General features: G+C 48.8%; 13 protein-coding genes across 20 annotated transcripts in view; 5 read left to right on the top strand and 8 right to left on the bottom strand.

The window, feature by feature from the left end:
• ABHD12 (abhydrolase domain containing 12, lysophospholipase) overlaps positions 1 to 8,137 on the top strand; it is a 33,591-nt gene extending 25,454 nt beyond the window's left edge. Inside the window, exons 6-13 of the mRNA XM_040060885.1 lie at positions 924 to 969; positions 2,163 to 2,292; positions 3,726 to 3,763; positions 3,948 to 4,027; positions 4,570 to 4,652; positions 5,387 to 5,465; positions 5,749 to 5,876; positions 6,197 to 8,137. Coding sequence (XP_039916819.1) covers positions 924 to 969; positions 2,163 to 2,292; positions 3,726 to 3,763; positions 3,948 to 4,027; positions 4,570 to 4,652; positions 5,387 to 5,465; positions 5,749 to 5,876; positions 6,197 to 6,236 — 624 coding nt within the window. The 3' untranslated portion in view covers positions 6,237 to 8,137. The remainder of the gene's footprint in view (positions 1 to 923; positions 970 to 2,162; positions 2,293 to 3,725; positions 3,764 to 3,947; positions 4,028 to 4,569; positions 4,653 to 5,386; positions 5,466 to 5,748; positions 5,877 to 6,196) is intronic.
• Positions 8,138 to 8,595: 458 nt separating this feature from the next.
• PYGB (glycogen phosphorylase B) lies at positions 8,596 to 25,500 on the bottom strand. 2 transcript variants are annotated; one of them, XM_040060874.2, is made up of 20 exons: positions 25,172 to 25,500; positions 23,003 to 23,104; positions 21,075 to 21,153; positions 20,142 to 20,245; positions 18,792 to 18,923; positions 16,597 to 16,708; positions 16,126 to 16,208; positions 15,311 to 15,454; positions 14,885 to 14,977; positions 14,627 to 14,773; positions 14,347 to 14,510; positions 13,922 to 14,036; positions 13,120 to 13,221; positions 12,839 to 12,986; positions 11,893 to 11,951; positions 11,060 to 11,201; positions 10,540 to 10,747; positions 10,058 to 10,192; positions 9,882 to 9,948; positions 8,596 to 9,642 (listed from the first exon to the last, which is right to left on the bottom strand). In XM_040060874.2, exons 1-20 carry the CDS (start codon positions 25,412 to 25,414, stop codon positions 9,490 to 9,492), a joined length of 2,532 nt encoding a protein of 843 aa, XP_039916808.1. In that variant the 5' UTR covers positions 25,415 to 25,500; the 3' UTR covers positions 8,596 to 9,489. The 2 variants fall into 2 exon arrangements, with proteins under 2 accessions (XP_039916808.1, XP_039916809.1); XM_040060875.2 differs by having other exon boundaries at positions 10,540 to 10,732; positions 25,172 to 25,431.
• A 39-nt stretch (positions 25,501 to 25,539) lies between these two features.
• On the bottom strand, positions 25,540 to 39,139 carry ENTPD6 (ectonucleoside triphosphate diphosphohydrolase 6). Of its 2 annotated transcripts, none has more exons than XM_040060883.2 (14): positions 39,108 to 39,139; positions 37,341 to 37,682; positions 35,963 to 36,039; positions 35,407 to 35,550; positions 34,896 to 34,971; positions 33,643 to 33,678; positions 32,396 to 32,484; positions 31,065 to 31,144; positions 30,087 to 30,151; positions 29,622 to 29,723; positions 29,024 to 29,164; positions 28,070 to 28,126; positions 27,373 to 27,485; positions 25,540 to 27,112 (listed from the first exon to the last, which is right to left on the bottom strand). In XM_040060883.2, exons 2-14 carry the CDS (start codon positions 37,597 to 37,599, stop codon positions 27,023 to 27,025), a joined length of 1,329 nt encoding a protein of 442 aa, XP_039916817.1. In that variant the 5' UTR covers positions 37,600 to 37,682; positions 39,108 to 39,139; the 3' UTR covers positions 25,540 to 27,022. The 2 variants fall into 2 exon arrangements, with proteins under 2 accessions (XP_039916817.1, XP_039916818.1); XM_040060884.2 differs by lacking the exon at positions 39,108 to 39,139 and adding an exon at positions 39,027 to 39,046.
• Positions 39,140 to 62,400: 23,261 nt separating this feature from the next.
• LOC120751309 (visual system homeobox 1) lies at positions 62,401 to 65,210 on the top strand. Of its 2 annotated transcripts, XM_040060898.2 has the most exons (5): positions 62,401 to 62,425; positions 62,759 to 62,837; positions 63,098 to 63,221; positions 64,152 to 64,320; positions 64,923 to 65,210. In XM_040060898.2, the coding sequence occupies exons 2-5, from the start codon at positions 62,797 to 62,799 to the stop codon at positions 65,186 to 65,188; spliced, it is 600 nt and encodes a 199-aa protein (XP_039916832.1). In that variant the 5' UTR covers positions 62,401 to 62,425; positions 62,759 to 62,796; the 3' UTR covers positions 65,189 to 65,210. The 2 variants fall into 2 exon arrangements, with proteins under 2 accessions (XP_039916832.1, XP_039916831.1); XM_040060897.2 differs by lacking the exon at positions 62,401 to 62,425 and having other exon boundaries at positions 62,746 to 62,837; positions 64,140 to 64,320.
• A 4,617-nt stretch (positions 65,211 to 69,827) lies between these two features.
• PEX6 (peroxisomal biogenesis factor 6) lies at positions 69,828 to 82,177 on the top strand. The gene is given in 22 exon segments (XM_040060869.1): positions 69,828 to 70,136; positions 70,138 to 70,191; positions 70,193 to 70,291; positions 70,294 to 70,369; positions 70,372 to 70,455; positions 70,458 to 70,711; positions 70,817 to 70,977; positions 71,622 to 71,705; positions 72,416 to 72,518; positions 72,678 to 72,814; positions 72,891 to 73,002; positions 74,556 to 74,764; positions 74,889 to 75,081; positions 75,415 to 75,491; positions 75,577 to 75,709; positions 77,727 to 77,932; positions 78,034 to 78,095; positions 78,531 to 78,639; positions 79,332 to 79,448; positions 79,560 to 79,637; positions 81,104 to 81,243; positions 81,558 to 82,177. Coding segments are annotated over 22 exon segments (2,934 nt in total). The 3' UTR covers positions 81,695 to 82,177.
• A 1,297-nt stretch (positions 82,178 to 83,474) lies between these two features.
• On the bottom strand, positions 83,475 to 85,698 carry GNMT (glycine N-methyltransferase). Its single transcript, XM_040060891.2, has 6 exons — positions 85,424 to 85,698; positions 85,169 to 85,296; positions 84,789 to 84,902; positions 84,140 to 84,282; positions 83,866 to 83,987; positions 83,475 to 83,772 (listed from the first exon to the last, which is right to left on the bottom strand). The coding sequence occupies exons 1-6, from the start codon at positions 85,627 to 85,629 to the stop codon at positions 83,601 to 83,603; spliced, it is 885 nt and encodes a 294-aa protein (XP_039916825.1). The 5' UTR covers positions 85,630 to 85,698; the 3' UTR covers positions 83,475 to 83,600.
• A 333-nt stretch (positions 85,699 to 86,031) lies between these two features.
• CNPY3 (canopy FGF signaling regulator 3) lies at positions 86,032 to 91,349 on the bottom strand. Of its 2 annotated transcripts, XM_040060896.1 has the most exons (8): positions 91,283 to 91,349; positions 90,824 to 91,138; positions 90,577 to 90,612; positions 87,705 to 87,828; positions 87,490 to 87,586; positions 86,946 to 87,068; positions 86,645 to 86,762; positions 86,032 to 86,516 (listed from the first exon to the last, which is right to left on the bottom strand). In XM_040060896.1, the coding sequence occupies exons 1-8, from the start codon at positions 91,332 to 91,334 to the stop codon at positions 86,311 to 86,313; spliced, it is 1,071 nt and encodes a 356-aa protein (XP_039916830.1). In that variant the 5' UTR covers positions 91,335 to 91,349; the 3' UTR covers positions 86,032 to 86,310. The 2 variants fall into 2 exon arrangements, with proteins under 2 accessions (XP_039916830.1, XP_039916829.1); XM_040060895.1 differs by lacking the exons at positions 90,577 to 90,612; positions 90,824 to 91,138; positions 91,283 to 91,349 and adding an exon at positions 89,531 to 89,652.
• Positions 91,350 to 92,002: 653 nt separating this feature from the next.
• POLR1B (RNA polymerase I subunit B) lies at positions 92,003 to 105,567 on the bottom strand. Its single transcript, XM_040060868.1, has 15 exons — positions 105,424 to 105,567; positions 105,185 to 105,352; positions 103,349 to 103,495; positions 102,380 to 102,512; positions 101,238 to 101,374; positions 100,543 to 100,766; positions 99,646 to 99,817; positions 98,814 to 98,985; positions 97,718 to 97,999; positions 97,003 to 97,136; positions 96,309 to 96,479; positions 95,560 to 95,716; positions 94,770 to 94,966; positions 94,114 to 94,367; positions 92,003 to 93,296 (listed from the first exon to the last, which is right to left on the bottom strand). The coding sequence occupies exons 1-15, from the start codon at positions 105,565 to 105,567 to the stop codon at positions 92,417 to 92,419; spliced, it is 3,372 nt and encodes a 1,123-aa protein (XP_039916802.1). The 3' UTR covers positions 92,003 to 92,416.
• A 754-nt stretch (positions 105,568 to 106,321) lies between these two features.
• On the bottom strand, positions 106,322 to 121,496 carry TTL (tubulin tyrosine ligase). The gene is made up of 7 exons (XM_040060889.2): positions 121,249 to 121,496; positions 117,922 to 118,000; positions 115,978 to 116,210; positions 113,008 to 113,143; positions 112,646 to 112,915; positions 111,612 to 111,755; positions 106,322 to 109,362 (listed from the first exon to the last, which is right to left on the bottom strand). Exons 1-7 carry the CDS (start codon positions 121,403 to 121,405, stop codon positions 109,245 to 109,247), a joined length of 1,137 nt encoding a protein of 378 aa, XP_039916823.1. The 5' UTR covers positions 121,406 to 121,496; the 3' UTR covers positions 106,322 to 109,244.
• Positions 121,497 to 123,898: 2,402 nt separating this feature from the next.
• SLC22A7 (solute carrier family 22 member 7) lies at positions 123,899 to 136,417 on the bottom strand. The gene is made up of 10 exons (XM_040060881.2): positions 135,960 to 136,417; positions 134,897 to 135,000; positions 130,977 to 131,131; positions 129,416 to 129,584; positions 127,568 to 127,685; positions 126,620 to 126,729; positions 126,319 to 126,533; positions 125,801 to 125,909; positions 124,284 to 124,490; positions 123,899 to 124,103 (listed from the first exon to the last, which is right to left on the bottom strand). The coding sequence occupies exons 1-10, from the start codon at positions 136,335 to 136,337 to the stop codon at positions 124,040 to 124,042; spliced, it is 1,629 nt and encodes a 542-aa protein (XP_039916815.1). The 5' UTR covers positions 136,338 to 136,417; the 3' UTR covers positions 123,899 to 124,039.
• A 2,969-nt stretch (positions 136,418 to 139,386) lies between these two features.
• TTBK1 (tau tubulin kinase 1) lies at positions 139,387 to 234,966 on the bottom strand. Of its 4 annotated transcripts, none has more exons than XM_040060865.1 (15): positions 234,880 to 234,966; positions 219,408 to 219,566; positions 213,211 to 213,358; positions 201,789 to 201,862; positions 198,907 to 199,047; positions 197,535 to 197,639; positions 184,627 to 184,692; positions 183,089 to 183,181; positions 182,321 to 182,446; positions 179,199 to 179,353; positions 178,293 to 178,512; positions 173,471 to 173,646; positions 172,258 to 172,816; positions 147,098 to 148,701; positions 139,387 to 146,335 (listed from the first exon to the last, which is right to left on the bottom strand). In XM_040060865.1, exons 2-15 carry the CDS (start codon positions 219,513 to 219,515, stop codon positions 145,909 to 145,911), a joined length of 4,002 nt encoding a protein of 1,333 aa, XP_039916799.1. In that variant the 5' UTR covers positions 219,516 to 219,566; positions 234,880 to 234,966; the 3' UTR covers positions 139,387 to 145,908. The 4 variants fall into 4 exon arrangements, with proteins under 4 accessions (XP_039916799.1, XP_039916801.1, XP_039916798.1 ...); XM_040060867.1 differs by lacking the exon at positions 234,880 to 234,966 and adding an exon at positions 234,463 to 234,546; XM_040060864.1 differs by lacking the exon at positions 234,880 to 234,966 and adding an exon at positions 227,128 to 227,211.
• A 4,927-nt stretch (positions 234,967 to 239,893) lies between these two features.
• On the top strand, positions 239,894 to 270,771 carry ACSS1 (acyl-CoA synthetase short chain family member 1). Its single transcript, XM_040060876.2, has 14 exons — positions 239,894 to 240,188; positions 243,355 to 243,451; positions 251,673 to 251,872; positions 253,001 to 253,176; positions 255,101 to 255,253; positions 256,892 to 257,039; positions 257,330 to 257,467; positions 258,050 to 258,142; positions 261,907 to 262,019; positions 262,389 to 262,515; positions 264,780 to 264,907; positions 266,395 to 266,458; positions 267,015 to 267,133; positions 268,479 to 270,771. Exons 1-14 carry the CDS (start codon positions 239,894 to 239,896, stop codon positions 268,650 to 268,652), a joined length of 2,025 nt encoding a protein of 674 aa, XP_039916810.1. The 3' UTR covers positions 268,653 to 270,771.
• Positions 270,772 to 276,005: 5,234 nt separating this feature from the next.
• The window catches only part of LOC120751152 (protein Mis18-alpha-like), a 7,115-nt gene continuing 3,170 nt past the window's right edge, over positions 276,006 to 279,950 (top strand). The window contains 5 exon segments of the mRNA XM_058419802.1: positions 276,006 to 276,164; positions 276,166 to 276,310; positions 276,396 to 276,462; positions 277,134 to 277,256; positions 278,296 to 278,389. Coding sequence (XP_058275785.1) covers positions 276,006 to 276,164; positions 276,166 to 276,310; positions 276,396 to 276,462; positions 277,134 to 277,256; positions 278,296 to 278,389 — 588 coding nt within the window.

Raw genomic sequence — 279,950 nt, 5'->3', positions numbered from 1 at the left:
TCTGATGTGTCTAGAGGGACAGTGGAAGTGCTCTCTCCCTTTGCAGTCGGGTGCCAGTTGTCTTTGTGAGCTCCACTGGATACTGTGTGCCTCAGCGTGGTTGTGAAATGTTTCGTTGTTTCTAAATCTACCCAATATATGTAATCCCTTAAAACTGTGCTACAAGTAATGCTCAGCTGACAGGTGTCATTTCATTTGCAGGCTACAACAACCCCAGTACCACTAGAAATGGTGTTGGTTTTATATTTCATCTTTGGAGAATAGCACAATACCAATATTGCTTTTTAAAAAATCATGTATCATACATAGACCACAAGAGCAACATTTAAATCCTTTTCTACCTTTTGTTGGTTTGTTAGGTTCATATCAAGCTTGGGACGCTCGTATCGGTTTTACCAAGGTGCTTTTTCCAAGCAAGCTGGTTGAACACTTTGAGTGTTTTTACTTGCTTTTACCAGATTTTGTTAGGATTACCATTGGTTTTAACATAAATATTCATAATAAAGCAACTGCACATCTATACATTTAAGCCTTCTGAAATGGGCTCCTTTATGTTATGCTTACATTTATGCAAGTTCAAGCAATATAACTGAAGCAGTTGTACTCTTTCACTGGAAAACATGAAAGTCTTTGTAGGGGAAACAGTAGGATATTTGCAGATCTTAAGGTCAAAGCTGTTAAAGGGATAATCAACATCTTAGGTAGCCTGATATGAGGTCCAGGAAACAAACGGAGTAAAACCAGTGGGCTGAGATGATGAGAGTTTGGAAAGCTCTGTGCCTGCCACATTGAAAAGCTGTAAATTGGCCATTTAACATGTCAGTAATTTTATAAAATGAATTCCTGCACCTTGGCCTGATGCAAGAGCGTGGCTGGTGTGCAAGACTCTGTAACGGGTTTCTGAGCGCTTCTCTGCCTTGCAGGTTCTCAGTTCCCTCGGGTACCATGTGGTGACGTTTGACTATCGAGGTACGTGGGCTTCTTTTACAAACACTTGCTGCCAGATAATTAGGCGTGGTTATTGCTCCTGTTAGTTCCCCTCATGGGTATCCAAAGAATTTCCAGATATTTCTTTCCAGCGCCTTCCTGTGTAGCACTGCTTCTGATGTCCGGCTGGGTGGGCTCTAGCTCCTGTCTGTCCCCACACACAGGGCACAGATTTGGGAGCTGAGGAGCAGAGAGTGAGCCAGGCACACAAGCTGTCACAGCATCCACCTAAGGCACCCCCAGGTGCACATAAGGAAGCTGATGGGCTTGTCCAGGTGTAGTCCTTTTGCATAAAATCTAGTTGACTTTCCTGAGGTCACACAGGGAACTGAACTTGCACTTAATTCCTTCTTAAAGCTCATAGGTGAGATAAGACAGAATAAATGATTTGCTAACAATACTTGGCAGAAGCCCTGACTGCTTTGCACCTCTGCACCAGCAGTCAAGCATCTGCTGCTCCTTTTTTTACCTTGTCAGTATTTAAGCCGTGACTGCAGCATAATGCCACTGCAGATACAGGAAAGAAATTAATCCATTGCATTTTTATCAAGAAGACACCTGGGAGGTTTATTTGTAGGAGCTTGCCCTGTTTTTCAGTCCTGCTGGCAGCTGCTTCTCTGGCTGCTTATTAGGTATCAGAAGGGATGTGGGGTGCTGTCTGCTAAGAGCATACAATGTGTAGATGTGCTGCAGTGATGATGGATCCAAAACAGCCAGGAGGGTGGAAAATTGCTGGAAGGCACTGATCGAACAGCACAAACTGATGTTGCAACAGCCCTGTGAGACACGGTTGGGTTTTGGCCCTAAGCATCCAATCCTGTGCTGTCAGGGACTCCACTGACAAATTGGTTACGTGCATGCAAAAGCAGGGAAGCTTTGGGAGCTGGGCTGCTGCAGGTGGGTACGTGCAAGGATGCTGTTGTAGCAGTGTTTGAAATCCAGTCCTGGGTTTTATTGTCGGCTAAATCCACAACAGCTCCTCGGCAGACAGCAGTCACCTGGATTAAATGACTGGGAGTCAATCAGGGCTTTCAGCCCCAAATCGTAGAGGTGCACAGAACAGAAGGTGCCCATGTCCCAGGTCCCTTTGCAGTTGCAGATGGGCTGCATGGGAGGAGCTGGCTGGCCCTGCTGAGCACTCTGAGCGATCCTCAGCAGGACTCTCTGTGTTCCAGGCTGGGGTGACTCGGTAGGCAGCCCGTCAGAGAGGGGAATGACCTACGACGCCCTCCATGTCTTCGACTGGATAAAAGCACGGAGCGGAGACAACCCTGTCTATATATGGGGACACTCCCTGGGCACAGGGTAAGCATCTAATCTTAGTGGCACTTCTAAAGCAGCAGCTTCTAAAGAACATTAAGCACTGACCTTGAATGAAGGTGCTGTTTTGCTATAATCTCTGGGCTGGCTTGGCTTGGCATCTGTGGCATAATTTCTGGATAGTGGCTTCCCCCTTTGCACTGCACAGAGTGAGAGGGGCTGCAGTGAATGACTGCAGCAATGGATCTTGAACAGTCATTGTCCAGAGGACGCACACTAGAAAGACACTTAGAATAATTGATTGCAGATGGCCTTTCAGAGCAGAACATCAGACTTCTCCGGTATTCTAAAAGTGTCTCAGACCAGCCACATCTGTGTGTGCCTTGTCCTTACAAAAGGTTCTCTTCCTGTCCTGATGAACATGCTGTGTGTAATCAGTGCAGATGCCTGCAGGACTATGCTGCTGGCCACCTCTGGCATTTGCATGGTCATGCCTGGCACAGGGAAGTTCAAGGTGTCAAGTGCCTTTGCCTTCATGGTTTTAACTTTCATTTCCTGCTTGCTCCCTTTCCATGGCTGTCTGGAGGTGAGTCAGGTTCAGCACCACATGCTCTTACCCTTGTGATTATTGGAGGAGCAGAGGGCAAACAGAAGAGTTACCTTTGAGTTGAACTGTGTACAAATAAACTGTAAGACCACAAAGGCTGTGAAACACAAGCTGGGACAGAGAAGTGGCTCTTCATTGCTGTGACACTAAACACTCTGCTTTCTTTGAGAGAAGACAAAGACTTTTTCTTTGGCTCGTCCTCTGTATTTTTTGCCCTGCTCAGAATCCCTTTCTGGGTCAGAGCATGCTTGTGATGTTTCCCAACACTGCAGTCAGAGTGTCCTGAGACTGATCCCCAGCTGAGTTCTCTAGTGACCACAGCCAGTCTGGAGTTCAAGGTTTGTGAAATGTGCTGTGCTTGGAAGACTCAGCAGCTTTGGAAATATCCCTGTCTCATTAGGGTGATGCATAGGGGGGGATTTGCTGCTTTCTGTCCCGGATAGGGAAGGTCCTTGCAGCGTGGCCCTGGGGTGCTGCACTGCAGCTGCCTGGAGCACAGCACCCCTGTGCCTATACCCCTCTGCCTATACCCCTGCATTCCCCTCTTGCTTGCTCAGCCCTTGTGGTCTGGAGGTAGCAGGCTGTGTCACGCTGCTGTGGAGCCTGAGAGCCACCTGAAAGGAGTCCATCTGAGGGGCTGCCTGGTGCGTTTCTTCCCTGGACTTGTTCACTCAGACACGGGCCCCTGCTGTCCCTTGGGGCAGTCGGGTTCCTGAGGCCGGTGGGAGCACAGGTCCCCGTGGGCCGCCTGCCCCACCTCGGGCAGTGTCAGGGACCGACCGATCTTGTGGCTGTTGAGCTGTACCTGTGCCACCTCTGGAGCTGCTGCTCTGCAGAGGGCCCGTGCCAATTCAATGCTCCTTCTCTGCAGGGTTGCAACAAACCTGGTGCGGCGCCTCTGCGAGAGAGGTGAGTGCGCCGCGTGGATGCGCTTCCCGGCAGCCCGCCGCCGGCCCAGAGCCCCGCAGACCTTTGGGGCGGCGACAGGGCTGCCCTTGGCACACCGTGGTGGCGGCAGCTCTCACGAGGCAGACCCTGGTCTTGCTGGCTGCCTGCACCCCTGCATTTCAGCACGTTGCCTTTGGCTTTCCAGAAACGCCCCCGGATGCCCTGATCCTGGAATCTCCATTCACCAACATACGGGAGGAGGCGCGGAGTCACCCCTTCTCTGTGGCAAGTACACAGTGACACCCGCACCGGCGGCACGCAATTGCGCGCGCAGAAGTGAACCCTCACGAGGGCTGGAGCCGGGCTAGCTGCACGGCGTGGGGGGCAGTGGTGGTATCTGTAAACCCCGGGGGTAAAGGACTTCCCCTGATACAGCAGCTGGGAGCGCACGGTGAGCAGTGCCATGGCCGCGTGTCCTGCACGGGCATGAGCTGGCTCTGAACTGAGCACACACACAGGCAGGCCTCGGATGCAGCCCAGCTGGTGGGATGCCCTGGGATAAAGCTCTTCCAGGAAGAATTGCCAGCAGTCCTGCACGATACCTGGAGATTTTAAGCACCCACAGGGCCTGCTCCTGAGCAGGCTGGTGAGATAGGCCTGAAACGGGGGAGGAAAAATAATGCTGGTGGAAACAGTGGGCATCTTACTGCAAAGAGCATCAGCAGCAGCCAAGGGGTGTTACAGGAGGGGCAGTGGCGTGTCCTGTTAGTGCTCTTTGTATCACTGGCCTGCCGGTGCATGCCACTAATGCACATTTTTCCTCTCAGATATACAGATACTTCCCTGGATTTGACTGGTTCTTCCTTGACCCCATCACGACAAGCGGAATTAAATTTGCAAATGATGAGAAGTGAGTTCCCTCTTTGCTGGGGTTTCAGCTGTGGCTGCAGCAAGCCATGGCAAGCATCAGTGAGGACAGACACAAGACTGCTCTCTTTGGCTTTTTTTCTTTTGTTGCTGCTTTGCTCTTACTGCTCTCTTTGGCTTTTTTTCTTTTGTTGCTGCTTTGCTCTTTCATTTACTCTCACAGCCCTGAGAGCAGCACAGTGGAGCTCTGTCTTTTTTAGTTGTTCATAGTAAGGACTGAGAACAGAGACTACTCAGGGATATGCTGATTTGGTTCATGCCATTTATGCTTTTCAAGTGTACCTTACATGTTAAACAGTAGCACTGGAATATGGAAGGAAGGTTTGGGAAGATTTCTTTGCTGTGTATTTGCCTAAGCCACCTTGCCTGTAGTCACACTGTCTCCTTTCACTGAGTCTTTCATTGAAGAGCCTGAGCATTTGTGAGTTTCCAGTATTGAAACCAAAACAGACCTGGAGGTGGGGGGGGGTGTGATGATTTACAGTGGAGCAAGCCACTTTCCTCTGGTCTAAGCAGCAAGAAAATGTTATGAGCATGTCTTTCAGTGGTAAAATTTCTATAGAACAAATGAATGGTGCCCAGATAAGGTTTTAAATTGTAGTTGATAACCCACAGGACATGTTTGTCATTCCAGTTTTCTTAAAAACGTACATGTGTTGGTGCTAGAGAACGATGGGATTTCTCTGAGCCTTTGTGACATTGTTGTCTGTTTTACAGTGTGAAATACATTTCCTGCTCCCTGCTCATCCTTCATGCTGAGGATGATCCAGTGGTACCATTTCATCTGGGAAAAAAGGTACACACGTGGCTCTGCAAACTGATCTGGTGGGAGGAACTGGTGTGGATAGAACACCATCCTCCAGGCAAGAAGTCAGTAACAGAAAGTGTAAAACACACAGCCCAGAGGGACTGCGGGTTCTGTAGAGCTGGAGGTGGCAAATCAATAGTGGAATGGGGCTGGAGCTACCAAAGCTGCTCAAGGCAGGGCCCCTCACCCACTCCTGAGGGGGCTGCGGGTTTGGAAGGGGGAGCTGGGCTGGAGTCGCTCGAGTCCCTCACCTGCCTCCCCTCGGGTTCAGCTTTACAACATCGCGGCGACGTCGCGGAGTTTCCGGGACTACAAGGTGCAGTTTGTGCCCTTCCACACAGACCTGGGCTACCGGCACAAGTACATCTACAGGAGTCCAGAGCTACCTCGGATACTGCGGTAAGTGCGCCGGGCACCCCGTGCTCTCCACCTCCTTGCAAAGCAGGTTTTGGGGAGGGCAGGCACAGAAAGCCGGGAGCGCTTTCTGGCTCATCTCTGCTGTGAGCAGGATGCTCTGGAGCTGTTGGCAGAGCAGTTGCTTCGGTTTGGCTCTTTCAGTGGGAGCCTCTGCTGGATGCGAGAGCAAAGCTCCGTGCTGGTCCCTGCAGCTGCCAGTGCTTGAGCCATACTATTTACCAGGGGAATGGGAACACCTGCAGGCTGCAGCGTGCACCAGAGTATAGGAGAGCCAAGTGTCACTGCTTTATTTCCTTTTCTAGGGAATTCCTGGGAAAATCTGAACATGAGCATCATCACTGAAGACTGTCAGCTTGTCAGCACAGAGATTTTCATTTCCTTCCTCTCTCTCCTTTTCCTCCCTGCTCCCTGTGGGTCAGTCTGCCGTTCTTCCATCCCTGGCACTAGAGGAGGTCAGGGATTCCCATTCCAGTCCTGATGTGTACCCTTGGCAACTCCAGCTTCTGGCATCAGCATCTATGGTGGCAGAAGGAAGAAGCTGTTGGCTTCTTTTTGGACTTGGACGGAGGGGTGGTAACGGCCCGGGAGCCAGTACTAAACTGTGAGAAACGTGAGTGCAGCAAAGCCTCGCCCATCCCTCGTGGTACTGCTGAGGACAGATGTTCCTGGGACACTGTGTCATGACCAAGGATGTCTCTTTCACTTTTAAACACTGCTGCTGTTTTTGGATCATGTAGAGATACATTTGTAGGCAAATGGCTTTTGCCATGTCTCCTGACCGCAGTTGTCTTGCTTGAGTTTGAGGTGTTCTCTTTCTAGAAAATACATGTTTTGCCTTTCCTTTTCAATCAGTGGCTGTAATTACAAATACATGGAAGATCCAGGTAGCGAGAGGTATTTTTATTTAACTCTTCCGTCACAATGTGCTGCAAGTGTTGGGATAATTGCACACATTTGGAAATAAAAGATTTTTTTTTGTTGTTCTTCCTTTTGAAACACCCATTTAATGGGAAAGGCTAGTGCCCTTTTATCTTTCCTGTACCTTTTTCCTTCTGAACATCATTTATCATTTTTTGCTCCCATCCCCGCTATCCTCTGTGGATCTCCTCCCCTTCTTCACAAGTACTTCCCATTAGGATTGGAATGGCACATGTATATAAACTGCAGACTTGGGTGTTTAAGACAGAAAAGTGTGAGATTACGTTTTTGCTCGCCACGAGCAGCGTGTGCCCAGGCTGCTGGAAAGGATGTCTTCCATTACCCCTCTACACACCCAGACAGCCAGGTGCTGCTTTTTGGTGAGAAGGGCAAGGGGTTTTTTCAACTACTTTTTAACTCCTTGGGTCAGGTTTTCTCGTTCCTGGTGGCAGTGCTGTTCCACTGTAGTTAAAAGCAGGCAGTGATACCGTTTTTGATGCAAAAATCAGTCTGGGGTGTCACTCCCCATCTCTTCCCCCCTGCCTTCTGTGCACTTCCAGTAGCACATCTTAGCCCCTCTGCCAGCCATTGTCCGGGAGGCAGATGTGGAAATGAGCCTTTCCCACAGGGAGGGGGTCTGGGGATGTCCTTGCCCTGCTTGGGGCTAGAAGGGGGGCTGGTTTATGCCACTGAAGAGCTCTGCACTGAAAGAGGGGTCGGTCACACGCTGCCTCGACGGGGTCCTGCCCCTTGTCAGCCCACACAGACGGTGCCAGGTGCTGTAGGTTTAGTCACTAGTGCTCAAAGGGAATTGTGCTGCCCCGAGGGTCTGGTCAGGGATGTACAGCATAGTAATAAACCGCTCAGCATGCATCACAGTTATATCTGCAGGCTCATACTAGTTGCAAAAGAGACAGTAGCTTGTTCTTGTACCAAGATTCTTATGCCGTTAGCACGGCTGTCCCTGAGGTTTCTGAGCCCTGACTCTCATAAAGTAGCTGTGCCACTTCAGGACAAGTGCGCTGACCACCGTTCATCGCACTGACAGATGAGAAATACTTACCTGGCTCTGGAGAGTAACACACACATTCCAGTTCCTGCTGCTGCTGGCAGCTGGCTTGGGGCTAAGTGCAGCCTGAGCTGGGGCCTGGCTGCCTGCCTTCCTCCTGCTGGGACAGAGCTGGGAGCCCAGCACGAGAGCTGCTGTGCTTGGTGGTCCCACCACCACCGTTCCTGTTAGCAGGCCAGCGACACGCTCGGAAATTTAAACTGAAATGTTTATCTAAAAGTGGTGTAGTTTTAATAAAGGCATTGACTGCTGATCACTTTAGTGTTGCAAGTCTTACCTGGCAGTTTTTGGGACATTTTTCTCCACGCTGAGCAGGTCAGCAGTAGGGTTGTGTGTGGGAGGTGAGCTTGCAGCTCAGAGTGGGTAAATCTTTGTGACTGCTGCCAGCTTTAGGGGAGCGACTCTGCCAGAGCCCAGAGGCTCTGCTTCTCCCCTGGCCTGGGGGAGATGGGAATTGCTGTGTGATTTCCAGTTCAGGAGCCCTGTGTGCCATTTGCAGGGCAAAGCCAACATTAACCCCCACCCCAGTGCATAGAGTCAGCCTGTCATGGGCATATTTCCCCCACCATGGTGGTGCCAACACCCTGCCAGCTGCAAGAGACTACAAACCACAAAGCCACAGCTGGGGAAGGACAGCAGTGATTCAGGCATTGTGGCCTGAACTCACTGCAACCTGAACCCAGAGGCATGGAGTAGTCACAAGTCAGTCCAAAGTCAAAGCAGCAGGTGTTCAGGTTGTTTTAATGAGTTGGTGTCAAACAGGGCAGTACTGGTGCACTACACAGCACTATGGGTGTTAAACTGTGGCCCCAGCAGGGACACGTGGAGCAGCATGACCCTGCACCGGAGGATGTGATCCATGTTCACCCGAGGAGCACCCAGCACACAGCTGTACCTGCAGAGCCAAGAGCCAGCAGGCTCGGCCACCCAGCTGGCAGTGGCAGGTACAGCACCCCCCTACGCAGACATGGAGGCTAAAAATCCCTGGAGTGGCTTGGTTAATGGGCCTTTAGTTAGGAAAGAGGTGTGGCAGGAGGCTACAGTAAGCTCTGTGGCAAGGAAGTGGCTGATCCCAGGCTCTCCTGCTTGTGGCACAGTGTTTGACATCGGTGCCTGCCCCGGGGCCAGCTGCTTTCACAGCCAGCCTCCCCTTCCTTAGGTGTTACTGGGGAAGGGGGTGGGCAGGGATTGGCCTGTCCCTGCCCCAGCTTTAGGCCTGGCAGACCCCTGGAGGAGAAAGACATGCTCTGTGTTGGCTAATCCTACTTGTGGGGCAGGATCAAGGAGGTCAGGCCCTTGCACACAGCGGGAAGGGGAGGGTTTACCTGGAAAGCCCTTGTTAAGCATGGAGCACAGCCATGGAAGACTGATCCATGGTCATCTCACTAAAACCACTATGCAGCACATGCAGGCTAGGTAGTTGCAAACACAAGGTCCTTTCTCCTTCACCCCAGCTCTTGTTCCTCAGGGCTCCTCAGAGCACCCTCCTACCTCTCTGAGGGAAAGGCCTTGGTTCTGCAGAGCTGAGCCCATCTGACTGGTGGTGAAATGCAGGTGAGGCCTCCTGCGATGGGAGCGTATCCCTCCTTCCTTCCCGTGGTGCTTGCATCAGTTTCGGGGGAGGTTGGGTGGGGGGATTGCTGTGGCAGAAGGCTCCACCCCCCAGATCTCACGGGCATACTCCGTGATGGTTCTGTCACTGGAGAACTTGCCCGAGCATGCAATGTTCCTGATGACTTTCCTCGTCCATTCACGGGGGTCCTGGGAAGAGGAGAGGCAATGTTGGAACTCAGTTGCTCACCCAGCTCCGTCCTGGCTTGCAGCCTTGCAGGGCACTGGCTGGGTTAAAGCACCACGGCGTGGGGCTGCTGAAGCAGCCAAACCTGCCCCAGCCTGCCCCAGGGCACCCACATACTGCGGAGTCCATCAGAAGGGCTCCACTGGAGCACACTCATCCCAGTTTCCCCCAGCCTTCCCACTCAGCACTGGGCATGTCTTACCATGAACAGCTGGTCCACTTGCCCTTGGCACTTAATGTAGGCCTCATAGTCTGCAAACACCTTAAACCTGAAACCCAAAGCAGAGTCTGGCTGTGGTTTGCCTTCCGGGCAGGACAGACCCCTTCCCATGAGCAGGCAGGGCTCTCCCCTGTTCAGGGATGCTTCCCAGGACTCACCTGTCGTGGTGCATGAGCATGTTCACAACATCCTTGAAGCAGCCGGGGTCTCGAGGGGAAAAAAAGCCGCTGCTGATCTGGTCGATGGCCTGGCGCAGCTCGGGCAGGCTCTCGTAGTACTCCCGGGCGTTGTACCTGGGCCCAGCAGAGACAGGCTCTAGGCACTGCTGCTCCTCCTGTGGCAGTGTCTGGGGCAGGGGGGGCAGGCGAGGATGGGGTACAGTTCCTGAGGAAGGGCCTTGCTCCCAGGGCTGTGTCCATCAGAGCTCCTGGCTCCGACCAGCAGCAGTGTCTGACACGCTTTGTGCCCTGTCCCACTCACAGCCAGCGAGCTCTGCGTGAGTTGAATGCTCGCAGCCCGAGGCAAAGACTGCCTCTAGACCCCTGCTTTTTCCTGCTCCAGAGCTGCCCAGAGAGGAAGGTGTCCCACCCAGAGAACATGGTCCTGCACCCCCATCTGACGAGCCCTGGCGTGCACCAACCCTTTCCGATCCAGGGCCTCCACGTCCTCCACTCGCATGCCAAAGATGAAGAGATTTTCTTCGCCTGCCTCCTCAGCCATCTCCACGTTGGCCCCGTCCATGGTACCAATGGTGAGGGCCCCGTTCACCATGAACTTCATGTTGCCAGTACCCGAGGCCTCCGTGCCAGCTGTGGAGATCTGCTGGGAGAGATCTGCTGCTGGGATCACTGCCGGGTGCAAGAGAGGTAGGAGTTAATCCTTGGCCCACGGCAGCTCCCCACAGCCTGGACTGGCATTTGCCAGTGGCCCTTCTGACCTCGCCCTCAGCTCACACACAGCTCTGGGGCCAGGTTCAGCTTTGCCATGACCCCATGCAGCTGCTGGCACTCCTGCATGGAGCTGACTTCCCGCCCTGTGTGGAGGGAGCCTTCAGGCTCTTCCCAGGGGACAGCCAGGTGTCCTGCCACACCTGTCTCTCAAGCCAGCCTGGGACATCTGAGCCCAACTTCTGACAGGTGCTTACAGAAGACCAGACTCACCCTTCTCAGCCAAGGACACACGGTAGTTCTCCAGGAAGATGACCTTGAGCTTGTCCCCCACGTAGGGGTCGTTGTTGATGACCTCACCAATGGATGTGATGAGTTTGATGATCATCTTGGCCATGTGGTAGCCAGGGGCCGCCTGAAGAAGAGCAGCCCAGAAATGGAGAAGGCTTTTAAGGAAGAGAGCACGAGAGATGCCAGTGTGGGCTCCTCACTGCAGCGAGTCTGAGCCTTGCCTCTGCTGTTCACATGCAATCACAGCATGGTTTGGGTTGGAAAAGACCTTTAAAAGACACCTAGTCCAACCCCCTTGCAATAAGCAGAGCCATCAACTAGACCAGGTTGCTGAGAGCCCTATCCAAACTATCTTGAATGTTTCCAGAGATGCATCACCTCGGGGAAACCTGTTCCAGTGGGTCACCACACTGATTGAAAAAATTTCCACCTTAGATCTAATCTAAGTTAAACCTTCTTCAATTTGAAACCACTATCCCTTGTCCTACCACAACAGGTCCTGCTAAAACATTTGTCCCCATCTTTCTTAAAAGGCCCACTTCAGGTACTGAAAGACTACAATAAAGCCTCCCCAGATTCTCCTAAAAGTCTCTCCTAATTTTCCTAGGCATGAATTAGGGAAAACACCTTATTGGGAGGAGAAGTCCTGAGCCGTGGGGTAATAGTGATAGAGCCTTGCTCAGTCCATAGTCCATGGAGGTGTTCCCTGCTGCTGGCTAATCTACAGCAGGCCCACCAAAGCCACGGAAAGGGGACAGGACCTATCCCACCCACCCCCCGAGCCACACGTGCACCAAGTCTGGAATGCAGGTTACCTTTCCTCCGATCATAATCGTCCTGGGCACAAAGGATTTGGATGGATTACATCTGATGCCTGAAAGAGCAGGGATCATTCTTCAAAATTTGAAAGCTCAAACTTGATCTTAAAAAAAAAAAATTAAAAATCTTCAGAACTGAAGATAAACTGGGCAGAGTTTACTGCCTGGATCAGAGGCAGGCTGGGATCTCAGCCCATCACAAGGCCCCATCAACCTCACAGAAGCCCAACCAGACGTCTGCTGGAGCTGTGGTGGACAAAAAATGGCCAGTGGGTGTCACCCTGGTTTTTCTGAGTTTTTTAAAGCCTTTTGATTGTTCATAAAATTGAGTCAGACTTTTTAGCTACTGTACAATATTAGGAGCAGTTTCTACCTTTTTCTCACAGATGTAACATAAACAAATCCATTGTTTTTCATTCTCTGTCCTTTGCTTGCATATTTCTAACCTGAAAACAATTGTAACTGACAGCTAGTCTGGCCATTTGGCTGGGAGGTGATAACTCCAAAAGCCAATCTTCAGCCAGACCTACAAATGTATAAAAAGTAAGAAATAAACAGGCAGAGGTTCTCCGCCTTGGTTCTCGGCCTTGGCTCTCGGAGGAACAACTCTGCCCTGGGAAAATTTCTCGTCTACGTGTGATTGCTTTGCGCATCCTCATCACAAATGGGGATTCAGATCCTTGGAGAACTACGCGAGCCAGAGCAATGCAGAGCTCCAATGACTTGCCTCCCTTTGGGAATGGGCAGGGGCCCCAAGTAGGCAATGGGAAATGGGGTCTTAACCTGCACCAGGTCAGTCTCGACACCTGCAGAACAGGTGTGGAGGTTACCTGGGCTGGAGATTTGGGCTGTGAGCGTTTCCCCAGAGCTCTACCTGACCCTTCAGACACTCTGTCTTCCCTCCTGGAGAGAAGCCCTGGCAGTGAGAGCCTGGGGGACTTACGGTTGTAGAGGGTGATGGCGTGCAGGCAGTTCAGCAGCTGCCGCTTGTACTCATGGATTCGCTTCACTTGGACATCAAACATGGACGTAGGGTTGATCTTCACCTTGTACTGCTCCTCCAAGTAGGCTGCAAATTTCAGCTTGTTCTCCTGGCAGAAAAATATGAGGAACAGGCATGAGTTCCCAGGGCTTGCATCAGGAGTGAGCATTTGCTGCTGGGATGTTCCTGGCAGCATGGTGCTTTTAGCTTTCTTCCCCCAGGCCACCTCCAGTGCATGTTACCTGCTTGACTTTTGCCACATCCCTGATGAAAGTCTCATTATCGATGAACTCCAGTAGCTTCTTCAGCTGGCTGAGATCTGTGATAAAGCCTTCCCCAATTTTCTAAAACAACAAACCAGGAAATGTCATGAGACACTTCACCCAGCCCACAAGTGCCCTCCTCAGCAGAGGTGCCACAGTCCCACTGGGAACTGGAAGAGGCAGTGTGGCCAGGAAAAGGGGCTCAGTTTCTTATCCTGAGGTTACTGCTCTGTGTCTTAAAGAAGCCCAATGGAAACAAGGCACTTGTAAAAATTTGGACAAGCTCCCCTCTCTCAAGGAGTTTTAGCAGGAAGAGGGAGGACGTGTGCACATGCCATGGCCTCTGGCAGCTGGAGAACCTGATGGGCAGGGTATCAAGACACATTTAATTGCAGGATGATATTCAGCCAAGGCACGTTGCAGTGTGATGTAAAAACCTGTCCTAAAGGGCCTGGGAAATACAAGGGACAGAACTGGGCCATGGGAGGAGATCCTTTTTGCCCATGAAGATGAACACTTGTCCAGACACCCTGTGGTTGTGCCTGTGTGCAGTCCCCATGAGGGCAGGGACCAGATCCAGATTTCTGCAGCTTTTTTTGGCCAACTCTTCACCACCAACTTTAGAGCCCAGCCAATCTCACACCTACACATTGCACAGCACGGTCTTTCCAGGCTGTCCCCACAGAGCTGCCAGGTGTCAGCCTCGGGGCTGACCAGACCACAAGAAGGGCTGACCAAAAGCATCATGCTCAGCCCCTCGCCTCACATGCTCACCACTCACCTCAGCAATAATGTCAGCCAGTCCTGGGTTGCACAGCAGGAGCCAGCGCCTCGGCGTGATCCCATTGGTCTTGTTCTGAAACTTTTCTGGCTCCAGCTCATAGAAATCCTTGAACCTGAAACACCAGGCAGCTCTGAGCATCCACACCACCCAGAGCTACAGCTGGGCCCCCCCAGTGTGTGCCCCTGGCTCCGGGCAGGCTCTGTCAATCTCCCTGTAACAGCTGTGAACTCTATGCTGCCTCTCACCCCGTTCCTCAGCTGTACCACCGAGAGTTTGACCAGCTCCACAGGGAGAGGGTCTCCCCAGCAAGGCAACCAGAGACACCCAGACCTGGACACCCAGCTGCCCCAGCCAACCCTTCCCAGCTGGCAGGCAAAGCCCAGTGAGCGGAGAGGGTGCAGGCTGGGAGTGTCCCAACTCACACCGAGTTCTTCACGATGTCGGAGTGGATGCGGGCCACGCCGTTGACGGCGTGGGAGCCGATGACGCAGAGATGAGCCATGTTGATCCGCTTGCAGTCTCCCTCCTCGATCACCGACATCCTCCGCAGACGGTCGATGTCCCCTGGGTACAGAGCTGCCACACGCTGCAGGCAGGGAGAGGGACGCGAGTGACACAGCCACGGGACCCAGGAGTGTTCCCATCCTAAAGGTGCTCACACCAAGACCCCGGAGTTCCCAGAGCCCGGGAACGGTCCCTTACATCGAGGTGCATTTGGTTGAGGGCGTAAATGATCTCCAGGTGCCGCGGCAGCAGCTTCTCAAACATGGAGACCGGCCAGCGCTCCAGGGCTTCAGGCAGCACGGTGTGGTTGGTGTAGGCACAGGTCCTTTTTGTGATCTCCCAGGCCTGCGTTACAGCCAGCAGGTTAATGCTCGTGCACCCAGGCCAGGAGGGAAAAGGAAATCCCACAGGTCCTCCCCCTGCAAGGTTCAGCACGGTCCTCCCAGCTTTGCTCACCTTGTCCCAGTCCACTTTCTCCACATCCACCAGGATCCGCATGAGCTCTGGTATGGACAGGGCAGGGTGGGTGTCATTTAGCTGAATAGCCACCTGCAACACAGACTTGCTGGTCTCAGTCCTGGCAGTGACAGGACTGTGACAGTGCCCTGCATGCGTGGGGTCGGGGTAAGGGTCAGCCCCAAGGCTCTTCTCCTGACTCACAACCCAGAAACAGACAGACCTCTCAGTAATGGAGCTATTTAAACTTTTCAAGTTTTGCTCCAGATTACGAATTTTTCCCTGGGAAAAGTGGCCTGGAGATCATCAGTTTTTCAAGCCAGGGTGTTTGTATAGATGCCCCCATTTAGTCCTGAGCATCCTGCTTTCCCTGGTGAGAGGCAGGTCTGGCTGACATTTCCCCAGTGCCTCTGCCCATGGACTCACCTTGTCTGGGAAGGTTTCAAAGCACGTCCTCACAGGGTCTCGGCAGCCGAATTTGGAGGACTTGAAGCGACGGATGATGTCCTGGAGGGTGGCAGCCACCACGAAGTACTCCTGCTTCAGCCGCAGCTCCTTGCCTTCAAAGAACTGAAAGTGAGAGCAGCACATCCATCAGAGCTGCAGCTGCCATCCCCACCTGGCAGCCAAAGCCCTGGAGATGCTCCTCTCCACCCTGAGGGGCTTCCCACCTTTGGCTTCTCTCCAGGGCAAATGTGGATGTTTCTCCAATGCCTCTGATATGGACAGCTGTAGTGACTCACAAGGGGTTTGGAATCCCAAACAGCAGCTTCCAGAGACAGCAACAGAGCCTGTCCCATCCATGGTAATCCTACAGAGCCAGCACAGCTCCCTCCCTCACGGCAAAATCCTTTGCAGGGTTTTTGGACAGAGGATTTTGGGCTTTCTGCAATAGCCAGGAGTGTCTCTGGACACACCAGCTGCCTCGCACACAGCTTTGTGCTGGTCTATTTTAAAACACCAGTAGGTTTGACAGAGTGTGGAGTAAAGTGCAGGGGATTTGCTTTTCCAGCACAGGTGCCAACCCATGACTAGATATGAGGGCTCTTCCCTTTTGGACCCAGAGCCCAGTGAGTGTTTGGCCTGGGACAGCCCTTGCAGTGAGAAATCCCTTGAACTGGGGATGGAAATGAGAAGCTGCATCAGATGGCCACTACCTTCCAGTGTTTGCAAACAAGGAGATACAACTGCAGGAAGGATGATTCTGAGCAACAGGGAAGAGAGACAAGCAAGTAACTCACGTTATCATTTGGGTACAGGACTCTGGATATGTTTTCTGCCAGGTTTCTGTCCAACACTGCCTCGATGTAGTCACCCATATTGACTGCAGGGAGAGAAATACACACAGCACTGCAGCAGCTGTAGAGATTCAGGCAGGTCCCTGACACCACACTTTCCCCACTTCTCTTGTAGAGAGGTTTTGTAACAGGAATATTCAGGCTGGTATTAATGGAACAGGATGGGAATGTACACGTGTGAAAGGCACTAGAGTGACAGGAGGAGATGGGTGGGTGTCCTGGTGTATGAGGGCTCTGGAGGCAGCTGGGGAGTAGTGTGCTCCATGGATGTGCACACAGTGCTGTGTTTAGGAGATAGCTGTGAGATAAACACAAAGCAGGCCCGATGTGAAGTGCTGTGCCAGGTGCCACGCACAAAGGGACAACTGTGTCCCAGCCTGGCCAGAGGAGAGGCAGTGAAGGGACATCACTTACACTCCTGGAGGTTGAAGTCGTTCGGTGCCTTGGCAGACCAGAGTCTCATGGTGTTCACAGTGTTGTTCTTGTATCCAGGCACTGGGGTGTCGTAAGGCATGGCAAGGACAACCTGAAAAGGAAAATATTCCATCTGGTTACAGCACAGCGGCCTCAGAGGAGGTGGGAGAGTGGCTGAAACCTCTGGAGGAAGGATTCAGAGGACAAAGACAAGTCCTGGCTGTGGAAGGAATCACACCTCACTAAAATACACCTGCTGAGCTTCACAGACATCCCTGCTGTCATGGGCACTTCTACCACCTACTGGGAAAGCATTTATAGGGGAACCAGAGCTGTCTGGAACTTTACTGACCAATTGAAGTTACAACCCCATCAATGAAATGCAAGAGAAAAAGAAAGAAACCTGACTTTCCTGTACCCACTGGGGTGCCTATCAGGGCACTGAAAGTTTCCCCAGCTGCCCACTGGGATTCTGTCTGAGCTGGGGTAGAGCCAGGGCAGCTTGGACCTTTGTGTTTCCATCTGGGATTAACTCCACAGCCTGAGTCCTGCCCATTAGCCTTCTGCAGGCCGCCAGGACCAAACCCTACAACTGCAGCACCATTTCCAGAGCCATCCACCCAATATGCAGGGTTTGCTGAACCTGCCCAGGTAACTCCACTGAGATCTCCAGCACCTGTACTGAACAGGAGTGTGCAACTCCTTGTGCGGTTTGCAGATGGTGCTCAAGCCTCAGGAGACTGCACACACGGCTACAGGGAGTAACCCTGGAGCTCCCAGCTCACACAGCAGGGAAAACCTGGGCAGATCAGCATGTTGGTCCTGAACAGCCTCTTTGTGCTGGCATCAGCAGCACCTCCCCTCTGGGGAGAATCAGCAAGGGCTCAGCTTCTCCAAGCTGCTGTTACCAGCTCCCAACATGGAAGCAGGCAGGGAGCCTGCCCAGGGACTGGGGCACACATCACATGAACTCAGCCATGCTATATTTGGAGACTGCATCTTTGGCTTTTTTGAACCTTTCCAACTTGTTCCCTTAGAAGCACTATCTGAAAACTCACCTCCTTGTAGGAAGCAGTGTTTGGGACCCCTGAAGCCCCAGACTACCAGTAGGATCAGAAGAAAGGCGTGCTGAAATGCAATGGCACTTGGTGCCCAAACAGATGCCTGCTGCACTTGGGGGCCAGAGAGCTCTGGCACAGTGCCTCCAAGATATTCCCTGTGCTGGGGCTGTGGTGTTGAACCTCTGTACTGTTATCCTGGCAACGGCCTAGGTCACTGCACGGCCTCTGACAGCCAGAAATAAAAGGGTTTAGCTCTCCTCTGAGCAGGCCCAGGTGACTCTGTAACTGAGCTTCAGCTCTTGGTGCTGAAAGACTGGCTGGGCCCTGTGACTGTGAGCTCCTCGGATGAACCGAGCTGGCTCATCAGGCTGAGAGATTGTTGAACATTATGGGAACAAGGCTAAGTCATCTCCTGAATCACAGGGAAATTAACTGTCCTTCCTTCCTCTACCCTGAGCAGTGCTTACAGAGGAGAGGCTGAAGCATCTTCAATCCTTTTAATAAACCTGGGCCTTTGTTAGCAGCAAGGTGGGAACACACCTACGCTGCAGTGGCCTGCACAAGCATGAGCTCCTGAAGTACAGCATGACCTCCTCAGCAGCGGGAGAGGCTGAAGGAGTGTTTGTGCTCCATGATGCCACAAAACAAGGCCTCCAGGCAGACTGGAGAGCGGAATGCACGCCTCCAGCCCTCCCTGACAGCACTCTGCCCATTGGGCTGATCTGGGAAAGAGGAACTTGCTCTCATGACAAGAATTAAACATGCATGGGATTGCTCCATGCCCCTGCACAGCAGCAGCCTCAGAACCACCCAAAAATCCACAGGGTGTGAGTGAGCAACGGCCCAGAGCAGCGTGGAAGGAACCTACAATTCTCCTCTGATCTAAATCCATACAAGACTGCAGGGCTTTGCCCTGGAGATCAACAGATCTCTCTCTTCTCAAATCCTGCTGCAACAATCCAACAAAAGCTTTATTTCCTCAAAGCCCACAGGCTATGAAGTCACCCGTGTAACTGCAAGGGTAGCAGAGGGAGTTTGGCCGGTGTGGGAGAGAAGCAAAGCCTGAAGACCTCGGGCAGCCCAGGCTTACCCTGGCTGGCCTTCCCCCGCCCAGAGGGAGGCAGAGGGTGGTACCTGGGTGTCGATCCACTTCACCCCGTCGGGAGTGTGCTCCACTCGGCCGTAGAAGTGCACCGGGAGCATGTACTCGGGCCGGGCCTTCTCCCAGGGGTTGCCGTAGCGCAGCCAGTCGTCCGCCTCCTCCACCTGCAAGAGGCACACACGAGGGGGCTCAAGGAGCGCCCTGCGGCTCCAAGGGAAGGCTGGACGGGGCTCTGCGGAGGGACACCGCTCCAAGAGCAAAGCTGCAGCAAGCTGGCTTTAAAAATGGATATGCAGAGGCCTCTAGAGGATGGCTGCATCCCAGCTGGTACAAATAAATCAGCCTCTATGGACCTTTGTTAAGGTTTGAGCCATCCGGACTGCATGGACCACTGCACTCGGTCTGTCTGCAGGGCGTTACATCCAGTTTGACTGCAGATATTGTGGAATATGTGGGACGTGGCAGCCGGTGGCATTTTTCCTGGCCACAGGCCACACCCTGTAAGCCAGGTCTTGTTACCTGCTCTGCCCTCTGCCAGGGAGGGCTTCTCCTCTCAGCTCACAACAGCGGCAATGGGAGCAAAGTGAATCCATCAGAGGAAAGGACTTAAAGGAAGGGTGAGATAGTGGGACAAGGAGGGGCAAGGCAGGGGGGAGGGCCCAGCATGCCACCACCCCCGTTCTTTTTTAAGAAACATGAAGTCAAATACAGGGGAAGCTTTCCCCTCCCTGTTTTCACCATTTATGGGGCCTAGCATTGCAGCTTCTTTGTGGAGAAGCAGGAAAAAACAACCTTCAAGCTTCTCATCACCCCTGACTTACAGAGTGGTATTTTAAGGGGAAAAAGATATTTTATTCTCCGAAGCAAGTTAAGTCTCCTAATGAAAACCTTTTCCAGATACACACTAAGGAAAACTGCCAGCTGGGACAGTTTTTTAGCCTATTTTCACTGAAAAATAGTATGATCACTAATGCTACAGGAAAATCCCTGTTCAAACCCTGTCTGCCACTGACCAGGGAACCCACAGGAGCAGCAATCACCCCAGGCACTTGCCTATGTTCCATCCTGATCAAACACATCCTTTGCCAGACACCTTCCTGAAGTATTTAGGCACATCTCCACCCTCAGTCTGACTGCTTTGCTGACTCACTGCCAAGTTGGATGGGACTCTGGGGTTGTTGCAGCTGCACTGTGGAAACCCAGGCAGGCAGACCTCTGGTCTCAGCCATGCCCTGTGGCTCAATTCCCACATCATCTTGCCCAGTGATGGACTCAAATGCCCAGTTTAGGAGCAGCTCAAGGCACTGCAGTGCCTTTTACGTCCAGGCCTTGTCCACAGCATCAAACAGACAGAGAAAGAGGAACATGAGTTTGCCAAGTACCTGCCAGCCATCCACAATCTTCTGGTTGAAGATCCCAAACTCGTAGCGGATGCCGTAACCATATGCTGCCAGCCCCAGCGTGGCCATGGAGTCCAGGAAACAGGCTGTAAGGGTCAAGGAAACAGGCTGTAAGGGCCCAGGAAACAAACAGGCTGTAGGAGCAGAGCATGGGCACCGTGCAAGGAACCTCACTCTCGCCTGCTGCACATGCTACAGCGTGCTGTGCATGGAGATGAGGAGCTGCCACAACAGTGCTGCTGGAAATGTTTATTACTCAGAGGAAACTCATGTGCAGAAGGGAGACAAGGAGACAGTCTGCAGCAGGACTCTATGCATGTCCTGCTGAGCGACCACAAACCACCAAAATTGTTGGTGACAAGGACAGGTCACCAAAGCCTCAAATCCAGCTTTCTTGCAGTGAGAGCTCTTCTAAACTTACATTACTCTAAGCCTGTCTGCCCAGTAAAGCAGAGCTTCTGACTCCAACCAGCTGCACCACCAGCTACTTAACTATTATTGCTTCCAAAGGAAACCCTCCCAGCCCTCAATCCAGGCAGTTCTGGTAAAGACCAGCCCCAGCATTTACTCCGTGCTGGGGAGCTCTCATCTCCAGCTGTCCCACGGGACAGGCAGACTAAAATAGCAGCCAACAATCTGCCTGTGTGAGAGCTGTTGAGTGCCTCTGAGAAGTGAGAGATTTCATGGGGAGGTGAGGAGAAAGGCTCCAGACAGCCTCTTCCAGCCGCAGCCCTGCCCGCTGCACTGCGGAACACATATCTACAGCTCTGGGCTGCACTCACTGGGGAGGGGATGTTTCTGGCCAGCCAGGAGCAGGCAGGAGGGTCCCACACTGCTGAAGGCCTGGGGACAGATACCAGTGGTGAGGGTGTGACAGCCTCGGTCCCCATGCACTCTGCATTACCCCTGTATTACCTGCCAGGCGGCCCAGGCCTCCATTTCCCAGTCCAGCATCTTCTTCAATTTCTTCCAGCTCCTCCAAGTCCAAACCCAGCTATTGGGGAACAACCACAGCAGAACATGTCACCAAACATGAGCTGCTCTCCGAGGAGGACAAACACATCCCCAAACCGCCCACACTGAGGGAAATTAAACCCACAAGGTCTCTGCATCCCTCCCCACAAAGCATCTCACCAGCCCTTAGTCCACGGGCCGCCCAATTGATTAGAAAATAATTTAGCCCATCCCCAGATGTCGGTTTCCTATGAAGAAGGTTTCCTCAGAGACTTCAGACAAAACACTGATGCCCTGGCAGCCCCTCAGGTCAGGATGCCCTTTGACCAGCCTTGACACTGGAGACAGTATGAGGGGAATGGTCAAACAGTGTGCAAAGGATCCCCGAGTCCTGCCTGGGCAGGCAAGGTCGTCCCTCTGCTCATGCCCTTCGGGTCCTTGAGGAAGGGCATGGCCAGGCTGGCAGCAGTGACTGCAGCATTCACCATCACTCTCTGTGCTTCCCACATCCTGCCCAGCCTGCCACCAAGCTCCTTGGCTGCAGTCCGTGGCTGGAAGTGGTTGCCTGCATCTCTTGAGCCATTTGTTCTATGGCCTGGAGGCCCCTGCCAGATGAAGGCTAAGGCTGCCAGCAGCAAGGACTCTCCAGGAGCCCAGAGGTGCAGACTCTCAGGGGGCAGCAGGAGCTCACTCTGGTGCCAGCGGGGAGAGCAGGGCTTCAAGCAGTACCGTGGCTGCCCCTCAAACTGCTTTCCCAGCACTTCAATGTTCTGCAGCCACAAGATGGGAAAGCTTCACGCACAGGATGAAGGGGACACAAAAACTGAGATTAATTCTCTCAGTGACAGAGCCAGGCTGGATATGAGACCTCCAAAGCAACCTGGCCACTGGCCATGATGAGCTCCACATGCTGGAGGCTGCAGCAAGGGAAGCCTTGGCATGTCAGGCCAAATCTGCACTTGGAAAGTGTCTCAAAAAGGAACTTAAGAGGATGCTCCCTGAAAAAAGCCAGCCTGTCCTCTGAGGCACAATACCTCTGAGAGGAAACAGGTGCCTCCCTGGAAATCCCTTCCGATCCCTTGGCAGGGGAAGTGCTTGCCAGGATATTTCAGCAGCAACTGCAGTACCTCAGAGAGACAGTGAAGTGCCCAACTTCTGCTAGGAAGTGTAACATGGATCAGGCTGGTGGGACAGAGGGAGGGGAGACAGGAAGCTGGGAGAAATAAAGTGTTTGGGTGAGAAAGCAAAAAACCTCAGGTTCTGTCAAAAAAGGTCACTGTGCTGTTGCAGAGGTGTCTGCAAATAACCATGTAAGTAAGTAACAGTGGCCTCGTGTTAGTGATTGCCTTGGTGATACCCAGCTGTGTTTTTCTCCAGATGGGAATCATCTGAGGACATTTTATTTCCAGCAAATTATTTCCCCCCCTTTCTCCCTTCTCACCAATTAACTTCTACCTGGCAGCGCTGCTGCAGTGCCTCGTGTACCTTAATGTATGAACTGTAATTTGGTGTTTTGCTGCTCTAGTCTAGTCTCTCCCATTACACTACAACTCCTGTGATAAACCACCATCTCTCCTACTAATGGAAAGCTCTTTGCAGCCTGTGACTCTCATGTCATTTAGGATAATGGGTGCTGTTTTCAGTATACACTTCTGGGTTCTCCCATTCACTACAGGGAAATGGTGGTTTGGAAAAAATGTACTCCAACTCCAAGGGCCCTCTCATTGTCTTCTCTAGGGAATGAAAAACACTAAGAAGGAGCCAAGCTTCATTTTGTATAGTCCAAATAACACAACCTTCTCAGGCGAAGCCCTGAGAAATAAAGATACTCAGCCCTCTGTGTGAAAAAGTTTAGCCTCATGGGGATCCTGGTACCCCCAGGACTTTACCTGGTAAATGGCTTCGTCGCAAGCATTCTGCAGGCCCAGGTTCACCATGGTGTTCTGCAGAGTGCGACCCATGTAGAACTCCAGGGACAGGTAGTAAATGCGCTGGGGAGGCAAAGCGAGACACTTACACACAGCACAGCACTTTGCTTTCACCGAAACCGCTTGAAATCAAGAGCAGACCCAAGCATTTTGCAGAGTAGGGATGTCTTCCCAGACTGGCTTTTGGCGCCTGCTCCTGAACACCACGCACCAGAGTTGTTTGTCAGAAGAATTTCATGCGGGACGCTGGCCAAGCCTCCACCACGCATCTCCCTGCCAACAGCCTTCTATAGAAAAATCTCGCTGCCTGTTAAGTGTTTCCCTAATTAACTCAGGGCAGGCATTATCTAGGATGCTGAATGATATATTTATACACTGTCAGGCTCAGCTGAGGTGATGTTTACGCTGGGATTTTAAAGTTTTCCCATGCTAGGCTGAAGCTGATCCAGTCTCCCAAAAGCTGCAGCGAGCCCCCTGCCCCATGCAGGCTGGCTGGGCTGAGGGCCAGCACGTTCCTGCGAGTAATTTTCCAGCACTCCCATCTCCTGGATCCTCCTGCTCACCCCACACGGAGTTTCACTCCCGTTTCACCCTGCTGAACAAGTAAATTGTCCCATAGGTGGCAGGGTTCCTGGCACAACTGCGCAGCGACCTTCCAAGTTTGAGAGGAGCCGTATCTGTGCTGCAAATGCTAACGAAAGCCTGTTTGTGGGATGGGAAGAAGGCTGTGCAAACGTTTGCCCTCACTTAGATTCATTGCTATGGATATTTTTATAAATAAACTGGAATTCTTAACAGAACAATAACCTGACTGCAAGCTGTGCTTTCCTTTGAATCTCTTTCCACTGTAGTGTGGATCTTTCCCTGCTAAGCAGCAGGATTACCCACTCTGCCACCTCTGCTGGGAGTCTGAAAGGGTCAGTCTGTTCCCTGGGGCTCATCAGAAAGACCAAAATCATTGCACACAAATGCTCTGCTCCTTTCAGTCTCCCGCAGGGGCACATTTCTAGTGAAAATCTAAGTGTAGAGGACAGTAAGCAAACTCACTCCAGGCTCCTCTGAGCCTTCATGGGATCTGTGCAATCCCTTCTGTTGGTGCTGTAATACAGATCAGGGCACATTTGTGCGAGTTAGGATAAAAGGGAGAGTCCCATGCCCCAGGGTAACTCCCAGTACACGTGCAGCCACTCTGTTGTAAAAGTGCACTTTGTTTCTTGTGTCAAGGCAATCTTCATAATCTTGGGAAAAGAGCTGACTGGGGGAGGTGGCTGCCTGCCTGCACCTTGGGAAGGTATGTGCCTTCTCAGTGCACACCTGCTCTCTGTGGCTCTCCAATCAAGTGCTGGATTTGGTCTTAATTCAGAAGGATTAAATCTGAATTACATCTTGCAGACCTCGACACCTCCAGCATCACTGCCCTGACTTGGCACGTGGAGAGGGGGTTTGGTGACCTGAGAGAGCTTGTCTGGTTTTCACAAGGCAAGAAACTCCTCTGCAGCCTGAAAGCTGAGCAGCCTGCATGTTCTGCAGGAGTGAAGTCAGGACACGGCTGTGCTCAGCCATGGAGGCGACGATGCCCACAGGGGACACCACCGCAGCAGTGAGAGCGCAGGACGTGACTGTGGTGGAGCGTGCAGAGGAGCTGGCACCAGCAAGGCCCATGCAAGAGTGGGACCACAGGGGACATGGCTGTGACAAGGTGCAGGGGACCACAGTTACGAGGGTGTCTGAGGGGAAACAATGCTGCAGCAAGGTTCAGTGGAACAGGACTGCAAAAGAGTTTGTGCGGACAAACTGCACAGGGGACATGACTGTGGTGATGTCCGTGAAGGACACAGCTGAGGCAAGGCTCATGGGGACACAGCCACGCCGAGGTGTGCGCAAGGTAATGCCCCCGGGGACACGGCAACAGCAGGGTGTGCGGGATACAGGTGTCACGAAACCCGCCGGGACGAAATCACGCTGGGATGCATGAGGGGCACGGCCACGGCAAGGGGCCCCACACCCGGGTGCACGCCAGGGACAAGGCCCACGGGTCACACCCACAGTGACACCCGCCAGGCAGACACGCAGACACCCTCGGTGAAGGCACAGCCGCCCAGCCCCAGCCCCTCATCCCGCCGGGCTCACCTTGGGGTCCCGCTCGTAGTAGTGCTGCTGCGTGCGGATCCAGCGGCCCACCAGGTGGTCGCGCACCGTGTGGGCCAGCGCGAAGTAGTAGTCGCGGGGGGTGGCGACATTGCGGTCCTTGACGAGGGTGAAGTGCAGGTGGCGATTGAAGCTCTTGCGCACCTCGGCCACGTCCCCCAGCCCCGCGATGCCCCGCACGCTGATCTGCTTCCGACGGTCCCCGTCGCTCAGCGGCGCCGCCATCCCGCCGCCTCCGCCCCGCCGGCTCCGCCGCCGCCTCCGCCGCAGCCGGGGCCGGGCAGGGCCGGGGCCGCCGCGCCTGCGCCTCCTCCGCCCGCGACGAGGCGGGGCCGGGGCCGCTGCCGGGGAGGGCCGAGGGGGACCGGGAGGGCGACTGGGGACTGCCGTGGCGGAGGGGGCTGGCACGGCACCGGGGGACTCGGATGGAGGAGTGACTGACGGCACGAGGGGTCGGAGCAGGGATTTCTCATCCCACGCCCCGTGCGGGCTCCGGTGCTAAAAGCCACCCCGGCACCACGTTCCGATTTTAAATTGGGGGTTTATTGTCGGCAGAGCGAGGTTCAAGCGTCCCCGGTACACGGAGCCGGCAGCCGTGGCACACAGCAGACCGCCGTGTCACGTACTGCTGCCCTGAGCCCGCGAGTCGGGGCTCTCGGGGAAGCTGGGCTCTCCTGCACCCCCGAAAGACCACTTGGGTCCTTATACATTCATCATATACATCACAAATCCACAGCTACATTACAAAAAGCACAGCATATCCCCTCCGGCCCCTCTGATCGCTCCCTGCCCGCGTACCAGGCACAGCAGGAGTGGAGCTCCTCAGCTACCCTGTCCTGGCTCACTGCAACCACAATACATTCATTTAGTGCAGATGTGTCTGCAGAAAGAGACACCCAAAATACCATGCAAATGCATTCATCCCCAGCCCCGCACCAACCTTGCCAGGGCATGAAAGTCTGCAACGTCCAGTGAGCCATGCTCAGGGCTTATTTCTGTGGCTGCATCTTATTCCTCTATCTTCCTCTGACCAGCTCTAGAACTGTCAAATCCATCATTATCCTTGTACCCAGCTTTCAGGCCTTGCTCATCCAGCAAATCTGATGTTATCTTCCACCATCCACCTCCCAACAGTCAGGGAATCAACATGAGGCTTTAACCCTACAGGGCACACAGGCTCCAACTCATGCCTCCACGCCTATATCCAGTTCTAGAGTCTTCCTGAGCTTTTCTCCTTCAGCAACCGGAACACAGAGCTGTGACTTCCATGCTGCGTTTCAAAGCTGCTGCCTGTCAGCAACATAATGTGTAAAAGCACCATTTCTGCACACACACAAGTTTACCTTCGAACACAGGAGTAGTAGAATAAAAATCATCACTGAAAACTGCTGACAAACATGAAGAAAACACCCTGAAATCAGGACGGTAAAGAGTTCCTTCTGGAGTGACCGTTCAGCAACTTCAGCACACTGCGAGCACATAGTACAGGCATAGTCCAAAAAAGCTGGGTTTTTCTCATAGAGATCATAGATGTCCTGCAGAGTCCTGGTTTTCCTTCCAAAATTATCAAGTTTTACATTAAGCTGACGGCACATGCTGTCAAATCAAGGCTTTTCCTTTACACTCTGCACTGTAAAAATGAGCTAGCGATGGTGGGGACTTGGCAAGGGGGTGGGAGGAAAGGAGTGTAGCTCATGGTGATCTTCCTAAGGGCTCTGGAAGCCAAAAGCACACCCTTCAACAGGGTCTCCCATGCTGGGCTTCCAAAAAAGGGAAATTCCAAAAAGTCCCCCTCTATTTTCTCCCAAATTTGTCCCAAACCAGGACAGAGTGTTAGTACTGCAGCCTATTGAGTGAGTCGATGTAATGGAAAGTGGCTCCCAATGCCCAGCTCGTTTCAACATTGTCAATTTTCCGGGCAAGCTGGAAAAAAAAAAAAAAAAAAAAAAGGCAAACAGAAAAGTTAAAACACAATTTTTTGGGAAAATCTGAAGCATGCAAGGTGCATACAGTGCTGAAGATTATTAGAGTTACCACCACTGAGGGAAGAGTGTTGCTGCACCCACGATTGCAGACCGTGTGTTGTAGCAAGAAGGTAAATCAAGAACCAAGCTCCTGGCAGGATGACTCCTGCCTCGGCACCCTCCTGCCCACTCTCCCCAGAAATCCACTCTGAGCTTCACCTTAAAGCCTTGGCTCTTCGGGAAGCCCAGTTCCTGCAGCAGGAAGGTGATGTATGTGAGGTCCATGCAGAGAAAAGGGCTGTTTCCAGGGCTGATTTCCATGGTCTTACAAACTGAGAAGAAAGAAAACAGCGTCTGAATGCACACTGTGGGCTCAGGTCTAACAACAGCCCTGCTGTGAGAAATCTCAAATGAATCCACAAAACAGCTCTTGTTAGTTGAACTGAGCAGTGATGGAACCTGCTACCATGGGGCTGATATGACATTACACACATTAGGAAAAGCACATAAGCTTTGTAAGGAAGATCAAGACATTCTGTCTCTCTCCTAAGACAGCAGTTTCTTGTATCTCTCCAGGAAAAGAACCTTTCTTCTATCTACTTCAAGTCTTCCAGTAGATGAGCAACCTCAGGTGTATTATCTTTCTTGAGCACCAGCACTCAACAAGTGTTGACAAAGGCAAATTTAAAAAAAACAAACAAAAGAAAAAGACAAACTCAAAATAATACCCACTGCAAAGGCAAAAGTTAATATGAAATTAAGTGAGATTTTCAGAAATAAGCAGAAATGTTGGTTAGATGCTATTTAGAAGGATTTGATATTTACTTAAAAGCATCAGGCTTCTTAGAGTGTCCCACATTTGCCACCTGGAATGAATTTACACACAATTTGTAATGTGTGTTTGTATTTTACTCACCATATTTAGCAGCAATTTCAAAGTCACTGACAGTTAAGCTTCCTCCTTTTTCCTTATCTAAAAGAAAAAAAAAACAACAGTTTTTTATGGTCTTTGTATAAGGGCAATTGTAGACTCAAGTCATAAAAGTTGTTTTTGTTGAAAAGTTGAAATCAGACCTTGACCCACTGTAATCAATGTCAACATTCAGACCGGTTTTAAGGGTAAAAGGGCTTTAAAAAGATTCTCAATATAGATTCAAAAGCCTTGGTTTATGAAGAACCTTTAGCCTTGTTTCCTACAGAAACAGAGCTTACAGACCATCTCACCTGGCCCCCATTTCTGCTCTGCCCTGTCCAGTGGTGCCTTGACAGTGAACACCTGTGAGGAGATCTGACAGGGCACTGGTGCTCTGCAACACATTGAATCTGAAATTATTTGTAAAAAGAGAGTGGCTGAGGAGGGGGGTATATGTTTGTCCAAACTAACTTGAGATCTCATTATCTGCTTTTTACCACTGAATATGACAGCCTTTTTTACACAAGCACACCACTGGAAAAGAGATGCGATGCATTCTGAATGCGTGCAGAAATATCTGAAAATCTTCATTCCATCTAAAAAGGTCAGTGAAGCAAACACACAGCCCAAATAATTTTTACCGCTTTACTGCCCAAGAAATTTGTTTATCATTATGAAGTTTTTTCTATTTTGGATTGTAGACCTAATTAGGCAACAACCATTTCTGAAATGCAAACACTTTGTTTAAAAGCTATTATCGAATGCTGTAGGTCCTATCTCACAGCCCTGGTATCTTCTCTATAGAAATTAATATCAAGTCAAGATCAATGCTGCACAGCAGTGTAACAACAGACTAATTTCCATGACAGCTTAGCAAAGCATCACGATGTGTGCAAGTGTTCCCACTGCTTCCATAACCTGCCATTTAAAATGAAACCAACTCAGGAGCAGACCCACCTATGAGACCAGCCTCTGCTGCACAGTCGTAGTAGTAGGAGAAAATGTAAAAGTCCAGGTCCTTCACTTCTCCAGCTCTGTGCACTTTTTTGTAGAGCATCTTTGCCACTTTATTAGAACAAGACTCGTACAAAGGTTCACCTAAAAGACAAAAAAACCCATCACATTACAGGCTGAGAGTTAAATATATATAGAATTTATTTAGGATCTGCCAGGAAACAGGCTCCTTTTTGCAAAATCGCAAAACTCTGCACAGAGAACTGAAATCTACATCTTCTTTCAGAGGCAGACACCTACCATCCTCAGGTTAGGACTATGTGATAGATCAGATATGGACAATATCATTTGAGGCAGAAGGATTTTGAAAGACCTGTTCAAGGACTGCTCAACTCCATCTGCATCACTTTCAGCAGCTTTACTGACTGGACAGGTACATCATGGCACATGACAAAGGAACTGCAGGATCTCTTTGACAGCACATCAAGAGGAGGCAGACGGAACAGTAAACAGTCTGGTGTCTTTGAAAGAGGATGAGAGTATATAATTTACTGTGCTAATAGCAGCTAACCTAGATAGCAAGAGTGATAAATCACTATACCTGCCTTCTGTCCTTTAATTTTGTACACTATCTCAGCGTGTTGCCATTCGGATTTGAAGCCAGGTGGTAAACAAGGGCTGATCAATTCCTCCCCTTCTCCTACTGCAGAAGTAAAACAAAGCCACATTAGGAAAAGACATAAGGAGTACATTCAGATCCTTCGCCCCCAGCCCTGCTCCATACTGTCCTGCAGCCACAGCAAGGCCCCTCCACAGCCCAGCCATGGTTTGGATGTCCCGTGCCCGCCCCCAGCCTGAGGCTGGCGAGAATCCAGGTGTCCTGGGATCTCTCAGTGTCACCTCCTGCATTCATCCATCTCAAACGCACCCAGCCATGGTGACAGGAGCCCACATGCCACTCGGGAACCTCGAGCCCAGTGGGAAGGAGATACACGGCTCCTCCCCCCATCACAGCACTACATACCCTGAGCTCAGAACCAGGATCTGAGGACTGCCCATAACTTACAGGGTTTCCCCTCAACTCCTCCCAAAATGGCGAGCCTTGCTGACATCAGCCCAAGTCCCAGGTAACTGCAAAGGGAGAAAAGCCTCTGTGAGCAACACACCTCCTTCCTCTGATACTCCACTGACAACCGAGCTGGGACATGCCAGTCTCCTCTACACAGCTGTGGCAAAGGGGCTCAAGTCAGCAGGTCGTGCACACGAGGGGAACAGTGTGACAGCCCTTATCCAGAAGGATAACTTCTCTTTGAAAAAGCTCAGGCAATAGCTGTCAGTTGTAATCTGGCTCTTGGAAGACTGGCAATGGCATTTCCCTAACTCTACTCCTAGCACCTCACTGGGTACTCCTACCCTCCTCAAAGGCAGTCCAGACACTTTATACAGATCTTTCTGAGCCCACACACACTGCACAGCAAACACAGGCAGGAAGAAGCTGCTGGCCTCTGCCCAAAACACTGGGAGCAGGGAAAACAGTGAGGAAGAACAAGAGAGTCAAAGCACTATGAACTGACTGCAAGCCCCATTCTCCATCTCCCTGTGCTGCTCAGTGGTGACAAGGTATAAGAGTTGGAAGTGAAGTTGAGCCTGGGAAGGAGGGAGAGGTGGAGGGAAACCGTTTTTGATTTTGTTCTAATTTCTCATTATCTTACTGTTTAATTTGCAATAAATTAAATTAAATACTAAATAAATTAAATTAAAGTCAAGCCTGTTTTGCCTATGACAATAACTGGTGGCCACCCTGTCCCTGTCTTGACCCATGAGCTTTTGGTCATATTTTCTGCCCCGTCATGTTAATAGAATGGGAGTGATTGAGGGACTTGGTGGGCAGCCAGGCTTAATCCACCAAAATCACATGGCTCAAGTTTCTCTGCTTCTTCACAGTATTCATTTAGGAGGACCCCACTCCAGACAAACACCTCAGTCTCCCTGGCTTCACAGAAAGCTTCCATCTGAGCACTGTGCTCTCTTTTCCACAACTAACCTGTACGAATACAGCTTGTAGGTGTGGTTAAACATCTGAAATGAAGTTGTGTGGCCAGATGGTGAGGTCTGGAGAGTTGCCTGGGGGAGAGAAAGACGTCACTGGCAGGTTTCTGCCAGCCAGCAGCAAACAGCAACAAGGTAATCTTCCAACACTTGAAACAATCCTAGCATGATTCAGAGAGAAACGAATTTGCAAGGACTTCAATTTGACTGCTGATAGGCACAACGACCACAAAACCTGGAGCTAAGAGTGTCTTCACCTGACAGGGTTTAAACTGGTTATACTTGTGTCCACACCAATATGCTCTATAAAATGCTTTCATTAAAAAGGAATCTTTACTCCAGCTCTTAACTGCTTTAGTCCAGAGGCTACAAGCAACTGCCTCTTCACATGATCCCTACTACAGGACCTGTGTGCAAACTAATAGGAAGGCCAGGCACGCATTAACTTCCTACTCGAGTGAATTCATCTGTGAACTTGCACAAGCCAGAGGAAAAGGACATCCCTGTGCTTGCCAAGGGACAGAGCGAGGATCAGCCTTTGGTCTGAAGGAATGAAAGGGTAGCTTGTTCTCCAAGTGCATCAGCACAGCTAGAGTGTTTGTGGGGAGCAAAGCTCAGACCACAGTGCTGCTCATGTTGCTCGTATCTTAACTCCTTCTCTATGTACAGAATTTCCTCCTCCTGGACCCTCCACATCCCCTGCCATTCTGCTGAAACGGTGCAATGTCTTGATTATCCAGGCTGGGACACTGGATACAGCATCCCATCCCTCTGCTTCTGTGCAGCTTTGCTATGAGCGCTATCTCTCCTCAGGCCAGAGCCTTACAATACCAGAACCACAGGGCTTCACAGAACACCTGAAAAAATGCCACATCAGGAAGCTGAAATGGCATTTGTAACTGAGTGAACTCAGGACAATCAGAAACAAGGACTGAGAAGGCACCTTACTGTGCTCTTAAACCCCAGTGTGGGCTAAATGCTGGATTTGAATTCATTAATAGCCCTGTTTTTTGGGTTCTTTGCTATAAACTGTACAAACTGAAAGTCAAGGATTAAGACATTCAGGTGAATGAGGTGTCCTCCATAAGATGAAGCAGCCCTGGCAGACTCTCCACAAGCACCACTCACCCATGGAGGTGGACAAAGAGGATGGACAAAGAGTGGTGATCTGGACTGACTATAAAAAGGCACATATGACCAAGTCACAAGCGTGGCTGGCTCCATGTCACGCTGACGAAACTCTTGCTCTGTTTCCAGGGGAAAGAAATCTGAGTGGTTACAGATTCCTGCAGCAGCATTTCCCAACAGTGTGCATGCTCGCGTTACCTTGGTGCGGGGGAGGAAGGTGATCTGTGTTGAGCCACCGCCCAAATCCAGCATCCCTACACTTCTCTTCTGCGGGTCATCTAGCCTGCCTGAAATGTGTGACAGAACAGAGAAAGCCATGGTGGGCACCGTGAAAACCTGGCTAGGAACAAAACCAGGAGTACAGTGGTAAGGAAAGAGAACCATCTAACTCCACTCTCAGCTTCTGCACAGCACTAAATTGCACTGTTATCTACTGGGCACTGATTCTGGCTTTATCAGACCTGAAAATCTTCAAGTGACAGGAGTCTCTTATTTCTTTGGTGGCTGTTCCTGTCCTAATCACAGCAGCTTTCGTTATTGCACTCCTAAACATTTTGGATGCAAAGACCTTTTGCAAACTCTGCTCTGGTAACCACTTTGTAACACAGAGGAATGTGGTTTTCTTGGCCACCTCTCCCCCATCCCTTAGCAATATTTTCTAGATTCCTATGGCCAAAGGGATGACAGACTGAAAAGAGCTGGCCTAAGAGACTCTGCTCTCTTGGAATTCTTCCCGCTGCCAGCCAAGACCTCTGCTCTCATTTAGATCTAGTTCTTCTCAGTCAGATCCTTCAAATGCACCTTCCTGACAAGGACAGTTTGTGCCAAGTACGTCGGTATACCTCACGATAGCTGATGTTTGAGGATCCCTGCCCTTTCTGACATTTCCTGGAGCATAAAAAGCTCCAGAGCACATTGTGCTCCACACACTGTGTGCTGAACAGAGCACTTGGATGGCAGAGTGCTTTATGTATTGTCAGAGAGGTCTTCAGCTTAGTTTTCTCTCTGCTCTTCAGCTACCCTTTTCTCACTCAGCAGTGTAAACACTCGTGGCATTTCTGTGTTATAAATCTGTAAGAAAGTAGCACAGCACTTTCTTTTACGCTCTGCAGCTGCCAAGCACATCTAGAATATTCACACAAAAAATTTAGCCAGAGTCACAGCAGGCTCTAAAAAGGAATAAAATGCTCTGGTACCCTACAGGGAACTGAAAGAAAAGCTACATTAAACATCTAGGAAAAAGGATTAAACTCCTCACTGCATCAAGTAAATGGACAAAATCCTAATGACTTAAATAGGCCAGGCCAAAACAAACTGCTGACTTCTCAGAGTCTTCTTTCTCCCATTCCAACCCAATGAATGAGCAAATTCCACACAGGGGCAGAAAAGAGCAGGAATTTCACAGCACTGGTCATATCTTTATACACGTGCTCATGTACACATACCTGTTAAAAAATTTATTGTGATCCAGGCTGAAATACCTAATAAGGGAAAGATTCAGAAGACACATGCTGAGATCACAACATTTAATCTAACAGCAGCAACAAGTAAGTCAAGCCATATTACAAGGTTTCCAGAACTGTCACTGGCTGACAGGACCAAGATTAGGCTATCTGAACAAAGAGAATGACCTTCTCCATCAGAGCTTATGCGATATTTGGGAGAGAAGCCCCATGTATGAAATGCCTGGAGAACTCTGTCATTTAGCTAAGGACTGTAGCCTTTGCGACTTCCTGCCTAGGTTTTTGACCTGTGAAATACAAAGAGATTGAAACTCACATTGTTCAATTTCTAGGAAAACATCCACTGTTGGCTTTTGTTTGGTGTCAGGCACTCCACTTTTCTTTATGAGCACTAAGAATTTTCATCTTTCAGTCTTCTAATTTTGCTCGTTTTCCTCTAAGCAATTTTGCAAGCTATGCTGGTTTTGTCCTTTTCTTGTTTTATAAACTGTTCCCCATAAAATAGGTGAATCAGTGGCCCTCTGTTAACAAATTCAAATATTTATTCATGTGGTTAAAACTCAAGGCATGCCAGAGAGCACGGCCCACTTCAATCCTTGGCTGAACCTAGGCTACCACTACCATTACTGATTTTTAAAGAAAAAGAATGTCTTTCCCCCATTGAGTAGCAAGAAGTGAAACTCATAAACAGCCTCAGCTATTTTAAAACTTGGTTTCTGAGCAGATTTAAAACACATTTCAACACTCAGTTACTTAGAATTTTGACATTCTGTCCTCAACATTTTTGGATGAACATGAACTTACTTCAGCATGTATTTTCTTCCCTATATAATAATCTTTTTTCAGCTTGAACTCACATGAGTTATAATTACCATTATGATCAAATACTTCCAGAGGGCTCTGACAAGCATTGTCAAGAGCAGAGTGGGCTAACACAATTGTTGAAGACCATCTCAACAAGCAGATATTCAGAAACTTTCCTAGAAGTGCTGAATGCACAGTGGCTTTCTGGTGATCCTACAGGAACTGCTCAACACTCAAGAGCTTTCAAGATCAGGACAGAGCTCAGGACTTCAAACTGGAAAACATGGCACAAGATTTCTTTGGCAGGCACTGCATTTGGCCACATAAAAACTCCGCTTCTCTCCTATGGGTTCCCCCTGCAGAAGGTAGGCACTTGTCACAGTGCAGCAGGAAATTCCAGGACAGCAGAAAGAGTCTCCATAGTTACCTACCTTCATCTGTTCCGTTCATTATTGACACGCAATTGTCCCTCACAAAGAAGGGGGATGCCTGAAAAATCTCCTTCACCTGTAGTTCAAAGAAAAGCTACATTCAGAAAAATACTTTTTCAGCTGAAAAACAAGCTTTTTAAAAGCCCAGTTTTACACTCCTCCTCCTCTTCTTGGGCCAGATCCTGACTGCTGCTCACCACTTTGTCTGAAGTTCAAGAGTCCAACAAGCAGCAGCCTTTATGTGCTGGCCCTGCAGTTTGGTGCAGAAATAGGGATGGATGTGATGGGTTTTCAAGCATGAAGACTGCTCAGAAATGTCATTAACAAGGGATGGACATGGGTAGGGAAAGGACTCCCGTTTGCTTTGTTGGAACTGGTGACCCTCAAGGTATTATACACACATGGGAAAAGCAGGAGATGGACACCCTAGCTTCCAGGAACGTCCCAGAGTGCTGCATTTTTAACAGGAGCATGTTCTTTGGAAAGAAAATGGAAAGACAAGAGACAATACCTTTTCCAGCAACTTCTGAGCTTTCTCTCCTGGCAGCAACCGTAGGCCAGCTGTGGCTTTCAGGACCAGAGGAGTAAACTTCCACAGCTCCATAGGAACTTCCTTCTTTGCCACCTCCAGGAGCTCTTTTATTCCCTGGCCACTCTGTGAGCAGAGAAAGTACAATAAAAGGCATCTTAAAAACTCTTTTGAAAGATCAAAAGGTTGATCAGAGCTACAATTCACTGTGATGTGAAACAGAGACAAATCAGCATCAAAAGGGGTCAAGAGAAGGTGCAGGACACTCCATCCCATTACAGCATAAGGCCTAGTGGATATAATGGGAATTATTGATCAACAGGCCCAAGACAGAAAGAGTCACTCTTTCAAACAGTGAAACAGAACTCTCTGCCACCAAATTTTTTGCTACAAAAGGCTCAAAAGGCAGCATCACAAATTCTTGGAAAGCAAAGGCTTTTGTAAAACACTGTGAGCTGGGCCTAAGTCTGGCTCTTAGGAGTCCCTAAGTCCCTGCAAACCAGAAGTAAGAAGACAGGAAAGAAGTAACTTAAATTACCTTTTCGACATCGTCAGCATATGCAGACAGACCTGGTTTCAGTGCTTTAAACGTCTCATGGGTTAATCTGGGAGTCTCTGTTCAAAAGCAGAATTCCAAAATAAGTAATGGTACAAACAATTTTGCATACACAAAAAGAAAGAATTAAAAAAAAAAAATCCCATTATTATGTGCTAATAGAAGTCAATTGAAGCCTCTGCCTAATGAACTATTATCAGCCACCTGACCTTTAAACACAGCCCTGGCTGTGGCACTAAAACCCAAGAAAACCACTCTTAAAGCCACCACTGGCTGGCAGGTGCTGCTGTCCACTATGCACATCAGTCACCATGTGGGTGCAAGCTCTCTTTGAGGCCTTACACCTGCCATGTGCTTTTCAAACTGCACCTACAAAAAATGACCTCTTGTTTCAGCCTGCCCTGTTCTGGCTAAACTTGACTGAAGCAAAACCAAATGGTAGCTTTTGCACTATTTTCAATGGCAGCAGACGGATGCAGACTTCAGTATTTTGGAAAGCTGCAGTACCTTGTATAAAGCTGCTGTCCAGGCAACACTACACTCCATAAAGTTTGCTGTGATACATTCTGAAATTGTGTTTCAAATGAAGCAGGCAAGGAAGAAACAAAAACTTGAAGATACAGAAAAAGATGGAAATCCACGGACTGTTGTTTAACGCCTTTGGTGGCTGGGCCTTACACCAACCCATGATGTGACCCTAAGGCCCATCACGCCATACCCACACTGCTAATCCTCAGCAGAGCCTTTAGATCACCTGCTAACAGCACCCACCCAGGTTCTTTGAGAGTTTCACAAAGGGGACCTGACAACATATGAACAAATGAAGCTTACTACTCCAGAGGAAAGCTGGAGGTTTTTTGCACTCTTTGTCTCAATTCTCAGTAGTAGTTTCTGTCCAGATACAATACACAGCAATTTTAATCAAACGATTTGCAGGTTTTGTTTTGCAGTTTACACCTAACAGTGAAGCCAAGGACGCACTAAACCAGACACTATAGAGAGAAGCAGCTCACTGCCAGGAACTGGAATCACCAAACAACCTAAAAAATTGCGGAAATAAGACAGTTTGAATTCATAATTCTCTCTTCCACCAGTGTGATGAAAAATTGCCTTTCTTCAACACTATTCTAGAAGTACAACTGCTATTTATTTCATATTCTGACATTATAGCATTTTCTCCTTGTTGAACATTTTCATAATTTCATCCAAATACACATACCTGAACCATAATATACGTCCTGATAGCTCTCTGGAAAGACCTGAAGCATGTATGTTCAATTAAACCCTAGAAACCTGTCATCAATAATCTCCTCCCCAGTTTATGGAAAACTTAATCTGTCACACAAGGAACAGGACATACCTCTTGGCTGCTGTGCAAATTTAAATATATGGATGCGAGTTCCCGTGCTTCCTGCATCAAACATGATTCCATAAAAGACAGAGAGATCTGTGGTCACTGCCCCATGGGTCAGTTTATCTCCCCTGCTTTCAGCAACTCCTTCTGTGGCTCCCACAAACGGTTTGGAGCCCAAGTGCCATTTTATGTACGCAACATAAACAGCTATGCAAGTCAAAATCCCAAAAGCGAAGAACCGCTTTGATATCTTCATGGCTTCCATTTAACGGGGTGTTTTGTTTCTTCCCTTTATCAAGTGGTCTATTCCTTGTCCTTCACGCAGAACAGGCGGCTCCCACAACACTCCTACATCCAACAGAAGAGAAAAGATCTGTTTTATTTTCCCAACCTGGTAGAAGGATCTAAAAGCATGATGCCCACGACATTGGACACTACTATCACAATGAACAGAAGGAATGCAGCCTCATTTAGCACCTCTTTCAGTCCCACAGCTCCCTCTAAGGCATGGAGCAGCACAAACTTTCTTTTCTCCCACTGCTACAGAGGCCTAATAAGGCACAAAATAAGGAGGGTTCAGAGAAGATAAAATACAGTAACCTCAAGAGGTTCCTCATCACACCTCCTGCTCACAGCAGCTCATGTTGGAACCCTCCATGAGGCCAAGGGCTATATCCAAGAGCATTCTGAAAAACTCTGAGGACGAAGAACCCACAGCTTCTCTGTGTTAGTTCCCGGATGGTGAGGGAGGTCCCAGAAGACTGGACAAGGACAGTTTAAAACTAACGTCTGAAAGGCAAGATGCAAGATCCAGGGAACTGAGTGCCCTTCTCACCCACCTTCAATAACAGGGAAGAAACCACAACCCCCAAAATCTACAAGCCCTCACACAGCATCATTCAGATGATTAAAAAAGAGTCGGTGGTGATTTATGGGGAGAAAAATTACATGTAATTTTCCTTTTTTGATAGAGTCATGAAGAGAAAGGAAACTAATTGATGACGTTGAGTTAAATAAGGTTTTTTGACACATATGTCACCTCTTGATGTGAATTTAGGAAGCATACAGAAGGCGTGAAGGGGAGGAATTTAAAATCAAGGTGACTACAGAGTATTTCCAAAAACAGGTAAGACAAAATTTCATAAAAATGGAGGAAAACAAAATCACAGGCACATATGCACATAAAAAATGGATCAGCGAAAGGGAACTGCTGATAGTCGTGACACAGAAATCAGAAAGATGGCATTGCAGCTAAATGAAAAATCTTCCTGGCTTCTATCAGCAGGCAGAGACGTGCAGGTGGCAATCGCTGCAGGTCTGTGGGGTGATCACTCCGATCCTCCTGGTGCCAGGAAGGCCTCAGCTGCTATAACCAGAGCTAAATGTCACGGGAGGGAGAAAAGCCGCAGGGACCGGCCGATCCTTCCAGGCGACACGAGCTCCACCGCAGGAAAGCGGAGGCTGCAAAAAAGAGGGGGCACAGCGGCCTGGAAGCGCTAACCCCCTAAAGCCGTTCGCCCGGAGAGAATCGCGACTGTCCCTTCCCCGCCTTCGTCAGGGGACGCCAAGATTTGCTGCAAGGGAAAAGCTTCCCGCTGGCGCCCCGGAGCCGGGAACGCAGGCGGCAGCCGGGAGCCCGGGCCCGACCCGCCCCCCACCCCCCGGCGGGGTGTCCCTCGCTCACACACGGACCTCTGTCGCGCCGCCCGCACTTCCTTCGTCCTCCCTTTTCCTCCTTTCCTCCCTCCTTTCCTCCCTCCCTCCCAGACTCACGCCGCCCCCGCCATGACGCCGCCGCCGCCCTCAGGGCGCAGGCGCGAGGCGGCCCGTGAGGGGAGGGGGGGGGGCGGTCCCGCGGCGGCCGGGCCCCTCAGGGCGGGAGCGCCGCCGGCGCGTCCTCGACAGAAACGAACCAACCCCGCCAGCCGACCAAACACGCGAACAAACGGAAAAAAATAGGAGGCGAAAGGCCCCGAAGTGGGAAGGGTCTGGAGAAACAGTGTCGGAGAATGTGGAATGTGTAAAAGTTATCTTGAATCAGGTGGTAGTTAACATCACCGTCCCTTAGTCAAGGACCCCGTGGAGCTAGCAGGCTCCTAGGGATGAAGTACATCAAGATGTTGATGTATCCATTGGCAACTTGGCGAAACACTCACGGTCCATGTATTCTGTAGCTGAAATATGTTCATTATAGTGCTAAAAAAATCACTCCCGTAGGTCAAAAAGGTGCTGCCCAGGTGAAGACCCTTCCCCTGAGCATGTACAGAAATTAGGTGGGTCACATAGTTTGTATGATAATTACTAAGCAGTCCTGATAAAGAGGCCGTAGTATTTTGGTTTAAGACAATTTAAGAGGTGAATGCTCTAAATGAGTTATCTTCCTTTAGTTTTAACCAATCCCCTTCTACCAATGAGGAATAAATACAAATACATGTAAGTGAAAAAAAGTTTACCAACAAGTGAAGCAGCAACAGGCAACAAACAAACAAACAAACACCCAACAAACAAAACAACAAAACCAGTAAATAACCACTGGAAGATATTTTTTTTTTCCCCTTTTCACGCTGGAAGGCAAATCTCAGGTGGTTGAGGAAAAGCAGGTCAAGGCCAGCAGAGAGCAGTATTGTGTCAGGAACACCATTTCCCCAGGGACGGGGCAAAATAGCACAGGATTTATTTCTCTTAGTTGAAATTGAAATATCTTGCATATATCTTTATAAAAAGTGCTGCAGTTAAGACTAGAGATCCCAAAGAAACGGAAATGTAATACTGAGTTGTTTTTTTTTGGGGGGGGGGGTTGATTTTTTTTTCTCCCTCCTGAGAAAAGCATTACTTATGTGCTTGGGAGCACTCCCAAGCTGTTCTTTGAAACTCCCTTCCCTCAGCTGCAGACCTTGGATGGAGTATATGTGGTTTAAAGAGTTTTGGATCCATTCCTGAAACTGTGTCACACGCAGTACTGTGTTCATTCTTAGAATTAAGCCACACAGTCTGAGATTTGTAACAATTTTTCAAGGATGATATGTACATTAAAATAGCTTATATATATATCTATATATAAAAAAAAACCCCTCAGGTAGAATGCAGATTATTGGGAACCAGTTTGGGAACCATTTGGGAAATTTTCTCTGTAACTTCTGTCTTATAAGAATAATTGTTTTGGATGTCTGAATGAGAATTAATAAAGAGGAATCAAAGAGAAATTTTACAAATAGGTTAAAATAAATTAAAAGGTTATTTCACCAATTTGGTCACAACTCCTGTGAACAGTAACAAGATTATGTTGCACTGTGAGTACAAAGTCAGTGTTTTTGGCGCAGTGTGCCAATGAACTGCGTGTGATTGGCATGCTGTACAAACAAGGTAGCAACATGTTCCAAATCCCACTGAATGATCCATGTCCCTACATCCTCAGAGAAGCACGTGGGTGCTCAACCAGCTGACGTGTACCCAGCGGGAGTTGGTCTGTTGCAGTACCTGGAAATACTACGGAAAAGGAACAGTAATTAAACCTATAGCTGAAATTTCCGTTCAGGTTCCATTTTCTTCCTTCATCTCAAGGAACAAATTATACTCGTGCTGACCTGTAGCAGAAAAGTGTGATGTTCATTGAACTCTGAACGTTAAATTTGTCTCCTTGCTGCAAACCATTCATGTGCAGCTTCTCCTGCAGCCGGCTATCACGTCATCCTCCCCATAATCCTGATAAGGATAGGTGATTCTGAGGTCCTGTCACTTACTTGGAACCCCATATGGGGTACCTGCTGCCCTCTGATACCCTCCACTGTGGTTCTTCATCATTCCTTCCCAAAACTCCTAGCAAGGCAGGACTTGGCAAGTACTGCAACTTCACTGCAGCTGCATCTGTCCCTGGTCGAGAGGGCCATGATCAAACATACCAGACAAATGCTGAGTTACCATTTCCTTTCCTGTGGATGAAGCATAAATAAGATATTTCTCTATCTGCCCTCTGGATACCCACCAGTTTTTGACAAGGTCATAGAAATTAAACACCTTTGGATCATCTGCGCTTCTGACAATTTTGGCTGAAAGTAGTAACTGGTCCAATATTTTGGAGGGGCAGTTCTGTGCTTGTATCCTAGGGGTGTCTCCCAGGGGATACCGATGGTGTTTTCCTGGCTGGTTGTGGCTATAGTACCACAAACCAGAAAAACTGAGGAGGTCTCTGCTGCTCCTCGCTGCTGCTCACAAACCACGTGCAGAAATGAACTGTAACTTTGGAAATGCTGCCTCAACGTGGTCTTTTTGGTGCCCTACAGGCTGAAGTTCTTCATAAATTTATCATGACCTACATAATTGACCTATATTATGTGCCTGTTTGTTAAATAGATTGCACTAATTATAAACATGAATGGGGGTAGCTTAACAGTTATTTATTTATTCTGAGGTGTGTGCCGGCTGTCTGAAATGATGTACAGGAGGATCACTGCCAGATTTTCCTCTTTGGTCCCTCCATATTTGACGTGCAGCATGGACTGTTGTAATAAAACATTAATAGATTCTGCTTTCAGAGGGAAAGGTAAAAAAAAGGGGAAACTGTTTTTATTGCTTTTCTAAGCAAGGGGATGTATGCAAGATCCTCCGGCAGAGGAGGATGTATGCAAGAAAATTAAGCATGAGGGAGAAAAAACAACACAGCAAAACATTCAAGCCCTTGATTTGTAGGGCAGCAAGTAGGGGCTGAGTGTACTTTGCACCTTGGTCACTTTTTTGAGACTTTTCTAGGCTGGGAAACAGCATTACTACACTTTGCTGATAGCTGAGTGTTTTATAATGAATGGATCTGTTTCTCCTCGTGTTTGTGCCGCACTTGCGGACTGCTGGAGCTGTTTGAAATCCAGGGTGCTGTTGAAATGTGGGGAGTTTAGTGGAACTGCTCCCAGCAAGTATGAATTTTGCTTGTAACGTTTCAGACCGACATCCAAAGCCTGGCTGATTTGCCTCTAGGGGCAGATTTGGATCAGGGCTTTAAAACAGATGCCTGCTGCCACAGACCCCCTCAGTTGTATTAGGGACGCTGTCAGGCGGTTTCCACGGCCGTGTCCTCATTCAGATAGACAGGGTGTGCTGAGTGTAATCTAATTAAGGAGAATTCCCCAGATTTTTGGTTTGTCTCTGCTATCACTGTGTTTTTAACTTCTCCAAATTCATTATAAATGTGCCCATCTATGGGCGGTCACATAGCTCAGACTCCAAGTAGCTGGTTTTGGGGAAGAAATAGATGGGGAGGATGAAAAAAATGAAAACAAATTGCTGCCATTTTTGACTGTTTGTAAATTCAGAAATTGTCCCTTGTATTTCATGTTAGGGATGGATTTCTAGGCAGTCAAAAATATATGTTTTACCAATGGGTTGGTGGGCTAAATATTTATTCAAATGCACATATTATTAATTTGGTAGGCTGGTAGTCAAGTGGCACAGACAGCCCATGCCTTTAACAAGCTTTTGTTAAGAAAGTTTTTTATGATCTTGTCATAATCTTGGGGACAGTTGTGAATATTCCAAGGGAGAGGGAAGTAATTTCTCGCCTTATCGTTCTGCTTCCGCTGCAGAAGATTGATTCCAACCTTTTCTATAGAGCTTTTAAAAGCTAATTCTGGCTTATATATGATCTTAAGATTCAGCTTTTGGTAAAAATGCTCTGATTTAAAAAAAACAAAAAACAAAAAAAACCACCACCCCCCAACTTTTTGAACATGATGTTTGAAACCCAGAATAATTTAGCCCAAATTTTGGAGCCCATGCTCCAAACAGGGCCAAATTTGAATTTGATTGCACTGCTCAAAGCCTTGTCCAGCTGGGTGTTTAGTATCACCAAGGATGGAGACTCCTGGGGCCCTGTTCCAGGACTAAACCCTGTCCAGGACTAAGGTGAAATATGTTGTGTGACACCCAACAGGAACTTGCTATGTCCCAGTTTGCGTCCTTCACTTCTTGTGCTGTCTCTGAAGATCTCTGGGAAAAGCCTCCCTTAGCATTCAGCTGCCAGTTAGATTGTGACTACAGACAGTTTGCATCTTCAGATGATTACTTGTTTTCACGCTGTTTAGTTTCATGATGAATTTTCTCTGTGAGTCTTGTGATATTTTCAATGACTATTATGTAAAGCATGTCAGAAGCAATTAAAAGTTATTATGAAAAACAGAAAACTGAAAGTGTCTGTCTTTCCTTAATATTCATAAAGCTCTTTTGCTTGATACGTGTAGAAGTGGAAGTAGGAAGATACAGCTGGCTGCCAATTCTCCCTGATGTATATAATCCATTTTCTTCTTTGTTGAATGTTGCTTCTTGTGTCCTAAGAGACAGTTTCGAAGGTGAGTCTCCTGCCTTGAGAGCCATTTTTGGAGGTGCTCTGCTGTCCCACTGCCGCTTGAGGATGAGTTCACTGGTCTCAGTCTTCCCTGTGGAATTGCACTGTATATTAACAATGGATGCTTAGGGGACCATGATCCTAAAAGTTACTTTTTGCTCTGAAAAGATATATACCTCTCATTTGTTAGAGGGTGTCTAGAGTTTTGTGTGTGAAATAATAGCTTACACCCTGTAGAGCAAAGAAGTATTTTTTCATTAGTTTTTCCATGTCTTGCACCAGCAACTGACAAATAAACATTAGTGGTAGCTGCTTGTTAACCTTCAATCATCTATGCTTCAGGAGCTGCAGGACCGTTCTCCAGTATTTCTAAGCTTCCTCGAGGAAGCAAACTAATTTTCAGTAGTTCAGTTTCTACAAATGAATGTATTTTCAAGTGCTCCAGTGACAAACTCACAGTTGCTTAAAAAGAACACACACGCCAGAATGAATGCACAAGCAGCTGGATGAATACTTATGATCAGCTCAGAGGAGTAAACATCGGAAATGTCTAGCCTTCAACTTGAGGCACTCTAAGACTTTTTTCCAACCCCAGTCACTCTGCTCTTTAAGAACTGCACCTTTAGGAGGACCCAACCCTGTGCACACAGAAATGCAGACACCAAAATCTATTAATTGCTTTTGAATTTAAAGTGTAGTCTATTGAGCTACATTTTTTCCTCAGTAAATAGGACCGCAGGTACGGGCTTGAGGGCTGGGTCACATCAGAGCTACCCGGGAAGCAGAGCACAGCAAAACTGGGGACTTTCCCAGAAGCAGCAGAGGTTGTTTGTGTTAGGGACCACAGCCCGAGGAGGGGGTCAGCAGAAATCTGCTCAGTTAATGTGCTGGCTGGCCTTCAGTCAGAGGGGCAAGCCCTTCTTGGGGACAGTTCAGCTCTTTGAAGAGCACAGCGTCCCAGAGGGGTGGCGGAATCAATTGCTAAATTTCCCCTTGTGTTCCCGGAGTAAAGAGAAAGAGAACCGCATTGGAGTTGACCTGGGACCAGCCGTTTGCTTACCATCCATAAAAACCTCATCCTCATGAATAACAGGGGTTTGAATTTACCAAGCGAAGTGATGGGACCCTCCAGCCTGCTATTCATTACTCCAATTAACAATCAGTTGCCTGAAAAATGGGCCAATCTGTTTCTTGGGGAGCCACATAGAAAATCCACAAGGCAAGCCAATTAGCATACCAGCCCTCACCGTCTAGGGAACCTAATTTAGTTATTTGGTTGATCTAAGTACCAAAATATTGCCGTTTTGTTACGGAGCATATAATGTTTGTTAAATGGCTGAAATCCCCCGGGACCCATATGCTGCTGACACTCCCCGCGTCCTCCCAAGCTGGCAGAGGCAATAAGGCAAAAACTGTTTTGTCCCGCACATGGCCCCCGTATTTTCCTGGCACCAAGGCGGCAGCTGGACGAAGGCAGAACAAACCTTCGCCACCCAGGGTGGGCGGGATAGCTTCGCTCCGAAATAGTTGCACACTTGAGCAAGCCCATTGTGCGCCCTGAAAGTATTCCAACCGCCTCTTACCAGGCAGCCGCCGCTCCAAAGGGCGCGCAGAGCCGGCGTTTGGACAACCTGTCTGCGCAGCGCATTGTGCGGCAGCAATTAGTTTGCAAATTGCCCATTTGCACGTCCGCGCATGAATTAGTCACATCGCTCCCGCAGGGTTTGTTATTCTTATCATTGCTGTTAAGGAAGGCCCATGAATAATAACAATAATAAAAAAGGTAATTTGGACGAGAGCCTTTCTCCCCCAGCAGGGCCGTGTTGGAGCCTCTTCCTCGGCGAGGATAGGCGCAGGGTGGGATCCCTAAGCAGGAGAAGAGGGGTTCTGCGGCATGTTGACTCTTCGTGTTTCTGATTCTCTGGGCTGATGCTGGTGTAATTGTGGCACGAGTTGTGCTAAGATTTTTGCTCATTTCACAGTCTGGGGTTTTATTTTTGTGAAAGAAAACGCGTGACAGCCGGCAGCTTGTATTGTCATTCCTGGCGCACATGCTCTGTGCTCGGAGATGTGGCCCCAGTCCTGCAACTGAACTGCTCCTTCATTTCTGGAGAAATCCCATGTTGGGATTTTAGCAGCCAGAGAAACGCCAGAGCTACCAATATATTCTGACTGATTTAGTGGCATTGCTTTTCTTCTGGTCTGAATTCGCTGGAGATGGTGAAGGGTGACGCTGGAAGGAAGGGAATCTAGCAGAATGGACAGTCCTTCTCAGTGCTCACACCACATTTAGTTCTCCGGTTCAAAAACCCAAACTGCACATCACTGCTACCTGGTCAGCAGGAGGACAGTAAAGGTGAGGTGTGATTATATCTGTAATAGCTGGTCAGATATTCCCATTAATCTGTGCCTGCTGAAGAGGTTGTGCTCTCACCAACTTTGTTCATTTGTGCTGGTGCCTAAGGGTTCTGCTGCCCAGCTTTGAACAGGCTGATGTTTCTCCACCTTCCTTTCACTGTCCTGAGCTGGGTTGTAGCTCAGCTGCTCACCTTGCAGGGCCTAATACAGGTATTCAGGTACTGCTATATGATCACCTTTTGGACCTCTGCATTTCTGCCAGATGTCCAGAGCCTTGGGAGTCCAGTGGCTACTACTGAGGCTGAGAAAAGTTATAGAAAAGCAAGTTGTGGTCCGGTGATGTGAATGTCCTGCATGCACATCTTCATTTCCTTTGGAAAATCTCAGAAGCTGATGGTGGTAGATGCTCTGTGGCATTTATGTCTTTAAGTTCAAGTCACCAAAGGCCACATAACAGCAGAGCCTACCCCCCACCCCCACCAATAAAAATAAAAATAATAATAAAAAAAAATCCATCTCTGCCTCATAACTTTATGCTGTAGTTTCTGATAATGTCTTTTCTGAGGGTGAATAGTGTCACATGTGCACATGACACCGCGGATGAACAGCCAAGTTCATAGTTGGCACAGTTAAGAGCAACACTTTTTTTTTTTTTTTGGCTGCTGTAAATAACATTAGGGAATCCATGGTGAAAAATATACTCCTTCTTTTTTTTTACCTAAATTCATCTTGCTTCTGGGAGAGAATATTTTCCAGCAGGGGCATTTTATTCAACATTTTCTTAGCTATTTTAGGTGCCATCCCAAAGGACTGTCCCCAGTCACCATCTTTTCCATGGAAAGGTAGATGTATTTTTTGAAAGCAAAAATCTGTTTCTGCAAGTGGCTCAATTTCCTGGCACATCTGACCGGACCCTGTGCTACTTAGTGGTGGTTTACCGCCTTTGCAAATGTGATGGAAACTCAGTAACATTTAACGCTTCTTTGCAGCTCAGCGGTTAACCAAACTCTGCTGGACTGAGGAAAGGCTGATTGTTGATTCGAGGATTTAGCAGCCAAATAGATTGAAAACTTGCCAATATGGGCACAGCTAATTTTGTATTACACTCATTTCTATTTAAACCAGAATGAAATAGAATTCCTTTGAGAAGCTGTAGTAGTATTTTATCAGCATATTTGCAATCTTTGAGCCAACTTATATTCTCATAGAAAAGGGTCACTTGTCTGTTCTGAAACCATAAAAAGCAGGACTTCCTGATGCTGTGTTAGCTCTCCCAAATTCTTTACGTATTGAGTTACCCACTTTTCCTCCTTGGAAAGGTAAGGAGCAGGTAGTCACCTGCAGATTTCTCTTAAAGACGTGACCACTGCCTCTCTCCTTGTTTGAAACTGCAGAAGTTTATTGGCCTAAAATTGTTCTGAATGACAGCTCAACAATCAGCATCTTGTAGGAAGGCCAGCTAGCAAACAGGAAATACGTTTGCTCTCGGTAAAAGTAGGAACTTCCTTCTTATTTTCTTTGATTCTATTAGTCACACTCTATTTCAGTGCTGTTTTCTTATCTCAGCGTCTGTCCTTGCCAGTTCCTGACTGCTAGTTGGTAACCATTGGTGTGATGATTTCCCTGAGCTGCTGCAGCTTAAAGCAATTGTGCCTGTGATCCCAAGTCTCACTTCGTTGATGGTCCTGAGATTTGAGGAGCTCGGGCTGTGCCAGGGATAAAAAAGGACAAGAATGCAGCTTTCCTGCTGCAGGCCACTGCTCTTCGATCCTAACTGCGGTCCAAATGCTTTGGGGAATGGGTGACTGCTGCATTTTATTAAAGACGTGCAACTGAAATAATAATCGGATAAAAGGATCATTTATTGTCAAACGATTATGGAGGTGCATTATGTGATTTCATATCTTTTCCTTCAAAATCTCTGCATTTCAAAACAGCTTGCGGTTTTACTCTGTGCCATTAACACTTTGCTGTTACACAGGAGTATGTTTCACATGGCAATTTGGTGGGATATGGATTATGTTATCAGGAAAAAAATAAAATTTTCTCAAGTTGGTCTTGGCTCTGCTGGTGGTAATCATGAAATTGTTTGTCCTTAAGCTATGGCAGAGGATTGGATTCTTACAAACTGGATAGAGAAAAATGCTTTTAGAGTGATTTCTTTACAGTAAAAACATGATAGTCTTAGAGATAACTGATAATCTTTGTGAGTCCATTCCACGTGAAGCAGGAGAGCAAACGGATTCCCAGCTGATGTAAGTCCACGTAGTCCCTTTTGCTGAGAAAGCTGGGTCAGTCCCCAGCAGCTGAGGATCCAGCCCCCTGACTGAAAGAATCCTCATCTTGCTGGCAAAACAAGGGAAAAGACTGTAACAGGATTTTGTGAGGACAAATAATATTGCAGAGCAAATGAGATGGGCTGGGGACCAAATAGGATGGTGGTTTCATTTGTCATTTCTCACGATTTTTTTTTTTTTTTAATTGGAATATGTACCAGTACGGACAAGCTGTCTCGTGGAGCCACTGAGGGCTGTTAACTTTTTTAACACAGTTTAGTGTTTACCACAGTAGTGGAGTTAGGCTCATGAATGATACACCTTTAATAACAAAACTCCTGACTTAATCTCCCCTAGAGGTCTGCGTGACATTACTAGCTGTAATCTAACCCTTCCAGGTTATTGTCGACGCACTTATGGGCATAAAACCTTCTTTGGGAGAATTAGGTATTTTCTCATTATGCACGCCAGTAGCTTTTCGCTGAGTATCACTCGATTTCCATGAAAATCTGAGTTTCTCTGGCAAGGTGCAGTTTACCTAGCCTATAAAAAAGGATCTTCAGAATTTTCTACCGATCTGTCCTCTACCTACCTCGGGATTAATCGGGTGAGGTACTCTCTGATGGGCTGCTGGGAAGTGAAAGCAGTTTGTCTTCGGGACGGGCAGATGCAGGATGTGCGTGGGGAAGGAAGCGCTGCAAGCAGAGGAGTCCCTGCTGGATGTGGAGTCATTTCAGGACAACGGCCTGGTGGCTGAAGCTTCCATCCATTTCTGTTCCTCCCTCTGCCTGCAGGACCTCGTTGCCATGTGTCCTGGGAGAATGTGCGGCTGCTTGGGCTTACCACTGACCAGCTGCTTCAAAGGTGTTTAAGGTTTCCAGGGTTGCTTATAGACACCTAAAGCCTGAGCCCCAGGCAGCCACAGCCTACATTGGTTCTCAGCTCCTGTGGGGAAAGTAATGCTTCATTTCTCTGCCCTTGTGTATCCAGACTTAGCAAACTCTCCAAGAAAGGGACCTTCTCTTGCTTTGCTTGTCATGCTAATAATAAACAACCCCAGCGTGGAGACCGGAGCCACTGCAGCAAGAGGAGCTGCGATTGCGCCGCTGTGCCACCCCTCCTGGTGCCACAGATGTTTTACTGATCTCGTCCTCACCTGGGTTATCTGGGAACGCACGGGCAGCAGGGCTGTACCGGGGATGAGTGCCCAGGTGCCTGCCCCCTGCCTTGGGAGGAGGAGCTGACCGGCGCCTGCTCTCACACTCCTCACAGGGTGGAGCAGGGAAATCAGGTCACAGCAGAGAGGGGTTGCAGTTTTGCCATCCGCAGAAGGGTTTGTGTGAGTTTAACATGCTGGGTCAGTGGCAGGTGTCCAGGGCACTGGGAATGTTGGAGAGTCTCGTCCTCCTGGGTTATGAAAGGCAAAGGGAACTCTGCTGGCAGATGATGTCTCCAGTCAGGTCTCTCCTGCACCCCGCTACAGCTGCAAACCAGGCTTGGTCTTGTGCTGCCCAGATTTTGTGTTGCTGAACTGTTTGTGTGTATAGAAACCTTTGAGGAGAATATTGCTGAGATGTGATCACGTGCCAAACTGCAACACAGAGATGGAACAAGCTAGGGCATTCCCATTTCCCACCACGGCTTGAGCATGGAGGAGAAGCAAGGTGGGAGATGTTACAGTGTTTAGTACTGTGGCTGCATTGTGAATAAACCCTCTCTGCTCCAACATAGAGGAACACAGGACAGACCTGGCAGGGGTCTCCGTGTCCTCCGTGTCCTAGAGTGCCAAGAGATCACTGAGAGCTCATGACTAAGTTGGAAATCAAATTGAAGCCTCTCAGGTGCTTGAGACAAGTCGCCTCCACCTTCTCTTTCCAACTAGCTCATCTCAGGTCCTGTGTGCCATTCAGCTTAGGGGGCTGCCCAACACCAGAGAAATCCCAGGCTCATCTGTGTTACTCCTGCCAGCCAGTTTTGTTAAATTCATTTTGTTTAAATTCATTGCTTTTTCTTTTCAGAGGCTTATTCAGTGGGGCTTGGCTGGAAGAGGGGCTGAAATGCCATCACACATTCTGTACCTTATGAGAGTAAGTGTAGTTGAGCCACCTACCTCTTAAACACACTGCCCACCTTTGAATAATCGGGGAAAGCCACCACAAGGGTTAAACACTTTATTTAGATGGCTTTGTTTGTTACGTGCATGCTTTGCTTGTTCTGAGAATTAACAGAAGATAAGCTAAAAGTTCATTTATAAGAGTATTAAAGGATAATTATGATGGAGTAAATGCAGCAGGTCAAAAGGCATTATGATGAACAGAATCATAATATAGGGCTTGGGAAAATAAGCTAAAATGTACAATGCCTAACATCACTCACTGAAAGCCACAGAAAGTGTTCCTCCTTGCAGTTTCTCTCTGCTTCTTCATTCCCTCTCCTAATTAAAGTACTTCCATCAGCACGATGCTGTCTGGGCATGAATATGTCATGATAATCAATTGCAGCAACTTAAATTAAACTTTTGGGCAGGCACAAATATGTGACCTTTTAATATCAACGAAATGATAAAAAAGATTTGGTAGGAAATCTGTTTCAATCAGATTAGAGGAGAAGTGGGTAAAGCTGATTACAAGCCCACTAAACACAGTATTTGGGCAGTATTTGTTCAGAAACAATAGCGTTAATTCTACTTTAACAAGTATTATCTGGAAAATCAATAATTAATGGTAACCCATTATCAGCTTGTAATTTAGCACAGAGATTAAGTTGGAGGAGAAGTGAAAGCGAGTGGGCAACCTGCTTTTACTTGACCTGTCAGGCTGATGGATTAACAAGTGACAGTTAGGGCTTCATATTTTTTCAAAGGAGAGGTGGTAGAAATAATTCAATTTGAGCCTCTTGCTGTTTGGCACCACCTTGCCCTCCTGCCACCTCAAGCTTTGCAGAAGAGCTGCCTCGTGCAGCCAGGTGGCTGCAGCCTGGGGATGGCATCTTCACTGGGACAAAGCTGGGGGCATCACCCCCAAACCCACAGGATGCATGGCGAGAGCTGAACAGAGGAGGGGAGAAGGTGCTGTTTGTAGGTGGTGCAGCAGCATCACCTTGGCTGGGCTTCCTACAGGGGCATCCCCCCTCCAACACCTTGGTGCAACTCCCAGCTTGCCCGAGTGCCCCCCACCACGCTGACAGGACTTGTAGCAACGTGTGGGAATGCACGTGAGCAGCCAGATTTTCCTCAGCCAGCTCCTCCCTTCCCCTTACCACATCAGCTCCGTTTGGGGAAACCACCTTACTTGTCGTCTGTGTGGCGCTGGGACTCAGATGCCACCTGTGTGCGGGTTGGGAGCGCCGTGCACAATCTCTGCACCAGGTCATCGCAACAGATGCCAAACAGACGATGGTTCTGTGAAGACAACGTTCTCCCCGAGGATGCAGATGTCCTGGTCAAGGATCTGTGTGTGTGCACGTGTGCACGATTCTCTCAGGGTGTCTCTGTGTGTGTTCGCTGAGGCCAGAGCAGGCTTTTAGAAAGGGAACATTGCTAAATTTCAGGAGGACAGCAGGGAGCCAACGCTTCTACCTTGCTGCTGGTCTGCCCATCATCTTCTTCTGGGCAGAGGTTCTTTCTTCCCAGAGCTGAGTTACCTACCTGGTTTTGGGCAGAGTGGGATGCAGTCTGTGGGCTGTAGTAGTTTATGAGAGTGAGAGTAAGAGGAGGTGGGCTGAGGACAGTGGAAAGCCAGAAGGCTGGTGCTAGAGGGCTTGTGGAGGCGCTGGTGCAGCTGGACGTGGCTCTGCAGCCCCCACAGGTGGGATGCTCTCCACCTTGCTCAAAGGCACTGGACACAGATGAAAGCAATGGCCTTTGCACAGGAGAGGTGAGTGTGCAGCAGTGTGTCACCTCTTTCAGCAGAGTTAGAGCTGGAAATAGTGACCTCTGGGGCTGGCCTCGCGTTTCCCACCAAACCTGCCCTCGCTGTTGGTGTGGGTGAGGAGCACCACGGCAGGACGAGAAGCACAGGGGTTGTGCTTGTCTCTCTGGCTGCATCCTCCATTTCTGAGCTGCCCTGAGAGGGGCCTGGCAGGCTGATGTCCCGACAGAGGCTGGGCACAGCTGGCGCTGGGGCACAGCTGGCGCTGGGGCACAGCGTGCAGCGGGGACGTGCTGGGGGTTTCACGGCAGGCAGCGGGGCGGGATGCTGGCAGCAAAGGGAACAGATTGAAGGCAGATTGTGCGGGTGAAGTGGCACCGTGCTGCATAGATAGGGAGTGGCTTCAGAAATGGCATTTAATCATTCAACATTAACACGAGACATCTGTCACCACCCTTGGCAGCGATGGTGCTACACAGCAAAACAATATGTTCTGCTGCTCCTAATCACAGGAAAAACACTACTTTTTTTGCAGAGAGTTCTTTTAGTGCCCGGCACAAATCCTTCTATTTTATTATAGCAATCCCAGCCAAATCCTCCAATAAATGGAGTTTTTATTAATGTGCAGCTGTTGAATGAGAAAAAAAAATAGAAATAAAAATGAATCCCTGAATAATCAGGCTGATCCCATGCGGTAAGAACAAACAGGCAGACCACATACTTACGGCTTTTTGGTATTATTCAAAAATATGGTCAGGGCTTTTCTTTCCCACTCTATTTTTTACACAGACCTGATTAGATTTTGCTCAGGAAGATCCAAACCACTTCTGTGAGCTGGAAATGCAGCAAAGAGTGAGAGGAGCTAGGATGAGGGTCTAGCACGTGTGCCTGATGCCGTGGTCAGGAATTTGCTCCGGCCAGGGAAGAGAGTGGCAGGGTGGCACGGTGCCCAGGGCAGCTGGGGTTTGGCTTTGCAATGAGGGATGTGCTTGCAAAAGAGAACAGAAGAGACTGTCAAAAAAAAAAAAAAAAAAAAAAAACCCAGGGTGGAAAAAGCTAAGCAACAAAAATCCTCTGACCACGGCAGCTCTCAGCGGAGGATGGCGTGGTTTGCTTTAACCAGCAGCAGTTTGGTGCTCTTTGCCTTGACTTTGAGCTTGCCAGGTGAAATGCCAATCAGAAGCGCCTTTTTGCAGCTAAAAATGAAGGAGGAGCGATGCCATGGTGATGTGGTGGGTGAGGCAGGTGCTGAGTTGGGATGAAAGAGTAATGCCCACCCTGCATTTAGCCCCGGGTCCTTTCCCCGCGCACACGTCCTGCCGTGCCAAAGCATCCGCAAGCTCTGTGTGATGAGCAGAGAGGCCTGCCAGGAACAGAACAAATCTCCTTCCTTTATGCTCTACGCTCTTGCTGCCGGGAAATCTGGTTCAACCCCGCTCCTCCCACGGCCCAGCCGCGCGACTGCACGCGCGATTCCATCGCTGGGCTAAAGCGGGTCCCAGGCTCCCGGCCAGCTGGCAACGCCGCCACTACCCAGGGCTGCTCCCGCATGGCTCCGGCCCAAAGGAGAGTGCTGAATGAGCAGAGAGCTAGGAGAACTGCTGGAGCTGCCATCGGACGTGTGCAGGTGCATCCAGGGGGCTGAGACCCCGGACAGCCCGGTGGGGCTCACCTAGAGTTAAGCCTTTGCCTCCAGGAGGGCAAAGCCAGCAGGGGAAGCACCCCCAGAGCCAGCAGGGCGTTCATGCTACCCAAGAGCCTGTCACCAGAGCCTGACCCTGAGCACCCAGGGGTGCAGCCTGGCTGATGTGAGGCAGGAGGGAACGTCCTGAGCAGATAGCACCCCGCCTACGAAATGGCACGACCATCTCTGCTACTCATTCTGATTAAATTCGAGCCAAAGTAAAGCCCTAATTCTTCTGATTAAAGCTTAGAAGTTAAGCTCTTCGGACAGGATGTGTGCCTTGCCCTGTGCTCTCCTAAACCACTTTGTCCATTCCATGACAAGACGCTAATAACACACTCCTGTACGTTTCTTCTCTGACAAATATGGTATTTATATGTGGTCACCTGGCTATTTTGCAGCAGGGAAGTGGAAGGAACTGCTCCAAGCAAAGCAGAGGTCCACGTCTGCCAGGGTTCATCCTGTATGGATTGGGCTTTTCCTAGAGGAATTGCCCTGGGAGAGATTCCTCCACCCAGGCGTGGGTTGGGGCGTTACAGAAACGCTGTGTTACCTCAGGTGCTCTCCAAGCATGGGATCAGCCTGCTGTCACTGCCCTGCAGGGAGTGAGTAAAAGGCAACTAACACGGCGATTTGGGGTGCCAGGGACAGGAGCAGCTTGGTCAGTTTTAGCCTCCATGAGCAGGTAGTTTACCCAGGGTAGCTCTGTTATTAATCTTTACTCGAGTGCTCTGGACCCTGCTTGTCTGCTCCGCAGGACTTGCCGAGGGTGTGGGATAGGACTGTGGATGAGGCTCACCTGCATCGCTCCTGCCTTTAAGGAGAAGCTCCTGGCGCCTGCTGGGAAGTGTGGCCCCGGGCGAGACCTGGGCTGCTGTGGTTCCAGCAGGGTCTGGGGCCACATCCTCAGGGACTCGTCCTCCACAGATGTTCAGCCTCGTGCAGGGAACCTAGGAAACTTCTGTCTTGAACATCTGGCGTGGGGCAGCTCTCCCACCGTTTCCTCCTCTGCACCACAGCCAGAGGCACAGCCCGGTATTGTTTGTCACAGATCAATGCATTTACCCATGTGGAAAAATGTCATTACCGCCGGGGCTCAGCTTTTCTTTCCCCTCGAAGCGGCCCCGCTGCGCTGGTGAGGGGCTGGCTGATCGCCCCTTTTCTCAGCTCGCCCCTGGGGACGGCTGCCCCACGGCCCGCCGCACAGCCCGGCTGCGCCCCCAGGGCTTCCCCCAGCCCAAGGGGCTGCTTTGCCGAACAAATGAACACTCAGCCTCTGCGCAGGACCCTGGGGCTTTGTTACATCTCCTCCTGTGAGCTAAAGAAACGAACGGAGGGGTCACTCAAAAAGAGAGGGAAGGATGGATGGCGCGCTCCCAGCCAGGAGGGGAGGCGCAGGTAACTCGCAGGTCTGTGCATCCTGCTGGGATGGGCCCCAAAACGGGACTGAGGCGCAGATTTCCTGCCCTGGGCAGACAAGAGCAGAGGGAAGGGTTTCTGCTGTCCCTGCTGCGTGTTCCCCTCTCAGGAGCCGGGGGAGTGCTTTGGCTGGAAGAGCTCTGCAGGAGTGCAAAGGAGGCTGAGCCGGGGCATGTGGAAGGAAACTGGTGACCAGGCATCTCTTCCCTGGAGAAACCGGAAACTTTCTAGCTATCAAACAACAGAAAATAAGAGCCTTTGCTGCCATTTCCAAAAAGGAAGAAAATACATTTGTTCTACCTTCAAAATCCATCGTAACCTCAAGCCAAATGGGAAGACTGCAGACAATAATCCCACAAATGAGAGGTTTATTTCTTCCTCTTATTACTTTTCTGCCTCTTCTTTTTTCCCAGAGTGTGACAGTTCCAACAATATGAGTCCTGTTTGAGGTGATTAAATAATTATTCATTTTCAGCAGTGTTCTATCTGTTCCCACCTTGACTATGTTAGAGGAATCCTGTCAAAGCAAAACCCAGGAGCCAGTGGAAAAGCTGGAAAGTCCTCTATGCTAAAACCTGTCTTTTATTGTAGAAAGAATTAGTCCCCCAAGAAAAAGTTTACAAGTTCTCCAACTCAGTGCTGCCAGTGTAAGAGAATAGAAGATGGTGTAGGAGTGACATTGGTGAGAGCAAGGCTGAGCTATAAAAAGAGAACCAGGAAGGGGAAGGAAAAGTCCCCAGGTGTTGAAAGACGCCCTTTCTGCATCCAAAAGGAAAATTGCAGAATGCAGAGCACAGGAAATACATCGCTGGGTGTGTGGAGGGAAGCTGGGCAGGAGCAGCAGAGTCAAGTAAAATGTGTGAAGTGAGCTACAGGAACGCTATCGGTATTTCTCACACCAAATAACGTGCTCCCTACAAAGATGAGACAGGCAAGCACGTGTGCCTTCGCTCTTCTGAGAGGGATCCATGCACATGAATATATTTATGTTATTTTTCTCTTATTTCTATAGGGCCTTTAGATGGTCTGTTTGGGACAACCTAGCTTGGGTAAGGGGTCATTTGCTTGTGTAATGTCCGATGGCATTTGTGAGACTTCCACATCAGTCTTCAGCTAGAAGACCCCAGTTTAGGTCTCTTAGGAGTCCAGATATTAACGGGGGAGAGTGAGGACACTGTGAAACTCATTAATGACTTATCTGATCTGTCTGAAAAGAAACGGTTTGCTTTGGGAAGCCATGCTTCAGAACCTCCCTGCTCAGCTCAGAGTGGAGATAGCTGGGGAAGCCCAGGTGCCCAGGCCAGTGCTGAGAGAGGGATCTGCAGCTCTGTGCACAGCCAAAACCTCTGCACTCACCTGCAAGCAGAGGCTCCCCGTCTGAGCACCTGTCAGCACTCGGGAGGGCTGAGCTAGAAAGCCGTATTATGGGCAAGAGTGAGAGTAGTTGCCCGTGTGCTGGTGTCCCCTGCTTTAATTAGGTTAGTTTCTTTCATGGCAAGTGCTGCCATACCAAGCTGAAAAATCAATACCATATGGCACAGCCCTCAGATAGCAAACTTGGAGATTAATTAAAGGAGAAGCGCTTCTGTCGGGTCTCAGAGCACGGCGCCTGTGATTAGGCATGGCTGAACTGGTTTGGAAATGCAAAGGCTGGGCAGCCCCAGAGCTGAGCTGGGCGCTCTGCCACCCTGGGGCCGGAGCAAACTGCGATCTCCCTTTCTTTACTCGCTGAAATCACCGGTTAACGTGTTTTCCTGGATTTTTCTGTCTTGCTTCCAGGCCAGGGGAGGGAGGTGCGAAGGGAAGCTTTGTTCTGCAAGGCCTCTGCTTGCTGAGGTGCTGGGTGTGAACCTGGAGAAGGGGCTGCACTTTACTCCTGGGCTGGGAGCTGGGAAAGCCATGGGAAGGAGAGGAGAGGAGAGGAGAGGAGAGGAGAGGAGAGGAGAGGAGAGGAGAGGAGAGGAGAGGAGAGGAGAGGACTAGCTGAGATTCATGCTTTCGGCTCTTTCTTCTCTTCTCTTCTCTTCTCTTCTTTCTCTTCTCTTCTCCCTCTTCTCTTCTTCTCTTCTCTTCTCGTCTCCTTCCTTCTTCTCTTCTCCCTTCTTCTTCTCTTCTATTCTCTTCCTCCTCCCCATCTCTTGGGAAGTTTCATTTCCAGGGTGCAGACCAGAGTGGGACAATGTCCACCCCTCTTTTGGGAATTGCTGATTTAATGAATGTGGCAGCTATTGTGTGTGTTTGGGACCCTCACAGCCGTTTCTCTTCTGCCGATACTTTCTTTTCTTTTCGGCTTTAATGAGTGTTTCTCTAATTGACTTGATGATTTCTGTTTAATTAGCACATTTTGGAGGAATGATCAAAAAATAATAAGATAAAGTAATCAGACAAGCATAGTGCAAAGGAATAATAGCTCCTTTGTGGGGCTAATTGGAATGGACAGTCCATCGGCTAGTTTGGGGCTCCTCACAGTTGGATATTCCCAGCCTAGTTGTGCCTTGCGCCCAGAGCTTCCAAACACCCACATAGACCCAGCCTTGGTTGTCATTTCAATTAGCTTTAATGAGCTGCGAATGAGCACCAAGGAGAACCGAGTCTGGGCCTGAGCTGTTTTGCCATTGCCCAGATTTCGCCTCAGGCTGTGGCAGCAGAGTTTGCCCAGAACCTGTGTCAGGTGCCAGGCCCTGGGCAGCGCCAGGCAGAGCATCTCCGGGGAGGGCAGTGTCCCAGCTCACACATCCTGTACGGCACAGGAGGGGGCTGCCCACGGGACGGGAGACGGACAGATGAACGGTGCTAGAAAGCAACAAGTTTGGCAGAAGCCAGAAGGAGGGGCAGTGAAAAGCAGCAGCTGAAGGAGCAACCAGAAATCGGAGTGACCGCTGTTGTGCCTACTCCGTCTGGGTTTCTTCCTGACCGCTCCGTCCCTGCCGTTCTTTCCCTACGTACACCTCTGGGGCACGCCCCGGTCTCCTCCCTGGGCAGCAGGGACAGTGTCCTCCGTGGGCTACATCGCCTACAGCTCCTTGGAGACACGCAGGGTGAGCTCCGCTTGCTCACCGGCTGCCGGCCACGCTCACAGTTGATGTTGTAGCCGCAGCACCTTGCTGGCCATTTGTTCGGCCAGGAATTAATTAGGAGATGGGCTCCGGGCTGCTGTGACAGCTGTCTGCGTGCGGCACTTCCCAGCAGTTTGATTAAATCTGTGACACTCCAGATGTGAGCGCCCTGCGCAGCGGCACGTGGTCTGCTCTTAAACTCCACTTAAACCGCGACTGCTCTTCTGGTTTTAATCAAAGGCAAATGCCTTAAGACAGAAATCTGCAGAGGAATTAGTAGGGATGTCTGTGGGGCGTGCGGAGTGGGACAGGGAAAGGGACCCTCGTGCCGAATTAGGGCTGACACCACTTGCAGTGAGCTGGGCTGGCGAGGCCGCTGCGCCGAGCAGGGGCTGCGCGGCCAGCTGTGGCTGCGCTCACCCCGCAAACCCTCTGCTTCACCCACATCCAGTCGAGCCGCAAAGGAAGCACTTCCCGCAGCCTGACAGCGCCGGCAGCACCGGTTCCCTCACTCGTTTAACCTGCTCACACCACCTGCCTCTGCAAATCCATCGTCCCAAAAGGGGCGGTGCTTGGCCACTACACATACCTATTCCTAACTGGGCAGGAGCGCACACACAGTCCACCACTGAGCCCTGCTGCAGCCTGAGGAAAATCACATTGCCTGCATTTCAAGGAGAGGGCTCATCTGTAACTGAGAGATGGGGATTTAGCCTTGCAAAACACAGGTGTGACTGGCTGCAACACCCCGCTCTTTGCTGCCTTCTCCCCCAGCTATGGCCCGTTTCTCTGTTCCTTTTCACCCACGTGTCAGAGGCAACGCTTTGGCAGCAGCCATCGCTTCCCCGCCTTCCCGGCAGGATGCGGAGGAGGCAGAAGAAGAGCCCGCGCTGCCGTCAGCTGGCTGCTGGCCCTGCTGCGCTCCGCTCCCGGGTCACCCTGCACCTGTGCAATGCCACCGCGGCCACCAAGGGCCGGCTGAGCTTGCCCTTCGCAGCAGGAGCCCAAGGGCTGCGGTGCCAGCACCATCCCTGGGGAGCAGGCTCCAGCCTGCTCCGCTCCCGTGCTGGTGTGCCAGGAGCTGGCGCAGGGCGTGCAGCTGGGGAGGAGGACCGGGCTGTGGCTGCTGGTGCAGGTACAATGGATGGGTGTGCGGTGAGAGCTGGGCCTTTGGGGATGCGCTCTCCACCCAGCCTGGGGCACAGGAGCCTCTTCCACCCTGAGCTGCCTGAAACTGTCAGATGGTCCTTTATTATTGACCTGATTCATATCTAAACCAGGGAGGTGAAAGCTGTCTTATCCCATTACTAATCCCCTAAACCAGGCCCTTCAATACCTTTTCCTTGCTGCCCCCTTCTCATTGCTGCAGCAGGTGGTTCCAGGCCGAGTGCACATCCTTCTGGGGCTTTCCCCGAGCCCCATGGTGAACACAGGGTCTCCCAAACCCCACCAAACGCTGGCTCTGGAGTTACCATTAGCTGAGGGGGCTCTGCCAAACTGCTGCACGTATCTGTAGTACCCTAAGGACTTGTTTCTGGGGCCTGAGCGGGACAGCTCCAGGCATCCATCCCATCAAGCGTGCCCTCCATCCTACAGGTCATGGCAGGTGTCTGACGTGGCGGTGGAGCGGCCGTGGGGAGGAAGGGACAAGCTGGGGACTGTCCCACCTTGCTGGGTGCCTAGTCCCGCGAAGTGCAGCAGGGATGGGGGTGCTCCGGCATCATTCACCCCCTGGGACATGGGTCTGCACCGAGGCTGGGGTCCTGTGGCCTGCTCTGGCAGAGCCCCGTGGAGATTCCGGCTGCTGGGGCACCTTGAGGCTGCTGGGCCGGCTGGCACAGGCATCCTGCCCATGGAGAGGAGGGGCAAACCCAGGGAAATTAGAGCAAGGGGCGATGTTTGATGTTCTGCTCTTTAAGCGATTAATAATCTTTCGGCGTCGGAGAATCAGCTGAAAATCTTCCTTAGAAAATAATGAGCAGAGAAACATTTACTGATTAGTCTAATCCCAGCTAATCCTAGCTGATGAGCATATATCAAGATATCCTTTAACTGCTTTATTGTCCGAAGGGCCGGTGGAGATGCCCATCTTGCCCGTGGCTGGGGGAGCTGGGGGTGGCAGCAGGAGTGTCCCCACACCCCGTCCCACTGTCGTGTCCCGGGAGCCGGCGTGTCCCCGTCCCCCAGGGCACGGCCTCGGTCACCCTCGCCCCGGGCGGCAGCGCCATATCCAGGCCACCTTGCCAGCACGGGGAGATTTAATCGCTATTTCCATTTCTGCATCTATCGGCTTTCTCTAGGGTTTGAGCTTTTATGTTTCATAAACTGATTAGGAGCAATTATACGTGCTTTATCCCCAAACTTTCCAAATGCCTAGGCCATATGCATATTTAAGGCTTCATCATCTCTCCCAACAGCTCAGCCTCAATGTAAACTGCTGAAATCAAGCTGATTCTGGGACAACATCAAAAATTAGGGTTTTAACCACTAATATCTGCTCGAACAGGAAATTTGTTGTGGGTGGTGGCCGGATTATGGCTTCTAATTACTGTGGCAGATCCTCCCTGCCTAGCAGTGAAAGTCTCCCGTTCCAGCAAAACCGCAGCCAAACCACTCCGGAGAAGCGGAGATGCCCAAGGGGACCCCGGGGTGCTCAGTGCCTGGGTGGGGGGCAGCCCTGGGCGGGGATGCCCCGGGCATCCCTCCATCCCGAGCACACGAGCACCCTGAACTGGCGGCTTGGGGAGGTGTGACCACCTCCCACACCTCCCGTGCCCCTCACACCCGTTTGCCTTTCTCGGTGAGAAGCACGACGGTCCAGAGGATCCCCCCCGCCAGCCCCCAGCGCCGGCCACGGCAATTATCCTAAATGAAAGTTATTGTTCTGCTAATCCCGGGAACAGCTTGCCGTGGGAGATTTGGGTCTTTCTTTAATAATGCAAAGTTAATGCGGAGTCCCCTTGTAATTATCTTTATCAGAAGGACCCTCGGTTAATCTGAGCGTCCAATGAAGGCCCGGATCAGGCGGCCCGTGTAAGCCGGTTGTAAATCATTTCCATCAACAGATGAAGGGAAGGGGGAAAAAAAATTGCAGCCCAGGTGCAAGAATCTGGGAGCAAAAGGGAGCCCAGAGGCCAGGCACGTCGAGGCGGCCCTGGCCCTGATGACAAGGCACCTGGGGACAGGGAGGGTCCTGCCCAAGAGCCCCTGCCTGCTCCCATCCCTGTCTCTGGGGTGCTGAGCCCGACGGGATGTCCCACCCGGGATGCGGGGCGGGAACGGGGGTACCGGGGAGCGCGCTGCCGGGCGCTGGAGCGGGGGATTTGGGGACATAGGGACACAGCGGGGGGGAAACCCGCAGGGGGAACCCAAGGGGACGTCAGGGGGATTTCTGGAGGATGGGGGGGATCAGGGTGACCGGGCCGGGCGCCGAGAGGTGGTCCTGGAGAGGATCTGAGCGAAACCGCCGGGGACCCGGCGGGGCGGGTGAGGACCGAGGGGCGGGGGCCGAGGGGAACGGAGGGAGGGACGGCGAGAGGGGACGGCGGGGGCCCGGGAGGGCCGGGGGAGGGGCGCGGGCGGGAGCGGGGGGACAGCGGCCGTTAATCCGGGGATTGGGAGCACCCCCCCGCCGCCTGGAGCGCGATTGGAGCCGGGACCGGCGGCGGGACGATAAAAAGGGCGGCGGGCGGCGGCGGCCGGGCCAGGCGGCGGCGGCGGCGGCGATGCCGGGCCGGGCGGAGCCGTCGGGGGGACGCGCGGCGGCGGGGCCGGTGGCGGCGCCCGTGCCGGTGACGCCCGGGGCGGCGGCGCGGCCGGGAGGCGCGGGGCTGCGGGCCAAGGGCTTCGCCATCACCGACCTGCTGGGGCTGGAAGCCGAGCTGGCAGCCGCCCCCCGGGCCCCCCCCGGCCGCCACCGCCGGCGGCTACGAGGGCGGCGGGGCGCTGGGGCTGGGGCTGGGGGCTGCTGTGGCGGCCTGGGGGGGCCGGGCGCCCCGTGCCTGCTGCCCGCCCCGCTGCCGCTGCTGCCCGCCCGCGGCCCCCGCCCGCCTCCCGGGCCGCCGCCCGCCGCCCGCCGCCACAAGGAGAACATCTCCGGTGAGCGGGGTCGGGGGCGAGGGTGGCCGCTCGGGCGCGCACGGGGACCCCCGTCCGGAGCCGCTGCCCCCGCGGCCGGCGCTCTCCCGCCCGCGCTCCCCGTCCCGCCGGGATGCCGAGCCCCCGACCCTCCGGCGAGTGTGGGCTCCCAGCCCCTGCCCCGGGGCGCCGTCACCGGTGCGGCGCCTCGGGCTCTGCCGCCTCGGGCCCAGGGACCCCTCCCTGCCCCGGCCCGCTCCCCGCGGGCGCCTGGAACCGCTTTCGGGGGGCTGCGTTCGGTTGCCCCGCTCCCGACGGGAACGTGACTCTTCCCCTCCCGCATGCCGCTGCCAGATGAGGACAGCCTGTCTGGGGACGCCAGCGACCTGAAGATGTCCGCGTCCCAGATCAAGAGGAAGAAACGCCGGCACAGGTAGCGCCCGGGAGCCGGGCTGTGCCCGTCCTCGCCTCCTCGCTGCTGCCGCCATCCTCCCGCTGCTCCCCGATCCCCGGGCTGCGGCTGTCGGTGCCCCCCAGGGGGGATGGAGGGAGGAAACGGAGGAAAGAGGAGGGCTGCAGCTGGGGTGGGGGGAGGATTTTCTGGAGGAAATCCTCGGCGTGGGGGGGGCTGCCAGCCTCGCTGTTTGCCCGAGGGTCCGGACGGTGTGACAGGACGCTCTCTCCTGTCCGCAGGACTGTATTCACGGCTCACCAGCTGGAGGAGCTGGAGAAGGCTTTCAATGAAGCGCACTACCCCGACGTCTATGCCCGGGAGATGCTGGCCGTGAAGACGGAGCTGCCGGAGGACAGGATACAGGTAGGTGGCTGCAGCCGTCCTCTCTCTTCTGCGGGCTGCCAGCGTCCGGCCGTCTCCTCTGCCCTGAGGCGGGGAGTGGCGGTGCTGGGAACGCGGCGGCGCTGGAACGCTGCAGGGCTCCTGGGGGGAGGCTCAGCTTCTGCCTGCCGGCACCGAACAGCTTCCACATGGACGTGCAGAACCAGGGGACTGAGCTGGACCCAGCAGTCGCTCACTGCTGGCAACTTGGCTCTGTCCTCCCACTCAGGAAGGAGCTGGGGGAAATTCAGAGCTGCTGGGCCGAGCTGTGGCACAGGAGCTCGCTCACTATCTTGCCCCTTTGAGGCACACGTGGCATTTCAGGGCCTGATCCTGCTCCCCTATGGAACGGCTCGGTGGCTTAAGAATGAGGAGCTGGTCTGGGCAGCCCTATCTATCTATCTATCTATCTATCTATCTATCTATCTATCTATCTACAGCCCTCAAACCTTCAAGTACAGGAGTGGGGTGGGAGGAGGGACCTGGGCGCCTTCTGTCATCACTGCTCACTGCATTATGGAGCCCTTTTTCTGGAGAGCCTGGTGCTCGGCCGCTCAGGCAGGGAGGCCCTGCGGGCAGGGTGACTTTGGCTGGGATCGGCCTGCTGTGTCACGATCAGCCTCATGTTAACGTGTGCTCCCTCTCCCCCCTTTCCTCCCCTCTCTGACACCCACGTGTGTGCCCTCCCTCACACCCCTCCCCACACGCCGCCCTCCCGGTGCCGCCTGCGCGCCCGCACCCCGTGTCTGCACGCCCGCCCGACGCCCCCACGCACCCCACGGCTGTCCTTCCGTCCCGGCCGGGCGTTCCCCGTTCCCACGGGCCCGGGACACCCGGCCGCGGGGGCCGTCTCCTCCCCGCTCCCACCCCTCCGTGCTCTCCTGGCTGTTACCCCTGAAGGTTTGGTTTCAGAACCGAAGAGCCAAGTGGCGGAAGCGGGAGAAGTGCTGGGGCCGGAGCAGCGTGATGGCCGAGTACGGCCTCTACGGGGCCATGGTGAGGCACTCCATCCCCCTGCCCGAGTCCATCCTCAACTCCGCCAAGAGCGGGCTGGTGGGATCCTGCGCCCCGTGGCTGCTGGGTGAGTGCGGGCTCGGGAGGATCGGGGCTCGGCTGCTTCTTTCACACGGCCGCCCGTGCCTTTGTGCAGAAGGGAACGGGGCCTCCCCGGCCCCGGGCTGTGCGCAGGCTGCCGAGCGCCCCGGGTTTTCCATTTCCTCCTTGCAAAGGGCAGCTAGGAAAAGGAAACCCATTTACCGCTGGGTCAGACAGGTGCCTGCACGTGGGTGGGTATCTCTGCAGTGCTAGCAGGCAGCCGGGGAGCTGCAAGGCATCTGAGAAGTCACCACCACCCGCCCCTAAACCGAAGATCCCTCAGAGCTACCCTCTGCTCATACACAGTCAAAATCCAGGCTGGAATGGGTCATTACGGCACACCTTTCCCTGTAAGCTTCCCCTGCTACGGGGGAGGTATGGACTAATCTTGCCACAAGCCTTCCCCTCGGGCTGCAGAGAGCAGGTGGCAGGGCTCTGGGCTGGGAGAGGCTGGTAGCTAGAGAGGGCTTTCCTTGGGGTGCAGGCAAGAACTGAGGGAAGCAGCAGTAGCGCAGGAGGTGATTCTGAGCCGTCCCAGGCAGAAATAAGCAACCAGTGCCCTTGGCTTTGCTCTCTCCCTTCTGCAAGGTATGCACAAAAAGTCCATGGAGGTAAGCAGGAAGGCAGAGAGCCGAGAGAAGCTGGCAGATGGCTGGCGAATGGAGCAGGAGGAGGAGGAACTCAAAGGGACTCAGGCCCGTTCCCAGAGGGGCTCCGACAAGCTTGGGCCTGCAAAAGACTCGGAGGACACAGCCATCGACCTCTCCAGGACGGCCAAGCACGAGAAGAGGGGTGTGCTGAGGCAGTGCATCAACGGGGACCCCCCCACAGAGCAGAACGACAGGGACCACTGAGCTCGGGCTGCCCTGGAGGGGGCCGCACCTCACGGCGTCCTGGCGAGACCAGAATATTTATTGATTTATTGATATATATATTTTTTTTTCTCAAATAAGTGAACTTTTATCTGAATTCAGGGCATTTTAACACTGGGCACACACACATCCCCTTGTCCCCTCACCTTCAGGCCGTTCACTCCACCGCAGAGCCGGGGTGGAGGGCGGCGGAGGGGTCGCAGCGGGGCCAGGAGCGGTGCGAGGATGGGAGCGCGCTGTGGGCAGCACCGACGGCGGCCGGGGAGGAGCCCCCTTCCCCTCCGCGCTGGGACCGCTGCCCCAGCTAGCCAGAAGCACAGAGAGCAGCTCCGCGCCGGGAGTTGCTCCCTCCTCCGAGACGCGGGTGCAAGGACGGCGCAGGAGCTTACGGACGCCTTCTCCGAGCGCTTCCGCGCGGTGTGGAGCCCCTCGGCGCGGCTCCTCCACCTCAAGGAGCGGCAGGGCTGTTAAACGTGCGGGGTCCACCCTCAAGCCGGCGCAGCCTGACAGCCAGGCAGGTTCATGCTCCCTGAGGATCTGGCCTGCCAATGCAGCCTTATCGCTGGATTTACACTGTGCATCTTCCTTAACTCGTGTTTGGGAGAAGGGGGTAAGGACGTAGTTTTGTTTATGCAATGATTTTGTACGCTCTTGAATGTCACTTGCCACACTATGCATGATAGAACAGACCTTTTTGAAAAGCAAGTCATAGTACCCTGGAGCAATTAAACAATTTTGTGAACTGATATAAGAAGATATTTTGTAATTGTCTGTAAAAAATGTTAATGTCAGAGCTGTTTCGCCCTATATTTATGTCTAAAAGCACTTTAGTAATCTGGATTTTTGAATGTGGCTCTTCCTGTATTGTCCACCATTTATTTATTACACATCCATAAATAAAATTGTGGCGTATCTTTGGTTTTCACGCTCTGTATTGCAATTTATGCCTTCCTTTGACACATCTCGTGGCAGTTGCTGAACTGGCCCACGCACATGCCTCGACAGCTCTCCTGGAACACCTCCAGTTTCATCTACCAGCCAAGACATAACGGAAAACTATCAAAAGGTTTTATTAAAATCTGAGTAATTCCAATTTGGAAAGCGTCCTAATACAGCTCGGGGGGTGTGTGGCCAGGTACTGATGCCTGGTCCTGCCTCTGCTGCTGGGCCTGGCCGCTCTCACAGATGCAGCCACGGGCTGTGCTGGACAGGGGGAGAGAGCGGGGACAGTTCCTGGGAAGAACAGAGCAGTAAGTGGCAGATTTCCTGCCTTTCCCCTCCTTTGCTTGTCCAGACCCCACCAGGCGGCCAGGGGGAGGGGTAGTATATGCATGGCAAATACAAGCTTTGCAGGGAAAAAAAAATAAAAATTTGCTGGGGGGGCTGTGGAGAGCACTGTTCAGGAAAGGACCAGCCAGGGCTTATTGCAGCAGCAATTAGGCTCACTGAGAGCCGAGACTTAGCACATTGGAGGCCTAATCCTGCCTGAGCAGCATCTGCAAACCTTTTATTTGGGCTGTGCCACACTGGCACTGGATGCTTGCAATCCTTTTTTTTTTTTTTCCTTTTGGTCTGCCTGCTGCAGATGGCCTGGCTCTTAGCCTTGTGCCGGCTGCAGCGCTGTGAGAGCGAGCACGTCACCACCACGAGCGCTACAAGGGGAGACGCCGTAGCTCAGCGTGCAGGGTGCAGACGCCTCGCGCTCCTGGCAATGCCTGGTGGGCTCCCAGCTCTCGCCATGTGCTGGGAAGGAGAAGCCAAGAGCAGGGCTGCTGCCCCTTCGTGCGCTGGGAAGGGACTGTGGGGCACAGATGCCGGTGGATGGCAGTGACTGCCCGGCCTCGGCTCCTGGTGACGGGGCCTGGTGCCCTCCTTGGAGCAGGGAGCCACTCCGAGATTCCCAGCTGTCTGCAATAACCCTGGCAGGGAAGTGCCCCCTATCCTCCAGTGTCACTGCCTGGAGCAGCAGGAGGAGCAGGGCAGCACGCTCCTGTGGTTGCTTCAGGTTTGATCCATCCTGAGATCAGCGGCAGCCAGACCCAGCCACGGTTCCTGCCAGCGCTGGCTCAGGCCTGGGCCAGTGACAGGAGTGTGGCAGGAGAAACCCTGATGTAGGCAGGAGAAACTCTGATGTACAGCACGAGAAACCGTGATGTACAGCAGAAGAAACCCTGATGTATGGCAGGAGAAACTCTGATGTACAGCAGGAGAAACCCTGATGTACAGCAGGAGAAACCCTGAAGTACATCAGGAATAACTCTGATGTATGGCAGGAGAAACTCTGATGTAAGGCAGGAGAAACTCTGATGTATGGCAGGAGAAACCCTTATGTACAGCAGGAGAAACCCTGATGTATGGCAGGAATAACTCTGATGTACAGCAGGAGAAACCCTGCTGTAAGGCAGTGGCTGCCACTTGCACACGGCTCCACTGCTGCCCATGTGAGACCCCACAGCCGTCCCGGTGACCACATCAGGGCCTGGTGCCATGAGCTCCCCTTGGTAAGGAGCCCTGGGGGTCCCTCAGCCACGGCTGCCGGGCTTGCTCAAGCAGGAGATCCCTTCCACGCGGCCCAGGCGAGAGAAGTCAGTAAATGGAGAGGCGGCGTTGAGCACACGCAGGTCCCTGCGCTGACTGGAAGCGGACTGCCGGGCACCCGGGGGTGTCGCAGGGCTGCAGGGCCGCACCTGCGGGAGCCCCTTCACGGTGCCCTTTCCGCTCTGTTTCGGCCGCAGGAGGTTCGGGAGCTCGGGGGGCGAGCCCGAAGGCTCTGTGAGCGCTGCCTTGCGTGGAGCGGGGCGATGGGACACGGCGAGCGGCCCGGGACGGGGCGAGGCTGGCTGGCTGCAGCCCCACACTCGCTCCCTCCCCTTATTCCCGCACGTGAAAAATGCCAGTCACTTGCTTCGGAATTCTGAAAGTTTCATGGTAAATAAGATGGTTATACAAATAGAATTAGAGCAATTAAAAAATTGAACAATTAGGGTTAGGACAACAACAGACAATAAAAACAAAGTAACAGACGCCTGGGTGCCTTCCCGAGCAAAAAAGCTCCGAAGAAGGACCCCCGTTAACGAAGGATTATCTCTTAAAAGCAATCGCCTGTTGAATATTCATACATTTCATACATGATGCATAAATTCCATTCAAACAAAGAATTCTCTCTGGTTAGTGTCACTTTTTTCCTTTAATCTCTACGGCGTCTTCAGGCCTGAGCGAGGCAGGAGAAATTGGTCTCTTCTGAAATGGTAGTACAGTATTTTTCTCTGAAAGATTTACGTTTTCCTGTGGTTGGTATATAAAAACTACATTTTAACTACAAAACTACATTTACCATACGATCAAAATATTAATACTGACTTATTAAAGAAATATGGGTATTGATCTAGTATCGATACCCAACTGTGACGGACAAAAACTCTCTAACAGTTTAAAGTTAGAAAGTGTATGTTTATTACCGCCAGGCAGCACGGCGGGATATTTGCCTAATTCGCACTGCGAAATTCACAGGTAATTACAAAGCCTTTTATTTACAAAAGTGTTGAATATCCAAAATACAAATGCATATTCATACCCCTGTCACCTCCCATTCCTCGCTTCATATGCTAATTGACAAAAAGGCAATTAAGCATGCGTGCTTTGTTTCTTAAAATGAGTCGGGGGTCTATTTTGGGGAGGGGTCACCTAAAATGCGGAAGTAAGATGAGTCTTCCTCGTCCTGACCTTTCTACCTTTTCAATGCATTCGTGACAAATGATTCCTTGGTAGAACTTACAGTTTCCTGTGTTCAATGGGTCCTTTAAGCAGGAAATCTGCAGCTATCTTATGCCCTATTTACCACACTTTGTTTTTCATTACAAGGACAACTACATAAACATAAACCTGACAAGAATGAGTTACAAGATCCGGGGTAGCTTATCTAAGATCCGGCTTCTGTTAACTGCAAACAACGATTACCTATCTACTTCAGCTAATTCAGCAACTTATCATCTTAACTTCCCTAAAAATCCTTAGTTCCTCAAAATTAACGTCTCAATACAACGTTGCTCATCAATGCAACATAACACATGTAGTAAATATCCTGCATAGAGCCATATAATATGCAATTTTCACACTGGGGTTGCCCTGTGCAGGGACAGAAGTTGGGCTTTGACGATCCTAGGTGTCCCTTCCAACTCAGGCTATTCTACGATCCTATGATCTCCTAGGTCGGTTCAGCACTAACACCAACACAAGTCCATTCTTTTAAGCCAGGCGCACGTCTTCAGCCCGCGAAATCTCCTCAGGCTGGCACTGGCGAGGGCACCGCCCGTGTTCCGAGCGCCCTTTCCCTGCCATCCCACACTGCGGGGGGGAGCGGAGCAGCAAAATCCCCGCCCGCCTTTCCGGCCACGCTCCCCCCGCGTCCCGCCTTCCGCAGGCCGCGCCCGCAGACCGCCGGAGCCCGGGGAGGACGGGGCCGGCGCCGCCGGGTGTCGCTGCGGCCGGCTCGGCCGGGAACGGCCTCCGCGCTCCCCGGCGCTCCCCGGCGCCCCGGGCCCGCTCCGCTCCGCGGCCTGCTCGGGGCGGGGCGGTGTCCGCGCTCCGCCGCGGCCGGCCCCGGGAGCGGCGCCGGGGCGCGATGGCGGTGGCCGTGCTGCGGCCTCTGGACGCTCCCCCGGCCGAGCTGTGGCCGGCCACGGCGCTGCTGGTGGCGCCGGCGGGGCTGTGCGCGGCGCTGCGCGGGCGGGGCGGCGCGCTGGTGCTGGCGGTGCGGCCGGCGGGGCTCGGCGGGGCGCAGCCGGTGCTGCTGAGCGCCGTGGCGCTGGAGGCGGGCGGGCGGCGCGGCGCGGAGCTGTGGCTGCGCGGGGCGCTGCTGCGGCGGCTGGGGCTGGCGGCGGGCCGGAGGGTGGCCGTGTGGCCCGTGCGGCGCCCGCCGGCGCTGGCCTGGTGTGCTGCTGGGGGCGGCGGCGGGGCGGGCGGGGAGGCTGGCGGGGGGCGCGGTTGCTGGCGCGGCGGGGCGAGGCCGCTGCCGGGGCCGGGCCCCGGGCCCGGGCCCCGCCGGTGCTGGAGGCGCGCCCGGCGCTGCCAGGGCTTGCTGGGCGCCCGGGACGCGAGCCGCCCTCGCCCCGCCGCCGCCGCCGCCGCCGCCGCCGGGCGCCGCCCGCGGCCCGCCCCGCCCTCCCCGGCGCCGCCGCTCGTGTCCCGCTTCGCCGCCGCCGCCGCCGCCGCCGAGCCGCGGCTGGCTGTCGGTTGCCCGGCGGGACGGGCCGCGGCGGCGGGGCCGAGGTGTGGGTGAGCCGGCGCGGGCTGCTGGCGCTGGGGCTGTTCCAGGGCGAGTGGGTGCGGGTGGGCGCGGAGGGGGCGGCCCGGCGGCATCTGGCGGCGCTGCTGGCGAGGCCGCCGCCCTGGGAGTACCCGCGGGCCGCCCGCCGCGCCCCGGCCGACGGCGCCGCGCTGCTGGCCCCGGCCCTGGCCTTCAACCTGGGCTGCGACCCCGCCGCCGCCGCGCACCTCCGCCTGCAGGTGAGCCGAGGCCGAGCGTCCCGGGCATCCCGGGCATCCCGGGCATCCCGGGCATCCCGGGCCGGCGGCAGCCGCGGCTCACGGTGCGCCCCGACCCCTCCGCAGAGGTACGAAAGGACCGGCGCCGCGGATGGGAAGGGCAGCCGGTCCGTGCTGTGTGTGCCCCCGTTCGCCAAGGAGCTGCACCTGGAGATCGTCTGCTCGCCGGCGTACTGCACCCGGGGAAGCTACGACTGCGTGCTCTACAGGCACTTCGAAACGCCGCGGTGAGCTCTGCGGGACCGACTCGTGGGACGCTCTGTGTGTTTGTGCCGCACGCTGGGGACGTGCGCATCTGCACCCCCGGTGCGGGTGCCGTGCGGTTTTAGGATGTCCCCTGGCGCTGTCCTATCACTAGTGTGCTCTGCTTGGACACACCGCTCCTTGCCCCGTCCTTCAGAAGTCATCTCCAAGTCTCCTGCCTCATGACTTCACCATCCAGTGCCGAGGGCTCACAAATGCTGCCCACAAGCACAGTTCTCAGCTGAATAGTCAGGAAAGTGGATGTGTTGCCATCCGCTCTTTCCGACGCCCGTGCCCCAGCATCTTTCATACGGCTGCCAGGGCTATCTGTTGGAGTTATCCCCGGCTGTTCCATTGATAAGGTGGAGAATTTGTCCGAATGCGACATTCTCATGACGTTCACCTTGTATACCATTCCCAGAGGGCTCCCCTTTGTAGCCTGGCTCCATCCGGTGCATGCCACATCTTTCAGTGGCTATTGATAGCTTTATTTACAGGCAAGGAGTGAGTCAGTATGAATAGTTACATTCTTTTTGTGTGGAAACGCTTGAGACGCAGGGCAGGGAGGACACACAACCAGAAGGATTTACTTTCTTTTCACTGGTGAAACTCTCTGGGTTTTTTGTAGGCTGGTCCAGGAGGGAGACATCCTGTGTGTTCCAACGTTTGGAAATGCTGAGTTTATAGAGCTAAATGCAGACAAGTTCCTAAGGTAGGTGTCAGCAACCTTTGGCTCTATTACTTGGTACCAGAAGAGCAGAGAGAGTTTTCCACGACTGACTCTCTTGAAATCAGTTTATTCCATTCTGATCTGTCCCTGGATTTTAGTGTTTTATCTGTCTCTTCCCCTGGGAAGAGGGAAGTGTTTTTGTTGGATTATGCAGGGCTGCAGCTAAGAGGGAGGCCTCCGTTAGCTCATTCGAATAGTCAGGAAGGGAAGAAAGGAAGAAAAGAGGTGGAGGTGGGGATCCATGGATCCCTTCCAACTCAGAGGTATCTGATGGGGATAAAGAGTAAAGAGGAAGGGGTGGCCTGAGGGCAGTCACAGCCACATAAAGAAAGCAAAGCGGGAGCTGGGCTTCTCAGCTTGTGACAAACAGCAAAATGTGAATATAAGCCCTGGGAGTTCATGTTAGAAAAACATTTCTGTTTGGCCGCCAGTTCTGCCTTTTCTTGGTTTTGCTCGTGTGGCTTTGGAACGGTGATGCTGAATGGGAGAGGGAAGGTCCCCTGTGCATCGGGATAAGGGTGCTCTGAGTGCGTTCCCAACATTCACACTGCTTGGTCCTTCCTTTTACTGCAAGAGGACAAGAGCATCTCTGCTTACCTGTCATTTTCAGCTGTCTTCTTGTTGACATTTATATTGCTCCTTCCTTCAAGATGTCGGCTAAGCAGTTTAGAGCACTCGTTTTTCCCCCTTAGGTGGCCGGAGCTTTATTTCAAGGTGAAGAAGACTGTGGGCATGGTGGAAGGCGAGCAGTCCGAGGGGTACCTGGTGGACACCCGCAACACGTCTCTCTATCTGGTGAGACAGAGAGAGGAGATCTGAGGCTTAGCTCTCACCGCGGGTGACGAATGTTCCTGTGGAGGCCTGTGCCTCCTGCCCTTGGGAAATGACGCTCCAGGACAGATTTTGTCACTTGGCCCCGGTCTTTACTCGGGCGGTGTTCTTCCTTCCTCACAGGTGGGTTCAACAAACAGCACTGTCCCATCTGCCCCAGCCTATGACAGCAACGAGCTCTGGAGCAGTTTGTCTCCCGTGGGGCTTTCCGACGTCGTGAAGCAGCTCTGCGATGCTCTGCGGCCTCACCTGAAGCGTCGGTGAGTTAGAATTCCTTGGGGTGAGCCCAGGGAGAGGTGGGAGCGCGGCACAGGGAGCGCTCCCTGTCTGTTCCAGGCCTGGCGCGCTGAGCGGCGTGGGCAGCGTTCTCCTCTCGGGGCCCAGCGGCAGCGGGAAGCTGATGGCTGTCAGAGCTGTGTGCAGCTGCCTCAACCTCCACCTCTTCAAGGTAATCCCTCCCGCGCCCAGAGCATTGCTGGATTTACAACACACAGAGGATTATTTTTTTTAAGTCAGCCCTGCCTTCACCTGGCTCAGAATCTCAGCATGTGAAACAGCATACCTCTTTTGTTCACTCTGACGGTCCAGGGTTGTCCCACAAATGCTTTCATTTCCTCGGGTGTGTAGAGATGTTTGCAAAAGTGAGAGGAAGTCGTGTGGTGACTTTTCTAGGAGACTTTCTGAAATTCTGAAAGGTTGTGGAAGAAAAATGGAAAGAATAGGGCTGGAAGGTTCCTCTTTTTGTGGAAGGAAATCGCGGGCTTGCTCCTTCTCTCGGATATTTGTAAACTCTTTTCCTGTTCTTTTCTCTGCAAGTAAAGCTGTAACACTGGGTCATTGGAGCAGGTAGACACTGCCTTGTCCTGCTGCTGTGCAGCTCATCTGGACATGATCCTTTGTGGTGCTGAGCTCTGCCTTTTCTGAGGATGAAGCTCAGGGAATCCCAGGTTTGGGTCTCCCCGGACAGCCTGGCAGCGCCAGGAGGCAGCACTGCCCGTTCCCAGGCTGCTGTTCGAGGCTCACCTCTCCCCCTGCATGATTTCATCAAGCGTTTGCTTTGTAAACAGTGTCTGGGCCTCTCGCCACCTATAACTTCCCCCCAGACACCGTCACCTTTACCTTCCTCCTGCACTTTGAGCCTGTCTGGCACTGCTCGAGCAGTTTTCCTGGGCCTCCTCCTCTACTTACTGCACTGTTCTGCGAGATACTTTGTTCTCCCAGTCTTCCACAGCTCTCACCTCCCTTCCAGCTTAGGCTGCTGAGCTGTGATATCCACTGTATGGATCTCTCTGGTCCCTCTGGCTCACCTTTTTCAGAGTAAGACCCTCCCGCCTGCCTCACCTCCTGCGGAGAGGCAAGAAGCGGCCATTTAGCCGTGCCGAAGCATCCTGAACGTGCCCGTTCTGAATGCGCCCCGAGCGTGTCTCTGGGAGATCGGGGGTGTGATCTCCTCGGGGGTGTGATCTCCTCGGGGCCGTGATCTCCTCGGAGCCGTGATCTCCTCGGGGGTGTGATCTCCTCGGGGGTGTGATCTCCTCGGAGCCGTGATCTCCTCAGGGGTGTGATCTCCTCGGGGCCGTGATCTCCTCGGAGCCGTGATCTCCTCGGGGGTGTGATCTCCTCGGGGGTGTGATCTCCTCGGGGCCGTGATCTCCTCGGAGCCGTGATCTCCTCGGGGGTGTGATCTCCTCGGGGCCATGATCTCCTGGGGGGTGTGATCTCCTCGGAGCCATGATCTCCTCGGGGCCGTGATCTCCTCGGAGCCATGATCTCCTCGGGGCCGTGATCTCCTCGGGGGTGTGATCTCCTCGGAGCCGTGATCTCCTCGGGGGTGTGATCTCCTGGGGGGTGTGATCTCCTCGGGGCCATGATCTCCTCGGAGCCGTGATCTCCTTGGGGCCGTGATCTCCTCGGGGCCGTGATCTCCTCGGGCCGTGAGCCGCCCGTGGAGGGCTGTGCGCAGCGTTGTCCCGCGCCGCAGCCGTGCGCCATGTCCCGCAGGTGGATTGCGTCGGCCTGTGCGCTGACACCAGCGCGGCCGCGGAGGAGAGGGCGCGGGCGGCCTTCAGCCAGGCCCAGCGGTACCGGCCCTGCGTGCTGCTGCTCAAGGACGTCGAGGTGCTCGGCAGAGAGCGGGACGGGCTGGGAGAGGACGCCAGGGTCATTGCCGCCCTGAGGCAGCTGCTCCTGGACAGGGACCCGGCGCCGAGGTACGCACCCCGCACCTTTGCTCCGGGCGTCCTGGGTAGCTGCTGGCCTCTGCCGACGGCCTGGCGTGGGCGATGGCGGCGTTCGGGGCCGCCTCCGCCGGCACCGTCCCCTTTCTCTCCGCAGCCACCCCGTCCTGGTGATCGGCACAACCTGCGAGCCCCAGGACGTCCCCACAGACGTGCAGACGGCTTTCCTTCATGAGGTGAAGATCGAAGCCCCTTCAGAGGAGCAGAGGAGGTTGATGCTGAGCGTGCTGACTGCCGGCCTGCCTCTGGGCAAAGAAGTGAGCCTGTCCAAGCTGGCCCGCAGGACTGCCGTGAGTGGAACCGCAGCACCGCCTGCAGATGGGCCAATCTCCCCTGGCTGCCCTGGGAGAGAGGGGGTAATTCCCACAGCCCAGACAACTTCTTCAGTGGTTAATCCTGGCGCTCAGGATTTAAACACAGATTTCTAGCGCCTACGGACTCCACGCCTTTTGCAGAGGTCTTGGCTGATGTTCAGCTCTGCTAACAACATAAAAATGAAGTGGGAGCCTTTAACCAGAGGCTCAAGGAGCAGCTCTGCAAGGAATTTTTCCCCATACTGTTACTGACCTAGGTGTAGCTTTGGTCAGGGACTGAACTGATGCTCTTTGTCTCTGCCTTCACAGGGATTTGTGCTGGGAGATTTCTGTGCCTTGCTGTCCCACAGCAGCCGGGCTGCTTGCACCCGCATCCAGGCCTTGAGGTAGCACAGCACAGGGGTGGGGAGGGCAGGGGCTGCGGCCAGTGGTGGGCAGAGCCTGACTCCTTTCCCTTTCTTTCCTCACCAGTTTTCCAGGCGGGCTGAGCGAAGAAGTGGAGAGGGATTTTTGCGCTGCCGGGTTCCCGGTGCTCGAGGAGGATTTCAGTGTGGCGCTGGACCAGCTGCATGACGCCCACTCGCAGGCAGTGGGAGCCCCGAAGGTGGGGTGCTGGGGCACAGGGTGGGGGTGGCTTCTGCAGGGCTCTTGGTCAAGGTGCCCCTGGCAGATCTTGCAGCGCTGTGCTCTGACACTTTGCTTCCTGCTCTGTCCTTCCTCCTCTTGGGGGGCAGAGGCAGCCTCACTGAGATCCCCCCAGCCACCTGGCCTGAGGGAACAGAGAGGCTGTGCCTCAGGCTGGTGAGGGAGATTCTCCACAAGTGTGATAAGTCTTAGACTTGATCCCTGGCCTTGGATGCTGCTGGAGCTGGCATGGACTTTTCTGACAGACAGGCAGTTTGAAGAACTTGGGGTTTCCCCAGGGAAGGTGACATGGAGAGTGTGAGAGAACCAGCAGTCAGCTTCTGGGAAGGGGTGTGATGTGCCTCTGGCAGCTCGGCACCCAGGGAGGCAGCATTTGGGGTGACTGGATTGGCTGGGTAAGGTGGTGGTAGGACCAAGCAAAGATCAGAACCTCTTTTCCGTGCTTGTGAGTGCAAACAACTGAGTTCAGCACAGGACAGGAAGCCTTGGCCTTGGAGCAGTTCCTCTGGCACTTTCCCCAGCTGCCCACTTAATTCAAGAAGTGAGCTCTGCTTTGTGGTGTTCGCCAAGTTTGCCGTAAGACAAATAACCACAGAGCATGCTCAGCAGCGAGCTGTGTGAATGGGAGTTAATTGTGTTTGTATTTTACCTTTCTTTATCGATTTCTTAGTAATCGCTTGTGGTCAGGAAGCCCATTAGCAGACCTGGGTACTCTCAACATACATCACTTTCAGTTCCCTGCTTCACTTTCTGGTTACATTTGTCTGCACTTACAGCCTGAGCCTTCTGGAGAAAACCGATTCCAAACCCCGACTTGTTAACAGTGTCTGCACCATGTGCTCCCCTGAAAACAGCCTTCCTGCAGTTCCCCGCTCCTGTGCTCATGTCTGTAGAGCTCTTTCTAGCGAGGCAGGATGAGCAAAAGTGCAGAGGAGAGGGCAGCTCTTGCATTCATTGTCACTGCAGAAGAAGAGCCTGCCACCTTTTGCTTTAACAAGTTGGGGTTTTTTTCTGAAAATCCTTGTTTTGTTTGACCTAATTTTCCTGGTGGACAGCTAAAGAAATAAAATAAGATAACATCGTCTCCAGTAGTGAGGGAAGGAGATGCAAATAGGCTGAGGGGGGAAAGAATTTTGCCCTAAGCTATTTTTAAACTCCCCACTTGTGCTGGCAGCAAGAGCCAGCAGGTGGGGGGTTGTGTGGGGCTTTGCTTTCTCTGCATGTTCCCAGGAGAGCTGCTCTGACTCTCAGGAGGATGTAGTGCAGGCTGTGGCATTCCAGCTATTCCTAAAGCCATAAGCAGAGCAGCAGCGTGCTCTGGGATAGTTTTGCTCAGCACAAAATAACCCAAGAGGCATTGGCTCACCTGTTCAGCTTTGGTGTCTCTGTTCTCCATGGCCCCTCACACGTCTGCAGCTGACCCCATCCCTGTCTGTTTCTCATGAGTATAGGTGGACTCTGTTCTTGCATCCCCGCTTTCAAGAGCAGTGAGCGTTCCATACGCTGTCCTGCAGGATGCCTGTCCCTCACATCCTCCACGTCCTGGTCCTGGCAGCCTGGGTTCTGTCCCTCTGTGAGGTGTGAAGCCCTTGCACAGTCTCAACCCTGTGGGAGACAGGGTGCCCTGAGCACAAGTCACTCACGGTTGCAAGATCCAGATTTCTTTTTTATTTTTTTATTCTTATTTTTACCTTCCCTCATGCCTCCCAAAGGCTGCCTGCAGCAAGACTGTCTCCCCTCAAAGCTGCAGGCAACCCTGGCAGGTATTTTCCCTGGGGTATTTTCGCTGACTGATGATATGAGGGGCAGTGAGATTGGAGATGAGGTGCACTCTGCTTGGGGACGTGTTTGTAGGGTTTGTTTTCTCCATTGCAAAGCTCGGGAGAGGGGAAATGTGGATACTGGATACTGGAGCTGCCCGGGCACGCTCGGGGCTCAGGAAGAAGTGCTGACAAGGATTCTCCCTCTCTTGGCAGATCCCCTCGGTGTCCTGGCAGGATGTTGGTGGGCTGCAGGAGGTGAAGAAGGAGATCCTGGACACTATCCAGCTGCCCCTGGAGCACCCAGAGCTGCTGTCGCTGGGGCTGTGCCGCTCTGGTCTGCTGCTGTACGGGCCTCCAGGGACAGGGAAGACCTTGCTGGCAAAAGCCGTGGCAACAACGTGTGCCATGACATTCCTTAGGTGAGAAATGCTGGGAGGGTTTCACACGATGGGACCGACTTCCCCCTGGCAGGGGACGGGTGGGTGAGCCCTGATTGACCTCCCGTTCCGCTGCCCCACAGCGTGAAAGGGCCGGAGCTCATCAACATGTACGTGGGGCAAAGCGAGGAGAACGTGCGCAACGGTGAGCGTGTGCAGCCTGCTGCTGCACCTGGGGACAAGGGGCTCTTCTGCAGTGCTGCAGGGAAGGAGGCAGTGCTTAAAGCCCCCTCCCGACTCCCACCCACAGCTCTCGGCAGGGGCTTGAACCCAGCTGTCTCCTACAGCCCGTTCCCTGCTCCCTGCAGCCTCCCCTCCTGCTCTCTCTGCTCCTGTTGCTCCCGCCCCTGGTGTTCCTGATGGGACAGCTGCCCCTCAGGGACACAGCTGAGCCTCAGGGCCCACCCTGCTGGGTGCTGCCTGCCCCCAGTCTGTTGAGCCATCGGGCAGGAGCAGTTGGTGGTGCTGATACAGTGGGCTTGTGGTTTCCACAGCCCTTCCCTGCTGGGAATGCAGCAGGTCCCATTGCTGTTGACTGCTCCTCCACGTCTTTTTCACCTTTTGTGCTGTCTCCTCACAGTGTTTGCCAGGGCCAGGGCGGCTGCTCCCTGCATTATATTCTTTGATGAGCTGGATTCCCTGGCCCCCAGTCGTGGGCGAAGTGGAGATTCAGGGGGTGTCATGGACAGGTGAGTGAGCGTCAGGCGTCCTTGGGGGAGCAGGATTCCTGCCTCAGCTGCAGCCAGTGCATGAGACTGCCCTGAGAGGCAGAGTCCATTCCACCGCTCTTTCTCTGTTTGTCCCCCTCTCTGCTCCCTTAAGCCCTCAGCACAGCCTGTCTCTTCTCTCTGGGCATTAGTACTGCTGTTTGCATTGCCTCTGGTCCCGATTGCCCAAGCTAGTTGTGCAAACATTTGGTTAAGACAGTCTCCTCCATCTGCTTCTGTGGCTGCCAAGTGCTCTCTTTGGCCTCTCCAAGGTCATCCTTCACACCCCTGCTGTGCTGTCCTCCTGTTAGCTGCTGTTTCCCCGTGGTGGGAAACCTTTCAGCTGCTTCTGGTAGAAGTAAAGTATGTACAGCTTAGAGATGCCCAGAAACGGGGTTATTTTCCCTAGGCCTCCTCTGCTCTTCTGCTAAGCTGGCAGTCCCCATCCATTCTTCGTGTTCTGAAGAACTGTCTGGGGTTTGGATTAGTATGCAGTGAGCCCAAGTGCTGTGCTGGAGAAGTCTGGATGGCTGCATAAGGGCTCTCCAGGGAAGGGAAACAGGAGCTGCAGCCCAAGCAATGGACCTGCCACTGGCATTTCCATTGGTGGCTGAGGGAGACACCGGGTGACTTGCCAAGGCCTGGTTCTAGGTCTGCTGTCTTGCTCCTTGCAGAGTTGTGTCACAGCTCCTTGCAGAGCTCGACGGCCTTCATTCCAGCAGAGAGGTGTTTGTCATTGGAGCCACCAACAGGCCTGACCTCTTGGACCCGGCTCTGCTGCGGCCGGGCAGGTCTGTCAGCCCCCTCCCGCCCTGCCTCACTCCGGGGGGCTCCCCGCAGCTCCTGGGGCCGTGGGCTGCGCACCTGTGGCCGGTTCCCAGCTGTCTCCTCTCTGCTGACAGGTTTGACAAGCTGGTCTACGTGGGCATCAGCGAGGAGCGGGAGTCGCAGCTGCAGGTGCTGAGCGCTGTCACCAGGAGGTGAGTGACCCTGGGCCCTTACAGCGTCCTCCCAGCGCCTTGCAGGAGGTCACAGCCCCCCTGGGGCCGGTGCTTAGCGTGCTCCATCGTGGCTTCATGTCTGAGCCCTGGGGAGCGCCTGAGGTCACTGAGCCGCAGCCAGCAGCTGGGGCGGGAGGACAGAGCAATTTCCAGCAGCTGAACTGGGACTGTTTTGTTCTACAAGACAGGCAAAGCTCAGCCTGCCTGTCCCAGTGGAGGGGTTGGCAGAGTTTTCCAGCCACCGTGCCACCATGGTCTTCTTAAGGATCTCAGCCGTATCCTAATGGTGTAGTGAGACTGCAGTGCAGCTGCAGGACAGGAAGCTCCCGTTTGTTTCCTGCAAGAGCTCCCCTGCTGTTTGCCCATCCAAGTGTGAAGGCAGCTCCGTTCAGCTCGTTGCCTCTCCTCCTGTGGTGCTCAGGGGTGTTCAGGCTGCGATCTGTGTCTCTTCCCAGTCACTGCTTGTGTGGGATCACTGAGCAGCAGGGTTTGGCTGCTCTCCAGCTGCTCTGAGCTCCTGAGAGCAGCTCTGGAGGGAGAAAAGCAAGCCCTGCAGTTCAGGTGCAGGGGTAGCAGCCACCACAGCTGGGTGAGTGGCTGTGCCTGCCTCTGCAGGGATTCTGTCCTGGATAGCTGTGATCACCTCTGCCTGTGACCAGAAGTTAGTAGGAGGGGTGGGAACGTGAGCTGGCTGCAAGCCGCTTGTCACAGCCTGTGTCTTGGCCACCATGCCCTCCAGCAGCTGCTGGTCATGCTGAAGGAGGCTCACTGTCTGCAGCACGGCTCTGATGCGATGGTTTGGTGTTACAGTGGTTTGTACACTGTCATTAAACGTGTTCTCATCCAGCCCTGGCTGTAAGTTGTTCCCGGGCATGTGGAGCGCTTAATTTATCTAGGTGAGAAGTCAAACACCAATGGCATAAACAGATGGTGTTCTAGAAAGTCTATCCTGCACCATGACCCTGAGACTACTCCCTGCATTCTTTGTGCTTCCTAGCCTGGAACCAGAGAGGTCCAGAGAAGCTGTGGATGCCCCATCCCTGGACGTGTTCAAGGCCAGGCTGGCTGGGGCTTGGAGCATCCTTGTCTAGTGGAAGGTGCCCCTGCCCATGGCAGGGGAGTTGGAACTGGATGATCTTTCAAGATCCCTTCCAGCCCAGGCCGTGCTGTGCTGTGGTGCTGTGATTCAAAGTTTCCTTTGATCCTGCTTAGCAGGAGAGAGGACCTTGCTGCAGGGATGTTTCAAAGAGAGGTGATTGTTAAAAAAAAACAAAATAGTAAAGCAAACTTTTGTTTTTGTTTTTTTTTTTTGAGCATGCAGAGCACATTCTGGAAGTGGCTAAACATGGGTACTCTGCTTGCTCCTGCCCAGTCAGAGTGACTGCCACAGTTCTCCTGGTCTGTTTTTCCTTGGCTTTTATACCTGCGTTTTTCTCTCTTGGCAGGTTTGAACTGGATCCATCCGTGAATCTCACCACCATCCTAGAAAAGTGCCCAGCTCAGCTGACAGGAGCAGACATCTACGCCCTGTGTTCAGATGCCATGATGTGTGCTGTCAAACGCAAGGTGGAGTGGATTGAGGAAGGTAGGAGCCCTGCCCTTACCTGTCCCAGTTGTTGGAGCAGCCCAGCACAAGGGCAGAGAGGAGAGTTAACCACTGCTGGTAGCTGGGCCCTGTGAGAAGATCCTCAGCAGCTTTGGGACCACAGTGCTGGGCTCTGGGTTATTGCCAGGCAGGCAGTTTCTGCAGGTGTGGTCATCTCCACCTGCAGTGCTTGGCCCCCGGCGAAGGAGCGAGACACAGGTTTTCCTTGCAGTCTTTGATGGCTGGAGAGTGGGCTTTTGGATCTTGCCAGCTGCCCCCGTTCTCAGCCCTTCCATGTCGTTCCCCTCACGCAGGGCTGGACACTGAGAAGTCTGCTCTGATCCTGACCATGGAAGACTTTCTGCAGGCTGCTGCCAGGTTGCAGCCATCAGTCTCTGAGCAGGAGCTGCTCAGGTACAGACTCATCCAGCAGAAGTTTGCAGCCTCCTAAAGCTCAGCAGAGCTGGGACTGGAGAACAGGCACAAACAGGTGCCTGCCTGCTCTTCTCTGATGCCTCCCGGGCCCCCTTCTTTTGAGCCCGGCTGGAAGTAGCGTCGGTGCAGTTTCCCAAGCCGAGGCCTGGTGGAAGCGCTGCTCTGCTCCTCCAGGAGCCCGGTGGGTTCTCTAAGGGTCCCTCAACGTCAGCGGTGCCCTGTGGCTGCTGGGAACGTAGCAGGGTGACTTCCTTGCGGGGACAAAGCCGTGGGCAGTGTAGCAGTGTCTCCACGGGTCACAGGCCGTTCATTGGTGGGGGAGCAAGGCACAAACTGCACTTGGTTTGGCAGCAGGTGCAGGGCTGGAGGCAGCTGCCTGTTGGGCCCTTGGCCCCCGGTGAGAGATGCGGGCCAGAGGGCAGCGGGACACAGGGCACTGCTGCTCCAGCTGGCCCGGACTTGACAGTCTCTGAATAAACACAGTGTTTTTAGGACTAGATGTTCACTGCCTGACCTCAGGTTGATGTTTCTGACGGTGTCTGTAGGCTCGGGAAGGTCCCTGCAAATTTTTGGGTGGGCTGGGTGGTGCAGAGGAATCATCGTCCTGCAGGTGGATAGGGGAGCACACCTGTGAACTGGACTGGGGCCACTCTCATCCTGCCAGAATGGCTGGAGCCCGTGGTGGATGAGGAAAGCCTGAGGGAGAGGCACTTGCTTGGCTACGAGCTGAGCTCCCTCTGCAGAAGGAGCCCAGTTCTTGCTGGAGGCACTGGGTGACAGGACCAGGCTATGGGAGCAAAGAAATTCCCACCGGGTAAGAGGAAAAACTTGTAATGGGGAGAAGGGGAGCTTCAGCCTCAGAAATACTCAAACCTTGTCTGGAGCTGCCTGGTCTGCAGTCATTTGTGCTGAGCACCACTTGGCCCAGACCCCCTGAGGTCCTGTCTCACCTCCCTCCGCAGCCTCACAGCAGCTGCTGGCAGCATCCCATATCCCCTCCTTCCCAGCCCATTCCAAGGGTGCCGAGCAAATGGCACCCTGTGCGGCTGTGCCTGGCAGCTGCTGGGGCCAGGTGCCTGCAGCTGCGCTCAGCCTTGGTGCAGCCCAAGGGGCTGCTGGTGCCAGGCTTTGCCTCAGCTGCTGTCGGCACTGAGCCTGCTGACAGCTGGATCCCTGGGCCAAGCGTGGCTGTGAGGGCCTGCTCCTCCTGGAGCTCCTCTGCTCGGGGCTGGCTCCACAGCAGCTTCTGGCACTCCGTGTGTGAGTCCCCAGCTGGTGCATGCCTGGAGCCCTGTGGCTCTGGTGCCTGAGCGTGTTTGGGCAGGGCCATCCCTGACCGCGCTGCTGGATCTGGGCACCACATCTCCCCCAGGGAGGAGTGCAGGGAGCTGCAGCCACAGCAGAAGCACTGGAGCTCACTCCGGGAGCTCCACTGGGGTGTGGGTACCCCTGTATGGGGCGGAGGAGTGTCAGGAAAAGGAGCCAGCACCTGACTGGGAGGTGCACGTGAAAAAGCCAGGTTCCAGCACACTCCTGCGAGCGGTGCTGCAGGGACTCAGCTGGGACGTGCGACCACCTGGGAGCCAGCTCACTCCTCCCGCTTGGAGGGGGCCCTGGAGGCCCTCAGTGCTGGCAGGCTGGGACCTGCAGCTGGGCACCTGGGGAAGCTGTGCCTGCACCCATCCTGTGCTGCCCCCAGGCCGAGCACTCCTTGCACAGAGTCCTGAGGCTGCGGCCGTCCCCCTTGCCCCAGACCCTGCCCGTACAGGGACACACGAACCACGACCGCAGGCAGCTCTCACAAGTGTTCTTCATTAAGGGGAGGGGTCTCCCAGCTGGCTCTCAGCCACGTCCCCACCCCCTGCTTGGACCCACAGTTGCTTGGAGCTCTCCACCACCACAGTCCCGTCTCCGTGGCCCCCTCAGCCCGTCTTCTTCACGACGTGGATGAAGTAGCAGGGCACGTGGGCCTGTCCCGGTGTGTAGGGCTGGAAGTCGCCCAGGACGCTGTGCTGGCACTTTCCCTGGAAGGCACCTTTCAGCAGAGCTGTGAAGGCCTCCAGCCGGTGCGGGTAGTACGAGAGCCGAAACTTGCTGCAAGGAGGCAGCGCTGGTGAGGCAGGGGGACGGGGGGGCGCAGTGCCAGCCACCCCCCGCTCCGGGAGCCACCTCTGCGGCTCTTCTCACCTCAGCTCCGGGTCTGCCCCCGCCTCGGTGGGGGGGACCTGCACCGTGTAGTCCAGGGTCACCATGTGTGCCTTGTTGTTCACCAGCAGCACGGAGGTGGTGATGTCCTTGGTCAAGTCGCTCTGGGAGACCACAGGAGGACGTGTGTGTCCTGCGGGGACGCGGCGGCCCCCAGCCCGGGCACGGTCCTGCTGCCTGCCCCACCTGGCCCCCTTGGGGACGCGGGGCTGGGGCGAAGGGGACTGGGATGGGGCAGGGCCTGCCAGCCACCGACCTTGTAGTAGATGTTCTTGCCGGGCGGCGCGCAGCCCGTGGCCAGGATGTGGTCGTAGTTGCGGTGGTCAATGACCAGGACACCCCCGGGCCGCACCATGCTGGCAATGTTCCTCAGGGCCAGCTTGTGGTCACTCTGGTCCCCTGGAAACTATGGTGTCTCCAAGCACTGGCTGTACCCCAGGGCACAGCCCGTATGCCCTCATCTTACTCATACGCACATACGCATGCACACACAGATACCCGCCCCTACCATCTTCCCCCAAATCTCAGCTCGGAGAACCCACAGCCCCACCCATGGCATGAGCTCGGGCACGTTCTCAGCCTCACTGGAGCAGAGCACGCCACGCGGGAAACCCACCACTAGACTTTGTGGCACGAGTCTGGGTGTGCCCCCAGCCGTGCCAGACCTGTGACACTGATGCACAAACCCCCACCGTGAGCACGGAACCTGCGGGCCCACTCATGTCACGGACTGGGCAGCGGGGCCTCCGCTCCACCCTCCCTGGAGATAGGCCATGAAACAGCGGCTCCGCTGTGTGTAACCCCGTCCCACTAATGCCATGAGTTAGGACGCATTTTCAGCTTGCTGGAAGACAGTGTGCACACACGCACAGGTGCTCCCCCTCCTCTCCCCTGCCCCTGCTCACCTTTGAAGTCAGGCAGGTGCGCAAAGGAGTTCCCAAGGCAGATGACTGCATCAAACCCATCCCCTGGCTTCTCCAGGTCCTTCTCCAGTGTGAGCCAGTTGGCCTCCTCAATGACTGCAGCACAGGGAAATGGATGAGGGCAGGGACACCCAACGGCCTCCCCTGCCTGCGAGACCCCACCCCAGCATCCCCCAGCCCTTCCCAGGCCCCTGCGGCCAGCAAGGGCAAGGCCCACGGCTGGTGTTTGCCGAGCAGCTGGCGGGTCCCCCCGCGGCAAGGCCACCCAGACGAGTGGCCTGAGCACTGCGAGGGGACACGGACGGTGCGCTGGGGGGAACGTCAGAGTCCTCAGCCCCTCCCGGCCCCCACAGCCCCCGCACCCCATCGGTCGAAGGGCTCCTCCTTGCGCCGCTCCCAGCGCTCCTTCAGCGCGTACTTGAGCATCTTGTCGCTGGCATCGACGCTGGTCACCTGGAAGCCCTCCTCGAGCAGCATGATGGAGTCCACCCTGGGGACACGGCTGTCAGCGGGCCCGGGGGCACTGGGGATGGCCGGGGACAGCGAGTCCCCGGATCGCCGCGGGCAGGGGGAAGGGACACCTGGGAGGCGGGCGGGAGCGGGGCGCGGGGCCTCACCCGGTGCCGCAGGCCACGTCGAGGACGGAGCGGCAGCGGTGCTGGCGGAGCAGCGCCAGGAGCCAGCTGCGGTACTCGGCCGTGCGGCCCCGCGTGTCCCCGATGTACAGCTGCCACACGCGGGCCGCCCGCCCATCCGCGTACTGGTCCGGCAGCCCCTCCGCCCCTACTCCCAGCGACCGCGTCCGGTACACGCTGTCCACCATCCCGCCGCCGCCGCCACGGACCCGGACCCGGACCCCGCCGGCGCCGCGGGCCCTCAGCCTGGCTGCGCCGCGCCCCCGCGGCCCGCCCCCGCGGCGCCGCCAATCGCCGCTCGCGCCGCGCCCCTCCCGCCCCCGGCTGCGGCCCCGCCAATCGGCGCCGCCCGGCCGCGGCCCCGCCAATCGGCACCACCCGGCCGCGGCCCCGCCAATCGGCACCACCCGGCCGCGGCCCCGCCAATCGGCGCTGCCCGGCCGCGGCCCCGCCAATCGGCGCCGCCCGGCCGCGCCCCCTCGTGGCCCCGACCCCTGCCGCGGCGGGGTCACGGCCCGGCCCGTCCCCCCTCAGCGGCCACCCGGGCAGCGCAGCGCCGATCCCGCACCCGGCAGCGGCGGCGGCGGCGATTCTGGGGAAAACGTCTTTATTTACAGTCCCGGCGGCGTGCGAGGAGCCGGCGGCGGGGCAGCACTCGCGGCCTCCCGGAGCTGGAGCCCCCGGCAGGGATGCGGCAGGGCCGGGTCCGCGGCTCTGTGACACCGAATCACGGGACGGCACCCAGGCCGGCAAGGCGGGGCCAGGCGCTCCGGTCTCCCCCGGGTCACAAGTCCCTTTTCCTTTGGTACCCATAGGCACGGCGGGGTGAAACCCCGGAGCGGGTGGCCCCGGGGGCAGGGGCTGCCTGCCTACAGCTCGTCGGCTGGGCTGTGGGTGAGCGGAGCCTGCTCCTGGACCCCCTCCAGGGCCTCCCCTGTGTCCGGAAGGCTGGCAGCTCCCTCGCGCTCATCCTTCTGGCCCTTTTTCTTCTTCTTCCCGCTCTTTTTTTTGCTCTGCTTCTCCCCCACGCTTGCCAAATCACCTTTCTTGCCAGTCCACTTCTCTGCCAGACAGCCTAGGGAAAAGAGAGGGGCAGAGGGGGCTCTGATGGAGAGGCAGGGCTCCCCATGCTTTTAGCAAGGCTTCCCAACCCTCCCCAGCATTCCTGCATTGTTTTAGCCCCCGGCAGCAGCCAGGACTTACTTGTGTCCTTTCCTTTTAACACGTGGTTGGCACAGAGAAACTGGGAGAGATCCTCCGTCTGGTGGTGCCTGTACCAATCTTCAATCACATCTTCGTACTCCTCTACCAGCACATCGCACTAGGGCAGAGAGGAGAGGCCGGCTCCAGACACGTGCTGGCGTGGCAGGACCAGATCAGGCTCCTGCCACAGGTCCTGCCAACATCCTGCTCCCAGCAGTGCGCCCCTGGATGCTCTCCCCGCTCCACTCCAGCCTACAAAGTCATAGCAGCCACTGAGGGCCAATCCCACGGGGCGGAGTACCTGCTTTTTGAGGTCAGCCACCTCAGCGGAGGTCTCGTTCCACAGCTCGTAGGGGATGTCCATCACCACCTTGACACCCTTGTGCACCAGATTGTGCAGGGTCTCGAACGTCTCCGACATGCCCTGTGAGGGAGGGAGCAGCACTGCCTGGTGAGGTGGTGATCCTCCTGCAAGGCTCTCTCCTCCCAGTGTCAGCCACACAACAAAACCCGCCCAGCCGTGCAGGAGCATGCAAGCCAGGTCCCTGGGGCACCAGCGTCAGCAGGGGGGAGTTCAAGTGGCAGCGAGTCCCCTCTGCAAACCTGAGCCCAAAGCCAAGAGGACGACAGCCCCTGGTTCCCTCCATGCCGGCGGGAGCCTGCCCACTGCCACCAAAGAGAGCACCCCTCATATGCCTTGGGCCAGTGCAGCCTCGCGTGCCAGGCACTAGCAGGGGATCCTGAGGATGGGGAGAATGAAGCCGGTGTGTCACTCTGGCAGTGGAGGGATGGGTGAGGCACGCCCCATGAGGATGGGGAGCAGGAACTGGAGGAACAGCCCTCACCTTTGCGAATCTGTTACTGCCGCTCCTCTCCTTGTGCAGGTTATAATCCAAGAGCCGCTTGCAGATGTTCTCTGTCACCTCAATTAACCGGATGTCCCTGCATGGAGAGGAGGAAGAGCTCAGGCTTGGCATGCGCCCCCAGCAACGGCCAGGGCACAGGGTGAGCTCTGGAGGCAGCGGCAGCAGCAGGAGACTCCCGTCCCACTCCCACTTACGACTGTGTGTACTTGACAGCAGAGCCCTTCCCGTCCAGGAAGCCGTACTTGGTGTCGATCACCTCCTTGGTCCTGCCCGTCTCCTCGAAGGCGGATTTCAGCTCCACGGCCACGTACTTGCACACTGCGGGAAGGAGAGAGCACAAACGGTTTAGGGGTGTCACTGTTCTGACAGAGCACCTGGGACAGCAGCAAGAACCAGCCCCTGAAACTGGGCACGCCAAAGCTGCTGTGAGCACAGAACACATCTTGGCCATCCAAAGAAATAACCAGGAATGGCTCAGCTGCTTCCACTGGAGAACGCTTGAAGCAGGAGCACCCAAAGCAATGCTTCAGTGTAAACCAGCTGCTGTGGCACAGCTGGGAAGTCACACAGGCTCAGTTCGGCCTGCAGCTTTCCACCCCCAAAGCCTCTACCTCCCTGCCACGAGCTGCTCTCTTCCTTTTGGAAGAGCAAGGATTCTTTTCTCAATGCAAGTCCCAGTGTGGCTCAGAGCTTCTTCTCGTGATGACAGCACGTCCCACCCGCTACTGGTTCTGGGCTCTCAGTGCTCTGGGGACACCGGGGCTGTGCTGGGGACTGAGGAGCTGGCAGGGCTCGGTGACAGGACAGGGTGCTGGCTGTGAGCTCCAGCAACACAACCTGGGGCTCTGCCTGCAGCAGAGACCTTATCATCAACAGATTTAGAGCACAGTGCATGGTTATTTTTATAAAACTAAAAAAAGGAGCTTTATTTCTTCTGTAAAAAGAGCCCAATAGAGCTATAGAAACAGACAGCAGGGGAAATATCTCAGGAGTTTACAAGTGGGAATGTAGAAGGATGGAAGCCAGGCATGGTGTGGCCATTCCTCTCCCAAAACTACGGTCTCAGGAGGCTGGAGAAAGCTTTGTCCAGTGCTGTGGGGTCCTGTTTGTCAGGAGCCACCTCTTCTTCATGCTCCACTTTAGGAGAAAGGGCCAAGCGCCAGCAGGAATGGTCTGTCAGCAGTGAGCCACTGTCTTCTCCCAGGCACTTATGTGAGCTGAAAGATGCCCCAGGCAGGATGAGAATGAGGTGGCTTCTCCAGAGTTCCCACGCACGAGTTGAGAAGCCCTGTGCACGCCTCCTGCACAATCCTTTCTCTGCTGGCACCAGGGGCTGGAGGCAGCTGTAGCCCTTTCTCAGGTGGGACAATCATTCCTTCCTGTAGCCCCTTGGAGCTCGGACCTCAAGGCTGTCCCCCTCCAAACCACACCAGCTGCAGTGTTCCCACACATGCCAGGAGTGCTCACTGCTGAGTCCGGTTATCCCGATCCTTCCTGCAGCTTTTGCTGTGCACTGACACAGGTTCCAAGCCTGGGCAGGAAGAGGAGCACAGTGTGGTCAGTGCTTGCCCTGATGCTTCTCTGAGGTTACGCTGGCGCCACAGCAGAACCTGGACATCAGCATCTCCAGAGCTGCTTCCCTGGCAGGGAAAGCTTTGTGAAGAACTCCCCCTTTTTTTTCTTTTTTTTTTCTCTTTGCTGTCCAGCTCCACTTGCACAGCAAAGACAGAGAAAACCGCACCAGGCAGCAAATGTCCGTCGTGACCTACCCTGGATTGCCCGTGAACCAAAGGGATACTCAGATAGGAGCATCACGGAGACCCAGCTGTGAGCAGCACACACGACCGGTCCCAGCTACGAGCCGACAGGCGACCAAGTGACTGCCGGGAACCGCGGTGCCCGCGGGCAGGAGGCGGGCAGAGGGGCAGCCCGCGGGGGCGCAGCCCCGCTCCAGCAACCCCGGGCCCGAGCAGCCAGCGGGCGGCGGCGGATCGCCCCGCTCCCCCGAGGCCCCGCTTACCCTCGCACTTGCTGGGCAGTCGCACCCAGTCCGAGTCGTCGCCCCCGGCCAGCGCCGCCGCCATCAGCAGCATCAGCGACGCCGCCGCCGCCATGACACCGCTTCCGGGGCGCGCTCCCGCCCCGCCCCGCCCCGCCCGGTTACCACGGCGACCCCGCCGCGCCGGCCAATGCCGGAGGCGCGCGCGGCCCGCGTGACCGATCCCCGCCGCCCGCCGGCCCCGGCGGCGCGCGGCCCGCGCGTGGCGCCGCCCCCGGGCGGGGCCGCCCAGCGCCCACGTGGGCAGCGCCCCGCGCGCGGCCGCCGCTCGGGGTCCTGCACGACCCCGGGGCCCCTCCTGCCTCCGCAGTGCTGGAAAAACTTCCCCCCACCGAGATACACTCGGGCCCCTTCCCCTCCTCCAGCCGTACCCGGGGCCCTGCCACCCACAGAAACGTGTCAGCCCCTCTCTCTCTCTTCCACCCAAACCAAGATTCCCATCCTGTACGCCTCCCAGCCAACACTGGGTCTCCTCCCTCCTCCGTTTGGGGGTCCTTTCCAGCCTCCAGAATATTTCCAGTGACTTTTCACGCCCCTACACCAAACCAGGGGGACTTACCCTTCAGGCACGGGCAGCTGCCCACGCCCTCAGCTCTGGGCGAGGAGGATGGAGGTGAGGACAGCATCAGAGAGCAAGACTTTCAGCAGCACCACACGGACAGCCATAAGCAGGGCTGCCAAGGCAGGGGCCGGTGACACTGCAATGAAAGGGGGAGGTGATGCCTGTCACAGACACCCCATGTCCTCTCCAGGCCTGCCATGGGGCCACGTTTGGGCAGATTTGGGATCCTTACACATCCCAGAGACACCTCATGTCACCCTCATGCTCTCCCTGACCCAGTTTCCCCATTCTTCCCACCAAGGTGAAGCTTCCCTCCCTCTTCCCCGGTCCCACAAACACCGTGGGGAAACCCATCCCAACCACCACATACAGCCCCAGCCAGGCCACTGCCAGGGCTTTCTCCCTGGCAATTGACAGTCCCACCCGGCAGGGGCCACAGACTCACCGGCTGTGCTGCACAGCTCTGCCGCCTCCTCGTTGCCTGCGGGATGAAAGAGCAGCTGGGGAGACGCTGGCAGCCCAGCACCAGGTGCACGGCAGGGCTGGCCACAAACCCCTTCCCGTGATCGGGACAGCAACGTTTGCCCCTAGGGCCTCACACCTGCTCCCTGCCAACCTCCCTCCTCAGGGGCCACGCACAAGCTGGGCAGCAGTGGCCAAGGCAGGCACGGGGGGTGGCAGCAGGGTCGTACCCGTGATGCGGATGGGGCTGGAGCTGTGGGTCGGGGCGGAGGTCCTGTTGGCCCCCACATGGCAGGCAAGTTCTCTCTCGTGCGGGGGATCACTGGAAAGGAGGGAGACGGAGCAGACGGTGCCACCGTCCTCCTGGGAGGCCCCATAGGCAAAGGACTGCAGGATGCTACCGTTCCCACCGGAGATCCAGACGGCATGGCCAGGGCCGGGGCCCAAGTCGCTCACCACGCACACCACCAGCTGCCGGCGCTGCCCAGCCAGCACCATACTCAATGGCTGGGTCAGCGTAGGCAGTGGCACAGCTGCCCGGCCACCTGAGGGAAACAAGGTTTTAGGGGCACTGCTTCCCTCACACATCCCACCCGGTACGGCTGCCAGCTCTGCAGAGCTCAGCCTTCGCATCCAGGCCGGATGACACCGGCCTCTCCGCCTCCTGAGTTTGTCCCGAGGGTACTCACGGGGCAGGAGCGGGAGCAGAGCGGCGGCCAGCAGCACCCGGAGCAGCTCCATGGCAGCTGCAGCGCACGGGGCTGCCGAGGGCTCAGCCCCCACCCGCAGCTCCGGCTGCGCCGCCCACCGCCGGGGCTGCGGGGCCGGGGCGGCGCTCCCCCGCCGGCGGTCGGGCCCCGCTCCGCCCCGCCCCGCCGGGGCCGCCGCTCCTTCCCGGCCGCGGCACGGGGTTGCTGCGGACCGTGCGGTAAGCGCGGCACCTCCCGCCTCGCCCCCGGGCACAGCCCCGCCGCCTCCCGCTGCAGCACGGCGCTGCCGGCAGGCGGAGAACAAACCTCACAGAACTCTGGGCCCGCAGGGTACGGCGGCGCTCGGGGGACGCGCTCTGCCCCGCGGTGCCAGGGGAGGGCAGAGGGGAACGGAGGACGCCTGGGACAGGCTGTGGCCTTAGGGGGAGGACGAGCTCCGGTCCTACACTATCCATGCTGCACATGCACAGGCCAGGCTGGAAATGCCTCTGCTTTATTCTTCTTCAGCTAAACGCACCAAAACAGACCCCAAACCGCAGCAGGGCTCAGCTTGGTGACACTGAACGCTTCCAGGACACACCTGGCAGGGTAACCGTGGTTGCTTGCAGTCAAGGCTGTGGCTTCACGCAGCACAACTTTGTGCCACCTTCTTTATGACTCAAGGCACATGTATTGAAATAAAACAAAACGTACAATAGCTTTAACATAAACTCATCCTTAAGGCATATGTTTTTCAAAGATTTTTCTTCATAAAAAACCAAAAATATGTATTTTTTTTCTAATTTCCAGCATTCACTTCATGCTGTTTTATGACCTCTTCATACCAAGTTTCAGCCCGCAGTCAAAGAACCCTAACACTCAACCCAGGAACTTGGGCAGAGCAGCAGTATTGCCTGATTTTCATACACTTCTCAATACCTGGTGATCCTTTAGGAAGTCCAAACAAACCAACAGAGCCACCTTTCCTTGCCCTACAGCTCGGCAACCATCCTGTCGCACTACAAACATCAAATTAATCCTGAATTCATTTTAAGAACCTGAGCACTGAATACCTGAAACTCAGGGACAAGACATGATACGTGCCCTCCACCAATCACCATGCCAAGGACCAAGCTACTCCACATTGAGCTTTGTTTTTATGTTCATGGCTGCCAGCTCAGCCACAAAGTAGCGGAAGACATGGGGCACAGGGACAACCTCGATGGCGTCCACCTCGCTGCAGATGGAGCAGGAATACCTCCTGCTGCTGGTCACAGAGGCGTGGGACAGCTTCTCCAGCACAGGGGACGTCATGCTGCCGCAGCTGGTGCACACGTAGGCTACGGAGCCGTCGGAGCAGTTGAACAGGCGGTCCTGCAGCAGGAAGGACGTGCCGTGGGCCAGCAGCGCATCCCGCTCCATCTCGCCGAAGCGGATCCCACCTTCCACGTTCCTCCCCTTGATGGGCTGGTTGGTGACAGCGTCTCGGGGCCCCGTGGTCCTCACCTGGAACTTGTCGGAGACCATGTGGCGCAGGCGCTGGTAGTACACCACCCCCACGAAGATCTCTGCCTCCAGCTCCACCCCGCTGATGCCACTGTACATCTTCTCTGTCCCAAAGAAGTTGTAACCTGCGCTCGCCAAAGTCTCACCGAAGTATTTCAGAGCAGACTTCTTCTCGGTGAAGGTGAAGGGAGTGGCATCATAGGAGACCCCGTGCAGGGCTGCTGACTTGCCCGCCATGCTCTCAATTAACATCCCGATGGTCATGCGGGAGGGAAAGCCGTGAGGGTTGAACAGGATGTCTGGAACCATCCCGCTCTCTGTGAAGGGCATGTCCTCGACGGGCCAGAGCTGGCTCAGGATACCTTTCTGTCCGTGACGGCTGGCAAATTTGTCTCCAATAGTGGGATTTCGGGGAACCCTCACAGTGATGCAAGCTTTCTTGAACTTCCCAGTGCCACGGTCATTGCTGCACAACCTAACGTTGTCCACAATGCCCACTTCCTTACTCCTGTGTAGGTGGAGGAACAATCATAGCAAAGGTGTAAGGTTTGCTAATAATTTTTAGTTTCAAAAGGAAAATTAAGCAAAAAACCTAAACCACTTATAAAATGCCTTTGGACAGCTGAGAAGCACCACCATTCTTCAAAGTACTACTCGGTATTGAAAGAACTCAGACTGTGTAAGAATTAGGGCAAGGAAGCAATAAAAAGGCATCTTTCAGGTGCCGTTCAGGTACCACTTTCAGGTAATGTGCCACCCATGATTTAAAATAAGGATCATTTCAACCTGGTTCATCTGTATCACACTTTGTACCTGATAAACTGCATCCCGCTGCCATTTCCACTGTGTTAAGGCAGCAGCCCCTCTCCCTACCACCCATAAATCCACACCATACGGATGGGATCTCAAAACAAAGAACCTGATTCAGTTCTTCAATAGAGAGGCAAGTTCAGAGCAGAAAGGGAAGGCAAAGTATGAGCTTTGACAAAAAGTGCCCTGGTCAGACGTGTGCTCCTTCTCCAAATGAGCCCTCAGCCCGATATTCCATGTGCCAGAGGGTCTGCTGCAGGCACGACTACTATCATGTCCACATACAACCAGCCAAGGCAAATCACCAAAATAATATCCTCCTGGGATAAGCTAGCTCTGCAGCACGCACCGGCTAAGAAGTGATGCATGCCTGGGAGCCCCCTACAGCACGAACTTCGTGCTCCCTGTCATGCCATGGACACTGTTAAGTGAGGAGAAAAGGGAACATCTGCAGGGAAAGGTGGAACTGCTCTCCCCACGGGTGAGCAGAGCCAGGAGCGACAAGCTGTACTTACGGATAGGGCACAGTGAAGGTCTCCCCTGTGTTGAGGTTCATGAAGCTGTAGAAAGGGTCCCCAGGCTGCAGGATAGACCCAACAAAAGGCAGTCCATCAGCATCCAGCTTCTCCCCAGCGTTTGGATCGCTAGGCCTGATGCCAAATACTAAATTATCACCTGCCCTGCTGGCTTTAAGGGAAAGGTCAATGCTCTCCACCTTGATAACACTTCCATAAGCAAATCCTCTCTGCCAGGAGGATTTATTTACAATCTAAAAAGGAGAAACAAAAGCCTGTTAAAGACTTGCTGGTAACTTCAAAAAAGAAAACATTTAGAAAGGCAAGCATCAGATCAAAATGGGAACATTGCCTTTTTGAAGCCTCCCAGTAAGTCCCCATTCGAAAAAGCTCAAGCCTCGCCTAACCCCTGAACTTTTCAAAGCTGAAAGGCAACTGCCTTGGACAAACAAAGCCCTGCCCTACTCCCAGCCGCTCTAGCATTGCCTGCTGTAACACCACAATCACTGTGCTGCTGAATCTGCCCAAAAAGTCTGAGGAACAGCGGAGACAGAAAACAGGGTTTTCTCAGCTGAGTATCACCCCTGCTCCCAGTCCCCCACGTCAAATTCCTTCACAGGACAGCAGGATTTTTTCCTTCTGATGGAAATGCTTACCATTGCATCTTCCATGTCATAGCCACTGTAGGAGATGACAGCCACGATGGAGTTGGTGCCAACGGGATAGCTGTCCATCCCATAATAGTCATACATGCTGGGCCTCACCAGAGGGCTCTGGGGGGTGTGCAGGTGGTACAGCTTGTTATCAGAGCGATCCTTGTAGTTGTAAACAGGAAACCCCATGGTCTGCTTTCCTGGAGGGAAACTTGGATTTATTCCTCTGTGTTATCTTGTTAATAAAAAAGCTGGAAGTACTTACAAATTTAGGGGGATTATAATTTTAAACCTCTTGGAATTTAATAATTTCCCTAAGCCCAGCTATGATTTTTTTATGAAGCACAATACTCAATTCCTTTCACAGCATTTCATAAGGACTACACCTAATTTTGTTTTCTTTTCAGCAGATTTGTTTTATTTTCTTCAATTTCAAAATCTCCACTAAAGTTGGTGTGGTGTTTCTGGCTTTGCTTACTTGGCTATTATTTTTACGTGGGGTTTTTTGGGTTTGTTTTGTGGATTGAGGGGATGTATGTGTTTTCTCCCCAGTGTTTCCCAGAGTGAGGCCCATGTTACATATTTCCAGGCCAAAAAGTATTTGCTTCTGCAGCATCAATATCCTGGCAAGGGAATTGAGTTTTGAACAGTCATATTGCTACTTGCAGAAAAGCGTGAGAAAGAGGTAGTGTTTTAAGGCTATGTTTCTGATAATACTGTCAGAAATTTAATATACTAGAGGTGTTAATCCCCTTGCCCAAGCTCTTGCAGCATTGGGTACTACAGCACGTACCCATCTGGCACTGGTACATGTTCCGTGGACTTTGGTTGTGGTCGGAGAAGGGAATGAGGTTGGCCACCACGCTCAAAATGCTGTGAGGGAAGAGTTCCTGGTGAGTGGTCACTCCAGGCACCACCTCTGACTCCAGCGTGGCCACGTTCATGAAGATCTGCAAACATCAAAGTGGAGAATACTTGCTCACTTCCTCCTTTTAAAGGGAAGGGAACAAAACAAAGCTGTCTCAGATGGCTTTCTGTCTCTTTCTGTTTTAGCTGTGGCTGTTGTCTGCACCCTCATGTATTAGCAGGACAAATCGGATAGCTGGTAAACCACCTATCACAGATTAGCTGCAAGGGAAGGAAGCCTGAAATACAGAACTGCAGCAATGTGTCCTCCTTTCTGTCTCCCACTTTAATAGTTCCAGGTGGATGAGCTCCCCAGCAATCCAAAGCTTGGCTGCCCAGGAGCCATTTGGCAAACGCGATGTAACACAAGATGACATGGTGCGCACAACACAGCAATCCTTCACCTCCAATCTTCACAAACTTAATACTGAGAGCAGATCTGAAGATCTCAAAAATATCTCTACAGTCCAGCTACGACATTTACCAGAAATCAATGCGTAGAAGTAACCCCCCCCCCTTCTGTCACTTATTCTAGCTCTTCAACACAAGCCTCATCCTCAGCTCTTTTCACCAATATTCTCGAAACCCATTTTTGATGCCAGGCACCTCTGTAACGTGGGAACATGCAAACCCCACCTGTTCCAGAGTGCCAATCCATTCATTCTTTCCATAGGACAGGTTTCTGACAGGCCGCACCATCCGGCAAGGGTTAGTGAAAATGAAGAGCCCAGGATGCAGGCTGGGTTTTCCTGTCATTGGGATAAGGACCACTTCTGCCCGTGCAGGAAATCTCTTCTCTTGTGTTATCTGTTGGTGCAAAGAAATAACAATCTGGAAACACAAACCACGTTTAACTAAACTGCATCCACCTGGTCACACAATGAAACTGTCAAACACGGGTGTAGCCACTAATAAAAAGCTATGGAAAAGAGTTCTTAGAAATACTTTTAGAAAAACTTCCACTTAAAAAAAACCCCAAAAACAAAACAAAACAAAAAAACCAAACCAACCAACCAACAAAAAAACCAACAAACAAACAAACCAACAAACCAGAATATATCTAATCTTACCTTTTCCAAGAAAGTGTTCTTTCAAAAATTGTAACTTCATAAGCCAGCAGATGAAACACATGGATTAAAAAAAGGTAACACAAAAGCATGCTCCAATACTAATACACAGCCAAAGATAACTTATTGGGTGAGATGGGAAAAAAAAAAAAAAAAAAAAAAAAAAAAAGGATAGAAGCCTAAGAAGTTCCAAACATTCCTAATTTTGACCACTGCACGTTGAAGATGTTCAACTAAGAAACATTTCAAAGAAGACAACGAACCTTGAAACGGCGGAGGGTTTGTGCAATCTCGGGAGCCAACTCCCGCTCTACCCAGCCCACCATGGAGCCATCCAGGACAACCCTGTAGCACTCTGAGTAAGGCTGGCTTGGAGCTGCGTCAATGGGGGTGACACCTGTGGGAAGAGGGGGTTGATGGAAGGAACACCCAACAAAAAAGCAAACAGAACACTGAAGTTATTTCTGCACTTCTCAGTTCACACCAAGAAGCTTTCTGAGATGTCAAAAAATTCTTAGCAAAGCCACAGACAAGTTGAATGGAAAATAAAAGACATTTACAGCTTAGAATGTCATTCCCCTCCTCATTTTTCTGACCAAAATAAGGATTCTCATTTTTGTGGTAATCACAAGTGAGCTGCAGTTCGATTCAAGTAATTACAAAGTTACTGCTTAGTCCGGTTTCTCAGAGCTGTGAGAAATTCCTTGTGCTTCAGTGAGCATCCCCACACTACAGCACACAGCTGAGAGACACTGACACTGAGTTTTACAGGCCGATGTGCCTGTGCAAGCAGTGTGCTGTTTACCACTAAGAAGAAGCCCAGTAAGTACAGGTCAAACTTGGTTTCACCTTCTCAGCTGAGCAGTGCCACGACGCTGCGTGTGGAACCTTTCCCAGGCACGGGGCTGCAGGGAAAGGCAAACACCCCCTGTGAGAAAGGCGAACACTTCACTAAACCACCGTGCCAGTGAAACATACCCAGAGAACATAACAAAGGTGGAATGTCTGTCACGGGCACCATCTCGGTGACGATTTCGCACAGAGCTGTCATGTGGTTCATCAGCCCACAGGGCTCTCCGTCCGGGGTGTCCACAGGGCACAGGAAGCCCCAGGATTCGGGCAGCAGCTTGCGGACGGTGGTGGTTCTCATCTGGGAGAACGCCGCCCCTCTGTGAATGCAGCGGAAGTGCGAGAGGTAGCGGATGAAATTCAGCTTGTCCCCCACCACGCAGAGACCGCTGTCCTGTAACATGCCCAGCCCTGGGGAACAAAGGGGAGATTCGTGTCAGGACCTCAGCCAGCTTAAACAAACACAGGATGATGTTACGAGACCGTTTATTTTTCACTGAGAACCCCTAAAGTTGCTCACACTAAATCCCAGCAGGGGAGGCGCATGGGCACTGGCAACTCGGTGACCTGTAAGAGACCTAGAGACTTTAAACTCCAAGCTATTCCTTAAAATCTAGCTCCTCTTACAAAAATGCAGAAGTAACTTCCAGTGAAGCGATTAGGAATTTGGAGCTGGTATGTTTTACCAAAATTCTGCAGGTTTTTCATCTAATTTCATTTTCTAGTGGGCACTCCATTACAACACTGTCATACTGGACACTTCAGGGAAGCATCAGATAAATCTGAATATACATCAGCACACCAGTTTCTCTCCATTTAAGCTCACATGTCTAATGGGGCAGTTCTGATCAAAAAATGCCCCTTCTCTGTCTTAGACTGCACCTTCTAGGAAGAAATAATCTTTGGGAAAGCAAATCAAATTATGGTCACTATTTTGGACAATGCTAAATTTCATTTCAACTATTCATCTGGGTAGAGGCTTTGCTTTCACAAACAGCCTGTTCTATACCATGCACAATGCCTATGCTTGTGCATAAAACCTGCCTTTTTCCTCCACTATCCCTTTCTTCAAACCCCTTCTAGCAACTCAGTTACAGTGTACAATGCCTGCCTACAAGCAGTTGTTTCACGTTAAGAGCTCAATTTTACATTGTTCCTCATTCTGTTTTACAGGGAAAAAAAAAAAAAAAAAAAAAAAAGAGGCATCTTAAATCTGCAGATTTACCTGTTTTAGACCGCAGGTTACCAGTTGCAAGCAGATACTCAAATGGCTTGGTGAAGTCTGGTGCCAGGCTGAATGCCTTCACCAGGCTGTCTGTATTTAGGTTGACATCTGCCTTTTCTGCTCTTTTCTCCAAAACAAACCTAACAGACTGCAGCCAGGTTTCAAGCCTCTCCTATGGTTTAAAAGGGAAAGATTTAAAATTAAAACAGGACAGGAAAGGTTCGAATTAGAATATCAATTCTAATCTAGCACATCAGTTGTACATGCTACACAGAACTCCTCTCATATTAGCAAGATGGACAACTTTTAAGGAACTGACAGTTTTCCAGACTTATTTCCAACACTGACTTCATTCTATCAAGATGCTGATGGTGGGATTAAAAAAAAAGGGGCTCTTAACTCACTCCCCTGCTGATCTGACAGAAAGGGCTAGGCAGGAAAGCAACTTTTTCTGGCTCCTGGTAGCTGTTCTGTATAGCACTAAAATGCTTCCCCAAGCTTAATTTCAAACCACACAAATAGTAGAAAGGGTTTTTTTTACAGTCTTTCAACAAAACAATGCTAAGGCAAATTCTGGCTAAAGGGGAAAAGAAAGATTAAAGAATTATGTAGTAACTCGGGGAAGTATTTTATCTGGGGATGAGAACTACTATTCCACAGTGCATTTCATGGGACAGTCAAGCTTCTGCTCTCCTCATAGCACCCTAAAATGCGGTATCCCTATAAACTGAACTGGAATAGATTAGTACTAAGTTACCTGTTTAGGTCCGAAGTATGTTACCAACTTTCTGATCTGTAAACAAACTGAAAGATGTGGGAGCCATGACCTTACCTTTAAGAACATAAGGAAAAGCTGTCCTGGGGTAAGCACCTCATGATTCATGAGACTGTCTGGATTATCCTCCATGCACTCCCCTTTGGCAAAAGCATAGAGCTTCTGGGTCATCATACAGAGCAGGTAGAACTTTTCAGTTTTACTGGCCAGGTGAATGCAGATACAATTGCTGGAGGAAGAGAAAGAAGGAGGACAACCATCATGATCTCTTCATGCTAGCCTCATGTCCTTCAAGTTTCTCCTAAATAATTGTAAGCCAATTTTTTTTTTTTTTTTTAATAAAAAGCCTAACAAGGGAAGTAGACATAATCTACAAAATATTTCTGTTAGCACTATCCTGACACAGAAAACTCCAAATCTCCACTGCTACCACGCCATGTACGGAAAACTGTGGGCTGAGCAACAGTCTAGCACAAACAAAAAAGGAAAACCACACCTAATTCCTAAAGCTAAAGGAGGAAGAGTAAACACCTACTTCACAGAAAAATTAATTTTTTAACTGAATGCCCACCACACTGACAGTCTCAAAGCCAATTCTTCCACTGCTAACTTATTTCATGATAGAAGATTTTAAAGCATTTCTTTTCTTCTATTTTAAAAGATAACAACTATTCAGAGTTCACAGAGATTGTGTCAAAGTGAAAATAAACTGCAGTATTTCTGTTCAACACATGGATCCTCAAGCAGTCACAGTGCTAGCTTTAACCTTCTCTTCCTCAACCTTTGTGTTTTTCATCAACGACATCACAAAAATCCCATCTCAATAAAAACTGTCACCCTCTTGTGAAACTGTTTCGGCAATACTTGTATCAATTAAAATATGTATCATCGTAATATTCTCAGTTATGCCTATAAATTGAACACAATGACACTGGATCCCACCCAGACTCAGACCTCAGAATGAAATCTGCAGCCTGTTCATTGCTGTACCACTCAGGCAGGTTGAGTTTGACTCTGAAGCTCTTTCCCAGGTAATCCAGGACGTTTCGCTGTGTCAGACAGCCGGCATCCACCACCGCTCTCATCATCTCAGTAACACAGTTCACATAAAAGGTGTCATCTTCCCTTCCTTTCACCAGCTCTTCAAAAATCTGGTAGTCTGGGAAATTAACTAATGCCTGAGAGACAGAAGTTTATTAGGTCAGAAAAATAAGGTCATAACAACATCTGTCTACAAAATACAGCTAAAGAACTAAGGCACCCCACAATTTAGGTTTTCAGTGCTCTAGAAATGCCCTTCCACAATGAAAACTGCAAAATGCTGTGGGGTTGAGACGCTTAGAGAGTAATGCAGGGGATCTTTATACACCGATAATGATCTCCATCCAGACCATTCCTTAGAAAAACCCCACAAAACCACGAGAGTGTGACTCTCCCCTCATCTCTTCTCCCTGCAGCCACTTCCTCTGCTGCACACTGAGTGTTTTATTAGTGATACACAATTTGGATAACCTTCCTCCAACCAGAACAGGAAGGCTGACTGAAAATACTCCAAATGGAATTAGCTTCTTCTCATTAATCAAAATAAAAATGCTTTGCAAAACCTCTGCCTTTATTCAATACAGAAAGCACAAGCATTCATTGCTTACCTTCAGAGCAAATCCCAAGGGGAGGAAGAACAACTCTTTGCGAAAAATGAAATTCACCATGACACAGCCATTTTCCAAGTAGTGAAGGTTCATATTTATTGCAGTATGCTCATCCTTGACACAGTGCATCAACAGCCCTGCAAAATCACAACAACAGCATGAGCTGCACAAAACCAAGTGGCTGCATCGCTGCATCATGTCCAAGGAGGTATGAGACAACTCAGGAGAGAAACTGTGGTACTTGATGGCTGGAACATGAGGCAGATCGCTCACTTCAGTGCCAGTGTGCCACTTCAAATAAACACAACAGCCCAACTCAGCTCTCAGATAAAGAGGGCTGTGTCTCAGGACAGCCAGCACATTTGCCAAGAGGCTTGGATGCAGAAAGTTTGTAAAGAAAGGCTCAGGCCTCAACTATCCTGTTTGTAACCTTCAGCTGCAGGATAGAGTAACACACAAGTACTGTCCCTAACTGCACTCTTATCTCTGTGTCTGGGTGGCAGTGCTGCAGCAGTGCTTCCTGGTCCTGCCCCATACTATCTACCGCAGGACAAAGAAAAATACAGCTAAAAAGGACCATCTAATCTGGCACTGCCTTGAAATAAACTAGTGTGGAATCGCAGTGTGTGTTTGAGCACCATGGTCCAGTCAAATCAGCAAAAGGCAACACCTGAGTTTAAAACGCTATTTAACATTTTCCGGCTTCATTCAACTTTAAACTGGTTTTGCTGGGTGTACATGACAAAGGGAAGGTGCAGCCATGAACTCAGTTTACTCTGCTTCATGGATAGCAAATCTGCCACCATGAAGTATGGGCAAAATCAGTGAAATGAGTTCAGATTACACTGACTTGTACTGAAGGTGGGGTTTTAGCTACACCTTCCACAGAACAAAAGGCGACAAGTACTGCAAAGCCTGGAATGAAATCTCCTCACACCCCATGGGTAGCTCAGACAAGTCCCTGCTTCTTGCTTGTACCATCATGGTGGTGTGTTTACCCTTTATTCTTCTGGCAGCAAAAAATATTAACATCACACAAGAACTGTACCAAAATAAACTACCACAATTCAGCTACAGATGGTCACTCCTGTCTGTCCTCAAGCAGTTGTTACCAGGATGCTGCAGGAAAGTGCTGAGCTTACCATACTCTGTGAAACCAGGGCCTCTGTTTTTCCACTTGTGTCTTGTCACCGCAAGAGGGAAGTTTCGCCTGGGCATAATCAGCATCCTGATTACTTTTTCTAAGCCATTGATTATGAAGTAGCCTCCCATTTCCTGGCAGGAGAAGAAAAATCATTTTAATAGACTTAGAAACTCAGAACTGGCATTGTGAGTAAAACAAAAAAATGCCTGTACTATACACGAAAACCAAACATTTAATGGGAAGTATCAAGACATGATTCAGCACTGCTTTTGGAAAGGCTGCACTCCTTAGCAGGGGCTTATAAAGTCTAAATGTAGCAGAGTGCAAGGAAAAGCATGCATGGTCCACAACTTAGAGGAAGAAAAAGCCTTTGTGATCAATGAAACATCTCTGAGGAACTGACATTAACTTTTTATAGTAAGTTCTCTGAAGTTCTCATTTTGAGTTTATAAACCAGAGAGATTTTCAGAGCAGAAGATCTGTCTGGTCACATACAGGCTTACTTTTCTGGTTTTCTTTTGTAGTTTGCTCTCTCTTTTTTAATGAGTTCAAAATGCAGTGCTAAATAATTCTGTATTCAGTTACAGACAGCTAACATGCTACTGGGGAGACAGGGAAAAAGCTGCAGGAGTTAACTGGGAATGAAAATGTCTCTTCCTATGCCTGTTCTCCGAATCTTTCTCTCAGCAGAGTCCCCTTCGCAGCACTCTCAGTTGCCGTGTAGCAGCTGAGAGGTTCTATACCAAAACTGCAAGTATTGACACCAACAGACCCCTCTGTTCAAGAATAGCCATGGCTGCAAACTCCTCAAGCTGCTTCATCGAGCCCCCAAAAACCATCTGCTTTCAAGAGAAAATGGGAAGTCAAACTTGAAACAAAATATAAATGTTCAAGCCCTGCAAAGAGGTGACCTGACAGACTGCTCAGGTAAAACACAGGCTTTCCTGACCCTCAAAATCCCCGTTACCTCCTCCTCCTCATGGTGCTGCATGAGGTCTTGTGGAGAAAAACCACAGAGGTTGCACAATTTGGACTTCACCATGATTGGAATATACCCTAAGGGCTGTTTGATAGTCCCTTGTGGCATGTCATTCACTGACCAGCTGATGTCGGCCTGAAATGATACAACACCAACAGTAAGCAAGTTAAGTTGCCCTTTTAATACTTCCTGCTACATTAACTGTACCTTTCATACCACCACAAGCAGTTGAACACTTGTATCACTGTAAAATGGTAATAATAATAATAATAATAATAATAATAATAATAATAATAATAGAGCCAGTAGATACATGCATAAAGATTCCACTCTGGGGAACAGCCAGCGTGGGTTTACAGAAGAAAATCATACAAGTTTAGAGTCAGGAAAAGAAGCTGCTGGGTGAGTAAACAAGGTTGTCTGCCCTCCTTTGCCTTTCAGACCCTTCAACAGAGCAGCCTAAATAAAAAAAAGCAGCCACAGGATAGGAAAGGAGACCTCAGAAGATAACAGAAGTCGGGAGAAGAGAGCGAGTGTCCACCGAAAAGACATCCACACTACAGGCCTGACAAAGTCTTTCATTTCGTCACTTAGCATGTTCACGAGTGAGCTAAAAAGCAAGAAAGAAAAGCATGCAGGAAAGAAAATTTATTAACAAATTCTGGCAGTGGGTCTGCAGGAAGACTGTGGGAGCAAAGAATCCCAGCTTTACACACAGAATGATGGGCTGCGAAAGGGCCGTGGTCACGCAGGAAAGAAACGTTGGCAGTGCAATACAAGAACATGGGTTCAACGCCTGGCAGCAGCTAAAATGAGCAACCAAGTCGCAGAAATTACTGGAGAAGGCAAATGCTGCTGTTCCCCCTTAAATCCATGGGGTAGCCTTACACAGAGAATGGTTACTGACTGCATTCTGTGCGCATAGGCAGGGAAGGCGAGAGGTTCTACCTGCTCCAAGCATTCCAAAAAATGATTAAACAGACAGATAATGGGGAAAAAAGAAAGAGATGGGAAATAATTCAGATAAGAAAAATAAAATCAGCTCTAGTTCAGGAAAATCTAAGACCTACCGGGAAGACAGCTATGAACGATCTGCACTGCCCCACTTTCATTTTCAGATAAGGTGCCACTTAGAGTGGCTTTTATTATGGTAAGGTGTACAGCTTCAAAGAAATAAAACAACAACAACAAAAAAGAAAACAAGCAAAGAATGTGAAATTCCAAGGAAGCATTCCTTTGCACCAGGTGCCTCACATAAGCAATCATCTCAGACACAACTACACCATTTTAATAGAAAACAGCAATGTGCAATCTTTGCACACTGCAAAGGAAAGTATTTGCTGGCGATGCTTCCTCTCTAGGAAAACTTCAAAAGCACTTCAGGAAAACCATGAACCTGTGAACAGGACAGATTTATAGCTCTGGACTTCTGTATAGGAGCAACGCTGCTTTTGAAACCTGGATTCCTGCGGAAACAAGATTTGGATGATGCTGCTCTTTGGGACGACACGTGTCTCCATCTAAGTTTATCCAAGCTGGCTGGCTGCTTGCAGGGAGAAACGTGACAAGGGGAAGAGGGGCAGCGGGGCCGGGACCACGACAAGCTCGATGTGCTTGGAAAAACAGCGAGGCCACACATGATCAACACCCCAGAGCCCAGGCGGGGCAGCGCTCCCGGAGCACGCCGTGAGACCGCCGAGTCGGGAAGAGGCCTTTAACCCCAGCACAGGTCTCAGCCGGGACAGGGACACACGTGAGCGGGGCTCAGCCAGCCCCACAGCGGGGGACAGGCGTGAGCGGGGCCCGGGCCACGCGGGCACTTACCGTGATCCTGCCGCGGTAGGTGCTGCGGAGCCCGCGGCACTCGGCCGGGAACACCCTCCTCTCCTGGCACACCGTCCCGGCCGGCACTGCGGGAGGGGCGATGGACACCCCGACCAGCGCCAGCGCCAGCCGGGCATCCTTCAGCGCGAACTCCACCGGGGGCACATCCTGCAATGGCACCGGGTCAGCGCGGCGGGAGCGGGAGCGGGCCCGCGCCCCCCGCCCCGCGCCCCCCGCACCTGCACGGCGCGATAGACGCCCTCGCTGACGGCGTAGTTGAAGGACTCGATGTGGGCGCTGGTGAGGTCGCGCTGGGTCACGCCTCGCCGCGGCAGCCGCAAGCGGTGCGGGTCCGGGAGCGGCTCCGTCCCGGTGCCCGCCATGGCGCGCGCGCCTCCTCACGGGAAGCGGCGCGCGCCTCCTCACGGGAAGCGGCGCGCGCGCCTCCTCAGGGGGAGCGGCGCGCGCGCCTCCTCAGGGGGAGCGGCGCGCGCGCCTCCTGAGGGGAAGCGGCGCGCGGAGAACGCCGCGTGAGGGGCTCGCGCGCCTCCTCAGGAGAAGCGGCGCGCGGAGAACGCCGCGTGAGGGGCTCGCGCGCCTCCTGAGGGGAAGCGGCGCGCGGAGAACGCCGCGTGAGGGGCTCGCGCGCCTCCTCAGGAGAAGCGGCGCGCGGAGAACGCCGCGTGAGGGGCTCGCGCGCCTCCTCAGGAGAAGCGGCGCGCGGAGAACGCCGCGTGAGGGGCTCGCGCGCCTCCTGAGGGGAAGCGGCGCGTGCATCGCCATCCCTGAGGGCGATCCTTATCCCTGAGGGCGATCCCTGTCCCTGAGGCCGATCCTGTCCCTCCACCCCGCCCCGCGGCTCCGTCCCCCCCGAGCTGTGCTCCTCCCCACAGGCTCTCCCCTCCAGGTCGTCCTGTGCTTCCGCGTCGCCCGTGTCCCTCCCGCGCCCGGCCACATGCGCCCCAGGAACAGGGGCCTGGACATCCACCCATCGCCATCGCTGCCGCTTCCACACGCCTGGAATGCCGGACAACCCCGCTGTCCCCCAGCTCCCACCGCCAGGGGGGTGACGCCAGTTTCCGAGGTGTGGGGACTTCCCACCCCAGGGAGCCGCTGCCGCAAGGAAACACCGCAGGCTGTGGGGTTTGCATGTTTTAATGATGGTTTAGGAGAGATGTGGACAGATGTGATCTCGCCGGAGAGCCGGGAGCTGAGGCATTCGCCAGCCCACATGCACATGCTGGCCTGAGAGCAGCTGGGCACACGGTGCCGGGCCTGAGGGGCGCCAGGTGTGTGCACCCCACACCCTCCCAAAACCGGGGTTTTCCAGGGGCTGCCGCAGCAGACACTGTCATGGAGCACGAATAGGAACGGCACAGCGCTGCTCTCCCAGGAGAGAGCTGCTCGTGGAGAACAACAAATGCTGGGAGCCGGGACATGCAAGCAGTCCTGAAGGGCACTGGTCACGGTCACCTGGATGAAATCAGCGTTTGAGCCTTTCTCAGACCTCTCCGGCGTTTTCCATGGACTGCGGGCAGCCAGCAGATTTCAGCAGAAGCACAACGTGACTAACTCGTATGGAACATGCCACATGGGAGTTACCTGAAACCCAGAGTCCAGCGGGACCAGACCCTGCAGGACAACGCAGCCAGAACACCTGGGCCAGAAATTCTTCATGGATGACATGGAGGGATACAACTAGGACTAGCAACATTCTGCAATATGGTAAGTGTCTTCTAGAAACCCAGCAGTATCCTGGGTAAAAGCTCAGGAAAGAGAGTAAGACCTTTTCTATTGACCTTTTAGCTGAAATAAACTAGAAAACATTTATTGTTGTATATTCCTAAAAAAAGAAAGAAACGAAAGTCTCACAGGGGTTTGTGAGCATCACTTGCAAGGTGCACCCAAGGCTGAAATGCCCAGGCCTCAGCCACACATACACCCTCTACTCCACCTCGTAGCTAGTATTTTGGGCAAAACTTTAGGCACTGTGCTCTCTGTTCCTTTATCATTTACCTTCTGTGCTTTACTTTTTGGGGGCACTTTGAGAGAAGGTGGGAAATACACGTTTTACTCCAGAGCATGTTGCTTATTCCTGAAAAATTCAGCAAAAAGAGGATTCAAGTGTCCCTGAAACACTACCTCCCCCAAGCCCAGCTGGAAAGGCAGGGTATGAATAGCTGCATCGTCTGTAGTTGCGGCTCTTCCACCAAGCATTATCTGAATTTCCCTTTTGAGGAGAGGGATGGGTCTAGCACCCCAGGAAATGAGCATTCCTCAGCTCATCCTGACTGGGGAAACTTTCTGTTCTCGTCTGCCCTAGAGTTTATGAGAGCCCAGCTGTCACCTCAGGCACATCCTGGATGACAGAAATTGCTGTGAGGTCTTCCCACTGCTGGGCAAAAACCATGCAGTTTTTAAGCTCAGCTAAGATAACATGAAATTGTCAATGGAGATGTGGTGAGCTTTGCAAGCTGAGTAACAACCCTTAAGAGCCTACGTTTTACCTTCGTGAGTTACCATCACACTTCACCTGGACTGCAGTGGAATTCTGACACCTCTGCGCTATCATGACGTTAGAAAATCCAACCAGTCCTTCCCCCACACCCTTCTCCATGCTTATCACCCAGCCCCTTCCCATCAGGATTGTCTGCTGCATGAAGAACTCTGAAATCTCTGTTGCAAGCAGAGATGAGTACACCAAAATGCTAAGTTCTTCTGAGGAAGGCAGAAAATCACTTCCCATTATACACAGGCAGCTTGTAATCTCCACAATGTCTTGTTGTTTGTTTGTTATCTGGAACAGGAATCCGTCTCTTTCCATGACCATCTCTCCCAACCAGAGGGATGTGCTGGGCTCACACTGCAAATTCAGATACACTTCACAAGGTGGGAAACATGACAGGGATTTAGGTTATACTTGAAGCAGATGTTAGCTCTGAAATTCAGACATCTCAAGGAATTTAACCTCTCCTTCCCCTCAAAGCACCTGATTTCCCAGATGTGTGGCAAACAGGAATCTCTCTCCTGGTCTCCAAAACCTCACCCACCTTCCCCCTAGCTAAGATCAAGTTGTGGAGTGAGATTGCAGTATTTGTCAAATGGAGGAGAATAAAATCGGCTGGATCAAATGGGATTTGGGTAGAAAGATTTCAGGTTCAAGCCTCAATTAAATCATGAAGGTGAAGTCTGAGAGAAAAGCCTAAATTCACTGCAGTGCCTCAGAAGAAACTGGGATCAGGTTTCTGCTACTTGAAGCACTCAGCACAAAAGTGATGCTAGAAATCCTCCAGCCTGCTGGTGAGCTCCGAGGGGGTCTCTACCTCTTTTAAGCAGAATCCAACTGCCTCAGACTGGGACAGACACTGATTCAAATCTCAGTAGGAAAAGGGATAGCTATAAATAAAGAAAATCGCCTTCCTTGCTTGGGTTAACTCACCGCCTGCAGTTCAGCACCCTTTTGCCAGCCACTGCCTGGGTGTTCAGCCAACCAGCTTGGGAAATGACCTAAGGAAACTTCTTGGTGTTCCTGGTTTTAGGCACCAGGAGAGCTTGCTCCTTTCTATGTAACAGAGCAGGAACAAAGGAAAGGAGTCACCTATTTGGAGCCGAGCTAAGGCACTAATGATGCAGTAGGTGAGGAAAGAATAAACACAGCGGGAGGAGGACAACTCCATCGTTCTCTTCACTCAATTCCCTTAAAAAACCCAATGTTATCTCTATATAAAAGGAGGAGCTAATACAGCATTACAGTATCCCTGCTGGGGTTTCATTTTAAGGTTGTTTTGTTGTACTCCCAGAGAGATTTGTTTCAGGTATCAAAGTCACAGGAGCTGTTTCTAAAGTGGATTTTGGTGAATGCAGGCAGAGATATCTGAGCAGCTCTGGCTCATCACAGCTCTGTGAGGATGCCTTTTTGTTGTTTTTCCCTGTGGTCTCCCAGAAAATATGAAGCCTGTCTCTATCACTTTTTGGCATGTTACTGAGATAAGCCACCAAACTGTGCTGACCCGAGGGGTGCAGTCTCTCCCTGTTCACAGCAGTGGCAGTTGTGTTGTCATCACAGCTTGATGAAGATCGATGATGACTGGTTCATCTTCTGCCCAGTGTCGTTGAGGGGGAAAACGCTGGAGATGGCTACATCCACAATTCCTTGGCAGAGCTCTGCATACAGCTTCCTAAGAGATGAGAGACAGAGAGAGAGAATCAGATATCCAGGCAGGACAAACCAGCAGAACCCTGGCCAATTTTTCATGCAGAAATGCATTTTCCCAGCAGGATCTACAAGATGTGCTATTCCCATTACAAGGAGTTTCAGGGTGGCAAACAGGAGGAGAGCAGTATCTCTTCTACCTCCTCCCTGTTTACACCAACAAATACCTTCTTTTTCCACAGTGGTAATTCCCAAGATGGCTCCCTTTCACAAAGGACCACAAAACCCATTATCTATGTTTACAGCCAGGTCAGGCTTCTGAGCAGAGGCTCCAGACCCTCAGCCCCCAGATTTGAGTCTCCACAAGATGCAGAAGGGCAGAAAACATCTCAGGGCTCCCTGCACCAGCCTTCCAACTCTTGGAGTTGGGATTTATCGCACCAGACGCTGTTCACACAGGAATGTGCCCCAGAGGGACTGCTCTGATGCGTTCCTGGTTGGGTGAAAAGCTGTGCTGGGGTACAGCTGTACACATCAGCTGGTGACCAGGCACAGGGGCTTCACAGGACCCTCAGATGTGTGGGATGTGTTTCACCATGGCACAGCTCATGTACAGCAGGATTACGGAGAAGAGAGACAAGGTGTTTGAGACGAGTTAACAACTTCATTTTCTGCTGGAAGAAATGCATGTGTAACCTCCCTGAACCTGCTGGCATCTGGGACATATTTAGTACCACAGCTGTTTTTCCCAGGATTAACAATGTCTTTTACTCCATGCCACTGGGGCTATGTTACAGTAAGATGTTTCTTCAGCTCCTGGGAATGTTTTTGCTTACAGCAGCCATTTTTTTTTTTCCTCTTTAAATGGGAGCTGTGTGATACAAGTGCTATAAATAAGAATAACCCTGAACAGGAGAAGTCACAAATAGCCAAAACCTACCTCACCTGTTTTCAATTTTCCAAGTTCCCAACAAAGTCCTTGCTCTTCCAAGAGGCACAAAACAAACAGGGCACTGCTGCAATCCAAATCCACCCAGCAATAGCCAAATTCTACCCTTACAGCAAGACAAGGAGGTGCAAGGCAGTAATGCCTGATGCTTGTTGTGAACGGGGCATCCCTGGACACAGAAAGCTCCCCAAGCCCTAGCCCTGAAAAAGCTGCTGAACAGGCTGTCTGGTAGGTTTGACCTGCATGTTTTGTCTGCTGTTAGTGATGATCTCACTTAATTTAATCAACATCTAATCTGATCAAATTCTAATGCAGTGATGTGCAGCCTGTTCTGTTTTGCTGTTTTGTTTTTTTAATATGATACAGATGCTCACTTAGCAAAAATTTCTGGTCTCCTGCAGCTGTGTCAGTCACGTAATACAGCACCTCCTGCTGTGCCTGCACAGAGATGTTCATGGCCAGGGCTGTTTGGCTGTTCCAGCCTCCCTGTGGCTGCTGGAAGAAGCTATAATCCAATCTCTGTGATACCAAAAGGGTTAATTCAATTTTTACTGTGCCCGTGAACTCTTAGCAGAGGAACAAGGCATGCAAAATCTGCTTTCCCAGCAAGGATGGCTGGAAGGTAAGAAGACATCTGGCTCAGGAATGCAGGCACAGCCAAAGCAAGGACTTAATCCGGGAACCTGGGGACGGATTTTTGGTAATGGGCAAATGGTAACATGCATGTAGTGACTGTGTATAAGCAAGACACTTGTAAAATCACATGGACACATCAGGTCGGGAGTTATCCCCCGTGTGACCTGCATAAATGATGCCCTTCTTAACACTAAATTGGTGATAAGAATTTGGTAACAGAGATTTGGTAACGTCTGCAGCATCCACAGTGTGCTCTGCGGTCCTGCTGCCTGCAAATTTAGTCACTCACTTCCAGCTGCTGCCCTTAATACTACTCATTTAACGTGTTCATACAAAGAGCAGCCACCAGTGGCTTCACAAGAGAGACTGAGAAAAAAATCTGACTCCCAAAGCATTAAATCTCCAAACATAGCTTTGACCCAAGAGTAATAAAAATGACCCAAGTTATATTCAAACCCATTTGTTCAAAATCCCAGGTTAGTGCCCCATGTCACATGGGAAAGAAGCTGGGGGGATACCAAACACAGAGACAAGAGTAACGAACACAAACTGACTGGAACTTAGAGCAGAGTCCAGTGTTAGCCTGAAAAACTCCCTTGCCATCCACCTTCTTTCACCTTTTTCACTCGGAGCTGGGACATAAGCCATGTTCTGGGACATAAGGGTGTTACAGAAACTGTTCTACTCACTGGGCACATGCTGGGGCCCCGTTGACTTCTATTAGCCAGACCTTCAGCTCCTCATCCACCATGAAGTCAAAGCCAAAGAGCTGGAAGCTCTGGTAGTGAAGATGCTTCGTGCTGATTGCAGGCTCTATACACATAAGGCAGCTTCTGTGAAGGGAAAACCAGAAACTCGGGGTTAAGGCTGCTGTGGACACGTGCGTGGCAGAGTTATGCGAGATGGGCTGCCCTGGAATCACCCCACATTACAAGTTATGTCCAACGCATGCCTTGGTAACCAGGTCCCTGCAAGCGAGATCCCGTGACCGTGACAATCCATGTGGAGACACCCCTGAGTTAACTCACAAAGAGCTGGAGAGCAGCATCCTCCCGCACGGCTGGGTCAGGCAAGCTGAAAACCGTGATGTGCAATGCCACAACGAGGTGCAGCAGGTCCCCAGGGAACTGCCACTGGATGCTCATCTGCCTTCAAGTCCCTCAAAGACTATGCCACATCTTTTTTGTGCAATTAACAGCAATGGGGTACCGGCAAAGCAAATTCCTTCATGAAGGCCTGCTTTGTCGAGACCTGGATTCTCTGCAGCACCCAGCTCTCTCTCCAGGCACTTTCTATGCCCAGGAAGGAACTGGCTGTCAAGGACTGAGTAAGATGACCCAGGCAAAAGCCATGTGCTGCTCCTGGCTGATGGTGGGGGAAGCATCCAGAGTCCGCACACTTGAGTCCAGCTTCACTTCCCCTCTATCATCTCTATGCCTTTTTTAAGCTCAGCCTCTCCCAGCCCTGTCTTTTGACCTGTTCTCTTCCCTTTTCACTCTTTCTCCAGCCACAGCTGGCAAAACGCAGAGACATGGACACATACCATTGAACCAACAACACCCACGGAGGTGCCTTTTCACTGAGCAGTGACAGGGGGGTATTTATGGCCTTATCTTAAATTGATGCAGTTGAAACCCTTCCCTTCTTGCTCTCAGCTTCCCCAGCTGTGTCCCCACGCACTCCCTGTCCCTGAAGGGTTATGCTCTCCTAGGCAGCTGGCTACCTTATTATGTGTTTGATTTGCAGTAAGATGCTATTCTCAAGCGTTGTGTTCAGGGCATCCATCAGATACTGGTTGAACTCCTCGAAGAACATTTCATTCCCTTCCTCATACCGCCCGTAGTTTTTGGAATATTCCTTCTGAATGCAGTGATTGGTCAAGTGGCAGGTTTTGTCCTGGAAATTAGCACTGTTATATGGTTCGGAAGAGGTCCGCAGGACACCCTCTCTGTAGAGGTAGATATTATATTGATGATCCACGAGAACCCAGCTCCTGGGGGACAGGAGAACAAACTCTAGTCTCAGAGGCTCAGAAAGAAACAGCATGAAAAAGAAAACTGGTATTACAAAGGCAGGAAAGGTTACCTGATGTCAAACTTGCGGTGCCCTGGCTCTAAAAGCAGAGGATTCTCCAGGTATTTCTGAATCACATGCACTTGTCCTTGCTCGTCAATGAAGTCCAGGAGCTCTGCAGCCTCTGAAGAAATCAGGATCCCTTCCCCTGGCACAGAAAGTTGAAGACAAAATTAGGTAGAGGATCCTTCTAGCTTTGCTGGAGCTTTTTCAGGCCCCAAGTGCACCGTGGCTCAGTAGCCCAAAAGGCGACGTGCAAGAACCAATGGCCCCAGGGTCAGCCAGAGCCCAAGCAATGTCAGTGTCACTCCATGGGAATGCATCTGTGGAGGGATCTCTTTCTGGCCATGCCACGGGCCTCTGGCTCCCCAGAAACCAGGTCTAATGCAAATGGGCACCAAGGGAATCTGACACAGCACAGGGCACCTCTGTCAGGGGGAGGCTCTTGAGGTGTGAGGAGATGCACAGCAGACAGGGACCTGGGCAAGCAGTGAGGCAGCTGCTTGGCTTGGGGGCATTTTGCTTTCTTTTGCGTCTCTTTTTTAGTTCCTGTCTAGGCTTGGCAGGGGTAGGAGGGTGTGGTGGTGCTTGTATTTGGCACTTGACAAAATTTGGTTTTGTTTTTCCCTGGTTTTCAGCAGTTTATAGAGAACAGGGGGCTTGGCACATTTTCTGTAAAGATTTTTGTCTTTCTTTTTTATTTGGGGAGGGAGGCTTGTGGGTTTCTTTTTGCCAGACTCCAGACTCTTTCCCTGTCTGGCTTCTCTGGCTCCCAGAGGCAGTCACACATGCACACTTGTGCAGTGTTACCCTGCTCACTGAGTTCATTTAAGTTATTATTAAAATCATTGTTGAATAAGGAAAAGTACTATTTTAAATTGTTCATCCGTGCACTCAGTGTTCCTGTTGTGGAAGCTCTTCATTAAAGAAATGAACTGTGCCTTTTAAATGCTCCCACATTTTGGCTGAAGCTGTCACTGTTCATTTCTTGCAAGAGTCCAAATAGGAAACTTCTGTTGCAGAGCACTGAAGAGAGACCACTTTCCTTCTGGGATTTCATAAAGGAATGGCATGGTGCCATGAGGGATAAGCCAGCTGAGGTAAAGTTATCAAACACTCCTCTGGCACTATGCCTGTTTTTGAGGCATTAGTTAACTTTCTGGACTAAACCTCATGACTCAGTCTTAATTTTGTGCTGAGTGCTTTTGAGGAAATACTGGGCAAAAAACTCCATTCTTCAAGGAGGTATCAAAGGGGTTATAGAGGTTTGGAGCACAGGCAGGGTTTGGCAGGATCATCCCATGAAAAATGCTCCTGCAGGTACTCCCACTGCTCCATCTTCTGCTCAGCTTTCCAGCCTTACTGACCTCCCATTCGTCTCAGCACCCTCCACTGAAAGCAAGTCTGTCATCAAAGTATCTTTTCTTACCCATGCCTTATGTAGGGGGCAAGACTTTTTAGTCTCGTGATCGCAGCAGAGCAAGGCAGAACCTTGCACTGGCACAACTGTGCACTGGGGGAAGGAGGGAAACAACATCCCTAAGCCAGCAAAGCCGCTGCAGTGGGAGATCAGCAGGCACCTGTTCCACACTGCACAGATGGTGAACCAAGGGGAGGATCAGTTTAACTCTGCACCCAGGCACCAACTCAGTGAGGCAGCAAAGCAAAGCAGCTTACGTGGGGCAGCTGTCCCTGCTCTCAAAGAAAACACCAAAACCTCCAGCCACAGTTGCAAACCCTTAAAACGTTTGAGTCAGGGCATCCTAAACCTTGAATTTTCCTGTTACTGGATGACCAAGCTTCTGTTAGACCTGTCCCAAGACGGAGGCTGTGCCTGAGCTGCATGAACAAGCTTTCTTCTTCATCAGAAGTGATCCCCAGATGTATAAAACTTCCCTCTAGAAGATTACCATGAGACTCTGCTTTCCACTTTAATTTGCAGCAGCACAGTGATGAATACAAAAGGCTGCTCTGCTTTAGAGCAGAAAAGATGGGGTCACACTTGCATGAAGTAGCTGAAGAGTCTGGACCTGCTCAGCCTGCAGCAGACCACAGCAACTGCCTTTTCAAATGCCCAGATGGATTTTTTTTGCCAGTTTACCACAAAGAAACACGTTCTCACAGTGGCATAACAAAAGGACTCATCTCTCCTTCATTCCTGATGAAAATAAGGATACTTTTCCAATGCTGCTTGGTGATACAGCCAAGAGAGCAGAACAGAGAGGGAAGCCAGCGTGAAGGACAGTTTTATCATGCAACCTTCCTGCAGCCAGCTCTGGCTTTCACATTCTCTTTGCGCAAGGCTGCATCCAAAGTGACCCTGCAAATACGAGTGGGCTTGTTCTCTCTGAAAAGACCGGGTCCTTCCTCAGGCTGGGCCCTGCTGCACACATGGCAAGGTAAATTTTTAAACACAGCCATTCTAATAATGTGCCCATGAAAACATCATAACTGACAGAGAGCACAGTTATCAAAGCACTGCATTTACAGCTGTGTCCAGCTACTTCAGAGCTCGTTATTTCTGTAGAGTGAGTGATGGAATTGACCCTGGAACAAGGAAGAACACACTACCACTTGGGTATCTATTGACTTTTTCAGATTAAATGGACAGACAGACACTGCATTGCTTGTCTTTGCTCCTTGCCCTTGAAGGCCGCAGTCCTGCCTGCTGACCTCCTCCCTGTATGCTGTTCTGCTGCCTCTAACCTGCTCTGCACATTCCCCTCCACTGCTGTCCCTGCCCCCTTGTCCCTGCAGCACGTTCCCCCATTTTGCGGTGCACGTGTGGAGAAGCATGGGCCCTTTCACTGCCATGCCCGTCCTCGGTGGCACGCGCACACCACACGGCTTGGCTGGCACGGTGAGTGAAGCCCCTCACAGACACAGCACAAATCAGCGTGGCTCAGGCGAGCCCTGTAACTCTACAGATCACGTGAAGAGTGAGAATTAACGAGACGCAGCTCCTGGTGCTGGAGAATGAACCTTTGGCGCCAGCCGAGGACTTGGCGATCCACACGTTGCCCTCGTTGCCTTCCCGCCGCCTGTTGTAAGCTGCCAGGAACACTTCCCGCTCATCCGTCCTTGAGTTGTTTATGAGATGGCGGATTCCATTCTGTGCTGGAGCCACGGGGGTCTTCAAGTTTGTTGGGTAAATCACATACGACTCGGGGAACCATGTGCAGGACTCCGAGAGCTCGGGACTTGTCTTGATGAGCCTGGGTGAAGAGAGACAGGCTGTTAACCTCCAGAGTGTCCTCACCTGCACAGGGATCATTTAATAAGGAAAAATCATCATTAACTGGGCTCTTTTGCTTTATGATGAATGGCAACTTACGGATTGTCTGCGCTAAATTATCCTGTTTTCCTCAGACCCTTGAAATTAGGGTTTTCCTACAGATATCACGGCAACCCCAGCCCACAGCAAAGCACTACTCTTTGAACCAAAACCTGCAAACTCTCATTTAACCTTTTATTGACACCATGGATATCACGTAACTAACAGCTGAGAAGTTTCCACCTAACTAAAGCTTGTGGTGCGTTCCCCGCATCATCTCTGCACAAGGGAACGGAGGAGGTATTTTTGCTGACACAGCTCAGGGCAGGAAGGATGCTGTGATCACAGCTGGAAAAAGGGAAGCCAGAGCAGTAATGCACTCTGTGCTGGTGCTTAGCCCTCGATCCCATTCCCACGGAGATCAGACCGGGTGTCCCTGCTGGGTATGACGACCACTGGGAAGCCACAGAAAGCAAGGGCACAGCTACATGTTTCACATCCCAAGGTGTCTGGGATCCCTGGAGCACATCCCTTCTACCAGTAATGTCTGGAGACAGCAGCAAATTCCTGTTAGCAGAGCTCAGGCCTGTTTCCTTTCAAAGTCAAGAGAGCTGCCTGCCTCTCCACATGCCTGTGCTTTACTTAAGGACAAAAGTAGAGCTCATGAGGTGCTGACTCTCTCTGTGCATTTGTGCCTCTCTGTTGAGATGGCAGTGAGTCAGGGGCACTTTGGGAGCCCTGAGGAATGTCATTTGTTGTCCTGTGGGCTCCTACGTAGCTTGATGCATGGTTGACCCTACAGTTAAAAAGGTCAGCCAAGCTGCAGGATATAAGAACAGGTGTGCAATTTTAGCATGCTAGGTAACAGGCTAAAGAGAAATCCATCCACTTGAAGAGTGCTGTTAAGTGCTTGTTTAAAAATACTCTACCACTTTCTGACAAAGACCATCACCACTGCCAGGAAAGTAACTGGGAAAAGGCTCTTTGCAGAGGAAGGAGAGGCCGTGGATCAGCACACGCAGTCTGCAGGACTGCATCAGTGAGAGGCAGCGCAGACTGTAACAGGCACTCAAATTGCTGAAGGAGAACCAAGAGCTCTGACATAAAGATACTCCAGTGGGAGCAGAGTTTGCACGGGGGCGAGGGTTATCTACAATGAAAGATCATCCGCATCTCCCCAGGAGACCCTGGCATGGCAGGTCAAGCAGAAATAACTCCCAGAGCTCTTCCTGGAGATGTCTCCAAGCATTTGTTTGACCAACGAATCTCATTAGCTAAAGGCACATTAGCGTCTCTTCTCTGTACAAAACAGAGAATAAAAGAAGAAGGTTTTAATTAAATGTCTGCAAGGAAGAAGAGCAGATATGTTTGTGTTTCTTTTTCCTTTTGATTTGGCTCTAATCTGATTCAATGCACTCTATAGTTTCAAGTAGATACAACTCAGTGGAAATGGCATTTCCCCGAGGTTACAGAGAGGCCTTTGTGCACACAAACAGCTCCAGAGACCAGCCCAGGAGTCTAAAGACAGCACATGCTAGGACATTCCCAGAGCAGCTGTTCTGTGAAACACCCTCCAAACAGGTTCAACACTCAACAAGGGTTAGAAGAGAAGCTTCTGTCAAGCCCATCTAACATTTCAGAGAATTTCTTACTTCACCAGAGATGCTTTGCGGCACAGCTTGTCTGCTCCCCTGTAGTAATTCACCAGCTGCACAAGTCCAGGTTCATGGCCTAAGGAGGGGAAACAGAGGTCAGACAAACTTCTCAGTGAATAAAGACAAAACAGCTGCTTGGTGCAAAGGGCCTGTGCAGTAGGGGGTAAAATATTGAAGCTGTTTCCTTGCCCTGCATTACAGAAAACAGGTTGTGAACTGGTACTGTGCTTTCTTTCATTTAGTTACAAAAAAACCCATGCAGTTACCCACTTGTTTTTACTCTGACACATCCATTCTGCAAAGGGAAGCAATTTTTCCCTAATTCACACTCAGAACTGGCAGCACTACTCAAAAGTGTTCTCCATCTGCTGGTGTAAGCTTTTGAAGAACCAAGATTTCAGTTACTCCTAAATATGAGTGGAGGATGCAGGGAAACACACCATGACACACAGACAACAGCTTACCAAAGGGCCTTTTTTCTTTGTCATGTGCAACAGGATTCCCTCTTGGGCCTGATACCACAAAAAAATGGGAAACATTGAAAGACTTGGAGTCTTGCTCGTTTCTAGCAGTTTGCAACAAGACCCACTGGATACCTGGGGTGAGAAGGAACCTCTGGGAGCCTCTGTTCCAACCTCTTGTTCAAAGTCTGAGTATCTCTAAAGACAGATACTGACTTCTCTAAGTCCTTGTCCCAGTGCTTGGCTGCCAGCCTGTGTCCCCTTGACTATTCTGGTGGCCCCTCCTGGAGCAAACATTACCTTAAGCATCAGACAGCTGCAAGATCACAGAGAGTAAATATATATATTTTCAGCCTGAAAGTCACTTTCCTGACCTGGGTCATTTTATTCACAAATCTTTAAATATAAAATAGCAGAAAAGCATCCTGCAGAAAGGATCTGTAACTTCAGGCACTTCAGTGTGCAGCCAGCACAGGTTTTTTACTGAAAAGAAAACAGTAAAACCCCTCAAATTTTCTTCTGTTTCCAGTTTATCCTGAGGAGACACATCCTCTCTAGCAATGCTCCTGAGCATTGCCATGGAGCAGCAGGCTGCAGTATAGAGTTGAGTGGCCAGCAAAGAGGGACTTCAAGGCAAGAGGGGAAACTTCTGGGGCACATTGTGAGGCCTGCAGCACGCGTTTAGTGGGATTAAAAAGCTGCCAAGGCACTGACCAAAGTGGCAATCCTCTCCTGACCAGCAGGGCACAGAGCCCAGCATCCCCTCTGCAGCCTCGTCCTCCTTTCCATCCCCTCAGCACAAACTGCTTTTTTGCTAGATGTGGACACAGCATAAGGGTACAATCCCCCAGGAATTAGGGTATCAGTGAGAGCTACAGAGGTCCCTGCAGCTGGGCAGAAGCAGTGGTGCATGCTGACAGTCCCCACTTCTCTCCATGATCCAGCTCAGGCCCCGAGTAATGCAAATCCCTACAGTTCCCCGAATTAATGTCTGCTAACACCGAGTAGAACCCTCAGGAAAACCAAGCCAGCTTTGATGCAACAGTTGCTCAGGAAGACGAACCAAAGAAGATAGAGCTTTTTGGAAAATGCACCAAAATAACCATGTTATTTTTGGTCTGAATCTACTGATTTCAGGCAACCAGTTCCTGCTATAGGAGGATGGTTTAAAGAAGCCAGTGCCAAAGCATGGCCCCTCTCCTCGGGTTGGCTGTGAGAAATGGTTTGAGTTGTTGGGCATTCCATGGCAGCATCTGCTGAAGGGCTCAGGGAAGCCCTTCCATCACCCCAGGACATTTTTGGAGGATGGAAGGGGTTAGTTAGAGATGGCCACAAGCTGGATGTGCTGTGCATGCCCACTCTCATCAAAGATCTGCACTCGTTCCGCAATGAGGCCTGATGCTCACAGGCCCTCCACGCTGGGCAAGTTAAAGCACAGGTCTGCCTGCTGTGCCTGCTGCCACAGGATGCTGTGTGAGCATCCTCACTGCCCCAGGCTCTGCTGGTGTTTCCCTGCCTGCTGCAGACACCCTGACACCGGGAGGTGACCAGATGGCATTGCCATGTGATGGGGACTTTCCACTCACGAGTGTGGAGGAGATGAGGGAGAGGTGCTGGAGCTGGCGACTTGCAAATTGAAAAGAGCAGTCAGAGATGGGTCTCTGCTGCAAGAAAGGAGCTGCAAAGCCATCCTGCACCAGAGCTGCTGGAGTGACGGAGCTCTGCCTGTTCTGATGTTTCTGCAGCCAGAAGCAGTGCTGCAAAATCACCTCAGAAAGAAAGAAACCAGGGCCAAGATGACAGTGCATCCCCGCTGCCTGCCACGCCCTGCAACTCTGCCAGTGCCTGGCTTGGCTCTCCCTGCTTGTGGGCACTCTCCCTCCCTGCTCCTGGGCTCTGCACCATCCAGCGGGGCAGAGCGCCAGGGCGGCTGTGCCGTGGGACAGAAGCATGCACGGCAGGCAGGGGACAAGCCTGCACAGGGCAGCTCCCTGTGCGTTCGCAGGGTGACAGCAGGAATAAAGGTGGCCCTACACACACAGGGCCTCTGGAACTACCCACACCCTGCTCCGGGCACGAACTAGTGCCATACCCCTCACCAAGCCCTGCAGAGGCACACCCACACCAGCCTCAGCTCTGGAGTGAAGGTTTGAACGTGCCTGGCTTAGACCTGTTCTGCCTCCTGTGTCAAACAGCAGAAACGCCCCCATAACCCCGCAGCGAGCACCAGGCAGGGGATGAGGATGACTCCGGAACCACCGCGACCCCACAAAGGCACGGGGCTTGTCTGAGGTCCCCGCAGCGGTGCAAACAGCCCGGAGGGCACTGCTGCAGGGCAAGGGATGCAGGGGATGCACCAGAGGGGGAGCCGGGATCCTGAGCTCTGCCACATGTCACAGGGGGGCGACCCTTGTGTCCCCCTACTCCGTCCCTCCCACTCCTTTACCGCAGCACAGGCCACAAGCTGTGCGGGGGTGTTTTGGGGAGCACTGCTGAAATCACTCTCCGGGAGCTTGGGAAGGGCATCCTTGGAGCCCCGGCTGGCGTCAGCGGGGCCCGCAGAGAGCCCTGCCGGGGGCCGGCTGTCCGGAGAGCCCGCGGTGCCCGAGCTTTGTTCGGGCACCGGCGGCCGGGGCGGCCGGCGAGCCGCGGGCACAGCGACAACGACGGGGCGGGGAGCGGGGCGGGCGGGCGGCGCCTCCCGAACCGCGGGGCTCTGCCCGTGCCCGCTGCGGCGGCCGCGGGGACGCTGCCGGGCGGCGGGGGACACCGGGGAGGGCGCGGCCACGGCCGCGGACCGGAGGGGACCGGGGAGCGGCCGGGCCCTGCTGCCGGCGGGGGCGGGCGCGGGGAGGACCCTTACCCAGCCTGCCGAACGGGAGCCGGTTCCTCTCGCCCAGCATCAGGTTGAAGCGGGGGTTGTCCCTGCGGAGGCGCCGCCACTGCCCGCTGGCCAGCAGCAGCCGGCTCACCTCGGTGTACACGCTGCTGCCCTCGTCCCGCACCACGAAGGTGTACATGGCGGCGGGCCGGGGGAAGGCGCTCCCCGCCCTACCCCCGGCGGCTCATGGGCCCCGCCGCAGCCCAGGCAGGGCCCTGCGCCGCCGCCGCCGCCCGGCCCGGCTCCGCATGGCCGGGGCCGCCCACCGCCCGAGAGCCTGCCCGGGCGGGGACTGACCCGGAACCAGAACCGCCCTCCTGATCCCGAGATCCTGATCCTGATCCCGCTACTGCTCCTCCCCGCCCCGTAACGCCGTGCAGCCGCCGGGGCGGGGCCCTGCGCCCGCTGGGGGCCGGGCCAGCCGCTCCCGGTTTGACACCACCGACCGGCGTCTGTCACCGGCCCCGCCGCTCACGGTGTGACACCAGCCGGCATGTGTCACCGACCGGCATCTATCACCAGCCCCGCCGCTCCCGGTGTGACACCGGCCCGTATCTGCCACTGGCCCCGCCGCTCCCGGTGTGACACCCGCCCGCATCTGTCACCGGCCCCGCCGCTCCCGGTGTGACACCGGCCCGTATCTGCCACCGGCCCCGCCGCTCCCGGTGTGACACCGGCCCGTATCTGCCACCGGCCCCGCCGCTCCCGGTGTGACACCGGCCCGCATCTGTCACCGGCCCCGCCGCTCCCGGTGTGACACCGGCCCGTATCTGTCACCGGCCCCGCCGCTCCCGGTGTGACGCCGGCCCGTATCTGCCACCGGCCCCGCCGCTCCCGGTGTGACGCCGGCCCGTATCTGCCACCGGCCCCGCCGCTCCCGGTGTGACACCGGCCCGTATCTGCCACCGGCCCCGCCGCTCCCGGTGTGACACCGGCCCGTATCTGCCACCGGCCCCGCCGCTCCCGGTGTGACACCGGCCCGTATCTGCCACCGGCCCCGCCGCTCCCGGTGTGACTCTGGGCGGGGTGTCCTCTGTCGCCCAGCGCAGGCTCGGTGCCTGCAGGCACCGGTCCCCTCCGGTGCTCCAGGGCCCTGGGGGATGCTCAGCCTCGCTCCCTGTGGGTGCCCGCTGCAGGGCTCGGACACCCAGCCGTGGGTGTCGGTGCTGTGCACAGGAGTCCCGAGGCTGCAGCTCAGCTCTGAGCCAGTAGATCTCCTTCCTAACCCATTTGACTCTTCATATCACTTATCTTCTCCTACATTACTACGCAATTTGGTCTTTCTGGTTATAGAAAGGTCACCTTGTTGTAACCATCACTTCAGTCTTCCTCACAAACAAGCTTGCAGCAGACCAAAGATAACTCAAAACCCGAAAGTCAGATTTCCTCCCCATCACAAATAAGGTTTTGTCATAACAAACCTATCAATTATGAAAATTCTGAGGTTTTGAGTTGGTTAATGTCCTGGTTTTCCTATAGACACTGTATGGGTAATGAGATCAGCATTGCATACTCTATCTGGTTGCTATAAATCATGATATATTTCCAAGAAATAACATTTTGCTGAAGGAAACACAGACGGGTCATGACCTGCACATTGCCTTTTCTTTTTTTCACAGCACATGGTAAGGTGTTAAGTGATTTATGGATGGAAAAAATTTTAATTTAAAAAATAGCTGCTGTCTTATAGCCGCCAAAAAAACCCCCAAATTCTCCAGGCAGCTTATTTCGCTAGGAGGGGCTCTTGGACCTGGGATGACATGTGCCTCAGCATCGGTTTTCAAATGCATCCTCAGCGTGTGTTCTCTTCATAGTGTTGTGCGTGGTTTAGCTTAAAACACATCACAGAGCACCTGGGACTCAGATCCTGAAGCCATGCCCTCTTCCCAGTTTGGGTACGGGCTGTTTAACAGGATTCCAAATGTATGGGTAATTCCAACTGATAGATATTTTGTTGGCTCATCTGTGTTTTTTGTATAATTTAGTACAAGGGGCAAAGATATTCCATAAAGTTAAGATCAATCTGTTAGACCAATAAGCAGAATGAAGTCCAGTAATGAACTACTCAATATTCCATGCAAAGTTTCTTGTTGCATGGTGGATTTTGTGTTTGGGATTTGGGTTTGGTGGTTTTGTGGTGGTGTTTTTTTTTTTTAATAATTCTTGCATGCATATTAGATTAAAATGCAAAAGCTTTTTCCTTCTTTGTGTATGCAGGGAAAATGCTTGCAGTTAACCCATTCTCAATGGGATTCCTGCATGTGCTTTTTGCTGGCTTTGAGCCTCAGTGTGAAAACTGTCCAGACCTTTCCTAAATACAAGAAATATTTGTAGCTACAGTTTATGGTTTAAAATAAACCATAAATTACCACCCAGTTGGATTTATTAGAGCTTATTTGGGTTTGCATGATTTGCACTCAGTATCTTTCTTGCTGCATCGTTTCTTGAGGTGTACAAACCAACGGACTGTAGTTTCAGGAAGGCTCTCCTTCCATGCATCTGAAAAGTCAAAGTCCAACGAGGCCAAAGACTGGAAGAGCTTAGCACAAGCTGCCTTTATTTGCACACTCTGTTGACCTCTGCATCCTTGCTGCTGGCCGCGCTACAGAGTGGGTTAGCTCCTGCCAGCTGTGTCCCGATCTGCCTCCTTCCTCCAGTGTCCTCAGTTCCGCTGCCCTTGGAGTGAGATGGGTGGCAGTAAAGGCTCTTCCATGGCAGATCAGAGCGTGGCTCAGTTGCGCAGTCCTACACAGTGGCTGTCCCACGGGGTCTCTCACTTCAGGAGAGGCTGCAGCGGCACGCCCTCGGGAGCACTGACTTCTGGCGGCACTTTTACTCTGGAAGAAAATAAAAAAATCACGTTTGGGCTGATGGACAGAAAAGCAGGAAGGCCAACAGCCCCGGTGGGTTGTGCGTTCTTCCCCTGCCACCCCCAGACAGGGAATTGCAGGCAGCAGAGAGGGATGTCCCCTCTCCACGTCAGAATCCACGGGCAGGGAAGGGTGGAGGGGACTCACTGCGGCTTCTCGATGTCCTCGATGCCTTCGGGAAGGCGCACGTTGAGCGTCTCCGGGAGCAGGAAGGCCACGGCACCGCTGCACACGGCCACGCCGCAGTAGGTCACCTCGGGCAGGAACCGCCACACCTCGTCCAGCAGGAACATCAGCGGGGCCAGGGCCCCTCCCAGGCGTGCCATGAAGGAGGTGTACCCCATCCCATTCTGCCTGGAAAGGTGCAGACCGCCATGGGAAAGAGAGGGCTGCTTGTGCCGTGTCAGACCTGTGCCCTTTCCCCCGCAATTTTCTCTAAGTGCTGAGGCTTTTTCCCCCTGGCTTTTTTTCTCTGCCATTTTTTTCTTTTCTTTCTTCACGTCTTCCTAAAACCATCATATTTCCCAGAGATCAACTGCAGCTGCTGTGAAAAATAGGTTTCTGTCTACTATGAGAGAGAAGCTGCAGTTCCAGACTAAGAATACCTGCTCTAAAGCAGTTTCTGCTTTGAATGTCTAAAACCCTGAGAGCATTTTCTAACAGTAAGACAAGTGAGTCTTCCAACCTGCATAGAGTAAATCCAAGTTCCTCCTTCTCCCATGAACTTCTGGTGGCATGCACTAAAGATCCCTGTGAGCACTTTTGGTCCAAGGAAGGAGACCTTGGAGAGGAGACCAGAAATATGACCTAATTTTGAGGGGACGGGTGGTATTTCACACTGATGACAAGGATCCCAGCACCTGCTTGTGCATACACAGAGCAAGTAGGGCAGAGGGAGCCAACAGTTTTGTCTTTGTCAATGTCTTTGGGCATGAAAGATATGAAGATCTGGAGTAAAAAGCAGATCAGTGTGACCGCTTTGGTTTAAATGTGAATCATTCCCCACCTGCAGGAGACCTTTGGAAGCTAAAGGACTAAATGGCAGAGGAGGGTACTCTGTGCAGGAAGGGACAGAAGTGAAGTAAGCCACAAGGCCTGCTCATTCATGAGAGTTTTTTCAGACTTGCACAAAGAAATTAGCGAGGTGATTCCTTCCACCAGACTTAGCTATATCCCAGCCTATGCAAATGCTAAAAGTCTGGTGTTATGTTACCATTACCCAGGTATGTCGAATAAGCTCTGCTTTAATATCATCCAATGTCTAAAAGTCTCTCAAATATGTGGTAGTATGTGTCCCCTGTAAAACTTGGTATTTAAAGTTATTATTTTTAGATTCTTTTAACAGTTCCTGACAGATCATCACAGGGAACAAAGAGTTTGCTAAGCACAGGTGCTTTATGGAGTGCAAAGATCTTCCCACACAGAATATTCCTCACCTTTCCATTCATCTTCCTGTCAGCACAAGCTAACCACCCACAACCCAGGTGAAAGAAAGGGTGGCTTTCAGCCTCTCTCTTGTGAGTAAATGAAACCCCTAGAACCGGCTAGTTCCAGAGGCAAGGGACTGGTGCTGCAGTGCAGTCACCAGCACATCCTGCTGTGCTGATGGCCAAGGGTGACCTGCCATGCCCTGGGGGTGTGCTCAGGTGGGTGGCACCTCTTACCTCAGAATGGTGGGGTAGAGCTCCGAGGTGTACAAGAAGACGGTGGTGAAGGCAGCTTCTGAGAAACCCTTGCCCATAATGGCCACTACCGAACGCACGGAGGTGAAGGCTGCGGGAAAGAAAAGGCATTTGTGACAATCAGCTGCCTCCAGGAAGAAGCTGCTGTCTCCAAAGGCTGGGCCTGTAGGTTTAGTAAGTATTAGCCCAAGTGGGAGCTGAACTGATGACAGGATAGGTCCTGACAGTTCCTGCTGGACAAAGTCTATAATTTAGATAGGCACTGTGCCTTGCCATTGCTGGACCCTTTAGTAATTACAGTGACTGGAAATCATCTGCTGTGACCAGATCTGAGGGTTAGCCCTCATTAGTGACCTTGTCTCATAGACACCCTTCAGGTGGAGGACTTCTCTACCCAGAATTGCCTGTGGACAGATCCATGGCCCTCCTTCTCCAGCACTGCACAGAATGAACCCCGTCCCCCTTTAGCAAGTGCTTTGTGGAGCAGGAGAGCCTCTCACGTGTGGGAATGACGATGTTGGCTCCTATGCAGAGTCCGGTCAGGATGAGTGTCCACGCCTGGCTCTGCCGCCGCCCAACTCGGTTCACCAGCACGTACATGACCATCTTGGCTGGAATCTCAATGACGCCGAAGACAAACTGGGAGAGGTAGATGCTGAGCCCAAAGCCCGTCAGGTTCATGCTCATGCCGTAATAAGAGAAGGCAACACCAAACCTGCAAGGAGTGGGTGGGGATGAGACCGAGGGAGATCCCTCTGGGAGCTGCAGGATGAATTCCCCCTGTGAAGTGACACCTCTTACCACACCACGCCAGAACACAGAGAGATCTTCCTCAGGACTGGGGTCCTGAACAAGCTGATGTAGGAGTAACTCCCTCCCATGCTTTTGTCTGTTGCCATCATTGCGAGGGCCTGGCAGAGAAGGAAAGAAAGAAAGAACTCAGCTGCCGTACTTGTAGGATGCAGACGTGAAACCTGAGACAGGCTGGAGACTTTGCTTTTTCCAGCTTCAGATCCATACATTGGATTTTCCATACATTCCCTTTGCAGAACCATTCTCTGAGCATACATTTGTCAGAGGCATGCCTTCCTATAATTTTACAGATCGCCTGCTACTTTTAGAACTGTTTTTCTTCTTGTGGCTCCTTCTTCCCTCTCACCTACATGCCCCGTGTAGCAGAGAGGTCTGTAGAGAAATGGCAGATGGAAGAGGCAGTGTTGGCCAGTTCCACCCCCTTCCCCATGTGGCTGCCTGCTGTTGTGTGAAGAGCTAACAGTGAGCTTCACGCTCTGTTCTTAGGAGTGCATCCATTAAAAGAGTAATTATTTATCCATCTACTTATATAAATACAGAATACCTAAAGAGTCAGGCACTGACAAGTGAGCCCTGCCTGTGAAGAAGAGAATGCGCATTCAAAAAGCCTTTTGGCAATTGATTGAGGGGTAAATACCAGCAGAGTTAATAAGTTCTACTCACTGTGTATTTACTCCAGTATCCAGTCCACTGAAGCCTCTTGCCATGGCAGAAATGAGTGGATATTCCACCTAATGGATGGGATTTCTGGCCTTATGGGAGCTGATCTGGTGCTTTATCTTGAGGAGTGAATTTCTGCTTTCCAGGGCAAAATGCCCACAGTGCCCCACAGACCACACTGCAGGCTAAGCATTGCTCCAGGTGTCAAACAGAAATGAAATATAGAGAGATGAAGTGGGAAAAGAAGAACATGTGTCTGGATCTTCAGTTCCTTACCTCTGGTGAGACAGCAAAGTCTTTCCTTCCATTCATTCTTGCACATCTGAGCAGGTGCCTGTGGGCTTGCTTCACTTTGCCCTTGGCTATGAGCCACCGGGCAGACTCCGGGACCCACCTGCAGGTGCAAGGAGAGGAGACTGTTCCTGTTTTCCACCCCATACACATGGCTCTGGCATCTTCTCCATGAGACTTAAGCTAAATAGAACAACTGTGGTGCATGGGAAGAGTAGTGGGGCACCCTTTTGACATGTACATGCTCTTCTGCCCCTAAAGACTGAGCTGGTTGAAGTTTCAAACTATTTTCAATCAAAACTGGCCCCAGGGAGTTTTTATTTACACATTTGTGCTTTCTGGGACTCTTTAAACTTTGAAATTGTCAGATATTAAAAACCACAATGTAGAAAGGATTCGGTGAGCTCTAAACATTATTTTTTAGTTGCTAAAATGATTTGGTTTTCACAATAATCAAAGCCCTCTGCACACTGGAGTCTCCCACTGGAATGGTCTGAGACCAGATCCTTACAATCCAATGTTTGTGATTCGTGTGCCCTAAATCAGATTGCAGTAAAACTAATGAACAAATGCTGTCACTATTCAAGCAGGAATTGAAAATTATGTGTAGAGCAAAAATGTTTGGAGAATTGGTCTTGTTGAAAGTTTTCATCTTCCCACAAGTTTACAACCTTGGGAAATATAAAGAAGGAAAGATGGCATTTTGCACTCACTGCCATTGTCTCTAGAGAGTCATACCATGTCTTTTGGTTGTCTAATGTCTCCACTGAGTTCTGACATTGTGCCAATAATATCTACAGACAGCTAAATTAGATTTTAATTCCATACTTCAGAGACTTTCAATTTTCTGCAAGCGCTGACCTTATGGGTGCTTGAAGACTAGAGTGTAATTTGTTGGAGAACTAATCTCCATAAAAGACAGTAACATGAGAAGAAAAATCAAACAGTAATGATGAAAAGGGTGGGTCCAAATGCATCTGTGAATTTCAGCACTTTCAAGGACTGCTTTTTTATGGCTGGTTGTCCTAGAAACAGAGCAAAACAACTTGAACTAAAAAGGTCAGCAGAACACGTATTTTAGTTGTGTTGGACTGGATCAGTGAGATACCAGAAGGTACTCACCATCAGTGAATCAACTCTGGATTCTAGTTTGTAGTACTACATGGGGGGGGAAGAAAAAAGAAAGAAAAAGGAAAAATTAAAGTTTCTTTGATTAAATGAATCATCTCCCATTTTAAGGCTTAGGAGATGTCAGGCATTTCTTAAATAAGGCTACAGGGGGACATTGTCTGTAGAAAGCAGGCGTGTTTGGCCCATCAGGATGGTTACACACCTGAGAAAAGCCTTGGGAAGTGCTGAGATAAATGAACCTGACCTAGCCTGAAGGTGCCAGTGGCTTTCATGGAAAATCTGGTGGCAAAAGTATCCTTCCCAGTGAGGTGGGGACAGAGAACGGATCATTTTTTTATCTTGGGTTTACTAAGGATTGAAGCCTGGATCTGGTTGTGTCTTCCTTTGATGGAATCTCTTTTCTTTACACTGAGCCACGTCCGACAGAGCTGGCAGCACCAAATCCTGCTTCCCCCTCTCGTCCAAATGCCTCAGCCCCAGTGCAGCCTCCTCCTTGTCCCCAAGACTGTGATGTAACCTTGGCTCCTGGCCTTGCTGGAGAGACGAAACCCAGGCCACTCCGGTTTTCCAGAGCTGCCACGCTTGGGCAATCCAGGTACAGGACACAGATGAGTCCTGCTCGTCCTGAGGTTGCTGGGCGGATCCTAGGATCCACAGAGGAGGCAAATGCCAGTGTGCTTCCTTTCTGGTGGCAGCACTCACCACAGGCAGATGACGCTCAGGAGACAAGGTCCTGTCACGGCCACCAGCAGCCAGTGCCACTCCCGCACCAAGTAGGCTGCCAGGGCCAGCAGCATGTTCCCAATGCTCCAGAAGATGCTGCTCAGGATCCCGGTGAAGGTGCGGTGCTGGACGTCCACCCACTCCATCCCTGCAAGAACGAGGCAGCATCCAGCTGGGACATGCAGGATTTCTCCAGGAAGGGAAGGCCTGCAGGGATTTTTAACAAGGGCAAAGCAAGGGAACATCCCTGGTTCTCTCCTTCACAAAGTTCTGCTGTTTGGCTGATTTGGAACATTTAAAGTGTTTGGCCACAGTACTTAAGCTCTTGCAAAGCTGTAAGCCACTAAAATAAAACTTTAAGAAAAGAAATGCTGGACAAGTGTTAATAAAGAGTGCTAAAACCACTCTTGGTGATAGGGATTATTTTTATCCCATTCAACAGCATTCAATTGGTCTTCATCAACCAGATTTTTTTTTTTTTCCCTTAACCATCTTGCCTGCACGGTTTCCCATTTCTCTGTCTGCTCATTATTCATCAAAGAAACATATTGAGAAGAATTGTCCTTCACATGGAGTCCACCCAGAGCAGACAGCAGCACGTGTAAAGCCAGGTGGGGGTCTCCTTGTTCGTGTGTGTGAGCTAAAAGCCAGTTTTCCTCCGAAGGACTGGACATCTTGCTACAACCTGTAACAATCAGAAGTGCCCCCCCCAAAGCTCTACTATGACTTACAGGAATTGACCTTTGTAACAATAAACAAACACAGCAGGCCTTGGGATTTGTCAGGTCTTGTGTGGGCTTTTCCAATACTGAAGCCATTTTAGCTTGATTTTGGCTAGATCTGCAAAAATTCTGGAAATTTCTGCTGCAACCGTTATTTATTCTCAGGTAAAACACTTTTTGCCCAGTATGTCCCAACTGTATGTACAAAATTATCCAATGGTTTACTGGATATCCTGAAATTTGGAGCTTGGTTTTATTATGTAATCACCTAAATTCTTCAGCTTCAGTTTTGCCTAGGTCTGTGTGATTTTTAAAATTTGTTTTTGGTAGTTCTTCTCATTGTAAAATATGGATTGGCAACTTAGGAAAACTGTGAGCAAACTCGAAACTGGGGAAGTAGAAACACCCTGAAAATGACACACCACCCTCTCATGCTGAGGACAGGGCAATGCTGCTGGATTGTCCTAACAGTGTGTGCTTGAAAGGTGAGAGCTTTCTATGAGTGGAAAGGGGCAGAGACTTTGGAATGTGGCTTTTATTTTGTTGCTGATGATACTTGACAGGAATTGGGTCGGCTTGTTGCAACAGAAGTACTGAGGAGTGGTTATTGTATTTTGAGTGGACTGTTAAATATTAATTAGACTAACAGCAACTTGCGATTCTTGGATCCTTGCAAGGGAGATATTCTGTAATGAAACTGCACACGCAGCACCTTCCTGACCCCTGTTCCTACCAAGTCTGCCCTGCCTGGTAGACAGCTCCCCTCCCACCCCCTGCCTGCCGGGAGCCCCCCTGACAGCCACAACCCCCACACTCACCCAAAGGCAGGACAATCAGGGAGAGGCCACTCAGGGCCACCCCGGTGAGGGTCCGTGTGATGGCCAGCATTGTGTAGGACACAGAGGCGGCACTCAGCATCCCAGAAACCACGGAGCACACCAGGGACAGCTGGAGCATGGTCTTCCGTCCGAACCTGCCACGAGCACGGGCTGGGTTAGAGTGGCTGGAAACCTGTCACAGGAGCAGGGTTTGAAATGGGCAAAGCAGAGATTTTAGAGGAAAATTAAAGGATGCAGCACCCTGGAGAGGAGGAAATGGCTCTGAACCAAGCTGGTGTCGCAGTGGTGCAATCCCATGCAGAGCCCGCACTGCTCAGAACAAATCTGGCTCTCCTGGCCAACACCACCACCACAAGCAGTGATGGCAGCTTGAAATTCCGTATTGCTGTCACACCCTGCTCCCTCCAGTGTCAATGTCCTTCTCCCATGGCCTACTCAGGACTGGCCACTGTCACCACTCTCAAGGAGGAGACAGAGCCATGACGCTCTCACCCCGCTCCTTGGAAGGAAACCAAAGGAATCCAGTCGTCAGCCCATATGTGCAAATAGCCCTGAAATCCTAAGGGGTTTCTGAAGAATCTGCCAGGATGTTGTTCCCCTGGGGTTTCCTTACACCATTGTCCAGAGTCCTGTGTGGAGTGTGGAGAAATACAAAACACCAAAGGCACAAAAATGCACGTGTATATAAACACACACACTCTCACAGACAGAGAAATATGTCTGCAGGTATTTCTACACAACCTATGAAAACCCAAAAATCAAAATGGAGCACAAGGTGTCAGTCTCATGATGAACATCAGCACTGCATGTTAGGAAGGCTTAGGCTCAAGCTGCAATAGTACATTAAGCCTGCCAGCAGGTGACGTTCAGTCCACAAGGAGCTAAATCCTGCTCTGATCCCGATGTTAGGGCTCTCCCAGTGGCCACCTGAGAAGGATGATGGCAGGAATGATTGCTCCAGGGGAAAAAGTGGCATGGCAGGACATAATGCCCCAGTGACATTCCCCAAAATAATCAAAAATTACTTCATTCATTACTTCATTCTGACCCCTGGGTCAGAACAAGAAGCACCAGAAACCCACCAGAGCTGGATCCAGTTTCCAATGGGTAACTGCCCAAGAAAGAAGATACATTTTTTAAACGAAGAATTTCCTTGAAAATACAGTAAGGAGGATATAAACCCATAATATTCTCTGCAGGACTCAAGGCAGCTATTTAGGGAACCATTACTAGACTCTCAGCAAATAGACACTACCTGCTAAGAAAACCAGGAAAGAGCTGGCAGGATTGAATTGCAGGACACAGGGAGGCTGCTAGAAATAATGCCATTAAAATTGTCTTCAAAGACAGGAGGAAACCTCTGAACCTCTGAAAGATTGTAGAAAATACAATAAAAGGAGCAGACAGCACAAGCATAAAAATTAATAAAAAAGCCATCTTCATTAAAAAAAAAAAAATCTGGAAGTCTGCCAGTGCACCATTGAGCCAATTCAGTACAAGGGCAAGGTACAAAAGGAGTCTTTAGAGAAGAGCAGACAATGGCAGAGAAAATGTATATGTATTTTTGCATACATTTGTTCACAGTGAAGGTTTTTGGAGGGTTTACCTGGGTAAAATTTGTCACTAGAGTAGTTCTCAAATCCAAATATCTGTAATGGCTTAGAAAAAACCTGAACCTGAACGGTAGCAAAATGCCAGATGATTTCCTTCTGGAGCATCAGAGATGAAATCTCTGCCTTGTTGTTAGCACAAAGGAGTGGGATCTCATCTCTACCAGAGAAAATGAAAGTTGCTAATGGGAGAGAGGATAGGGGAGAGGTGGGGGGTGACTTCTGAGGTTTAACCTAATGATTCTTAATTTTCCTCTTGTTTCCCTAGCCACTACTCATTGCTGTGTGGATGTTTGCCTAGAGCAAAACTGTGTTTATCTGTCATAATGCCAAAATCTTCTTCTTGAGTAGCTGTGGTCAGCTCGGAGCTTTCATTTTAAATGAGAAGTTTAAATTGTCCCTCTATTTTAGATTAATCTGCCCTGAAATTCTGTCTTCTGATTCTCTCATCCAGTCACAGAGTCCTTCAGCTCCTTCTGCAAAGTCTCCACACTTGGCCCTCATCTCTGCCAGACCCAGCATCACCTCCCCACTTGCTCCCTTCCCAGATTATTCATAAATGTACTGACGAGCACAAAAATCCAAGCACACACTCTCCCTTGTCATCATGGAGCACTTGCATCTCCTCTCTTCTTCCTGGTTTTTAATTATTTAGTTATGCTGAGACCTTCCTTACCCTGGGGCAGCTCAGCTTCTTAAGGAGTGTTTGATAAGGAGACTGAGACGGTGTCTCCTCTGCTGACATGCCTGTTGATCCATGCAAAGAAATCCTGTACATTTGTTAAGGCTTGGATCTTTCGGAAAAACTTGGCTGATTCTTCACTGGTGTGATCAGAGGAGTATCTGCCAGTTAGCCTGGTGCAGACAGAGGTCAGGCTGCCTGGCACTCCTGAGATCTTATCTGGAGACCTGTTTAAAGCTTTTCTAGCCCCAGGATGCTGTAGGGCTGCAGGACAACATCTCCCTGCTCCCGGCATTTCACTGGCATTCCTCTGGTGTATTTCTCTCTGCCTTTTTCTGTCAGCTTATTTCAAAGCTGCAGCTCCAACACCTGCCTCTACACATTCTCCCACTGTGAGCACAGACTCATTTATGTCTCACACTACAGTCTTTTTATGTCCAGATGCTCCTTTTATGCCTTGATCCTCTGCTGGCTCTTCCCCCTCACAATCCATTTGTGAAACAAATTACTTTTAATTTTGTGCTACCTTGTGAAACCTTATTTTCTGCCATGTTTTCTCCTGCTCCTTTTCTTGATTCTGAATTTCTCTCCCTCCAGCTGTGCTATAAAACTATTGGAGATACAAAGCCAAGGCACACAGTTTGAAAATCAGCCAGGTGTCTTGGGTCCTTGTAAAAGTATACCCACATACCCATGGGTAAAGATATGGATGTGAGAATTCCCGTCTGCAGCACTAAAGTCTCTGGGTCCTTCACACTTCAGGTTCCCCTCTGCAGTGATTTTGCAACTTGTTGTACTCTAATTCCTCCCAGAGGAAGGAAATCAGGAAGCAGTTTCCCATAACGAACCGTGTACATGGAATAGCACATCCCAGCTGCGTGCCTGAACTCTCTGTCCTGGTTTTGCTTTCTGCAAAAATATTTAGTTTCTTAACTGATATCCTTACTAGCTTATTACTTGGATTTCTTTTTTCCATGTTTATATTGTCACATCCCAACATTCAACCAGAGACAGCAGATTTGTCCCTGCTTTCTTCATTGCTTCAGCTCTTCCTTGAGGAATAAATACCTCCCCGCTTGTAAAGAATCTCCTTAACCCTGATTCTCTAGGAATGACAGAGCCAGATTTTGCTTGCTGGGAGATCTTTTGAGCGATGGCAAGCATTTGCTGTGAGCCCCTCACTTGGGTGTCATTAGCCAATTTGTGTGTAATTTGCAAGGAGTTAACTCTTAGCCTTTCTGTTCAGCTTTGTCTCAATCAGCTTTCTCCATTTTTTGACAGTTGTTTTTTTCCTGAAACTGGTCTTGCAGACTGGATTGTTTTGTTTTGTTTTTTATTGTCCCTGCGGCAATCCTGACCCCAGTCAGCAGTGACTCCTAACCGAGGCCAGAGCTGCTTCTCTGATGCGGGAAGGAAGCGTTTGCTCCCCGCATGGCTTCCCGGTACGGCTTGGATGCCATTCCTAGAGAGACGCTGATTCTCCTGTCGCAATTGCCTTTTCTTTTCTCCTCACCCCGCCCCTCTGATTGCCTATTGAGGGTCACATGCCGGTGGAATTCTTTCTGTGAAGCTGCGGCCCGGGAGGAGCAGCCTGGGAGGGGTCAAACCTGTCGGAAAGGTAGCCGAACACCACGGCCCCCATGGTGACGCCGATGAAGAAGAAGGTTGCTGTTGCCTGGTTCAGCCAGCGCTGCTCGCACACGAGGTCCCACTGAAACACAAGGCCAAAATGACATTTAGTGCCCAGCTCAGCCTCTGCTGCCTTCCCACGCCCCTTCACTCTGGTGCTCAGATATTTTATCCCGCAGTTTGTGTCTGCTGAGTCTGATGGAGGGGTGGAATACTGCACTAAGCTGCACATCAGACCATGCCAGAGTCCTGGGGAATGGAAAACTGCATGTTTCCCCAGCACTATCTTTCTAAACTGTGCCCTTTTTGCCTGACCAAATTTTCCCTTCCCTGAGACCTTGTGTGATTTGGACTGTTTTCCAAGGAAAGTAAAGCGTTAACACCCAGAGGTATCACTGCTAGCCCTGGAAAAGTGTTTCGGAAGGCAGGTGGTTAATATTTGATGGGCAGGGACCTTTTGCATGCTCAAGGTTATGGCTGGTTATGAGCTCCATCTCAGTGGAAGACCCTCAGAGAGAACATTTGATTTGGCAGAGATATTGGTGGTAAGAGAGGAGAGGCAGAACAGCCCTGAGGAGAAGAGGAGGAAGGTGAAGATCAGTGAAGGGGGGTGGCCAAGGGATTAGAAGCTATAAAATGTTTGGAAAACCAAGAAAGGAAATCAAGAGCTCATATGAAACCCTGACAGGATGCAATCCTGTGCAAATGCCATGTGGCCCACATAGAGAAAATCCTATATCTGTGTCTTTCCCCTGCGACCTCACTCCCTCCCAAATCTCTCAATCATTTGGAGAAATTAAGATGATTATAATGAGAAATGTTGGCATCAATGTAAGCAAGATGAGATGCTCACAAAAATAATATTAATAAATGTTAGCTCCTAACACTGAGCCTCTCAAGGTATCTCTGAACAGGTCATGTCCACTGGTTACAATGCACAGATTCCTCTCTCATTCTGTGCACTCAGCAAGCACCTCTCCATCTTCTCCTTAAAGCACAGAGCTAATTTCAATTTTGGCTGGATCACAGGCCAGGAATTACCTGGGTGGAGATGGTGGAGGTGAACTGCGAGTGGTCATAGACCCATCCATGCTGGCAGTGCTGGACAATGGATTTGTTTTCTGGTGGCAGAGAGGAGTTGAGCAGCAGGTGAAACTGAGGCTGCGAGAACATCTCACAGGAGCTGAAAGTGCCATCGGGCTTCCGAGGGATGCTGATGAGCAGAACTTCCTCCACGGTGAGATTCACAAATGCCTCTTGGTGTGGAATTGCACAGTGATGAGAGGGCGTAGCGGCAAGAAAATTGTGCAGCAGGAAATGCATGGGGAGATTGATTCTTGGGATGCAGAGGATAGCCAAAATCAAAATCTGGAATCTGCCAAAGCCCCCAATTTCCAGCAAGAGATCCTCAAACTTCATCTGTCCTATGGGGTTTGCTCATTCGGAGCAGCTATGTACCAAGGAGCAGCAACATGAGCTTGAAAAGCAGCCTCTGTTCTTGGGGCTCAGCTTCCCATGGCTTTTCATACAGCCACCTCTTTGGACTTTGAGACCTTGCTGAAATGTGCCAAAAGTCACAATGGAACTCTCACTTAAGGTATAGTCAAAGAAACTATCCCGTGTGCCCGCAACACATCCCTTTCAAATGGACCCAGCACAAAGTACCGGCTCTTTTTGGAGTCCTTTGCTCCTGCTGTGCTTCTGGAGAGGGATCTCCTCTAATGATCTGCATTAGGAAGGGAGGCTGTGGGGAGAGTACTGTGAGAGCACTCTCATTTCCCAAGTGAAGGTCCTGCAGCAAACTCTGCCTGGTGTGAGCTGGTCACCAGCCAGGCTTGCCGGACCATGACAGAGGCCTCTGGAAGAGCAGGGGTGTCCCACTGTGTCAGGGTATCCAAGGACACCAAGCTTGGTTGCTGAGCACCAGCCAAGTGTGTTTTGGTGTGGTTTGTGTCAAGCCATGCTTGACATGGAGAGGCTGAGAGGCTGCCTGGAAGGGAGATGTGTCTCAGGATGGATGCAAGCAGGGCGGTGGGACCTCTGGGGTGAAAAGGTAGGTAAGGGCCACCTGCTCGCCTGTGCCCTGCAAAGAATGGAAAAAGTGACAATGTTTCCCCACTAAGTCCTTTCCTCCACCTGGAAAGGTGTTTTCCCAGGACAAAGGCAAGGAGTTGATGGGAGCTGCAGTGCTGGCACGCAGGGAGGCTGCACCTGTCACACTGGGGCCGTGACATACTGTGCAGGGTCCAGCCCCGTGCTGGTGTGCTCTGGGGACCGATGTGACAGCCAAAGGAGTGAATGTGCAGCACCTGGCAGGGCCACGGGTGCTGCTGCCTCTGCTGCACAGACTGGGGATGAGATTGGGGCAGTTAAACACAAAGCAGGGGGAGAAGGAGCTGACTCTGCCTGGGGTCCCTGCGGGACCTTCTGCAGGTCCCTTCACACCTGGGGACAAGACAGGAGCCTGCTTCCCTCGCAGCAAGTGCTCCGGACAGACCGGGCCCCTGGGGAGAACACATCCCAGGAGGTTGTGTCCTAACTCAGGGGCCAGAGCCTCACACAGCAGGCAGGAGCAGCTCCCTGCAAAGGCTACCACTGAAGTGGAGCTGCCAAGAGCTTGCTCCAGGTTATCTCCCACCGCGTTTTCACCTGTGCCCTCCCTGCCCCGCCAGCCCTGCACTCCTGAGTGTTGGTAGGCGCTGATGCCTCATCTCCAGCCTCTCTCCAAGCTGTTGCCCCAGGACATGCTCTGCTTTAAAGCAGCTCCAGTTTGGCCATTCACCGTGGAAGTGCGCTTGGTTGCTGTTGGGATGCAGGCACAGCAGGAGTCTGGGCTCAGGGCATGTTGGAAGCGGTGCCAGGCGCTGCCAGGAGCTGCCTGTCTGCACTGCCTTGCCCTGCAGCCAAGGGCTCTAGAGCAGCAGGTAGGGATCAGGAGATCCAAAATAGCTTTTCACAGGGCTCCTGCTGTGGCTCTTGCTGTGGCTCCTGCCCGCACCGGGTGGAGCACAGATGTTAATGCTGCGAGGGCACAGAGCAGAATAACACCACGATCTGTGTCCTCAAGAGACCTTTTCCCTTTGCAGCAGCATACCTGGCCACCCATGTTTCACTAATGGGCTGACCCAGTGCTTGGTACGAGGCACTTCAGTGCTCATCCCGGGACAGGCACAAAGGAAGCACACAGGAGTGAAGTAGGGACACCTGACAATGTGTGCCTCCAGGGTTACAGTTTAAGCTGAAGTTGAACTAAAGGACAATTTATTTTTTTTCAACATCAGTCTTCTAAGAGCAAAGGAGAGAAACTCTAATTGATGTCCTGCTGAACATTTAAACTGCAAACAGATTCAGCCTCCTCAACAGAAATGAGATTACGGATCACCGTTCCGCAACTCCCAGGGCTCTGTTGCTTGTACTTCATTCCTTAAAATGTACATTGCTCTATTTCTTTAACCCAAATGTGCTCCTTTAACCAGTCACCAGCTTTAGTTAATGACCAACACATGTGCAAGGTCTGTGACTGACTTGACTGAATTAACGACTTGGTTAATTAGACCTGACTCAAACGGCTTGAACTCGCCCGGTGAGTGCAGTCAGACTCCTCTGCTGCTGTCCTCACACGTAATGCTGAAAGGAAGAGTTTACTTTTTACTTCACATATGTAACACTTTCTTTTGCAATCTTTCTTTCTGCTCCATTTCAGGATGCCATCTACTCGTTGAGAGGGTTGTATTATTAAATTACTTGGTCACTAAGGTGTTAGCTTTTCTGTTTCCAGCAGTTCTGAAATACTTCTCAATTTCCCAGTTCATGGTGCTCAGCTTTAGTTTTCATCTGCCTCTTCCTGACATAGACTTTTAGGAGCTTTTATGTCCTAGCGCTTATTTTTATGATTTTGGATTCTACACTGGAGTCAAATGTGTTTTCTTTTGGCTATAGGGGAAATAAAATCTGTCATCACAGGAATATCTTTCCAAGGGAGCAGGTATTTTTAAAGTTCTTTTCTGTCCCCTCTTCCACCACCCCGCCCCCAAAGCTGGGTACTAAACCGTTACTACACACCCCTGGATGTGGTCTGCACACCATAGGCATGAGGTAACGAGCATGGTAAAAGGAATTTTGTAAAAACTGTTCTCAGCTTAAACATCAGATGGTCAGAGAGTATTAAAAGTCAAACCATGCCAAGTTACTGGTTTGCTTTTGCTCATCTTCCCACATATTAATGTATAGGTCCAACACGTCTACAAACGTGGCATCATAACTGTGGCATCTAGACTTTGCAAAGCATATTTTTAAATTTTGTTGTTGTTGTTAAAAAGGCAGGCTTTTCTCTCTGACAAGTGCTGTTCTGGGAGTGGACGGCTGCGCCTGCTGCCTGCAGTGTGTCTGTAAAAAGGTTTATGGTGAAGGAACATGTCTTGTAACACCAATAAACAGGAGAAGACACCAATGAAAAGGTAGACAGGCTTTTAATGGCATGATCCAGAATCCCCTTTTAATAACAAATCTAATGACAACTGTATCTGATATGAAGAAGAAATGGCATAATTGTTTATTTTTTTTTTTTTAAGATGTGATCTGAAATTAAGTCAAATGCCAGGTGGGTCTATACACAGACAGGGCTTCTGTGATGCATGCCAGATTTTATGGCCAAGAAATTTGCCATGCAGTTGAACCAGATTGTGGTTCCTCAGTCGGAGTCCTACATTCTGTTTGCAGTGTGTAAACATTCTCCAGCTGCTTTCCTAAAGAATGCAAAGAAGATATGTAGAGAGATTTAGCCTTGGGATTCAGTCACATTTCCAGGCAGGCAGTACCACGGAGCAGAAGTCCTGTCTCCAGAGTGTGCCAGAGGCGAAGGAAAACATCAGTGCGCCAGGTACAACGTCTGAGTGTAGAGTCACATGCTATCGTGTTAAAAGGAGATATATAAAATTATCTGTGTTTCCAGCTCCAATTCCTGTCTGGAGAAGAAGCAGCAGGTCCCATAGCACAGCAGTCCTGCCGACACTGGCTTCACACACAGGGGCACCCCCACATCCTGCAGAGCTCATCCCACCCTCCACAGGGCTGGTCCCAAGTCTGTGCCGTGCATTCCCGAGGAAACATTGGCCCCAGCCTCCTCCAGGGAACCTGTGCCAGAGCTCCCTGTGCTCCAGGCAGGGCAATATGGGCCAAGCCAGAGGCAGAGAAGCCACTGAGGAGCACCGTGCTGACACCAGTCCCGCGGTATCTTTGCCAAAGCAGAGCTCTCACCCCTGGGGCCCCTCTGGTTCAGGAGCTAAGAGCAGGAGGAATTGTTATCTTGGTCCCTACCAGGATCCCGGCTCTGGTTTTGCTTTGGTAGCTCCCTTCCTCCCTTCAGCACAGAGGGCATCAGCGTTTACGTTAAACCTGCCTTCCAGCCTTTCGCAGCTCCAGAAATAGAAGGGATAATGTTCCTCCTTATGACCCAGTGCATGGCCTGCATAGGTTGATGGCCAAGCCTGCCTCAGGCCCTGCAGAGCCCAGGCAGAGAGGGACTGACCTGGAGGGAACATACAGCCGCTTTGAAAACAAGATTTGCCGGAGGAGCTACATTAGGAATGAAGTGACAGGAGAGGGACGGTGTGTAAATCACTGTCATTTCACGGGACTCTGGCCATACTTGGGATCACAGATCACCTCAGCCTGCAGGCAGAGCTATTCCCTGGCCTCACAAAGCTACCAGCCCCAATGCTCATGGAGGTCTTAACATCAGCTGGCTCTGCTGCCACTGCCAGCATAGTCCCAGCCCCTTGGAATGCAGCACTTTCTGCTGCTGAGGAGCACAGCCGCTGGGGGTTCTGCAGAGGAGCTGGGGAGCCGGCACACAGTGAGCCCACAGGCTCCCACCCAGCAGCCCAAGCTCTCTTCCTCATGTGGAGGTGCAGGAGTAGCTGGCAGACAGATGGAACCAAAAGTGCGTGCAAACTCTCAGGGGTCCCTGTGGGCTTTGTCAAACCAGCCTATCACTGCTGGAGCACAGGCACGTTTCAGTTCGGCCAGAAGAAACCCATTTGATACCAAACTCATGATGTCCACAACGGGACTTTTCCTGTGTTCACAGGATTAATTTAACTGCAGGTGACTGATGTATGGGGCAAGGCCTTAGGTGGGCACTGGTGTCTGTGCACATGGAATAGTGGTGGGATCATGCTGTGGGTGAATAAACTATACAGAGAAGAAAGAAGTGTGCTGAGGGACCACTGAGCTGCCACTGGAGCTGCCCAGGCTATCAGTGATCATCTTCTTACGCAGGGTCTACAGTGAGGAAACACCTCTGTGTTGGAAAGGAGAAATGTGAAAGATTTTCTTGCCCCAACACAACCTGCTTTGGATCAAAACTTTCACCACCAAACCCTCAGTGCTTGTGTTAGCCAGGGGCAGCCATGTGAACAGCGACGCTCCAGATCCTGATCCGTGCCCCACAGAGCTGTGTCAGTCCAGCAGCTGTTGTAGGTCTGGTGGCAAGCAGGACAGCTGTCAGCCACCCAGGCTGGCGTGTTTTGGCCCTGGTTTGTGCTCAGGCAGTTGGAGCCTCACAGCTGACATGGAACCCTGTTCCCCCATCCACATTCACTGCACACAGCAGTCAGCCCTGCACACATCTGAAGTCACGGAGGAGACTTCTCTGAAGGCAGCAGGATCCTTTTTAACCTTTAGGCGCTATATATAATGGTCACTACTTATATTGTTATAATAATATATGTATTATAATATTCTTTACTTAAAAAAGGGAAAGCAAAGTCTCCTGCCTCACTGATTCCAAGCACAACTGACCCAGAGATATTTGCTACCGTAAAACCTTTTGCACCAAGGCAAGCAGAAGCACCTGTGCTGCCAACCAGACAAATTAGTTAAGCATCTCCATCCATCCATCCCTGTGTTTGAGCCTCTCCACAGTATGTCTGACTGGTGCCATCTGTCCTTTTCCTCCTTCTGCTCATACAATCCATTGTCACACTGGCTCGGTGCTCAGAACTGCCTTTCAAATTCCCCACTTGGCACATCCCCCCTGTATCCATGCTTCTTTGCAGGCAGCTCCTGGCCAGCCAGCAGCCACTGGCTCCTTTTCACCAGCCAGGGTGCCAAATCTGCTGGTGGGCAAGGCCCCTGCAGAGTGAGGGCTCAGCACGACACCAGGCAGTCCCAAAGGCTCTTGTAGTGCCAACACATATGAACAAGACCTGTCTCTCCCTATCCACGCAGATGAATGCACAGATGAAGGAGCAATGGTGGCCTGTCCCAGGAGTTCCCTCAGAACACACGCAGGCACAATCACCTGCAAGGACAGAGCCACACACCCCCAGCAGTGCTTGAGCAGACCCATGTGCCCTCAAGGCTTGACAGAGCTTGCATGAGACTCACAGCAGAGAACAGGCTCTTGCCTCTCCCACCTTTCTGGGATGTGACAGCCCACCGTGTCCTGTCATGCCAAACAAGACCCTCTGGCATGCCTCAAGCACCTAACTTCTCCCTAACATCAGAGACCTCATCCCCTCTTTTGCCCAGATGCTTTCTTCTCTGTTTCTGCAGCTGTGTCAGGTGCCCTTCCAACTTTCCTCCAGGGTAGCAGAAGAAGGGAGGACCCAGAGGAAATTCTGTGTGTGCTGCTCCCCAGGACGGGAGCACCTCCACCCAGAAGGACATGACCTGGGGCACACCATGCTGTTGATGCACTCTCCTGCTGCCCTCCATGCCAGGGAGAGCTGGGAAGCAGGGCTGTGCAGGAGCAGGGAGTCTGGTAGCACAACCATGAGGAGAGATGACTGATGCTGGTCTCAGATCTCTATGCACCCAGCTGCACCCTCAGCCCAGCCCTGTCAAACAACATTGTGAACAGCTGTTATCTTCTGTGCTGGCCATCTTTCCCTTGCTCTCTGAAACCTGTGGGACCTCTCAGGTAGCTCTCCAGTATATACCAGCTTTGGCATGTGTCCTGGTGGGACCAGGGATCTACTGCACCACAGAGAGGGATGGATGATACCTTGGTGTCACCAGAATCCTGCCTATTTCTTTTGGCTGGGTTATGGTAGATAGACCTCTTAGAAGACAGCTCAGTTTCACAGAAACCTTTTAATAAGAAAAAGTCCTCACAGTCCTGTGAAAGACGTCACTGGGTGGTTGCTTCATAATTAAAAGCCTGCCTGATTTCTTCATCTGCTGTTCTCGGCTGCTCTGACTTCCCTGCTTTCATATGCCAGAGGAAGACCACAGAACCACAGAGCCATAGAATGGTTCGGGTTGGAAGGGACCTTCAGCCCCTCTGCCATGGGCAGGGACAACTTCCACCACACGGGGATGCTCAAGGCCCTGTCCAGCCTTATCTCTGCCCTGGAGCTTCCTTCCCGACATAGAGCCACAGGACTCCTTTAAACTTTTTCCTGAACAAATACACTGCTTGTGCTTTATTGGCTTCCCATGATGAGGCAGGTTTGCTAACCCATTTAATAGCCCTGTAGTCCTCTTTCAAAACTCTTTCAATGTAATTTTTGGCATGTGCATTAAGACCTGGATGGACCATCTGGTAAAGGCTTCACAACCAAGTCTTTCCATCTGAGCACTCTAAAATTAATAGACCTCCAATAATTTAATAGGAGTCCTATTATGATTTATATTTCTGGAAAGAATCTGTCTTTAAGTTTAATTCTGTTTTCTAGTTTCTAAACCTGCAGTGCATACTTAGGTTCTAGTACAACCCATATTTCAAACTCAGAGAAAGTTACAGTGCCACCAGAAGAAATGGTCACAGTCTGTGTCCTTCTGTTGTGTGACCACATGGTGAACCAGAGCGATGAAATGAAGCAGATGAAAACAAACTGGCGAACCAGAGCAGTTCGTGTCGTGCTGGATCAGCGTTTACAGCTACTTTATCAAAGAGCTGCTGCAATGTAAATGTGGTGGAACTGTGCAATGAAGCAGCTGGAACTTGGACGGTTGTTGCTTTTAATGGCAACACCAGCTCAGTCCATCAGACCACAGCCTGAGTTCCCTCTGAGTTGCCAGTGCTGCTCTGCAAAGATGAGGGCATGTTTTCAGACTAAGCTGTGCTGTTTACTTGACCAGGGTGAACCCTGGTCATCAATGAAAAACACTTTGAGCTAGGTGAAATAAATTCTTAGTGTTGGCAACACTGAGACTGTCATACGAAGAGGTAATTCCCGTCTCCTGTTTCTACACATTTCCCTGTTCAGGTGTGCTTTTCTCCCAGCCACCCTGTCACAGCTCTCATACTCCTTTCCAGGAATCCTGTAGATCTGAGCAGCTTCAGGATTCCTTGAACTCGATGGCCATCCTTGTGACTGTTTGCATTCATGTTCAAATGAGTCAAGGTTATTACTGTTCAGATTCCTCTGTCAAGCTTTGTTGTCTGCAAATAGTAAATATTTGCAGGTAGTGGCAACTGCAGGCATGGGTGTACAGAGCAGCTATATTTTTGTTCTGCTTCATGCAAAGCCTCTTTTAGGCATGACAGTGGTGTGAAGCACAAAGTATTTGGGTCCGGAGTGTTTTCTACTGTGAGGTGCAGGGAAAATTTTGTCTACTTCAAGATCTCATCAAGGTCAGACAGGTATCAGTCCTCCTTGCTTTCACTTTCAAGCCTTCCTAATTAGTCTGGGGGCTAAAGAGTTGATTGATTTAGTTCTAGCTGAGTGTTAAGCTTCTGCTCAGATAATATTACTTGAAGAGCACAGCCCTTGCCTTTACATTTACATTGTTTATCCTCAATGTGTGGCAGAGGTGAGCACCAAGGAAAAGACAGAAACCCCACCTCTGCCACTCAACCCACTGTCCCCTCAGATAGAAACACACATGGCCATGGCATGCCAGCAAACCTCTCATTGCAAAGCAGCAGGTTTTGGGTATACTGCAGGATAATAATTTCCCACCCTGCCATGTAGGGGAACTTTCATCCACAGTGCCAAAATTCACAAACACCAAGAGTGTGACAATAAAACACAAGGAATTCAGGTGCAGGGGTCACCCAGGCTAAAGGCATCCAGTGACTATTCACGTCTTCACGATGGAGCTGTGTTTGGTGGACTACACGTCTGTGGCACCAACCACGCTCAGGCTGAGAGGACCCACCCTTGCTGGGGGATGCAGTGTCCACAGATCACAGCTTGGTATTTGTGACAGAAGTGGCTGCAGTGTGCTCCTTCTACATTAATTAGCAAGAGCTCTTGATTTCCCAGCAAGCTGCCAACACGTCCCTACTTCCACCTAAGTACCAACCACGCAGGCATCTGCTGAAACGGCAGCAGTGTTTGAGCAGCAATGCTAGACAGCCTCCTCTGTGCGACATACTGGAGCACGTAGGAGCATCCAGCAAGACCTGCCTGTCTCCTAATTCCCACCTGTAGAGGCATCTCTGGAAAGGAGAGAAGAGCCCTCTCCTCCTTACCCCTTCTCTTATCTCGGCACAGAGGGATGCATCCATCCCTCTTGAATAAGCTAGGGGCAATCCCTTGCTAACACAGGCGGTGGGAGGTGAGCCAACACTCAGGGAGATGGTGGCGACCAAGGCTGGTGTTTTCCCAGCAAGGAGAAAGGAAGGCGCTGCCTGAAGGACAGGAACCTTCCTCTTTAGCAGGCCTTGCTCTTGTCACCTCTGCTCCTCTTTCCACAGCTGGGGTCGGTGTTGAGGAGCGGTATTGCTAACAGAGAGGGGAATCCCTGGGGAGGGAGGCAGGTCAGGCACTGGGCAGGCTGCCTGGGTCACGGTTTGGTGCTGTGCGTTAGCAAGCGTGAGCTGCGGGCTGGGTGTCTCCCTTGAAAAGGCTCCGTGGCTCAGAGGCTGCCAGGCCCGTGGGAGCTGATTGCGGTGTGGGGTGAGAGTGAGTGAAGCATTCAAGTACAGCTACTGCTATACACTCGTGGGTCCGGCATGGAAGGCTGTGCTGCAGCATCTCAAGTGTATACTATATGCAGAAGTTACCCAGTCTGCTGGGCTCGCAGAAGAAGATCATTATCTGGCAGCTGCCTTACTTTCCAGGGACGCCTGCTTTCCTTTGGTTGCTGGACTTTGAGTCTGGGTTTTTCCTCTTTGTCGTTTTTTGGCCACGCCAGGAGATGGCAGGGAATCTCCTGTAGGCCCCGGCACCTGAGCTGAGGGCTGAGGTCGGGGGGAAGGAGGAACTCGCTGAGGAGCAGTCCCTGGTTTATGCTGTCGGCAGGGAGAAGGACTTTCCCTCCGAGGCAGCAGCTGGCTTCTGGGGGAAGTACTGGGGTTCCTGGAAGGAAGGACAGGGCTCCGAGGGGATGCACCACTGGACCTCTGCGAGCTGCTCCGTGGAGGAAGAGAAGTGGAACTTGGTGACGAAGGAAGCCGACTTTGTACCTGTGTTGTTTGGCCCTCATTTGGGACACTTCCAGCTGGTCTCTGTGTCTGAAACCTGCAGGGGAAGAAAAGAGGGAGGATGAAGGGGAATTTTGCAAGGGACTCTTGGGCTCCTGGCAGGGTTGGCATGAATGTTGCCAGGCAATTACAAGGAGTCTCCAGCACGAGGATGGCAGAACCTATGCTGTGAACCACATGAGGCACCAGTTTGAACACCATCCTGTAACTCAGTGCAGTTAACTGCTAAGTGTTTGCCTTAATCCCCCAGCACTCTGTGAGTCAACACGCAGGCATGGTATCTGGGACTCTTAACATGCAGAATGGATGCAGCAACCTCTACAAAGGCAGGAGATACAATCTGGGAATGTGGGCATGAGTTGGATTGCACCAGCTGGCCTCTGATGGTAACTGTGATGGAAGATAAACCAGCTGAGGCTATCCCAGCTGGCAGCCTTGCTGCCCTTGCAGCTCTAACTGCAATAGTCAGGCCAGGAGGCCAGGTCTCCCTGCAGAGTCATGGCTGTGCTGCAAAACTGAGAGCTCAACACTGGGGGCATCTGCTATTACCAGACCAAGTGAAAGGGCTTGTAAAAGGAAAGGTCTCAAAGCCAGGGCAAGCAAAGAGAGGCTTCAAAAAATGAAGAGAGAGAGGTGAGTATTTCCCACACCTGCAGGCTGGAATGACTGTGGGAAACAAGGATGGGCTATACATTCAAGCTGAGTAAAGGATTAAGTCACGGGAGGTGAGCAGAGCCCTGGCTGTGTCTCCTCAACAAGCCCAGCCAGCTCTTTGCATTTCTCACCATTCCGCTCGTACCTGCAGGCAGCAGCTGCATCCTGTGGGGAGCTGCACAGCCCTGCCATTGCAGTGGCCATGGAGTTCTCCGACCTCCCTGCCTCCAGCGGGGTTTTCACTGGCACGATAGGACGAGGAATCCTGCTCCTTGTGCTTATGGCTCTCTCTTCTCTCCCCAGCAGAGTGGCCTTCTTCTCTCCCTTCCGTGGGATGGAGTCATCAGAGTCATGTGTGTCCTCCTCGGAACCGGTGGCTGACAGGGTTTCGGAGGCCCGCCTCCGCTCGTCGCTGGAGGAGGCCGAGGAGGAGGCAGCTGAGGCCAGCCGGAGGAGGCGGCTCTGTCTCTTCTCCATCACCAGGCGAGCCAGGTCAGGTTGCTTTGCTCTCTTATAAAGCCTTTCTTTGGCTGAGAATGAAGTCGAAAGGTCTGAGCCGGTGTCCTCCTCAGAGAACAAAATGGGTATCCGACTTCTATACCTGGAGCCCAGCGGCCTCCTGGGGCCCTGCTGCGGTGTCTCGAGGAGGGGCTCTGCTCGCTTCAGGTGTTCTGTTGCTGATGCTCCCTTCTCGGGGCCAGGCTCCCTTGTAGCCACCTTGTCAGGCTCTTCCAAATCCAGCGAGAGTGCCGCTTTGCCGGAGAGCTCCGGCTTGTCCTTGGGAAGCTTTGGCGTGCCGTTGGGAAGGGCCGGCTGCTCCCCCACGGTCTCGGAGGTGGTCTCGACATGATTGGCCGAAAGCGCGCAGCTCTCGGTCTCTGCCCCTTCCAGCCCGGAATGAATGCTTCCGTTCTCCACCGGCACCAGGTTGTCCTCCAGCTCCTCCTCGACGATGACCTCCTCGAACTGCCCCGGGGGGCAGAACTCCTCGTGCCGCATCAGCTGCCCGCTGGAAGACATCACATTTAGGTGGGTCTTCTCAGCAATGTGAACAAACGTGCGCTCGACTTTGGTAAACGGGGAGGAAGCTGTAGCCACTGCCAAGGGAGGCTTTGGTTCAGATTTAAGGACTGAGGACAGGGTCCCTGGCTCCGACACGTCCAGCTGGCTCCCCATGGGCTGTGGCCGCTCGCTCTGAGGTGTCAGTGCAGCAAGAGTGCCCAGATCAACTTCTGGAGGTAAGTCTGCGGCCACTGGAGACTTTTTCAGATCACCTGGAGAAAACAGCACTAAGGTTTTTGAGCCTTCCTCCAGCTCCAGGTCCCCATCAGCAGTGGACGCTCGACCCTTGGACCCCTTCTGGTCATCAGCCAGGAGTGTAGACGGTGCGCACTCCTGGCTGCGCTCCGTGCTCTTCTGACTCAGGTCGCTGCTGGAATCACTGTGCATGTCAATCTCATTGCCCTCTTCCTCCTCCTCCCCCTCATCCTGCTCATCTTCCTCCTCCTCATAGTCTTCATCCTCTTCTTCCTCCTCCTCCATCTCTTTTCCATTAATTTCCAGATAAGGTTCCAGAGGTTTGCAAGGAGCAGTCAAGACAATATTTGAGAAATCAACTTTCTTTATCCTCTGGGATAACTTAGGCTTTTCCCAGTAGTTGCACATATCTTTTCTGAAGTCTTGGTAAGGCAAACTTAAAGGGACTGCCTTGGGCAGGCCATTCATTTCAAATGACTTCAGCATGTATGCCTGCAGGAAGACAAACGTGACAAAAGAAGAGGGTGAGGTTAGCATTCAGACATGGCATTGACAGAGAAGACATCAGGACCAACAGCAGCAGGAAGAATCCATGGAAAGCATCTAATCCATCATGTTTCCAAAATACATGCCTGAGCAGTCATCACTCTATCATTTGATTCATACAAACATTAGAAAAGAGAGATTCACAGATACTTATCAATGACGGGGGGGCGGGGGGGGGAATATGCCAAAGAAATTCCTTTGTTAGCAGTCTTTAACCTGGACCTAACAGAACCATTTTCAAGTGATTCCTCAGGACTTTTTTCACATTTCTCAATCTTCTTCAGCATTTACATATTAATTGCAGTATTTATATATTTACATAATCGCTCCTTCCTTACTGGAACCTCTTAGCAACTCTCTTTTATGCCCAGGCCACAGTGGACTCAAGGGGCACCTCTGGGCTAGATAAGTTTCCTGATCACTTTCCATTGTCCCTGGGGCAGCCACACTTGTAGTGCTTCTGTGTTCTCCTGGTGCACCATCCATGCTCCCACATCCCTGTAGCAACTCCTCATTCTGTCTCCTACAGGCTTCTGCTTCCACTAAAATCATCAGCAAGTCATGAAAGCTGGCATGTAAAGTGTCAATTTTCAGACCCTGGGGTGTCCAACCAGGAGAAGTGAAGGACAGACAGGACAGGTGGTGGGGGCACTGTTTCTGCAGCAGCAGCCTCTGGTAGTAGCAGGCTGTGAAAAGGTTGCAAATGATCCTACAGAAAAACAGTAGCTCGCACACATGTGCACGCACTTGACCAAAAAAAGGCCAAAATAAACAGGAAATGCCTGTCAAGCATGGCCTAATTAACAATCAGTTGCAAATGAAAATCACATCAGCACCACTCTGCAGAATGGATTTAAAACCAAATCATTTACAGCACACTTCTGTTAGGGCTTGCTAACTGTAACCTCTCTATAAAATCAACTGGTCAATAATGCATCACATGTTACCCTTGAAAAGTCCTAATCCTGAACAACAGGGCTCCAAACATCTGCGTTTTCCAGCAGCATTCGACAGTGCTGGAGGATATTTAGGCTACACAACTAAACACTCACCCGCTTAACCGTGTGAGCTCCAGAGCTGTTAACAGTTACCACATTCACCTGGCCAAGGGAATGGATCTTTTTGTCTTTACTGGTGACAAAAAGCTCTCAGTGGCTTTTCTGTTCAATGGCACAATTAAAAATTGTGCTGAAAATCTGCATGTGCTGAGCCTGAAAGATGTAATATTTTTATGCTCCTGTACTACAGAAACATTTCAAATAGGTTGGCGGGGAGCATCAAGCTATTCTGTGTGGTGGTAAATTGTTATCCAGTTAATATTTCTTTTTATATCTTATAAATTAAAACACAGGCTGGTTTTGGCAATACCTCTGTAATCCAAAGCTTCTTCTCTTCTTTCGTTAAAGCTGAAGCCTGGTCCTGAAGGTGGCCCTATATTAGCCTGGTGTGGGCTTTCACTGACCCACTCTACCTCTTGAATCAGGATGGCAGATGGGGAACTTGGATTGATAAGAGGCACTTACCACGCTTTGCAAAGGAAATTACCCACGTGGCTTCTTCCCTCAGGCATTTCTTGGAAATTAGTTTGTTCAGTAGTCTAGGATTGGATGATGCATTGGGTGGGTTTGTTTTTCCCAAGAAATACATCCACAGTGCTGCTCCTGGAATCCTAAACTAACAGAAGCACTTCCCCAGTGGGAATGGACCTGACCAACTTCTTGCCTTGTGCTGAGCCTCCCGTTGGAAAGGGTTCCACAACACCCACAACAGTTCCTCTGCTGCTCCACCTCACACCATTTTCTAGGTGCTGTGTTTGATGATGCAGATGGACAATTGCTGTTTTAATTTGCCTAGTGAAATATGTGCCTGTGTAGGCCTTCAAATCTCTTCCCAGCCCTTGGAGAGCCACCATGAATATTCGTGACGAATAGGGAAATGACTGATATGATTTATCATCATCCCTAGGACATGTGTACTAATATACCACAAGGACTTCATATTCCAAGGGTGTGGGGAGTGCCACAACGTGCTGTCTGGTCTTTATTGGCTAACAATGACACCAAGCCTGACATGATTTGTTCAGAGCTAAGCATACCCTTCTGGGGCATGCCAAGTGGCTCAGCATGATGGAACATGATCTGCTGAGGGACGGTGATGCCAACATGCCCTGGGATAATTGACACTTTCTCACCTTTGGAGGAAGCAGCCTCTTACAACAGTGGCGTGTGTGGATGAATCAAAAGGGAGTCACAAGACCAATGGCAACACGTGTGTCCTGGCTAATCCAAAATATGTGTCTTGTATTCCATATCTTTCCTTTGCCAACCTTCCCAAGATTATCACTGTCCCTTTAAAAGACAGGGACAGGCACACTGTGCTCTCCTCAGGCTGCCAAGAGAGTTGCCTGGGACAGGTTCTCAGAGCCAGCAGAAGGCAGAAGCCCGCTCTTGTTTTCTCTCTGGGCTTTAGAAAAATTTCATAACACCATTTTGGCTCCTCTTGCTGGAAGCAATCCCTGCTTCTGGAGCTGGGGAGGACATTTTCCTTGGATCTTTTCACTGCTGCTGCCCAGGATGTCCCAGAAAGTCAGATCCCCTTCTCTCTCCACAAGTTCCAGCTGCTGCCCCAGTTCCACCCACCACTGCTGATGGAACTGCTGCTGCCAGGAGAGCCCCTATTGGGTGGTGTAGGCAGCACTGACTTTTGGTTTTGGACAATAAGAAATGGTACTTTCATGTTTTTTAGTTTTGTCCCTGTTCACCGCTGGTCGATTTTAGGGGAAGAGGGAGCTCTGTAATCATGAAGGCTCAGTTGCTGCATTGTGTTTTTTCTTTTCTTTGTCCTCTCTCTTGGCCATGTGGTCAGCAGAAGGGGGTTTCTCCACCAGCTTGTCTTTTTCAACAAGATATTTGTGACAAGTGGATCTGGGGAGGGGGGGGGGGTGTGTGTGCTCTGAAATCTATTTTCACACCCCAGCTGATGGCATTCCAAAACTGAATGATGTTATATAACCTTACTGGACAAATCAAAGCATTGACTAATGGCAACTTGTGTGGCACTGGAGGAAGTAAAGGTACAATTGCAGGCAACATCAAAAATGGCTTTGCAAAACAGACTAAAATTAGGCTTTTATTATGGCCTGAAAATGGAGTGTTTGGATGTATGAGCCTGTGATGATACCTGCTTCATTCACATATCAAGTGTAACTAAGGATATTTGTGAACAACTGGATCATATGTAGTATGCAGCAAGAACAAACAGAGATCTTGGATGCAGTTTGGAAAATGGACATGAAACAAGCTCCTGCATGAGTTAGGTTTTTCACATCCTGGCTGGCTACAGAGCTTATCACAATCTTTGTTATTAGTTTTTGCTGTAATCATTACATTTTGTGGATTATTATCAATGAGTACCCAGGTCAGTGGATTATCAATGATCTGTCAGATATGCGTAAGATCTGTATGGATGAAAATGAAAGATGCAGAAGAGGAGGAAAAGGAATCACCCTAGAGAGATACCCCCAAAATTATATGAAGTTAAATGAACCTTGCAATGTCCCCTGTGGTCAGGAAAAAGAAATATGCAGTCCATGATGTCCCTCAGTGTGCAACAATGTTATTTGTGTGGCTGTGGCCACGGCGTGAATAATGTGATGAGCGCTCAGTGTTGGTTTATGTCTGTGACAAATTGATGATGGCAGGCCCCTCACTGACCCTGCACGTGGCTTGGGCAAGGTCAAACCGCTGGATGTTGTCTGGGGCCAAGTGGAGGACTCACAGCCCAATACTGTTTCAGTACCAGCCATCAGCCTCCTCCTCTACCGTCCACAACAAGCTGTGTTGTTACTCTGGTCCATTAAGAAGATTAGGATATGCAAAGGCTCTCTGGAGCACCAGTGAGTGCTGCCTCAGTGGGTGGAGGAGGACTAAAGTGATTATTTCACCTTCTGTATCAACTTTAAATTCTGACCGAAAGCAACCAAGACCCTCATTTAGCCTTATTTGCACATGAACTTTCACCCACCTTAGAATGCAAATGAAGAGAAAAAGGGCATGATTGACATATATGATGACAGTCACCAAAATCCCACCTATGACTTGTGATTGTTCCATCCCTTTGGAAAGCACCAGGAATTACAGTATAAAAGAAGGGGGGCACTGGGGCAAAGAAAAAGCACCATCCATGAATCTGAATCATGGAAGTTCTTACTTAACCTGGCCAGATCTATAGTATTGATGAATTGCATTATTTATGAATCCGTGATCTGTGAATTTGTGATCAAGCTCTTATTGAACACAATCAGACCTATAGCGTCAAGTCCACATTCTCTGTGAATCTGTGCCTGTGAAAGTTCTTCTTGAACTCAGCTAGACTCACAGTGCTGAACTGGGAATAATTAGCAATGAAGCCCAGCCACACCCAGCCCCTCTGATCTCTGAGGATGTGCGGGACCTGAGGACAAGTGGGTTTATTTTCTGTCAGAATTTCTATAGCTCTAATGCAACACATGGTACAGAGTGAGCTCAGTGTCTTCCAGAAAAGCCTGCTCTCCTAAGCAGCTCTGCACTGATGTGGGGGAAAGGGAACAGTTTCCCATATAAGCCTAATAAATATTCCCTTTTACTTTAGAATTTGAGGGTTTTTTTCTCTCCCATGTCTTGTAAGCAAAAATCAACTAGGTACAGGAAAAAAAACCAAAACCCCCACAATATTTTTCTCACATAAATTCAGGAAATCATGCACTTCTTCTATCCACTGTTCCATTTCAGACCATGCTCTAAACCATGGAATCACTGATCCTTCTGCAGAGCCTGACAGATGTACACATCTGCCACACACGGCAGCCTCTCAGGGGCAAACTAAAACACACTTTGGAGCATGGAGAAGATAAGTTTTGGACCTTGCTAAAGGCAGACTCAGAAGAATCCTGCCTGACACTCCATAGAATTCCCAGGAGAAAAGGGCACTCACACACTGTAGAACCCTCTGAGACCACAGCCTTATCCAGGCTCTTCCTCCCAGACCATCACCTGCCTCTCTACCTCTGAGGAGCTGGAGTCTTGTGACTCTTCTGCCTGAAGGAAATTTCCACTACCCTTTCCACAGGTACCAGAGCCTCCACAGCCCTTGAACTGAAATCACAGTGTGGCCTTCCCAAAGTACATAAAACACATTGCTAACAGTCACACCACTTTATTTCTATTCCCAGATGTGTCTTGACTGCAAGTTTTTAGTGATCACATGCACAGGCAATAATGGAGCTCTCACTGTTCTACCAGATCTCCTTCAACTCCATGTGCAGTGCTCCCATATACCCTAGGATGAGCAGGGGACACCTTCCCAGAGCAAAGGAAGTAGAAAAACAAAGAAAGAAAACAAATAAAAAAACCCAGCCATCAACAAGACGCTGCCTTTGATTCTTTAATAAGGTTTTGGTAGTATACAAGCTTTTTTTGTTTGTTCATTTTTTTCTTTCTTTCTTTTTTTTTTTTTTTTTTTTTTTCCCCGATTGTCTGGATTAACATACATGGATTTAAAAAAGGCACAAAATCCATTGCACAGCTTCTGTTTCATTTGTTTTTGATGACATTGCCTGTTCATTGTGGTTTCAAGTGTAGGATTTTACAGTACTCTGCAGCATTTACAGCATGATCTACATACAGGTAATCAATGCATGCTTTTATACAGGAGACAGAATTCAAATTCTCTCTCAGTATTTCTATATACACAATAATACAGTCTTTTTCTTCTGAAAAAAAAGCTTTAAATTGGTCTTGCATGCTTGGTATACCAGAAGAATTAGTGCAAGCATATATTACAGTGTTATTGCAGTACAAAAAAGGGTTGACCTTAGGCTCTAAAGGGATTAGATAAGGAAGAATAAAAAGACTCAAGGAAAACAAGCTTTGGATCCCTTTAGCCAACTACATCCTTTCAAATGGATCCCTACACAGTACTGCCTTTAAAGCTACAGCAGGCTGTGTCCCCTCCATCTCCCTGCTGCCTTCCCCCTGAGACAAACTTCCACAGCTCTGCAAACCTTCTGTCCCTAGCAGTCCGTGAGGACTCCTGGCAGCTTGAGGAATCCCTTCTGCTGGACCTCTTAATGCTGAAGACCTGCTTGAAGGGGACTGCACTGAGATCCACTGCTTCGGGCAAACTCAAGCCCCAGCAGACGGAGTTTCTCGAGCAAACCAGGAAGCACAACAGGTTCCCTACAGCTTTTGTCTCCCCTCAGCAGCAATGACCACAGAAACCCACATTCACCTCCTACTCAAGTAGCAGTTGGTCAAATATGGTTTGGACTCTCCTGCTTAGCAGCAACAGAAGTCTAACAAGTGACACAAGGTAATGCAAAGGAAGGATATGCTGGTCCCTGAGATTCTTCATGGGAGCTGAAGAGTCTGAGAAGCAGAAATCAACATGACGTTAATTGTTCCACTGGGAACGGGAAGAGGCCTTAGTCCTGAGAGATGCAGATGGCACACAGACAGCAAGAGCTGTAGTCCAGTCTTCCCTGTAACAGCTTTTATTTGGATACTATCAGGACCTTAGCATATCCTGGAAGTGACATTATCCTCTGCCAACACAGACTTAGCTTGATTGGGACTGGGAGATCAGGCAGGATTGACAACAGTGTGTGGGATAAACCTAGAATCTGAGTTTCTGAAGCAGCTCTCTCTTCAAACCAGCATCAGATGAGGTAAAAGTAGCAGGGGTCTTAGAGCTGCCATGCTTACTAGCAGGGTCTCCGTGTTCCAAGAATCAGCACCATAAATGTTAGAGATGTTCTTCTATCCAGCATCTTACCATCAATGCTCCACAGCCTTTTTCTTCACACTTTTTACCAACATGAGTAAGACACTCCAGTCCTGTGCTGGGTAAGTGCTCTGCTCCTCCCTATTTGTGCTTTCATCTGTTAGGTTTGTGCCAGTTTTCCTAGCGTCTCGGATGGAAGCAAAAGCTCTGCAAAGGTGGGATGCCTGCCACTCATCTTCCCAGCTCTGTACCCACCAGTGTCTCCAGTAAGAGCCAGCGCAGAGCTCCCTGTCCGAGTGGACATGGGGACCGCTTCATTCATTGGAGACTCGGGAAATAGTGAGCGAAGTGGAAGGAAATGATAATCCAAAAATTCCTCTAGTCCCTAATTGTAAAGGCAACTTAATAGCAGCAAGAAAGAAGAATATTCTGAAAGCTAAACATCTTCCTAAGTCATAAAAATAAGAAGTCAGCAATGCTGAATAAGAACCTGATCTGGTATGGGTTTTCTAGGAAGGACTGAGCTGAAGGGGCAAGAGTCCCACGAAAATCCTCCTTATCCGACTTGTTCAGAGGAAATTTGCCATTACTGTGTTTCGTGTTGCCAGATAATTAATTGCACTCAAAATTAAACTGAGAAACTTGTTGGAGTTGTTGGAGGAAACCCTGGGGATTTTTACGAGGCAAGTGCACTAGATGAGGTAACTCATTGAACCACTTTGCATATGAAAAAATAAAACCTCCAAACATAGAGCAATTTTCTCTTTGAACACTAAAAGACATGCAAGTGAATGTAAAATGGGGATTGCTTCCAATCCCCAGGTTACATGGTTAGCAGCTTGTTCAAAATGTACATTCATCGTAACATCATTTTTTTTCAATGGCAGGTGTGATATAAAGAAGTTGCAATACAGCAAACAACACTTAGAAACATTTCCCAGAAATTAATCTTTGTGCTGTCCCCTGGAACTGCCAATGCAGGTGTTATAGTGAACCGAACACAAAACACGTGGCATAAAAACGCAACAAAAAGCAAGGTAGTGCCACAACGGTCAGCCTTCATGCGTTTTATTTCATGTTTTAATATTACCCAAAATAGGTGTTTGCATACTATAAATTATGTCCCAAGTGCCAGCACTCTTCTCATCACCGTAATACTCTGCCACTGGCTGACAGCAAAAGGAGAGACGTGTATTTATGTCACAACATATTGAATGAAGAGACCTGGGCTGGGCCAGGTTGCTGAAATCAGACCTGCAGCACACAGAGGAGGTCAGGTGTACCACCCGAACCAGACGCCATAAAAGATAATTTCCATAAGTGGCTGAGATTTGTTCTTTGCAACAGCCTTTTCAGCATTTGGGGGTGCGCAAAGTGGCCCACTACTGGCACAGAAACTCTTCTGTAAGGCAGGACCATGCGTGACCCTGTGTGGGTCATGCACAGACACAAACATACAGACAATCAGAAACGGAAGCTCCAGCAGAAAGCGTCCCAACACCATCCTGGGGACAACAGTGAAATCAGGAAGCACACCTGGCCTACTTTGGTCAGCCTCTCCAGAAATTATTTGCTCTTCCAGTCACTCTGGGGAGAGCTGGCAGCTACAGGGAAGCAGGTCAAGAAAAAGGTACCCCATGTTCTCCAGCTGAGAAAAAATTGAGGCAATTTTTTCACAATAAACACTAACAGGATTTTAGGGGGTTGCAAATTTTCCATGATTTTAAAGGCTTTGGACCTTGTCTGCTAGGAAATGCAATTTTGTTTTTTTTTTCAGCTAGCCTCTTGCAGCCCATCTGTTACCGCCAAGTAGAGCTAGACAGATATATGATAGCTATCTCCAAATTGTTCTTTCCCATTTTTACCAAAGGGAAACAAGAAAAGCAAAAATAAAAATAAAATATTCTCTTTTTGACTAGATTGGGATAAAAGAGCCCTTTCTTATTCAATGTGAAAGTAGCAAAATGGTCTCAGCTTCAGGTAAAGTTCTGAAAGTGTCACGAATAAATCTCTAATGACAACCATTAATAAAATGTGTCATTCATATAACCCATCAGTTGAAAATATAAATAAATTCAGTCACTGATGCAGAACTGCGTCAGTTACTATGTGGCTGTAATACAAATGTAACTGGATATCACAGAGACTCCATGTAGCCTAAGGAAGAGATGCCAGACCCACTGGACAAACACCGTTGGTATCTGTCACCAATCCCCCCAAAGAAGCAGTAGAAAATACTCTATTTTCAAGAATAATCTTGTGCTGCTGTCAAGCTCTTAAAGTTCCACATATACATATCATGGAAGATCGATGGCAGTGTGAGAGAGAAGGACACTGGTAAACAGGAAGAGGACTGAACACCTCTTTTCATGCTTTCTGACCTCCAGTCTCACAGTGCATCCTATTGTTGAGCTATTTTACCAGAGAGGAGTGAACAAGCAATGGTAGTATTTTCTTGCTTTAATTTATTTACAAAGGATCACAGCACCAGATTCAAGTAGTGCATTTTTCCATGAGAGAGCAAGGGAAGTTCCTGGTGATTTGCAGTCAAAGAAATGCCTCAGTGATATTTGTTATATTTGGTATATAGGTCCCACCCACTGTCCTGACAGTTTACAGATTATGAAAAAATATTCAGCCTCCTGAAATTCCTTTAGTGCAACCAAACAGCTGGCTTCATCCTGCCATGTTCTGAAAAGGCTTTTTTTGCTGCTGACTCCCCCATGCCAAGCAGCAGTGAAGTGACTCATGGGAAAAACAAAGCACCTGCGGATCTTCAGAGTTTAAGAGCCCATAGAAGGTATGAATACCACAAGTGTTGTTTCTGAATAAACTCCAGAAAGGCTAAACTGAGGTGCTTGCTCTGGTCTCCTAGACTGCAGAAGGGTCTTTCTGCCTGCAGAAGGCTTCTACTACAAAACAAATCACCAAAACTCTCAAAAGAGGCTGCACAGGTTGGAGCAAAGTAGTCAGTGGCAAAGATGGTACCAAAGCCTGGCAATGCTACTGAAACAAAAGACAAATGAGGTAGATAAACACTCGAAAGTGAAATCTTTGGAAGAAATGCTTGAAGCACAGAGCAGTGTCCCAAATGACACTTGTTTTGTTTCTCTAACTCACAGCCTAGGTGAGTTAGAAGAGGTGTGTGTTCACTGGCTTTAGAGCCATTTTTGGAAAAGAAGCAGCCCAGCTACTGAAAAGCCACTCAACCTCTGTGCCTGTGAATGGGCTGGGGAAAGTGCTGACAACACCTTTGCTTATTATGGCTGATCAGTTAAAGCAACAGGCCTCTTTCCAGAGGTCTAAAAAAATACAGCAAAAAGGAAAAAGCATTGTTGACTGGTTTGCAAAGGCATGCTGCCCTGCTGTGTAACACCTGGGTCTGGCTGCTCCAGAAGCAGCTGGGGAGAGCTGGGTGTCAAATGGAATCGCAGAAGAAACAAAGGGCTTGTTTAAAACAACAAGACACTTTGGTGGCCTAATGGCAGTGGCACAGGCTTGATAAGGGAAGAACAGTCATTATATGTGGCAAAGTAAGGAACACCAATCCCCAAGAAAGAATCCACCAGTCTGATACCTCCAGTTTAAGACAAGCAACAGGAAGAACCACTGGTGTGTTAAAGTTTGCAGTTAATGAAGAGTGTCAGCTCTGTTGCACCTCTCCTGGCTGCTTGAAATATCCTATTTGATTTGGAACCTCCCCACTCCACTCTCCCAGCTCCTAGGCTGGAGAGTGGGGACAGTTAATTTGCCAGCCCAGAAAACATCCACTTGGAAGAACTTGAAGAGTTTGCAGCTGGAGTTGCGATATTTTCTCACTCACAGAGACCAGGCACCGATTTAAGTAGAACTTAGAAATGTGTTCACAACAACGGAAGTGGTGTTCAGTCAGGTATTTACATGGTTTGCAAATGCAGATAGTACCTGTGTCTTACAGGAAAGAGCACTGGCAGCCGTCTAAATTTAGCTGCTGAGGCAGACAGTAACTGGGGGGAACTTGCTAAGTCCTCAGGATTCCAGGACTTGAAACTCGTGCAGCTGCCCTAAAAATGGAAAGTATATTCCATTATCACTTTTGAAATCAAGCTGCCTTTAAACAGTGTGATCCTCACACAGATTCCATGTAGAGCTGAGACTGCTCCAGTTGCCAAAATGTGCCATTTTTTCCAATTTCCTCAAAGGAAGTCAGAGGGAGGGAAGGCCCCTTGTCTGCTCAAAGTGCTATAGGGATTGTACAGGGCACCATAAACTATGCAATGCGTAAGAAACCGGTGCAGGAGACATGCTCAGCAAGTTCTTGGGAACGGCAAAGGCAGAAGGTAGTGCAGGTATCCAGGGATGCAATAAGGATGCGGGGAATGAGATTCCATGAACGGCAATGGAGACAAACCACGGCATTTCCCAACACGTGGAGTGGGACACACACAGGCAACCAAGGTAGAGCAAAGAGATTTTGTCATATGGGGAAGAGATGGGAGAGGCAAATTGGAACAAAGAGATAACCAGATGTAAGAGAACATCTCAGTGAGGTGAAGATGAGGGGGTTCTGCATGTGAAGTCTACCAGCAGCTTGGAGCTATAGCTAACTGCTGCTGCTCTTGCACCCAGATTCAGATTTCAACAAAAGCTGGGTGGCAGCTGCTGAGCAATGTCCCTGCTTACAGAGCAATGACAAGATCCCAGAGGAGAACATCAGCCGCCTTATCTCAATCCAACCTGGAGGCCATTGTCCAATTACAGCCGCTCCATCCTGGGCAGGGGGAGTGTCAGCTGCCATCCAGCCCAACAAACACAAGTTCTGAACAAGCTTGTCTCTTTCAGAACAACAATCCTGCAGCAGCCTTGACCACCACAATGCCCAGGTTCAGACAGACAACAAAGAGAGGGAGTGGCAGGACAGAAGCGACTTCATCATGAAGAGGTAGCATAAGGATGGGGCTGTCTCACCCATATGGCTGTTTTACAGGGCATTTCTATCTTACTTTCTCTCATCACTGCAACAAAAGACTTTAAATAGTGAAAGAGGTGATGCACCGTAACTCTTTCACATGCCTGCCCCCCAGGAGCACTGAAAAAGAACGAGAATGATAGACAAGGTCCGGCTCACACGAGGGACTTTGTCACCATGGGTGTATCGAGAGGATACTCCTAATGAAAACTGGCATCTGCAGAACTGCACCTGTTTTCAGTCAACCCCCTCCCACCAGAACTGTCTCCCCTGAAAGTGAATCCGTGCTGGCATAACCACATTTACCCAGCGCTAGCTTAACCCAAGCATTTACACTAACATTTTCACAGAAATCGTATCTCATTAGCTCCTTCCTGAGGGAAAGAGCCTGAGAAGAGAGCAATAAATTGGAAACATTTCCCATTCTGCATAGAAAGAAATTGTAAGGAGCCAAGAGGCCAAGATATAAAAAGATGGCTTTTATATGTATATACAAGTGATGAACATTTGCTCACTGAAGTAGATCATGAGATCCCAGCAACAGCTTCCTGTCCTGATGGCAATGATCTCTGTGAGGGAGTGGCAAATGCTCATTTCCAATTTGGATTCTGAGGAGAACAAGTGCTATGTACAATTGGAAGTAAAAGAGTATCTCCCTAAGGATGCAAATCCCATTCTTGGACCCTTCTGATGAACACAATTTGCCCAAGAATCTGATGCTGAAAGGGAATTTTATTTCACTGGTGTTGATTCCCACTGGCTTATTCCATCTGAAGAACTAAAAAAACCCTACGAAACATAAAAGGACAAATAACTAGGGCAAATAACTTTTCAGGCCACAGCCCCATGATCAATTTTCATGTCAACAGCCTTCCATCAGTTGGGTTTTTTGCCAACTGATTTTGGACATATTTACATTTATAATGCAGTCATTATAAATTAAACACAATAAATAAATGCAATATAAATGTAATCTATTTTTTTTTTTTTAGAACTGCACTGCAACTAGTTTCAATATTAATTTATTACATTTTCATATATATAAAAAAGACCTCTTTTCACATTTCTTTAATTTGCCAACTATTCCTCAACAATATGTAGATTCCATAGTAATTAATACAGCATTAGATGAAGATGTTAAAAAACCCCTTTAAATAGACTATTTTTAATACTTTTTGCATAATACTTTAACATCAGAATTCCAGTCATTAGCACCAATCAATTTGTTCAGAATTAAATTGTATAAGCCATATTGATCATGAAATAAGACTTCCCATAAAATCCAGGTGACAGCAACATGTCCAATTTCTGGTATAGAGCCCAATTTGATGGTTTAACAGGATTGGTTTAGAAACTAATATCCCATCTTACAGAGACTGAATAGCAAAGAATTCAGTGTCTTTTAATAATGTATTTCAGTGTTTACCACACACTTATGTCTTTAAAATGAGCATCTTGCTTATAGGTTTACCTTAGCTATTTTATCTTCCAGCACTTAGACTCTAATCTTTGCCTGGCAGGTTAAAACCCCTCTTGCTCTATTCAGGCAGAGATGCCTAACAGCAATCATGTCACCTTTTCGTTCTGTATTTAATGACAGACTGCATTTCTTCCAGCTTATTCTACAAGGCAGGTTTTACAGAAGCATTCTTGTATCACTTCTCTTTTAGGTTTTGAAAATCTTTTACAAAAATTTCCATGCAAGATTTGGATATGTCTAGTAGTGATCTCACCACCACAAAAGATCTCCCTTTGCTCATATCTTCCATTTTCCTGCTGATACACTGAAGAAGAACGTTTTTGGTTTTGTTTTTGTTTTTTTTCTGCAGCAGCATAGTGAGAACTTAGATGCAGCTAATTACTTCACCTAACTGCCACCTAATTTTGGGAGACAGCACCTCCCAGGGCACAGTTTCTCTCATTCTGTACATGTGACTTACACCTTTCATACTCCAAACGCGACCTTGCCCCTGTGTGGATGCAATCATTACTTTGAACACAAGCAATTTATCAAGCAATTCAGATCCTTCTGCAGAGCCGGTCTGTCAGTAGTGTTTTACCAAACCACCCACCTTCTGTCACTGCAAACCTTCTCCTCAGTGATTTCTTTGTTCTTCTTGACAGCCACTACAGGCTGAGGGCTGAGTTAAGGGCAGGAGGTCAGAAGTCCTAATGAGAAACAGCCCCTCTTGTAAGAGATAGCAACATATAAACATATTTTGTCTAGTTGGTTTTCAATTTATTAATAATTTTAACTGGAAGAAAGTCGTACTGAAGTCTGTATAAATCAACTATCTTTATAAATCAGATTTTTGAACTTAGAAGAGCAGTATCAAGTTTATGTGAGTAGCATCGTGATGCGTACAATTAGATCGATTACTGACCTTTGAAATTTACGTATGGAGCTGCTTATTGGCTAGTCACTGTTTTTGTCTGAACAAAAGGCTTAGAGTTTATAAAGACCTAGTTATCCAGTTTGTTCCCTTTTCTGACTAGCAAAACAAAAAATTGTTTGGTTTTTCTTTAAAAATAGAACAAGAGTAATTTTAATTCCTAAAACTGACCTTGTTCTTGGGGCAAATCAAAAGAAATTGATGTCACTGATTCAGGAATGACTGTGGGAAGAGTCTGGTCATACCTGTGCCGAATCTTCTCAGGGAGAGTGTGCTGCACCCCCCAGGATGCTCTGTCAGCCTGTCAGAGCATGTCCTGCAGCATGCAGACACACTGGGCCAGGTCCTAGGAACTCAGAAAGCACTGCCCACCCTGTCTGGGGCTGCACTATCTGGTCTTGCTTACGGGAGGGTGAATCTAATACTAAGGGAGCCACAGGTAGGGCAGATGTACCTACAGAAAGCACTGCTTGGGAGGAACTGTTCCTTGTAAGCCCACTGGAAACACCCAACCTATGCAGTGATACCTCCATGTCACAACTTCCTTCCAACACCCACACTTGCTCCAACCCATTTTCACATGTGTCTGAGCTTTCTGCATGCTTTCCTGCCTGTATCCTATGCTTGTGTATTTCCTGCACAGTATTTTACTTTGGACTTGCACTTCCATAGAGCCCTGAGCAGCAGCAATGACCCCTTCTTCCTTCACATCCATACTGCCTGTTCTCCCAGAAGATGAGACCAAAGGCTCCTGGCAACAGAAGACAGTTACTACATTCACTTAACTACAGAAAGTCTTCATACAGTCTGGTGTTTTGCACTGCAACTCTACTGACAAGGGCAATATATTTCTGCAAACATGGGAAATAAGGATATTCGTGACAATTTAAATTAACTTTCATCTCCCTTTTCTTTTGAGAATCACAGTTTTAGCGAAGGGCTTCATGGGCTCTGTATACCAGGAGCTGAGGCCACTTTATTTCTCAAATGAGATGTGTTATCACAGGCATTTCCAAGCAAGGCCAAGAAGCAGGACTGCTCTGCCATTGAAAAGCTGCAGTTGCCTAAAATTTCTGGAATTTAAAAACAGTGTAATATACAGCTGGATCAGTAAGAAATTCTTTGCTATCCAACTCGACAGTCGGTGCCTCTGAGGGCAGGTAGAGAAATTTGGAGCAGCTTAGGAGTGGAGAGCAGACAGACAGTCCCACTGTAACAGAGGCACAGCCAGAGAGGCAGAAACGTGTGGTCACTGTATGGAAACCAAACTGCAACAAAAGCAAGGGGATCTCCAAAGCCAAAGCAACAAAGAGATACATGATTGTAACTCCACAAGAGGGACAAACCTGAGGTCCTGCCTCAGGTGAGCTTTGAGTGGGAGTCTGCCTATATCTAGAGGGAGTAAAACCGCCTACAGATTCGGCCCAGTGTAAGACACCACCAGAGATGCTTGAATCGATCTGCTGAGGAAGGTAACCTTTGCTGATACCTCCACAGTCTCTCCATTCCAGTCATAACTTGACAGCATTTGTTGCTCGATCGCACGCGTTCAGTGAGGCAGCCCTGCACTTCCCTACCCCGAGGCTGCGGGACACGCGAGCGGGTTTTTCAGACGAGCCCTGGCATCCGCCTCTTTCACACGCCACGCGTTCGCCATCCGCGTTTTCATCTTCAGCCTTGCTGCCGCCCCTCACTCAGGCTGCTGGGAAGTTTAGAAAGGCAGGTGTTTTCAGTCTCTGTGGGGTCTGGTTGCAGGGGCTTTGGAAGTTACAGTACCTTAGGCCAGTGTTGTCTGGGATTCAGTATTGCATTAAGTGGTGACACGTTGTGGGCGGGTGGGATCTATTATTGCATTATGGAGGCTGCTGCTTCCCTGAACAGGCTATGTTTTGTGTGTGAAGCGGGCCCACACCTGCTGGAGCTGGGACCTGGAAATGCGGAGGACGGAAGGCATGAGTCTGTGGTTTCCTGCCGTGAGGGGCATGTGCCTGCGGTGGGGCATGCGCACGGGGCTGCTCTCCGCCGAACGGCTGCGCTGTATGAAAGTGCCACCAACGTGAGGGTAGTGTTCTGTCTCCAGGGTTGAGGAGGAGAAAACGGAGGACGCCAGTCTTCTCAGGGGGCTGTACCTCGGGAGGGAGTGCTGAGAAGGCCTGTCCTCCTCCAACTGAAAAAGACCAAGAAGAGTGGAGGAAAAGGTGTCAGGCAAAGACTTGACTCGCCCCTGGTTTGTGATGCGCATGCTGCGGACATCTTCGCTGGCGGATGAAAAATGCTTTTGCCCTGCACGGGGCCTTACTTACTGCTCTCTATGGCTATCAGTTCCCAGGGATGCTATGGGCACCGTGGAAGCCTGTCATTACAGGGGGCCTGCCACGCTCTCCCCAGCCACATGTGGACCAGAGTGACACCAGCAGTGCCAGGCTCTGCTACTCTGTCCCCTCCTCTGGCTCTTCAGGCCACGTGCCTCACCTCTCTGTTCCACTGGCAGTGCTCATCTTGGCACGTCACTAGGCTATTCACACCTCTTGCACATAGGTAAGAGTCAAACTCCGAACACATTTGGAAACCACATGAATGATAAAAGGTGAAACAGTGCTAAAATGCTTATGTGTGTTTGAAAGTGAGAGATTCTCAGGGGCTCTTTCAATGACTCTTACTAAAACTCACTCCAGAGATTTGAAAAAGCAAGTTTGGGGGCTGTAAGTAGACTTTTCTTTTCTCACACTTACACTGCTGGCCTCCTGATACGTTTTTATATTGAGTACCTGCAGGGGGAGTGTTAATGCTTCCAGTTTTGGTAAGCAGTGGATAGACAGCAACTGGACAGGCAGGCAGAGTATAATTCTCCTTTCAGGGAGAAATTCAAAACACAGGACCATAGGAGGACAGGAGGAGAAGATGCACTCTTAGGTTCCTTTTCTGCTTCTGTGATCCTGGGATAGACAGGAGAGGGAGGAAATACACCCACTGAGGACAGTTTTGTCAGGATGAGATTACAGTCCCTATCTTCCCTTTTATGCTCTGAATGAAAAAGAGAAGCATTAGGGGAATGACTTCAGATCCTTCAACCTGAAAGTGCTAAGCCCTCTCTTCCCTTTCTACCTCTTTTATGAAACTAGCACTTTCACAAGGGTCAGTAGTCTCAATCTCCAGAACCAGACTTTTTTTCCTGGAATCACTTTTTTCCTTGCAAGGGAAGGAAGGGAAAATGGGTAATGCATTCCTTTCATTTTGCTGCATTTCTTTTCAGGAAGTCTCTGCAGGTATAATGTGGAAAGGCGATATTGAATTTTCTTTAAGCCAAAACTGCTCTCCTTACCTTACTGGAGATGCTGCCCTTGCACTAGAAAAAGAGCTGAATGTCATCCAGTGTCATCTTTTTCCTGTCACCTTCAATATCTTTGCAGTGCTTTGAGGCAGATATCTTATCTTCAGAAGCGCCTGACAGCTACTCAGCTCGTGGTTGGCATTAAATGTGAAAAGCCATTATTCCCAGTCCTAAATGTACTGCATGTCACTGCACAGATCAGAATCTCAGATAATAATAATGTAATGCTGTCATACAGAGTATTTGAGAGAGACAAATAAAATTTAGACAGCAGCTCTAATTTCTCATAAAGACAACCAACTCCTCTTTGCATAGACAGTGTAGAAATTCAGCACTGGGTGTGCTATTTGCAAGCTGCACAACTAAGTGTTACTGGAATTTTTATTCCTAATTTTTGTTCCATGTCTGGGTTCAGCATGTTGTATGATTTCCAAGGTATATATCATCCCAATATGGCAAAGACTTCTCAGATCTCAAAGGATCGCTCCTCTACAGCACAGGACCAAGGAACTTGCCCATGCCATGAAGAAGCAATTACAACACCCCATCTGTAAGTGCACTTTGCTACTGCTGCCTCCAGGGTGAGGCTGAGCTTACAGACGTGCCACCTTTTTTCACGGATGCTCTAATGCTTCAATTACTCAATCAGTGCTGAAGGTGCTGCCCCCTTTATCCCTTTTCAGCAATCAGGCTGGACCACCTTCCATGAGGCCTATTCTGCTCTGTCTGGGCAGGATCAGTAGGACACTTTGTATGCAAAGTCCCAGGAGCAGATGGTATCGATAGAACTCAATACATTTCATAGATAGAAAATATAATTAAGAATGTCTACTGAGCTTAAGGTTTTGACTGCTATTGCCTGATATATAGATATAGAACATATGTGAATATTACTTCCACTACTACCCTTTTGCTGATTCTTTATTCCTAACATACGGATGGACAGGGATCCTGAATCGAAAGAGTATAAGAGGCCAACTCTATATTCATACTTCTGCATCAGCTGACAAGATTCTCTTCTCATATGGAGGGAAGACAGAGGAGCTGACTGTCAAAGAATCACATCATCTACGACAGACACAAACGCAGAGCCCTGGGAACTACACTGAGTGAGGAGCAATGAGTCTTTCCCTCTGCCAATGCCCATTTCTCACCACTGAGAAATGGTCCCCCAGGTTTCCTCAGAGCCCCCCACAGACAATGCTGTAGAAGGGAAAGGAAACCAAGACGCATGGCACCTTTTCCCCTGCTGCCCTCTCAGGCTTGAGACACAGACAATTTTAAGCAAGTCCACTTGTGGCACTCTTTCAGCTGTGTGAGAAAAGAGGCCAAAGATAGCATCAAGATGATTTTAAACAGTGATTTTAACTACACAGCTGAGTTGGTGAGGAAAAATTTACTAGTGCCTCTTCACACTGGGACTTTTTCTAACAGATGAACTCTAGGACTGTAAGATTCAGCCTAAGCAAAATGCTCTCTGAACCCTGCAGAATATATTCCAGGATAGGTAAAGCAGAGTAAATATAATTTCCCACTTTAATTTTTCACTTCTCTTATGGTTTTTTTTCCAGATGTGACATTATTTGGAGAGGTATGTTTTAGGCAAGCAAATCCCCAAACATTTTGTACAATGCCAACTGCAGTAGCAGCAGGGGAGACTGAGAGTCAAGAAATACCTATGAGCACAGACCTGAGCATAGTCAGAAATAATTTCTAAAACTTGTACATGAACGCTTATAAGTCTTTTCACTGCAGAAGGCAGCAGTAATTTGCCATCCCTGTCAAGTATCAGTGAATTTGTTCAGCATACTTAAGAACTTGACAGATTTTTAGACTATATTGCAAGATATGGGTTTAAATTATTTCCAATAGTAACAGCAACCCTATGTCAGGATTAATAGGTATTTTCTTCCAGTCATTCTTTATCTATTTCTGTAGCTTTATCTGCACACTAGTGCATAAAAAACCCCTTGAGTCTCCTTAGGAAATCCCTGAAATGCATACAATAAAGTAAACCCTTAGAACTCTGTTACAAACAGATGGACTGAGTGGTGCACAGAGAGAAGGGCTTGAACAGGACATAATTTCTGTTCTCCCTTTATACCAGGTCTTCCCATGAGATCTATGCTCCACTGCAGCCATTTTCTTGTCATCTGAAACTGGGAGGTACCTAATATGTGAGAATATTTGAGTCACAAACTCCCCCAGGCTATTCAGAGCCTCCTCTGTACTTGACTTTCTTCACAGCACCATCTGATCATTCTAAGCTCCCTCTTACACCCACAGAGCTTTAACGAGGACAGCACTATGTCTCACATTTGAGCTACAGTATCTGTCTTCCAAAAGACTGACATAATTGAAGACACATCTGAGTTCTAATTGAGGATAACTCAGGGAACTAAAGGATGGTCAGCCCAGAAAGGACATAGAGCAAATCCTCCTGGAAGAAGGCATTTCCAGACGTAAGAAGAAGAAGAAGGTGCAGTCAACATGGATATATGAAGGGGAAATCATGTCTGATGAACCCGAGAGCTTTCTGTGCTGAGAGGACTGGGCAGGAGGTTCTTGATCTTGACTTTAGTAAGGTTTCTGACACTGTCTCCCATAAAATCTTCATAGACAAAACTATGAAATATGGGCTAGGTAAGTAGACAGCGAATTAGACTGAAAAATGGGTGAGCTCCTGGTCATAAAATACTGTGTTTGGAGAAAACATGTCTGGTCATTAATGGTGTAGCCAGGGGCTGATAATACAGCCACTACTATTTAACAACTTAATCAGTGACCTGTCTGACAGGACAGAGTGTACCTTCGGCAGATTCACAGATGACACAATTCTGGGAGGAGTGGCTGACACACCAGAAGGTTGTGCTCACGTTCAGAGGAGCCTGGATAGGCTGGGGAAATGGGAAAAAGGAATTTCACTAAGTTCAACAAAGGGAAGTGAGGAGGAACAGAACACACTGCAGGTTTTGGAAACAGCTTGACAGAAAAGTACCTGAAGTCGTGGTGGACTCTGAGCTGAACATGAGGCAGTAATGGCCAAAAGGGCCAAGAGCCCCTCAGGATGCGGCAGGAGCGCAGCCAGCAGGCTGAGGGAGATGCTCCTTCCCCTCCGCTCCACGCTGGCGCGTCACACCCGGAGCGCTGCGCCAGCTCTGAGCCGCCCGGTACAACAGACACGCGGACATGCTGGAGACAGTCCAGAGAAGGGTCACAAGAGTGATGAAGGGACTGGAAGCCCTTTCATTTGAGGAGAGGCTGAGAGAGCTGGGACTGTTTAGACTAGAGAAGAGAAGGCTCAGGGGGATTCTTAACAAGTTATAAATACCTGATGGGAAGATGGATCCAGACTCTTCTTAGAGATGTCCAGTCAAAGTAAAAGAAGAAAGGAACAGAAATTGAAATACAGGAAATTCCATTTAAACATTTTAAGAAGTTTTTTACCATAACAGTGATTGGACACTGGAACAGGTTGCCCAGAGAAGCTGTAGAGTCTCCATCTTCAGAGATATTTTGATTGGACACTGTCCAATCTGCTCTAGATGATCCATCTTGGAGCAGAAGGTAGAACTGGATGATCTCTAGAGGTCCCTTCCAACCCTCCAACCAGGCATGCTGTGATTCTATGACAATCCAGAAGTCACTGTCCTTCTGCCAGTTACAAGGGATGGCTCATAGACTGGAGCCAGAGAATGGAGAAACATTAGAAGGAAGCACTAGAGCAGGGATTCCCCATTTGCTTTCAGTGAGTACTCTACTGACACCAAGAGATGATCACCAGTTTTGGGGACAGCAGAATGAGGTCACAAATGGGTACAACAAAGCCTATGACTTCAGTCATGGTGATTCAGCATTTAGTGAATTTTTTACCTATCTTACAGGCTCAGTTCATATTTGAAGGAAGATTTACCTACACACACACACAACTTAATCACAGTTTTAATCAAACCCATAGAAGCAGAAGCATGAGCTACAGGTAACATCTGCCATTACTAATGAGGCCTTCAGTATTTTCACTAGTTAAGTCCTCAGCCAACCTCTTATTAGTGTCCCAGCCATCTGTCCCTCCATATTTGCTGCACCTAAGGAAAACAGGTTTCTACTTTCCTTTAGGCACCAAGTCCCTTTGAGAGTTAATAGCTGGTTTTGTGACAGCAAATGGAAAAATATGAGTATCACTGCACAGCTGCAGTGGAAACTGAAGGATTCAGACATCAAAGGAAGAACAACTAAATCCCAGCCAGCTAAAGAAGTCCAGTGTGTGTGTACAAAGCTAGGCCACAGATTTAATAGAGGGTATTTCAGAACATAGGAACAAAAAAAATGCAGTTTGCTGGAGAACAAAGGCTGCCTAATATATTAGCAGTAATCACCCCCAATCCCATCAATTTACCTTTTTTGCCTACTTTTTAAGTATCACTGTGCAGTGACAAGAAGTCTTTGTGCTGCACCATATCCAACTCCCCCAGTCATTTCACATAGGGGTGCATGTGCTCTGGCCAAGAAAGCCTCTCCAGCCTTCTTTAGCCACACTAAGTATGTCTCTAAAGTGCCCCCGCTGTTGTTTACAGCTGGTTCTTACCACAGTCATTGCATCTTGCAGATCTCGCACTGACCAACCCCCAAAGTGTACAGACCACAGCAAATTCAGAGACAGACCCTTCCAACTCTGCCAATCTTCCCTTATGCAAGATTTCTAGACACATGGGGCATTCAAAATACTGGCTTTCTACAGCAAACACCTCTACCGAGGAACCTTGCAACTGGAATGCAGTCTCTGTAAGAAGCATGTGCTGCTTCTTTTCCATGCTCAGCAGGACAGCCCCATTCATGCCTGCTGTCAGCATTTCTATCCTTCCTGTAAATGCTGCAGCCTCATACACCTTAGCAAGGAACATCCTGCCAGGTGATTTGCAAAGATTTGCTTTGATTCCTTTTACACAGATTGTCTCATTCATGGTTTTCTTCTTGTACCTCCTGGGGATACAGAGAACAGAGGAATCTGGGCAAGACCTGAACAGAAAGATGTTATTTTAACGTGCTCTAGTCCGGTGAACACTTCCTTGGAGAATAAGCTCAAGAGGGAAGCAGAAATGAAATCACTGTCTTCCAGACAGGAACAAGCAGCACAAATGTCTGTCATAGGAGGGTACCACTGTGTACGTGACCCAAAACTTGCCTGCTCTTTGCTGTGTTTATGGAACCCATGTGCATGAGAGATCTTTATCAACATATAAATACATAAAGCTCTTAAGGGAACAATTTGATTGTCTCTTGCACTGAACACTCTGGGACAGCCTTCCTCTTAGAAATGAAGATTAGATATGACAGGAACTCTGTGCCTAGTGTATAATATTTTTCCAGCTAATCTAATAAACTACCTCCCACTAAAAATTGAACTGCTTTATAGTATCAGAGGACCACAGGAAAAAAAACAACACTGAAAGAAAAAAAAGCCCTCTACAACTATATGGAAAAAACCACGATTGATAAAGAACATTTCTGTGAGTAAAAACATGATAACAGCAATGCCTCTCACTGAAGTAAGGCTGATGAGATATATATGTGCTGGCTACCCTGAGATTTTCATTAGGTATTTAGAAGAAAGATTAATTTCAGGTAGTTATTTTATGATTTGTATTGCTGTGGGCCTGTGTAGCGCTGATGTGTGATTAGATTAGAGGGCATTCTCTTGCCATATGCTCCTGTTGCTGCTGAGAACCTGTGTGGAGAAGATGTGCTAGCAGCACCTCCACACAACTAAGCAGTTACTAACAAAACTCTGTGGGAGAGCATAATAGGAGTGACTGGATACCCAGAATCACAACCGTGCTCTCCTCTTGCCCCTGTACCAAAATGGCTGAAAGATCTTCATAACAGTGTGTGTCCTTTAGAAGGACATCACTGGCTTTTGGGAGCACTTCTAAGGAGTTCACAACATTTGCCAGCAGCGTCAGTCGAGTTTTACAAGAGCATCCATGCTTGGAATCAAAGACTTCTCCAGCACAACTGAGGTTTCCTAAGATGATGCTATGCTAAGCAACAAGGTACAGACCCAGGGATCTTACCTGTCTCTGAGGACCAGTAGGTTCAGATTCTCGTCTCCTTTGTCGGAGAGCTGGTGCTGAATGTAAGGGGGAGTGGGCTGGACTTCCTGTCTGCTGTTCATGTCTACTGTCAGACACTGTTTGAGAAGGTCCTTCATGTCTGTGGGAACTGTCCTCCTCAGTCACAGGCAGCATACCCCGACTTCGCCCATCATGAGTCTTCGGCCTCACTGCAGCATCTGCCCCCAGCCGCCTTCTCTCTTCCCCGTCTTCAATAGGCCTTAGCTCCTCAGGCTCCTCATCCGTGGTTCCAGAGGTGCTTGGCTCAGCACCGGGGTGGAAGTCCTTCAGCTCTGTCTCCTTATCAATGATAACCCACTCCTTGCTGTCAAAGTCCTCCTCCTCTGCGAGCGGCACGGAGCGGAAAGCGTTGCTGAGGGCTTCGTGTTCCACGGACGCAGACACGTCCATCCTGCCGCTCGCCTGCCGGTCAGCCTGGCCAGTATCGATGGACAGCATCTGGGCTGGCTGCGAGGAGCACACGAGCCGTGACGGAGAGCCAGGGATATCCATCCGAGACCTACAGACACAACGAGAAGCCATCAAAAACGCATCGATTTCATGGTTAACGACAAGGATTGTAAGGAAAGCCTCTATAGCCCTTCTCACTCATTTCCTGGTACACTTCAGAAAGACAGGCTTAAACAGAAATACGGCTTTAGAACATACAATGGCGTGAAGAAGTGCTTCAGTATGACAGCCAGTTCAGCATCTCTTTCCCCGGTAGACAGGATGATAACCATTTTCCCCCAATAACACCTTTCTCCTTTGTTAAGTTCTACTGGCTTGTGGAAAAAAACCCTCAAACTGTGTCCTGATCAATATTCGTCATCTGGCCTGCATCTGCTGCTTGCTTTGCTCCTCTACCTATCTTAGAGGCCAGCAGCTCACTGCACAAATCCAGGGCATCTGCTGCCCAGATTTTTGGACAACTGCAGTGTGTTTTCAACAAGGAAAATCCAGAAGCCCTGCAGACTCTTCTGGAGAAAGCCTTCCTTGTGTGAGACATCAAAATTTTTGATGAAGAAGGGGGAAGTAGAGGAGGAGGTGAACCAAAAGTCAATGTAGATAAAGTTGTGAGCATTGGCTGCTGATCTAATGATTAGGTTGGTCTCAACAGTGAATCCTCAAGACTCTGCTAAAAGCAGCAGGAGGCTACAGAGGGTGAACAAACCTTCTTTCATGCGGATCTGCTTTTCCATCAGCTGTGGAGAGCCTCTCTGACTCGGGGCTGTTGACGCGGCGGTAGCGGAGGGAGCGCACTTGTGCGGTCGGGGACTCCGGAGGCACTCGGACGGGGGAACTGGGGCACACCCCGTTTCTCTGCTCCTCTTCCACCACGCACTGAGTCTGGAGGGGGTAGACACAAAGAACTTCAAGACCCAGCCAAAGACATTGATTTCCATTCTTCACTGTTGCTCTGAACTTTCTCCCAGGATACACTTTCAGCTGCATTTTCACAATCTACTCAAGCAATGTCTGAAGGGAGGCAGGGTCCCTCTGCCCTGGCAATCAGCTAGTATTAAAATAAGGTATAGATTTAAAATCAACTCAAATATTTAAACACCCTTACAAGGTGGCCTATGCATTTCAATTGCCCTGAGTGCTGATCCAAAGGAGTTCTCATGGGTTAACTGCACACACAAACCGCAAATGCTTATCCAAGACATCTAAGAGCCCTGTTTGTTAACATTCATTTAGGCAGGAGCCATGCGTTACATTGCAATGTACAAACTTTTACACCTGGTATGACTCAGGCATCTTCTAATTACCAGGGTAGTTAGAGTTTTTTGTTTATGTTTTTGTTTGTTTTAATTTTGCTCCTTTAAACAAAGTCTTCCACAACATCCACTCAACCACAACATCTATAAAAGCTTTCCACAGACCCAAGGTAATGCAGGGCTCACGGACACTCCATCATTCCATATTTCCTCTTTCATATTGCCTTATTCAATTTGATTTTTTTAATTTAGCAGCAGGCAAAGGAGCAAAAGTAGGTAGCCAACACAGCTGTCCTCTGCCTTCCACAGTGCTGATTGCTCTTGGAGGAAAGGGGCAAAAGCACAGAGGCAGAATGGTCCAAGGGCTACAGCAGCAGCACAGGATTTTATCATGGGTTGAACAGTTTTGTTTCTCGTTACAGAGAAATGTGGAATGTTTTTCCCTGCCAGGTCCTTAGAGTTGCTTTGGGACAGGGACCTATCAGAAAGCTAGCCAAGATATTGGCAGCTAGTTTAACCAATGAGGATGCCAATGCGACTTTGGGCAATCCCCATTTAAAACCCTGATGGAGGGCAAGTGTCTCCCTTTCCCTCTAAGACAGCCATGAGGTAACGTTGTGGGCAGGGCTCCAGGAGCTGCTGCCCGCATGGAGAGAGTGGCCCCGGCTGAGCCCTTTTCTCCTGGATACCAGCAGGAAGACAAAAAGAACAGCTCAGCAATGCCACGTGCATACAGCCCGAGCCGGGCTGCCCTGGATGAGACCGAGGGGTGGAAGAGAGGACTTCCACCAGCTTCCCTATGGGCACAGCTTTGCATCCCTAGAGCCCTGCAGCCCGGGGCAGAGGGCACACGGTCCCTGCAGGCCTGGGCGGATTGAACCCTTTCCTGAGAGCATGGAGCTTCTAAAGCACAACCCTTCCTGGAGAGAGAGAGGAAAGGAAACAGAGAGTACATAGAACAGACACCGCATAAAGTCAGTGGACTAGAAGTGAAAGAACCGATAATACTATTAGAATAGGATTGAAGTGAACATTTTCAATCAGACTTCTCTGGGGTAAACTATGGAGAAATGGACTGTTCTTTGTAGCATCTTAGTGTTGTTGGGAAGATGCTAATTCTAATCAAAATTGAGGACTGAGGTGACTGAAATTTAATTGAGAACTTTAAAGCCCCCACTCCTGGGTTAAAGGGAGGTCTTAGCCTTTGAGACAAAGATGATTTTAGACTAGAAGAAGTATTCGTAAACAGTACCCCAGATACACTGAGAGGCTTATAAGTGGCCAAAGAAAAAGGCTGCTGATGGAACATCACAATCTGCAAAAACTCCAGGCAGTTGCAGATGTGTGACATTAAGAGCCACTGGACTAGCAAATGTCTCCCTGAAACTCTTCTCCTAAAGTAATGAATGATTATGTTTAAATAGTGATACTGAAAACCACAAGTCATGTCTTTCTAGGTTGCTTTATAAGAAAGTTAACAGTTTGTAGGGGGAGGGAAGGGTGTTTTGAACTTTCATTCTCTTTTAGTTTGGGTTTTCTTTTTCCCAACCTTTTTTTTTTTCCATTCACTCTTTTAGTGTGTGTTAATGAAACTTATTTCGTTCATTTTTAAGCTTAAGCCTGCTTTGCTTTTTCTTCTAATCTCTCTCCCACAGAAAAAAAAAAAAAAAAAGAAACCCACACTAAATTTGGCAAACAGAATATGCGTTCAGTGCTGCTGCGTTGCCAGCCATGAAGCAGCAGCTGCTACATGCTTCCTCTGTGTGGGGATGTGTATGGAGAGTGCTTACCCTTCCCTGTCCGACATTCCTTCATCCTCTATTAATGCCAGAGGGTCTGAACACAAGCAGCATCTCACAGTAAAATGCCACTAGATCTAGACAGTTGCCTTTGTGCATACAGTGTGTACAAGGCAAGTCAGTCAGTGCCCATAAATTAGCAGACCTAAACCACCCAGGCTGGAGTTGGAATGCATGACTAAAGAGCCTTTGCAGCTAGGGAGAGTAGAGGAGAACCTTCAAGCATTAGAGGAAAGCAGAATAAATGATAATTATTTCATCTGTAAGCCAGTCATGGCCAGGAGAAGGTTAGTGGCAGGCCAAGGTGAAATGTGTGTGTGAAGGGAGCAAAGTGCTGATGTAACTGTTGGGTAACGTCAGCCTGGTAGGATTCAAGAGCAGAGAACTGGGGGATGATGTGGGAGAACAGTGACAGTAAGCCCTGTCCTTAACACAGAAATGGGAGAAGTGGGACAGATGGAGATCTGAATTGTCTACACAGAGAAGTAATGATCATCTTAGTCATTAGTGAGGCAAGCTCCACTCATCCCCTAAATACTGAGAGCAAGACAGGAAGAGCCTGTTCATTATAGTGCTACAAGACTGGACAATAAAGGATGTGATGCTGTGAAGATCAGAAGGGTGTTTAAACACGCCCGTAACCCTTGTGGTTCTGATGCCTCAGATTACTTAGGTTTCAAATCAGAAGCATCCTTCTTTTCTCCACATGGCGACTGTTGATTAAATAAAAGCTGATCCCCTCTCAGAGAACAGTCACACTAAAGATAGTAAGTCTAGCAAAGCAAAAGGACAGGCAAGAGTCAAACTGAAGATAACAACCCTCACAGAAGGAAAGGACTTCAGCTTTGGAGAGCTTGCTGCACAAACTGCTGGGCAGCTACAGAAACTGTCAGAGGTGAAGAAGCGCTCACTGCCATGCAGAGTAACTGCCGAAGCTCCTTTGGCAGCAACCTGGTAACAAATAGCACAGTGGCTGGCATGAGAGGCACCTGGCTGTGCTGTGGAGCTTCTAGAAACCTCTCCTACCTTTAGCTGCTACTATGACAGGACTTGTGAACGAGGTACCCAAGACGTGACAACTCGCACTCTGAAAGGACTCCCTTGTGCAAAATCCGACTGAAGAGCATCAAGGCACTTGGTGGTAGAAATGCAAAGAAAAACACGCAGAAGTTGCTAGGATTTTTCTGTAATACTCTTTTTAAAAAATATATGTTGTATGAACAGAACTGTCCCCCTGTATCAGGCTTTTCTTATTTAATATACCTTCAAATGAAAACTACTGTGAATGCAGAGTTACCAGTGAGAGATGAAGAAATAATTTGAACTTGGTTCATAATTTCTCAGTGTTGGGGAATGTCCCTGCTAGTGTTCCATACAGGTAACACATTGAACTGAATTACTTATATTGGAAAATTTTAAGTAAATTAGATTAGATTCTTTCTTGTCTGTACATAGTGTTTCCTAATGAGACAAAGGATAGTGGAGATACCTATATTGCTGAAATAAGGCCTAACTTGGTACCAGTAGAGACTGAAGTGAATTCTAGTCAGCCCCAGAAGACTAACAGACTTAATATGCCAGTCTACAAATGTCCATTAAAGACAGGTTTGTGATGTGAAACTGATATGCCCTGACAACATTTTAAGTCTGATGAATGTTTCTCTGCTGACAGATTCTGTATGTATCTGATGACCTGCCACTAATACTAATTTACTTGCAATATGTAAATTACCCTGATTAATAAACTAACTGACAGATTCTTATACTTGACATTTATCATGGAATCAGCCTTCAGTGGGCATGCCTCCAAGAAATTAGGTAACATTTACAAGAAAGGACTGTGGAACACCTTAGAGATTATGAGGAAAATCAACTGAAGTATACATTTTATGTAAGCTAAAAAAGCTTAATGTGGATCTTGGAATGCAGAAATATGAGAATATCAAGTAATGGTTTCTCTCTTCACAGAGGTGAAACCATTGTTAGATGCTCCTTATAGATTTTTCTACCCTGAAGGGAAGTTAAAAAAAAAGAAGAGAAAAATGAGTGATAATTCAAGGGACAAGAAAAATACAGCTTACGAAGACAACTGTGATTACATTTATTTACCCAAGAGGTTGGGACACAATACAATTTTGGTTTGTAATTTCCAAGCCTGGGACATTTCTGATATTGTGTCAGCTATGTAAGGACTAGAATTTCCTTGCTTGAAGTATCAAAATCCTAGAAAATTATATGATGGTAAAAAAACATTCACTTTAGCATTACTGGCCCCCAAAATGTCACTTGCATACAAATGGCTTTTGCTCTGTGAAAAAATAGTTTGTAGTTTCCCTTTTCCACAAGAAACTTCTTCAATGCTTTTCAGGCTTACTACATAGAATACTACATCAGTGGATCCTGAGTGGCTACTAGCAGTCTACAAAACCATTGTCTTACGTCCAACAGTCACAGGAGACAAGGGAATGTTCTTTACTTTGCTAATGCTGATCCTGAGTTTGTTGCGATTCACATCTGTCTCTTCCCAAACTTCACCCTCATTGAAAGCCGTGTTTGGAGCCTGACCAAGGCCTTCCACTGGCCGACCCGACAGGATGGGAGGAGCATTCTCTTGATCACTCAAATGTTCACCCTGCAGGACATCCTCAGTGTTCTCACGGAGCAGGTCCCCGGGTACCGGAGTGACATTAACCACCCTATACAAGAGACAAGAAGAAAGGTGAAATTACCAGTATGTAAAGAAGGAAGCCCACCACACTGCCCCCAGGAATGCCTTCGAAGATTTTAGGTATTACTAAGTTGAAAAACAGGCAGTCCCAGATGTGACATCCCGAATCAGAACAGGAAGATTCCATATAATGAAAGATACAAAGATGATAGGACAGAGTGAAAGCCTTTTGGAACTCTTGATACATAAACTGAAAACTTCTTCACAAGTGCCCATCACACCATATTGAGCTGTGAAGAAACCTCTCCTTTGGCATGAGCAAATGGGGCTTACCAGACCTTATAGCTTTTATCTTCTGTGACATTATTAGGGATTATTGTTATCCCCTATTGTCAGCCCCTCAAAAGCTCCTCAAGACAGACCAGCAAACCAGGCCACATCAAGCCTTTTCTATGGGGACTCATTTCTACTCTGAGCATCAGTCTGCGTACTTCCGCAGCAGCACACAAAACACACTGTAAACAGGCTGAGGAGCTGTGAGCAGTGCATGCACTCAGCTCACTATCCACCACCACACACACATTAGTATAAAAAATGTCAGATCAAGTGGTGCCTGCCACGCTGCTCCAACTTCCCGCAACCATAATGGTCTGGAAATCTTAAAGGAACTGAGCTTTTTGTCCACTGGCTGACAGGTACAACTACAACACTCACCCAAACATGGCTGCTGTTTGCCTGGTGTTCTGCTGTGGTGGAGTTGAGGTGCTAGTGGACAACAAGATATCTGTACCAGCCTTCTCCCAGTCAAAGGCTTCATTTTCAGTGATGCCCCTTTCTTTCATGCTGTTCTCAAAAACCGACATGATTAGCTGGAACAGATTTACAGAAATAATTTCTGGTAAGTAGGTAAGAGTGGCTCTCACAAAAAATATGAAGTATGTGCACGAGGACCAAGTGCATCCTGTAATCTCCAGTTTGCCTATGAAATGTACTAAGAAATGAAAGCAAAGCTTATGAAATTGCAACAGTTGTTTCTCAGGTTGGTTTTGGCTTCATATTTCTTCAAATCTACAAAAGAAATGCATGCAACATTTTGACACCGATTCAATGAAATCTTGCAGTTAAGCATGTTACTCCAACTCTAAATCCGTAATTTCAATTCAGCTTTCCTCTAGATTAGACAGTACATTTGACATGCAGAGTTCAAGGGCTGCCAGAAGACAAACAGAACAGGAAAAGGCAGCCCTAGGATGCAGACTCACTGCAGTGCCTGGCTCAAATAGGGCTTAGCCAGGAGCCCTCTGTTGTGCTTAATGTGCACAATGTGGCCGGACACACTTGGCTGCCTAAGAAAATAAAACAAGGATGATACAATTTCCTTTATAAGATGACAGGTACAAATGCTCATGCTGATGTTCTTTATCCTTGCTGTTTTCCTAGGAACTGGTATCCTCTAGGAGAGAATGAAACTACTGCCAGTAGTTCTCCATGCACCAATGCATTAGCAGAGAAATCTGATGTTCTGCTGTCAAAAGGAAACTGGATGCTGTAGGCCAAAAGAGATTGCCAGGCAAAGGCACTTAAATTTCTATAATCTTCCAGGAGCAAAGGTCACTCTTACTTTTCTGATACTCAGTGCAAAAAGATCTTTAGGGAGAGAAGCCAGCCACCTCCCCAACCATACCTGACACCACTCCTCTACCAGCTGGACTGTATGCAAATGTAGCACAAAGTATTTTCTACTACATCCTATCTGCACTTTTCCAGGGAAGAGGTGTGCCTCTTGCTGTCAAATGAGTCAGAAAACCCCAAAATGATGCTCTAATGTCCACATCCTCCTGCTGTGAAAGTGCTGAAAGTTTGATCCTAACCACAAACCAACACTGACAGAGATCCATGAAAGGCACAGACCTGACATCTAAGGCCAAAAGCCCATGAAGTACAAAAACACAGGGTATAAGATCCATCATCTGACAGCTCAAGTCTATTTTATTCTACCACCATTTTCCTCTCCTCAGGCAAACTTGTGTCATCTATCCATCGGAGTAGTGATTGCTGGTCATCCTTAATCTCCAGTTACAGCCTGCTACATCTCTCTTGGACACATCATCTCAGGGGCCCAGAACTGTGATTAAATTGCCACTCAGCATGACATGGGCTTAGGAGAATCTAAAACTTCAAATTCAATTCAGATTTTTAAGTAAACCATGACTTTATATATTAGTAAACACACTTTCCCAATTTCCTTTATTTCTCTGTGGGTCTGATACTGGTGACAAATTCAAATGGCCTCTGGTATAGTTTTTAATATTTCAGAGTAATACATGGAGATAAATCAACATAACGACATCTCTGAAGCTGAGATGCTTGGAGAATTTGCTGTCTGGAATAGGTCTCCAAGTCAAGCTAGAAGAGTCAGTGTTAAGTGGCAAGCTGCAGATGCCGGACTTCTGTGGGGAGTTCCCTTTTGGAGGCTTCTTGCCCAAGCTGCACCTGCAAGAAACTGAAGGCAAAAAGGCAATTCACAGCTTCAATTAAATGTCCTACTGTGAAAGAGTCATTTGTGATCTGTACTGCCTGAATTCTGTCTGGAAACATCTCCTTCCATTTCAGTCTCAAGGATGGCTTTTTGGTACCACTAGGACACAATGATTTTAAACTGGAATAGAATATAGGAGCACATAGGTTCAAAAGTGGCTTTGGAAATCTCTAATCCAACCCTCTGCTCAAAGCAGAGCTAATTAGAAGGCAGATAATATTTGTCATCCAGCCAATTCTTGGAAATCCCCAAGGATGGAAATTCCACAGCTTTTCTAAGTACCTGTTTCATATACAAGAACCCACACTCTGAAGTTTGCACCCCCCCTAGATTTAGTCACAGTTTCCCTTGCTGCCTCTATTCTCCCAACAACTCATCTTGAGGCAGTGAAAGACAGCAATCAGATTCCTCTTTGACTCCTCTAGTGCAGGACAAACAAATCCAGCTCCCTCTGCATTTTATCAGTCCACTTCCATCCCTCTGCAGCTCTCCCTCGTAGTGGCAGATGTTATTTTTCCATGGCACTATCCAGAAAGTATTTACCTTTTCCTTTTAATTTTTTTTAGAATTTGTGGTTGCTGTGTTACAACAAATACATGGCTAAACCACGAAGGCACTGTTGGAGAGTTTGTTGGAACACCCTCCCACCACTTTCCCACTCATCTGATGCACGGTCAACAGGAGCAGGCACTCAGGTAAGACTGCATTGATCTGCTTATAAAATGTTGTTTCCATCACTGTCTTTAATGCCCAGAGAAAACCACTGTGATAAAAAAAAAAGGCAACACAGAATCAAGTTGTTTCAGTTCTGTTGTGTTAGTTTGAGCTACTCACACATAAACTGATAGCAAACACTGAATGGGAAGAAAAATCCTATGTTAGATGAATACTAAAGAAAGATATAATAATGACCAAGGCCTGTATGAGTCTGCAAGAAATCAAAGGGGTTGGTGTGCACCGTTGAGCTGTCAGTGTAGGCTCTTAGACCTTTGAATGCTGTGCCAAAACTCTGTCACACTGGAGTACCTCCAAATTTTTGTGTCTTAATGAAAGCCACAAGTTCTGTGTTGTTTGGGAGGAACTAGCTGGTGTGGAGTCCAGGACTATTTTGGACAGGGTGGTGGAAGGAGATGAGGAAGCTTGAGGTTTTGAAGAACTGTACAGTCTAGCCTCTTTCTCATGGTTCTAGGAAAGGTATTCCTCAGCCAGATATAAACACATTCATGGAAATGCTAAAAAATCTAAATGCTAATCTAGAGTGCCACGCATCACACTGGCAACAAAGATAGGCTCCCACCTGATAGTCTGGCTTGGTGAAGTAGTCCAGACTTGCAATGTGATCCAGGAAAAGGTGGAACTCTGAAGGCATGTGTTTTAGCAGCATTCGGTGTTCATACTTTTCTTTTATCATGCCAACCTGCTCCTGGAAAAAAAAAACAGAACAAAATTTCAGAGCCAAGAATCTCTTCCATTGCTTCACATTTATAAAGACTTATCATGCCTGGAAGTCAGACTCTCTGCAGACCCAGCATCGTGTCTGCACACTTCTGCTGTTTGCTGTCCAAGACACAAAGAAGCTGAGCACTGCAGGCAGAGGTCAAAGGGGATTCTTGAGTCAGAAGCTTGCTGCACAGGTGACCAACTTTTCAGGGATTTTATTCTTTAGCACAAAGTATTTCCAAGATAACATGAACACTTAGCTTTATTCTGTTTAACTTCCTAATTTCAAATCCCATTTGGCCAAGCAAGGTGTTACCCTCCTGTCTTTCTAGATGCTCCAGTCTTTCCACTTATGCTGTTTACTTTGCAAGAAAAAAGTAAAAACCACTTGATCAAATATAATTAACAATGTGCATTAAAAAGCGTCCAGTTACTCCAAATAAGAGAAGCCCTCCATGTGTATCAGAACACACAAAAGCAGGTTAGCATCTCGCAGCAAGATCTGATAAAAAAAAGAGACTCTGCTTTGACTCCAGAAAAAAAAGCTGCACTGTGCTGCAAGAGGAAGAGTCATAATAATTAAAATGTAGCACCCTCTCTTAAGCACAGACACCAGTTTTCCTACCTTATCTTTGATCTTTCTCCATGGAAGCTGACCAACAGCAAACTCCACCAACATGTAAAAGAGAGACCACAGATCATCATGCCTACCCATCTCCTGAAAAAGAGAGACAGAGACTGAGGAGCAAAGTTCCACACTGCTGAGGGGTCCAGGTGTACTCTCCAGATGAGATACCTCATTTTAAAGGGCAGGAAAAGAAGCCATACTTCACAGTCAGTGATTAAAGAAGCCAAATTAAAGGCTAAAGATACATATTTACTAATGGGAAACAGAATAACCTAGATTAAGAAAACCCCAAAACTGTACATAGAACATTTTTCCTTATTATTTTTAAGCCTAAATATTGTTCCAATTTGCTCAAGGGTTTTTGCAAAAGACTTACTGTCATGCACCACAACAATTTACAGATTTATAGCATTTCCACATACAACTCTCCTCTCAGGTTAGTGAATGGGAAATGGAAACATGGAGATAAAGGCTGAAATTGTCAAAGCACATGAATTCATTTTTGGTGCTCAACTTCCAATGTTTAGGATATGATTTCTCAAGATAGCCTGCATTATACAGCAATTTTTGTGTCTAAATATACATTCAGCTGATGCCAGCTACAGCTGGGCCTACTCAGCTCTTGCAAAAATTATACCTCGGGTTTCTCTGTGTCTCTCAAGAAACAAAGAATTCATGATGGCATTCAGCTGCCCTTCCCACACCACAATTTCCTCAATAACTTCCTCCTTCCCTAAAAAACCCTGTCATTTCTTCATACGTCACAAGTAATCCTACATTCCAAGGCCAGAAGCCTGGAGGTAATGCAGGAGGGCTGATCGTTCCCATCTGGCAGGCACTTAGCAGCAGAAATGCAGAACTTGAACCACAGAAGAGGCTGAGTTAGCAGTGACCCATCAGGATCATCGAGTCCAGCTCCTGGCCCTGTGCAAGACACCCCAAGGATCACAAGTGCCTAAGTATTGTCCAAACTTACTGTTTGCCAGCTGCAAAGGAACACTACTGAAACAGGAGAAAGGAGTGGTTTGAGAAGAATGTTAGATGAGCCTTCTAGAAGCATTTATAACAAAACAGGCCAGACACTATGTAGATAATGGTTCTTTTCAGGAAAATAAACCCTAACTTTCACCAGGTGGCTCTTCTGCTGATAGCACGATGTTAATACCAAAAATTACAGATGAGGAATGGATTTGGTGACCCAGTGCTTAGCAATTCCTGGCCAAATTCTGCTAGAAGCTAGCAGCAAGCAGCCTAGCACTTAACCAGATTTCCCCTTCAGTGTGGTTTACTTTTGCCCTTAAAAAGTGTCTGGTAATGCAATAATTACAATTTTTAAGTCTGCCAACTAGAGAGGACCCAGTAAATGAAGTATAATTTTGATTTTACAGTCAACAGCCTTAATTGCCTAATGTAAGTCTTCTGATAGACACTAACTTCCATAGATAACAAACCAGAACTCACACCTCTTGCTCCTTTGCTCCTGAAAACAGGTTTCTGAAGTTACTGGTAACTCCTTAGAACTCCAAAATACTCACCCTGTTTTTGTGTGCATTCACGGAGGCATAGCGGACGGTTCCTCGGAAACCAGCAACGTTGCGAGGCTGGAGGGAGACAAGAGAAATATCTCAGAAACAGAGCAGATGACTAAATTCCCTGTGCAGCCAGCTCCTGAGAACTTCTTGTCTAAACTGCTATTTTGTATGCAGCTAGGGAATAGAAGGCTCGTACTGCCACCTCGTGCTCTAGCTACACAGAGAGCGTTCTCCCAGTCTGCATGTCTAAGAAAGCTCACTTTACAGAGAAGGCAAGGTGGTTACAGTGCTGTGTTAGAACAGTCATAGTCCAGGCACAGAGATAAGAACATTAACCAGGATGAGAGTTCCCTTTTTAAACGCCAGATCAAGGGAAAAGCGAGTAAATAAATCCAAAACTGAGTCATGAGTAACATGAGCTAAGCAAAGCCTGCAGGTGGCCTGGTCAGGATGGAAATGGGGATCACCTACTCTGACAGATGACCACAAACATTGCTGACACTGCTGGCCAGCATCTTCTGTAGGACTTCAACAAACTGTGAACCTCCGACTTTCAGAGTTCTTGCTTTTCTGCCAGATTCCTCCCAGTATATCCTGTCTTTATTTTCTCTTTACCTGATTCTCTTTTTCATGTCTTTGGGAATTAAAGGCTTGATATAGTGGGTGTGGAAAGGCAGTCCTCCTGTGACTTATTCGTCCCATCTGGAGGCTCTCTCTGCTTTGGGGCATGAGTCCCAAAAAAAGAGTCTTCCAACTCTTTCTACTGCTGCCTCCACAAGAGCATTAGACCATGTGAGTTCACTTAATGTAGACGTCATTCCAAAAAAACCTGCATTTAAATAACGACATCTACCAAATTCTCTTAGTTGAACTAGAGGCACCAGAGTTACCCAGACTTAACAGCAGTGCTTTCAAAATTCTTGTGGTAAACCAGGTCCTGGCCCAGACTTCTTCCATAAGGTTAAGCTTGAGCAAAGAACTAAATATATGCAAAATGAAGATGCTACTCCAGCAGAAAATCAAACATATTATTAACAAGCTAATTGAGTAACTTGTCCCATTGAGGTCAGTGGATTCAGGTTTGTTCTCTCAGCTGTGCCTGTACTTTCAGAACTAGGCCTAAAACTCTGTCCTTTTATTCTAGGCCACCCTTCTGTCACTTTAAATATGTCCAATTCAGTTGCTCCCTTTTAGGTACAGGGAAGTTGCTCTGAATTTTGATATTCTCAGGAAGAATAAAAATTCAATGTTTTTTAACAAGTTAACCAACACCATGTAACATACCCACACCTTTATGGTATACAATGCAGCTCTTCAACTATGGCTCTAAGCAAAAAAAAGCTGCAAGTCTATCTAACAACTGTTCTATGCTAATCAAATACTCCACAAAGAGAACCCGTATGCATATCCCATGCACTTAATCCAGCATTTAATCTTGAAGTACACCAGCTTGAGCCATAAGATAGTTATTTAGCAGCAGGTAATAGAGATATTGTATTTGTGATAATGTATCTCACTGCTCTCAGAACTAGGCAATTCAGCATTCCCACTGACAAATGACTGCAAAATATTTTTCAGAATTCCATATAGTTCACTGATGTAAGTTCCTGAAAAGCAGAATACTAGCCACTGGAATAAAGCCATCACCATAAATTTGCTCTACACATTCAAAAGAAAGAGGATATTCCCCTTTTCCATTATGAATGAAAAATAGTGTGTTTAGATACTTTTCATGAGCCATAAGGGTGTATTGTGAAAATTCTAACATGTAACCTGTAATAGGAAATACTCCATTTTTGCAGTCCACGCAAGTACTAAACCCAGTACCACGTGCACTGGGTTCAGTATGTCAGCAATGTCTCTAAAACTTGGTTTAGATCAATACTTACTATTTCTGGCAGACAGGCTATCTGCGCAGTCTTTAATTAGATCTGTTCTGAAACCAATGCCAGGCAGTCTGCAAGCACTGCAAGCAAACCTCTCCTCTCGAGCAAAGCAAGGCCCAGTTTTTGGTGCAGGCCTTTAGCCACACATCTGTTGCACAGCCAGCGTGACCGGCTGCTCCCGAGCAGCGCCACACCTGAACCCAGAGGGTTCTCCCTCCTCTCTCACGTGGCACCTCAGGGAAGGGAGATGTCTGCAACTGAGCAAGACTTGCGATTGCTTTGAACAAACAGGCAGATGCTGTGTAACAGTGTCTCTTGCTCCTAAAGGCTGCACCTCTTTTAACCATATTTGCCTGCCCTGGCAGTCACAAGGAATTGGTCGCTGCCATCAAGCACTTCCCCAGCCGTGGAGATCCCTTGTTTTCCGTCCAGACAGCTCCTCCCTGAGCATTTGCTGTAGCACATGCTGCATACGCAACTATTACTGACTTTTCTGCTGAATTCATAAACACTAGTTTTCCAGATGATTTCTTTACCCACTTCATTTCTTCCAGTTAATAAACTTCATCCCACTACTGTACTGGCCAGCAGCGGAGAAGAGTCTGGGCAAAGCATTCTTATTGTCCAGACCAGTCCACAGCTGACACGAATTGAAATTGCAACAGTTAGGAGCTTCAGACTATGGAGTCATATATAATCCAACTGATTTGAATCCCCAGAATTGTGAATATAAAATAAGCTAGCAAGTTGAAACAATTTTAAACCATACATGATTTTTATTTTACACATCATTATTATATAAAAAAATGTTATAAAGTTTAATCTTTTCTTCCACTGATATTGCGTTGACCACAAAGGTAAAGTACTTTACTACACAGTGCTGCACTGTGTTAGAAGCTTGGCTTAAAATGAGTTTCAGCTTGGGAGCATGTGTTAGATCACTACCACAGAGCAAAACCTATACTCTGCGTTCCTTTCACTGCATGCAGATTACCTCACAGACAGACTGAGAACTAGGTAACAAAATCCTGTGTGAATTGGATGCATTTTCCAAAGTGTGCTCTTACACACTCATCATTCTCCAGGGCAAACACTCAGGATCTTTTGCATTTCAAGTGCCAACAGCGTCTCCTTCATGATTCACATGAAGTCTGTCTTTCCTGCACAATCCTCTTTTATTTGAGTGCTTATATTTCCTCATTAATGTGAATCCTTGCTCCTCACACCATGTTCATTCAGAGATTAAAATTATTTCTTTTGCCTCACCAGCAAAAGAAAACAGGATATTTTGAATGTCTCAGTTTCCAGCTGCCTTCCTAAAAACTTGTATTTGGGTGCCAGTACTTTCCTCCTGCTGCTCCTTGTGAGCGTGGTACTCTCATGACCATTGGCTCCTCCCCAGCTTTCTGGAAGCCTGTGCAGACCCCTCATGAGATGCCACCTTTGCCCCTGACAGGCCTGCTTCATCTAGGATATTCTAGCAGTAAGAATGTGAAAAAAAAGTTAGCACAGTTTGAAGAGAAAGTGGTAATGAGAGAGGAGATGCCACAGATCATGGAAAGCATTTGGATATATATCTTGGATAGAAATGACTTCTTGGAAAGCTTGTGGTAAGAAGGAAAACTTAAAGAAAGCTTTAACTGAACTAAAAGGAAGTATCCCTGTGACCTCTAGGAGCCTTCTGCTTCTTCAGACAGGTTCATGAGAGAGATGTAGGGATATGTCTCTCCACCTCTTCTAGTGGAGACAAAATCCACACTTCTCATACACATTTTGACTTTTTAATTTAAACAGAAGCATTTTGTAGAATCATTAATGACTGCATGATATTTTATGCCCATGGGGAGTCATAAATGACTAGAGGAAGCTGGAGACAGAAAAGCAAGATGAGAACACTCCCCTCTCCTTGCCTCTGAAACCACAGAATTGACAAAATCAGTCCAGCACCACCCAAATATTTGCCAGCCCCTCAGGCAGAATCCCAAGTGTTCTAAGCCTCTGCATCACATTTAGGTAGCTGTCACGATCCTGTGAAAAACAAACAGATCATGAGGAGAAAAAAGAAAACCAGGTGTAATTTGGACTTCCATATATAACAAAAGCACAAACCAAAATAAAAACTCAGAAGCATGGTGATGGCTCACTCACAACTCATAGCAGAGATGGTTACGAGCAGCAGATGGGAAGCCAACGCATCAAACACAGCCTCAAAAGAAGAGCCCAAAAGAACTGTAAAACAGAGAGAAACCCAAAGAAAAACATGATAAAAAAAACAACAAAATGAGAAAAAAATTAAACAGAAATGAATTTAAAAACATTCAATATTGTATCCCAACAAAAACCTGTCTTGTTTAGCTGCTGCCATCTCCCATCACTCTTCCCAGGGCTGTTGGCCCATCCCGTGCTGAGTTTCACGTAGACACGAAGCCTTGCGTGAGCCTGTGTGACCTGTGAGTGCTGTGAGTGTTGAGAGGGGGCCCTCTAGGGAGAGCCTTCTCCTGCCTGCATATCACACCAAAGAACTGGGAAAACAAAGCTGAGAGCAGCCATGCAGACACTTACCACAGGTCACTTGTACGCTTCTACTGTGGGTTTCCTTCCTACGATTATCTGATGTGTACACCTCCCTTCCTCCCCTAACCGAACTGATCTAAGAGCCCACCGGGGATTTGCTCTCTCATCTCTTGTCCTTTTCATTCAGAGCAAGTTCTAGCATTAGTTGGAACATAATTCTCTAAAAATCAACAGCGATGTCCCCTTTCCTGTTTGAATTGTTACAGGTTCTCACCCAAGATATTTGGGTTTTTTTTCTGCAACCACTACCTTGCCTTCTCACAATCAATCTCCATACAAACAGTGGCTTGCCAACTTTAGAGGTTTCACAGCTGCCAACTTCTGGCACATTCCCTTTCCCTGGCGATTGCTGCTCCACTGTCTGTGGGGGGATGCAGAACGGTGGCTTGGGAGAGAACAGGATGGAACTGTTAGGTCACATGAGCAGTCACTGCATCTGTGAATGGCACAGTACAGAAATCTGAGGGACACCCTCACTGGGGCAAGAATTAATATTATTAATATATTACATAACCTCAAAACTCAATTCAGTGACCTGAGGAAGGACCTGGACAGAGATATTTATTCCAGCAGAAATCAAGTAAAAAGCAATCCACACAATGGAGTTTCTTATTTGAGTCCCACCATTCCGCTTTCCTAAAAATGTGCAAATCCTGAAAATTCCACAAATTTTGCATGAAATTTAGTTTTGAGAAAGCTATTTAAGTTATTCCTGTTAAGTATTATAATAAGTATTATATTAAGTATTCCTGTTATTCTTTCCACATGAAAAGACACAAAGTAGTTGAGTTAAAATGCCATTGTTGCTACTTTACTTTAGGAGAGTTCAAAACTTCCGATTAATTTAACATTCAAGAACAAGATATTTTGTAAATAGCATGCATCACATGATTCCTGCACCCAAACTTGCGCTGAAGATGAGAATGTCTCACAGTAAAAACAGAGAATGAGAATTTTTTTTTTTTTAGTCAGAAGCTTATTTGAGTTGTAATCCTATTATTCAGTGATCGTGATTTTTAACAAGAGATCTTTGGCCTCAGGGCTGCACTTGTTTCTTACATGCAAGGTCCCATGAGGCAGCAAGCAGCACAGAATATCCCCACAGAAAGAATAGAGTGCTAAGTAGGAAAGGCAATTTTTTATCTGCTGAAACAGACCAAGGGAGCTACCGAAATGGAAACGTTTTGGAGTCACATCTCCTCTGGGATTTCAAGCTCAAAATGCTTTCCTGGAAGCAGATTGAGAAGATGATTCTTTTTTATCAAAAGGAAGAAGACAAAAGGTAGTTTGTGGCAATCACTGAGATGCAGCACACTGAAGTTCAAACCTCCCCACCCTCTGGCAGACATGAAAACCACACCTCCCTCCTTCCAGAGTCCACTCTCATCCCCCCTAAGCCACAGGGTGCTTTGAGATGCAAGTTTAAGAACATCCAGGTTGGAAAGGATACCTTTAGCACAGAATACATGAATAATTATTACCAAGAGGGAAGAAGTGTATGACCTGGCAGCAAATGCACTTACCTGACCTGCAATCCAACTGGAATCCAACATCCACTTGCCTAGGGAGCAAAGCCCATCTTCCCTCATCACCAGCCACAGTAAGAGTTTTACATTTCTCCCTCCATTTCCAGTGGGAAGAATAATCAGAGCTTCAAGTAGAATAGCATCAACCCAAAGGAATGACACATTCAGATGTAATGTATACCCCCCTGCAGCTTGGTAGTAAAAGCACTCAGAGGTGGAAAATGGAATCTCACTCCCCTGCAGGTATACATAAAATTTGAGCCTGAGTTTTTCTTCCTTTTCCCTCATCCCTTTAGCAGCTGCTGTGTGAAATAAAACCAACAACAACCTGATGTAGATGATCTGAGGCCCACCCTCTTTGACCCAGGCTTTACGGTGAGGAAAGCAGAGAAAGAGCCACATGCAGCAAGGATACCAGATTCCCTGCTTGCTAAGAGAATTTCAAATCCATCACCTAGTCTGCTTTCAATACATTTAATTTCAACAGCATTGGATTTCTGTGATGTTTTAAATCAGAACCTAATCTCCCTTCTCAAGTCCAAATTTGCTATTCCAGCAATGAAAGTAACAATGAGAACCTTAACAGAATTTTCATGACTATTTTATAACTAACTGTTCCCGGTGAAATTGCATTTTTATTATATATCATATATGCAGTGTTTTTAAGACTTAAGTGCATTCTTTTTCCTTTTCTTCATCTTTGAAGAAGCGTGACTGCACTGTGTTTTCAGCCTTTCCTGTGACTACCTTTTTACAATACAAAGTTTGAGACAAAAATTATTTTCCCTCCCAAGCTAATACAGTAATACAGCTCCAGGTATCTGTTCATTCCTTATGTAATACTACAGATTTACATGTATTTCAAGTACAAAGCAAGCATAAAGCTACTGGGCTTCTATGTCTGAATATCTGGGGTATTAGGATGTAGAAGTTCCTGTCCTCTGTTATTTTCCAGTGGGGGGGAAAAACTACTTAGTAGAGAAACATGGCAACATCTCCTCTTCTAATACCTTGCTCACTGCAGCAAAGTGTATTTTTAACACTACACAGACACTTGGAAAATAAATACCTTTTTCTCAATTAGCTGACACATTTCTTCAGCTCTCCTCATGCTCCTCTGCAGAGGCTGTGCACTGTCCTGCCTACACCATCATCCCTGTGCCCACTGACTCCCAGAGACGCCCTCGTGCATGTGCAGCCTCTCCAGCAAGGCACTGCAAACTGCTGCAGTGCAGTCTGAGCCACAAGGAGATCGAGATCTAATCAATGGGCTGCAGCTGACTAAGCTAAAATAAAATGCTTGCTGAGCAGAACAGCCCACTGTCATATTCTGCAACTGGAAAGAGGCTTCAGAAAAAACATTGCCTCTATTTTCAAATAAATAATTGAGATCAAGCTGCTAAACCCTTGAATGCCTTCAATAAATATTTGTGGAGCCAAGGGGAATACATTTCTGAAGTCAGGGTATCAGACAGAGGAAAGGCACAATGCTTTCTGTACTGCACGTGACAAAACAGGCAGAGCTGAGCAGTGATCAAGGAGTTCTTGTCCAAAACCTGACCTACATCGGCACAGAAGACCTTCATGACTCGGAACACCTCCATTACATAAGCATGCGCTGCTCATCATCTGCATAACAATGTTTATGCTCATTTCCCCCTTCAAGTTCACATTTTCTTCTCAGCCCTAGCTCTCTATATCAAACAGATTCTGCTAGTCCAGCTCTCTGCTACAAAAATTAATGCAAGGTGAAAAATTTGATTTATGCACGTTTTAAAGAAGATAATTCTACATATTTTTAAAAAACAAAATTTTCTCAGTTCATTCCCCAGTTGCTTACTCCTGCTGTCTTAACACTGACTACTGATACTGCTGCAAGGCAAGGGTGGGTTGCACAACTAGGATGTCACTGTGAATAAAACTACTCATGTCTCTAATCTGAACTACAGCAAAGGTTGCATCTAGGGGAAATAACAGTTAAATCCCTAAAGAAGATCACTGCATCCTGCAATGTAAAATTTCTTAAAAAATGTCTTGGGATTCTCCACAAAATTGACTTTTTGCATGGGAGGGAATGAGGTAAAGGGAGAAAAATCAGCAAGAACAAAACTGGACTTGTTTCTTAGAAGAATATCCCCTGCAACTGCAAGCACAAGTATTTTAGAGACTTTAATAAAATTCCTTTCATTCATCTTCTTGTACACATTATCATCACAATCTCTTTAATCCTGCTCCACACAAGTCTGTCATTACAGTCTTCTGAACACTGCTTAGACCTGCAGCACTTTCTTTGGAATTGGATGGGTGGTATGCTATGCATCAACTGTTCCCTTCTCTAGATTTGTACAAAGGTGCTAAAAAGGCGGTGTAGTTCTCATCATCCTATTCCATATGGACCATAGCAATTGCATCACGGGCTCTATTCATCTCAGGCAACCTGTCTCCAGTCCTAAAGGAGATGCTCCTGGATATCCTACAGGTCAGATGCATTCTGTTTCATCTGGCACGTGCAATACCAGTTTTTAAAAGCCGTAACGTTGGTTCAGGCTGCACACATCAGAATGAAAATCTGACGCTCTCCTAAGAACAAAATCAGCAGAAATGTAACTAGCTGGGATAGCTACCTTTCCAATTAGGAAAAGTCTACACAGCTTTTCTAAGGGAAAGCAGCACATCACCAAGAGTTTTCTTTGTAGCATTTGTGCATATAGGCAAGGGCAAGCTAGGGAATACAGTATAGCCCAGTTTCAAAAAACATCTGCCTCTTAAAAAGTCCACACTGCAAGAGATTGCACTGCAAAATACATTTCTCTCTCATTTGAGTGGTGTCAAGTATAGTTGTCCTTTAAAGAGACAATAAACAAAGTTTTGAAATCAGCCAAATTCAGAACACGATTTCCTTTGCATCAAAGTTTAACTGCGAGGCTGGTTCCTAATATTTAACAGAACTTCAGCATGAAAAACATGCAAGTCTTAAATTTTCCCTTCTCTTTATGGCATCTATATGTAGCACAGTAAACTGTTAACTAATAAGAGCTGTGGCAGCTGAGACAGCACTTGAAGCAAGGGTCTAAGGGAGCCCAGGAACTTTGCTCAGTGTGGGCCTCAGTGCGCTTGCAGTAATGGGCCACAGGGCCGGTTCCCCACAGGAACAAGATCAACAGAATCTTCACAGGGCCTCTGGAAGGGAAAGTGAAGAACCCTGCAATGCAAGGGAAAAGGGACAGCTAGTGGTAATGCTTAAAGGACCAACAGCTGGCTTTTCCCAAGAGAAGGGAAAGCTGGCAGCAGAAGGGAGTCCAGAAGGGACCGGAGCACCTCAGCTCCGGGGAAAGGCTGAGGGAGCTGGGCCCATTCGTCCTGGAGAAGAGACCCCGAGAGGGAACCTCAGCAATGTCCGGCAGTGTCTGCAGGGAGGGGTCACAGCACGGACCAGGCTCCGTCGGCGGTGCCGGGCGACGGCACCAGAGGCATCGAGCGGGAGCTGAGGCTCAGGAAGTCCCACATGAACGTGAGGAAAAAACTTCTTCCCTGAGCAGTGCCGAGCACCGGGAATGCTCAGAGAGGCTGTGGAGGCTCCCTCACAGGGGATAGAGTCAAGAACTACCTGGATGAAATCCTGTGCCATGAGCTCTGGGATGGCCTTGTTTAAGCAGGAAGGCTGCATCAGATGCCCCACTGTGGTCCCTTCCAGCTTCACCCAGTCTGTGAATCCATGTGTGATTCTTCTCTCCAGCATTACATCCCTCACCCAAAGTTTGGGAGTCCCAGGTTCAAAAGCCTCCTCTCCTGCAGGAGCTCCTGCATTCTCACTTGACAGCAGAATACCACCAACACCACACATTTAAGCCTCAGGCAGAATGGGAGCAGGCATATTGAACTATCTCTCATTTAAGCTTTATAGCTGTGCACAAAATTAAGATATATTAGCTAGAAAAGGGATGTTGGGAGACTCAGAGCCCTGCAGAAGGCTCTGTTTACTGTGACTAAGTAATTTTTCCACTGTCTTTTGTCAGGGAATATGAAGTCTTGAGCACCAAAAGATTTTAACTAAGCTTAATGAACCAGGAATACTTTGAATTTATCACTGACAGTACACCCTTGAGAAATGAGAAATTTCAGGTGAAACACACCTTTCTGAATACAGATGACAGATCCTAACCAGAATTTGCCATCTTTTAAGCACGAGTGTGGCTTAGAGAGGCAAGGAAGAGCAATAAGAAATCAGCAGCTCCTCTAGCAGTTCAGGCAAGCTGCCTCACTGTTCCTTGTTCAAGAACTTGCCCTTGCAAGTGTTTGAAAACAAAACACACTGAAAATGTTAATTACTTTTGTCCACTAGCAGTCTGTCCCATTTAGGATAATAGCCAGAGTCCCCCTTGCTAGCCAGGATGTTGGTTGTGATATCCAAACGCAGAAATGCTGCTGATACCAGGCCCTCAGCAGCTCCCAGCACACACCAGACACCACATGGCTGCATGGCCAATGCACATCTGCTCTGCCTGTCCAACGGAGCAACTATCAGAGCCTGACTTCTACAACCCACAGAGAAATATCAAATAATGAGATCCCAACAACAGCTGAGCTTCCCCGATTGCCAACAGAGGGAAGAAAGGCTGCTGATGCTTCCTCACACACCATCTGGCCCTACCACCTTCTGTCTTTGTAGAGCAGTGTAAGTTCCTACAGACCGCTGCCCAGCAGACTTTGCAGCATGCAGCAATGGACAAACAGGAGAGGGGTGAGAACATTCCTACGAAAGCAAATCTGTGCCACAACAGTTCTTCTACAAGGACTAACATTTGTGTTAACATTAGCATCCCACATAAGGGAGACAGTTTTGTTCTCCTAAAAGCACAGGATAAATTCAGAATAAATCCAAATTTAGTTATGTCAGGTGGGCCATAACTTTATAAATGCCGAGCTACCAAGCTGAACTGTCAAGTAGCCATCCTCTTTAGAGACACAGAAATCAAATCCGTAACACTCAAAGACTCAGGAGAGTAACAGCTTCCTACATAAAAAGCTGCTGGGATAGCTCTTGAAAGAAGGCCTGAGAAGCCAGAGTGGTAACAGCTGAGGGTAGAGAGAAATAATGCCTAATGAAGAATAGGCAGAGTAGAAGTGATCCTGCTTCAAAGTTTTAATCAATCTCCAGAAAGGAAGAGGGAAGAGGTAAGTTTAAAAAAAAAAAAAAAAACCAACAAAATCCACAGCATCCTAAAGACCTGGCTCATTATCTGTATTACTAGAAAGTAATTCAAGAGTTTTTCTGGCAAGGTGATAAGATTGCAGCTCTGAATTTCAGAGGATATGAAAGCAGCTCATACTTTTATGGTATTATTCATAAAGTATGACAAGGCCTCCGAAACTATGGGAAGCTGCAGAAAACTTCCATTAAAAAATTGAATATGACTGAAAGCAAAATCTAGATGTGCTTCCAAAAAGAGTGTGAGCCCCTTCCCTCACCTATCTTGTGTATTTTACATCAGAACCAAACCACAGCAACACTAGGCTCAGGATGATTATGTTATAAATCTGAAAAACGTATTCTTCATGGAAAAATTAATGAAAAGAGAATGGAGAAAAAATAATTTACCTTACTGGCTTGAAATAATCTCTTCAGTGAAACAAGTGATAAAGTTCTTATTACAAAAACACCACAAAATGTCTCGTTTCTCTTGCCTTCATACCACCCTTCACCTCCATCTCCTTAACCCTCAGAGCATTACTTGGGCAGCAATCACCCTGTGCTTCTCCAGACAAATGCCTTGGTCTGATAAGTGAGACTCAAAGTGGTATCAGGCAGCAGGGGCACAAAAGGATCCAACAGGTCAGTGACCTGTTAAATGTTAAAAGGCACCAAAGGGCTATTTTGCTGTATCATTCCTGTCAAAAAGGCTGACCATGGGAGAACAGGTACATTCGTTACATGAGACTTTACCCTGTTTGATCCTCCCATATCCCAGATGACTGGAGACTTCTCACCCCCTTCAGGAAAGCACACTCCCATCCCTCTGGGAGGGGAGCATGTATCATTTTAGGAAAAGATCATGTGTCACTCATCCTCCTATGAGACCCACCTGTGGCAAGCAAGCCAACAAATCACCAGATGGACCAGAATGAAGACCAACCTCCTCAGAGTCCTGCACTCTGACAAAGCCCTCCTCACCCACACCAACCCAAGCAGGACACAGAGCTTGCAGGACACAGCTGAAGAACATTTTCCCTGGAAAAGGCTGCATGTAGAGCTGTTTCAAAAAACAGGTCCTCGGAGCAAACCAAAAACGAAGTCATTTTAAATTATGGTGAGAAAGGAACAAAATAGAGGCTTAAAAAAGAAGAGACATTTGGAAAAATGGTTTCTTTAATTATAAAGAAAGAATGGCGTTCAAATAATGGGACTCGAAATACAGACAATTATTTCATTAAGAATCAAGAAATTCTGCAGAAAATCAAATGCCATTTTCCATCTGCAATGGACCTAAATGCTGACTGCAGAAAGAGGAAAGGAGTGGGCCTGTATTTTGTAAAGGGCAATATGGAGAAGCAAATCTGTTTCCCCAGACCACAGAGAATTTAACTAGACCAGTCCCCTGGGGCTACAGAAGTTACATGGCCAACACTGGGCTCACCCTCTTCATTAGTCCATACTGTACTCAGTAAGTACTGAAAGCCTTTGGAAAACATGATTATCCTAAAGGAAATAAAAGAAAAAAAAAAAGCCACACATCTTTTAAAATAAAATCTATCATCCCTTATTAGATCCCCAACTCAGCTGAAGTCAACTTGCTGCTTCTCACTACAGAAAACGCTGTGCAATATCATAACCACGCACAACAACAACAAAACAAACAGAACCACAAAACCTTTCCGTTCCTAATCAGTTGCAGAAATGGAAAAATACTCCTCAAAATGTACTTACTGGTCGAACTTCCCCAGTAGTGTTGGTGTACTGGCGGGCCAGACCAAAGTCTAACATGTAGCACTTCCTGTATGTTGAAGGTAAACGGCCCATGGCAAAGTTGGACTGGACAAAGAAGAAAGAAAAAAGTCAAATTGATGTCAGCACCTTGGGTAAGAGTGGCCAATTGCTAGCAAAATTTCATCACATAGCTTCTTGTGCCTCTGATGGAAACAAGTCAAAGATTAATTTTAAGATGCACCTTAGATGTCATGATTAGAGAACCACTGCTTTAATTAGAGGCTCACTTTGCAGATAGGAGACTGTGGAGTCTCAAAATTGCTAGAATTCACATTAGCTTAGCTAAATTTCAGCTGCTGTGAGAAAGAACTGCATTTGATACCACTAGCTCTGCAGTGAGAGCTCTGTGACTTGCATAACAGGCTGGAGTTCCTGTAGATAAATGCTGCTGTCCGTGGTTCAGCTGCTAGCATGAATTACTCTGCCATAACCCCCAAGATCTCCATTTACTGCATTGCACTGCCTAGATCTAGCTGAACATCCATGCATATAGAAACCACCAGGCTTGGTTCTTAGTAAATAAACCAATAACAAGCAAACGGAGCAGCTTCTTTTTTTAACCTCCATCCTAACATTCTATTCTTTACCACTATGGGGGGCTGCTAAAGGATTTGTAGCCACTCACATCAGTGACTGATTTTCAGCTGAATCTGGTCAGCCAAAAGCAGCTGGCTTTAAAAGGAGCAAGTGAGTTTGCTGGAAGAAAGGTGGTCTCAGGTATGACATAGTCACAATTTTTCAGGTCAAGTAGTGAAGAGCTGTAGGAAGAAACCTGGCTTCTACAATGAAACTTGCAATTACTGGGCTTTGCCTAGGCAGATGACCAACAATGTGAGTGTGTTTCTGACACTGGAAACCAGTGCTCCAGTTCTTTTGGCAATCACTTGTACAGGATTAAGAGCACAATTTAGATAAGTCAAATACATGAATTAGTTATGCAAGTGACACATCACAGAACAAGACTTCCTTTCTGAAGAACATTTACAGCAATAATTGGCTAGACTCCAAAGGACCATTCAAAACTAGACTGCTTCATCATGGGATCTTGACTGGTGCAAATATGACTGACAACTACCAACCCACCATGGAGCAGCCTCTGCCAATAAGAGCTGGTTTGCTATGCACTTAAAGGAAGGACAATACTATATTACTATTCTGTACCTATAGAAAATAGCCAACATGTCAGACAGCAAGAGCGTGCAAGGAAGCCTAAATGTATCTGCTGAGACCTGCCCATACTCAGACTGTCTTTACTGACTCAAGCAGAACAGATAGACATAAAAGCAAAAGGGAAATGACCAAGACAACATACAGGCTTGATGTCACGATGCAGGAATCCCACAGAGTGAATGGCTTCTATTGATTCCAGAATCTGTTTGCCCAATCGCAGCGTTGTGCTCAGTGTGAAAGTCCCTCTAGGCTGGCTCCTTCTGAGATCTGCAAGATTGCGGCCCTGGAACAGTCAATAAAACACTTAAACCATGACAGGAAAGCAGAGCCCTTCATAGCTGTGAGTTCTAACATGCAGCCCCAAAAAAAGCAGAGAGGAGCTCACTTCATGTCTGCTTTATTTCTTGTCTAAGATCTTCCAGTAGTTAATTTTAGCTTTTAAGTGATGCACTTGCTGATAAGAAGATACCAGATTTTGTTATCTTGGGGAAGTCAGCTGGTCACTATTTGTGCACGAGGCATGGCATGGACAGCAGTGCCTCATGTAGAGACCAGCATCTCCTTACTGTTAAACCCAGACCATACAGAAGCTGATTTAAAAACAACCTCTGACTGTTCTCTGTGAGCCTTCTAAAGATTAAAGCAGTACAAATTCCATAAGCAGGTCATGATGCTGCAGTTTCATTAGAAACTCCCTAGCAAACGTTGTCTGGTTCAAGCTCAAGCCAGCATTGTTGTGGGAACACCACAATGGGGAAAGCTGTCTATCAGGAGAATCATACCCAAAATCAGGAGACGAGGATTTTTCCACTAACTTAATACTTAGCAAAACAAATTGCTAATTTACCTCCAGATAGTTAAATTTCTGAGGAAAAACAAAAGGGCTACCAGCTATGCATGAAAATAAAGACAACTTAAGAAAGAAAAAGGAAAAAAGGACAGAGTAAATGCAAGAAAAATCCCAGAGTTCTTTGATGTCTGTCATCTGTTTTGTCTATACCTCTTTAGCTTTGTAAAGAGAAGATACTAAAATGATTGTATTCCATGGCAGAGTGCTCTTCTAGCCCATAGAACTAATGCATTTACCAACTCATTAAAAACATTAGGAACAAGAGCCTGCTGTTTCAGAGAACATTCACAAAGAACAAAAACCATAGGGACATGCTGTTCATTACTATGCTTTAGAATCTCTTCATTCTGCTTCTGTAAAGACAGATATAGAAGAAGACATATGCTTGTAATACAAGTCCACATGAATTCAAGCAAAATTCCCAACAGCAAATATATAAAACATTCCAAACAGCTGAGGAGAAAACAGAGACTGTTCTCCAATGCCATCTCTTCATCCACTCGTTTCCAGTTCTCAAGTTATTTACAGACATTAAGGTGCCAGCTGGCTCATGTAGCATATTACAAGTCTCTCAAATTGTTTTGAGCCATGTTTCACTTCAGGTTCTGGACCCTTGAAGACTCCCATCTGATACAGGCCAGCCCAGAGGTACAGCCAAGCCACAGCAGTCCACCCAGGCTTGCTCTACTTAACACGAATAAAACCAAACTACACCACTTCTCTAGTGCTTATCTTCTTGAATTTCTCTGACACTTTACTAGAGGCAGCACAGCTTTGTCACTGCTGATCTGAAATATCCACATTACAGAATTGACAGCAGACCTTGCTGTCACTGTAAAGCTGTTCCTTGAACACCAGCTCTTATCCAATGGTAACATGGAAAGCAAGGCACATTTTTTTCAGGGCTGCACACTGAAATGTGCTGTAAGTTTCCCCAGCTGCTACTGCTACCAGGAAAAGACAAAATTAGCATTATTCTCCTAATAAACACGGTCAGGCTGATTATGGAACTGCACAGATGCAATGAGTTGCAAAGCTTGAGAGTGGAAGCCTCAGTCCTGGTGACTGAAGAGAAAGGGAGAACTGCAGTACACAACAGTCAGAGGGACACGTGATAAACCATGTCTCAGCAGGTCTTGAAGTCAAAGGAGAATTTCAGCCTGGAGAGTCATGGTGCAGAACTAGCTAATGCCTTATGTATCAACATCTTCATCTGCAAATAATGAAATTATTTTTAGCTCTGCCTACTCTATGAACTCAGTCAAGAACAAACTAGAAAGGAAGAGAATCCATGCAGAGAAATTTCTTTCCAAGATAAAGTCCCTTTTATCGGGCTTGGTAAGAACAGGACTGGGAGCTCCAGGAACTCTAGGCTAGCCCTTTCACAAATCATATTCATATTCATGCTGCAGCAGCAGCCAGGGTTGTTTACAGAGCTAAAGGATTTTTTCTATCCATAACAGCAGTTGGGATGCCAGTGGGACATAAAAAGCAAACCCAAGTACCTGGAATTTACTGGTTTTATACAACAGAACTACAAAAGAATCAGAAGTTTATTTTAAACAAGTACTGGGATCTGCTGGTACCCGTTTTACTTCACATGCAGTCTGGCAGTGCAGACACCATGTGGTAGCTACCCAAGTATTTGCCCTTATTGACTTGATATCAGCAGTGTTCAAACAGGAGTGAACGCTTCCACAGCAGAAAGTGAGTTACTGCTGAGCTTGGGAGAGACAGGGAGCCAGAGACCGTGGCCTTTCACAGAGAAACTGTGCTGCTGCTCTGACACCACTGCTCTCACTCTGAGCTCTGATACAAGACATATTTTGAATGCTGCATCACAGGAGGCAATTCAAAGAGCTGCCACTGCCACACAGGGCTGTGGGTTGTTCCTGTGAGGATTCTGAACTGAGCGCTTTCCCCAGAAAATTGACAGAAAGACATCTTAAACAGAAAAGCAGAGGTATGAAATATTTTAGCACATAGTGACGACTGGAGACATCCCAAGGCATATCAGAGCAACACCAGCCCTTTTCACTTCACTGTCTTCCATTCCACCCTCTGTGTACAGCCAAGTCTTTACACCAGTGCTTGGCCTTATTCTTTCTATGTAAATCCTTCCCAGTGGTGCCATCTCTATTGGACAGACAGGAGAGGCAAAGAACAGAACTCACCTGAAGCTGCATGACCACATAATTAAACTTTTCATTTCTTCCACAGCCGATAAATCTGCAAACATGATCCTTCCCTGAAAAGAAACAGAAATGAACAGAATAGAACAGAAGATAACAACCCTGTGATCTTGATGCTTAGAGAAATAGTTTCTGATTCAGGGCTGGTACCCATAAACTGGTATCAGGTAAGGAGCTTTGCATAACAAACTGAGCTCAGCTCATTACACCGACTTTACTCAGTACAAGCTAACTCATACACATCACCACCACACTTACCTACTAGCACTGCTTACCCTGAAGCAGCTAATCTGATGCTACCTCAACATGAACAAGCCCTGGCCTGTAATGGATTTGTGATGGCTTGCTCTCTGCATTCTCGGAAGGGGAAGGATGAGGCATTGATTCCACTAATAGCAGATTGCTGATAACAGAGTAAAGGTTGATGCACACCACAACGGTGAACTCTTGGCTCCTGGTGGGGTTTCTCAGCAGGGAAGAGGATGAGTATCACTGCATAACTTTACCCCATGTTTCTTGGTAGCAGTTGAGCAATGGTGATTTGAATTAATTTTCAAACCAAAGCTTGTTGCTTGATAATTCCCAGTTTTAAAGAAAAAAAGAAAAGAAGAACACCAACATATAGAGGAATGAGTAACTGCACTGCCTGTAGCCCCCTCAGAGCTCTGCTACTGCTGCCATTGTGTGCACCACAGGCCTGGGGCATCAGAAACTCTTGGGGACAGCAAGACATGACAGAAAGGGACATGGAGGGCAGCAGGAGACAAAGAAGCAGATTTCACACTGGAGGACAAGAGCTTTGACCAGAGCAGTACACACAGCTGTAAATATGGAGCTCCATCTCAGGACCCTCAGTAAGAGCATCAAGAGCCTGCCCTTTAGGGCCCAGCAGCATCCCACACCAGAACAACCACACCCTCTCTCCTACCACAAAGAGATAACAGAACTGCGGGCAACTAGAACTGGAGGAGTAGAGACCCTGACCTCTCCTTAATACCTTTGGAAGAATAGTTCTAAGACAAACAGTCAAACACCAGTCCTAGTATTCACCTCTATGTGGTTAGGTGAAGAAGTATGTATCTGCAGATCCTTCATGTCTCTGGCATGGATATTATCCAGTCACATGACTGAATGGGCAAGACCATATTGAGATCATCAAGGAACAGTTCGCCTTATTTCAGGAAAACATAGTCAGAGATTAGGAAAGTACTCTCTTGAGTATATTACAGTTTTCTGCATTGGAAGGGACCCACAAGGATCACTGAGTCCAGCTCCTGGCCCTGCACAGAACCATCCTCGTGTCACACCACGTGCCTGAGAGCATTGTCCAAACGCTTCTTGGACTCTGTCAGGCTTGGTGCTGTGACCCCTGCCCTGGGGAGCCTTTTCCTAATCTCCAACCTAAACCTCCCATGACACAACTCCAGGCCATTCCCTCGCTGTCACTGGTCACCAGAGAGCAGAGATCAGTGTCTTCCCCTCACAAGGACATTGTAACTGCAAACAGGTGTCCCCTCAATCTCCTCCAGGTTGATCAGACCAAGCAACCTCAGCTGCTCCTCACACAGCTTCCCCTCAAGGCCCTTCACAATCCTCATCGCCTTCCTCTGGACACTCCCTATAAGCTTTATATCTTTTTTCTGTTACAGTGCCCAAAACTGCCCCAGTGCAGAGCAGAGAGGGACAATCCCCTCCCTTGCCTGGCAATGCCTGATGCCCCCCAGGACAGGAATGTCCCTCCTGGCTGCCAGGGCACCGCTGGCTCATGTTCAATTGACCAGGACCCCCAGGTCCCTTTCTGTGCCACTGCTCCCCAGCCTGTACATCCAGGGCTGCACCATCCCAGGTGGAGAATCTGGCACCTGCCCTTGTTGAACTTCCTGTGGCTGGTGACTGCCAACCTGACCTTGCTCTCACTGGGCACACGCTCTGCCTCCATCCTGTTCCTCCCACATCTAGGAGTGGTGCATGCACAGCCAGCCAGTCACACACGTGCAATAAATGCCTGCAGCATCAAACCCTCTGGGTCCCAGAGGTTTCACTTATTTGTCACCTAAAGGAGGCACGAGATTCCAACAGTTTGCTCTCTTGGAACAGCTCACACCACACTGAAGTAGCAGATGGAGGCTGACAGTCAGGTGTGACTTTAGGATCCCTGTAGCTCAGTCCTGAGGCCGATCAGAGTTATGAAGCACACAAGAACAATCATGTTAATAACCCCCTGTGCAGACACAACGATGGAACTGTCATTCCATCCATGAACTTCCCTTTAATGCAGCAGGAAATAGCCCTCTCTTCTCATACGTGCCCTCCTCAAGCATAGAGGTGATAGCAGAGAGCAGCAGAACATATTTTAACCCAGAAAAGAAAGAAGGGGGGAAATATTGTTTTTTCCAAGGTATATTTGGTATGGAAGCCTCACAACCACTTTACTGCACACTAACTGTGAGATGACGCTTGCTCCTTTGCTAGACTGCTCCACTCAACAGATACTCAACCCTGATATTCCAGAGAATCCCAAGTTTTACCATAGAAATTATGCTCTGTATCTGCATTTGTTTGTTACTAAAAATTACTAAAAAAGGAAAGAATAGGGCAATAGATTATAAAGAGTTTGGGCCACTTAATTAACCAACATTGGAAGAATACATCAGCCCCATGTTCATAAGCACTGACTTGAGGTTCAGAGCGCTTTATTTCGTTCACAGGCATTTAGTTGAGGCAAAACTTTAATGCTCAGCCTTAGAAAGATATTCCTTCTACTGCAGTCTTTTAACTACAATGAATATAATGCCCCATATGATACAGGGTAAGAAATATTTCAGTCACTGATATGGTCTTCACCATTCTTGTTCTGAAGAAACTTAAAAATTACAGTCAATAATTATGTTCTCATGTATAAGAACTCCTTCAACCCTTGAAGAGATATTCATGACGTTGCAGAGATATGATTAAAGTCCCCATTTGAATACTTTAAAACTTTCATTACATGAAAAGCTTCCATTACACAACCCCTGAAAGAACCTAATTTATGATCCTTTTTTGAGTCTATTTTTTCACATGAATCAGTTTCAAACTGGTGGACACCAATATTCATTCCCATTTTCTCCTCATTTAAGTTCTTAAATATCCCTAATGCACTTTCAGTGCAGCAATGAAACAAATCAAATACTTGAAGGAAATGCGACATTAGTGTTGCAACTTGAAGTTGGATTTTTGGTAACAGACTCCATATTTCCTGTGTTTTCACCAGAAAACCAGTAACTACTCTTCTCCACAAAGAACTTAAACTTCATCTTTTAATTTTATGCTAAAAGTCTGTGATTCATCTCCATAGAGCAGATGTCTTATTCCTATCAGTTCACCCAAAATGCTGAAGTAACTTCTGCTGCACAAATTATCATAAATCTCACGGCAATTGTTACTCTTATTATGCTTACCTTACCAATTCTTGCATTTTCTCCTGCACTCAACACTGATACAACATCAGGAGTTCAGCAGTACCCACCAGGATGGTGGCAAGGAAAGGAAAACGTAACATTAACAAAAATTGCCAGAGAAGTGGGTTTGTTCAACCTTTAGGTAGGCAATAGAAGGGAAACTATGTGCTGCTCTAAGATATCTAACACAAGAGTGCCAAGAAGATAGAGCCTGACTTTCCTCCAAGCCTGTCCTGGTTTCACCTGGGCTGGAGTTCATTTTACTCCTAGGAGCTGTTACAGTGTTGTGTGTTGCACTTAGGATGAGAACAGTGTTGATAACACATGAACATTTAGGCTGTTGCTTGATAGTCCCTACCCTAAGTCAAGGAATTGTCAGTGTTCCCCTGCTCTGCCAGTGAGGAGCTGCACAAGAAGACAGGAGGGAGCTGTGAGAAATGGGGAAGGTTGATGTCTCAAGACATTTTGGGGTAAAAGTGCATGGAGCAAGGCCCAACCTAGTAGAGCCGGTATCCCAGCCTGGCAGAGCTGCCAACTGTCACACTGGAGAAAATGCCCCACACCCTATTCCTGGAGCCCCTAACCCAGGCCCTGAGGGGCAAAATGACCAGAAGTCACACCTGGGGGAAGGGCCCAGCAAGACCAAGGGGTATTTAAGGCCAAATATGTGGCAAGCACATCTTCACCTTACCTCCTCTTGGAGTTTCTATCAGCTGAACATTGCAGGAACCCAGGAGTCAGTAGCGGTGTGTGTCCTTTTCCGTTCTTCTCTTTCTTCTTCTAATTCCCTCTTTTTGAGTAACTTAAAATCAAATGGGCTTAGAGTTTGTGAAGTTGAGTGGGCTAAGTCAATGCTTTGAGAAGTGTTTTGTGTTGATTGAACCCTGCTCCTAACCTTCTGCCAAAGCTCTCTGATTTTCTGAACCTGCCAGTAAAGACTATTTTGTTGTTTTGACCTCTTGAGAAATCTTGTTGGTATTTCTCCTGTGTCTAACTCAAGAGTGTGTGAACAACCATAAGACAAATCAAAAGCTTCACTGAGGGAGTGTTTTGGGGCCCTGCAGGAGCACAGCTGGAACAGCTGACCTGAATGGGCCACAGGGATACTGCTTACCATGGGATGTATAAAAACTGGGGCTGATTCACCAGGAGTCACAGACCACTGCTTGGGAATGTGCTGGGCACTGCTTGTGCTTCTTGTATTTTTATTATTTTCTTATCTCCCTTTTCAGTCCTACTGTTACTGTTCATATTTCTATTAATAAACTCTTCTCATCTCAGCCCATGGGTTTTCTATTTTTCCAGTCCTCCCCATCCCATGGGGGCAGGGACGCTGAGTGAGCAGTTGTGTGGCACTTAGTGCCAGCCAGGGTTAACCCATGACAGGCACACGGAGAGGCACTGGGCATGGGCTGCAACATGGAAGTTCCTGTTAGGTGCTATTTCTTTAGTCCTCCATGAGGATGGTGAAACCCTGGAACAGGGGCCCAGAGAGACTGAGTTCTCCATCTCTGGAGGTTATTCAGAACTTCACTGATAAATGCCCAGTGCAACCAGATCCAATTATTTTCTGCTTGGAGCATGAGGCTGTACTAGAGACCGCCAGAGATCCTCCCCGAGAGCCTAAATTTTCTTCTGGATCTGTGTCACACACAGGGAAAAGTGCTTAGGTCACTGAGCATAACAATTTGTTCAAGCACTCAGCACTGCTGGGGTCTCTGTGACAGGCACAGCTATGGACACATAGCTGTACAATCGCTCTTATTGGTATCTGGAAAGCTGCAGTTGTTCCTCACTGCTCTACATTATGGAGTAGAACTTACAGGTACCCTCTTCTTTATTTGCCTGTCAGGTTTACCTTATCAGCTTATCACAGGTTTTATATTGTGGTGATACTGAATTCACTTCTTTACAAATATGGTAAAGAAATGGAGGATTCATCAGGACTAGCAAACAAAATGAGAGTTATTTTCATCAGCTTCAACTTTACTTGGGAATGTTGCCTTTAGCTTGGCAGAGCTGGCCCAGACTTCTTTCCTCTGCAGTTACCAAGTTTCATCTCTGGCCAGGTACACCAGCTGACTTCAGGGACTTGTCAACTCAGCTGGACAAAGGAGTTTTGAACATGAAAGATGAACTCTGTGCTGGAAGTAAGGCTTAAATAAATACATTACTCAACAGTAATCAGCTAGGATTTAACCAACTGGGTTAGGCTTGCTAGTGCTTCTGTAATAAGTCAGTGAACTAATGGACACCAAACTCAAAAGGCTGGTCACTGTCCCCTAATCAAACAGGTAAAGGTAAAACTGCCTGACCTTGCATGGCATAGTTTTCTCTAGTTGTTTCCCAAAACTAACAACTTGAATGCAAATAACTGATAACAGATCCCACACAGGTCAAGGAGCAATACTGCTGAAACAAAAATTCAACACAACATCAAAAAAAACGTGGTGTAAATCCTTTTTCAGCCATGATCTTCCCCCACCCAATGGCATCACAGTTAGCACAGAAATCACGTGTACCAAATGCCAGTTCATTCAAACACTTCCATACGGAAAAACAGTGCTGAGCGGAGAGGCTCAAGTTACAGCAAGTCTGTGAATCAGGCACCCTGTGATTGCCTAAAAGCCTGACAAGAGCAATTTACCATCCTTTCTAGTCTTTGCAGATAGCTTGCTTACATCCACGTAGCAAAACACTGCAGAAACATACAAACTGTGTCTACAGAAGTAACAAACTGAATCACAGAGAGTTAACCACTTTAACACAAAAATCTCACACTATTAAGAACAAATACCCCTACGACTGGCAAGTAAGAAGAGCAAGGCTCCTTTTCTTCCATTATTCTGCTAGGAAACTCTTCTTTGTCTAACCCCTGGCAGTAAAGAGGGAATGCACAGTACAGACTTGCTTTACTGTCTGCTCTAACAAAAACAGGTACTCAAAAACTACTCTGCCTGGGACCAGGCTGCATCCTGCACAACTACTCAATATGCAGAAGATCTCTGCACTGCAGAATAATATTAATCAGAGGACTACACAATGAAACTGGTTACACTGAAAAGAAGGCATTTACAAAGAAAACAACACACTGAAGAGAACATAACAATATCTGGCAGCCCAGCGAGATCAAAAGCAAATACTTAGGGCCTTGTAGCCTCACACCAGGGCAACACTGCCACTGCAGATGAACAGAAAACAGTGCTCAGCACCAGAATAATCTGGCTGTTTTAAATTACAATGTGCTAGGCTGCTCCAAAGAGACTTCCAGCAGAGGAGACTGATGTGGCCACATCCATATTTAGAGAGCCTATGGATCAGACGACATACAAAATGCACTCCTTGTGAGAGATCCTTGTGCAGCGCTCTGGACTCCACAGGTCCCCAGGGTGCACCCAGAGACACCTATGAAAAAGTGGGTAAGGACAGGGAGAATACTTTTGAATTCAAAGCATCTGCTTCTGAGCTTCATACAGCCCCAGCTGAGCATCTAGAGAGAACACAATTCCTGGTTTGGCACCTAAGGCTTCCACACCTCTCCCTGCAGCAGCTCACTGGATTTAATCAGGGATACTGGTTTACAATTTCTGCAGTTAAGGTTGCTGTTAGAAAGGCAGACTGACAGGGATGGCCCAAGCACAGCCCCTCAAAATCTGTGCCAGAGCTCTTCTCACAGATGTGGCATTTTGATTAACCTCAAAGATCACATAGATAGGAAACTGAGTCTGGATAGTACTGATACACCTGAATATTGTTCCATAGCAAATTCAGCACTGGGGGGAAAAAAAAAAAAAAAAAAAAAATCACAGAACAGGCAGGTTGCTGTCCATTTGTATTTCAAAAGGTTAGAAAAATATTGGAGAGATGGAAAAACATCTGCTCATCCAGATGTGATAGTACTCTCCCTTCCATAGGTTCAATAATAGGAAACCAACACATTTTTCTCCTCATGATCCAAAAAAACCAGGAGCCTCAGAGTCCCAGCTTATAGAAGCACTGAGGTTTTAAAGAAAGCCCCTGTACTGCCTTAAATCATCACAACTACTATGTGTCAGTGTTCCCAGAGTGGCTTTGGGTCATGTAAGGTGCTCTCTGAGCAAACAGACCATGAAATCCTATTTCAGGAGCACACCAAGTAGTCCAAGTCCTAAATGGAAGTCAAAACTAACAAATGCATTCTCAAACAGGAGGGCAGATTAGAACTAACCCAAAGCAAAATCCCCCAAATTCATGAAGTTTCCAGTGTAAAATCCCCAAGCTGTATCTGCTGGAGATGTACAGGCATGAGCAACTGCTGCTACCCACTGATCTGCAGGTACTGCACTGCCCACTAACGAGACTGAACACAGAAAACCCAGCCAAAGCCTCTCTTCCTCTCTGGACACGCAAGTTACTCATTCACTTAACCATACAGGTCTTATTTCCATTTACTTTTTAACAAATGTGACCCAAAGGCTTGTCTAACACAGCAAAACACTGGCAGGTACAATTAAAGCAGCAACCTCCTCCGCTGGAGACAATCTGTAGGAAGTGTTCTGCCAGCGCAGCTTAAGCTTGGTCTCAAACTGCAAAGTATAAAACCCCAATAGGTTAAAATTGTGTGCAAATGGTACAATCACACACATTTAAAGATAGTTTTACACTAGTGATTAAGGTAATAAAATGAGGGTTTGGCACAAAAATAGTATTCTGACATAGAAGCTGTATACATGCACAAGTTCACTGTGCAGATGTGCCCAAAACATCCCTGAAACAGTTTCTGAATTTGTGACGGGTAAGATTTTCAACCCTAGTAGAGTAATTCTCTGATAGCTTTTCTAGGAGTAACAAGACAATGTAAGTGTGCCTCATGAGGATTAAAACAAAAAGCTGTCTTGTGGTGCTCTGATTAGAATTGGCCAGATAGAGTAGCACCAGACAGAATGTCCTGAGCCCTCCAAGTCCAGCCTGAACAAGGAAATACTCTACAGCAACTTTGTGGTTTTGATCTTGACTAATAAAGTCTGTGGAAGGCAAGAAAAAGACAAGTGTTGCTAAAAACTTCTTGAGTGAAGGTGCAATAACAGGACAACTGAGAGCTTCAGCTCATCACCTGATGGAGCAAGAAACTCCATAAGCTGACTTCTCAATTGCATTTCACTCAAAGCATAAAAAGGCACCACTGCTGGTATTTCACAGACCCAAGACAGTGAACAGGTCTGGAAGTTTGGTCAAAAGACTATTTACTTATTTACTGCAAATAACAATGCAAGTTAGAAAGAATTTTGCCTTTGGGAAACATATCAATATCTAAACAGATACGGAAAACACTATACATCTGGAAAATTCAAATCAAGGATGAGCAGAACAAAATTACTCTACAGAGCAGGCGAGAGATACTGACGTGGCAGTGATCTCACACAGCCAAGCTGAAGCATCTCAGACCCATTTGTGTTGGAAGGGACCTCTTGAGATCATCCAGTCCACAGCCCTGTCCAAGCAGAGACAGCTAGAGCGGGCTGTCCACGGTCACATCCAGCTGGGTTTTGAGTATCTCCAACCATCGCTCTGGGCAACCTGATCAGCACACGACCACCCTCACAGCACAAAGCTATCCACTGTTCATGAAGAGGTACAGAGACTCTCTAGAAGAGTCACTACCTGCTTGGTTACCCAGCTGCTCTGTGTGGATTGCTAGTGCAGGAAGGACGTTGTTTGGGACCTGCCTACAGCTGTGTTCCCTATGTGCCTAGCCCAGAAAGCCTAACTGCTAACAACAGCCTGCAGTCTACACCAACCTGGAGCTGCCACACTCAAAGGTCAGGCTGTAGCCAAACCAGGTCTGCAGGATGGGCCAATGGCCAACCTTCTCTATCCCAGACTCTAAAGACCTGCAAGATTCTGATCACAAGCTCTGGAAAGAGCAGTAGCTCATTCATTACTTCTTTAAGGTCAGTGTGACACCTAAATAGAAAACAAAGCTGCACTGTTTAAGAGGGTCTGCAATTTTCAATTCTACCAGAAAAGCACAGAAGAATTTTAGACAACATTGGTCCCTTGCTTTTAATCTGTAAAACTGACTATCACCTGTGGTAATACCAAAAACTTACTCCACCCACCAACTGCTGGAAAAAGGCAGCATCTTCCTTTCTGAAATGTTTCTCACCTCTTTGCAACACTCACAGTGAAAACATTCACAATAAGCGATCCCCCATGCTCTCGACCCAATTTCTTATTTTAACTTTATCATTTATTTCAGTAAAGCATTTGGGGATTAACCTTCAACCAAAAAAAGCTAGATTCCTCACAGAACAGCTTATTTGTAAAAACATGGCTGAAGTAATTTGTCATTCTTACAAGCAGGACAGGTGACACACAGCCAATTCTGCTTCTTCTGTCTTTTCTGTCCCTTGCCCAAATATTTACAAACAGATTTGCCAAGGGGCTTTTCCTAGTTCTGTATACCACCACTCCTTCTCCCCCAGTTACCAGCATCACCCTGTACCCAAATGTGGGCGTTTCCTCAAGCATTTGGTATTCTCAACAATCTTCCAGAAATAAACACAAGTATTAGTCAACCCCTTGCATGTTTTCTGATGCTAGTCCTGGTTTAGTGATTTCAGGTCATGCCTTTCAAGCACTCCCTGCCCTGGATGCAGCACCTATTGGCACTGGTCAGCACTGTCTCGTGGTACTCTGAAATCCATCCTTCTACACAGTCAGACCCTCACTCATTTCAGAGCAGTTTCAAGTGTACAGCCAAACCAAAAAGAAAAGCCACATCTCAGTCACAGCCTTGCTTGCCCTCGTTGCAGTGTGTTCAGATCACAGACACCTGCTCTGCTGTTCTCTGGGAGCTTGTGTGTCCAGGCCCTTCACAGATCAACAGGAGTCCTCATAATGACCTGGGCTGATTGCTCCTTCACACAGCACAGCTGCATCTATTACAACCCAGAGTATTCAAAAGAGGCCTTATCAGTCCTCTTGGGAGAGCTGAAATGTGGAAAACTATTTGACCTTCAAAAATAATTCACTGGCTTTTACCTAGAGGCAATCTGTCACAAACATTGAGTAACTCATTTCACAAGGCCTGCAACAGTCTCACCCTGAATTCAATCATCTCTCTAGACATTTGGTAGAAAGGCAAAGGAATAGGCTCACAGGGCCACAACATTATCTCTGAAACATGAGCCCTGGTGATAAGGATCCCACTCACCGCTTCAGCGGGTATTTCCTCAGCCCAAGCAGGAATCCTGCAGAAAGGAACATCCCTTCAAATGTATATTATACAATAACACAAACTGTACCTGGCAATAGATGGTTTTGTCTTAGAAAGGAAATCCATGCACAACGCCCTTCAGCCAACAGCAGCTCTCACTTCCTCAAAGGCAGATTTAGAAATTCCTTGTTTACACCCCTCCATAACAATCTTTTTAGTAGAAGTCCTCCTCCTTCAGCCTGGAACAGCTGCATCAAGACAGCTCCCTTGCATCCTCATTAAGAACAGGCACATCACTTCACACTTTGGCCTCAGGACAGTGAGCTACATGAAAATTTAGCTAATAGTCAGTTTCCCTACACTTCCCGTTGCCCATTTTTTTGCACTCCTCTACCAGAGAACCATTTTACTTTGAGACTGTCATGCTTTAGTCCTCCAGGTCCTCTGAGACACAACCTCATTTCTTGGTCAGATGCTGCTTCCTCTATTCCTTATTTTCTAATCAGTATCGCTAGACTGCACAGACCAGTGGACCAGCAGTTCACTCTAGGTCTCCCCATTGTCCTTACATCCCGGCAGACAAAGTAGTCTGTTGGATCTCACTTGAGCTGCAGAATGTAACAACCTTCTGAGCCAGATGACTTAATGTGACATCACATTTAGATGGAAGCTGAAGAGAAAACTTGAAAAACCATTTGCAGCTTTGGATTCTAATTGTTAACGTGCACAGTGACTTGTAGCACTTCCAAAGGGCCTTTTGCCTTACCTTGCAGCTTTTTCAGGACAGCCACTTCCATCTTGAGAACTTGCTTGGGCTGCTGAGCTGATTCCACCTTCAAGGCCACATTCTCACGGGTCAGCAAATCCATTGCCTCATAGATCTCCCCAAAGCCACCTCCACCGATCTTCTTCAGCTGGAAAAGTACAAAGAGGTTTGGTACGATGCACACACGAGGGAACGTCGAGCTGGCTCTCACAAAGCCAGCTCCTCGACTGCCCAGGGAGAACAAGCTCAGCTCCCAATCTGTGCTGTGCCTGAATCCCTCCACTGCACAGCTTGGCAGAAGTCCAGCTACCCACTTGACTGTGCTGTGCATAAATTCTTTGCACTAACAGTAAAGAGCAAACCTAGCAAGCAACAACAGGTGATGCTTTTAAAAGCAAATGATAAAGCCTATTGCCTCCATGATGTTCTTGACAAAATTCAAGGAAAGACCCTTCAAGGAGACAGCAGAACCACTGTCCAGACCATGGTAGACGCAAACTGTCATCCTCCCCCAACAAATACATCTCTGCAGTAAAACATACCCATGTTAGTTATGCATATCTTTCAAGAAATAAGTTAAATGAAGTTTACATTTCATTCAAAGGATTTTAAAAACAGAACAAAACTTCCACTGGAATCTTTCACAAAATGCTTTACCTGCTCTGGTAGTGAAGATACTTCAGTGTCACATTTCAAAGAACTGCCAACCTCAAAACAGTTGTGTACAAGCCACCAGTACAACTCCATTCTCTCTCAGTCTCCTTCTCTTTAGTTTGAAACCCAAATAAATTATGCTTTTTGTGTCTCTGAGCAAAATTAAAGACTGTTTCACAGTAGGAATCCACAACTTCAGCTAACAACTCAAAGCTAAAGATGTCTAAGTTTCAGCATATTTGACATGCACCTTCTAGAGATAGACTGTCTGCCTGTTCTAGAGTAGCCTCTCATTCAGAGAGCAAGTCAGTGTCTTCTGCCTTTCCTAGAAGGTGATTCCCTGATCCTCCTTCTGCTGAGACTTGAAAGCATATGTGCATATAGTTATATATAATCACATATATCAAAAACTCCTCGTGTGTTGCAAGAGTCAATGTCTATGCCAGGAAAATAATTTGATATTGTTTCTCTTAGATATATTTAAAGCCTAGTGTGCTGCCCAGGAGGAAATTCAGGTTTAGAATTAGTCAGAGATAGATCAGGGCTCCTTTGATCTGCTTAGTACTTGTTCATTGAACCAAGCTGCAACCTTTCCCTTCACCATTTTGTGTTCCCTCTGTTAACAACTTCTCTGGAAGTCCTAAGTGTCACTTTTTTCCAACAGCAGCAGTAACACTTCTCTGGCATACTTTTCCCAGCAGACCAGATGGTACCATCTATTCAACATCACCACTAGCACTGCCATAGATCTTGATTTTTCAGAAACATCCAAAGGCCATGAGCAGCCATTTCTTTGCCTTTGCTTTGTTCCAGAGCAAGCTGGTGTAAGTCAAGGTCTTGGCTGAGGTCAGTGGCTTATGACACATCCATTGCCTCATTGTCTGGGTGCTCCGTGGGAGCTCACTTTCTAAGGTGAACTCAGGACAGCCTTCTCTTGAACACAAAGGAGAGATGGCCACATACCACTCAAAAAACCACAAACCAGTAATGAAACCTCCAACACAAAGTCAGGGAAGAGAATGAAACATCTAACGAGAATCACATAAGTGGTCATCATGAGTCATCAGCCCATGTTAAGCCTCACTGCCTTGGGATGTTCTCTTCTGGTCCTGTTTCTGACCTTCTAGAGCCCACTTATGGTTATGACAGGGATGCAGGCTGCCAACATCAGCAGGATTCATTCCACCTAATTGCACGAGCCCCTGTGTGAGCTGGGTGTCCAGGTGTCTATTCCAGGCTGTGGAACCAAGTGAATAGTTCATGTGATCAAACAGGTAGGTATCTGGACTTGGACACAGATAAGCAGGAGTTACACAGGACACAGCTCCTTTTGAAGTCACTTTTAAATATTCTGAAATATTTTGGATTTATCCCAAAAAAAGACTCTTGTAGCACAATCTTCCAAAGCCTACTAAAAAAAGCCCCAAAAACAACAACAGCAAGATGCAGCCTTCTCACTAAGCAAAAATCAGTACTTTCAGACAGTTCAAAAAACCAAGGCAACACACAACCCCAGCCAAAAATAGGCTTGAATACAAATTTAATCTTTTATTCCAGAAGCATATACAACACCGTTGCTCTAAACAAAGTCTGCCTTCCAAGGATATTATGTAAAGACTAGGCCTTCCCAGGATAACGTTTCAGGATTAAGGCAGGAACGGTTTGGTGGCAATGTAAAGGAATGCGTGCTCTAAATCCAGGGCAAAGGACCAAAGGAAAAGCCAGCAGCCTTTAGCAAACTCAGCCAGGGTCAAGGCTGTCATCTACAGGCTTCAAAGATCTGACAAGCTCAAAGAATGACCATTGTGCCTGTCTTCTGGGAGCACTTGTGTAGCCAAGCCTGCACTCCTGCAGCCCCACTCAATGGCTACTTGATCCAGAAATGACCAGTAAGCTTCATCTGACTTAACAGCTGAGGAAGAGTTGACCTTTGTTTATTGAACACTCCAGAGTCCACTACACGTGCTTATGAGGACTGGATCTGATCTCAAGGGAAACAAACTCATGTAAAACAGACATGAACTGAGAAGCCAGTCAGGAACTCAGCCAGCCACATCCTAAATCATCTGAAGACCTGTCAAAGCCCACTTAAAGCAATTCAGAGTGAGACCAAAACAGGGCCCAAGTCTGACAAAGAACCTTGCTTGCCCAGGTTCCCTCTTGGAATCATAAATGGCCTTTCTAAGCAAGACAAGGTAAAGAATCCACAAAGGTTTTGTGGAGTTTCCAGCAAGGGTTCCAATATAAACAGGAGAGCTTCGGATCAAGAAGCTCAGAAACCTGAAAGAAAACAAAGCATGGATTGCACCTAGCAAAAAACCACACATACGTACACAAGTCATCACTTGTGTTCAAAGCTGAGTGCAAGAGCTGCCAACTCTGCCTTGCAAATAAGTGTCAGTGGTGAATCCCCAGTAAAAGGCATTTATGTGAAATAAAGTGATACATCAAAATTCAGCTTTAACATCCATACCTAGTTCAAAGCAAGTACAAGTTACATTTGACTTTGTTCCCTCCCCTGAACTAAGCTGTTCACATCATTCACAGCACACGTGGATCAAGACCCTCTGGGGACTCAGCACAAGTCAAGTGATTCCAGTACTGTCTAAATTTCATCTAGTCAAAGCATCAAGAATACCTGCAAGTAAAGAATAATGATGACTAAAAAGAATACTTCTAAATCTACAAGTTTTGATAAAAACACTGCCCATGTCTTTTTTTCATAAAAAAGAACAAAAATATTACTGCTGTCAGACAGCCAAACTTCACTGACTTCGAGAGACAGGAAAATGAACTACCAACAGGCTAACTGCAGAGAACTACCATCTTCATTTGTCAAAGCTTTGTCAGCCAGCAGAAGGGAGGAAAGGAATTTAAGGAATACATTACACCAATCTAAAATTAGAAATCAGCTCAATAATGGAAGTATGCCAGTACTAAGAGCTACAAGGTTCAAGCAGATGCCCAGCCAGAGACATTGGGAGGACAAATTACACAAAAGACCTTCTGGCAGTTGCACCCCAGCATCACATAAACATACCACACTCCTGCTTGAGCAGGATCCATCACCCACAGCAAAGACTGGACCATACAGCTGGCACATTCTGGGTTAGATTCAGAAAGATCTGGGGCAAAAGGAAAAAATGCTACTCCTGATATTACAGCTATATGCTCACTTTACGGTACAGTCCTTTTTTCCTTGGTCACTTACTGATCCTATACTGTCCATTTCCTCAGGCCACCAGAAGTATTTTCACATTTTTTCCAGATTACTCCAAGCCCCTCACAGCTTGTGGTTCTGACCGGTCCCACACCAGCTTAAAGCTAGGGGAAGGCACAGAAGGCCTGCCTAAAAGGAAAGGGTCTGCACTTCACTTTTTTGTTTTTGATGTGGGGGGAATGACTGTTCAACAAAGGTTCACCATGCACAAGTCAGCTAGCACATGGTCAAATTCCCAGCTCTACTCAGAGCTGGAAAAACAGATTTTTCATTGCTATTTACAGCCTTTAGCTAGTCATGTCATTTCTCAGAGCCTTCAAGTGAGGGAATTACCTCACTGCAGTATTTAAGGCTACTGTGAGACATTATAAAACATAAAAGGTTATTCCTCCAATTAGAGGTATTTGTTTTTGACAATACAGCTGCACATTTCTGTCTTCTCTAAGGCAGAGTTAGTGCGTAGAGCTTCTAGTGGGCCCCAGTCACAGATCCATGCAATAATGAAGCACTGAATCTCACATTTAGTGCCTCTACCAACTCTAAAATCGGTTTGAAATGTTCCCTGTGAGCATCACTGAGCATATTTTAGACTTTATTTGGAGTCTTTGGTGCTTGTAAGAGTTCTGCGGATGCCAAGAATTAAGTTACTTTGTTTAGACTTTGTTACAGAAATACTCCCATCATTTACAGAAGTTTCAGCACTCCTGTCTAGGAAGGAGAAACTCCAAGATTGACTAACAGGGAATAGTACAAGCCAAAGTTAGCCAAGGTAAAGGAGAACAGAGAATCCTAGAACTGTTTGCATTGGAAGAGACCTCTGGAGACCACCTAGTTCAACCCCTCTGCCATTAGGATCACCTAGAGCTGGTGGCACAAGAACCCACGCAGATGGGCTTGGAATGTCTCCAGAGAGACTCCACAATCTCCCTGGGCAATCTGTTCCAACCCTCTGCCACCCAAAACGTAAACGAGCTCTTCCTCACATTAGGGAGCAAGGAATATTGGCAATCATGCACCTGAAGCAAAGGCATCAGGAGAGTGCTAAAATTCAGCTTGGCAAAGAACGTGCACCAACCTGACCAAATTTCAGGCTCTGGGGAAATTTCCATTTGCGCAGGAGAGACAGATAAAAGCTGCAACCATTCTTTTCTGAGACACTGATAAGCACAGGGCATGTTTCAAGTCCTGTGTCAGTTAACCTGCCTGTGCATCATCCCTCCAAAACAAGGACATGTGCCTCGGTCCAGAGCTGCAGGAGCACAGCAAAGCTTTCCTTCAGCTGTGACAAAAAGCTTTGGGAGGGGCAAAGGGGGTGTCTCCATCTTGGTGTCTAATCACAGAGAAAACTCAGCTTCTCCATCTGCTCTCAAGAAGCCAGGAGAATGAAGAACAGTTTGAATTCCTTAAATATAAATAGGCTGTACAGTAATAGGCCAGAGAGAAAAGTGAAGGCTGCAGAGAAAGCTGGAACAAAAGTGAAGAGGGACAGGCAATGGGGAGCAACAAGAACAGGGCTGGGTTTCATGAAAGGATAATGTTCTGGCTGAAGTGGGTTACTGGAAAATAAACCTATCCACAGCCTGGAACTGAAGTGAATTCAGAGTCCCAAGCCTCTTTGGTCCTCTGCTCTCCACACTCTGCTGCAAAACTCACAGGGCCACTGTACCACAGCCAGTCAGCATAAAGAACAACTCAGAGCAAGTAATGCAAATCACTTGTAGCTCAAACTAGAGAGCTTCCACTGGGATTTTAATGATTCAGAGAGTGATGGTATTCCCAGTTAAAAACTGAGACAATGGTATACATGGGATTTAAATGCTTTTTTAGCATTTTAAAAGCAAAGCCTGTCCAGCTTGCAAAACAGATGAGACAAGAACTAAAACCCTTAACATATGATGATACTTTTTCAAAATAAATCCCAATAAATTTACACAGAAGTTGAACCAGCTAGTTAATCATGGACTTTCTGACTCTTGAAGTAGCTGACATTCCAACCCAAAACATTTGGTTTTACATTATTTTATTGTAATGCAATTTATTTATTGTCACGTCTGTAATATTCTTTGCCATGGTAATTTAAGATCTAAGTTTCCTACATTAATCAGTCTGCTGCAACAGTTCAATTCTATCTAAAAATCCTTGGCAGCTTTAGCCTTCTGAAAACGCCACTCTAAAACCCTTCTTCCTGCAGTTTCTTGCTAACATGTCAAACCCTAGCACTCCAGTGTCACTCGCCAGAGGCCAGGATTAAGTAGGGAAGTTGCTGTACTGCAGGAGGAGGAGGAGGAGGTCTGTTTGGGCCATGAAAGCCAGAGCTACTCACCACTTTCCAGCGATCTTTGACCACATAGTTGGTCGGGAGAATGTCGACCTGCTCCCCTCCACCACTCATGTTTGGATCGTCCTTGATGACTGCTGCTAGGCACTGCATTTGCCAGCCAGGGAGTATTTCAGTAGCGCCCAGTTTAAATGAGCCATTTATCTGGGGGGAAAAAAAGGGCAGGGAGAACAAATGACAAAATTATTACAGGTCACAGTAAGCACATGCTGCATTTCCACGAGTCTTGTTTATGACTAAATCAGAACCTCTTAGGAAAGAGGGCAAACTCACCCTGCGAACACCTGAGCTCACTCCACGCATAACCTGGCAGACACAACCCTGCTCCAAGTCAGCAGCACAAACTAAAGGGTCACAATCACCAGCTAGACCATGCAGGAGTCCAGGGCTCTTGGGCCTGACAATGCAATGAGAATCCAACACCAAAATGTTGCAAGGGCTCTCATTGTTACCAGGCAAAGAAGTCTCGCTTTAGCAGAGCAGCTGCTACCTCAGCAGTTTTTATGGCTTGCACTGGATGATGTCCAACACAAACCAGAAAGGTTTGCCAGGTATTGCATTCAATAAGCCTAAAAAGTCTGAATAGTGTAGAAGGACTGCATAGGGCCAGGGTTACAGACACTTCACTGTAATGAACAGCCAAGCAGAGCAGATGGGGAATGTTAGAAAAGGCTTCAGCCAGGTATAAAGTCCTCCTCAAGTGCTAAAGATGATCAAATTAAAATACAGAGAGATAACTTGTACCTGCGGTGTCCAGCTTACCCCTTTTTCCTGCCTTTATATGGAGCTCCAGAGAGCCTGTGTTGATATAAATTTTAAGGGTCTTCTGTTATAAATCTTCTGCAAAAATGACTTTCAGAAACACATTAACTCTGCTTTCCTAGAAGAAAATGAATGAAACAGGCCTAACAAAAGATCTTGCCCAGATATTTAACTGGCTTTAGAAGTAGGCTGGATCTTTTACTAAGCATGGATCTTGGCAATTCTATTGTCATTCCCATAAAAGATAAATATTTTCCTTTCCAAATATGAGTGTTACTGTAGCATTCTGGTTGCAGACTTAGATTAACAACATAAATACCAATTTCTTTAAAAAATACTAGAGCTGGTCACTCAACCATCACATTTCTCCAGGTCCAAAAGGGAAAAAGTTACCAGTTAATTATGAGCTCAAGTAAAGAATTTATTCCTAGCAATAAAAGGACTGGGACAGAAGGCTATGAAGTGGCCAGCATGTAGCGTGCACAAGGAAGCAGCAGACAGAAGTATGTCAAAAGTACACGACAAAGGATGATCAAACAAAACATGAAGAAAAGATCTCAAAGAGATCTTATCAAAAACTTCACAAAAGAAGATTTCATTCCAAATATAGAAGACAACTACGTGAAAAAAAAAAAAGCAGCAGACTAACTCAGCAAGAGGTCTGCTGAGAAGTGTTCAATCCAACATCTGCTAAAAGACAATCAAAACGATAGAAGAGAAATAAGAAAAAACTGGGTATTAAAGAGATTCAGAAGAAAGGTGCTGCAAAATGTTCCAAATTCTCACTGAGAGAGCCCTGCATCTGTATGGGGTAGCTGTGCTTTCAATCATCAGATACTGAAGTAAGAAACTGGAAAGAGAAAGTACCTGCTGCCTTTGGCAGCACAACATTTGTGTTTCTCCCTCTAATGAGCAAGTGGAATGCCATTCCCAAGGTCCTTTATGCTCACCAGAACACCCCTAAGCTACCAGCGAGCGCTGAGCCCACAACCTCCCTGCACATCACCTCAGGAGGCACAGGACAGAGAACCCCTGAAAAAAAATCTCCCTTATTCTGTTGGCTTTTCTTCTGGTATTTAAAGACAAGTTAGTTCATTATAGACTGCCCCAAACTTTTAACGTTACAAGCACTGACACAGAAATAAGTATCCTCTCCCTACTCTTGAAGGTCTCTTCATCACTTGAGCGATGCACCTGCATAGTAGGATTTCAGTCTGGTGACCGTGGTGAAAAGCAATCCCAAGGAATAATCTCAGAAGAGAGACTGAGCATCAAAGTCCACAGGCACTCAAAGTCAGGCAAGGTACAACTATATCCCTGGTGCAGTATTCCACTTCCCTTTATCAAAATTTTAATAGATGTGTACAAAGATATCATGTGTGTTATTTAAAGGAATCTGCCTTTGAAATAGAATAAAATCCTTCTGGGCAATAGCACAAATAGCAGCCATTTGGCAACATGGAATTACGGAACTAAGTTTACAGATATACTCTGGTATCACCAAAGTAATGCAGTCAAAGCAAATGCCAATTTAATTATAGTCTGAAACAAATTCCAAGCTGTTTTAGATCACAGTAGCAGTATAAATCCAAACTTTATTCCTGAGGTAGTACAAATACTGCAGAAACATGCTCAGGACTAATGGCCAAGCATTACCTACATTCATAGCAAGACATAACACATTAACCTAAAAACCCAGGAGGATCACAAGGGGCAAAAGGAGGAACGAAGGTACCTTCGTGCAGGAACCATCAGCACAAAAGGGAAGAGGTAAGAGATGGGAGAGTGCTAAGTCAAAACCTCTCCTCCCCTGGACACAGCAGAAAGCATCATTTCTGCATGTTAAATGTTACCCAAGCATCTTAAACCCAGACAATGTACCACTCTCCTTACCTTTAAAATGTACTGACCACTGAATATAAAGAAACATAATTTTAAGTATAGTGACTGAAAACAAGAACTTTCAGTCTGTCTTTTCCTGTAGGAAATGGACAGGATGGCAAGAAATTCTTGTGCCCTGTCCCATGAAGTTCACCAAGCCCAAGATGCTCTAAAACTGCCTTCCTCAAAATAGCAAGTGAAGCCTACAGGAAAGCAGCTGAGAAATAAACAGTGACAACAGTAGGACCAAATTCCATTTCTTGGCCAACCTCAGCATGAAGGATGAAATCAGCTCTTCCATACCAATATCTCCTTCAGCCAACTATGTAAGCTTTGCAAACATAAATTTTATAGCCTTATAAATTTAGTTTTGGCATTTATAATAAAACAAATGCAAAAACCCCCATGTTCACCAGTTCACTGAAAGTGGCAAGAGCAGTCTGAGGAGTCATTTTATATGCCTTTGCAGCTTTTATTCTCTATCCTAGATACTCATTCCCAGCCAAATTAGGTCAGGATACTGGCCTGGATGGACTTGTGCTATGACTCAGTATGACCCAACTTGTGTTTTGGTGAGGTACCTCACTCACATTGAAACAAACAAAAAACGCTTCATCTTTGTACTGTACATTAGCATTCTGTTATCAAGGTAGGAACACGTACAACAGTACAGGAAAAAAGTTGATTTAAAAAAAAATGCAGTGCACTGGACTAACAGCCCCTCAGCCCTGGAATACACCATACTCCCTGCAGAACTTGAAACAGCAGCACTGTTAGGGTAGGTTTGACAGCAGGAGCTCATAAGGTTCTGAATTATTTCTTCACTACCTGCCCCTGCTGCAGCAAACCCCGCTTAGAGAGCGGGCTCAACTCCTATCAGCAGCAGCCTAAAGTCTCCTCCGTGACATATTCTCCTCGTAGGCAGGGAATGGCATCAGCCTTAGAAATTCTGGACTTGCTGTTCACAGCAGTTCATTTCTGTAAAAATCAAAACATCTAAAGGTGAGATTGCAAGACGCTGGGACTGTTTTTCACCTTTGAATGGTTTATGACCATTAAGGAGTGACTGGGAAAAACAAACAAAAAAAGCTGCAATCAAGACAGACTGCAATCAATCAAGGCCCAGATTCTCTGCTAACATGAGGCTGCAGTGAGCAGAACATACATATTTAACATGATAACAGATGCACCTTGACAGCATTATTATGGCTACCCAGTTGCACAGCCAACTGAATTATCACTGCCTGCACAGTGAAAGTAACAGCATAGGGCTAAAGGAAATCAACCAAAATCCCCAAACAAAGAATACCGCACTGCCAGAGACTGCATTCACACACATTATGGAGCAGTCAGGCACACCAGTAATTTCTGTGCCAAAGCCACCTATCTGCAGGGAGAATCAGCACAGGTAATTATGACAACAAATCATTAGGAACGTACACCAGATAAGCACTCCTACACCGCCAGGGGTTTATGTGATCCTAATCCTCCCAAAATACATCTCAGCAGTAAAAGTAAAACAAAGGGGAGCAGGAGAATTTGAAAAGAAAGCCTATTATCTTCCACCAATCTCCTTGACAGAGTTGCTCCTAATTTGAAACAAGCAGAACATTAAATCAAACGCCAGGAAATCCCTCTGATATCATAACCAGCTCAACCTCCACTAATTTAACAGGCAAATATTATGGTTTGCTTACCATGAACATTTCACTGCAGCTTAAGTATCTGTACCTGCAAAATCAATATAAATCACTACTGAAAAGCTTGAGTAGTCTGCTGGCAGCACAAACAAATATACCTGAATAAAAGCAAGAACTAAAGAGAGGTTGCACTTATGGTATCAGACTCAGCCTACACCTGACACACAGGGGTAACGTCATCACCTGATCCTGGACCAGAGTGTGACCAGATCCTCAGGTAATGCAAAGTGTCCCATCAGCACGTCCGCTCCACTTTCCTGCAGAGCCTGTAATTCATCTTCCATCAAACGTGGCCTTTCCAAGTTTCAGTTTTCAGAGTGGTCAACAGACCAGGTCAAGACCTTCCTTGACTCCTTGTTCTTGGAGAACAGGATTTTATCTTGAAAAAAACACTCAGGCACACAGCAAACTGATAACATCTGTTGCTCAATGGTCTTGTTATAACTTATTATATCCCGTTATTAAAGGGCCCACAGCCTGAGATCAATCATTTTAAACCTCCATTCCAGAGAAAGCTGTGTTCATCTCATCTATTCAAGAAATTTTATGATAGATGCAGTCACCATAATCATCAAGTACTAAATAAACTTGCCAAAAAGTTATTTAGAGGTTAGGAACAGAAGAGTAAGCTCCTGATGAGAGATTTGATAATTTGATTCAAAATATGGAAGCAGGGTATTTTGCTAGGAAAATACATGTATTTATAGATTTGCCATGTAGACTTCACATTACCAAGCACTTTCATAATAAAAATTAGCATAAGTGGGGCAACTGCTGCTTGCTGCACTGATGTCATATCAGACTAAATAGGACAAAATCTTTTCAGTCTTCAAGCCCAATGCTGATCACAACAGATATTCTGTTTGTTACTACACAGAAGAGGTTTCCTGGGACTGACAAAAACATGACAAATCACACCAACTGTTAGTCACTTAAATTATCCCTCTACAGCCCTTCTGTAACCATTTTCCCATTTTTGTAAGGAACTCTTCCCCCTCATTGGAACATACTCATGGCAGCAGGTTCACCCTTCCTCTGCCATCTACAAATCTAGAGTTTCATTCTCTGTCCTGTCTGATCCCTTTTTAGTTTGCAGACAGCTGGCTAAGGAAACTTTCCTGCCTGACCATTCAGGAACCACACTGCAACCCTGGACTTCTGTGCTCTTACAGGCTGTGTACATGAAATCTTCTCATGCTTTTTGTGCCCCTTGCACATACCTCTTGGTAAATGGGGATGTTTGGTCAGGGGTCTTCTGTTTTATCTGGATTCCACAGAGTCTCTGGATGAACCAGGCAGCCCTACACGTCCCCATGCCCTTTGTTTGGCAAAGGGGTGGCACCAGCTCATGGCCCTTCCTGCCATCCAGGGCACAACCCGCAGCTCCCGCTACAGCTGCTCACCCAGCTAACTGCACCAGGTGTGTCCCTCAATAGTTTTTCCTTTCTCTTAATTAAGCACACCTGTTAATGCAGTAAAAGGAAAAAGAAAACAATTTTTAGGCACTAAACCACTGTCCTTCTACAACGTTATTACAAATAACAAATTTAACAGAATTAAAGCTAACAAGGTTACCACAGGGTAGAGTCCAAGGTTATAGACTCCTGTGCAGAACTACTTAAGTGATTCAAAATACAAAATCATGAAGGATTCTCAGAAGCCACTCATTCATCATCTGGTTGATCATCAATAGCTGTTTGATGTGAGAATGGCATATTCAATTTTCTTTACCCAAATCTTTAACAGCAAACTAGGAACACAATAAAACAGTACACGGACCGCCCCACACAGGTTCTAATTTGGATTTCCTAAAGAATGCCTTAATTAACACTTCACCTCCAGGCTATATATAATGTACCTGCATTTCAGGTGGAGTGGATGGATACCACCGAGCACACTTACTTCGCTCTTTGAACTCTTTGTGCATATAGAAAACATACTGAATCAAGTGTTCACATCGATCCAGTAAGCTGGACTCCACACTCCACTGGGATTTAAGTTCCTGTTAGCTAAATACCTTCCACAGAGAGTTTGTGATTCTCTGGAGCCATCCATACCTTTTGTACTTCATCACCTATTACCTCTGCTCCCTCTGGGGCTTCATCACAAAACCATCCCAACCAGACTCATTAAATTTTTCTTCGCATAATTCGTTTTACCTCAATTGTCCCTACTCCATCACCATTTGGGGTTGCTTCCCACTGCCTCTCTTCTTCTGTTGAGCAGTCCTTATTACACATAGTCCTGGGGTCTATCAAATTTGGCCTTTGCCTCTGGTCACTGCCACAACAGCACCTTGTCCCAGAGGCTGCGTGGCCACAGCCTTTACAGCTGCACCGGGGAGGGTAATTCCTACAGATCCCCATGGTGCCTCTCCTGTGGGCTGCAAATGCATCGCAGCAACTCCTGCAGGTAACTAGCAATTCCAGCAAATGGCGTATTTCCTCTCCACTGCACACTCTCTTCCCTACTCATATGAAAAATGCCCATTCTTTCCATAAGACTCCTGTTGGATGACCCACCCCAAAAGCACACTGAGAGACCACACAGATGTCAACTCATTTGCCTTTGAAAATCATCGCTGCAGCAATGCTGTAACAACTCAAGCTGGTGCCTCTGAGGAAGAGCCTTCAACAAGGGAATCCCTGGGATACTGCACCCTCACAGTCCTTGCACTGCTTCCAGTGGTGATAGTCAGTCTATGCAAGAACATCCGAGAAAAGACACAAAAATTCTTGTACATGCAAGCGTGGTCTGTTTCATTTCTTTGTGCACTGCTGTCTGAGGCAGTTTCCAAGGAACAAGGGTGTTACCAAGATTATGGAGAGCTTTAGAAGCTGGTCAGGACTGTCTCTATGAAAGCCATTTCCATACGTGCCAAGGACGCCATCTGGTTCACAACTGTCAGAACCTGCCCGTGCTATCCCAGAACACTCAAACAATTGCTTCCCATCCAAGAGTCTTCCTATCAGCAGAGTTCAGCAGCTCTATGACCAAGGCATGTGCCTTCCCCTTCTGCTATCAGATTTTACAGCAGCTTGTTGTGTGAGGGGAAAAAAACGCTAAAACCCAAAAAAACCACCCCAACACAATCAAGAACCACTTCAGTAAAACCCCCAACAAAACTTTAAAATGCATTCTTTGTTGCAGTAGCCCTCTTGTGAGAGGGTAGAAATGAGCCAAGACACAGACTTCTTGTTTACCACAGCATGAAAAGAGTCCTGGTTTATTCCTCTTTACAGCTCAGCCATCCTGACTCCAACCATTCACTGACTCTGGCTGCAGCAAGCTCCTAGTACAGGCTTCGCTTGCAGCCTCTGACTGCAGGTTCCAACAGGCTCCAACTGCAGACACAGACTGACCTCACAGAAGGGATTCTCTCTCCTCAGGAGCTGCCTTCTTCATGATTCTCTCCCTCAAGGCTCCTCCTCTTTCATGAATCCCCTCCCCAGCTAACCCAGTCCCTTTTATCACACTCATCTTTATTGGCCAGAGCTGTGACTCGTCAGGGGCGAGGCTGTATTCGTTAATTAACACAGCTATTACTTATCAGGGACAAGGTCACCTGCATTCCCTTCCACACTTCTGGAAAGATTCATTGTCATAAACCACATTTATACTTTTGATCCTTAATTTTCCGGTGCTGTGCCAAGCACTGGAATTCTGAGAATTTCCTATTACAGAACTAATATGGTCAGAACTTGTTTCTATAAAAAAGCATCATGAACCTTATGTCATATTTTAACGCAAAAATTATTTTCTATTCATAGCTGTAGTGAAGTACTGGAAAAGTAAATTTTGTACGTGACTTGGTCAATGCTCATAGCAATATTTCAAACCTAGCTCAACCTGCAATGAGTAATTGTGCATTCTGTGCTCAGCTTGCCAGAGTAAGCTGGCTCCTGGTGAATGTTTCTAATAATAAATACTCCACAGACAGAACAATTACTGGTTGAAGTCCAGCCTGGGATATTTGGAAGGGGAAAAAATGTATATAATCTCATTCCAATCAAAAACACAGGCAGCAAGGTTAAGGAAAATGCATTTTGCAAAAGAAGCAACAAGAATACCAGAAATACCAGTTCCTGAGCTGCCACCAGACTTGAAAAAAGGCTGCAGGACCTATGCAACCAGACAGCTCTGAGCCCTGGAAACCAAATGACTCCTGTCATTTCCCTCAGGTAACTGTCACAAGAGTGACAAACTACTTGATTATCTGTTCTTTGCATTTCCACCTTTTACATCTTCTTTTTTGCCCTGCTGGCTCAATGGACAAAGCCCCCATCGCCTTGAGAAGCAACCCCTCCTTATTTCTTCACAGAAACGGGGAACAGCAGAAAGAAAAAAGTGCATCTACAACAAAATGCTTCTTAATACAACCAAACTCACGCTTAGACATCTATGAATAAGCCACAGAGGTCATGCATACGGAGCAGAGCACTGCTAGAGAGAAGCTCAAAAAAACCAGGGAGGCAATTCTGTCCTTGCCTGCTGGTGAGAGACAGTCGAGTGCAGTAATCCATGCCTCATGGTCACTAAAAGTCCTGGATCAGAAAAACAGGCTGGAAGGTGCCTCCCACCTGAAAACTAAACTGCCTAAAATGCATGGAGCTTAGCCCACAGAAACGCCAAAAAGCAAGGGAATGTAGTGGAGAAGTACCTCCCTATTATGAAAATTTAAGAAACTGAAGGGCTCTGGCATTCTAGCTCACCCTCAGCTAGAAGCTGAAGCCTGACAACTACAAGTTAAGTTTTTCATGGTGTTTTCCTTAAGGACAGAATCTGGAACAAGAGAAACAGTGGATTCTCCTTCCAGACCAAGGTTGAGCACCTCTAAAAAGGCATGCTTTAGCTACTGCCAATTTTACTAAAAGCAAAAAACATACAAAACCCCCCCCCAAACACCCAACACTCACCCAAAAATCACATTTGGGGTGCTTAGAGACTAATGAATGAAAGGTGAGAATTAATGGGAGCATTGTTACACCATATTACCTCCATTACCCCCATACATCCTACAGACCCTGATGCTAGATCCACAGCTTCAGGTTCCTAATTAGCCCATCTAAAAATCTGCCCGAAATGAAAGGGAAGCACTTCCCCTCTCTTCTCCCAGCTGAACTCGTGTATGTAGGATTCCACCGTGGGCCAGTGGGCCACCATGGGTTCAGTGACCTGTACTAGCAGAAAAACTATTCCTCTTCCTAATAAATAAAGGCATTTCCTTGGCTTAGAGCTTCCTGAACTGGTTCACTGCAGGGCCAGCCAAATGCAAGGAGCAGCACAATGGAGGAGCAGTACCTCAGATCCATTTCAGCTTCGGTCAAGCTGTGCTCTGTGTTTGTCCTCACAGCAGGAAGCTCTTGGCCTTATGTGAGATCACAGGATTCAGTCCTTTCTGCTTAAAAACACTGGAGTAACTCTGCCTGAGGCCAACCTCTTCTTATTTCCCAAGGATAGCAAAACTTAAAGAAACCAGTTCGTTTTGATAAATTACTTGCACAACTCCTAAACTAGTAAATTTTAGAAGTCTAATGGAGCTAGATTCTGTTTAAATAATTCAAGACGTAATTAGACCACAAAGTTTTAAGTTTCCTAATACAATGTCACCACAAAGGTGACTTCTGTTCTCTGGCTGAGGTGCCACAGGAAGCAAACAAGCAACTTCCATGAAATGAGGGAAACAAGCCAGACAATTTATTAGAGTGTCCAATCAAGAGAAGCACTGTGCTGATGCCTCTATGAAGGTGAAAGTATTGGACAGCTACACCATGCCCTTGTTTCAGTGAGAACAGGTACCAAGAATTTAAGCTGCATGTCAAAAAGCTATAACCAGTCAGGGGCAGGAGTAGCACAGCAGGTGCTGGGAGGCAGATTCTCACAAAGAATTACAAGATCAGGGGAAAAACGGGCTGAATTTTAGAAGAAACATCACTCACACACACACACACACACACACACACACAGAGAAAGAGCAGTTTCAGGATTGTGCGGTATTTAAATGGAACCCAAAAAACCAAAGAGATTCAGCAAGTTTCAGAGTTTCAGAAGTACGGTAGAGAACAAGGATGAATGGATTCAAGGGTGAACACGGAGCTACCCAGGCACATTGTCCAGTGCTCCATGGAAAAGATACACAGAAAAAGGCCAGGTCACTCCAGGGGAGAAAGAGTACTACATACGACAAAATAAACAGTGAGACTCACAGGACATAAAGAAATAATTTTGTATCAAGGCTAAATAGAAAAAAAATGTAATAGTAAAGCTACCCCATCAGACCAGAATAAAGCAGCAACAGTGATTTGCCATGTGAGAACAGATGGCCTGTGCCATTAGGAAACAGGAGGCAATGGGGAACTTCAGCTTCCTCATGCAGATCAGGATAAATTACCAAGATGGAATTTTAAATGTAACTTACAAATAATTCCACTTTGTTGAATAGAAATCTACCTATGAAATGTATGTATGTATGAAAGAAATGTATCACAGAAAGAAAAGAAAAGAAAAGAAAAGAAAAGAAAAGAAAAGAAAAGAAAAGAAAAGAAAAGAAAAGAAAAGAAAAGAAAAGAAAAGAAAAGAAAAGAAAAGAAAAGAAATCTTTGACCAGTGCAACTTCTACTTCATTTTAATTCTGACTTACTGTGCCAACTGAAGTTTTTTAGAATAGAAGATGTGTGCAAAAGAAGAAAACAGTACAAATTATTCCAAGCGATGATGTTTTTTCCTGATGATGTAAAAGAGATTAAGTAAATTCTTATGGATAAAATCTACATATTTTCTACCCATACGTGACCAGAGGCCACCCGGCCAGTCTGCTAAATGATGGACAGATAAAAAAGACTAAAGGAAAAATGAGAAAGAAGATGCCAAGGATATTTGGCTGCTGTTCATTTTGAAAAGTTCTGGAGAGCATCTGGAAAATCAGTCTTCCACAACAGACATGTTAAGAAAAGATTAAAAATTAAACTAAGTGGCAGGCAGAAGGGAGAAGCCTGGATTTACAGATCTATTAGGATAGGCAAGGTGCTTTTAGGAACTTTCAACAAGCACACAGACATGTGTGGTATCAGGCCAAAGGCCTTGGAAATTAGGATGTTCCAGGATAAAACAAAAGTTTCTCTAAAACTAGTAAATGGCTAAAGGAGAAGAAAACACATAGGAATGCAGAGCTAGGTTTCACAACAGAGTGCTCTTAGCACACAGGTCACACCTCGTGTACATGGAAAATTACTCAGGCTAACAAATAAAAGGCTGAAAAGATGCATCCTGCACCACCAAGGTGATAAGTGGTATAACCAGAGCAAGCACACTGTGCTTCTTAGCCTTTCCTTGAGCATCCTTTCTTGGTAGAGAATGGACTGGAGCAATCCAGGGGTTTGGACTGAGCAGCTGAGTTTCTGATCCTGTAACCAAAACCTTTTCACCAGACATCACTGTCTCCCTTCGTCTTTTCCCGTCTGACTGGGAGGCCACCAAAGCTTTGCACAACACCTCCTGCCGCACGGAGAGAGAGGAATCCACTTCCATCTGCCACAGCTGATACCAGATTTCTTTCTGAAGAGGAAATCTGTGCCCACAGGCATTCTCTGCTCTCCATTGCACCTATCTGGCTGGAGCCAGACCAGGATCCAGTTTGTTCCTTTCATATTGCTCACCAAATTAAAGATGACACAGCTTGACACCAAAAGGAAAGGGTTTCCAAACACATCTTATTGGATTAGCTCTACAGTCAATCACACTGCCAACACCTTGCTTTTCAACTGCAAGAAAAGATCCTTTCCCATGTGTGCAGCTCTTGAGTAGTGGAGAAGGCCCAAGAGAAAACAGTGTGGGACTGGGGAGGACCAAAAGGAACCAAGGGATTGCGATCCCATGAAAAAAATCTACTGCGGCAGTTTAACGTTTTCCCCACTGAGTCTAATATATTGATGTATCCACCAGTCTCCAAAAACCCAGAAAAGTTCATGTGAAAAGCCACTTGATACACAAACGTCCAAGACACATTGCTATTGCTGGATTATTTTCCCTGTTTTTGGGGAAAACTGCCATGGCTCTCAACAGCGTGATCCACAGGCACAGGGCTCTGTTGTGGAGAAGACCACGGTTTAGCCTGACCAACAAGGATTGCCACTGTCCAGTTCATAGCTGGGGAAACTCTCACAGGCAAGGGAGTCTCAATTTTCAGTAGCACCGTGTAAAAGCCACATCATCTCCCTCACCTCTCATTCCTAAAGCTCCAATAAACACCCAGCAGATTCCCCTACTCTTCCTCTGGACTAGGGAGGGAGGTCTCATAGCTGGCCTTCCTTACTCCTCCCTCTCAAAGCAATCTTAACATTTATTCCAATGGGATTGTATCCCACGACGACATTTAAGGGGATTTTACAATGGAATTCAGAGGAATACCCACTTTTGTTATCTTTGATGGAAGAAGGGAAGGGAAGCACTGGTTGTGTCCACTCCATATCTTGCTCAGCAGCAAGTTTTAGCAGAGCTAAAGGGTTTTTTTAGCAAATGCTCCCACAATCACTCCAGCATATATTTGACTGTGCCTTGCAATGCTCAGAGTAGAAGATACCAACAAAGCCCATACATCCTTAAAAATTAAGGAAGTTTACAAAGTCCTCAAAGATTTTTATCAACACCTATTCCTCTATAAAGACCTATTTTCTGTCCTCTGCTCTGCTTTCAAAGTGAATCAATGTTACTGGAAGGTCACTATGGAGCTTTTGCAAACAAATCTAACCTAGGAGCTTCCCAGGATGAGGAATCGCTCCCGATGTGCATTTCTGAACCCTGCACGTTGATAGACACACATAGATGAGACTAAGGCAAAAAAACTGAAAGGAAACAACTGAAGACATGAGCCCACCGCAAGACCTACGTGAGAGGAGTGCCTGCCTGATAAACCATAAGGTGATGTGTCAAACTTTCCGTAAGAGGGAGCAAGAAACAGCATGAAGGGATTCCCGCACTGAAGATACAGAAGAGGGATTTGCCTTTCCCTGGATCTGTCTGATCACTCCTGCTTTGAAAAACAAGTGCCAACTGCTTCCATTGGAGGAGAGCTCCAGGCTGCCTGTTGCAGCACGGAGATACACTCGCCTTCACCAGCAAACACTGGGGATGGAGAGGGAACGAAATCCACACGTGGGCCATGAGCACCACTTCATTAGCACCAATGCTGGGGGCTGATGGAACAGATTTCCCTAATAAAAGTGTCGTACAAGAGATGCCAGTCTTTTATTATGCCAGAGAAGAGGAACTTAGCCTACTCCTGAAGGAATGAGATTATCACAAAGCACGCAAAAGCACACAGCAGTAAGAGCAGTGAATACTACATACACCATTCATGAGCACCACATCTCAAAAGTTTCTGATTCCACCTATATCACCATGAGGATGCTTCCTATGAGCTGGATGCTCACTGGCACACAAAGGAAAAAAGGCAGACCATTAACACATCATTCCTATTCTGCCCCTCTTTATCCTCTCCAAAGAAGGCAGCACACTGAAATGTGGTGACACACTGACACTAGCGAGACAGAACTGTTGCTCTTTAGTCAGAGCACCTGTACAGGCACAGCACCTACAAGCCGAGGGAGCATTAGCACACCCTGTGGCACAACACAACACGAGGCTAAATTCCCCTCATATAAAGTCCCCAGGCTGAAAATCTGTTGAGACTCACAGAGAAGTTTGTTGCTAAAAGACAACATTTTTAGTGATACTACAAGAAATCCACGTGAAATGGTAGAATTAGGAAACCTTTCATTCTATCACTCAAACCACCTTGCAAGCCTAAGAAAATCCAAAATAGATTCGGTTTGAACTGCTCAGAAACATGATACCAACAGGTATTGAAGTCCCCACCCCTCAAAACCCACAGCGGGTCTTGAACTTGTCATGCAAGTAGCTGCCAGACTGATAGTGTCACTCCAGTGCTCCGTACAGCATTCTGATTCCCTGTTAAATCCTAGATGCACGTCAAGGTCACGGTGTTCATGCCGGGAGTGGGTCGGACCCAGGTTATCGGATACCTCCTCTCCCGGAATGCAGGGAAAGCACAATGACTATGGACACCTCCAGCAATGTCAGCTCGGGCGCCACGGGTAGTACCGACACCGCAGCAGGAGACTCTGAGCCCCAAAGCTTCAGCAGTCACGTCCACGCACACGGGAGCACCATTTCCACCCCGCCAAAGGGTAGAAACTCTCGGCCTCCTGCCTGAAACCCGAACACCACGGGGTTATCCCAACGTAACGCGATAGAAGCGCTCCCTCCCGAGAGACCTCTACGGAGCGGGCTGGCTTTCCACATACAGCTGGACAGGCACCCCGCGGCCCCGGGCAGGATGCCGTGCCCAGCCCCGGGCGGCATCTGACCTCCTGAGGTGGCCGACACCCTCCGTGGGTTTCCCTAGAGCCCGGCCCGGCAAAAGGCCGCGGGTGCTTTCGCACCTCGGTCCCCGCCCGACACCGGGACCGACGGCGGCGGCGGCCCCCGGTACCACGCGGCGGGGCCGCTCCCTCCGGCGGGGCCTCTCAGGGATCGGAGCGCCCCCGCCTCTGCCGTGCACAGCGCAGCGAGGCTACGGCCCGCCCCTCCCGCGGCGGCAGCCCCGGGCATCGCCGCGACCCCCAGCCCGGGCAGGAGGGGCGGCCGCCGCCCGGACTCCGGCCCTGCCCTGCCCTCACCTCCGGCCGTCCCGCCTCCCCCCGCCGAGGAGGTGGCCGCGTCCGCCCCTGCACTGCAGCTGCCGGCACGCCGCCCCCCGACTCCCCACCGCCCCTCTCGGCTGTTGGTTCGCCCCACCCGGCCCACCTTTTCATTGGTGGTATCGGGCCGTCACTCCGCCGCTGGCCCGCCTCCCCCCCGCGGGCACCCTGGGAATCCGAGTCCCGCGCGTGGGACTCTCTCCCTTCGGCTGGTGACGCTGGGTGGGGCGGTAAACTACATCTCCCGCAGTGCCCCGCGCGCAGCACCGCTGCGGCCCGGCCCGGTGCGGTCCCCGGTCCCGCATCTCGCAGGCCGCCAGCGGGACGGTCCCTGCCTCCTTCCCTCCCTTCCCCGCCCGTGCCCGCCGCGGCCCGGCCGGGCCCGGTCCAGCTCACCTGGCCCCGCCGCCGCCGGCGCTTCCCGCTGCGTCCGGCGCAGGCAGAGCATTCCCCACGCCCTTCAGTGCGGCTCGTCGGGCGAGGTGCCGCCGGCCCGGCGCGTTGCGGCTGCGGCTGTGGGACGGGCCGGCCCCGAGCGCATCCTCCCCCTCGGAGCCGCGGCGGGCGGCGGGATTCGCCCACAATGCACCGCGCGCCGCACCGACAGCATCAGCCTGACATCACCCGCGGGCCCTCCCCACCCGGCCGGGCCCGCCCCGCCTCCACCGTCAACCGGCTCCGGGCACCGAATGGCGGCACACGCGGCTGGGCACCGCAGCGCGCCGCGAACTCCGCGTGCTGGGAAGCGCCCTGGCGTGGGACTCGGCCCGGGGCCGGGAACAGGACCGGCACGGCGCTGCCCCACCCGGGGACCGGGAACGGGACAGGCATCGGCAGTGCCAACGCGATCACGGGCCCTGCCGGGACGGGGACTGGTGCTCGTCTCTGTGCTGGTGTCATCAGCGCTGGCATCGCCAGCATGGCCCTGGGCGCTGCACTGCCCTGGGACCGGGGCCAGCGCTGGCACAGTCTGCGCAGGGCCGGGTGACTGCACTGTTGGGACCGAGGCCAGAGCCAGAACATCTGCCCGAGGCTGTACTTTGCGTTGCACAGGCACTGGCAGCGTCACCACTGTGGGCCCAGCGCTGCCCTGTGCTGGCAGTGGACTCAGCCCCAGCAGTGCTGGTCTGCAGTTTTTTACTCCAGTCTTCTGGGGCCAGGGCCAACAAGGGACTGGTGCCCTACACTGCACTGCAAGAGGCATTGCTGCAAGGGACTCTGCTATGCCAGACCTTCCCTGCAACACACTGGTACTTTCTCCCTGTCCCCATCAGAGTGTCCCCATCAGACACAACCTGCTGTTGATCCATAGATGGAGGTTCCCATCTGTCTTGTGAGTGGGATGTCACACTTGTATTCTACCACCACTTGTATTCTCAATCATTGGTTCATGGTACTGAACTTGAGAGGCAAAGGAAGTGGGCAAACCAAAGTGGGGCGAGCGAGCTGGTTTTCCCCAGGAGGTCGTCTTTACTTCTCAGTATCCTTCAGATCTCTCTTCCACAGTGCTGCTGGAGCACCAAGCACAGACCCAGCAGTGAACTGGATTGGGCATTGGTACCAAGCTGGAGAGGATGAAAGGGTTTGATGCTGGAGCCTTAGTCCACTCTCAGGCTGGGCAGCCCCAAGTGCTGCCTAAGAGGAAGCCAGTGTGATGTGGAGATTCATCAGCAAGAACTTTCTGGAACAAAGCACATAGCAAATCCAGTGTGGGCTGCTGATGCAGGAGAAGAGCCAGATGGGGAGGGAAGTTCTGTGCTGATGGGTGTCAGCAGCAGCACTGAATTCCCTTGGTTTGAAATCCTGCCTTGAGCAGAAAACTCTTGAGAATGGGACAGCTGATGGCCTGGCCTGTATAAAAGCAGTCTAGTCATCTGGATATTTTTACGTATTGTTTTTCTCCCTTGTCACTCATTGGGTATTTATTACACATTCATAAATGGAAGTGCAGCAAATGTACATTTTTCACACAGTTTTGACCTTTGTTTCAGGTGTGACCAGATGTGAGCAGATCTGACAAAGATTCACATTCCAGATTAGCTCAGGTACTCATCTCCTTCAAATCTTCTGCAGTTCCTGTTGCTTTAGACACAAGGTCGATGCTGATCTGTTAAAATGACACCTGAACAACTGCATTTTAGCTTTACTGCATCCTTGGTCCAAACCTCCCTCTAAGCCTGCTCTTCTGCAGATGGAGGTGAATAGTCTTAGAAACCTGCTAGAACAGCCACCTGGGAACATGTCCATTTGATCTGCAGGCAGACATGTAGCTGAAAATGATCAAAAGATTTTATTAAAATCTGGGTTAATTATGATTTGGGAGAATTTCTAACACAGACCAGCATGTACGTAGTTCTGTGATGGTGTTCCTGCCTGGTCCTGACTTCTTTTGCGGAGTCAGATATCAATTGTGTGCACACCATGTGAGAAGACCATTGGAAAGGACAGTTAGGATCAGATCAGTGATAACCAAATGACAGTGGTGGATTCCATAACTTTACTATTCTTCTTTGTAGGTCATAAAGGAAAGACGGGGATGAGCAATTGAGAAACATCACACCTCATTGTGTAAGTCTTTTATATATTGACAGGAATCAAAAATGAGGCCAATAAGTAACTGCTGGTAGCAGTTAAGAATAGGAGTAGAAAGATGGGGAAAGCTGAGAGGGTTTGGGTTTTGTTTGGGGGTTTTTTGTTTGTTTGTTTTTGGTTTTTGGTTGGTTGGTTGGTTGGTTGGTTGGTTTTGGGTTCTTTGTGCTGTAGTTCTGTCAGCAGAAATCTCAACCCACTACAGGCATTGCTCATCAGTGCCTGCCATGACACCAGCACAGAAGACCCTTAATCCAGGCCAAGATCTGCAGTTATTCAGCAGCTGTGCCTATTACCTGCTAAAATCTCCTGCGGGGCAGTGAGATAGCTTAGCTAGCCTGGGAGACTGTGCCAGGAGGGTTGGCTGTAGGAGGGAATGACTTCTTCTGCCCTGGCAACAACAAGCCTTTGGAAGCTGCCACACAGAGATGGCATCTCCAGCTCACAGTCACCAGGCTTCTCCACAGCTGGGAATGCCAGCATTCCTGTTTAGACTTCATAATGGCAGAGGGCCCTAAGAATGGAGAGAGACACAGTGATACAGGAAGCAATTCTGTGACCTGTCTTTTATCCAGCACCAGCCTTTCCTGCCACACTCAAAATACTTAAAAATAAGAATTGCTGTAACACCCCCTCAATTCTCAAGAAGCCAGCAGACTGATGCCAGCCTTTACTCACTTGTTCGGAAAGTCATAGATAGAACAAGCAGGCATTGAAAAATCTCTGGGACTCTTTTCACCTCTCCTCATCTCTTTTTGAGGCAAAAAAAGAGATTTTGGGCTTGTGCTTGGATTCAGCAACCCATCAGAACGGAATGATCAGTCTGGATTTGGGTTGTGTTGCTGCTGGCCATGGTTTTCTCTGAGGAAAAAGGCAGCCAAAATTTGAGAGTGGGGGAAGTTCTGGTGAATCATGAGCAAAACAAAACTTGCTGATAGAAAAGGAAAATCAACCTTGGTGGAAAAAAAACCAGAGGTGGGTTCCCAGATTTCAAGGTCTGCAAATGAAGCAGGTAAGCTTTAAGGCCAAATAATTTAAATTCATGCTTTCTTTTTTTGACATCTCATTCATTTGTTTCGTGAAGAGCATTCCTCAAATCCTGAAAGGGGTAGTGTGTCGCTAGTGGACACGAGTAAATACTCACAGATTTGACTCCACACAAAATGAAGGGTGAAGAAGGAAAAGACTTTTTCAAAGGTTTACAAAGACCTTGCTTTATAGGTTTTGAAGAATGACCAGGGATTGGAGAACAAGGCCTGTTCACCTCTCTATCCCACTGGCCAGGCTAAAAGTCCATCAGTTGACTATCATCAGAAAGAAATGTGGAAAAACAAGATGTTTACATCAAGAAGCTGTAAGAAAATTCAATCAGAGCCGTAAACATCTCACAGAAACTCACATAATATGGCAACAGGGTAGGACTTGCATATAAATCATCTTTGATAGAAAACTTTTGAGCAATCCTTGGGCAAACCAGGTGAAAGCTGAAGTGCTCTCCGTGCCCCTGTTTGGCGCCAGGTGGCACACGTGCTGCTGCTTGGAATTTCGGGCTTGGGTAAACCGAAAGTGACAGTCAAAACACAAGGAAACAATATCGAACTACAGCAGCCATGTACTAATGCCAACTTTACCAGGAAATTTAAATTGTATTTATTCTTGCTTGTTACCTATAAAACACAGTAGAAAAGTTCAGCAGTGTCAGAGAATCTCACACAAAAATCACACGCGAAAAAGTGTCTGGTGATATTTTTAGAACAGCAAAACACCCCGTTTGTTTCTACCACTGCCAGAAGAAGCTTCATAGCATACAGAGTTATTTCAAGTTTTTTATCTTGAACAGGAAATGTGCTTTGCCTACCCAAACCCCGGGAGTGAGTAGATTTGGTGGTCAGGTAGTTTGGCGCTTCTTAAGGATGCCCAGACCATGCCACCCTGAGCTTTTGGACTCTGTCCTGGACCAAGCTGTCTAAAAGAATTAGTGTCTTCCTGCCAGAAAAAAAGCGTGTCTCTGCTACGGACAAGGAGTAATCTCTATGTTATCTATTGTAAAACCTTGTTATCTATTGCAAAAACTCATTGTTGAGGGCTTGCACCATGAAGTCGGGGTGAAATCTGTTCCCTAGATTCATATGGAGGAAGAAATGTTGTGATACCAAAGCCAGGAATTCCACGTTATGGTAATGATGGTGCTCGCAGGGCTGCCAAGCAACAAATGGATGTGTACCCCGGTGAGAGACAGCCCATTTTGAGCAGAGGGGACAGGGTAACGAGAGCTGTGTGCACGGTGGCATACCGGTGCACGACGTGTGTGCCACTTACCCACGAGCACGAGTCCGTGCATGAGGACTGTACCGCTGGCAGTGCTCACTTCGCGCTCAGTGTACGGGTGCGTGGTGACGGACGCCAGCTGTAGATACGACAGCGTGCGTGTGTGCCGAGAGTCGCATTTTATGTTAAAGCGCCTGGCAGTACCTGGGCACCCCTGTCGTGGTGGTGAGGATGTGAGCGGACGCATATCCGCGCAGGTGATATCCGCGCAGAGGAACGTGCTGGGTCTCTCCAGGTGCAGGCGTCTCTCGGGGCGCTCTCAGGGGGGCAGGGTGTCCCTGGGGCAGGGCTCTCCCGGGGGTGCGAGATGTGCCGCACACGGCTCTCCCGGAGCCGCCCCGCCGGGGCGGCCCCTCCCCACAGGCGGTCTCTGCCTCTCTCGGTGTCCCTCGGTGCCTCTCTGTTTCTCGCTCCCTCACGCTCCCTCACGCTCCCTCACGCTCTCCCGGTCCGGGCGGGCGCGGAGGGGACGGCGGCGCAGGGCCGTGTCCCCATGGCGCTGGCGGCCGCCCGAGCGCGGGCTCTGCGCGCCCTCAGCCGCCCGCGCCCCCCGGGCCGGGTCCCGGTGGCGGCGCGGAGCCGCTGCAGCCAGGCGGGGGCCCCCGGGGCGCTGCCGCCCGGCGGGTACCGGGCCTGGCTGGAGCGGGCGGTCCGCGACCCCGCCGGCTTCTGGGCGGACGTGGCGCGGGGGTGGCTGCGCTGGGACAGTCCCTTCCACACGGCCTGCCGGCCCGGCGCGCCCGCTGGTTCCGCCCGCTGGTTCCTCGGCGGCCGCCTCAACGTCTCGGGTAAGGCGTCCCGGCCGCGTCGGTCGCTCGCTGCTGCTGCCAGGCTGGGCGGGAGGCGTCCCGCGGGGCGAAGTTTGGGGGTGAAAACGAGGGTGTCGGTTGGGCGAGGCTGGGAGGAAACGAGCCGGGAATTGCGAAATTCTGGAAGCGGGGAGAAAAATCCGAAGCCGTGATAACCCTGGCTAAGCCTCTTGCTCGGGCGCTGCCTCGAGGGCGGCTGCCCTTCGACCTGCGGAGATCGGCCGCAGCCCCGTCCCTGGGATGCCCGGCTTGGGTTCTGCCGGCTGCGGGCACCGGGTGCTGCCCGGCCCCGTGGTGGCTCCGGCTGATCCACAGGTGGGGAACGGTCCCCAGGCTTTTATGGCAGAAGCTGCAGGATTTTTTTTTTTTTTTTTTTTTTTTAATTATTTTGTTTTGTTTTGTTTTAAACGAGGATCTTGGTATTTTCCTCCAGTTTCACCACTCAGCATGAAACGAGTAAAATTTGCCGTGGCTTCCCTGACTGCCTTTGAGTTTTGTCCATGCCATATCTGCCTTGAGGGCTCTTCTGTGCTGCGGCCAGGCTTCATCCAGTGGAAGGGAGCCCCAGCCCCATCCAGGGTACCACTCAGTGGTGATATCTTTTGACAGGGACGAACATTTTTGACCTTCATTTCCCACTCTTCGGGGAGGGCACCGCTTCAGTAACTATAACGTCTCTGGCCGCTTTTCTTTGACAGCCAAAAGAGGAAACCCTCCTCAGGTCTTCCAGAGAATGTAAGAGAGTGTCTCCTCCCAGGGGTTGATGCCCAGCAGTGGATCCCAAGCTTACAGTGATGTGTGTCCAGCACCCAGCAATCAGAGGATTTTAGCCAGAATTTTGTTTTCATAAATTCCTGTTGAAAGGAAGATATTGTCCGAGCACAGCCTATCAGGGATCTGTTTCTTTCCTCTGTAGAGTGGGATCGACACTTTCTTCTAGATCCTGTGTCAGATCTTTGATATCCAGATATTGTTTGGCCTTGAGTCTGGTTCCTCAGCAGACAGAAAATGCCGCTTAGTTTTCTTTGCATACGTGACAGGAACTCATAGACCTTTGAAACAGATGCACAGAGGTTTGCTGTTGTTGGTTTTCTTTTCAAGCGTGATGAAGGCAGTATTTTGCCACAGCCAAGTGGCTGTTTTTCTGTTAGGAGACTCTGATTTTGTCCTTTCACCTCTTGACTTGAACACTGGCTACAGAAACATGGCAACAGTTCAGATCCCTGATCCAGAACATCCTGTGTGCACGTCTCCCAGCACAGCTGAACCATCAGCAACTGAGTCATCTGATGCTCTTTCCTTGGGGCCCCTTGCAGTAGGATTTTGGGGACCTGTGAGGCTCAGGGCTTCTGGATTTCTTGCGCTACAACTCCGACCGGGAGAATAACCTGGTGTAAACTACTGCATTTCCCAGCAGGACACATTCTCGGGAGCTTGTCTTACTGAGATGAATTGTTTCTGAGCAGCCAAGGAAGCAAGAAAATGTATGGAGAAACCACTAGGCTGTAGTAGTAAGGGGAAGGTCACTGAATTCTATTTTGTAAAATGAGCAAAACGCTCTTGTAAGCTTAAGATCAGGAAGGAAATAATAGCATTTGGCTCTGGTTCACCTGCTGGTTCTTATGGAGCACAGAGCTAAAGCTCCCACTTGGCTCAGCCAGGGCTTTTCTGCAGCAGAAATTCCCTCTGAAGGCTGGTGTGGTTGCTCACAAGTAAGAAAAGTTGCTTGGGCAATGAATGCCTCCTCATGTGATTCACTGTAGCGTGGCACATTATGTGGGGGTGTAGCTGCCAGGGGCTTGGAGGTGAGAGATGCTGCTTGTTGTGGACCAAGTCACAGAAATGAACACAGGTGGAGGAAACCAGTGTATAAAGGATTCCCACTAGAGCTTTTGTCCTCTTGTATCATATTGGGATGGCTTAAGAAATGGCTTTGTCTCTTTTCTTTTTATAGTACTGCAGGATTTTGCATTAAAAAAGACTTAAAGACTTTAAGCAGCTGAAGAACACTTTTTCAAATTTTTGAGACTAACACTTCGTCTTGTAATAAAATGTGTTAAATTCTGAGGAATTTTTTTCTCTGTGCACCTTTAGGGGCTCATTCCCACTCCGTGTGGTGGTGTGATGGTGTGATCACAGCACAGCCAAAGCTACTACAGCACACAGCTTTTTTCAATTTATCTGGAAAAAGGAAATCCTTTCCCATCAGTATTAATATTTCCAGGAAACATCCAGCAATTTTTAAAAAGGTTTTCTCTAAGTTATATAGCAGTGTCCCTGAATAGTTGCCTATTGAAATAAAGTAACTGCCTTTGAAAGATTATAATGCAGTAAGTGTGTGTCATACAGACTTGGAATTAATACTTAACAAGGATGTTCTCTATCAGGCAAGTTGCTACTGGACATGCAGGCAGGTTTCTTTTGTGGATTCTATAAATTTCTTCAGATTGGGTGCTCTCCCTAAGTCTTCCACTTCAAGTTGCTGAGGAGAAGAGATGCACCTTTAAAAGAAAATTTTATACTTTTAAATTTTAGAAGGAGGAATACACAGCCTGAGACACGCTAATCTTTCCCACAGGTCTGATAATTTGTAGATGTCTGAACTTTGAGTTTGCCATAGATCCTACAGTTTAAGATATTTTCAATTAGCTGAGGTTCAGCTCTTTGTTATACCCTGGAATAAAATTGTTTCACATGAGCTTTAATTAGAAAATCCAAATGGTGCAGTGCTAAATATGCCAGCTGGGACTGTCCAAGTTCTGTAGTGAAATGCTGCTCTGGGGAGCAAAAACATCAGAAGGCTATCTTGTCTTTGTGCTGTTGGGAGCAGGGGAAGGATTTGGGCTGGCTTAAGTTTAGCCAGTGGAGCTAAACTGAGCTGAATTGGCCATGGCCTCTCACGTGTATGCATCTTTAAGGCCACTGTGCCAATTAAGTGTAGAATTTGTTGTATAGCTTTACTAGAGCTGCAAATGCTCTCAGTTCCTCTGTTATACTGTGTGTGCCTAGCAACCCAGAAACCAATGTTTCATCTTGCTCTTGCTTGCTGTTGCACTTGACCGAGCTGGGTTTACAAAACACCTTTCGTATGATCAGGCTTTGTTTAAACCTTTGTGTTTTTTGGTTTTTTTTTTTTTTTTTTCAGTAAATTGCTTGGATCAGCATGTCGAAAAGTCTCCGAACAGAGTGGCTTTGATTTGGGAGAGAGATGAACCTGGCACTGCAGTGCCTGTCACATACAGGTATGGCACATTCTCACTATGCCTGGCAGTGTGGGGGAACAGGAGATGGGGCAGTTTCCTTTTTGCTTGCTGGAGATATGCACAGGAAAATTTCTGTGAGAAAGCAGAGTAGCAAACGTCTTGGTGCAAACAAGATGGTCAACAGCTTGATACTGAGCCCTGGCTGGAGGGGCTTTTAAGCTCTCCATGTTTCTCTTTCCCATCCTCAATGCAGTTTAGAGCAACCTCGAGACTGCTCTGAGTGACACTGACTTGTAGCTGATGCCGTACATTGCAAGGTTTGTTAGAATATGGCAGGTTTAAGCATATTTCTCTTCTCCTTGGTATGTGCCCTCATTTAGGAGACAGTCCTGCCTTTTACATCATCTCTGTGTCTAGTGAGATTTAAGTGTTTCCCAGACTTGTACTTTCCTCAGTGCATGTTTCAGGGAGACGAGCCTTTGAGCTGCTGAATCTCAGGGAGCCAGATGTTTGTTCTGCTAGATCCAAAAGCAGGGAAGATCAAGAGTGTCCTAGCATCAGACCTTTACAGAATCTTTCCTGGAACTTGTTGGGATTCCTAGAGCTCCTTGGGTCTGAATAGGTTCTGGTGGTCTGATTCATCTCCAAAATTTATTAAAGATCCTGAAAACATCATTCATTGGAGTGAAGAAAGTGGTCAGCAGGGAGGAGTGGGTGTAAAAATAACTTTGAGAGGTTAGTGCTCCATGCAAGAGAAATAAACACCATCTAGTATAAATCTGTGAAAGGATTGCGTTGGTTTTAATCTTGGTATTGCTATTTGGCAGTGTTTAGGCCTGCTACGATATAAATATGTTTTAGTGAACCAGGTAGCTTGGCTAGGTGCTTTTGCATTTTGCCACTGTGGTGGTAAACATGGAGCTGGAACCAAAGGTTTCTCCCAGAGTTTACATATGGTATGTTTTTCTCCCAGGTCTGTGCACTTTTACCTCTCTCTTTATGCCTCAGGCATGCAAACTGGGGGTAAGAAAGAGATGACAATTGTGCTCAGATCAACCTGATAAGAGAAGCAGCCCGACAGACAGCACAGCCTCATTCAAAGCAACTCTAATCTCCCCCTTAGGCTGCTACTTGAAATGTACTGCGCTGCTGCAGACACTCAAACATCTTATCTGCAATCTCTGGAGATAAGGCACAGTCTTTTTGAACAGCAGCAGGACTGGTTGTTTTCCTGGCTATGCCAAAATGCATTTGGAAGAAAGTATATTTTCAGCCTGTGGAATTGTGATTGCTGTGACATGAAGACAAGTAACCCATATCTGAAAACTGGACCCTTCTTTGTGCAGCCTTACAGAGATACAGTAACTGGTACCAGAAAGGAGAACATCCAAGTGAAAGACGTATTGGCAAGCTCTATTTTCTGCCTGTATTTGGGAGTCTCTTTTTCTGCCTGATACTCTGGGAGAGATGGTTACTGCATTTGAATTTCTCAGGAGACTTTGGTCCTACCACATGGTAAAACAGGTCACTTGGTTCTCTGCTTATTTCATTAAGGCAGGAATAGCTTTGTTGAAAACAGCAATAGTCTGTGAGTATTTTGCCTTTTCTGTGGTCTTTGGGCAGCATTTTTACAGGTTTTAAATGGGACATGCTTTTCTCATGGTGTGTTGGCAGTAACTTCCCTTTGAGACAGAGCTTAGTTGAAAACCTTTTGCAGTAGTGCCTTATTTGAGCTAGAAATTTTGTGAGGGAAAGTATATCAGAGAAGGAAGTGGCCCAGGAGCTGGGATGCAGGTTGAGTAGTCCTTGGTGAGACTTCTGTAGCACATCAGCCTCAGCGTGAAGAGGGAATGAGAGGGATGCTGGACGTGTCTTGGCAGAAGAGAGGTGCCTCTTTCCTTGGGATCAGGATGCCCTGTTAGTGGCACAGAGGCCTTAGAGTAAGGACTTAGCACTCTAAGAAGCCAAATACTTTATTGTGGGCACTGCCTTATGGACCACCTTTAAGTGAGGTTGTGGATTCAGCTGGGAGAGGGCTGTTCAGGGCTTATGTGCAACATACTGCAAGGCACCAGGTTTTTTGCATTATCTACTTTGCAAAGCTTGCTGCTGTGAGCTGCTTCTCCTCAGAGATAAGCCCTGGGCGACGCAAGGAAAGATGCAGCTCCTGGCCTGGGTCCTCTGCCTTCTCCTTTGGGGAGTTGTCAGGGACAAGAAAACAGCTGAGTGCTGGCCTTGTTCCCGTCACAGCCTGCAAAGGAAGAAGGTGGCTGTGCAGGAAAAGGGCTGGAACAGGCTTTCTCCTCCCTGAGGAAGGGAAAAAGCTTCATTGGTGGGATGTCCTCCATGAACTGGCAGGAAACACAGCTGTGCTGGAAAGTGCTGTCCCAGCTAGTTCATCCTTGGCAGAAATAAAAGCCTCAATTTGCCTCTGCTGCAGGCAAAGAGCTGGTGATCTGTGCCATCAGTCAGCCCACATCCCTGTGCACACTAGTCAGCAAGGTGGGTTGTATTTGTGCAGCAGAGTCCAAGTGCTGTGTGCTCGGGGGAGAATTCAAACATCTGCTGGTGGGCAAAGATACCCAAAGCCATAGGTGAAACATTTCGTTTTTGCACCAAGAGATGATGGCTGCCCTTGCAAGCTTAGGTGTGATGATCTTTTTCACTGCTGAGTTTTGTCCTGTCTCTTTAGCTGATGTAACTCAGCCCTTCAGGAAAAAATGTTGACTGGCCATTCTTGCCTTTTTCTCCCTGTGGGTTTCATTTCTATTAGGTAGAAATTTAGCTGAGTCTCAAATTATCTCTGGTTTTGAATGGGAAGACAAGAGACTTGTTTTTTTACTGCTTTGTAACAACAGGGAATACAACCCTCTTGGGCTTTGGTGGCTGCAGTCAGCACAGCGGGGACAGGTCAGGCAAATCAGCTATCAAGAAGCTCTCTGTCTCTCCAGAGGCTAAGCCACTAAAAACTCATTGGTGGGGCAGTGGCCTAGCAGCACTGTGGTGCTGTGAGCTGACAGCTGAATTTATTGTCAGAAGGGTCCGACCAGACCAGGAGTGTTCTGTCCTGCTCTGCAGGTATTGTCAGGGCTCAGGGCCTTTGAAACCTTGCAGAGGAATTCCCCAGTGCATTGCTGAGCCTGGGTTTTTAAAGGTACTGTGCCTTATAAAAGCAGGTGGATTTGGTGGCTGGAGCTGTTGGGTTGCAGCCTCTCTAAATTCAACAACAGGAAGTGTTGAAGACATCAACTAAAGTTATGCCAGCCCTCCCCCTGTCCGACGTGGGGTTATTTATTCTCTCTGGTGTTCCCTGGTTTACCACACTCTCTACCATTTATCCACCTGTCACCCAGTGGATCTGCAAAGTCCCATGGCTGTTGTCGATGGGAGCTATGGGAAGTGGGCAGCAGAATGCATTGGCTAACCTGTTTTTCAAAAGGGTTGCAGGTCTCAAAAGAAGGGCGATCACTTTGGTGCAGAAAATGTTGCTGCCAGAGGGAAAGTTCAAAATGCGAGATACAAAGCAGGAAGAGAAGAAAGCTAAAGGACCAGAAATTAAGGTCCTGGGTAGGTGTGAGAAAAGTGGTTGGACGTCTTCATGAGCAACATGACAGCTGTGCCTTTAAAAAGCCAATGGATTCCTCAGCCTGAGCTAAAATAGGTGAAAATTATTCGAGATCACAATGAAGACTGTAGCTGGAAGCCATGATGATACTTACCATCGGCAGCAAGACTCTTTTCCATCTTTCCAGAATTGCCTGTGTAAGTTGAGGCTGCAAGTAAATCTTGCCCAGGCTTTCAGCTTTCCCCATCCAAGACAGCTCATGAATTTTTCACTTTCGCACCTGAAAAAGGTTACAAGGGGTTTACCTTGCCTCGGGTTCAGGATGTCTGCAGGAAGGCTGGGCAGTTGTGCTCTTACGCCCAGTTTGGACACTTACCCTGAATTTTCAAACCGTTTCAGCCTAATCCAAACTATGGCTCCAGGAAATAAACTGATTACTGCAAGAAATACTCAACCCAGCTTTTGTGCCATGACAGCAGAGAGCATGGCTTGGGCTAAGCCAGGTACTGTCAAAGCCTGTATATGGCATTGAATGTATCAAGAAAAGGTCTGGAATAATTTTGCAAAAGGCTGTTTCCCAAAGAAGGTCCTGATGCAGTTCTTTTCCGATGTGGAAGGAACTCGTTTCCTTTGTTTAGAAAGCTGTACACTGTCTTGCTGTGGCGAAAGGTAAGAGCAGACTTACTGGAAGGCTGTTTCTGCAAAGCATCCCTGAAATGCGTCAGAGAAGTGCCACGTGATGCTGATGGGTTTTACAGAAGTTGTTCCAGACACTGTGCTAAGCAATGGGCTCTGGAAACACAGGCACAACTGTATCTGGGGAAGGATATGGTCTGTCAGTTCCTGAAAAGTGATGTAAGGACAGGGAGAGCGCTGTCTGTTAGGTTAAACAGAACGACTGGCCTGAACAGCGATCTGCTGGCTCTGTTGGAGGGCCAGCCTTGCAGGTCTTGTGCTTAGAAGTGATGCTGTGGTAGCTGAGGAGATGCCTGCATTGTGAGCGATGGGTCTGGAAGACAACAGGCTCAAAGCCTTATCTCTGGGCAAAATGGAAGTACACCTTATATGGAGAGGCACAAGAGTTAATTATCAGTTTTAGCCCTTAAGACTCTAATCTTACTCAAATTCTATATCATACAGAAAGAAATACGTCCTGTTGGTTACCACTGCTACCCACATTTGTCCAGCTGCAGGTCCACATGTCTCTTACTGGTCCTTTGTCAGTGTTCATTAATGCCTCTGCCATCTTCCTGGCTTGCTGTGTCCTAAATGCACAGACTGGATCTATTGTTCTTTCTCCTTTGCAAATGGTCTTCCCTTCTGGGTCCAGCTGGTTACTGCTTCCCCATTGCTCTGTTCTGCTCTGACACTTTACCCACTGGAGCAGCGTTCTGCAGTCCAATTTGTTCTCTTATTTCCTCTCAGCTCTTACAGTTTGGTTTTGCAGAGGTTCCTCAGACTGTTGTGCCATGAACACGTCTGTTTCTGTCAGGAGGGGCTGGGCACTTCCTTTTGCTTGCAGCACATTTTCTTCTTCTGCAGCGGCTCTGCTGAGATCCTCCTGCTGCCTGCCCTGCTTGCACAGAGGGAGCTGAGTGCTCCAGGACCCTCTCTGTGCCCCACGGCTTTGTTCCTCTCTGCTGGTTGTTCCTGCCTCCCTCTGCTGAGTGCAGTGCTCTGCTCTTGAGTGGCTGCACTGAAATCCTTGGAATGCGAGCAGGTGGATGTGCCATGCTACCAACACACCTCCTGGCCAGGATTCCGTGCCATTGCCTCTGTGTCAGGGGTGGGGCACTGCTGAGTTTGAGGGTTTCAGTTAATCTTGACTCTTGCGACCTTGTGTGATGGAGGAACTGCAATGCCAGGCTTGGCAGCAGTAGCAGATGAGGAGGGTGGTGATGGCTGTGACATCCTCTGGCTCAGTTTGTTTAGGTGCAGCGGCTCTGCACGGTGATCATTCCTCCCCAGGATGTGTCTGGGCTGAGGACTGGCAGTGTGTAACCCGCTGGCATGTACCAACTGCCTGCCTGTTAGATAACAAAATGTGTTTGAAGGAGTGAGGGAGTCAAAAGAAGGATTCCTGACACAGTATTTCTGCTAACTCCCTTTCTTGAACTGGAGAGCAAGCCTGACTTGCTGCCACAGGCGCCAAAAGATATACCTGATGCTCAGGGATTCGTGGATTTCTTTGTTGGATTTCTTGGCTTCACCTTTTCCTTGCCTTTGTGTCCATTCCCCAGTGTGCTGCAGCTCAGAGGGATCTCCAAGCCCTTTCTATTCCAGCATTTCAGCATATAAAGAAGAGGCAAATAGATCCTCTAAGGAGTGGTAAAGACTGGGTAAAGACTGATCCATGTTGTCTGTCACCTTACTTACACACGCTTATTAAGCAAATGTTAAATTCGGGTTAATCATAAAAACAACGAGAGCTTCTGCCATTGTGGTCGCTGAGTCCTGAATAAACAAAAGGAATAAGAGGAATCATGGAGTTGCTCAGAAAACACACCTTAGCCAGAGATACTCTGGCATTTCTGTATAGGAGAAAGAGGCTGCAGCTCAGAAAGCACTTGAGTATTTTCCATGGCACATAAGTAGTTTTCATTTTACTTTCTCACAGCTGTCTCTCTGGACCTTGTTTCCCTTCCTGTGCTTTGTAACTGAGCAGCTTTTGTTTTGCCTCTTTGTTATTTATCTGCATTGAAATTTTCCTTTAATGCAGCATCAGATAAATTCCAGACCAGAAAATGTGGCCTTTTAGGACAAGGCACCAAACCAATGGTTGGGTGGGAATTTATTATTCAGAGTCGCTCAGTTCATGAACTCAGTAAAAGCAATATAATAAATCTAACTGACTGTGCACTTCCGTGGTCATGAGGGGCTTGGGAAGAGATGTTCAGTGTTGTGCTTTAGAGTTTAGGCTGATCTTCCACTATAAGGGATTAGAGAGAATTCAGTCTGGGGTGCAGCTACTCCATCCCTGCGTTCTGCAAGCCTGTGGTCTCCCTGCAGGGGCAGCTGTTACCAGCTGCTGCCAGAGACCAGGCACTGAACACGTCTGGCCACCTCTCTGAATTCAGAAATGGACTTTTTACTTGATGCCACAGGAATAGTCTTAGAATAAATAATATGAAGTGCTGTGCCTTGGATTTGAGGCTCGTTTTTCCTTGTCTTCTTTCTTGGTTTAAGACAAGTTAAGGAGTGGACACTCCAAAAATTACTTATTCTCGGCCCATAGTTTTGGTATTTCCAAAGCAGAGCACTTCAGCTTTTATTTCCAACTTGAAAAGGTTTTAAAAAAAGGAACAAAATAATTTTTGATGAACCAGAAACAACTTTTCATTTTATTTGCAGCTTAGCCACTACTTGAAAACTGGAGTTGTTTTGTAGCTATGGCCAGTTCAGGGAAAGGAGGAGACTAAAGATAAGGATTCATGCTTTAAAGCTTGTTAGGGAACGCTTTACAGCTTATTAGGGAACGCAATCCCCCAAAACTAATTTCTTTGTTAAAAGTTATGGGGGTCCCTGGTGGTATAGCTTAGAACCCTTAAGGGTTCACAGGTGGCAGGTTGGTGATGAGCATGCTGAAGAGTAGAAGATGTCTCTCTTCTCTGGGCCTTGGTACTCTGAGAGTTCATGAACCCAAAGGACAATTGTCATTCCTGGCAGATTCTGCCAGTCTGCTGGTCTGAGCTGATGACTGACACCAGAAGCAGTGCTCTGCTGCCCCTCATTAGCACCTTGTGCTGCACCTCCTCCCTTGGCATGAGACCACTCCTCACCTGGCACAGTGTCCCTTGTTCCCAAAGCCCTTCCACTGCAGGCACACAGAGCTGTTCAGTCCATGGCAGCATCCTGGTCCCAGGTGTACCTGCAATTGTGTTATTCCCTGTGCAGGCATCAGAAAAAGGAAATGTGCAAGCCCTTGCCCATAAAGTGCTTTTTCATTCCTTAGAGGAACGCTTTTGCTATTTTCACCATGTCATAGCAGAGTCCCACGAAAAGAGACTTTGTTCCTATTCTTGGCGTTCCTGAGTTTCTCTGTGCAAGAATGGCAGCAGTACCTGTGTTCTGCAAGGCTGTTGGGCTGCAGGTGATCCAGCTTTGATGAGAATCTTGTAAAATCTCATACAAGTGCCTCCAGACTTCTCCTTTCTTTCCTTATGCATGCAAATGTGTTGCTTACCCTTGCAATTTAAAGAGAAACTCCTGGTTGTGGAGCACTTCCAGCTGTTGCTCGTCTTTAAACACTATGGCGAGTCCTTGAACAACACTTCCATTTCATCTTATGTTTATCCCACTTGTGTTCCCAGTAGCTTCTGACTGAGCCTCATGAGTAGAAAAGGCATCAGGAGTGACTGAAATGAACCCTGATTTCTGGAGGCAGCATGACAGCACCTGGCTTGCTGGCTGTTGTGGCCACGTTGCAGCCTGGCAGCTCTGGACAGCGCCTGCAGCTCTCTCTCCTGTCCTTCTGCAGCAAGTACCACTCTGCCCTTTTTTCTCTTCTCCACAACAGCAGGAGCAGCCTGGCTCCCAGCACGCCCCAGGCCACCCATCTTTAAGATGCCTTGTACTGCTGAGATGAGCTACAGAGGTGATCACGAAGCCTCACTCTGCCCAAGTTCATCTTTTCTTTGCTCACCCCATGTAAATCAGGTTGTGCAGTCACATGACAACATTCCTTCTGTGCCACAGGGAACTTCTGGATCTGACTTGCCGCCTTGCCAACACCCTGAAGAAATATGGGATCCAGAAAGGGGACAGGGTGGCCATCTATATGTCTGTGTCCCCCTTGTCAGTGGCAGCCATGCTGGCTTGTGCCAGGATCGGTGCTGTTCACACCGTGATCTTCGCTGGATTCAGCGCTGAGTCCTTGGCTGGGAGAATCATGGACTGTGAGTAGGTGCAGACTGGGGAACAAATGCCTCTGTTTCAGTCTCCAAGGCATATCCCAGCCCTGTGTTTTCTTGGCAGAAAGAGTTTCCTTGGTTCATTCTTGCCTTGCAGGACAGTTCACTCTCCCCTGCAGAGTGCAGTGAGGAGCCTTTTCCTGAGTGACACGTGCGGTGTCCTCTGCCCTTAGAATGCTTAATAAATTGCTTAACATTCAGTGTGCGCTGGATTATTGCTTGACGGCAGTGAAGCTGGAAGGAAAACCAGAGCTTAAGGATAAGGCGTGATTTGTTGTTTTGCAGTATAATCGCAGTGTTTCTTTGATACTCTTGGACAGTACTAATTCTGCATTCTCAATTGGGATCCTGTGATTTACGTATAGTACTGGAAAAGTTGGCAGCCTGCCCCTGCTCTGTGAGCCCTTGTACCAGCAGACAGAGCTGTTCTCAGCCCCAGAGTACTTGTATATTGTGATTAGGTTAAAAGTGATGCTAAAAATAGCAACAGAAGAGGGAAATATCCAGTGGCTCATGTCCTAGCAGTCGCATCAGTATCTTTGTGGCTAGTGTCAGGGAATAAGTCTCACAGAAACTGTCACGTTCTTTTCTCCTTTTTAGTGGAGTTGGTCTGCAGAGAGCAAGTACATGTTTTAGTTATCCCTCACACAGGGAACTGGGAAGAAGCTGTTCTGCCTGTCAGCTTTGCAAGGCATGGATGGATGATTTAAACTGCAGTGAGTGACTTGTAGACTAGATGTTGGGAAAGACTTCCTCGCATATGTGATAGGCATTGGAGTGGTCTGCTGGGGAGAGGGTAGAGTACATGCCATTGGAGTGTTTTAGGAAGACTGAAGGGATAGCTGTCAGAAGTGGTTTAGCTGAAGCAGACCCTGCCTTGAGGTGGGGGAGATGGTCTGGATAACATATAGAGGTCCCAACTACCCTTGATCTCTGTGTGTCTCAGGTTTTAAAGTGTTTTCGTCAGTGACACTGACTGGTTTTGAATGACAGCCGTTCTGAGTATTTGTCACACATGCTGTCCTATACATCATCCCCAAAGTATTGAAAGTTGGGTGTGCATACTGGCCTGGAAGACAGGCTGGCATATCTGCTAATTCTTTCTCTTTTTAGCTGGATCCAAAGCAGTTATCACATACAACCAGGGAGTCAGGGGAGGCCGAACCATAGAGCTGAAGGCAACTGTGGATGAAGCTGTGAAGAGCTGTCCAAGCATCAAACATGTGTTTGTGGCTCAGAGGACAGATAACAAAGTCCAGATGGGTGACCGTGATATTCCCCTTGAAGAGGTATGTTGTTGTTGGATAACTCCTTTTAGGTCTGAGTATTGGCTAGGATAATCTTTATTTCCATAAGTGCTTTTGGGACCTGAGTTCTGCTCCTTACAGCATCTGGACTTTCATCCTCAAATAGACTGTATTTACAGCCTGCTAGGATTGTGAGTCGAAGCAGCTCAAGCTGTGTCTGGTTTATCTCAGCATGGGCAGGGGTTATGCTGCTCCATTTCAGAAGTCTTGTAAACAGTGCTGAGGTTCAAGGAGTGTTTCCTGAGACCCAGAGGTCATAGAGACCATCGTGGCTGTTGTTATTTTACCACTGTGTTACGGATTGCATGGGCACTCAAGCTGGACATTGTTGAAAGGCACTGCAGAAATAATGAAGTTCCTAGAGAGGCTTCATCCAGCCATGAACGCTGTTGTGCTTGTCCCGTGGTGGGAGAACAGTGATGGTTTGGGAGCATTTGGAGCCTGTGCTTCCTGGGGAAGAAAACAGCAGTTGTCTTCATGTGTTTAGCTGGCACACGTGGGACTCCAGCCTAATGCAGAAGTAGTTTTATCAGTTTTCTGGCAGCAGTAAACAGGAACTACTCATGCTAATAATGCCTGGAAAAATAATCTGCTGGCGAGATAATTGCTCAAGAGTCTCTGTGCTGGTCACGTGAGATAGGAGGAAGTACTAGTATGAGTTAAACAGAGAAGACGAGTTTTACTCAGAAATTGCTTTACTCCTTACTCCACAAAGGACATTCTGATTATTTACTTTGGTCTGCAAACAGCCTGAGGTACTTTAGTGATGCAAGAGCTGAGCTCATCCCATTGTCAGTTTTGGGATCTGAAACAAAACAAGAATTAAACAGTTAATGGTGTTAAGTGTCCTTACTGATCTTTACAGCAGCTGTACTTCCCAGCTCTTGTGCAACGGCTTACTGCAAAATTTAAGCTCATGTTGTAATGAAGCATATGAGGATTTCATCCTTGTTTCAAAAACTGACAAGTCAACCTGAATTGGCAGTGCTGAAATGTCATGAGAAATACCTGAGATGAACAGCAGTGCTGTAACTCAGAGGCTAAGAATTACATTTTGTGAACTCTTCATGTTTTATTAAGCTTTGCTTGTCAGACACTTTTAAACAACTGGACCTGCTGATGGCAAACTTCACTTTTAAATAAATACAGTGTGTTTACAGTGTATTCTCTTAAAAAGGCAGTACCAAGAAATTCCTCCAAGGAGCCACCTAATAACTCCTGTGGGAATCATTCATCAGGACAGGACAGAGCTCGAGAGAGGCCCTGGTCTAGCAGGACATTGCATCCTTCCCTCCTGTGGTTCTGACTGTAGGGATGAGGAGAGATCTCACCCAGCTGGCCAAACAGGGGAGGATGGAGAGAGTGACAGAGGCAGGAGAGTAAAGCACTCTTCTTCTGGGTGGAAAAATTAGAATTTGAGGATCAAATGGACAGGACAGTCATCCACTGCTGGGGCCAGGGAAGGGAGATGAACACACAGTTTAACTGTAGCACTGCAGGTTTTAGAGGAAAAGGAAAGTACTAAGCAGCACCTAGTCAGCCTTGCTGCTGCTGTCAAGTGTTTGCAGTCGCATTTTGGATTTCTACCGGCAGCTTGCAAAGGCTTGAAATGCAAGCAGCTATGACTTACCATTTTTTTCCCACTGAAATGTTATTTCACCTGGCCAGTTCTTGACTTCTCTGCCCACCAGAGGTACTGGTGGAAATGTTAGATGCTGTGCACCCACAGGAAGAACCTTTCCACCAGGTGAGCCTGTATAAGCTATGATATATCCATAGGCATTTGTGAGGGACAACAGCAGTGGTGGCTCTTGTCTTTGGATACTGTAGCCGTGCTTAGAAAGGGAGTGATGGTTGGGTCCACGTAACCAAAGTCTTTCTGTCATTACCACCTTCTCTTTCCTAGGAGATGGCCAAGGCAGATTCCGTCTGCACTCCAGAGAGCATGGACAGCGAGGACATGCTCTTCATGCTGTACACCTCGGGCAGTACTGGGAAGCCCAAAGGAATCATTCACACTCAGGCTGGATACCTGCTGTATGCTGCTGTCACACACAAGGTAACTCAGCTGCCTCCCCTGGGAAAGGTTCACTTACCTTCCAGCAGTGCTAACAAGAGAGACCTGGATCAGGGAGGAATGCTGTATTCTCTGCTTGCTGCTCAGTTGTCTTATTGGTTGTAAACAAGCTGGAAAACATCTGAACTGTGTAATTAATCTTCAGGATTTGTTCTGAGGAATATGATACTATGCAAACCTGAACACAGAAAGAAGTGGCAGTGCTGCTCTTGCATTTAAAACGTGCCAATGCTGGCTGCCCAGAATTTGCAGCTGAGGAGACTCTAGAAAGTATCTTTACTGGCATTGGTAATATGGATATTACTGTAGTATTTTCCATGGGGATGCTGGACTTTATTTCAGAGAGGATCTGGACTCTTAAAACAGCCTCTTTGCACGGTACTTATTGTCTAAAGAACAAAAATTTTATTTCTCCTCTTGTTGCACCTCTGTTCTGTTTTCTGGGTGATCTAGGGAAAATGTTTTAATCTCCTTTCTCATGAAAATGGAAAGAGTCAAGGCACTGCTTCTTGAAGCTTCTGGTCTGAGCTCTGCATATTAAAAGGTCACAGTGAAATGAGGAGAGGACTGTGGTGAAAGATCTCCATCTGGCTTTAGTGGTATCACCCTGTTTGTAATCACACACAATTCATGTGAGGGTTTTCCTTCTTTAGGCTGACATGGTTGAAATTTTAGAAGATTTGAATGTTCAAGTGTCAGACTTCTCTGCATGAAGGGCATTTGTAATGTCAGCTTTTTTAAGTGACAGCATAAACACCAAGGCATATCTTTCTTAGTCCAGAAGGTAGATCTGCACCCTGGTGCATTTTCTCCACCTGCAGAGTGCATGAGAGGGGAAGGCACTTGGAAAAGTAAGGTGTGAATTGTCTTCTCTAGGCAGAGGGATCAGCTGTCCTGTGTGATCTCTGTCTTTGCACACTCACATGTGACACTCTCGTCACACACTCATGGGTTTGTTTTTTTTTTTTTAGTTCTGGTCCATAAACCTGACTGCCTATGAGTCAGGACCTCTTCACCATATGGCAGAGGAGTTAGATTTACAGTGGGAAGCATTTTCATATCCAAGACAATGAGTTCTCCAAGTTCTTTACCTTGAATTTGATGAGCAAGGAGAGAGTAGCATCTGGAAAGTGATGCACTCATATAGAGAAGCTAAGCAGCTAAGAATATTTCTCAGTAAATGTTTTATGGGCATCTATGAGTTCTTCCAGATCTCTCATGGAAATCTGTTGTTATGGGTGAAGGGTCTGAGACTCTGTGGTCTGCAGTTTCCGTGACTCAGAATCAGCTCTACCACGTGGACCACCTGGAGCAGGTGGTATACCTTAGGTATCCAAGGCTCTGAGCTGTGGTTGTAGCTTTGTTGCTCCAGCTGAGCAGATGCTGGTACAGCGGGGCTTCCTGTATGTTTGCAAATGTGCCAGGAGCCTGGGAGCCCTGGTCCTGGTCCCTCTGACTCGCTTCCTCACCTCGGGCTGGTCTCTGTGTGGCCGTGTCCCACACGCCTGGCTCCACTTGGCCCATGCACTCTCCTGCTCCCGTCCGGGCGCCCAGTCCAGCACCTTTCCTTTGAGCACCTGCCAACAGGGAAATCAGCTGGCCTTACGTTTATCTTTGCAGTATGTGTTTGACTACCAGCAAGGCGATGTTTTTGGCTGTGTGGCCGACATTGGCTGGATCACAGGACATAGCTATGTTGTGTATGGACCACTCTGCAATGGAGCCACCTCTGTACTGTTTGAAAGCACTCCAGTGTACCCTGACCCAGGTGAGGAAGTGGTGGGAAAAGGTTTGGCTAGACGTGGCAAAAGAGGTTTAGAGACCTGTCCAGCGCGGCCTGCCTGCTCAGGAGACGTAAGCTCCATTGCTTTGGATCATGTGTATGCAACACTCAGGAACATCTGTGAATCCAGGGAAGGAAAAAAACCAAACAGTCATTGCTTTTGCTTTGTACTCACAGTAGTAACAGCTCCGGCTTTGGCTGTTAACCTTTCAGCTGAGCACTTGCAGCAGTACGGCAGTGCTGGAAGGGTAAAAAGCCAGTTTGTGATTTTGCAGGTCGTTACTGGGAAGTGGTGCAAAGGTTGAAAATTAATCAGTTTTACGGAGCACCTACAGCGATACGCCTGCTGCTGAATTACGGAGAAGAGTGGGTGAAGAGATATGACAGATCTTCCTTGAAGGTTTTGGGTTCAGGTAAGGGGCATGAAACATTCATCTGAAAAAGACAAGGGGTTCTAGCTGGTGAAACGAAGATGCCAGAGGAGCTCAGCTCCTCATGGGATGTGGTTAGAAAAAAGATGATAAAACAGGCTCTGCGTCCAGCTTTTCAAATATTTTCTCAGCAGAAGAAGCAACAAAATCACATTTTGGGTCCATTGAACTTTTGTATGATTGCCTGTTTCCTAGATTATTTTTCAGGATCGTATTCTTGGCTAAAAAGACTTATCTAATGTTGAAGGGCATCACTTTGAATTTTACTGGCATAGGTGACCCAAGCAGCATTTTCCTGCCTTATCTTCTATTCTGGAGGTTCTTATTACATGACCTGCATTGATTAGTTACTTCAAGTGATACTCATTGCCTGCCTTTTGGTCCTTCTGGAAAAAGTCAGTCCTCAGTTGCATCAGTGCATCGCGGTCCTTTGTGCATCCCAGAAAAAGTGCTGTAAGCATTCTGCTTGGAGATCACGCGTCCAGCTTTTTGTGCAACAAGAGGGAGAATGAACTCCTGCAGTCTTCTGGGTTTCAGGTTGATTTCTTTCTTGTTTTGGTCTAGTGGGAGAGCCCATCAACAAGGAAGCTTGGCAGTGGTTCTACCAGGTGGTGGGAGAAGGGCGCTGTGCCCTCGTGGACACGTGGTGGCAGACAGGTAAGAGGCAGCTTTGGGGGGCACAGGGGACCCTGGCCATTGACAGGTTGCTGGTGGGGAGAGAGGGATTAACACATTTCAATTTGATCCAACAAGTCTGTCAAAAAACCCTCCTGGCATTTGGGTCAGCTTTTGAAAGTCTCCGGGGAGTTTTTGCACATAACAGCAATGTAACAACAATAGTGATGCTGGGAGGTTTTGTTTTCCTCTAAGTGTTCTTTGATATTTTGAGTGCTGGAAAATGCCAATTGCTGCTAGAAATATGAGGCAGAGATTGAATTTCAGGGCAAAGCTGGCAATAGCCAGCTTGAATTGCAAAACTCATTTTCAGTTTATTAACTGTACTGACCTTGTTATGATCTCATCATGCAAAAGCACTGAAAGCACCACATAGCCACAATCTGTACTTAGGTGTGCTTTGTTTTTCTTTCTGGGAATGGTCAGGGGAGGATGGAAAACTAAGCTGTAGGGACCTTTGACCACAACTCCTCTGGCAGATTGGAAAGGAGTGAGTGGAGACTTGCTGGCTGCCCATCAGGTGACCGGAGGACAGTGGCCACCACCCAGCAGGGATGCTGGGGAGCACCTTCTCCCGTGATTGAGTTGATATGCTGGGCCCTGGAGCTTTGGTGCCTCAGAAAGGATGCACTTGGGTATTGGCAACTTGCTCAGCCCAGCTGTGTGCATCAGTTGAGGTTTGTTTGCTGTGTACAAGCTGCTGGACACAGTGACTGGCTGTCTCCAGTCCACTTGGAGCAGAGCTGGTCTCTGCCTCCTGGCCTCCCTGGCCAGCAGCAGGGAGAGGCCGCGTGCTGTACCCAAACTGGGGTTGTGCTGCCTGGTGCGGCCCTCTGCTCAAAGGAGTCCTGCAGCTCTTCCCTGGCTCCTTCCTCAGCACCCAGTCCTCTCTTTTCTGGGCACCAGCACGCAGGATTTGCTAGAGGTGTCTTGCAGTATGTCCTTCTCAAGTCGTGAGATCCAGTTTGCCATGGAGACGGGAGCACAGCTGCTGGCATTCTGCCCCTGCTGAAAAATAGTCTTAAACTGCCACTGAGCAGCATATTCATTCCCTTTCCAGTCAAGCTGCTCCTGATTTCGTCCTCATTCCTGCTAGCAGGCTCTTTATCTCAGTGTGATAAATCTTCTTCTGGCACACAACCAAGTTCCATTTAATCCAGACCTGACTTGCAGTCTCTTTATTTTCAAATTTCCAGATTTGAAATAAAACCACCTCAGAATTCAGAGCAGCAATGTTAGCTGCTATCTACTTCAGCTACTGATTTCTTAAATCTTTTGGGTTCCTACATGATGAGCAGAAGGAAGGATGACTGGCTAGGTCTTTCCTCATCATGTGCTTTCTTTCTCACTGCTCTGAAAGAAAACACCATTTTCAGAAGCAGTTATTTACTGCACATTGATGTAATTGAGAAGAATCCGGTTGTGTACTAACACTTTTTGGTTGGTTTGTTTGTTAACTGGTGCATGCAGTATTCATGCTGCGTTACCTATTTCCTCCAAAGTACAGCGTTAGATCTTGTATTAAACTGTATTTCTCCTGGGATTTTGGAGCAACAACTGTCAGGTGAGAGGTTAAAATACACTCACTGGACAGCCTGTTAGACCAAGTGCAGAGTACCTGGTCTTACCTTGAACCAGGCATAGTTTTGCAGGTAAATAGTTGCCAGCTGCTGGAAGCATAATATAAGGATAAATATTCATGACATCGATTTTATTAGAAAGTGGAATCAATCTTTCTCTACAGTTGATGCTTTAATAAAGAGGAAACCAAAATAATCTTGGAAAGATTATATATGCCATTTAAATGTAAAAGGAGTGTGGGAAGAGATCACAGGAACAGTCTGATGGATGCTGGCTGTGGTCCTGCAGTGTCACCTTCCCTCTACAGTTTCGGAATAGCTGGTTAATTGTGCTGCTGTGTGCAGTGTCCTCCACGGGACACTGCTCTCCAAAGCAGCAACCTGTTGCCGGCTAGTAAAGCCTGGCAGGCATCAGCAAATGGTGATTTAAGAATCCACTTTAAAGTCTTTGGATGAGGCAAATGAATGAGAGAGCAATTATGAGAAGCAATTTTAATAGTGTGGTGTGTGCAGATGAAAAATTCCTATGGCTCTTGCTCTTAAGATAACCAAGCTGTGACTGATAGTAATAGAATCAAACCTGTGTTTGAGTTTTAGGTATAGTTCTTCATGATGCAGAGGAGACACTGGGTATTTTCACTTCTGTGAAAAACAGAACAGCCTTGAACAGAAGCTGGTTTTGAAAGACACCCCTGAACAGACTCTGGAAGCTTTTGTTGTTGGTATCATCTCACATTGATTTAGACTGGGCTGGTGCTTCTGAAGCAGATTCCCCCCAAAGCAGTCACTCCAATCTGTCTGTGGTGGCAGAGAGCTCTTGCTCTACTCTGCTGCCAGATGGGATCTCTCCAGGGCAGAGGGGAGCCTGGTTCAAAGCACCCAGACTCTGCTATCCTTGCCCAAAGTCTGGGTGGGTTTGTACTGTGTTGACAGCGTGGGCACAGGTAATGTGGAAACACAGCTTTTTTTCTGCCAGCTCTGCCTCTGAATAGAAAGGCTTCATAAGGGCAGGGTAGAGCCTAGAAGTTCTGCTTGATGTCATGTGTCTGTGGCTAAACCCGGTACTACTAAACCAATTTATAATAGGTCTTCACCATGCAAATAGTTTTTAAGGCACCCTAGCTACCATGCAGCTCCCTCAGGAGTGAGGCCTTACTGCCTTGTGTGCAGCTGGCTGCAGGTTGTGTAGGATGTGGCAAACACCATGGTGAAACACAGCTCTCAGTGCTGTACTTAGGATGAATACTGGCTTAGCGAGAGCAACCTTCAGTTCAGTTTCGTCAGGTTCCCTGTTCTGATGCGGGTTTTGTCTGTGCAAACAGAGAGCAGCAGGTGTCTGGGGTGCTTCTTCCTGGGACAATTCAAGCTCCCCTTTTCAAAATTAACAGAAAAATGAAGTGAATGCATGCCCATCGATGAAATGGTAAATACTGCTATGTGTAAGCCACATGTGAAACCATTTGCTACAGATCTAAAGCTTAAGGCCATCGGAGACCCTCCTTCATAGCTGGATGCAAATTCAGGGTCAAATTCAGCTGTTCCAACCCCTGGTTTCAATTTTCACAAGCTCAGCAAAGCTGGTAGAGGAATGCATTCTCTGTGTGGCAGAACATACCTTTGCTTATAGAGCTGTATTTTTAAAAGCCTTATTCTCCTTTGTTTTTTGTTTCTCTCTTGTGTTTCTGAATTAGATTTAGAATAGAAAAGACCTCATTAAGGAGATGGAGTCTGATTTAATGCTCATCCCAGCAGGAATAAAAAAGGATGATTAAAAGGTTCAATTGTGACTAGAAGATAAAGCTCAACCTGCCTGTAAGGGGTGGGTTAATCTCATACTCTGTAATAATAGTAATTCAGACTCCTGAAGTGCTTTTCGTGCTAACCTTAGACAGTTGTAGAAACACTAGGGGGAGATAAATCCCCTAAATGCTTGTGCTTTCCCTGTAAATTCATTTCTGGATAGTAAGTGGGGCTGGCTGACCCCCCATGCCAGTTCTCTGCTGCTTTCAGATGTCTGTGCTCCTTGGTCCTACAGAAGTCATTCCCAATGACTCTTTCTTGCAAGGTGGCTTCACTGTTTTCTTCTTGACCTAAGAAGAGCTGGAATTTGCTTTCACCCAGCAGTGGATGGACTACATATATTTTGCTTTTTAATTTTTCTTCCAGAAACTGGTGGCATCTGCATTGCCCCACGGCCCTCAGAGGAGAAAGCTGAGATTGTTCCAGCTATGGCTATGAGACCTTTCTTTGGGATTGTGCCTGTTCTCATGGATGAGAATGTGAGTTGGAGCTGTGCTGGGTGCCCAAACGAGAAGCTGGTGTGTGTTTCTGCTTTAATCACCTTTTGGACAGCAAAGGAACAGGACCTAGGAGGATACATGTTTCTCCTTAAAAGTGGCAGAATAGATGAGCAATTTATATAAATATATATATATAGAGAGAGAACATTTCTCAGTTGTCCATACAGATTTGCCGACAGAGCATTGCAAGTGTCTAGAAGAGTTGTTTGCATTTATTTCCTCTACTTGTGACCCTCCACTGGCAGTCTTCAGTGCGCAACAGGGTGACTCTTGCCGGAGTCAACACAGAAGCCCTTTATTATTCCTCTTTTGTTCACCTGCTCATCCTTCCTGTGCTTGAACCGGCAGGGAGAGGTTATAGAGGGCAATGATGTGTCTGGTGCACTCTGCATTGCCCAGCCGTGGCCTGGCATGGCAAGAACAATCCATGGAGATCACCAGCGCTTTATTGATGCCTATTTCAAAGCCTACCCAGGTAAGGAAAGTGCCAAGGAAAGGCAGTTTCAATGCAGTATAAGCACAATGAATATTTTCAGCAGTACTTTCTGCTATTTGTGTACTGTCTTGGTTTGAAAAGACAGGTATCTGCTAGGGAGAGGCAGGCCTCTCTAGGAATGGGGAATTCAAATCCTTCCCTCCATATTATTATAATTTGGAAGATTAAAAAAAAACCTTTTCAGTCAGAGCTATGGGGAAAGGAATAACAGTCCTTTACTAGTAACTATAACAGGACAGACAAACAACAACAGCAATTATAATAATAGTAAAACAGAACCAAGAACCCTGAGGGGCAAACGGTGGACGCTCCGGTGCTGATGGCTGGAAACGGCGGGTTGTCCCCAGCAGGGAGGGGGGTGTCCTGGCAGGCGAAGGGAGCAGTGCCGGAGAAGCCGCAGGGGCTGGACCCGGGCTGACCCAAAATCTACCAGGGCAGGCGAAAAAAACTCCGAATTTCTGGGCGCTCCATAGATGACAGAATTCTCAGGACCGAACCCCTCTGTTAACCAAGGAATCCACGCAGCCACCAGTCGCCCGACCGACCCTCAGCGCCCTGGAGCCTTTTTTCTCCTGCTAAACTAAGTGATCAACTCCCTTTTGTCCAGGTCAAGCACCCTTTAACTATCAGTATTTAGTCTCCTAGCAACTTATGGGCGGGAAAAATTCCACAGGAAAACTTAACCCCCAACATGTACCGTAGTGGCTTGGGGTCTGTGTCACGGGTTGCAAGCATGCTTGGATGGTTTTAGGTAGTGTTGACCTTTATAGCTGTCAAAAGGGATGCATTTTCTAGAAAACTTTAATGCCCAGGCTTTAAAGTCCAAATGCCTTTTTTCTGGAGCTTTGTATCTCACTTGGAAAAAGGCATTTTGGATGGGAAATACCTCCTGCATCACTTAATCTTAACCCAGTGTTACAACCTCCCTTTTTCAAATGTGATTAAGATGTCTGGTAAGTAACTAGAAGTGGCAGGGAAACATTTTTTCTTAGACATTGGACAAGATAGCTGTCTTCGCTCAGGAGAAGAAACTGAAAGGGATTTGAAAGCTACAGGGTAGGCAAGAATTAGGCAATCCTAAAAATTGTACAAAATGGGCTGGATAATAAGAATGGGAAACTGATAGAAGAAATTGAATGCCCTCATTGTCCCTTATTACTCACTACATTTACATCTGATGTTTTGTTCCTGTTTAGTTGTTGTTTAATTGCTTTGGAAGGGCAAAAAACATCACTGAAAGTCCATAAATAGGGCAATAGTGAGTCCTGGCAAGAACCACCTTCAGATTTCACAGCAGTAGCTGCCTGCTGCTTCTCAGATGTGCCACTGGAACAATTCAGGTGCAGACATGGCCTTGGTGAAGAGCCAACGCAATCTGTGTTACCGGATGTGTCCTCAGTGACACCGGAGTTTCTAGGAATCCCTGGATCTTTTTCAGTTTCCCATCAAATGTTTCAGACGCTCCACGTTTATCATGGGGTGGTTTGGAGTTTTTAGCTTATCTGATAGCAGTGTTTCTCCCACATTCATGTGCTAGAGCGTGAGTGTTACCTGGGATCTGAATCTTGGTTAGCTGGGAGGGAAGATGGCTTTTCCTCCTTCCTAGTGTGATTAAAAAAAAAAAAAAAGCAATGTTCCCATGTACAAAATGTAGTAGAGCTGCTCTCTTTCAGCTGAACAACTGTAGTTTTCCATGCACGCTGAGGTGCAGCCAGCAGCAGTTCTGAGCTTGACCAGTAGCCTGTGGTATGATGGCAAATGGCATTTGAAGTGTTTTTGCCTTAGTACTGTGTGCACCGAGAAGTCTGAGCACACAGCTGCTGTGCAGATGTAGGCATGCACAGCCTAGAGAGCTCAGAGAGCCCCTCTTGGTTCTGTAAATGCAGCTGAGCATCACTGGGTTGTGTTGCTGGGCTTCCTTTTACTGTAGGAACGTCAGCCCCTGGTCGCTGCTGATTGCCTACAGCGATTTGTCCATCTTGGCGGAGACCTGAGCTTCACTGTCTTGGTGCTATTCAGGTGCTTATTAGGAGCCAGCACAGCCCAGGTGGAGCAGAGGAGGGCCAGGGATGGCAGAGGGAAGTGGGAGATGGTGTGAGGCAGGTCACGCAGCTGAGCTTGCGAAGGCCCGCGAGCTGCCCAATCCACCCTGCCCCGCTCTCTATCCTACACGGTCTGTCCTGCACCAGAGCCCCAAAGTGGCCCACGTGCTGCTGCTGATTAGCCCTGTGTCTTTGCTGCAGGTTACTACTTCACCGGGGATGGTGCTTACAGGAGCCAGAAAGGCTATTACCAGATAACAGGGCGCATGGACGACATCATTAACATAAGTGGGCACAGGCTGGGGACGGCAGAAATAGAAGATGCAATGGTAAGTTCTGAGCAGGTAGAGGTCCCTTGACAGGGCACATCCGTGGGAAATGCCATATCTGAAAGGGGTGACCCTTTCAAAGCAGCTTTGTCTCTTGCCTTCAAACCCCTCCCTGCCCGTGCATAAACACAGCTTGGTGTACAATGAATAGCAAAAGTGGAAGAGGAAAAGGCTACCTTCTTGAGGAGACAACAAATGAGCAAGTGAGGGGAGCCACACTGTGTGCAGTCCCTGCAATTGAGCTGGCAGAGCTGGCAGAGCTGGCAGAGTTTCCTCTCAGTGATGTTGTACTGTTGCAGTTGGCGTTTTGGACACTCCCTAAGTATCTCTCCTATTTCTTCCTTCCCCTCTGCTAACACCTGACCTCTCCTTCCTAAGCCTGTGGTTCCTGCTTATTTGAACTAGCTGAGTATGCCTGAGAATTCAGCAGTGTTAAACATAAAGCAACCTTGATTTATGTCAGCCTGTCATTTTGATAGAAAATAATATTATCTCTGGGAATTGAAAACAAAAAGCCCTCAGAGTGTTTATATTTAAAATTTGACCTGTATATTTATTTCTATATTATTTGCTTTGCTTGCAAATGGCACTTAAATGTAACACCTGATGAACCTGAGCCGTGTTCACGTGGAACACGGGATATCCTACTTTATCCTCTGTGAGTAATTCTTTTGTCTGTGCAACTTTCTGATCATAGCATAGGATCCAGTTCCTCCCACGATTTATGTATGTGTATGCATGTGTAAAAGAAAATATATTTATGTGCCTAGATTGCCCTGTGATGTTTACTTTCATATTTTAATCTAATTTAAAATAACATAATCCATTCTTTAGTGTGGAATGCAGATATGTGGTTTCTTCTGGTCTGTGCACTTCTTACAGCAGAAGAATGTTAAATTAAATTCTGCAGTGCAACAGAAGTAATCACTGATGTGTAGCATAATAAAAAAGAATGCATTTGGGTTAGGGAATGAAGAAATCTGATTATTTCTGCCTTTTGATGTGCTTTGGGCACTTACAAACACAAGTCCAGCGTGGACTGTGATGTTGGCAACTTAGCTTTTTGCCTCTGCTGGCCACAGTTGTCTGCAGCACTGAGGACTGCAAGACTGGTTTTGCTTGTGATTTGGCAGCGGCCAGTCACCATTTGGGACCACAGTCATGCACAGAAGAGAAAGAGGGTTTCCAGCTGTTGCAAATTCAGCTTGGTGTGTGGTGGGCTTAGCAGTGGGTGTAGGAGTACATATTTTTGTGTATAAAAGCATGGCCAGTACAGAGCTACTCCCTGAGACATGGCAGTGGCCCTGGCCACCAGCTGACCCTGCAGTAGGAAGTCGGCATCCAGCTTTCCTGTTGTGCCTTCAGCAGGATCTGTCAGGGGTAGAGCAAGATACGGCAAGTTGTTTGGTTTGTAGAGCAACTGGCACAAAATCTGTAGGGCTTGAAGCAGTTCTGATTTGTGTATTTTTGCTTGACTTTTTGTGAAGGCTGATCACCCTGAGGTCCCTGAGACAGCTGTGGTTGGGTATCCACATAAGATCAAAGGAGAAGGTATGTGAAAAGCAGTGTCCTGACAGGAAATGTGCATATACTTCCCTTAAATTCCAACCCAGGCTGCATGTTAGGAGAAGCTCAGGGAATGGGAGGGCAGTTATCCTTCAGCTGATGGGCACTGCAGCCCCATGAGACAAAGCCATGAAAAGAGCTACATGTTCCTAACCTGGGTGTTACTCCCTGAACTGTTTTCATACCTAGTTTTCATGTATATGGTAGAGCTTCCTTTTATAGGATTGTGCTTAGAAATGTCCTTTGAACAGAATGGGAATAGCTGATTTACAGTGGCCAACTTTTGATCCCAGTAACACTTCGGTAATTTACGTTGTCATTGTCACTGAGATCAGTCACAGATGCCGAGAAAAGGCTGGACCATCATTTGAGGGCTGGAGTCTGACTTGCTTTTGTAAAAAAGATCAATTACTTTCTTGTCAGCCCCTAGATTGTGCATAGGAATGATTTGAAACCTTCCTTGGCATTCAAGTGAGCATCCTTGGTCTTTCCAAACAATATCTAATCTGACGTTTGTGGCTTCTGCTCATTTGTCTTCCAGGTGCCTTTGCTTTCATAGTGCTAAAGGAGCAGACAGCTTGTGTAGACCATATCAAAGAAGAGCTCAAAACCATAGTGGCTTCCAAGATAGCAAAGTATGCTGTGCCTGACCACATTCTGGTAAGTGGGGGATTGAAACTGGTACCAGCAACAGGAAATGGTCACATCAAGCAACCCTCGCCATCGTGCCTGCAGTGCTGCTGTTGTCCTGCAGGACAGAGGCAGGAAAACAGAACCGGCTGGAGGGATCCAGGGACGGGGAGTGCAGTGGTGTGTCTGCATGTGAGGGAGGCACTGAGAGGCAGTGACACTGCCCAGCTAGCTTGCAGTGATAGTTAGCATCAACGTCAGACCTCAAAGCACTGACTGTTTCTGTTGCACAACAGGCCAGGCACTGTGAGCTCCAAGCTCTGTCTCAGGCCTCCTGACCTTTCAGCAGCTCCCTTTGTATGTTAAGGGAGAGTTCACAAAGCTGCCCCTTAGCTGTCCCCCAAGGTCTGCCTGCATCTATTTCTCTCTTCTTGGAGGCAGTGACCAGATACTTCTTTAAGGGGCTCTCCTTTAGCCACATGCATGTAAGGTGGACACCCGAGGCACAGGCAACAGAATACAACGGGAGCAGGCAAGAGTGGCTCCTTCAACTTGGAACAGCCCGGGATATCCTCAGTGCATTGGAGAAGCTTCCAGAACTTGTAGGTGTGCAAGGGAATGCCTCCACTTCCCTGTGTTTTGGGGTAGTCCTGCAGAGAAGTCCTCTCAGTCTCTCCTTGCATGTCAGTTAATGCTATAGAATTTTGTAGCCTGCTGGCCTGATTATGTAGTAAAATGTGAGACCTGTTGGTGTCTCTGCTCAGTGTCTCAGAACTCTTCATCAGGCTCTCATTTATGATCAAGCCTTTGAATTTGCTGCTAAGTCCTTCCCAGGAGGCATAGCCAAGGCATTTAAGATTGTTCTGGTTATGAAGGAAGGTGTGTAGGCTGACAGCAGGCAGAGAGAAACATCAGCAGACAGGAGATATCCTTTGGGTAGGAGACCCTGCAGCTGGTGGGCAGAATTGTGTTGCTTTACATTCCTGCCCTGTAAAGCTGGATATATATATATTTCTGTCTGTTCTGGTAATGCATTAAGATTTGTGTCACCAAAGTTTTCATGTGTTATTAGATTTTAATAGTTAACAGCATATTCAGAACCTGATTCCTAAAAGAGCTGTGTGTCTTGTAGCACTCAATCTAGACATGGCAATGGGGAAAAAAGTCCACTTAAAGTAAGCATAAAATGTATAGCTAGTGAGACTCCTTTCCTTGGACGTAGTCTAGTGTGCTCCATGATCTATTTCCGAGGAGCCTCAAAGGAGCTCTGGCCATGAAATAGTGTGCCAGGCTTAGGATAGTCCAGCTCAGATCAGCTTGTGGTTTCCAGCAGGACTCAAGGTCAATTAAAGGCGAGTCTTTCCCTTCTCTGCAGGTGGTAAAGCGTCTCCCTAAGACCCGATCGGGGAAGATCATGAGAAGGCTGTTGAGGAAAGTAGTCACTGAACAATCAGGCAACATGGGAGATGTCACCACACTTGATGATCCAAGTGTTGTCAAGGAGATACTGGATGCTTACCAGAAATACAAGGAGAAGAGTTCTTCATAACAGGCAGCTCTGGAATTTCTCTCCTTCAGAAATGTGGAAGGTCTCAAATAACCAGGCAAACAACATAGTTCTCTCTTGGTGGGGTTTTTTGGGGGTTGTTTTTTTTAAACTGTTTCCTTCTAGGGGAGCAATCCACTCCACAGGATTTTTTGAGATGGCACGGAGCTAGGAGCAGTCTGCAGTTTTCTCCTGTCAGTAAACTCCTTTTCCTTGCACTCAGGGCTGTTGTAGAGCAGCCATTGGTGGTTTCCATGAGCTGTGCTGAAATTTAACATGAGCTGAAGCAAGATGCACATGTTAATGTTTCTCTTTTTAATGTTACTCTACATGGAAATGTTTTTATACTATACTTCTTGCTGTTTTAAAAGAAGCCCTGGAAAACACTTCAATTCCTTCAGCTTGGATATCTGAGTCCAAGCAGTTGTATTTCACTATAACTTTGGTGCCTTTTCAGCAATTTTGGGTATTCTAGTAGATGTTTCATATGCATTATTAGGGACATAAGAAGGACGTGGCTAGGCTGATAATTCTCCTTTGACTTTACCCATTATTCTAATATTTCCTTTGGCTTTCCTCATACGGATTTGTTCCCACCACCATGTTTCCTGGGACTTCCCAGAGATGGTGAGCCTATGTCCTGTCCCACCCAGATAACCCAGCACCAGCACTTGCACCTGCAAAAAGGAGCCAAAAGAGCCTGTGACTGGACTTCCTACATGTCCTTAGTGCATTGCTGCCATGTTGATTTACCAAAGAGTTAAGTCCCATGTGGGTACCCACAAACTGCATAGTCCACTAAAAAAAGTGCCTCTTAGATGCCTTGTGGAAAGTGATGGCAGCATTCCAGACCAGCAACCTCAGAATAACAGGGAAGAACAGCCTTTGTATTTCCTACGCTTTCAAAATTGCAATTAACATAGTCCGTGCTTTATTTCTGGATTTATTTTATCAGGACTGCATTCCAGTTGAAGCACTCCTTATATTTGGGCTGTATGGAAGAACTTGCTAAGTAGGGCTACTTAGTCCTGAATTTAATTGGAGCAACATTGCTTTTTCCAGAGGGACTATGTACTGGAAGGACAATTTGTGGACCTAACAGGAGGCAGGAAAGGCAGGAGGGAAATGGGTAGGTGATCTGTAGGACTGGGAAAGGCATGGGGTATTTTTTGGCCACCAGAGATCCTGGTACCACAGTGGGAAGCTGGCTGCTTGAAATATGATGTGTTCTCAAAGACAGGTGTGTTGTCTTAGATCCCAGTGTTTCTTTGAGGACTGTATTTGCTTTAAAAAAAAAAATTAAATGTCTCTAGGCACTGAATAACATAGTAAGCTTTGTTAAATATCCCATCCTTCTGACTGAAATGCGTTTTTATAAAAGGTAAGTAGACACCCTGTGGACTTTCTGGGAAGTTGAAGATCAGAAGGTTTGAAGGTTTGATAGAGTTGAGAGGATGTTAATAATTTAGGCAATAGACACTACTTTATTGCCGTCGCAATAGCAAAAAAAACCCCAACCGGCTTCCTTAAGTAATTTTCAAGTGGGAAGCAGGCAAGAGTTAATGTTTTTGACAGAAAAAGTACACTCATTTGTTTAAACAAGTTGTCTCCATGCAGTGTGGAGGAAAAAAATTACTTTTGAACAAGATGACACACTTTTAATCAAGAAAGCATTTCTTATATTATGGACATAAAACTTCCTTGTCTTGTTGACGTGAAATTTCCCTGTGTGTTGTCCCAGTGGTCAGAGACCCATGGTTTAAATCATCTGAACTGTCTCACAAACACTGTCTGTGTGAGGGGCAGTGTGTTTTGGTGCATTGGGCTAGTAAGTGCTAGTAAGCTCTCTTCAGAGAGCAGGTAAATAAATCCTTTTCCTGCTGGAGACCAGGGACAACTTTCAGGCCCAAAAGCACAAATAGCGGTGGACCAAAGAGAGAAACAAGAAGGATGAGACCTCATAACCTGACCCTGTAATTGGACAATCAAACCCCAGTATGCAAATAGACCAAAACTTATCAAAGTGTGAGACCTTATGACCACTCAGCCATTTCGTGACCATTTTGGGTCCACCTTGGGTGTAGCCCCGGTCAGGCTCTTGTCCTGCCCAAGGTGTACCCTAAAGGCCTTTCAATAAAAAATACTTTATTCTCTAGCTGTGTTCAGTCTCTGTTTCAGGTCAGCCTTCCCAAGGCCCCGATGGCACTAAAACAGCCCGAGCGAGCCACTCGCCCTCACAGAGCGTCCCGGCGGTTCCGCGCGCTGCTCCTTCCCGCCCCCTTTTGGATCCCCGCCCGGCTCGCGATTGGCGGGCTCGCTGCGCCCTCGGCTGTGCTGATTGGACAGTGCGCCCCGGGAACCGCCCCCACCCCAATCAGGCTCCGCCCTGCTCCCGCTGCCCCGGCCCGCGCTGAGGGCCCGGGGGCTCCGCGGGGCCGGGGGCCTCTGCCCGTTCCGGTCCCTGCGGCCGAACACCGGAATTGGGGCTGGGGGAGCAGGGAAATGAATTCTGGTGAGCCGGGGCCCTCCCAGGGCCGCACGCGCGGGACCCGCCCCCGCGCTGAGCTGCAGGAGGAAGCTGTGCAGTCCCTGGGCAGGGATCTGCGCCCCAAGGCGTGGAGCACCCGGAGCACCCTCGTGTTGAATGTGTTGCCGTGGGAGTGCATCGAGGTGATCAGGCCTGGGCCAGACAGAACAGAGACTTCGGGTATGTCTGACCTGGGAGTAGTTCTTGTATCAGAGTTCCTTACAGGGGCAGAGACAGCTAACAGGGAAATACTCTGCCTCTCCATGCCCTGGGGAGGGTTTTACTGACTGTTCGATTTGTTCTTTGGACAGCTTGAAGGGGGAGAAAGTCCCCTGAAGCATGCACGAAGGAGGGTGTGGGAGGAGGTGGTAGATCTGACACACGAGCAGCAGGACAGCAATCCTGTGACTTAGGGCTCAGTCTGTGGCGAGAGCTGGAACAGAACGCCTTTGCTTTCCCGCTCTGGTGGTGGTCCCCAGCATGGGCTATGCTCTAGTGCAGGAGCCATTTGTGCCTCCTCAGCCCGTGGCAGTGAGGAAACAGGTCAGCTCAAGGCAGATTTCCTCAGGTCTGTGTTCCCCACATCACAGGTTGGTTGAGGAGAAATCGAAGGAATCCACATATTAAATGCGCAATGGAGGCACTCAGCTCCTGCAGGTGTGGGTCTGTGACACCTGTTTCTGGCCTTTTCCCAAGGAGGATGGCTCCATTACCATGGAGAATGGGGTCATTGCTGTCTATCTGGACACGATGAGGCACCTGACCTTGCTTGAGCTGCTGGACTCCGGGAGGACTGTGTCACCCAGTTCCTGGTCCTGAGCTCCTCAGACCTCTCACTGTGCACATTTCTCCACTGCCAGTCCTTTGGATGCTGCCGTTCCTCTGTTCCACTTTCTTTCAGAGAGTCAGTCCCAGGTGGCTGCTACGCCAACAACTTTGCACTCCTGGGTGATGTTCCCCTCTACTGGGATGTGATGGATTATTAGTTGGAAACTAGGCAGAGGAGCCGTGCATGCAGCACTTGCATTTTGGCTTTGCCCTGAGATTCCTGCCTCCCTGTCAGTCCTAGCTGCAAGTGAGCATTCACTCTGGAGAAGTGAGTGCCTGCTGTGTGGGTGGCTGCACTGGGACGTGGGAACCTGGATCTATCAGGCTGAGACTATCTCTGCCTTCATTCCTTTCTCTAGGAAGCCACTGACAACTCTGCTGAAGCCTCTGGAATCACCCTGGCTGGGGGCCTGCTGGGATGGGTGAGGTTCTCCCTGCAGGTCAGGAAAAGCAGCACCTTAACCCAGGAGATCATCCTGGGTGCCCTGTGCCCCGTACCTCCACTTCCTGACCCAGCTTTGGCCCGTGGCTGCTGTGACACTGACATCCTATGCAGGTGGGAACCAGGGAGCTGAACCTTGTGCCTGACTTATATCCCCCCCTCCCTGTTTTCTTCCCTAGAGTCCCCTGCTGTCTGTCCTCCTCTGCAGGAAGCAGCCCAAGGCTGTGGGTCACAAGGGCCAAGGGTGGAAGAGGGACCCACCAGTTATCCGTGTTGAGACTCTGGTGCGGTTTTGTTGCAGCTGAGCGTGGACTGGCTGCTGCTCACTGGAGCACGAGAGGTGCAGCCTGTGCCTGTCAGTCCCCCACGGTGACATCCTTCTGCTGCCACATTTAGCTTGAGTGGAGGGAGGCTCACAAGTTCCTGAAGGTGGAGTTCCCTGGTGCAGGTCCAGAGCACAAATGTGACCTACGAGATCAAGATGGGACACCAACGCCCTGGGACACGTCCTGGGATTGGGCTGGCTTCGAGGTGACCAGGGAGCTGCTCTGGTCCCGGGGCCGAGCTGCTCCTGTTCCGGGCGGTAGCTCCGTGTGCCGAACACATCCCCTGGTACCTGCTGCACCTGTGGCATCACAAGGGACTGGATCTCCCTGAGCACGGCTGTGGGGTACCTCTGCTGAACGACTGCAAATACGGGGCACCAGCCCCCAGGAACATCCTCAGCCTCTCCCTATGAGTTAGGGATAGGTGAGGGGGGAACCGCTGCCGGTACTCTGCTTTCTGAGGTGTCTCTTGGAAGTCAAGACAACGCCTGCTCCTCGATGACCTTAGTTATAACAAGGAAACAATCCAGTGGGTGGCTGTCTTCTGAGAATTTGGCTGGCTTACATTATCTTAGTCAGTTAGAACTAATTCCTGTCAACTGTGCTCAAAGAGAATTCAGGAGAGATCAGATTCATATTTGTAGCAGGTAACTTTTCTGTTGCTAACCAAAAGGTTGCCCAGGATGGGAGCCTTAAGAAGGGGACAGGAACAGGAATGTTAATGTTACAGGTGCCTACAAAGCTAAAAGAAACTGCCTATTTCATTTGACTCTGTCAGCCACTCTTTTCACAGGACGACACCCCAGTTTGTTAGCTTCTGAGACCGTCCAGGGTCTGTTTGCTGTTGCACGTTTGCTTCCACTCCAGGGCCCAGCCTCGGGGTAGCGAGGGAAGCAGTTGCCTTGTCACAGTGCTCTGGCTCTGCTCTGGGTGACAGCAGGTGCTGCCAAGGCACCGCTCTCGCTTACCTCACGTTGCCTTAGGCTGAGAGCGCCCAAGTCCCCCGATTCGCGGCAGACGTTGGGCACCACCCGTTCACCTGTGCTGCGATGCCTCGGCGGGAGGAGTGACAGGCAGGGCTGGGCCCCAGGGGGACGTGCAGGGTGGTGGCAGATGCTCCAGTGAGCCTTGGGCTGAGCGTGCCCCTGCCTGTGCGCGTACAGAGGCTGACTAGACAGAGCTTTTTGTGCTGCAGGCTCCTTCCAGGAGGCCGGTGTGATTCAGCAAGCCTACAACTTGAATTTCCCCCTCCATGTGGTCCCAGCCAGCTGTGCCCAGTGCCCAGCCTGCAGTGCCTTTTGTCAGTTCACCTGCCGTTCTGCTGGAGACTGTCAAGCAGGCAGGTGCTGGGTAGAGGAGGGGAGGGCAGAGGGGCTGAGGTGCTGCTCTTGGGCAGGGCTCGCTCTTTCACCCACACCAAGCGGTGGTCAGGCTCAGCTGAGCGTAGCAATTTGTGTTGGAGAGGCTATGGCTGTCTCATCTGTGTGAACCCTCCCAAAGGCCGAGGACAGACCTGAGGCTGTGGTGGTTCAGCTCTACGAGGCCCATGGCAGCACAGTCACCGCCTGGCTCCAGACCTCCCTCGCCATTAAGGAGGTGATGCTGTGAGTCTGTGCAGAAGTGTGTGGGGGGGAAGAAGCCCTGTTGTTGCTCCTTTTAAAAGGTTTGAATAGAGGTAAAAATCTCCCTTTTCCCATAATTTGAGGAAAACCCTTCCTTGTCTGTTTTTGTCAGGGATTAAATTGAAGGGGCGAACACATTTATTTGCCCTTGTATTGGTTTAAGGTGAGGTGACCACGCCCTGTTGCCTCAGTTTCAGGGTTAAATTGAAGGAGACCCCAGCTTTTCCAGCATTTGAAGCATTTAAATGGGGCTGTGCCACTGCATTTGAGGGCTCTTCTGGCCATGCCCTGGCACCGAATGCCTGGTGCAGGAGTACTCCTGGAATTCATCCCCTGAGGAATCGCTGAGGAGGAACAGGAATGTGGTGGCTGGGCTGCCACCAGGGACTGACAGAGCCGCGCTGGTGCGTGCTGCCCTGCCCTGCTGCATAGCTGGCTGTAGGGGTAATAGCACAAGGTCCTGGGCCTTGAAATTTGCAATGTAGGGTGTGCTTGGACTGTAGATGGTAGCTGTGGATTGACATCAGGTGCCTGGAGCCAAGTTACCCTGCAGCATGCTGACTTTTGTTCTAAGTTTCATTCAGATGCAGATGGATTCAGTCCGTGGCAGAGTGCCCCATCCCGGGTGAGGGGGTTCCCCCGAGGAGGTCGGTCACCGTTCAAGACGAGAATCACGTGCTTCACATTTATTGGCACTCCAGTGCAGGCCAGCAGGACAAGCTATGCAACATTGCCCTGTGCTAGATTAGCACCTACTGCTCCATGGTACTTACATTTATACACCTTATTAACATTCAACTTGCTTCCATCTACCAGAACTGGATATATGTAATCCCAGTAATATTCCTAAAACCGGAAATACTCAGAGGAGCTTGTTCTGTTAGCCGTGTCAGTGACACCTTTTAAGCCAGCTCACAACTCCAACCCACTGCTTTACTTCATTGTACTCCAGTGCCCCCAGAAAGAGAATTGCACAACTGGTGCCTGTGCCAATCACTCCGGGGTCCCGCAGCTCAAGGACTGCCTTGGGACTGAAAACATCTAGTGATAAATGAGTATTAATGCATGGCAGAGATGTAAGAGCAGTCCTGAAAATGCAATCCTCACTTCTTGCTGCACACTCAGGTTACTTCTGAGCACATTTTAAACGGAGATGGGTGTCCCGTAGCCAGGGCCTGAGGGCAGAGCTCACCGGGGGCTGCGGCTCCTCCCGAGAGGCAGCTCCGGTCTCTGCTCCCTGTGACGGGGACAGGACCCAGGGAACGGCTGGAGCTGTGTCTGGAGGGGTTTATGCGGGATATCGGGGAAAGGTTCTTTCACCACAGCGTGCTGGGCGCTGGCCAGGCTCCCAGGGCATGGGCACGGCCCCGAGGCTGCCCGAGCTCCAGGAGCGTTTGCACAGCTCTGCCAGGGAATGCACGGGGCGAGATTGTTGGGGTGTCTGTGCAGGGCCAGGAGCTGGGCTGGATGGTCCTTGTGGGTCCCTCCCAGCTCAGGAGGTTCTCCGAACTAGGTGTGACTTGATAAAACGCTTCCTATAGAAAAGGATGCTCTAAAATCACCAGACCCTTCGCCGTAATCCCACGACCAAGCTCCAAGCGCCCCACGGCGATGGGGGCCGGGCCCCGGGAGCGGTTCCGGGGCGGTTCCGGGGCGGTGTCCGGCGTCACTGCCGCTTCCTCGGCGGGCCATTGGAAGGCGGTGTCGGGACGCGGTGGCGCTGTGCCCGAGCCGAAGCGCTCGCTGTCGCTGCTGGGGCCGGGCCGAGCAGCAGCAGCAGCAGCAGCAGCGAGAGCGGCGGGCGGACGCGGCCCCCGTGGCCACGGCGTTCGTGTGCGCCGGCTGCAGGCGGCCCCTGGGCAACACCTCGAGCTGGGCATTCAATGACGAGGAGAGCGGCCGCATCCTGCTGCGCAGTGAGTGCCAGCCCTGCCACCCCCGCGGTCGCTGCCGCCATCCCTTCCTCCCTCTCTTCCTCCCTCCCTCCCTCTCCCGCTGCGGGCGCGGCTGCCGGCGTCGCCCTGGAGCCGGAGCGGAAGGTCTCCGAGCTCCCCGGAGAGTGCGGATGGTGAGGGCCGGTCCCAGCAGGACACAGCCCCGGGGGAGTCGGGGATTCCCGGGGAAGGCGCTGAGTACGAGCCCGGTAAAGGGCCCGGAGCGCTCGTGTGCCCCCGAGAGCCGCTGGAACGCTTGTTTGGGGTGGTCAGTACAAGCCGCTTATGGCATAAGGGAGACGGATTTCTCCCAAGGACACGGAGTGATGGACAAGGGGAACGGCCTCAGGATGAAGGGAGGCAGGTTGCGATTAAATATCAGAGGGAAATCTTTCCCTGGGAGGCTGGTGAGGCCCTGGCACAGAGACGCTGTGGCTGCCTCTGGATCCATGGCCATTTGGACATTGAGGCCACGTTGGACACTGGGGCTTGGAGCAACCTGGGATAGTGGAAGGTGCCCCTGCCCGGGGTGGGGGGTGGGATGGGATGAGCTTTAAGGTCCCTTCCACAATTTAGTGATTCTGATGGTCTTGCTGAGGTCAGTCAGCCTGAGGAGCTGTTGCAAAATCAGGCTGAAAGATGAGTGCTCATAATTTATGCTGTGTAAGGCAAGAATGAATGCTTAAAAAAATTCTAATGCATGATGGTTTTTATTTTTTTTTTTTTTCTTTTTCTTTTAGTAAAGGGATGGGTAGAGGTGCTTCATTTTATTTTCTTCTGGATAAATGTTATTTCTTACTTACAGCATGGTAGAAACCCTATTCTGCTCTGGCTACTCAAGGACACTTGGCGGCACCTACAAGTGCACCTCAAGGCATCTTGACTACAAGAGAGATTTGTTCTGTTTCAGTATTGGCTCTGTTGGAAGGTAAACACTGAATGTTTGTGGGTCAGCCTGCCAGCTCCACTTCACTCAGCAGGCACGGCACCGAGGGTGCTCCCCTTATATCTGTGTATCCCAGAGCGGATTTTTGTATCGCTGCTGTTGGCATCGTAGTGCTCAGTGGTGAGGAACGTCACCTCTTGTAAGGCAAATCGTAGAAAAAAGGCCAAAACAGAACAACTGGGTCTGTCTCTTGCACAAGCCATTGCATCCCAGCAGGGGAGATATCAGCAGGTGCAGGGCACAGCAGGAGGGTTCCTTCCCATTTGATCCGAAGAGTCTGCAAAGGCAGCAGCAAACGGTCGTGGCTGGGGCCTGTCAGGGGTCAGCATTATCAGCAGGAAGGAAGTGCGGCCAGAGGGGCTCAGGCAGACGTTGGGCTGGGTGTGACCTGTACTGGCCGCATCTTCACTGTCCTTGGTAGGGTGGGCAAAGGCAAATGTAGCAACTGAGCACGTGCTGGAGACTGTCCTTCAGCTGTCCTAAAATTGGTCTAGAAAATGAAAGTGTGCTTGGCTTGACTTGGTTTGTAGCACTTCAAAGTGGTCTTCAAATATTCTTCGATAACTGTGACCTGAATTAAGGCCAGCATTCTTTTGTGCAAGCGTCATTCTGATAGACAGTGGTTGTTCATCTGGACTGGTTTTAATGTCTCTGTTTTTTTCTGAAGTTCCCATTTATTTTGCTGTATTGCTGTGGATGTTCACCCTTGTACTCTGGACAGTGGTTGGGGATTTTTTCTTCATTCCACAGCTCTAATGCTTTATTTATTTATTTATTTATTTTTCTCCATAGCAGTCAAATTCTCCAAAGCACTCACCTGGCTGCAGAATGGCCTTTTCTCAGAGAGTCATGCTGCTTGTCCCAGGCAGCACTGCCCTGTTCTGGGTGTCTTGGTGCAAATTTTCATTGCATCCTGTAGCCCTAGAATTCATGGCTGTCCGTCAGGGTTGTGAAGGAGTGCTGTCTTTGGATTTTTTGGCTTCAGAGTGGGAAGTGCATGAGCTAAACTGTGGCATCTCAGCTATATTTTAGGAAGCCTCGAAAAGCAAGCTCTTCTTGACAAGGAACCGCTTCATCTTGAAAGTCAAGGTGTCTCACAAGAGGTGCTGCAAAGGGTGAGATTGAACCGTCTGTCATTCTTTGTTTCAGTTGCCTCTGTGAAACCTTGATACGCTTCAATAGTTTCTGTAGTTTCACATTTATTGGCCCTCCAGCGCAGGCTGCAGACCTGGAACGGTTTCAAACGAGCGATTCCCCTGCTAACCCCGCCCTGGGAGCAGCTGGACCCTCCAGGCAGGACTGAGTGAGCAAACACTTGGGGGTGACACAGCTCCACACTGAGGGTACTTGGGGACAATGTGTAGCTTTGTCCTGGATTTTGGGGGTTTTTTTTAGCTTTCTATGAGGTTTCAATCATGGACTTGGTAAAAAGAAATGGTAAGGACTGAAAGCATGAGGGGCTGTCAAGTTACACACACCAAAGACAACTTTTTTTTAATAGCTGTGAGACTTCTATCTTGATTTTTGGGACTCTTTTTTGGCCAAGTGTATTGTAAGAAGTCTTATTTTAAAGTAAGCTGCTTCAAGAATGAATTTAATGGTACAAATACCCTTTAATGTCAGAAGGTTAAAAGCACTAACACCAACATGGCACCTCCTTAATTTTAGCAGCAAAACTTGATCTTAACTAAATGTAAAACTTAATTTCTCTGCTGCTAATAAGTTAATAAAGGAGTTTGTCAGCTTTTGCTGCCTTTCGCTGATACTCAAGGTCATGAAAAAATGGCTCTTCTGTTCTAAACTAAATATGGATATTACACCTCCATCCTTCTCCCCAGCATGGGAAACACGTGGATTGATCTTTGATCTTCTTTCTTTGTGTTTCTGTGGCTGTTTGAGCTGCACGGAGAAGGTGTCTGTGGCCATGGCAGCCAGGGAATGGAAAGTCTGGGAAGGAACTGCTCAGACATCCAGAAGCAGCGGTGGATTGGGAGCTGGGGGTCCTGCCTCAGTCGCACCCTCTTGGACACTCTGTGTCAAGGTAATATTCCCGTTTTCCTTCCTGACCGTGGAGGCGGCGGAGAACAGAACTCTCGGCACTGATGGAAAGGGGAACAGCAGGGAAAAAGTGCTGCTTGTGTCCTCAGAGAGCAGTGGGAAGAGCCTGAGAGAAATACTGGCTGGCTGAGGGATCCTAGTGTCCCCTCTGGAATAAATCCTCAGACCTGCTGGTTTGCAGTCCAGTTTGGACACATTTTGCTGCCGCTTTGGTTATGAAGAAGTGGAAATCCGTGGATTTCTGGATGATTTCTGTAGCTTCCCCTATTTTGGAGGAGCTGCAGGGTGAGGTCAGTATTCTGAGGGAGTATCCAGGGGGCTTCTCCCAGCCGAGTTTCTCCTGGAGCTGGGTGCTGAGTGTAATGCCGGATGTCTAAGCTGGCTTTGAGGCATTGTGCAGTCCCAGCTCTAAGCCTGAGCCCGGGCCTGGCTGTGTCCCAGCACTAAAGCCGGCAGCTGGGTGCGCTTTTCCAGCCCTTCCATCACGCAGGCGATCCCAGATTCCCGGAGCTCCCCGGCGCACGGCCTGGGCTCGCTCCCGGGGAGCTGCGCTTCCGTCTGCCCGAAGCCAGGGCGTCCTGCCCGGGTTTGAAACTTTATTGCTGTTGTTTTTCCTCT

Source organism: Hirundo rustica, chromosome 3 (assembly GCF_015227805.2).
Source record: "Hirundo rustica isolate bHirRus1 chromosome 3, bHirRus1.pri.v3, whole genome shotgun sequence".
In the NCBI taxonomy this organism is placed as follows: Eukaryota; Metazoa; Chordata; class Aves; order Passeriformes; family Hirundinidae; genus Hirundo; species Hirundo rustica.
Note: the sequence above shows the minus strand (reverse complement) of the source record. Positions and strands in the feature narration are given on the sequence as shown.

Excerpts from the sequence above, each read along its gene's own strand:
- PYGB (XM_040060874.2), bottom strand. The coding sequence starts at position 25,414 with ATGGCGGCGCCGCTGAGCGACGGGGACCGTCGGAAGCAGATCAGCGTG. Across the intron at positions 16,709-18,791 it reads TGAAGTGGATCGACACCCAG|GTTGTCCTTGCCATGCCTTA; the intron begins GTACCACCCTCT and ends TTTCCTTTTCAG. Across the intron at positions 13,222-13,921 it reads TGGCTGACATTATTGCTGAG|AAAATTGGGGAAGGCTTTAT; the intron begins GTGAGTGGTGAG and ends TTGTTGTTTTAG.
- ENTPD6 (XM_040060883.2), bottom strand. The coding sequence starts at position 37,599 with ATGGAAGCCATGAAGATATCAAAGCGGTTCTTCGCTTTTGGGATTTTG. Across the intron at positions 34,972-35,406 it reads CTCAGAAGTTGCTGGAAAAG|GTGAAGGAGATTTTTCAGGC; the intron begins GTATTGTCTCTT and ends TTTGAACTACAG. Across the intron at positions 31,145-32,395 it reads CCTTCCTCCCCCGCACCAAG|GCAACTCTCCAGACCTCACC; the intron begins GTAACGCGAGCA and ends TCTCTCCCCCAG.
- LOC120751309 (XM_040060897.2), top strand. The coding sequence starts at position 62,746 with ATGCCGCTGCCAGATGAGGACAGCCTGTCTGGGGACGCCAGCGACCTG. Across the intron at positions 62,838-63,097 it reads AGGAAGAAACGCCGGCACAG|GACTGTATTCACGGCTCACC; the intron begins GTAGCGCCCGGG and ends TCCTGTCCGCAG. Across the intron at positions 64,321-64,922 it reads CTGCGCCCCGTGGCTGCTGG|GTATGCACAAAAAGTCCATG; the intron begins GTGAGTGCGGGC and ends CCCTTCTGCAAG.
- GNMT (XM_040060891.2), bottom strand. The coding sequence starts at position 85,629 with ATGGTGGACAGCGTGTACCGGACGCGGTCGCTGGGAGTAGGGGCGGAG. Across the intron at positions 85,297-85,423 it reads GACGTGGCCTGCGGCACCGG|GGTGGACTCCATCATGCTGC; the intron begins GTGAGGCCCCGC and ends CCGTGTCCCCAG. Across the intron at positions 83,988-84,139 it reads GCAAGAACATCTACTACAAG|AGCGACTTGACCAAGGACAT; the intron begins GTCGGTGGCTGG and ends GTGGTCTCCCAG.
- CNPY3 (XM_040060896.1), bottom strand. The coding sequence starts at position 91,334 with ATGGAGCTGCTCCGGGTGCTGCTGGCCGCCGCTCTGCTCCCGCTCCTG. Across the intron at positions 91,139-91,282 it reads TCTGCTCCCGCTCCTGCCCC|GTGGCCGGGCAGCTGTGCCA; the intron begins GTGAGTACCCTC and ends TGTTTCCCTCAG. Across the intron at positions 87,829-90,576 it reads AGAGCTGTGCAGCACAGCCG|TGTGCAAGTACGTGGCCGTG; the intron begins GTGAGTCTGTGG and ends TCCTTCCCGCAG.
- POLR1B (XM_040060868.1), bottom strand. The coding sequence starts at position 105,567 with ATGGCGGGCACCGGGACGGAGCCGCTCCCGGACCCGCACCGCTTGCGG. Across the intron at positions 99,818-100,542 it reads GCTGCAGATTTCATTCTGAG|CAATTGTATCTGCATTCACC; the intron begins GTCTGAGTCTGG and ends CTCTTCCTCCAG. Across the intron at positions 96,480-97,002 it reads AAACCCTCCGCCGTTTCAAG|ATAACACAAGAGAAGAGATT; the intron begins GTTCGTTGTCTT and ends TTGCACCAACAG.
- TTL (XM_040060889.2), bottom strand. The coding sequence starts at position 121,405 with ATGTACACCTTCGTGGTGCGGGACGAGGGCAGCAGCGTGTACACCGAG. Across the intron at positions 116,211-117,921 it reads CGCAAAGCATCTCTGGTGAA|GCTCATCAAGACAAGTCCCG; the intron begins GTAAGAAATTCT and ends CTCTTCACCCAG. Across the intron at positions 112,916-113,007 it reads CACCGCAAGTTTGACATCAG|GAGCTGGGTTCTCGTGGATC; the intron begins GTAACCTTTCCT and ends CCTGTCCCCCAG.
- SLC22A7 (XM_040060881.2), bottom strand. The coding sequence starts at position 136,337 with ATGAAGTTTGAGGATCTCTTGCTGGAAATTGGGGGCTTTGGCAGATTC. Across the intron at positions 135,001-135,959 it reads CCTCCACCATCTCCACCCAG|TGGGACCTCGTGTGCGAGCA; the intron begins GTAATTCCTGGC and ends CTTGTGTTTCAG. Across the intron at positions 124,104-124,283 it reads GAGGACATCGAGAAGCCGCA|AGTAAAAGTGCCGCCAGAAG; the intron begins GTGAGTCCCCTC and ends ATTTTCTTCCAG.
- TTBK1 (XM_040060865.1), bottom strand. The coding sequence starts at position 219,515 with ATGCAGTGCCTAGCAGCAGTCATCAAGGACGATCCAAACATGAGTGGT. Across the intron at positions 213,359-219,407 it reads TCAAAGATCGCTGGAAAGTG|CTGAAGAAGATCGGTGGAGG; the intron begins GTGAGTAGCTCT and ends GTACTTTTCCAG. Across the intron at positions 179,354-182,320 it reads TCACCAAGCCAGACTATCAG|CTAATCATGTCGGTTTTTGA; the intron begins GTGGGAGCCTAT and ends AATCTGTTCCAG.
- ACSS1 (XM_040060876.2), top strand. The coding sequence starts at position 239,894 with ATGGCGCTGGCGGCCGCCCGAGCGCGGGCTCTGCGCGCCCTCAGCCGC. Across the intron at positions 253,177-255,100 it reads GTGATATTCCCCTTGAAGAG|GAGATGGCCAAGGCAGATTC; the intron begins GTATGTTGTTGT and ends TCTCTTTCCTAG. Across the intron at positions 267,134-268,478 it reads CTGTGCCTGACCACATTCTG|GTGGTAAAGCGTCTCCCTAA; the intron begins GTAAGTGGGGGA and ends CCTTCTCTGCAG.